Source organism: Diabrotica virgifera, chromosome 2, assembly GCF_917563875.1.
Source record: "Diabrotica virgifera virgifera chromosome 2, PGI_DIABVI_V3a".
Classification (NCBI taxonomy): Eukaryota; Metazoa; Arthropoda; class Insecta; order Coleoptera; family Chrysomelidae; genus Diabrotica; species Diabrotica virgifera.
In genome coordinates, this window is record NC_065444.1 from 221,932,411 (window position 1) to 222,162,264 (window position 229,854).

The 229,854-nt window shown below is 33.5% G+C and overlaps 2 protein-coding genes across 2 annotated transcripts; one reads left to right on the top strand and one right to left on the bottom strand.

Moving 5' to 3' along the window:
* The first annotated feature begins 22,081 nt into the window (after positions 1-22,081).
* Positions 22,082-193,949, top strand: LOC126880400 (photoreceptor-specific nuclear receptor). The gene is made up of 8 exons (XM_050644238.1): positions 22,082-22,363; positions 63,395-63,659; positions 99,439-99,542; positions 152,412-152,532; positions 155,189-155,322; positions 176,808-177,037; positions 184,941-185,172; positions 187,974-193,949. The coding sequence occupies exons 1-8, from the start codon at positions 22,270-22,272 to the stop codon at positions 188,210-188,212; spliced, it is 1,419 nt and encodes a 472-aa protein (XP_050500195.1). The 5' UTR covers positions 22,082-22,269; the 3' UTR covers positions 188,213-193,949.
* A 13,577-nt stretch (positions 193,950-207,526) lies between these two features.
* On the bottom strand, positions 207,527-222,429 carry LOC126880397 (zinc finger protein 664-like). Its single transcript, XM_050644235.1, has 2 exons — positions 222,082-222,429; positions 207,527-213,881 (listed from the first exon to the last, which is right to left on the bottom strand). The coding sequence occupies exons 1-2, from the start codon at positions 222,263-222,265 to the stop codon at positions 212,725-212,727; spliced, it is 1,341 nt and encodes a 446-aa protein (XP_050500192.1). The 5' UTR covers positions 222,266-222,429; the 3' UTR covers positions 207,527-212,724.
* Positions 222,430-229,854: the final 7,425 nt, after the last annotated feature.

Consider the following 229,854-nt stretch of genomic DNA (forward strand, 5'->3'; position numbering starts at 1 on the left):
TTCTTGGACTATTTAATAATGTTTACAATACAGGGACTATCCCTAAAATATGGCTTGAATCAGTCTTCATACCACTACCTAAAAAGAAGAATGCCAAATTATGCCAGGACTTCCGCCTTATAAGTCTATTAAATAACATTCTAAAGCTTTTCTTGCGTATCATACAGAACAGAATATACAGTAGAGTCTCGGTTATCCGCCCTTCATTTATCCGCCGTTCCGTTTTATCCGCCGCTCCATTTAAGTAATAAATTTTTTTTCAAATTTTTATAACTTTGAAAATAAGAATGAGTAAAAATTTTTTAAGATGAGATAAAATAAGCCGAGCATTCCGAGCAACAAGAAGAAAGAGCTGTCGATATTATGATGCTACAAGATGGCGAGTATTGGCAGCAACAAAACGAGATACATCAGCAAGGCAGATGAAAATCGCTAGTTTTTTTCGTTCATCCTAAATCATTCTATCTACAATGTCCAATGTCAGTCAAAATTAAACTGATTCTCTTCTTCTTCTTGTGCCACTCCTATCGGAGACTGGAAATCATCAAGGGCTCAACTTGTGTTTCATTTAACGCTCCCTATTATCCGCCATTTTTGCTTATTCGCCCTTCCGTCGGCCTGTTTATGGCGGATAACCGAGATTCTACTGTATTATAAAAAAATGTGATGAGGTCACCGGTCAAGAACAATTTGGCTTCAGGAAAGGTATGGGGACACGAGAAGCAATATTCTGTCTTCAAACTCTGGCACAAAGATAAGCAAGCAGACCTTTTTATCTGTTTCATAGACTTTGAAAAAGCGTTCGATAGGGTGACGCACAAGACCTTGATAGAAAGATTGAACAACATCGGAGTCGACAAAAGAGATTCTAAAATTATAGAGGCTATTTATTGGAATCAGGCAGCAATCGTAAAGACCAATGGTAATACGTCAAGGCCAATTGAAATACAACGAGGTGTTAGACAGGGTTGTGTGCTATCACCCATACTTTTAACGTCTACTCTTAGGTAATATTTGAGAACTCTTTATCGCACTCTTCAGAAGGAATCAGGATAAACGGTCAGAGAGTAAATAACATCCGCTATGCAGATGACACAGTATTAATGACTGATTCGGACCATAGTCTGCAGATACTGTTGGATAGGGATACTGAGAGTTGTGAAAAAATGGGGATGAAGATCAATACTGCGAAAACCAAAGTTATAAAAATATCAAGGAACAAAAATTTACCTCTTCCAATAAATATGTGAAACACCAACAGCTTGAATACGTAAGCCAGTACAAATATCTTGATTGCTGGTTCAACAATCAACTTGATTATAAACAAGAAGTCAAGAGCGAAAATACAGGTAGCCCGACAGGGGTTTATCAAAATGAAAAGCTTATTTTGTAACAGTAGCATTAATATCAGCCTTAGATGTCGTTTTCTGCATTACTATGTGTGGTCAATACTTTTGTATGGAACGGAGGCCTGGACACAACACAATACTGATGAACAAGTTGGACGCCTTTGAACTCTGGCTTTATAGAAGTGACTTGAAAATACCTTGGACAACCCACACCACCAACGAATATGTTCTGAGGAGAATAGGTACAGGTAGGGAACTGCTAAAAATCATTAAAGTCAGAAAAGTTAGCTACCTGGGACACATAATGAGAAACGAAAAGTACCGCCTCACGCAACTGATCATCCAGGGTAAAATTGAAGGAAAACGGGATCCCGGTAGGCGCCAGATTTCATGGCTTAGAAATATCAGAGACTGGACCGGCCTTGATTCAACATCTTTGTTTAGAGCCGCATTGTGCTGCAGTGTAGTCGCTAACCTCCACTAAAGGAGAAAGCACCACAAGAAGAAGAACTTTCGCCTTGTCATGGTGATGACATGTGAGCAATAAATTACAAAAAAGTGTTTTTGTGGTTTGACAAGTTTGAATTTTTAAATGTCAAAATGGTGCAATGGTGCATCTCACTCGCACTCACATTGGTAGCTGCGTCAATACGCTCCTAGCGCTCATTGTTAATAATTAAAAATAACCGCTTAGCGCTTAGTAATAAAATAATAACAAAAATTTCTTCAGTATCTTGTAGGGGGGTCGTTAAAATTTTATTTGGTGACTTTCGGACTTTCGGTGACTTTCTCGTCACTTTCGGTGACTAATATAATTTTTAACTGAGTTATTAAGCCTTGAAAATGGTCATTTTCGTATTTTGAAATAAAGATAACAATAAACAAGTATGAACAATAAATTTTACAGAAAAATCACAAAAGACCTCTTTTGACCTTGCTCCGAATGACCCAAATGATGTAAAGAAAATTGTCCTAAATGAATTTTTTTTGTGAGTTTGTTTAAAAAAGTTGTTTAAACAATTTTTCGACCACAGTACTATCTGACACCCTGTGGATTCGTTATAAGGACCTCTTTTTGAGTAAGTTTGTGCAAAAAAATCGAACTGGAATAATTTACCTATCGGAGGCGACGATACAGCCTAGAATATAAATATCACAATTTGAACATAATTATTTCCAGTAACATTTAATTTCTAGAATGATGACGTCATCTACGTTTTTTTTAATAAGAATAGGGGTCATGTGATAGCTCATTTGAAAGGTAATTGAATTTTCTATTCAGTAATATAAACATTAACATTATTATTTATACAGGGTGTCCAAAAAATATTTTTTTTTAATTAAATTTTTTGACAAAAAGAAGAATGTGTGTAATTTATTTAACTTATAATACATTTTACTCCTATTAGAAAACAGGAAATAATGTGTATTTGACAAATAAAAATTTTGTTTTTTGCTTAAATTCAGTATTAAAGCAGCCACCCACCTTCCTCTTGACAGTTTGAACATTTAATTTAAGCGAAAAGCAATGATTATTTTTCAAATAAACATTTTATTCTGTTTTATGAGAGCAGCAAAATGTATTTTGAATTAAATAAATTACTTGCATTCTTCTTTTTATGTCAGTAAATTTAATCAAAAAAATAAAAAAATTTGGGCACCCTGTATAAAAAATTATGTTATTAGTTATATTATTGAATAGAGAATTGAATTACCTTTAAAATGAGCTATCACAAGACCCCTATTCCCATTTAAAAAAATAATCGATAACGTCATCACACCCAGATGGGTGACGTCACTACTATGGTATATATGCCAAAAAGTCGTAATTTAAAAATAAAAATTGACCTGTTTCGGGATTTCTTTCTAAAATCGTCCGTTCTCGAGAAAATGAATTTATTCCAACCTTTACGTGCTCACTGTATATTATGAAAGTCAGAAACTAAAAAAAAATCAAAGATTAAAGCTACCTCTATAAGATCCTGAAGAAATTTTTGTCATTATTTCATTAATAAGATATTATTTCTAATTATCAACAATGAGCGCTAAGCGCGTATTGAGGCGGCCGTCAATGCGAGTGCGAGTGAGATTCACCATTGGACGGCCCAAATGGTGCATCTCTTTAGCACTCACCATTGACGGCCGCCTAATACGCACTTAGCGCTCATTGTTAATAATTAAAGATAAAGCTTAGTAATAAAATAGTGACAAAAATTTCTGCTGGATCTTGTACAGGGGGCTATAAACTTTGATTTGGTCACTTTCTGACTTTCATAATAATGGATTTTAACCGAGTTATTAAGCCTTGAAAATGGCTATTTTTGCATTTTTCAAATTTTAAATCGCGTATAACTCGACAACAATCAATTTTAGAGAAAAATCACAAAATACCTTTTTTTGCTCAGAATAACTCAAATGATCTAAAAAAATTGTTCGAAGTGAAAAAATTATTTTTGTGAATTTGTCTAAAAAAAATTGTTTAAACAATTTATCGATCAAGGTACTGCCTGGCACCCAGTAGATTTGTTATAAGGACCTCTTTTTGAGTAAGTTTGTGCAAAAAATTCGAATCGGAGCAATTTCACTAACGGGGACGACGATACAGCCTAGACTAATTTGAACATATTCAGTAACATTCATTTAATTTCTGGAATCGGCTGTTTGTGTGAATCAGAATCAACTTTTACTAAATGGCATTGGGAAGAGTATACTTTTCCTAGTTGGAGTCTACTTTTACTAGTAAATGTTGAATATAAATCTTCATTTTATATTTATAATCAACTTTTACTGAAACCAGCCGTTAGAGTCGACTCCAACTAGTTGGAGTCAACTCCAACTGGATAATCAACTTGAACTGTAACATAGTATATAATATATACCTATTATATATACTTATTTATGTTTTGTAGACCTGTAGGATACGTACATGCTGGGACATGTTCAGCGACAAGAAGAGATGAAAACGACAAAGAAGATGTTACAGTGGAAGGCGCTAGGAAAGCGGAAAAAATGAAGGCCTAGGACGAGATGGTAGGATGACGTGGAAGGCGACCTGAAAGCCATGAATATAAGACAATGGAGGAGAAGGGCCCAAGAGAGATCTGAATGGAAGGACTTAGCCAGACAGGCAAAGACCCATCCAGGGTTATGATGCCAAAAGAAGAAGAAGAAGAAGAAGGATACGTACAGATAGGTATCTAGGTACTTAGGAACATGGATAAAATCAAATTTAGACCAAACCAAAGAATTAAAGAAGTGTATTGAAATAGCACGTGCATCATTCATTAAAAAAAGAAGGTTATTTGTTGTCGAGATATAGATAAAGTTAGAACTACGCCTAATGATGCTTCGATGTTACGTGTTTTCTACTCTTCTTTATAGCTTGGAAGCGTGGACACTAAAAGAAGTGCATGTGAATATGCTAGCCAGCTTTTAATTTTGGTGTTAGAGAAAAATCCTACGAATAACATGGATTCAAAGAATGTCAAACGTAGAAGTAATTAGAAGGGTAAAGGGTTGGTATGAAATGAAGCGGAAATACAAAGAAATTAACTATCAAAAGACGAAAGCTTGAGTACTTAGATCATGTGATGACAGGACAAAAATACTCATTAGTAAGTAGGTATAACTTATCATGCCAAGCAAAATGTAGGAAGACGAAGAATACCCTGGCTTAAGAACTTGAGGGAATGGTTTCAATGCAGTAGTGCAGAACTATTTCGAGATGGTCAGCAAAGGCGCATGATGATTTTCAACCTTTGATAGAAGATGGAACTTAAAGAAGGTCTCTTTGTTCTTAAACATGTTTACTGATTTCAAGTATCTATTTCAATTGTAGTTCCTCTAATAATACTAGCTATGGCTTTTTGTCCGAACTGTACGAGAACTTCCTTTCTTATTCCATCTCTTTTTGTACTATTTTTGCCGTGAATAGAAGGGTTTTCTTATCTTTTAATGTCGACCATTTGATTGGAGTTGTGATTAAATATTTTCCTAAAATTAATTTAAAAATGTAGGTAGGGGAGACCGGGGCAAAACGAGGCTCGGGGCAGAACGGGAAATGCATCGGTGTGCATAACTAAAGGCGCGTTTACATGTATCCAGTAACTGGCGCCAGTCGCACTGGAACGACAGTGCTGGCATCATGTAAACGCTTTTTTGTTCCAGTCCAGCGCTGTCTGCCAGCGCTGTCTCGAATAGAAGGCTGGTCTATTTTTCGTGCCAGTGGCACTCGTCCGCGTCCCCTCTAACCCCGTGCCAGTGGTTGTAGACACGTGTAAACACAGCGTTCCAGTCGCTGGCGCTGTCGTACCTGTGGTTTCAGTGGCCGTATTAGGATTTTTAATAAGAGTGCCAGTGAGATTGGCGCCAGTTACTGGATACGTGTAAACGAACCTATCCAGCGCTGTCTTAGTCAAGCACTCGCATTCCAGTGAGACTGGCGCCAGTTACTGGATACGTGTAAACGTTACTTTATAGTCGTCATAATATTGGCAATAGCGCCATTCGAACGAACGTGGGTTGACTCACTTCAGTCATTAGAAAGAAATTTCTAGTCACGTAGTATTGTAGTATGCTTCTTTACAGACATAAAAACCGTTTTCTTTTGTTTTGTTAAAAATTTTGGTGATATTTATAGAAGTGCTATAAGGTGAGTAGGCAAGTTTTATTACGTTTTTCATTCAAATATGATATATATGTTACTGAATTTTAATATTGCGTGCTGTGAACCGTTATATATCTTTTACGTTAGAAATTAGAAATTACTAATTTTATTTGAAATGATGTCTGTTGGGGCAAGATGGGATATTATCCCATTTTGCCCCTCTCTCCTAAATTGCCGCTACTTTACAACATTTAAACTTTGTAAGAAAAATATTATTAAAACTGACACTAATAAAAAAAATCAAAGAAAACTAAAGAAGAAAACGAGATGGACACTGACTCATCAAAAGATGATGAAGATTGTGGTTGCATCTGCTGTGGATACTTATATTTGCATAGTCAACTGAAGGATGGGTAGTGACGGTAGTGTGTAGTGTCTGCCATGGATGGGCTCATAATTCCTGCATAGATGTTGAGGAAGAAAACGAAGGTGCTCATATTTGTAAATTGTAAACTCTGCCAGCCTGACTAAAATACATTCCCATCTTGCCCCGTAGTATTTCCCGAATTTCGGGGCACATTAAAAACGGGGGAATTAAAAAACCTGGGCATATCCATCTCTCGTTTGGCCGGAATCACAAATGTTCTTTTTTTTTCAGAAAATGAAGAGGGCAAACAATACGAATACGTTGAATTCGTATTTTTCTGTTGTTCCGAAGAAAGTAATTAAAGATGTGGGTGATAATGGGTCATCCCAGTCATCTTCCTCATCGTCTTCTCAACAGAATCTCGTAGTTCCAGAACGACTTACAACAGTATCAACATTACAAACATCAGTTAATAATGAAAATACTCTAAAGCAAGTCGCTGTAGAAAAGTCCAATAAAGTTAGTAACTACGACATTGGTCGAGTTGTTGATGGTTTGAGTGGTTTGGGAGACTTTCAAAAATATAATTATTTGAAAAATACGTGGGTTCCGGAAAAAAACTACTCATTTCCATTTTCTGAACATAACAAAAATAACAAGTTAGTTAAGCGGTACTTGAGATACGATCATCTCCAAAAATATAACTGGATTGCGTTTTCGGACTTGAAGAAAGGACTTTTTTGTAAGCACTGTGCTATCTTCGCAAATTCAGGTGGTAAAAATAAAGCAACAAGTTTGCAAAGTTTGGTTACCACACCAGTTACAAAATTTGCAAAATTATTTGGAATGGATGGTGTGCTAGATAAACATAATACAAATCGATATCACATTGAAGCGGTTTTATCGAGCGATAATTTTATAAAATGTTACGAAAACCGATCTTTAGATATAAGAAATTTGATAGATAGTGCTCGAGCCAGGCAGATAGAGGATAATCGAAATCGACTCAAACCAATCATTCGATCTATAATTTTTTTAGCCAAACAATGTATACCTTTCCGTGGCCATAGAGATGACGGGCCATTGTTAGAAGAAAGCAATGTGACAAATAATGAGGGAAACTTCCGAGAGCTTCTTCGATTCAGAATCGAAGCAGGAGACAAAACTTTAGAAGAGCATTTAAGAAACACGTCGGTACGTGCCACATATATTAGCAAAAGAACGCAAAATGAGTTGATTGAATGTTGTAAAGACGAAATTTTGTCTGTTATCGTGAAAAAAATTAGTGATGCTAAATATTACAGCATTATGTTTGACGAAACTACTGACATAGCACATGTTTCCCAAATGTCGATTGTTATTAGATACTTAGAAGGTAACAACGTGCGGGAGGATTTTGTGTCATTCATAGATTGTCATTCTGAGAACTATGAGCTCAGTCCCGATACGTTGGAACCGGTTTTGAATGGTACTATTTTAGGAAAATCAGTGATAAAACAAGTTCAAAAATTTCGTTTACCATTGGAAAATTGTGTAGGAATTTGTACAGACGGATGCAGCGTAATGACATCAAAACAACAAGGAGCCGTCCAAGAAATTCAAAAAGAAATGAATATAGCTGTACGATGTCCATGTTTCAATCATGCTTTAAATTTGAGTTTGTCGAAATCATCAAACGTTCAATGTGTGAGAAATGCTGTAGGGGTAATGAACGAAATAATATCTTTTTTCAAAGCCTCTTCTAAACGCAATTATGTCCTCAAACAAACATTGGGTGATCAGCTCTCTGGATTGTGTGAAACGCGATGGGTAGAACGGCACGACTCCGTTCTGCAGTTTAAAGCATCGATTGAAAAAATTTTGCAAGCTTTGAATTTGATTTCCGGATGGAACGAAAGAGAATCTTCCAGTAAAGCTAGGACGCATATACTTGCGATCTCATCAAATTGCAGCTTTATTATCATTTGTTTTGTCTAAATGAAGTACTGGCAATAACGTTACCTCTGAGCAAATTATTGCAAACAAAAAATTTGGCTATAAGCTCTACACAGAATGCTGTTCTAAATACGCTGCTTGTTTTGAAAGACAAACGCAACAACGCAGAAACAAATTTCAATGCTTTGCTTAAAGAAATAATGCCATGTCTAGAAAATTTGAATATAGATTTATGTATTCCAAGAGTGAATAAATTCATGAAAAATCGACCTAATCCAGATATTCATTCCTCCACAGAATACTTTCGAATAACGATATATATTCCTTTACTTGAAAGTATCATTTCCGACATTGAGTGTCGTTTCCAGCAAGAAACCATGGATGTATTTAATCTGCAAATTTGTGTTCCTGCTATATTAATTCATTCAAATGAAGATGACATCCATTCCGCCGTAGAAATTTTGATTGCAAAATATGGAAGTTTGTTTGAGACAGTTAGAGACGTGCTGAAGTCAACTTTTATTGCAGAGCTACATTTATGGAAAATGAGATGGAAACACAGCAAAGAATCGGAAATTCCGAGCGATGATCTAAATGCTCTCATACAATGTGATGAAATGATGTATCCATTAATAAAATTTTAAAAATATTGTGTACTCTTCCAGTAAGTGTTGCATCTGCAGAGAGGAGTTTTTCAGGACTGAGAAGACTTAAGAGTTGGCTGAGGGCCAATATGGGTGAAGAACGGTTAACTGGCCTTGCACTAATGCATGTCCACAAGGACATTGTTATTAACGAAGACAATATAATAGAACGTTTCGCTAAAAGTGGAGTGAGCCGAAACATAGAGTTCGTCATGTAGAGTATTAGTTTTTTGTTTATAATTTCATTTCATTCGAGTTATTGTTATTTTCTCTTTTCAATATATAAAACATCCCATTCTGCGTTTTGTGTCTGTATTGAAATTGAGAGCTAATATCTAATTGTACAAAATGCCCCCCCCCTGAATTAAGATATATGACCGCCCTTGATTCTAACTTAGTGGGACATACTGTACATCGTCAGGCCGTAGATATTTTTACTTAGAATTAGAACTAAGTAGATATTCAGTTACCTAATATGATATGATTTAATATTTTATAATCGTATCGCGCTGCTTATAGATAATAAATTATATTTTAACTTATTCAGCAATGTAATACGAATTTCAAGTAAAGAACTTGGCACCCCTGCAACCCCCATGTCCTGAGCATCCACATCCACCCTCCGCCCCTTCCACCCTTGCCGGAGACAAATCGATACACCGTCATCAAACGTTCCGATAGAGCTCTCATCCCCGATAGCTCTGACATGCACTGGTGGTGACAAATAACCCCGAGGGCAGAGGTCATCCAGGGCAATGTGAGGAGTGGGGCGCCAATACGCTGAAAGACCAACACAGACCAATGGGATTAGCGCAATTGCACCAATGAACGTGCTGATCTGCCAGCCGCCACTGTTCATGAATCAAAGTGGAGGATAGACTGTGACTGACTTTTGTCGGGGTTGCTATGCTGATTCAGTCATGAAGAAGGAAACTTTATTTAATCAAGGGTGAAGATTATCTTTATTTGATGTCTAAAGCTTTGGAATGTATACCAAGGCCGTGTGTATTAAATAGAATCAATAGTCGAAAGAAAAAAAAAACAATTTTACACAATTTAATCTGTGAAAATATGTATTTCTGAATACATTAGATATTATACCTAATCTGATTCATGTGTGCAAATTATTCCATGTTAACTAGATTGATTCTGTCAGTTCTTAATGAAATTGCCAATAATGCTTTCAGCGAAGTTATTGCACTACGATTTTACGGGATATAAGTAATTAAAATAAAAACTTTTTTAATACAATAAAAATTAAATCCACTGTTCAACAATTGAACATTATTAGATAAAATAATATTTATGATACACGTGTCAAAGTTCGAAATATATAAGAGACAAATATGTTAAAGACAAACTTTATTTATCGACCATGTTTGACAGGTAAAAGTAGCAAAAAATACACTTGTATTCGGTCAAAAAAATTCGGACACTTGCACTTTGTCTTGTAGGTAGGTAGATATGTTTTATTTAATCCTGTAGGTTTAAATGGGGAGGAAGTAAACATTAATAATAGAAATCGTTTATTTAAAACACTCAAAAAGTAATTAGGCAACCAAAAAGAAAGTAGGTATCTACCTAGCTATCTACTAAAGTAAGGCAAAAAAATTAACATTGTTCGAGAAATTAAACAAAAGAACAAATAATAAATTTTAATTTTCCACAGTTGGCTGTTCTTTACTTAAGTTTAGTATCGCATTACCTCCCTGGGAGGATTTCAATACGCCTATACTAAAATCACAATAAAGATGCACTAGAAATAAACCAAGACACGTTGAATGTTACAAGGAGCACTCCGAAATTATGATTTAAAATGTATATACCTACCTACATACTACATTGCAAATCCCTAATCATGATTTACAAAGTTTATAGGTACATTGTAAATCATGATTCGAGAGTGCTTCTAGTAACGCATTCAACGTATCTTGGTTTGTTTATTTCAGTGGTGTAGCTAGCCCCACAGGGGCCACATATCAAAGTTTGTCGCGGGGCCCTTTTCACGGCTGATATAAAATATTGCTAAAAAAATGTTCAACAAAAGAAGCAAAAACGCTTGAATAGAATAGGAATAAGCTTTATTGTCACTGAAAATTTTACAATTTTATGGACAAAGCTTACAAAGAGTCGAAAAAAAACAAAACAATCTATTGCAAAATTTAAATAAATTGCAAATTACATAATAGAACATTAGGAACTACTAAGATCTGCGTATAACACCCAATAGATGATAATAATATTAAACCTAATAAACTCTAATAAATCAAAGTCAAACAATAGATTTGAATGATTGAGAGTCATTGTTTGAAAACAGATTCAGTTTTTTCAAGCCAAGGGTGAATGGACATTGAAAATAAGCTTAAACAAAGAAGGTCTGTCCTATGGTATAGCGGCGTGCGGCTGGCAAATAGATATTATACATAAATACAATTTATAGATAAAGAACAGATTACACGAAAATATACCCAAACAATACACACTGTTTCAAAAATTCGAAGGTAAAGTGATTACAAATATTGTAATTTGGCATTATACATTATACAATGTCTCACACACAGCCAACGGTGAATGGACAATGAAAGGTAGCTTGAAAACAAAAAAATCTCTGTTGTTATGGAATAACGGCTAGCGGCAGAGAATAGAGAATAGATAAATATAATTTATATAAATATATACAGTGCTAGTCAAAAGTCCGTACCCCCTCGTATCTTTTGAACGGTTATACCTATAATAAAAATTTGGAGGGAGGAAATAAACGGATGTAAGCTTCTTAACTAGTCATGACAGGTGACGTAATAGTGACAGATGACGTTACAGAGCCACTGTGACCGATAATTTTAAATGGGACCTTATGGCAAGTGATACCTCATTTGAAAGGTATTCAAAATACCTATTCAGTCATACTAATTTTTTTTTGAGTTTTAGTTGATTTTGATTTTGGTGAATAAATTAAATAAATATAATATTGTAGTTTCGCATTTAATTAATAAAAATTAAAATGTCCGCCTATGTTTTTTTGTCAAAAAAGTTGACGTTTTTCAATTCTCTAGTAGTTTTTACGTCAACGTCAACCTTTTTGGACAAGTAATCATATACGGAATTTTGAATTTTTATTAATTAAATGCGAAACTACAATTTTATATTTACTTCATTTCTTCATCAAAATTAATTTAAACTCAAACAAAATTAGTATGAATGAATAGGTATTTTCAATACCTTTTAAACGAGGTATCACTTGCTATAAGATCCCATTTAAAATTATCTCTCACAGTGGCGCTGTAAAGTCATCTGTCATAATTACGTCACCTGTCATGACTAGTTAAGAATCTTACGTCCGTTTATTTCCCCCCTCGAAATTTCACTATCATAGGTATAACCAAGTATAACCATTCAAAAGATACGAGGGGGGTACGGACTTTTCACTAGCACTTTATAAAGATTCCATTTTTAATAGTGAAACCGTGAAATTCCGAAGCGTTTTAATAGTGAAATAATTGTTCAATTTTTTTAAATGGGATTTTGTTTTGACATACCGCGCTGGGGCCCCTGAATGTCGGGGGCCCCGTATAATTGATACGGCTGATACGGCGGTAGCTACGCCCCTGGTTTATTTCTAAATAGTGCATCTTTATTGTGAATTTAGTATAGGCATACCTACTTGCAATAAGTTTCTGAATCTGTTCTTGTAGTCTAAGAGCTAGAGCCGAAAAATCCTCGTCATAAGTAATATGGAGTCTATGGAGCATGTGAAATGTGTCTATTGTATATTGATAATAATTATGACCTCTATTAGGCTGACACCTCAGTGTATACAGGCAATGGCGTAACAAACTCCGTCGGGGCCACCCCGCAGAATTGGAAATGAGGCTCCTTTAAAAAGTTACTAAATGCGACATGTGTAACAAATACCTATATGTGTTACACCCAGTAAATGAACGTAAAATATGGCGATACCGTGTAATTTTCAGTGACACCACCAAAGTGGTCAACTCCAGACTTATCGAGTTATTTATGAGTAAAAATGTGTTTAGCAAAAAAACACGTTTTTAGTCGGAAATAGTTCAAAGAGTAAGTATTTGATCTAAAAAAATATTGTTAGCAAAAATGTAGCTTATAAAATAATGAAACAAAAATGAAGTTTATCAATTCAGTAAAAGAAAAGTTGTAGCCCATGAAAAGTTTTTCTTATTCGTCAAATTCCAAATCGAATATTTCAACGTGAAATAACCAAAAAATTAAATACTTTTCGGGAAAAACTCATAAGAACTTTTTTAAAGTGTTTAAATAAGCTTTATTTTTATTTTTTACAAAAGTTTCTAGCATCAAAACTAAGCCAGTTACGTTCAAAATACAGTTAGTCCCATTTTTGGGCAAAAAAATTGTGAAAATCTCCCCCTATTTAGCACACCAAATGAAACTAATCATTATCGCATTAAAAACTACTTAACTTTTTTATATGACCTGTAAGTTTCACTGGTTCAAAGTGCTTATTTTTGAAAGGGTTCTAGGTGAAAGGGCTTGAACGAGTCATTAATCACAAGTATATGCAAATTTTAAACAGCCATATCTTAACCAATTTTTGTCTTACAGAAAAACAAAATAAAGCCAAAATATTTATAAAAGCAAAACCTACATTTTTTACTCTTTGAGATTTTTCGTATCACTAATACTTTTTAGGTTATTTTGAAAAAATAAAAAAACTTTTTTTGCTATGAAACCAAATGTTTTTAAAAATAAGAACTTCGAACCGGTCAAACTTACAGTTCATATAAACAATAAATATTTAAAGTAAATGGTAAAGCTAACGATAAATTTTATTTGGGGTGTGAAATAGGGGAGATTTTTACGATTTTTTTTACCAAAAATAGGGCCAACTTTATTTTGAGCGTAACTCGTATAGTTTTGGTGCTAGAAGCTGTTATAAAAAATAAAAATAAAGCTTTTTTTAAACAAAAAAAAAGTTTTAATTAGTTTTTCCCGAAAAGTGCTTCATTTTTTGGTTATTTCAGGTTGAGATATTCGGTTTGGAATTGGACGAATAAGAACAATTTTTCATGAGCTTCAACTGTGCTTTTACTGTGTCGATAGACTTCATGATTAAGTACACAATTTTTTTTTATCTTATAAGCTACATTTTTGCACAAATATTTTTTTCTATCTAATCTTTAATTCGATAAATTACTTATTTTTGAGTTATTTGCGAAAAACCTGTCTGAGGACGTGGTTATTTTGTTGAAAAATAAATATTTTCACTCGCAAATGACTTGAAAAGTATTAACATAGATAAAGAAACTGTATAGAACAAAAGTTGCTTATAATTAGTCAATTTATACATTTCCAGACTTATTTTAAACGTATGTTTTTCACCCCGAGAAGGGGTGTCACTCCCCGAAGTAAAAGCAACCAACGGCATAAGTCCAACTTTGAAGTGGAGTGTAACTAGAACTTAAATCCAAATTGTCAAGCAAATACGTCTGTCGTGACGCTGATAATTTCACTCCAAAACTGTCATTTACTGCGCTATTAGTGTATTCATGCATTGTTTATGACGACTTACACTTTTCATCTTTATTGGTATAGAATAAAATAGAACACAAATTACTAAATAATTACACTAGTACATAGTATTATTCTATGAGATGAACAACTTTCTTCGTGCACTACTATCAGCGAATATATCTACAATTTTATTAATTCGGATGGGCAACTTTATTTTCAATACTGCACTGCTTAAAAATCGTATGTATGCGAATAATATAATACATTTTTACATATTTATATTAGACGACAAGATGGGGTCCCTGACATATGGCCCCCCACACACCCTGTAAGCTTCATGCAGCGGGGGCCTCTGTTACGCCTCTGGATAATTGTATCGAAATACTAAACATAGGTAAAGATTAAAGAGAAAACCTATTTCTAGATTTAGAGATATTGTTCTAAAATTCGGCAAATTGCAATTCTCAAATCTTTCAATAGTCACGTACAAAGCATTATAGTTTATTGTCGTCACCATAAAAGTTCGGGACACCGGAAAGGATTAAGTTTCTAGATATAAGATGATTCACTTGCTGAATACGCCTATTTAATTGACGCTTTTAAATTTAAACAAACAACGTAAAATAATATAACAATAACAGATTTTTACATAATATCAGACGACAAGATGGGGCCCCTGATCGATTGGGGCCCCACCGCAAGCTTCATGCTGCGGGGGCCTCTGTTACGCCCCTGTATACAGGAAGGAGCAGCAGTGGTGTCATGGCAAAATTAGCAGTGGCGGAACGGCGGAACGCACTGCTAATTTTTGTTTACAAAACCTAAATTCTCTATTTATTTTTTTTTCTTTTCTTAACCAGTGCCGGAACGGCGTTCCCGCGCGTTCCCGCACCATGACACAACTGGCAATAAGGGATGAAAGGGGAAAGTTAGTGTAGTCTTTAAAGGTTTTCACCTCCTATTTTGTTAAACCTCCATCGACTTGCATGAGAATTTGTAACTAGTTAGAGCATACCCCAAGAAATAAAAATGATTTGGTGCCAACTTGCACTTGCACCCTGGGGTGGATACGACCCCTTCTCGGGGGTGAAAACTATTTTATTAAAAATAACCCCACAAATCGATAGAGGGACAAATTATAAGTAAAATTTGTTTTATCATGTTTTAAAATAAATCAATATTCTTTGAGTTATTAAAGATCAAAGATTTGTCTGTTTAAGAGTACATGCGTGAAGTTACGGATGATAAAAAGAACATTTTAATTAATTTTATGTTACTAAAATACACCCACCGGCAGAGAAAACGGGCACCCCAAAAAATGGGTCATTTTTAATGTCTTGTATTTCCTAAACCTGATGTCCGATTTAAGTAATTTTTTTAATATCTTATAGCCTTATTCTTTATCAATATCACTGTAATAATATTGTTGCTAGACAGGTACATTGTCATTGTATACAGGGTGTACGAATCAAACTGTGTTTTTTTCTCAAACTTTGGAACACCCTGTGGAATGTTCTAGCTTTTATAAAATACTAAAATTAAAACCCAACTATAGCCACAGATTTTCTTAACATTCTGTTTTTTTATTCATTCGCTTATGTTGGATAATAAAAAAGTTAGGCACTTTAACAACTACCCCTGTTTTTCGTCAATACAGGGTGTTTTTCAATAAGTACGGCAAGCTTTAAGGGGTAATTCTGCATGATAAGATAATGACAGTTTGCTTTATAAACTTATGCCCGCAAATACTTCATTTCTGAGATAGGGGGTGTTGAAATTGTTCTTACAAACTGACGATTTATTTATTGCTCTAAAACGGTTTGTGATATGCAAATGAAATTTGGTAGACATTAAGAGCTAGTTATTGCGCATTTTTTGGCATACAATTGAGAATTTTATATTCACCATTGGCGTGCATACGGGATATATCTAAAATATTTATACCCGTATGCACGCCAATGGTGAATATAAAATTCTTAATTGTATGCCAAAAAATGCGCAATAACTACCTCTTAAAATCTACCAAATTTCATTTGCATATCACAAACCGTTTTAGAGAAATAAATAAATCGTCAGTTTGTAAGAACAATTTCAACACCCCCTATCTCGGAAACGAAGCATTTGCGGGCATACTTTTATAAAGCAAACTGTCATTATTTTATCATGCAGAATTACCCCTTAAAGTTTGCCGTACTTATTTAAAAACACCCTGTATTAACGAAAAACAGGGGTACCTAGTTGTTAAAGTGCCTAACTTTTTTATTATCCAACATAAGCGAATGAATAAAAAAACAGAATGTTAAGAAAATCTGTGGCTATAGTTGGGTTTTAATTTTAGTATTTTATAAAAGCTAGAACATTCCACAGGGCGTTCCAAAGTTTGAGAAAAAAACACAGTTTGATTCGTACACCCTGTATGCAATGACAATGTACTTGTCTAGCAACAATATTATTACAGCGATATTGATAAAGAATAAGGCTATAACATATTAAAAAAATTACTTAAATCGGACATCAGGTTTAGGAAATACAAGACATTAAAAATGACCCATTTTTGGGGTGCCCGTTTTCTCTGCCGGTGAGTGTATTATTTTTCTATCATTTCGATATTATAAATTTAGCAAAAGTGTATTCAAATATGTCGAATGTACACATTATTGAACACCACCAGTTTCTGGACATAGGTATTCAGTTTATATTGATAGAAAAAGTTCAATTAAATATCGAAATAATATAAAAATAATATTTTACTGACGTACAATTAATTAATATGTTCTTTTTATCATCCGTTACTTCACGCATATGCTCTGAAATAGACAAATCTTTGATCTTTAATAACTCAAAAAGTATTGATTTATTTTAATAACATGACATAACAAATTTTACTTAGAATTTGTCCCTCTATCGATTTGTGGGGTTATTTTTAATAAAATTGTTTTCACCTGCGGGAAGGGGTGGTATTCACCAACAGGGTAAAAGTGCAAGTTGGCACCAAATCAGTTTTATTTCTTGAGGTATGCTCTAACTCAGGGGTGGGCAAATACTTTTAAGCGCGGGCCAAAATGAAATTTTCAAAATGTCTACCGGGCCGAAAACCTATACCCAGTATGTACGCTGCGCACACGCTAATGTTTTTGGTGGAGGTTTTTCTCTGTCCAAGAAAGTTTTTTGACATAAGTACTAATACATTTGACTGTTAATAATAAATAATAGTAATAATAAATTGTCTTACTTGTGTGTACATGCGAACAATTTGTTCTCGGCAAAATTACGAAATTTTTAATATGCTCATTATATTAATGTGTCCATTATATTAAGCCATAACAGGGATCCAGATAAAAAGTGAAATTCAGAAATTCAAGAGCAGCCTTTTTGAAGATGAGGAAATTTCTGAGCAACCAAAGATTCAATCTGCAAATCTGATATCGGATGGTAAAATGGTATGTCAAGTCAACCATCATAGTCGAAATTCAAAGGTGTCAACTGATCTAGTATGGTCATGTAGAAAAAGTGGACGACGACAGGCTGCCAAAACAAATTTTAAAATTAACGCCAAGGAAAGAAGGAAGAGAGGAAAGCCGAAACCATCCTGGCTGGGTGGCATTCAGAAGACAATGTCGGAAAGAAACGTTCACCCTGGCGAATGCAACGACTGACGAAGCTGGAAACTGGGAACCGGAAGGCGGAGAACCCTATAAAAAACCGGGATGATAATAAAAATGTTATGTCCGTTTTATTCTTCTTTATTGGATTGTAATATGCTAATGAGAAAGCAGGAAGCTTTTGAGATTTGGCTTTTTACACTCAAAAAAATTTAGTTCGTAATATTGATTAACAGTGATTACTGAATAGTATTTCGTTGTCACAACAATTTAATTTGTTGTTTCAACGTACTTTTAGACATTGACGAATGTATTTGGTTATTGTCACAATGATTGAATAATAATTGTGAGGATAACTAGAGTACATTAATCAATAACACTCAATTTATTCAGCCATTAACTTAGTTTCGTGTATTTAATAAATACTGTTAATTCTGGCAGCAACTCACGTTCTTGATTTCGTAGATGACAAGCAATTACCTTGGTTTATCGTGACAACGTACAGATTTCATTAAAACAATGTACAAATGTTGTTAATATAGAGTAATATATGATTATTGAATAGATGTAAATTGATTGTTGTGACAACGAATGCATTAATCAATCTACTACTGCATTTAATACCCACAATCAATGCGTTCATTGTGACATCATTGTGACAATAATCGTAGTTGTTGAGACAATAAATGTTTTGCTTGACCATTTGAAAGTTAACGGCTTTTCCTTATCGTGATACCCTTAGCTTCTCTGTGTTACCGAAGTGCCGAATAATAATTGCATTTCGTTTTCAAGTGTAGTCCGTAGTAGAAGTTTTTGTGTGTCTATTATCGTGAAATTTCGGTCGAATTCTTTTTAAATGTATTCATTTTTTTCGAATCCTGAGAAAACTAATTATTATTTTTGAAAATTTAAATGCAAAATAAAATATTACAGTATTATCGAGGGTCTGAAGTCCCTGAGATCCTCTATAATGATTATTTTAATAAGTCACAGGGGTGAAAAAGAGAAAATTTAGTACGATTTTTAATTTCAAACAGGCATACCATTCAACAGAAACTTTTTGTTTATTCTAAGGGACTTTCTGCCCTCGGTAATAATGTAATATTTTATTCTCCGTTTAAATTTTTGAAAAATACTTATTAGTTTTCTCAGAATTCCAAAAAAAATGAATGCGTTTAAAAAAAAATTGGATCGAAATTTTGCACCTGCGCTCTCAAAAAGGATTAAAGTGTTATACATTTTTGGAATCACTATTTCAAACGCTTTTAAATAAGCTGTCACATGACGTACTTTCCAATTTAAAAAAATCAACGTTACGCCGCGCCTGTCACCTGAAGAGGGATCGTGTAAAGTTCGAAACATTGACGTTATAATATACTTTGATTATTTTATAAATCGACCTGTCCGAGCGTTTTGCTTATGTGCTAAAAATAAATAAGTTAATAAGGGGGTGGGTGAGTGTAACACTTATTCCAGTACACTGTAAGTGAAATCATATGAAAAATCACACAGTGTAAAGTCCTTTAGGTTAAGGACAAAAAAGGGTGATTTAAAAAATTATTATTAATCAATTAATATCATACATTGAGCTATTGCATTCAGTAATTATTAATATAAAATACGTTCATAGTAGGAATAAACGAAACTGATTGTAAGAATGAATATAATTGCTTGTAAGAAAAACCGTATTTATTGTGCTAATGAACGGAATTAATTGTAACAATAAACGGAAATAATTGTAGAAATAAACGAAATAAGTTAGGAGAAATAACACTGTTATTGACACAACGAATAGTCTTCGTCGGTCAATTAACGACGTTGTTGTTTCAATAAATAGTGTTCGTTGACTCAGTGAACAGAGTTCGTAATATCAATAAATAGTGTTCGTTGACTCAGTGAACAGAGTTCGTAATACCAATAAAGTGATATTATGGTATACATACCTAATGAATGTTCATCCATTCAATAAACGTAATACATTGGCTCAACGAACGAAAATAATGAATTGATGAACATCGTTTTGTTGTCCAAATAAAACCAAGAATTGGACAAATTTTAAGTATTGCGTTTGTTGTCTGAATTAACATTTTTATTGATATTACGTACCTTTTTCGTTGAGTGCAGGAGAATTTTGAAAATACCATGGACTGATCATATTACGAACGAAATGGTGTTGCACATAATGGAAAAGGAACAGAGAACTTTGACCAGCATTAGAGGCAGAAAGACAATAAGGACAAAGGGCACATACTAATAAATGATAAGTACGTTGTTGTAAGTTGTTGCAGCAGCTGATTATGAAGGGTTAAATCGAAGGAAAAGGGTCCTGGTATGCATAAAGCGCAAAATTTCGGACCAATGCATTCCTTTAATTAAATGCATTCCTTTTTTTCGAATCCTGAGAAAACTAATAAATATTTTTGAAAAATTTAAACACAGAATGAAAGATTACATTATTACCGAGGGCCAAAAGTCCCTTAGAATAAACACAAACTTTCTTTTGAATGAGATATTTGAAATTAAAAATCACACTAATTTTTTTTTACCCCTGCGTCTTACTAAAATAAGCATTGTAGAAGTTTTCAGGGACTTTCTGCCCTCGGCAGTATAATTTTCTCAGGACTCGAAAAAAATAAATGCATTTAAAAGCATTGTGCCTATGCTCTTAAAAAAAACTTGCGGGATTTTTCAACGGGCCGGATCAAGAAAGCAAAAGGGCCGTATCCATTGGCAAAATCGATTGGCGATTGGAGGTTATTAATAAACGGGTTATCATATCATTATCATTCATATGTATAGAACCTCAATAAGTCATCGAAAATCCAGGTTAGCCAGAGAATATGACAAAAATTAATAAAATATAGCATACTTACAGATAAACTCCATTATAATTGTAAAAAACATGAAATACATATGCACAGTACATCTAAATTACATACAATTGTATACAGTATTGTTCATTTCTTGGTAAAAAACTCGGTCAAACTGAAAAAATGTTTGTTTTGTCTGATGAAAATCGGTCCGGGTTAGCCGGACTTCCGGGTTATCGGTGGCCGAGTTCTAGGGGTTCCACTGTATTTGTAATAAATAAAAAGTATGTTGGGTATAAGTTATTTGAGAAAAAATTGCCATTTTTTTTTCAATTAGAAAGATATAATTGCATATTAAAACATAGTTTTAATTTCAAACAACCTTTTATAAGGAAGCGTTCAAATATTACTTAACGCAGGTTGGGGGGGGGGGGGGTTAAAAATCTTCAAAAATTTAAATTGCGTTACGCAATAGTTAAACGCCCATTACAGTGCGTTACGTAGGAGGGGAGGGGGGTCAAAAATCTTCAAAAATCGCGTTACGTAATACTTGAAGGCTCCCTAATAACAATTTTCAATACTGTGAAATACCTATTATATAAAGATACTTCACAGTGAAATTCATATTTTTGACATACCTCGTATAAGATTTATAAACTTTGATATCTCATCGTTGCATTTTTGGGTTTATTAGACCATGCAGAGCTTTTTATGAAGAATAACTTTTTTCGTAATATTGATAATAAAAAAGTTTCCCATATGGTTCCAACTTACGCAAACACACTGTATATACCTATCATTTTTTCCTTGCTTTTAATTGAAAACTAAAACTATCTGTTACACTACTTTTATCTTTGTATTGGCTTGAAATGCAATATTGACATTTTTGGCTACCCTGTATAAAGATATCAAATAAAAAGCACATCGTGAGTCCTTTAACCCATCCTTAATCCTTCAGTCGAACGAGAGAGGAGAGAGCAGGAGGAGAAAAATATCACAGTCTAGTACATCGACATCATCGGACCAAAAAAGGGGTTGAAGCAACGCGACTGGGGTAGCATGATGTCAAAGTAGGGCGCAGTCGCGTACAGCAGAAGTTAAACACGGGGTGGCGAGGTCTGATCCCGCCCCACATAGATGATACACCACCCTGATAAACGTGTAATCGCTCATTTCTTGATATCGTACCTTTTGATCAACATCGTCCACCAATCATACCTAATTCTATTTCCAAACTTACCTTTTCATTATAACGAGACATGCCATTGTTCTTGAAAAAGTTATTTATATAATTTTTATTGCAATGAATTCATATTGTTTATAACAAAAATTCAATATTTAAACAAAATAATATCTATAAATACGTATTATAATTTAGAGAAATTGGTCTAAAGCAAAAAAGTAGTTAAAAATTGAGTGTCAACAATAGTTATAGTGATCCGTCGGAAGACAACATGGACTGTTCAGTTTCACAACCTCAGCCTCTTCCGATGTTAAATTCGTTACATCAGCCTTGCTCACCGGAGCAACATCCTTGTCATCCAAACGGTAAGTACCTTAACTATTTTCAAGATGCGTAGTACCTACTCAATATATTTTAATATTTTCTAAAATCATTTTAATATTTTCTAAATCAAATATATCCTGCCAAATGATAGGTATATTTTTATTAAACAGAATTAAACAAAAATATATATTAATTATATTATTAATGTATAAATATGTCTAATAGGGGAGTCAATGAGGGTATTTGGCTCCGAATTCCATCTTACTACATCGATTTACTTGATATTTTCACAGTAAGTAGGAAATAGCTCAGGAAACAAAGTCTACCCTATTCCGATGTGCGCTTTTATCTTGGGGGTGGTTACCACCCCTTCTCGGGGGTGAAAAATGCTTTGGTTAAAATAACCACGGAAAAGGCTAGAGAACCTAATTTTAAGCAAAAACTGTTCTATGATTATTTTTCGAAAACTCAATGCTTTTTGAGTTGTTCGTGGTTGAAAATTTGCCATTTTCATTGAAAAATGACACCTTTTCGGACGGATTTTTGCGAATACCTTAAAAACTATGCATCTAACAAAAAAACTATATAAAATGTTTCTGTAGGTTATAAAAAATAAAGAGATTAGTTCCTTCATAAATCTTCTAGTTAAATACAAAGAGGGATATGGTAGGTAAGAAGAGTTTGTTTTTTTTTGCTGCATGCTCAAATCGGTGTATTTATCTTGAAATAACAGAGAAACTGTCGATTTTAGGTGTATAATGATACTAATTTACTATACTATTAGTACTAGTTTATAATAGTACTAACTTTTGTAATGCTTAAAAAGACCTTTAAAATGAGCAATACTAATTGTCGATTACATGCAAACTAAGCGAGATATTCTGCAAAAAAGTTAATGACTATAATGTATTTGAAGAAGAAATGAGAAGTATATATTATATTTAACCCCTCATCCATCAGAATTTAAATACATCGTTTTCCTTCTACAATACGTTTTATTATAGTGTTATTTCTATTTTCAAAAAGTTGGGCTGGATTAAAATGAATGGTTTTTGAAAAAAATAAGATCAAATTATAGAGCGCATTTTTAAATTTTCTTTAAAATCTTCCTTTTCCTCCATGTAACTCGAAAAAGATAAGAGATGCGAAAAAAAGATACCACACAAAAATGTAGGGCTTTTTCAGATAAAAATTTCCTTTTTATTTTTCATTACTGTATCTCTTATCATTTTCAAGTTACACGGAGAGAAAGGAAGATTTTTAAGAAAATTTAAAAATGCGCTCTATAATTTGATCTTTTTTTTCAAAAACCATTCATTTTAAACCATTCATTTCTATGTTCAATTTTTGAACATAGAAATAACACTATAATAAAAGGTATTATTGTAGAAGAAAAACCATGCATTTACATTTTGGTGGATGGGGGTTAAAATTACTTCTCATTTTTTCTTAAAATACATTAGTTATCAATTTTGTTTGCAGCATATCTCGCTTAGTTTTAATGTAATGGACCTTTAATATAGCTCATTTTAAAGGTCTTTTCAAGCACTACAAAAGGTATTAGTAGCATTATAAACCTAAAATCGACCGTTTCTCTGTTATTTCAAGTTGAATACACCAATTTGAGAATGTACCAAAAAACAAACTATTTTCACCTACCATATCTCTTTTTGTATTATAACTAGAAGATTTATTAAGGCAAGTGTTTTTTGCTTTTTTTATTACCTACAAAAATGCATATATGCAAATATAGTTTTTTTAGTTAGATGCATAGTTTTTAAGGTATTCGCAAAAAACCGTTCGAAAGGCATTATATTTCAATGAAAATGGCCAATTTTCAACCACGAATATCTCAAAAAGTATTGAGTTTTCAAAAAAAATTATAGAACAGTTTTTGCTTAAAATTAGGTTCTCTAGCGAATTCCGTGGTATTTTTAACCAAAAAATTTCCACCCCTAAGAAGGGGTGGGAACCACCCCCAAGATAAAAGCACACATCGGCATAGGGTAGACTTTGAATTAGGAGATAAGTAGAGGCTAGGCCCAAAATTTCATTAAAATACATGCAGTAGGATATAATTCGGAGGTAATATCCTAGTCTTGCTCCTTGCTCCCCTTGACTGGCGTATATAAATGTTTTAATATTAATCAAAATTTAAGTTTTATTAGTATTTGCTACTAAACTTTAATGTTATAATTATTTTATCACACAATTTAATATTTTGTTGGGATTAGGCCACAATTTTACTTTAAAATTTCCACTTCGGAAATCATTATCAAACAGAAAAATCATACTATGTGATTTGCCTTTAAAAAGACAACCACATGCAATGTTGACAGTAAAATTATTATCCTGTTAGTGATCCCGTAGTAAATCATCAGGAAATCCAGGAAAAAACCTCTATTGTCCCAACATGGTATTTGGTCTTACATTTAGTTTACTCTGAATATTAACACCAAACTCTTATATTTACATTATTTTAAAACATAAATGACGTAGGTGGCTATGTGGCATATGAGTCCTCGATATGTTATTGACTTACAATGGTATTTTCTATATCTCTTAGTAAATCCTACTACATTCTACCGATGAATTCGCTACGCAATTGGTTTCACTTAACATAATTAGAATCGCCTCTTTGATTTTTCTCTTTTTATCATCTATTTCTTTGCATTGAACCCTTTGTTTATTTTCCCATGCGTTTTTACATATTTGAGATCTATCAAGTTCTCTATTTTTGATGATTGATGTTCACTTATTCTAACGTTTAATGATCTTGATGTTTCACCTAAATAAAAATGCTCGCATCCGCAAGGCATTGTATAAATTCAATTCTTCGTTCTTTTTTGTTCATTGTCTTTTTAAAGATAAATCACATGCTATAATTATTTTTTAACGGGTATTTATGAGTTAATATGTTAATTTTATGTAATCGAATGATCTTTCTTCCAATAAAGTCGCCCCCAGGAACGCAACTCAAAAATATTGACATAATTTTAAAGTCGTCTACTTTAAAATGTGTAGGCAATATTTGTTTGAATTACATATCAATATGAATGAGTCAGATAAAATTAAATTATTGAAAGAAGTTTTTACCAGGTAACAACAAACAAAATTTATTAATGTTTTGTATTTTGAGAACAATTTACGAAGTTGAAATCGAAACGTCAAACTTATTTTAAAGTAAAATTGTGGTTATTCCCAACAAAAATAGTAAATTGCATTAAGATTTCACAAGAAAATAGCTTCAGACCAATATTTTATCATATCACATAAGACAAAACACTGTTTTAATTTTCATAGTATGTTGTCGACTTGAGATGATTCACTGAAATCAATTTCCTCATAAAAATAATAAGTTTCTGAACTAAACAGAAATTGGACAAAAAAAAAATAAAATTATTTTGAGGAAGTGTATGTTTCAGCGAATCATGTCAAATCGACTATAATCTGTGAGTGTTTTATGTTTTAGGTATGTTGTATTACTGAAATTATAATAAAATAGGTTTATTTTAATTTAGTTGTACCTGCATATTATACAGCTGCGCTCACTGAATAGTTTACACCTTGATGTCTACATTGTAATAGGTACCTACTGTAGAATCGCAGTGTCCTACTAGTCCAGGGCGGATCTGTTTTGAGATGTACGTTGAGAGGTGACTCAAATTTTTTTCCAGAAATTTCTTGAAAATAAATCAAATAATAATATTTGAGTTATCCTCCCTCTCAAAAAGGTCCGGAACATTGTTTAAATAATCAAAATGTCAAGAATTGAAGGAAAAATTCGATTTTTTTCTTCGTTTTTTGATTATAACTTTAAAAGTATTCATTTCCGAGAAAAGTTGTACTGACATAAAAGTTGCGTAATTCAATTTACTACAATATAGAATTGGTTAAAAATTTAAAAAATAGTTACCCTAGTTACAAAATAGCAGTAATTGCGAAAAAACCATACAAAAACAAGTATTCGCATTTTACGTTTTTCAACCATTTATGCTACACTTAGGACCTTCATATTTTACCCAGAAAAACTTTATGATACAGTAAAATAATACTGTAAATTTCATTAAGATCGGTTCAATAGATTTTGCAAAATAAATTTTGCAATACAGCTTTCGCAAAAAAAATTCATTTTTTCAAAATGTTACAGGACTGAAAATAAAGCATATAGCAAGTTGAATTTTTTTTTGCTTATAGAAGTGTACTGTACCTTTCATTTGCAATTTTCAAAATTAAAATCGATTAATTACCACGGCGTCAGAAAATTTTTGAAATAAACAATAATTTTTGGTGCTACGCCCAGGACAGCGGTGTTCAATTCACACAGGTTGATTTCCACCAAAATTTCTTCCAATCTTTATCTAATATATTATTTTCTTACTCTATATTTTGTTGTATTTTAATTTTTTAATTCCACAAAAATCAAACTAATTTTATTATTGTTTGTGGAATATTGTTTAAACAATTGCATATGTATAAAAATAATAAACTTTTATTATTTAAGTTAAAATATATGAACAAAGAAAGTTTTTGCTAATAAAAGGGTTATTTTAAAGGAAAGAGTATGTGTTTTTATTTTGCAATAAACAAATTTATTTATTTATATCGAGATGTCATAAAAATTAAAATGGATCAATCATTATCAAAGGTCATTGGAATGCCCAATCAGAGCAACCTATCCGCTGTCCTGCGCGTAGCACCAATAATTAATGTTTATTTAAAAAAATTCCTGAGGCCGTGGTGTTAAACGATTTTAATTTTACAAAATTGCAAATGAAAGGTACAGTACACTTCCATATGCAAAAAATTTTTCAACTTGCTATCTGCTTTATTTTCAGTCCTGTAACATTTTGAAAAAATGAATTTTTTTTACGAAAGCTGGATTGCAAAATTTATTTTGCAAAATCTATTGAACCGATCTTAATGAAATTTACAGTATTGTTTTACTGTATCATAAAATTTTTCAGGGTGAAATATGAAGGTCCTAAGTGTAGCATAAATGGTTGAAAAACGTAAAATGCGAATACTTGTTTTTGTATGTTTTTTTCACAATTATTGCTATTTTGCAACAAGGGTGACTATTTCTTAAATTTTTAACTAATTCTATATTGTTGGAAATTTAATTACGCAACTTTGATGTCAGTACAACTTTCCTCGGAAATGAATACTTTTAAAGTTATAATGAAAAAACCAAGAAAAAAATCGAATTTTTCCTTAATTTTTTGACATTTTGATTATTTAAACAATGTTCCGGACCTTTTTGAGAGAGAGGATAACTCAAATATTATTATTTGATTTATTTTCAAGCAATTTCTGCAAAAAAATTTGAGTCACCTCTCAACGTCCAAATGTACTAATATTTTTACAGATGCGCCCTGGTCTATACGGATTTGTTAAATGTCAAAGTGCTTCTCAAAAATTAAACGCGTATTGAAAATAAAACATATATTGTCCTTTTCATGATCATTTTTCAGTGCGTAACAAATGATAGGAAAAAGGGTAAGTCCGTGATAATACACATTTATGACATTTATTCTAACATGACATTTTAGTTAAATCTGACAGTTGTCACATTTTATTTTCAATTTGGAATAAAAACAAATCAAATGTATTTCTTGCATTTATAAAATGGTATTTTCTTTGATTTGTATAGTCTTATAAATTATACATATTATATTTGTAATATTATTATCTAATTAAAAAAAAATATTTTTTTTTATTATGGAGCCATCTACCGACAACTAGAATAACTAGAATAAATGTTATACATGTCACCGACGAAATGTAATCACCGACGTGCCTTTTTTTCTGTCACATACAATTTAATGCGTTAGAAAGAAATCGAAAAACTGTGACGCACTGAAAGATGATCATGAGAAAAAGAATATAAGCAGTGGAGTTCCTACAGTCCCCTCCGCATCCCACATTTCGCTCGCCAACGTTTTCTATCCACCCATGCACCCATTCGTTCTCTTCAATAGCTATATCTGCCATATACTGTTCTATGCCTTTCTTCCATGTTTCTGTAGACCTTCCTCTTCTTTTTCTATTTATGGGTGTGTAATTTAATGCTCTTTTTGGCCATATTTCCTCTGACATCCTCATAAGATGACCATACCATAGCAATTTCTTTGTTTCTATATGGTCAACCGTGGAATATACACTCTTTGTCCGTCGTCTTATTTCCTCATTTGGTACGAGTTATAATCTAGATACCCTGCATGCTCTACGTAATTAATCCATCTCCACTACTTCCTGTGAGTTGCCAACACTCTGCTCCATAATTTATAATAGGTTCCGCAATTGTTCTGTAGATTGTTAATTTTGTGTCCAGATTCACCTTGTTAGACCATAGTAGACCACTATGAAAAATAAAATAAAAAGCTATTAATCAGGTTCAAAATGCCTAGATTACATTTGCATGATGCGCAAAAAACAAGAGCAATTGCCAAACTCGATGAAGGTTGCTCACTGAGGTAAGTTGCTGCAGATTTGAACGTGAACCAAATGTGCATATGCAAAATCACACATAGATGGGGTCACTTTCACTCTATAGCACGGTTGGGTAGTTCAAGAGGGCAGAAGATCTCCACATAGCAACAAGATGAGGTGTCAGTAGATTATCTGAGATAAGCTCCTTTTGCCACAGCTCGAGAAGCTAGCGAAGAGACAGCGCAGTGTTTCCGGGAAACGTCCGCGCTGTACGTAGAAGGATTAAAGCAAGTGTATTAATAAATTGTGCAGCTGTAAGGAAACCTATTTTGACAGGATCATAAGAGGAGGCGAGTTGCATTTTCTAATGGATTCATAAACCGCGAGGGCAACTTTTTGGTCTAATGTTGCATTTTAGATGAAAAAGTGTTTCAATCATATGGCAATGGTGGAATAAGAGTTTATAGGTCGATAAATCATAGGTTTTTTGATAAACGGTGTACTCATCATTTAAGAAATCGTGAAGGATTCCCTTTCAACGCATGGTAAAAATTAAGTGCTGAAGGCCAGGGTAATCATATCGAAAATCGTATTTCTCAGTGGGTAGGTATATTGGATATGTATTCCGTTATCACAAGTAATCATTTACAGTATTCGTTACTTTGATTACTATGATTACTTTTGTTACTTTTGTATTTGAGTACCGGTAATCATATCGAAAATCGTATTTCTCAGTAGGTACGAGGTGCGAAGTAATCAGAGTAATCAAAGTAGATATAATAGTCGTTACTCGCTCTAATACGATTGGTACGAAGTAACGAAGTAATCAGAGTAATCAAAGTAATCATGGTAGATACAACAGTCGTTACTAGCTCTAATACGATTGGTACGAAGTAATCAGAGTAATCAAAGTAGATGCAATAGTCGTTACTCGCTCTAATACGATTGGTACGAAGTAATCAGAGTAATCAAAGTGGATACAACAGTCGTTACTCGCTCTAATACGATTGGTACGAAGTAATCAGAGTAATCAAAGTAGATGCAATAGTCGTTACTCGCTCTAATACGATTGGTATGAAGTAACGGAGTAATCAGAGTAATCAAAGTACTTAATCAAAGTAGATACAATAGTCGTTACTCGCTCTGATACGATTGGTAAGAAGTAACGAAGTAATCAGAGTAATCAAAGTAACGATTTGCCTCGCTGTATAGTAATCATTACTTTCGGTATTCGTAAGTAACGAGTACTTTGTAACGAATCGATACTTTTTCAATCACTAAAAGAGAGACGGAAAAACGACCTACTGATTAAGAAGATCACCAGATGGAAACCAGAAACTGAAAGACCAAGGTGAAGACCCAGAGAGAGATGGGAGGACCAGGTTATGAGGGACATCAAAATCCTGAAAGTGAGAAACTGGAGGGAATTATGCACGTATGGAAATGAGTGGAAGAAAATTGTTACGAAAGCTAAGTCATACAAAAAGCTTTGACAATACACAAGAATCATGCGAAGTGATTCACTGCAATAAGCTAATCAGAGAGCTCTAAGTAGAGTTTCACGATATTCGATAAAAATATCGATATTGTATTGATATCTTATCGAAAACCAATTCGATACCGATACAATACATACCTTAGCAATATTAATGTCGATACGATACTCACTATCTGAAATCAATACAATACTCCTGTATTGTCGATACGTTTGCCTCGATATTATTGAAAATATCGATATCGAGAAAAAATACGATTGGTACGAAGTAATCAGAGTAATCAAAGTAGATACAACAGTCGTTACTCGCTCTAATACGATTGGAACGAAGTAACGAAGTAATCAGAGTAATCAAAGTAATCATGGTAGATACAACAGTCGTTACTCGCTCTAATACGATTGGTACGACGTAACGAAGTAATCAGAGTAATCAAAGTAATAAAAGTAGATACAATAGTAGTTACTCGCTCTGATACGATTGGTACGAAGTAATCAGAGTAATCAAAGTAGATACAATAGTCGTTACTCACTCTGATACGATTGGTACGAAGTAACGAAGTAATCAGAGTAATCAAAGTAACGATTTGCCTCTTTGTATAGTAATCGTTACTTTCGGTATTCGAAAAGTACTTTGTAATGAATAGTTACTTTTTCAATATCACTACTTGATTGACGTCCAAGCATCACTTTTAGGAACATTTAGAGCAAACAGAGCTTCTATAGTGCCTTTTATGAGTCCCAACTGTGTCTCGCTAAGATTAAGTTTGAACTTTCTGTAAACACGGTTATTAAGTACTTAATGTTTTTTAGAATTAAGCAAATGACTTATTAATGAAATTAACAGATGATCGGAATTTTTTTGCATTTGCTCTATTTGATATTAGAATGCATGTAGGTAATGTGAATCTTTCTGGTTAAGTATAGTCAGTAGTTTTAAAAAGTCTTAGCTCTTCATTTGCATTTGTTTCTTCTTGTTAGTCAGAAGCTCAACCTTACCTACATCTTTTACTGTCGAGATATAACATTTGCACCTATTCATTATTGTATTTTTTACTTTTAGTTTTTCACTTATACTTAGTCCTTCAATAAATTTTTATGGTTACTTAAATTAGATTTGTTATTGATTATTGATATTTGTTAAGGGTGGTAGGTATATATCTGAGTTGCAGCAAAGTTTTCCATTAAAATAATTAAACACTTTCTTGATGTATCCATATATTCAATCAAGTATCAAAAACCCATTATCCGCTAGATTCGTTTTAAATCCCCACAACAAAAAATATTACCATTAGAATAGCAGGTCCCTAACTACACCAAATAACGACATATGTAAAGTGCACCAAAATATTTTGCACTCACATGCACTATGCAAGGACTCCGATTATATCGAACAGGGACGGACTTGAAAAGACTATTATTTAAAATAAGGACGTATGTTTGCACCGTCTGAGATTTAGCAATGCTGGTTTGGGCCGTGATAGAAAAACCAACGTTGGAACGTCAACATTGGAGACCTTACAAAGATAGACCACCAAGAGGAAGACCAAGATAAGATGGGTGGATGACATAAAAAGAATAGCGGGAACACATTGGAAGTATGTGGCTCAGGCTTCTTCATGGAACGATAGAAGGCTAAGAAGAAGAAGAAGAAGAAGAAGACCCCATATATCTTCTTCTTCAAGTGCCATCTTCGCGACGGAAGTCAGCAATCATCATAGCTATTCGGACTTTGGAGACGTCTGCTCTGAAAAGTTCGTTTGATGTACATCCGTACCATTCTCTCGGGTTGCGCAGCCACGATATTCTGCGGCTCCCTATGCTTCTTTTTCCTTGAATCTTTTCCTGCATAATGAGTTGGAGCAAGTTGTATCTCTTTCCACGTGTAATATGTTCGAGATATTACAATTTTCTGGTTTTGATTGTATGTAAGCAGTGGCGGCTCGTGAGTTTTACAATAGGAGAGGCTCTAACTATAAAAAATCTAGACAAATTTGCACTAGCAAAAAAATGCACCAAAAAATGTAATTTAAGGCTCCATTTGTTTTTGACCATTTTTATTTACATTTCACCTTACGGGCACGGGGACCCTCCCTCTTACCGCATGCTTGCATTGATAACTGAGATGTAGAATAGCTTTCAGCGGCGGCTCGTGGGTCAATCTTCAGGGGGGTCATTTTGGTTTGAAAACTTCAAACTGTTGATTTTTTAAAGTATTTAAAAGATCTTTTAGCATTTATATTTTAGATAAAAAATACAGACTTAGATAAAACTCAATACTATTTACCCTAGTTTTCCGAAAATTAAATTTGTCTTTTTTTAGAGTAAATCTTTTAAAAAATATAGGAAAAATGGTATGAACAGGTTATTGACTGATATATAGATAGGAATATTTATAGTATAATAAATTGTAAATTTATTAAAACGAAACTTACTTTAAATATTTTTATATTTTAAGTCAATTCTTCTATCCTTTAGTTCTGCAAAATAGTCTATGACCTTCTCATTGAAATTTGGAATGCTCTTGACAAGCGTTTTCTCGATGCTCAGCATAGACAAGGCACTAAGTCTAGGTTGTCCCATCGTATTACGCAGGAATGTTTTTACTCTTTTTAAAGTAGAAAAACATCTCTCACTTTCCACGGTTGTCATAGGGAGTGTGCACAAAATATTTAATAACTTCACTGCTTCAGAAAATGTTTCAGACAAATTCATGTTAATAAAAAGCTGAAGTATGGCTACTGCACCAGCACTATTGCGAAAATCCTCACGACAATATAAGACTTCAAGTTCCGATTTTAGTTTGGAAATATTCACTGTGGGATAATTAGCCGTCACCATTTTTAAAATATTTTGCGGAAAGTTGGTAGTGTATGCTTCAAATTTCTCTATGTAGAATAACTGTGAAATCATGAGATGATCATTGAAACTAAACCTGTGATTTATTTCAGATATAATAATATCACAAATTTCAAGTGCAGTTCGTCGCTTTGGATCCTCTGCAGTAGTTTTTCTTTTTTTTGCTGTTGATGTGCTTGGTACTTCTGATTCCAAAATAGTATTTCTAATTATTTGGATATTGTTGTTAAAAGACAGGATACAATTTTTGACAGATATAACATCAATGTCTCGCATTTGCAATTGTTTAAACAATATATCAACATGGGGCATTATTTTATGGAAAAAATTTAACCAAAATAAAAAATGCTCATCTTCCAAATGTCTTTTTAAACCAGTTGCTTGATTTATATTGTTACCATCTTGCTCCTCATCAATAATTTCCTCTAAGCAAGATTTTAAATCATCTTTATAAGTGTATACAATTTCAACACATTTTGTATTGAAAGCCCATCGAGTAGGCGCAGCTTTAGGTAGCCTTACTTTAACCACTCTATCCAGAACCATCGTACGTTTTGGAGATCGGCCGAAAAAGGACGAAAATCCGTGTAAATTTGCAAAAAATATTTTTATCGGTTTGTGTTGACTCGCCGCTTTTTGGAGGATAAGATTAAATTGATGGGCATAGCAGTGAATGAAGTGTGCATTTGGGTATATTTCTTTAATTTTTGTTTGTACTCCTCCCAGTTTACCGCTCATGACTGATGCACCATCGTAACTTTGGGCAATCAATTTTTCAGGTGCTTCATTAATTTTTAATAATTGAAGTTCTTCCAATATTACATTAGTTAAATGTTGTGCTGTAGTACCTAGGGGGTTAACAAATTTCCAAAATCTTTCATGTACAATACCAGTTAATACATATCGCAATATGATAATCATCTGCGTTTTATTGGAGCTGTCTGTGGTCTCATCTACTTGAATGGCCACAAAATTTGTCTGGCCAATCTCCTTCATGATATGAGTATGCACAATGGCTAACATTGATTCTAAAATATCGTTCTGAATTGTTTTCGATGTTCCTTTAAATACTGTACTTTTTTCAATGTGTTCTTTAAACATTAAATCCAGTTCAGAAACAAAATCGATAAGGCCCAGAAAAATTCCACGATTATTGGAGCTGTCACTTTCGTCATGACCGCGCAATGCAATTTCGAAAACTCCACAAAATTTTACACAGTCGATTAGTTTGTTTAAAATATACCTATTTTTAGATACCAATTCATTAAAGTCATGCACAGATTTACGATATACACTATCAAGTTGCTGTCTTATGTTAACACGTCCTAAACTTGCGTAACTCATTGATGAATTTATATGAGTAGTTGAAGAGGCATGTTTTGTAATTTTCACTTTTAAATGCTTAATGTCAGTTACTCCATTTTTCGCCCATACAGCGTCATTCGAAAACAGTAAACACGGATAGCAAAAAAATGCATTTCTCACACTGCAGCCACAAATCCAATCACACAAATTGTACATTGATTCTTTAAAATATCTTTGAATGTCCTTACCCCTATCCTTTGTTGTTTGTTTTAAATTCATGTTTGGTTTTGGTCGACCACTTTCTTTTTTCTCAAGCCGCCGTTCATAATTTAGTGTTCCAGCAGATTTTAAGGCAATTATTTCGTCAACAACACTCATCTTGTTTTTGTTACAATCACAAAAAAATCCAACAAAACAAAATAAATTACGCAAATACGCCGCGATCGATATAGACCTGCCGTGAAGTGCGGTCAGCAGACGGTAACTAACTAAACGTGAGGCCGTCGACTCTACTAGAGGTATACGACGGAAAGGTCACTCCCACTCTCGCCCACGAAATTGCTATCTGCCGTCTCTTTTCTATTTTACATGCATTTGTCCATAAGCCATAAGAACTGTATATAGACAATTTAAAATACGGCCCAGCCACGGGCTTGTGTATAGCGCGAGGCGCGACGTTATTATATCTATTATATTTGTTTTGCCAATGCAGACTGCTGAGAGAGAATTTTATATTTCAGAGTGAAGTTTTAGATAAAAGATATTTTTAATAAAATTGGTATTTTTATGAGATTATTTTAGGGGGGTCATTGACCAATTGACCCTAAGGAGGAGCCGCGCTTGATAGCTTTTGTAGTTAATAATAATAATATTGTTAGAATTATTGATACTAAAAGAACTTTATAAAAACAGGATTAAATCTAAAATTAACGAAATTTTTCGAATTTTGAGTGTCATATTTACCCCACAACGATAGAAGTTCCTTGGAATTGCCGCAATTAATGGAATCATCACTTTCATCGTGTCCGCGAAAAGCTAATTCTTGCGAAGCCAAATATATTGTTATATCGATAAGCCTTTTTAAATTCATCCTATTCTCCAAAACCTGATTATTGTAAATAATTATGGCCTCTTTTTGAGCTGTATCTAAAGCAGTTACTATATTTTGTTTAGCAAAAAGTTTTAATTTACACGACGAAAATATGTGATCTTTAGATTTGGAATGTCTTTCAGTTGAACGAGGTAATTTTTTTAGATCTGAATATCCTATTTTAGACCACGTTGTATGTTCGGTTTGTGTTGAAAATAAGATACAAGGATAGCAAAAAACTTTTTCCCTCTTAATAGACCCGGTTAACCAGTCCCATTTATTATACCAATTAATATTAAATGCACGATTTTGACGATTACCTGAGGATTTAATAATAGTTAAATTTGGCTGTGGTCTTCCTAAGGTTTTAATAATATAAGCTTTATTATATATACAAGTATTAAAATTATTCCTGCGCAGCCAGTCAATTATATCTTCAGATATTTTGATTTCGTTTGACTTACCTATCCATTTTATATAAACAAACAACGGTACATAAATTGTAAAAATAACCTTACCAAGCCAATAACAACACAAATAAAAATATATGAAATACAAAAAATCACCAAACACCAATTAAAAAAAATAAAATGATAAAATCACACCAAGAAATACCCTGACTCTTAACTTCCTTATAGAATATAAGTAAAAACACAAGTGAGCCTAATTCTGGTTTAGCCTACCTTACCTTATATTTCTGGGTAGTATGACGTGAAGCGATATAATATTACGTTTCTCTATCGAGTATTATTATACGCATAGGAAACTATATTCCTGGTTTCGAGACGTTTGTCGTAACTTATAACACAACGGAGCCGAGTCTGGTTTCTGCCTCCCTTGGTAGGGATATGGGGAGCTGCTCACAACGTATAGGTGGGCATATAGATGCGTTCCAGATGCGTTTAGTTACAAGTGTGCAATAATTTACACTTTGTATTAGTACGAGCGCTTATTGTTTCTCGTGATTCAAAATAAACAAAACAGTGACATTTCATCAATAATTATAGAAATATTATGTCCCAGAGATGACATAAAATGTGTAAAAAAATTATGGGAAGGCTAAGCCTCCGTTGCCTCCTCTGACGAACCGCCACTGTATTTAAGACTTCCATTTCTTTATTCATCTTTCTAAGAACCTCTTGGTTTGTGACGTGTTCTGTCCATGATATTTTTTAGAATTCTTCTATATACCCACATATTGAATGACTCCAGTGCATTTTCACTGATGCTGCATTCAAGGTCCAAGCTTCCGAATCCGTAAAACAGAGTCGAGAAAACGTAGAAAACGTAGCACCTAGCCAACCTTATATCACACGCTTCAATTAATTTTCGGCTCATATAATTTAAATCGTCATATTCTTGAGCCACTATGATATAAATATAGAGCTATTTGTCGGTAATTTTCACAACTATTTTTATCTTCCTTTTTATGTATAGTACTAAGATATTTATATATGACGTTTTCCATTCCATAGAGATTTCAAGTGTTTATACAAGTGTTCAAGCTATGAAGCTTCATAGCTTCATGGTTTGCTCACTACGGAGACCAAAGGATGGTATCCTAGCCTAGAGCATGTTATCGTACTCTTCATATTCGTGAATTCTCGCATTTTAAATAATATATTTATTTTACCTGGCGAAACTATATTATCGCTCGCTATGTAAAATAAATGCATTATTTTAAATGCGAGAATTTACGAATATGAAGAGTACGATACCATGCTCTAGGCTAGGATACCAGCCTTTGGTCTCCGTAGTGAACGCACCCTAAAGTTGTGCTCACCACGAGGCACCGACCCTCGCTCCCTGGTATCCCTCGTACTGCTCGTACCATATTATCGATCGCCAGATGCATTATTTTAAATGCGAGCGTTCACCAAAATGAAGAGTAGGATACTAAGCTCTAGGCTAGGATACCATCCTTTGGTCTCCGTAGTGAACAAACCCTTAGGGTGCGTTCACTACGGAGACCATCGCATCGTATCCTAGCCTAGAGCTTAGTATCCTACTCTTCATTTTGGTGAACGCTCGCATTTAAAATAATGCATCTGGCGATCGATAATATGGTACGAGCAGTACGAGGGATACCAGGGAGCGAGGGTCGGTGCCTCGTGGTGAGCACAACTTTATGTATCATAGCTTTTCATTCAATCTACATATTTTTTAATAAGTCTTGGGTACTTTATTCATCTAGAATTTTGATGTATCTTCGCTCGTGTACGTTTTCTTTCTTGTTTATGTCTGTATTTGTTTGTCTCTTTTGTGTTCGGATTGGGAATGGATTTTTGAATGTAATAAATAGTGATAGCTATCGCATCGCGCTTCTCTGAATTCTTAAATCTTGTAATCTCAGTCGGGTTGCTTGTTTTGTTATAATATAATCGATTATTGGTTTTATATTCCTCGTTTTCGTAATCCACGGGCGTGAAGAACCAGAATTAACTTAGATAGGGGAGTGCATTTAGATTTTCACTTCGGAAAAAATCAAACAAGTTAGAACTTTTTGTAATTTCATTAAGAAATGTTTAATAAACAACATATCAAAAAGTTCTACTCGAGAAGTGGGTGCTTCATTTTTTATTAAACAAATGAACTACGAAATTAGATGCTTTTTAAAGTAACTCCGAAAATATAAATTTTACAAAAAAACTGACTTGACTATTAACAAATTCAGAAAATTTTACAAAAAAACCTTATATAAATAATTTTCTAAAATTAAATCTGTATCTTCTATAATTTTTTATTTATAACGCTAAAGTCACCCTTCTCACAAACATTGGCGCACTCTAAACTAACGTACGGCGAAGTGCACGGTTGAGTTATTTTAATGTAATTCTTTAACTAATGGATCAAATGAAATTTTACAAATTGGACATGAAAGAAGAATAATTAAGCTATCTTATAGTTATAATAGAAAGAAATAAAATGTATGGGCATAAATACGGTGTGGGCGGAAATTGAGCCTTACATGAATTTTGTTTGAAAATGATTTAAAAATGTGTAACTAATACAATTTTTCTTATAAAACTCTCAATTTTGCACAGCTTACCTATCAAGCATCTTACTAAATGATGTTTTATTCAAAAAAAATCTCAAAAATTTAATTCAAATGATATATGACGTCTCAAAAAATGTAATTTTGAAATCTTCGTAGTTTTATAGAATTACCACCATTTTAAGATGGTATTACTCAAGTTTGACTAGATCTATTACAGTTTTATAAGTGCTTTTTTAAAGCTTAGGATGTTATCTTTAAAATTCACCAAATTATTTTACTTTAGAAATGAAACAAACTATTTATTTTTAAGAAAATTAAGAAAGATAACAAAAATGTAATACAAAAACCTAAAATTACCAGCTAAAAAATGTTTATACAAAGTGATCAAAACTTTTTTCTGTAAAACTTACCTAAAATACATTTAATAGTAAGCTTCAACAATAATAAATGTTCAGCAAAAAAAATTTTTTTGGCTCTTATACAGTATGTCTGCGTATCTGGGAACCTATTGATACCTTTTTTTATTATCAGTTTTACGAAAAAAAAGTTATTCGTTATAAAATACTCTGCATCGTATATTATCTAAGATCCAATCATTAAATATCAAATTTAATTAATGTTATACGAGGTATGTCAAAAAATATGAATTTCACTCAAGAGTAAAGTACCTTTACATTTTACAATATCGAAAATTTTTATTAAGAAAAGTTGTTTGGAATCAAAAAATTTGTTTTAGTGTTTAATTATATCCCTCTAATTAAAATATTGTGAATAGTAAAGGCACTTAACTCTTAAGAAAAATTCATATTTTTTACATACCTCGTATAAAATTAAAAAAGTTTAATATCTGATGATTGTATCTTAGATTTTAAACCAAGGATAGCATTTTATGAAGAATAACTTTTTTTCGTAAAGGTGATAATAAAATAGTTATCATAATTGTAATAAAATGATAATGGGTATCCGTAACTTGAGAATTTTTTTTTTATTAGAATGATGTAATTGTATATTTAGACATAGTTTCTAATTTCAAACAACTTTTCATAATAGCATTTTAATATTCTGGAATATAAAGGTCTCTTTAACGAAATTCATATTTTTGACATAACTCGTATAAAATTGGTAAAACTTGATATATGATGGTTGGGTTTTAGATTTTTGGCTATTCAGAGCATTTTATTAAGAATAACTTTTTTTCGTAAAATTGATAATAAAAAAGTTTTCTATGTGGTTCCTAGCTACGCAGACACACTGTATATAAGAGCTTCTGTATAAGAATTTTCAAATTGCAATGCCATATTCGGATTCGGCATAATCAAAAACAAAATAGAAACATATTTGTTCAAAGTAAAATGATGAATTTAATGATATTTTTAAAATTATTTATACAAAACAATTGTTGTTGTTTAAACAATTAATAAACAATTAGCGGCCAAATCTGCTAGTAGAACTTTTTACTTTAACATGTATATAAACTAACAAAAAAAGTTTTAGAAAAATATAAGCTTCTTCGAATTTTTCCGATACAATGCATATTTTCGTTCTAATTGCACACCCCTAAGAATCTTAAATGGATCCTTTCCACATAAATTGACACTCGTTCATAAATCTATTAATCTTTCACCGTTGTTGTTCGTGATGTCTTCTCTGTATTTTCTGACTATTTTTTCATCTTAATCTTTTCTTCCTATTCTACTCTTAATATCTCCCATTTGTCATTTTAGCTTTGCTTGCTTGCTTGCTTGGTTATTATCCTTGCTTTATGCAATTTGGCCAGCTCGATCAGGTTGGCGGTCACGACGTTGACTGCTTTAGCTTTAAAATATTAAATGATCTATTTTATTGATTATACACTATGGTAATATTGTTGTTTGAATAAATAATTATAGATATTATTTGTACATTAAAAAAAAATATCTCTGACATATGTAATGATACTTAGCTTCTCACTGTACAATAAACATGGCCATGTTTTGGTAATGCTCTGACGTCAGAAATCTTGAATGACGTAAGCGTGTTTTTATAGTAAAAAGGGTAGGGGAGACCGGGGCAAAACGGGATACTTAAGAAAGAAAAATATCATAGAAAGAAAACTAAACAGTGTATTCAAAAATAACAAAGTCAGACAGGATCACCTGCTATTAAACTTCATATAACTTACTTTATTTATAATCCAAGTTGCTTAGTAATTTGGTTATAAAGAACTTAACTGATCAGTCCGAAATTCCCATTTTGCCCCGGTTGCGGGTAGTGATGAGCAAAACAAGAACAAGACCAAGACCAGGCTAGTCTTGGTCTTGGTCTTGTTCTTGCAAGCTTGGTCTTGGTCTTGGTCTTGCAGCTAAAAGGCAGTCTTGGTCTTGGTCTTGGTCTTGCACTAGCCGGTCTTATTCTTGGTCTTGGTCTTGCTGCAAGAGTCTTGCTGGTCTTGCTTTTTTGGTAGTAATAATTTGAACCAAACAATTTCGAATAAAATGTACATTGAAATAAATAAAGATGTGAAGAATGAAACTATATTTTTTGCTTTAAAATTTTAACAGAATGTAGAATGTAGTTTTAAACGGATACCAATTTTAACATTATACATTCACCTAATGACCTAATTATTTCATTAAAAAGTATGTTTCAAATATAAAGGTTTATTTTCAAATTTCAATTTTAAGTTGAATTGAGACACAACCTGCTTTTTATACATTCAATAGCATATGATATAAAAGAAAAAGTTATTAGTTACATTTTATTTTATTTGGCAAAAAAATTTATTTACAAGGCAAAAGCAAAACTGTGTTTTTTTATGTGGACAAAAAATTAAAAAAAACCCTTCAATTTTAACCAGATGTAAAATTCCTTTTGAAATGATGTATGGAACGTGAACACTGATTTCTCATTAAAAAAAATTATAAAAAAAATTATTTTCAGTTCATATGAACGTTTAACCCATAAAGTAACCCCTCTGTGGCGCAGTGGTAAGAGCGCCTACATTTGGATGGAAAGTCCGAATGGTGGTGAGTTCGAATCTCACCAGGGTCAGGAATTTTTTCATTTATTATAAATTAGTGGATGAAGATAGTTTCTATCCTTGTGTGATCGGTACTCACCGGAGGGACCGCAGACGTTCGGATACAATTAGCGTCTCTTTGCAAAAACAATGACGACTTTGCTAAGTAACAAGACATTTACTCAACATATACACTACACATGACGCTAATACTCATGTTGTGACTGGCTGAATGACATAAAGTCCATGCCATTAAAAAAAACCTATAAAGTTTGTACACATACTTAGTAAACATTCTGCATATACAGGGTGGCTGTATAGTGTGACAAAGCTCGATGTTTCGGAAACTGTTCATAATAGAGAATAACTGAAAATAGAAAAATTAAACAAAATCATTTTCCGAAGAATCCAGTATCACTCAAAAAAATTTCATTATTTTTAGCTTTTAAGTTCCAATTAGAAACAAATATGGCGGAAAATCTATTATACTGGAAACTGTTGAACTGTCATAGGAATAATTTTATTTCTGTTTCTACATATACCTACGGTTTTTTAAATGTCATTTTTGGGTAGTACCATTGATTATAGTATTGGAGTATAGTATACCCTCCAATACTATAATCAATGGTTTGTCGAAATTGCAGGCTGCTCTGCTCTTTCACCCTTTTTGAAGTGGACGGTACATCCTGAGCAACATCTGTTTCGGTTTCAGAACTTTCACTTTGAACATAACTTTCGCTATCACTAATATATGGCGATAATTCCGGATCACTCATCTTTTTTCACTTTTGAGTTTACTCGTATTTGCGACTACTTCTTAAAAGCTCAAAACTAAAGACTGTTGTAGGTAAATGGGTCTAACGCTTTGTTTACATGGGCGGTTTGCCAACGTTTGACGCCGCGGTTTACCTGAAAAACCCAATCGCCGCGGTTCAAGTTTAACATAGAAACAAATGCAACCGCTCAAAATCGTACACATGCAACCTTTCCGTCGTCAAATCGCGGCGGTTGTAAGTTTACTAGGGGAGGAATGAGACCGCCAGTCAATCGCTCTCATGTGTACGAACCGCGGCGGTTGGGTTTTTCAGGTAAACCGCGGCGTCAAACGTTGGCAAACCGCCCATGTAAACAAAGCGTAACGCTTTGTTTACATGGGCGGTTTGCCAACGTTTGACGCCGCGGTTTACCTGAAAAACCCAACCGCCGCGGTTCGTACACATGAGAGCGATTGACTGGCGGTCTCATTCCTCCCCTAGTAAACTTACAACCGCCGCGATTTGACGACGGAAAGGTTGCATGTGTACGATTTTGAGCGGTTGCATTTGTTTCTATGTTAAACTTGAACCGCGGCGATTGGGTTTTTCAGGTAAACCGCGGCGTCAAACGTTGGCAAACCGCCCATGTAAACAACGCTTTGTTTACATGGGCGGTTTGCCAACGTTTGACGCCGCGGTTTACCTGAAAAACCCAACCGCCGCGGTTCGTACACATGAGAGCGATTGACTGGCGGTCTCATTCCTCCCCTAGTAAACTTACAACCGCCGCGATTTGACGACGGAAAGGTTGCATGTGTACGATTTTGAGCGGTTGCATTTGTTTCTATGTTAAACTTGAACCGCGGCGATTGGGTTTTTCAGGTAAACCGCGGCGTCAAACGTTGGCAAACCGCCCATGTAAACAAAGCGTAAGAAATGCAAGAGATTAAAGTATATTGTTATAACGGTAATGTTTATCAGTAGGAAAAATCTGCATTTACAACCCTTTAAACAATGTTGCAATTACCGGCCTTCGGTTGTGTCATGTCTTGTGTTTTGCATTCTGTCGATACCTGCCGCCGCCTACCTTCAGACCACGTCTTGAGTCTGGATTATTGTTTATGGCCCCTGTATTTTACTAAAATGTTAAAGAAAAAGAGCTTAGGTGTCACAATGGTCGGAGACCTTCAATTCACGGATTTTACGAAAAGGGATTAACAGTTTATAGTTTTAACAGATAATGATCTGCTCCTTTCACTCGAACACTGTAGTATTTATCCTACGAGGGTCAAATTTAAGAACATAAGAAATTAATTTTTTTTAAGAAAACACAAAAATCATATATTTTTTTACTCTATTTAATATAATTAACTTTTTTTATAAACTAACTAAAACATACTTTTTTTTAATAAATACGTACATATTTACCATACCTATTTATAGACCTAATACTATAACATAATAACTAAGCCTAATGGGGAGTTATAAACGCTTAATTCTGTAATTTGTTATCTTGCAGTTCTTTAATTTTATTTAAACTACATTGCTCTCGTATCACGAGATATTCGCACTTTTTATTATCACATATTTTTGGATTGAATACCCATTATGACATTTAAAACGTTAAAAATATTCGGATGTGGGTAGTAAAAACTAGAATTTAAAACACACTGAAATGATTCGCATGCATTTCAAGTGAGGCACATACTATTTGTACTACTGGCCCTTTCTGGGGAAAACCTACATTCTTCCAAATAGTTTTCAACTATGAGATCAGTAAAATTCTTTACGCGTTTGTCATCCGGGATTTTCACAAATAATTCAACTTCCAACTTTCGTTGATTGTAAAAAATTAATCCAAAAAATAATTTTAAAAATTAGTCCTGTCGCCAGGGGGGGTACAACGGCCTCGTTAATTCAGATGGACTTACCCAAGTTTTTTTTATGTATTTTGACCCGTAGAACACGAATTTTTTGGGTAACAGTTGATCCGGATGTCGATAAGATTGTTATAGACCAAGAACTTGAGGAATCAAATAACAGCGATTTTTGGCAAAACAAAACAATATTTTGTATTTTTTGGGTCATTTTAAGCAAAAAATATTTCTACAAGTTTTTTAGTAGGATGCACAGTTTTCGAGATAAACGCGGTTGAACTTTCAAAAAATCGATAAACTGCAATTTTTAAACCCGAATAACTTTTGATTAAAAAATAAAATAGCAATTCTGCTTAGCGCCTTTGAAAGTTCAAGTCAAATTATGTCGGTTTTGATTATTTGCATTGCTAAAAATTTATTGTGTTATTGTTAAACAAAGCTACAAACAACTAGTGCGTGAGTGATGTTTCTATGATTTTTCATTTAAAATCGAACGAGTAGGTAGAATAGGTACTAGTGCAATCAAGACTATTTCTACGTTACATGCGTTAAAACGCATGTAAAAGCACGGGAAACCCTACGTGTTTATAGCTTTTTTAAACAATAAAAAAATAAATTTTTACCAATGCAAATAATCAAAACCGATATAATTTGACTTAAACTTTCAAATGCGGTAAGCAGACTTGCTATTTTATTTTTTAATCAAAAGTTATTCGGGTTCAAAAATTGCAATTTTTCGATTTTTTTAAAGTTCAACCGCGCTTATCTCGAAAACTGTGCATCCTACGAAAAAACTTGTAGAAATATTTTTTACTTAAAATGGCCCAAAAAATACAAAATATTGTTTTGTTTTGCCAAAAATCGCTGTTATTTGATTCCTCAAGTTCTTGGTCTATAACAATCTTATCGACATCCGGATCAACTGTTACCCAAAAAATTCGTGTTCTACGGGTCAAAATACATAAAAAAAACTTGAGTAAGTCCATCTGAATTAACGAGGCCGTTGTACCCCCCCTGGCGACAGGACTAAATTTCCCAGTATCGAAATTTTTGTCATTATATTCAGAAACTGAACCTAAGCTTTGGATTTTGCGATATCAAGCTTGACACATTACAGTCGACAACCAACCAGTTATTTTTTATTCAGGGCACAATGCTTTCACAGCATTGTGAATCCCTTTTCAAAATCTATTATGATATTTTTTGTATTAATTTTAAATTTAACGACCTACACTTTTCCTCCATTATGCGAAAAGAATTGAAATAAGTGTCAGTATTTTTATTAGACAAAAAAGCGAAAACTACTGGTAGGTACATAAAAGCCGTTTTTAATTGCATTTTTTTTAAATGGATTACGCTATATATAATTACATTTTTTTGTCTTACAAGTAATTTCAATTGTCCTTGAACTGTCGCCGTTTGAAAACTTGCCTTCTGGACACTTTGAAGGTTGAGAAAATGCAAACCGTTTGACTTAATCAAAACGACTTAAAAATATAACCAAAATATTATGTATTTTAAAAATTCGATATTGTTTAAGGTTTATTACAATGTCAGTATATATTATTGAACTAAAAAAATAAAGTTAAGTAAATAATAAAAAACCAATTTTTCTCAAAAAAGTGCAAGAGTCTTGCAGGTTGGTCTTGGTCTTGCGCAGTCTTGCAAGGTTCGGTCTTGGTCTTGGTCTTGTTCTTGCAAGCTTGGTCTTGGTCTTGGTCTTGCAACCAAAAGGCGGTCTTGGTCTTGGTCTTGGTCTTGGTCTTGCTGCAAGACCAAGACCAAGACCGCAAGACCAAGACCAGTCTCGCTCATCACTAGTTGCGGGACAAAACGGGAAATGCTACGGGGTAAAATGGGAATGTATTTTAGTCAGGCAGGCAGAGTTCACAAATATGAGCACCTTCGCCTTCATCCTCAACACGTGCGAAGGAATTATGAGCCCATCCATGGCAGACACTACACACTACCCATTCTTCAGTTGACTGCAAATATAAGTATCCAAGGTAGATGCAACCACAATCTTCATCATCTTCTGATGAGTCAGTGTCCATCTCCTTTAGTTTTCTTTGATTTTTTTTTATTAGTTTCAGTTTTAGTCAGATTCTTCTTACAAAGTTTAAATTCTGTAAAGTAGTGGCAATTTAGGAGAGCGGGGCAAGATGGCATAATATCCCGTCTGGCCCCGACGGCTTTGCCCCAATAGACATCGTTTCAAATAAAATTAGTAATTTCTAACGTAAAAGATATAAAACGGTTCACAGCACGCAATATTAAAATTCAGTAACATATCTATCATATTTGAATGAAAAACGTGATAAAACTTGCTTACTCACCTTATAGCACTTATAAATATAACCAAAATTTTTAACAAAACAAAAGAAAACGGATTTTATGTCTGTAAAGAAGCACACAACGTGACTAGAAGTTTCTTTCTCGTGACTGAAGTGAGTCAACCCACGTTCGTTCGAATGGCGCTATTGCCGATATTATGACGACTATAAGTTTTGCACACCGATGCATTTCCCGTTTTGCCCCAAGCCTTGTTTTGCCCCGGTCTCCCCTATATAAGAATGTGATTATAAATACCACAAACTTGCAAAATACAATAAATATGGGAATGTATTCCTTCTTTATTACGTGTATAGGTACGTAAGAAGTACGTACCTAATACAATAAGTAAAATATCTCTATCAATACACAGTTAGATACTCCTCTATAGATAAAATATTATATTTTTTATGTAATTTCATTGTAACTAGATATTTTGTTATACATTTGAGACCTGTCCTGTACAGTAGACCGAAGCATCCCAGCACCAAACTCACAAAGAGTGAACGGGATAGGTCTAGGATTAAGTGTGCCTCTATTTAATGCTGGTGTATTAATTTGTATTATGTGGGGATGAAACGGTGGCATTAAGATAGAAAGTTAGGTTAGGGACGCGTACACCGAGATGAGTGTCCCTTTGTGAGTTGGAAGGCTCAGAAGGGTGTCTGCCGTTATAGAACACCGATATTATACCATTTGGTCAGGCAAATTAAAAATCTATTACGTCATATAACTGAGATTTCACGCGCACTCAATTTCTAAAAGGGCTCGTCAATAATTGAGGGAGGATGTTGCAAAAACTAACAGTGTATTATCGATCGCACCCTCAGAAGGTACATGCAAATTTTGTCTAAGCTTAAACTCAGAGAGGGAAGTAAACTGGGATTAGGTTAACGAAACTAACAACAGTTTGACTAGTTCAATCATTACCTTTGCTATTACGAGGATTATTAGAAGCGTTTCGGGAATAGCTCCCTTATTTTTATATTAAACTAATTAAAAAATTACTATGTCTCTCCAAGCTCGTTGAGGAAAATAGTAACTAAATGTTTAATTCATAAATTAAATAGTTAAATAATTTTGGATTCAGATATGGAGTACAGTACCTAAGAGGCCCGGCCCCAGGGATGGGCGAACTGGGCGGCCGCCCAGGGCGGCCAATTCAGGGGCGGCAAATTTTAGATGACAGCCAATTTTTGAAATTGAAGAAATAATAACTTATGTTTTTAATATTATAAAAAATCAATAATATGAACAAGACAGGCCAAAATGCAACTGTAAAAACGAGAATTAAGTAAGCGAAACAATAACAATTGCAAGGTTCATTCGACGAAAAAATCGACAACACCACCTTCTTCTTCATCGCATAAGAATAGTAGGATCAGAACTAAACTAAATTCACTGAAATTCACTTAAAATTAACTTTACTGAAAATGGATATAATAATTAGAAACATGTGGCCGAAGCTTCGTCCAGCCACGCTAAATCTCCAGCTCATCTACAGTCACAGCGACAGTGGGTAGAACTAGCAATTAAACTAGAATCGGGCAAAATCGTAGATGAAGAAACACAAAAAGTTCTAAATTCACAAATTGGTCATTGGAAAAATGTGATACAACGACTTATATCAATAATACAGTTCTTAGCACAACAGTGTCTTCCATAGAAGGGCGATTCTGATAAACATTTTCATCAAAACAATGGTAAATTTTTAAATTTGAGCTCTTTAAAAATTTTGATTCTTTTTTTACAAGAAATTTTAACAACAAAATTTTAATTTTAAAAAGAAATTTTAATAAAATTTTACAAGAGCACATTAGGAGAATAACTAATGGGAGTAACAAGCAGCATCACTACTTGGGAAAACGTATTCAAAACGAAATTATTCAGCTCCTTCATGACCAAATCAAAAACAAAATTTTAAACTATTTGAAATCAGCAAAGTATTATAGCATAATTTTAGATTGTATATCTGATATTGCTGGGGTGGAACAGATGACTATTGTTGTACATTTTGTCAACTTAGTTTCTGGTTCACAAAGTGTTAAAATTGAAGAACATTTTCTTGGATTTGTGCCTGTAGTGGAAACCACTGGCTTGGGAGTTACAGAGTCCCAGAGTGAACTGGGAATACCTTTGGAAGATATGAGAGGACAAGGGTATGATAATGAGGCAAACATGGAACAGAAGAACTTGGGAGTTCAAAACAGAATTTTGAAAATGAATTTTTTATCATTTTTTGTCCCATGTTCTAGCCATTCACTTAACTTAGTCGTGAACGATGCTGCTAAAGCCTCACAGTTTGCAGTTTCTTTCTTTTCCTTAGTGACAAAAATTTACTAAATTAACTTTTTCTCAGCATCTATTCATCGTTGGACTTTGCTGAAAAATCATATTTCTAGGCTAAAATTGAAACCTTTGTCCGAAACTAGATGGGAAAGTAGAATAATTGATGAAATTACTCCCATTAGATACCAAATTGAAGAAATTTACGATGCTCTTGTAGAAATCATTGGGGATAAAAACAACGATAAAATGGTTGCTCATGAGGCAAGCTGTTTGGCAAATCAAATCCGTGATTTTACTTTTCTTTGCTCTGTGGTAATATGGTAATATGGCATGACATTTTACTTCTTCACATCAACGTAGTCGCGTATGCAGAGTATTGATATGGGAGCGTATCAAGCTATCAGTTTATTAGAAAAATCGGAAATCCATTTTAAGTCTCTCAGAAGTGAAGTGACAGACGCAAAAGAGCTCATCAAAGTTAGAAATTGAGAACCCGAAAAGGAGGCACAGTAATAGCCAGAAAGAGGAAAGTGAAAAGACAATTTGGCCATGACGCTGAAGATCAAAGAATGGACCTAGATCCAGAGACACGATATAAAGTTGACTTCTATTTAAAAATTATAGACACAACCGTTAATGCATTAAGTGATAGATTTCAGCAAATTAAGAGCCATGGTGCAATTTTTGAGTTTTTGGGTATACCAAGGGGGCGGGCGGCGGTCGCCGATCTTGCCCAGGGCGGCAAAATCCCTAGGGCCGTGCCTGCCGGACCTACCTACTTGATTAAATCTTGTCCAAGTACTTTCGCTCTCGGAGCATCATCAGAGGCATTTCGTCAAAAAAAGGAAGCTTCCAGACAGCCCGGGATGTCTGGATCGTACTTAAAAATAATTAGCTTTACTTAATTTTAAATTTAACTTTACTTAATTAACGTTACTTAAAAATAATAATACAAATAACACACACTGGACAAAGGACAAACAGATTAAAATAATTAATTGGGTTCTACATTGTTGGCGTTTGGAGGTATAATGTACCTCTGTTGTACCTCCACGAAGCTAGGACAAATAATCCCGGACAAAAAATCCCCTCAAATTATCTCTGGACAAAAAATCCCCAGACAAAAAATCCTCACAAAAAATCCGCACAAATAATCCCCACAAATAATCCCCGGACAAATAATTCGCGGACAAAAAATCCGCACAAAAAATCCCGGACAAATAATCCCCACAAATTTTTTTGGACAAAATATCTCCACAAAAAATCCCGGACAAAAAATCCCCAAGAAATATTTGCTGCCGAATGGTTCTCTAACGCTGGGGCCACAGTAAGTCTAATGCCGTTAGCGAACGGCTCCACGAGCGACAAGTTTACGCCAGCAGTAACCGTAAAACGAACTTAAGGTTCCGCGGAACGGAATAGGAATAGTCGAACTGAACCGGTTACGCACAAGTCCTGTAGTCGGTTCAGTTCGGCTATTCCTATTTCGTTCCGCAGAACCTTAAGTTCGTTTTACGGCTACTGCTGGCGTAAACTTGTCGCTCATGGAGCCGTTCGCTTAATTAACGCGTTATTTGACTAACGCGTTAGGTGTAGTCATGACTTATCGCGCTAATTTGTTAATGCCATTATTAATGTCGTTAAAAACGTTAGGCGATAGATCGGGTGTCGGTTTCTTTCGACACTACAAAGGAGTTACTCCGTTACTTAGCGCGTTGTTGTGACTACACTTGCACTGTTTCAACAAGTTATAGCTTGCAGCGCAGCGGAGTAATTTGTTTTGTGAAATAAGTAGGTAAATACATACTATTCTACGAAAATGGAGTAGAGTAATGAAAAAATTAAACTTTTAACAATGTTTGAAACAGAACCTGGTTTATGGGATCCCCGACAAAAATCACATAAAAATCTTGGTGTTCATGGTGACGCTGCATTTTTATCATCCACCATCTTCTTTTGAGTCTTGTTTTTTTCTTGATCCGTTTATAAAATAATAAATTCATAAAATAATAATTAGCACTCATAAAATAAACAGCGTAGTAGCTTCGACTTCCATCTGGAAATTATTGGATTAAAAAACGCGTTTTCTGCTGACTACGCGCTAAAATAAGTGTGGCCAGTCACTTTAACGCGCAGTTTATTCCATCATTTTTGGTGTGTTAATTAATACGATAATGGACGTTAGACGTTAACGTTACTCTGGCCCCAGCATTAGAGAACTATTCGGCAGCAAATATTTCTTGGGGATTTTTTGTCAGGGATTTTTTGTGGAGATATTTTGTCCAAAAAAAAGATTTCCCGTGAATGCAATGGACGCAAATGTTTTTCAGCCTCAGTGCATGAAAGTTATAGCAATCGCCATAAACCCTGTTTTCGACACGAAAAAAATGATTAGCAATCAAAATTAAGCATTAACTTTAATTTCGATTACCAAATTTCGAATTCCAATTGGGCCTTGTTATGCAAAAAGCAACCAACCCACATTTTTGAGGAAAACAAGATAATGTCACATATCGATTTAAAAATGTGTATTCTACATTGTGTAAAAATCAACCAAGCTATTCTAAATATTAAACCATGAAAAATACTACTCCAAATTATTTCTGTTTAATAATAGTTCATTTAAGATTTCGCATAAGACAACCAACCCACTTGGATTGTTTGTGTGACTGAACATATTATTACATTGCACTGTCGAAAAGTACCAGCCAAGTGGGTTGATATTGTTATGCCGATTACGGTTCCTGGAATGTTGCATCTTTTCTTTTACGTTGAGGTACTGACCAATATTAGTTAGTGCTTAAATATTAAAATATTTGTTGTGTTATATCTATTATATTATGAAGAAATCTTTGAATCTTTAATGCGAAAAATATGTTTAAATCAAGAACTGTTAAAATAATTAAAGCGGCTCGCGAAATTGCAGAAAATGGTAAGTTTTAGGATTAAGGCTATGTTTATCTTACTTTTTAAATATTATGGTTTGTTGTTTTGACTGATTATCGCATATTTTTTATTTGTATTGATATTATGTTTAGTAGTAGAAATTCTACTGTATGGTATTACTGAGTTGACTGAAATTATTCGGTTTTATTCATGGATTTTGTGGGTTGGTTGGATTTTGCAGATTGCATTTTATTAGATATATTTCCAACAGCAAATAGAAACCAACCCTCAATATGGCTATTTTTTTTGTAAAAATTTATTAGGATAATTTTGATACTACTATGATAAAATTGCTCTAAAATTAAACTATTGATTAGTGAAGTTATCATTTAAAAAAATACGACGGAAAATTAAATATTTAGAAAAACATAAAAAGTTAATTTTCTCTTAATTTACAAATTGAGGGTTGGTTGCTTTTTGTTTAACATGGCCCAATTGTGAGTATTTTGGCTGTGGAGTGTGGAATTTTGCTCACTTTGCTTTGAATAAGTCTGTTCAAAACAATGCCTATTCGTGATGATAACTGCTGGTCCTGAAAACGATAATCTTGATTGTAACGCAAAAACATGTTCCTTTTTGTAAATTTAACGTCAAAAACATTTAGTCATCATCATCAATGGCGTTATAACTCTTCGAGAGTCTTTACCGCGTTTACTATTGCCTTTCATGTTTGTCGGTCCTGTGCCACTATTTCCCATTGTCACACTCCCATTTTCTCCAGATCTTCTCTGACTGCATCTTTCCACCTTTTTCTAGGCCGTCCTACAGACGTTCTCCTATCTGGCCTATCCCCGAGCAGCTATGTCTGGTTTAATTTTTGGATAAATTTTTAAAGTTTTTTTTTTGAATGCACACAGATGCTCAATTATGTTTTTAAAAAACGGGATATCGAATAGGAATGCACATAAATTTGTTCCCAAAAGCACTAAAAAAAGTCAAAATAATCGAAGAGCTTTGTATAACTTTCCTCGCGATGCGTGGTTCTGGCATTGGAATTAAAATTAGTAAAAATTTCAATTGTTTTAATTCATACAAAATCCTATACTGATATATTATTATCTGCTCTCATGTACTGAGGCTGAAAAACATTTGCGTTGATTGCATTCACGGGAAAACTTTTAGAGAATTATTCGGCAGCAAATATTTCTTGGGGATTTTTTGTCCGGGATTTTTTGGGGGAATTTTTTGTCCGGGGATTATTTGTCCGGGAATTATTTATGGGGATTATCTGTGGGGATTTTTTGTGGGGATTTTTTGTCTGGGGATTTTTTGTCCGGGATTATTTGTCCGGGGATTATTTGTCCAGACTCCACCTCCACATTGTACCTCCAAACGTCGACAATATAACCCGTTCAATTATTTTGTACTGATTGTCCTTTGTCCAGTGTGTGTTATTTGTAGTAACGTAGTAGGTAAAAGTACTTCTGTTTAAATAGATGAATTTAGAGAGGAATTAAAGATAAGATGTGAAAAAAGCAGAAAGCCTTTTTACAATACAGAACAAAACAAACACAACAGGCATACAACCACCACAAACGAAGACAAATAAAAAAGGAACACAAGCAGATCTTCTCAAAACAGAAGGAATACAATGGACGGAACAAATAATACAATATACGGAACACAAAAAGAAGTACATATGGAGAATCATCAGAGGACAAACAAAAAGAGATGAACGAATGAATAAAAACAAAACACCTTCAGAAACATGGGCGGACTACTTCCGATATCTATTTGCTAAAGACGACGACAATGAACCACCAACACCTGAAATTACGACAAACGAAGCCGACAGGATCTCCCGACTTGACTCCACTTGATTTTTTATGACTCTATCTTATAAAGCGGTTCTATGTAAACAGAGCAACTAATTTAAATGATTAGGATCGTATATATCTTGACATATCAGTTGTGACGTCTTGATCGTATACGTCATGACGTATGTGTGCATGACAATCATCCACTTCTTCTTCTTTAAGTTCCATCTTCTATCGAAAGTTTGAAATCATCATGGCAATGCGGACCCTGTTGACTGCTGCTGTAAATAGCTCTGCACTACTGCATTCGAACGAAAGTTCTTAAGCCAGGATGTTCTTCGTCTTCCCACATTTAGCTTTCCTCGGATTTTGCCTTGCATAATAAGTTGTAATAATGAGTATTTTTGCCCTCTCATCACATGTCCCAAGTACTTAAGTTTTCGTCTTTTGATAGTAAATATTATTTCCGGTTTATTTCCTATCCTTCTAGTTACTTCCACGTTTGACATTATTTGAATCCATGATATTCGTAGGATTCTTCTGTAACACCAAAATTCAAAGGCGGCCAACTTATTCAGATGGACTTGTTTTAATGTCCACGCTTCCAAGCCATAAAGGAGAGTAGAGAACACGTAACACCGAAGCATCCTTAGGCGTAGTTCTAAGCACTTGAAATAACACGTGCTATTTCAATACGTGTCTTAATTTCTTTGGTTTGGTCTACATTTGATGTTATCCATGTGCCTAAGTATTTGTAGTTATCCACACTCTCAATTACAGTATAGTCAATAGTCAAGTGGATGTTTGCATGTGCTGATTTGCATGATCATGCATTTAGTTTTCTTTAAATTCATCTTCAGTCCGTACTCATGACAGCGTTCATTAAGGCGTTGCATTACGTTGTGTAAATCATTGTTGTTATCCGTTACTATTACTGTATCGTCTGCAAAACGTACTGTTGTTCAAGACTTCTCCATTGATAGATATACCTTCGATTAAATCTGAGAGCGCTTCTTGAAATACCGCTTCATTGTAGATATTGAAGAGTAGTGAAGACAGCACGCAACCCTGACGGACTGCTCTCTGTATTTTGATATCTTGAGTGTCCTGGTTGTCAACTCTTACCTTGGCAGTTTGATTCCAATATATATTACATATAATTTTCATATCACGGCTGTCAATATTTTTGCTTTTTAATATATCTACAAGCTTTTTATGTTGAACTTTATAAAATGCCTTTTCAAAGTCTACAAAACACAAGTACATATCCTGATTCATGTCCATGCATCTCTGGGCCAGCACATTCAAGCCGAACCATTGTGCTCATTATGTTCATACCATTTCTAAAGCCAAATTGTGTGTCACTAATTTCATATTCAAGAGTTTTAACAATTCTGCTGTGTATTATTGTCAAACATGTTTTAAACGTGTGACTCATTAAAAATAAAGGTCGATTGTAGCCATTGTCTGGGGATTATCCACACAATCATCCACACATAACTACAATTGACCAGTTTGTGGTTGTGAGCTCATACTTATATCTGGGATCATTGATCACAAACACAGGGTCATTACAGGAAGATATTAAACGTAGATGTGATCTAGCAAAAGTTGCCACAGCAAAAATAACCAAAATATGGAAGGACTGTCAAATTTCAAAAGCGCTAAAGATGATGTTGAGCATCTGCTTAATATTCCTAATACCGACCTACGAATATGAATCTTGGACCCTGAGACAATCGAAAAGAAGAAAGATAGACGCCACTGAAATGTTCTGTTGGAGACGAATGTTACGAATTCCTTGGACCGAAGGTAGGTCAAATAATTCAATTTTAAGAGAGCTATAAAAGTTAGCGAACGACTCTCCAGTAAAGTCCATCTCCAACAATTAAAATACTTTGGACATATGAGAGCAAATGCAGAAAACATGTAAAGACTCATAATACAAGGAATGGTGGAAGGCCAAAGATCACGAGGAAGATCCCCAACAAGATGGATCGATCAAATTACAGGAATATTCAAAAGACCTATGCATGAGTTAAAAGAGATGACCATATAGACAGAGATCTTTGGAGACGGATAATACACGACATCACGCAGGAGCGTCATTTGAAATTTTGATAGGGGGGGGGCAAGCATTATATATACAATACATTTATATGCAAACATAATACAAAATTGATCTATTTTTTCTAAATTTCAGTAATTTTCAGGGTCAGGGGGGGCAAATGCCCCCCCTGCCCCCTATCAAATGACGCCCCTGCCGACATCACGTCAACCACTACACTTTCTCCGGAGGTCAGGATTGAAGAGAGATACGTCTTGAAATGCAGGCATTTTCTCCAGAAATGATCAATGACCCAATTCGATAGATTCCCAAGATAGATTGCATTATTGCCAAAAAATAGACGGCCAACACTTTGAGCACCTTTTGTAAAAATATGCATTTTTTTTCATTTTAAATGATATTTTTAAAAATGAATATAAATTGTTCAACAATTACATTGTATTATATCTTTGTATTATAGTATTGTATTATTTGTATTAGACATAATACAATTATAAGATTGTATTATGTCTGGAAATTGTTCTTGTGTTACATAGATATACAGGGTGTCCCGAAAAGATTGGTCATAAATTATACCACACATTCTGGGGTCAAAAATAGATCGATTGAGCCCAACTTACCTTAGTACAAATGTGCACATAAAAAGAGTTACAGCTCTTTGAAGTTACAAAATGAAAATCGATTTTTTTCAATATATCGAAAACTATTAGAGATTTTTTATTGAAAATGGACATGTATCATTCTTATGGCAGGAACATCTTAAAACAAAATTATAGTGAAGTTTGTCCACCTCATAAAAATTTTATGGGGGTTTTGTTCCTTTAAACCCCCCAAATGTTTGTGTACGTTCAAATTATACTATTATTGTGGTACCATTAGTTAAAAACAATGTTTTTAAAACTTTTTTGCCTCTTAGTATTTTTTGACAAGTCATCTTTTATCGAGATATGGGTTCGTTTTCAAAATATATATAAGAATGTAAATTATAAATACATTTTCAGATTATTAACAGGTCTCTACAATCGTACTTAACCATATAAAAATATGTGGTGGATTCGACAAATATTCAAAATATGTCGATAAACACTGGCTTATCGAAAAAGTATTGAGAGGCAAAAAAGTTTTAAAAACATTGTGTTTAACTAATGGTGCCACAATAATAATTTAATTGGAACGTACACAAAAGTTTGGGGGGTTTAAAGGAACAAAACCCCCATAAAATTTTTATGGGGTGAACAAATTTCACTTTAATTTTTTTTAAGATGATGCTTCCATAAGAAAGCCACATGTCCATTTTCAATAAAAAATCTCTAATAGTTTTCGATATATGAAAAAAAATCGATTTCCATTTTGTAACTTCAAGGGGGTGTAACTCTTTTTATGAGCACATTTGTACTAAGGTAAGTTAGGTTTAATCTATCTATTTTTGACCCCAGAATCTGTGGTATAATTTATGACCAATCTTTTCGGGACACCCTGTATTACTGATATGGTGTATTACATTAGTAATATGGTACATTTTTGCTATTGCTGAAAAGAGGAAAAATTAAGCTTTTCTATGATATATCACTCGACCTAGGTTGCCATTTAAAAAAAATCAAGATGGCGGCACGCCGACGTCACACAAATGTGAAATGTTCTCTAGAAAATGTAAAATACCATCTCATTCATGATCCTAGAATTATATAAATATATTATATTATTTGGTTTCAGAGAAATTGCCGTGTTTCCATAATTTTTTGCTACCCTGTTTATGATCTGTATAGAGGAAGATCACGTAAGATCTATAATATATGAGCCCCCCCCCAAGAAGTATTTTTGTATTTTAGTAAGTTAATAATGGATTGGCAAGAAAGTCGCAGATTAGTTATATGGCTTTCCCATTTTAAGTTGTGTTCAAAAAGAACTTCTACGAAATTTATTTTTTTTTTGTCTGTTTTAGGATAACTCCTAGACCTGGATCCCGCGTACCAAAAAAAAGTTGATTAATAGCAAGCAAAAAATTTGTAAATTAGTCGGACAAACTTTGATGTATGGGAACACTGGAACAGGGGAAGTTTTAATTGTGGAACAGGTTAAAAATTTGGAACGTCAGACTACAAAAACGTTTCATGTATTGTGTCGGACAGAACTTCCAATTGATTTGTTACCGTTTCATTAAACTCTCATGCAAAAATCAGACTGGTGTTTATCACCAACTGGGAATTTTAATGAGTGGAACGCGAAGAACATGTCAAATGACAGGATTCATGTTGGTTAGTAATAGCAGCCTGATTTTTGCATGAGAGTTTAATGAAAGGGTAACAAATAAATTGGAGGTTCTGTCCGACAAAATACATGGGACGTTTTCGTAATCTGATGTTCCAAATTTTTAAACTGTTCCACAATTAAAACTTCCCCTGTTCCCGTACATCAAAGTTTGTCCCACTAGACACACTTAAGGTGATACAGTAGCGATCAACAGGTAGCAAAAACGCGTTCCAAGATTGCGGCTGTAGTTTTGAATATTTTTCGAGATATTTGGCACACGTATTCGTAATATAATAAAGAATGGCGGTACAAAGCCCAATTTGAAAACAGGGCCGGCGATAACGGGCCTGCAAGGGATGCACTGCAGGCGGGCGCCCCTGTTTGGGGGGCGCCAAAAGGAACTTTTTTCTGCTAGTGCTATACAAAATACTAATGTAAAAGAAACCGAAGGGCGCCTATGCTAGTTTTGCATGCGGGCGCCTTATACCCTAGCGCCGGTACTTGAAAAATATATTAATATGTGGAAATTACTCTGTAATTAAATGCAATATTAAAAAAACGAGCCTGTACCGCCAGTAAGAAGAACAAAAAAATACACTTTTTTCAAATAAACTTTTTTATCCGATGCCTAGATTTTGTGTCATTTTGGAACTACTAACATTTTTTATTTCATTAGTAGTTCCAAAATGACACAAAATCTAGGCATCGGATAAAAAAGTTTATTTAAAGAAAGTGTATTTTTTTGTTCTTCTTAATGGCGGTACAGGCTCGTTTTTTTAATATTGTATTTAATTACAGAGTAATTTCCTCACATTAATATATTTTTCAAATTGGGCTCTGTACCGCCATTCTTTATTATATTACGAATACGTGTGCCAAATATCTCGAAAAAATATTCAAAATTACAGCCGCAATCTTGGAACGCGTTTTCACTACCTGTTGATCGCTACTATTTCCTCTTAAGCTATTAACAAATTTTCAGCTTGCTATTAATCAACGTTTTTTTTGGTACGCGGGATCCAGGTCATCCTTTAAATGTCAATTATTGATGATTAGGATAATTTTTGTCTTTTTTCAAGATTACCAAATAAAAACCATAAAACCAGAAAATCACAGCTTTCAATTAATTGTGTGTATGGCAGTATATTTATGTGATCCCAGAGTTATATTGTTTGTTTTTAGATAAATGACCAAGTCGTCTGCATATAGAGGCTAAGTAAATATAGATAGCTTTATTTGGCTTACAATACTATTTATTTCAATTAGAAAGTGTGTTAGACTATAAGAGTAGATTCTTGTGGAGTGCGGATTCGTCTGGAATATGTAAATCCATTATTTCTATTTCGGTGGTGTGTGTTGACGGAATTAATTAAAAATAAGCGTAACAACGAACAGTAATTTATTTATTTATTATGGGTAAACAAGTGTGTTTTGCTTATATTTCGAAAGGGTATTGCTAGCGAGAGCGAGGGTGTGTCTGCATCGTTCGCATACTGTGTAGAGACTGACTTGCCGGACCACCAACTATTATGTCAACTGGTTTGCGGTTTTGCGATAATGGCCAGAAGAGCCATAAATAACTGCAGTTGCGTTTTAAAAGATGAGAACCTTTTTGTATTTTAAGAAGTTGACATGAAGAGTGTGGCAATCTGGCATCGTAATCCATTAGTGTTTCCTTGAAAAAAATATTAATTTTATACAATCTGTTTAGGGATATATTTTGGTTTCTCGAAATCAACGGCCCTTGTTGGCATATGGTTTGTATATTACATGTGAATTTTAAATGACTAATGTTGTGTCGTTTTGAGAAAAGTTATTAAAAGTTAAGAAAATAAAATTAGCAAAAATAGTAATTAAAGTGTATCGCTATATTTCTAACTCGAAAAGTTCGTGTGAAGTGTTTTTAATATAAGATTCTGTAGTGTTTTGGCAAATATTGATATGTGTGTTTAAGGCTATGGGTACATAATTCGCAAATATTTTACGTGTATCCCTACTTTTTCTGTCTTTACACGGCAAATTACGTGTAGTAAAATTCACACTGGTGTAGATATGTAAACATTACTAGAATGTCATTCTACTTGAAAATGTCATAATTAATTTAAAGATATGGCTTTTGAATGTTCTTGGATAACTGTTATTTTTATAATTGCAAATTATTAATTCAGTTAATAAATGTGATAATTTTTTCACTAACTATGTTTTCAGTGATTGTAATAATTTATTTGTACAACAAAAACTAGTAATCAATCGAGAAAAGAGGCAAAGTGTTAAAGTGATTTTTTAATAATATGTAATGATTTATAAAACAGTCATCAAACCTATATGGACGTACGGTATAGAACTATGGAGTTGTGCCAGCAAATCAAACACAAAAATTATCCAAAGAACTCAATCAAAAATTCTACGCACCATCGCAAATGCCCCGTGGTACATTTCCAACCAAACCCTTCATACAGACCTAAACATCCCGTTAGTCAGCACAGTAATTCAAGAAAGAGCCAACAGACATCACGAGAAATTGGAAGACCACCCCAACCAATTAATATTACCATTACTGCAGCCACTAAACAACAGAAGATTGCGAAGATTATGGCCCATAGATCTTCGCTGAAACTGAGGTGAAACCGCTGGGTGATGTACCTCATAACGCCATTTTAGTGTACAATAATACATTGATATATGTTATTGTACTTGTTATCAAATTAGCTTATATAATATGTAATTATGATTGCTAATAAATGCTTACAAAAAAAAATAATATGTTGTTATTTTGGAACGCTTACAATTTTGAACATCTCTAACAACAAAATACTTGGATCACAGGATATATCTGATGTATTCTCTGCTTGGATCTTCCACAAATAATACACAATAAATAACTTTTTATTAAGTTCACGTCTTAAATCAATTATTTATCAAATACACTATATATCAATAATATTTAATCAATTTCTCAAAATATTCCCGACGCAATGTCAAATATTTAAAATTGTCACTGATTGTCAGTGTCTGACTGACAATATCTGACAATAGTATATTCGGTTGAGTGCGTTGTAAGACAAAGACAGATTTGTAAAATATTACCACGGCATTGTGTTCATTTTTTTCAAATCCTGAAAAAACCAATAAATATTTTTGAAAAATTTAAACGCAGAATGAAAGACTAAATTATTACCGAGGGCCGAAAGTCCCTTAGAATAAATAAAAAGTTTATTTTGAATGAGATATTTGAAATTAAAAATCACACTAAATTTTCTCTTAGTTTTTTCACCCTTGTAACTTATTAAAATAAACATTATAGAAGTTCTCAGGGACTTTCGGCCCTCGCTAATAACGTAATCTTTCATTCTGCGTTTAAATTTTTCAAAAATACTTATTAGTTTTCTCAGGATTTGAAAAAAATGAATCCCCATTTGAATAGCATTGCAGCCGAAAATACGTACCGATCCTCTTAACTAAATTTTTCAGGAGAGCATTTTAAAAGTTTGAATCATGTTTTGCCAACCCAATAACGAAAAGTAATCAACGAAAAGAAATCAAGTAACATATTATAAAGTTTTGCTCTACCTAATAAGTAAAAAGCGGATATATCATATATTATCACTCTCATTTTTAAGGGTTTTACTTTCATAATAGACATACCAAACTCTACCAAGTTGAAGAAATGTTATCTACTAAATAACATATCAAGCAAATAATCGGACATATCAAAAAATCGGACTTATCAAGTTTTGACATACCACTACTGTCCACTACAGAGATGTCTACATATTGTGCCATAGCTTCATTATGTGAAAAAACATGGGGATAAGTGCTAATTTTGTACGGGAACATATTTATTTGTAACATGTAAATTAAAAATTATCGTAAAATTTTATTTTTCCCATTTTGATTATATTGTCATTAAAATAAAAAACAAAGCTCTTTTTACACCAATTCGTCCGACGAAGTATGTACCTAAATCCTAAATCCATCAGTAATTTTATTGTGACACATCCATCAGATCCAGTGGGATCCATTCAGAATCAGCCACCAAATCCTGTCATATCACTAATTTCGATTTGAAAGGCCGACACAATTCCTGGACTCGTTTGAAAACAGGAGGGTAGCAGAAAAATGACATATGGGACCTATTCGACCCTATTTACATGATAATCAAGCACACACTTGATTAATACTCTAATGTCACTTGTAGCGGAACTGATTCTATTAAATACGTACATTTACTATTCGAGTGGTCCATGTTGGTGGATGGTCGGAAAATATGATTTTTATCACATATGCCAAGAGGCGCATAGGGAATTTTAGATATATTTCAGCTTTTAACCACAAATGATTAGAAAAAGGCTAGTTGTTTTTGTGTATAGAATATAATTTGAATTTTTAAACGTAGATACTATAGTCGTTCTTTTTTTAATTATTCTTCTTCTTCTTTACGTGCCATCTCTGCGACGAAGCGTGGCAATCATCATTGCTATTCTAACTTTTGAGACTACAGCCCGAAAGAGTTCAGCTCCTTTTTATCCACCGACTCTTTTTCAAAAGCGTCATTCAAACAATATTTAGCATCTTATATTACTAGGAGTGGCCTCACTATGGAAGGTTAATGTCTTAGACAGGAGCGTCATTTGAAATTTTGCTAGGGGGGGGGCAAACATTATATATACAATACATTATATATGCATAATACAAAATTGATCTATTTTTTGTAAATTTCAGTAATTTTCAGGGTCAGGGGGGGCAAATGTCCCCCCTGACCCTATCAAATGACGCCCCTGGTCTTAGAAAACTACATTTAGTGCATAAGGATGCACAATATTATTATTGTCTGATATAACGAGATCAGCTTATAACGAGGTAATTATCTGCCATTTCAGTTCTCGTTATAGGGGGAGTCTACTCGAGTATAAATTCAATAGGATCCTTAAGTCATTGTAGTGTAGTCTATCTTCTTTGATTTAAGGACATTCATTAATAATTGTTCCTGTCGTACTTTATAGATCGCTTTATAGTCAATAAAACACGCATATATTATCTTGATTGACGTCCAAGCACCTTGGTATTAGTAAAGAGCTTCACGCGTTCCTAGGCCTTTGCGAAACCCAAATTAATGTCTATGTCCAGTTTATGATATATTCGTTTATGAATGACTTTCAATGGCAACTTTAGCACATGGGACATAAAGCTAATGATGCGGTAATGCTTTTCTTTTTGGGGAGACAAACAAACATCGGCCATAAACTATTCTTTGGGTAATACACTTGACCTATACATTTGGTTGAAGAGAATCGCTAGCACATCAATGTGCTGTACCCTGCACATCTATAATTTTTTTCGATGGGAAGCATGTAAGGTGCAGAAGCTCAAGTCAGAAGCATTTATAAGATACAACATATCTACCATATGCAACGGGTTAGGGCCGCGTTAGAGTTAAATAAAGACCAGTACTCCACGGGTGAGAAAATACAAAAGAAATGAGAAATATGAGAGTACCTATACATGTTGAAAATAATAGATGAGATTCAAAAGAGACAAAAAGACACGATGAAGTGAAATTTTCTATGAAGTATTTAAGGTTGATAGTTGATTAGCCAATTATATCTATATTTCTTTATATTTCAGATTTACGAACATCACCTAATAGTGCAGACTGCTATTCATCTGAAGGGGACCATCCTTTAGCACTTTGCTTGCCAAGTTCGCAAACACTAATCCAAGCTTCAAGAACTCCACCACCTCCGTGGAATATACCAACAAAGAAAGGAACACCAGGACTGATATGTGTCGTTTGTGGAGACACTAGTTCCGGCAAGCATTATGGTATTTTGGCTTGTAATGGTTGCTCTGGGTTCTTCAAGAGGTCTGTAAGAAGGAAACTGATTTATAGGTGAGCTGCCTTAGTATCTTGTATACTCGATTGACTGATCCCATTTCCAACTGTCTAATAAATTTAGCAATAATTATTTTTTTCTGCAATGGCTAAATTTTGACCGAGTGGAAATGGCTGGAAATTATTATACAGTGTGTCAATTTCAAGAGGTACCACCCTCTATAATTTGATCCCTATAGAAAATTTAAAAATATGCAAAAACATGTCAAATTTATTTGTGAGGGGGACATTTTGTAGACTGGTTTTCAACTAAATTATATCAACCCTATAGTCGAAGCGGACACAACCCCCAAAATCTTTAATGGAAAGGGGGTTTAGTGATACCTCATGAAGGTCGTTCAACTTTTTCTACTTAAAATACTACTACATTATATATTTGTTCAGCACTTTTAGAAAAATCTTGGACTCAATACTCCAAAAAATTGTTGGAGTTCTGAACTCGATCCGTAATATCTATACAGGTTTACTTGATTTTCCCAAAATTGCTCCAAAAATACTCAAAATACTCCAATACTCCAAATAAATTCAATTTGGAGTTCAATACTCCAAAAATCTTTTGGAGTTCTGAACTAATAGGAGTTCTGAACTAATAGGAACTTTGTACAGGACATCTCAGAGGGTTGGTTTGTTTTGAATGTTGTATAATGTACTTATTTTCTATTATTTTCAATTTTTCTGATAAGCTTTTTATTTATAGCATTATTGTCATCTTTGAGACTCTTATTCCGAGTGTCTATGGAATTCTTGTGGTGTTTTGTTGTTTCTTTTAATAAATCTTGTAGAATTCCTTGTTTATAAATGACAATGGTAGTCTTTTTAGTCAAAACCTTTGTTAAAAGGTTTTTTCTCCAATGACAATGCATAACATACAACATACTTCCATCTACTATAATCTCGTTTTGTTCACAAAACTATATCAGTTGACTTCCATTATCATTTATTTCTCCTAATCCTTCCTTTCCCATAACTAATTTACTTATGTTCTGTATTAGCATTCCCTACCTTGACGTTTATGTTTCCAAATTTTATTTTTATATCCCTTTTGTTTTGTATTTACTATTCATATTGTTGTATATTGTATATGTTGCTTGGAGTTACTCATAGAAATCTTCCTTCTCTTCCTCTTAGCTTTGGTTTGTGGGGACGTAACATTAATTAGATACTAGGTAATTACTGACATGTTGTAGTATTTTGTCTTGAATCTCGCTCATATAATTCTTTCAGATGTTGCCTCCCATTGTAATAGAACATTTTTTCCCTTTTTGTGACATCAATTTTGCAACACCTTATTCATGTTTATCGTTTTCATTTATATTTCCTGAGTATATCATTGCCTGTCAATTTTCTACTCGGATTTCTCCGCTGCCATTCTAACGTGTTTCGCTTTTGTTGATACACTGTGTTCATTTCTTGATAAACTTGTTTCAGCTTGCTTATTCGTATAATGTTCGTATATTATATATTTTCTGTATTTTAATGCCGGTTGAGCTCGTGTCGGCTCGGCCCGAATATTTCGAGCTGGCCTCGACTGGAATTTATTCCATATTTTACAGACACAATGTATATTGAAAATACATATTTGTATTCTGAATTACTTATTCTCAAACAAAAGTATCAGTCGCAGCAGAAATAAATGAATTAGCAAAAGTATTAGAGTATGAGCTAAAATATTTACAAGCTCGTTAAGGAAAGCTCGGCTCGTTTCGAATTCAGCTAGTCTCGGATCGAAGCTCGGCTCGCAAGAAACAAACCAGCTTGAGCTTATGGCCATCCATAGTACCTACAATATTTTTTTTGTAAAAATATTACTGGTGTTATATAAGACTCTTCTTGAATAATAATACACAAAAAATGACTAGTATCTATCAATGTTATCTACCAAAATTTAACTATAATATTTCCAGTAAAACATCATCTCAAAATCATGTTCAGTTGACTTGCGCTTTATTTCTTTTACCGTCGCATGTAATAAATCTCCGACAAACATATTTTTAACATTGTTTTACATTCATAAGTAAAAAATAAGAATATAAAAAATAAAAGTACCAAGCAAAATAGGGATATACCTACAGAGCTTACACTCAGTTTTAAAATTTCATGTTTAAGTTTTTAAAATTACAATTTGTTAGGGGGGAATAAAGTAAAAAAGTTTTAATACGTAGTTAGTTCCAATTGACCCAATCAACCATTTCTGAAAGATGTTTCGAGATGAAATTTATAAAACTCTACCAGATGTAAAAAAGAATTATCATTTTCCCAAGATAGATATACAAAAGCAGGCACCATATCGCGGCCCAACGAGGTAACTTTAATTGAATTTTAAAAAGGGATTTATTTCTGTGATTCTTTAGTAATACTTTATGATTACTAGCAAGGAAAATTTCCATTTGGATGACGGCAAGGAGATGGGGTGCACTCAAGCTTTTATAAATTCACATTTGATAATATGAACTTTTATTCAAGGAAGGAAATGCCTTACATAAAAGAATATATCCCCTTTTAAATTTGTTTATAAACACAAAGTATAAAGTTATATAATTAGATTTAATAAAAATGAAAACTCTTGTTTTACTTCTACATATCATTATTAATTTCTAGAACTTTATGCAGTGGTTTCATTTGACGTGGGGCATTCATTTTTTTTTTATAATACACTCACCGGAACAAAATTCCGCCACTAAAAATGTTTGATTTAGTTTGACAATTTATAACTTTATTATTTGTACTCCGATTTTTGCATCAAGATTCTTGCATCAGTTTGTAGGTACATGTATTGATATCGTTTGTTATTATTCCGGCAACACAATTTATTTGCTTACATGGCATTATACGGGGGTGAATTGAAGCGTTGTATTTTCTCATAACTTAAACAAATTCTGTGAAAAAATTGAAGGGTGATTTTGTTTCATAGTCCTGTCATATTATGGTTTTACAAGTGTAAACACAAAAGATTACATAGTGGTAGCAAAATGTAATAAATGTAATGATCTAGGACACGTAAGCAAACACTGTAATAAAGAAACAACATGTAACCATTGTGGTGAAAATCACGAAAGAAAAAATTGTAATAAAACAGGACAGCCAAAGGTATGCATACCTTGCAAACACAGAGGAAAACAATGTAATAAAGAAAATAAAAATTGTACAACTTATGCTCTACTTTTAAATCGGCTAATTCAAAAAACAGACTATGGTACATAAATATTATTTAAAATTTAATTAAAATTAAAATTAAAATGAAAATTAAAATTAAATTTGAAATTAAAATTAAATTAAAATTAAATTTTATAACATTAAAAATTAATATAATAAAAAATAAAAAATTTCAAAAACATAAAAACCAATGTGATGCAATGGTTAAAAACAGAGTCATGAGAACAAAAAATCATACTTTAAATGCTAAAAATACAAAAAATATAAATCATAATATAAAACAAAAATACTTTAAAAATAATAAAAATTATTGTATCAGAGAAGAGGGAATAAACTCAGATAAAATAATTAAAAATAATAAAATACACAGATATGGTGATAAAATACTAAAAATGAAAATTTATTCGATTCTAATAAACACGGAAACCAAAATGAAATTAATAAAAAAAAAACAAACCAAATTAATTAATGACAAACAAAACATTCAATATAAAAATAGGACAAATAAATGGTATGAGAAGTATCACAGTACTACATGAAATAAGAAAAACAGCAGAAGAAAATAGTCTTGATATGGTTTGCATTCAAGAACCATACACAAGACTAGGAAAAATTCAACACATGCCAGTTAATGCACAATGTGCAAGCATAGGAGAAAATCCAATGGCGGTAACCGTATTATTCAATAAAAATATGAGACTTCTAATTCTAAAACAATTTAGTGATCGACACTGTATCTGTGTAGAATTGCTAACAAAAGCAGGTAAATTTATCATAGCTAACCTATATTGTCAGTTCTGTGAAGATATTGATGAATACGTGGAAAAGATAAGAGCTATATTTATAACGTATAGAGAGGAAAAAGATATAGTTGTAGCAGACGTAAATGCAAAATCAATATTGTGGAATTCAACTCAAACAGATCAAAAAGGATTATTAGTAGAAGATATGATTAATGAACTAGAGTTGATAGTACACAATAAACCAGGAAACCCACCAACTTTTCAAAACAGAGCTGGTGCGGCTAGCAATATAGATATAACAATATCAAATGTTGCAGTAGCACACCTAGTTAAGGATTGGAAAGTGATGGAGCATGCAACAATAAGTGATCACAACCTTATAACTTTCAATCTTAATAACCTAAATCCACGTAATACGGAAATATCTTCGGTAAGATACAATATAGGTAAAGCAAATTATGAACTGTTAAAGTCTGAGTTTCGACCACCTTGTCTGGTACAAAGGGGATCTAATATAAATATTGCAACAAAAGAATTAACCAAACAAATTAAAAAAGCAATGGATATAGCAATACCAAAAATAAAAGAAAATAGTAAAGTAAAAAACTCAGCCTGGAAGGAAAACCTCACAAGAATGAGAAGCAGAGTTAGATATGCGCGAAAGCGATATCAACGATGTGGTATCTATCTTGAGAGGCAAATCCTTCTAGGTGAATATAGAAGACTAAAACAAGAATATAAACAAGAAATAAAAATAACAAAAGCTAAAAGTTGGGAAACCTTCGTATCAAGACACTTAGAATTAGATATGTGGGGAATATCATATAAAATAGTTTCTAAAAAAATTAGATGTCCGACAATGCTTTCTACTTTAAAAAAAGAAGATGGAACATTTACAGAAAGTTGGGAAGAATCGGCCGAAACATTACTTAATGTATTATTACCTCCAGATAAATTAGAAGGAGAAACAGTAGAACAAAGAAATATAAGAGAAGAAATGATACAAGAATACCAAATAGAAGAAGAAAGAGAAATAGAGGAATTCACAGAAGAAGAAGTATATGAAAGTATGAGAGAAATGAAAAGAAAGAAGGCACCTGGACCGGATAATATTCATGTTGAAATACTTCAAGCATTGTCGGAACAAATAATTCCAGTACTAACATCATTATATAATGAATGTCTTAGACAAAGAAGGTTTCCCAATAATTTTAAACAAGCAGAAGTTATAATAATACATAAAGGGGAAGATAAAGATCCTGCCTTACCGAAATCATATAGACCGGTATGTTTATTGAATACAATGGGAAAATTACAAGAAAAATTACTATGTAAAAAATTAAATCAAATAAGAACAGAAATTGGATTACATCCTGGTCAGTATGGTTTTAGGAAAGGTAGATCAACAGAAGATGCAATAAATAAAGTATTTGAAATAGTAAACGAAAGCATAAAAAAGTATGTTTTAATGATCTTTATAGACGTGTCTGGGGCTTTTGACAATCTTTGGTGGCCGTCATTCTTTGAAAGACTTCGAAGAATGAGATGTCCAAAGAATCTGTACGGAAGTCTCAGAAACTACTGTCAAGACCGATATGCAAGCCTAAGCTGTCCAACAGGAAAAAAGACAAAACATATCACAAAAGGATGTCCACAAGGATCAGTTTGTGGACCTATGTTCTGGGATGTAATGCTAGAGGAACTGTTGGAACAATTGACTATAGATCCTGAAGTGCTTGGAAGCATAGCATATGCAGATGATTTGTTGTTGATCATAGATGCAAACTCAAGAAGAGAATTAGAAAATAAATCAAATGAAGTATTAATAAGAGTAAATGATTGGATGAATAAAGTAAAATTAACAATATCAGATTCAAAAACAACATATAGTTTAATAAAAGGAAATTTAGAAAGAGATCCAATTATAAAAATTAGAGGGAAAACAATAAAAAGAAAAATGGAAACAAGATATTTAGGTATTATAATAGACGAACAAAAATTATTTACAAAACACATGAATTGTGTCTGTGAAAAGGCAACAAAGATCATGCATAGCATTGCTAGTCTAGCACAGAAGGAATATAGAATTTCGTTCCGACAGATGAGAATATACCTAAGTACAATACTTGCATCAATTGTAGGGTACGGTTCAAGTGTATGGGCACATAGATTAATAAATAAAAAAAACGCAGAAAAATTAAATAGAGCTCAGAGAGGATTTCTTGTAAGAATGACGGGAGCATTTGGAACAACTGCAACACAGGCACTCACAGTTTTAACTGGAGTAATGCCAATGCATTTAGAAACACAAAAAAGAGCATGTAATTATTGGCTAAAAAAAGAAAAATATGAAAAAATAATACAAATAATAGGATTAGATATAAGAAATAAAAGAGAATTAAAAGAAATAATAAATAGAAAAAGACAAAATGAATGGGAAAATTCAACAAAATCTAGACGTTTATACAATTTTATACCAATATTAGAAAACATTCCAAATTATTTTAATCCAAAACAAGGTTTAATACACTTTTTAACAGGACATGGACCGTACCCAACATATTTGGAAAGATTTAACTTAAAAGATGATGCATATTGTGAATGTGGAGAACTAGGTACACCAGAACATATAGTGTTACATTGTGAAAATACTATAGAAAATGAAGAACACAGAGAAATGAGAAGAAGATTAGAAAGAATTGAAATAAGAGATATATTACAAAATGAAGAATATTTTGAAATATTAAACAATCTCACACAAATAATATCTAAAAAACAACAAGAAATCTATAATAATAGAAGAAGACAACCAATAATCCAACCCTGATGAAGTTGAGTAAGATAAAGTTAAAATAAATAAAATAAAATATAAATTCAAAAATAGATATTTACAATTATAATAATAATAATTCAATATAAAATAAATAAATAAAAATAATAATTCAATACATAATTCATAAAAAAAAATAAAAAAAAAAAAAAACTACCAACTCTCTTCTGAAAATAGAGGGACTGTCTTTATAACTTAGAAGGGAGTTGATAGTACCAAAAATATTTTAAATTGTTTATTTAAATTTGTTTGTTATACGTAATTAAGAGATTATGGCAAATTGTTATTGTAAAAATAGATTTAATAGTTGAGTAAAAAATGTAAAAATATAAAAAAAAAATATCTGTAATCCCATCAGGAAAAAACGACCTGGATTAGTCACTAGAGGCCAGGTCATATGTATAAATAATAAATAAAAAAAAAAAAAAGTCCTGTCATATTATTTCGGAGACATTACTAAAATTTTGTTTTTTGAATTATCCGAATATCTCTTTTGTTGTAAGAGCTGTACGATTTTTTGTAAAAAAAACACTGATTGACTCTGATAAAAACACTAAACATAAATATCTTAAATATAGGATTGATAAGACTAGAATGGCCCGCATGCACCACAGATCTAAATCCCATTAAGCATTTATGGGATGTTATGGCCCTAGTAGAGGAATATCGGGCTATTCCCCATGCAAGGATAACACATCTTTATTCGATGCCAAACAGAATGCGCGTAGTCGTTGCTACGAGAGGTGGACACACCCGCTATTAAATTGTTTTGTTTTGTTGTTAATTTTGTTTTATGTTGTTAATTTTAGTGGGTTTGATATTTTTAATTAAATAAACCTTCAAAAGAAAAGAGATATTCGGATAATTCAAAAAACAAAATCTTAGGAATATATACAAGATAATACAAAAGAAGTATGCAACAAAATCAGCCCTCCAATTTTTCGACAGAATTTTTAAAGTTAGGAGAAAATACAACGCTTCCATTCACCCCCGTATAACGCCATTTAGCAAATATTTTTTGTTGCCGGAATAATAACAAACGACATCAATACATGTACCTACCTACAAACTGATGCAAGAATTTTGAAAATCGGAGTACAAATAATAAAGTTATAAATTGTCAAACTTAATCAAACATTTTTAGTGGCGGAATTAGAAAAAGGGAAAAAAACGTTAAAATAAAGTTTAAAAACTAATAATAGATGGAGAAGAAAATGTAATAGAGACAGAAACCAACTGGAAACCATACACTGGTAAAAATATATGATGGACATGGCAAAGAAAAAAAAAACATAAAAATCAAAACAAAAAGAATAAGTCCCCAAACACAATTATTAATGGAAAAGAGGAGAATAATGCAAAGTAATAAAAGCAAAGAACACTTTTAATTTAAATAAATAAGTAAAAGAATTCAAAAATCTATTAGGACGGATAACCGAAAGCATAAAAGTGCACAAATCATTGAGGATAGCAAGAGCCTCAAAGTTCTAAGGACAAAATTAACAAAAATGGCAAAAAGCATCACAATCACAATTAAAGGATAAGAATGGAAATATCATCAACAACAGATGAATTACTAAGAATTGTAGAAGATTTCTATAAAGAACTATACAAAAGTCAACTATACCTACGAAATGCTACGAATGTCAACAAAACCATGATAAGCAACTAACAGAAAAGTTAGAAAACTCAGGAAAAAATTAGCCAGTCAAGAACAAAGTTTCTTTTAGGTTTTTTGAATCATTCCAAACAGAAAAGGTTTTTAGTGACTTTTCTCTTAGGTTAATAGTTTTTGACATATAAGCGATTAAAAATTTAAAAATTGCGAAATCGGTTATTTTTATCCCTCAAAAACTATGTGAAAACTGAAAATTTCAATGTTTCTGAGGTAGGTAGATGGTAGATATTCTTTAAACATCAATTGATGAAATCCCGAAGAGTTTTTTGTAATACAATAACGAAAACCCCTTTGTTTTTTAATTGCTAATCAAGCGGGCGCGACACTATTTTTAACCGTTGCATGTAGTAATATGTAATTGTAATTAATATGCGTAAATACAGTGCGGTGGAATAAGTGTTACCCCTCCCCTGTAAACTTATTTATTTTAAGAATATAAGCAAAATGCTCGGACAGGTCGATTTTTAAAATAATTATAGTATATTATAGCATCAATGTTTCGAACTTTACGCGATCCCTCTTCAGGTGAGAGGCACAACTTTGATTTTTTATATGGCAAAGTACATCATATGACACCTCATTTAAAAGCTTTTGAAATACTGATTACAAAAATGTATAATACTTTAATCCTTTTTAAGGGCGTAGGCGCAAAATTTTGTTCGAATTATTTTTAAACACATTTATTTTTTTTTTCGAATCGTGAAAAAACTATTTTGAAAAATTTAAACGCAGAATGAAAGATTACATTATTACCGAGACAGAAAGTCCCTTAGAATAAACAACAAGTTTCTTTTGAATGAGATATTTGAAATTAAAAATCAGACTAAATTTTCTCTTTTTTTTCACCCCTGTGACTTATTAAAATAATGATTATAGAAGTTTTCAGGGACGTTTGACCCTCGATAATATTGTAATATTTCATTCTGCGTTTAAATTTTTCAAAATACTTATTAGTTTTCTCAGGATTAGAAAAAAATCAAAACAAATTTTGCGCCTACCACCTTAAAAAGGATTGAAGTATTATGCATTTTTGTAATCAGTATGTCAAAATCTTTTAAATGAGGTGTCACATGATTTCCCATTTAAAAAAAAATAAAGTTGTGCCTGTCACCTGAAGAGGGATCGTGTAAAGTTCGAAACATTGATGCTATAATATATTATGATTAGTTTAAAAATTGACTTGTCCGAGCGCTTTGCTTATATTCTTAAAATAAATAATTTAAAAGGGGGAGGTAACACTTATTCCACCGCACTGTATATGTGCGGAAAAATATTCTGATTTAATTTTTTTCACCATCTTGCTTGAAAAGGTTCCCTATTAACAAATTTGCATGTTACCATGGTCAAAAATAAGTTAAAAGTTGTTTAAGCAATTTTTTTTAACTTGGAAATTTTCCGCATATACAGTGTGTAACAAAAATGTTGGTCATAAATTAAATTACATATTCTAGGAAAAAAAATAGCTCGATTGAAACCTAACTTACCTTAGAACAAATGTTCACATATAAAAGTTACAGCCCTTTGAAGTTACAAAATGAAAATCGATTTTTTTCAACATATAGAAAACTCTTAGAGATTTTTTATTGAAAATGAACATGTGGCATTCTTATAACAGGAACATCTTAAAAAAAGATAACAGTGAAATTTGAACACCCTATAAAATGTTATGGGGTTTTGCTCCCTCAAACCTGCCCCCAAACTATTGTGTACGTTCTAATTAAATTATTACATATTGTGATATCATTAGTTAAACACAATGTTTCTTAGTACTTTTTCGAAAAGCCAGTTTTTATCATGCATTTTTGTTACACTCTGTATATGTGGAAAATTTTCAAGTTAAAAAAAGTTTTTTAAAAAAAATTTTACCCTGCCAACATGCAAATTTGTTAATAAGGAACTTTTTAAGTTGATTTGAATATAAATTTTGGATAGACACAATACGTGACAAATCTGGTACCAAGCGAGAATCCAAAAATCTCCTGCAACGAAATAGCATTCATTCATAAATATAAATACTTAGGTCACGAAATCCTGATTGCCAGAGACAATCAAACTGCTGAACTGCAAAGAAGAATCACTTTAGCATGGGCCGCATATGGAGCTCTATCAGAGATCTTTAAGACCAACATGCCAAATTATTTGAAAAAGAAATGGCTCAACCAATATGTGCTTCCAGTAACACTTTTCTTAACGCAGACCACAGCAACCAAACTCAGAGTGGTCCAAAGCAGAACGGAACGGTCGTTACTTGGACTGACTCTCAAAAACATGGTTTAGCCCAATCGGGATAGCATTTGACCTTGCATTACGAGCTGCCAAAAATTTTATTTTTCTAGTCTTTAGGGGGTCAATAGTAGTATAAATTTAAAATCTCAACTGAATTTGATCATTGCGTTAGCCTCCATCTTGATTTTAAACGACAACCGTTTTTGCTGAATATATCTGCCATTTTCAACTTTTCGACAAATAGTGTACAAACTGAAATTGTTTAAAATGCGATTTTCTATAATTTCGTTTATTATAATTTTTTTCGTGCGGTCGATATTTTCCGAGTTATGGGGGGGGGGGGGAAATAGTGACAGTTAGAGCATAGTTATTGATAGTAGTAGCTTTACAACAAATTTGAACCTAAACAAAAATGAAGAGAATTAAATTTTGTACAATTTTGATGTCTTTAATTTTTTTGATAAAATCAATATTTAAGGTAGTACGTATGCGGTAAAGGTGCGAGCGTATGACCTGATTGATTTTATAGCAATTACACAAAAAGTGTAAGGACTTAAATTGTTGCAATTACGATTTACTACAATTTTTCGAGAGAACCAGTGGCGGGTCTACGAAGGGGGGGGGTAATGGGGAAATTCCCCTCAACAGGGTCCAAAATTAACAAAAAACTTGTTGAAATATTAAAATATGTTAGCTGACATGCAACTTAATTATCGACAGACAAATTTAACCAATAAAACCCGCTAGATAATAAAATTAAGTGAAGTTAATGCATATAAGTTATTATTTATGTCTTTTATGTACTTAGCTTGGTTGGTGTTTCATTGGAAGTTGTATACAAAAATTGTATAAAATATAATTCTCTTTATTTTGTGTTTATGTACAATTATGTCGTAAAGTTAATAATAAATGAGACAATTCAATAATTATGCTTCCTCTCCCCTTCCACTATTTTCCCCTTAACTCGGAGAATGTTGATCGCATAAAAAAAATTGTTTTTCCAACAATTTTAGTTCCTACCGTTTTTGTCGAAAAGTTGAAAATAGTGGAGATATTAAGCAACAACTGTTCTTTAAAATCAATATGGCGGCTAATGCAACCGCGGAATGCAGTCGATTTTAAATTTACACAACTATTGATCTCCCCTAGAGGATAGAATTATAAAATTTGGGGCAGCTCGGAAACAAGATTCAATTCAGTAATTATGTTCCCCCTACCACTGTTTACTATTTTCCCACTTAACTCAGAAAATATCAACCGCATGAAAAAAATTGTTAAAAAGAAATTGTAGGAAAGCATATTTGGAACAATTTTAGTCAATCAGGTCTTACGCTCGCGCCATTACCGCATACGTACTACCTTAAATATTAACTTTAGCAAAAAAAATGAAAGATATCAAAATTATGTAGAATTTAATTCTCTCTATTTTTGTATAAGAACATTTTTGTCGTAAACTAATAATAAACGGGATAATTCAATAATTATGCTCTAACTGTCACTATTTTCCGCCATAACTCGGAAAATATACACGAAGCGAAAAATTTGTAAGAATAGAAATGATAGAAAATCAAATTTTCAACAATTTTGGTTGTTATACTTTTTGTCGAAAAGTTTCAACGAAATGGCCGGGCCATGTGGTCAGATTGAATGACAGCCTGTGGACCCAAAAAATTACAATTTGGAGACCACGAGCTGACAGAAGAGGCAGAGGTAGAGCACCTACACGATGGACAGACGACGTCAAAAAAGTCACTGGGAATTGGCTGCAGGAAGTTGACAGAACTGGAAGAAATTAGGGAAAGCCTAGGTTCAACTTCAATACAGAAGGCTGGATGATGATATACTTAAAAAAAAAGAATGTGTGTGTACTTTGTACGCACGTAAGAAGTTATACTTCTAAATATGATTTCAATGAAATAAATATACTTTCGGACAATTTATTTGTATTTTATTTAAAGATTAAATTAATTTTTACTTACTACTTTCCAAAAATTTTTATTAAAACAATACCAAAAATTAAAAAAAGATTAGAAAACACCAGGATTTGAACCGGGGACCTCTTGATCTCCAGTCCAACGCTCTACCACTGAGCTATACCCTTTTCTTTATCCGGGCTACAAGATTTCTCAGACATAGTGACAAACAGACGAAGTTGATTATAAAATACTTTAAATATTACTTATTATCTTATTCCCGAGGTAGACAAGTTCAAATACACAAAAATTATAATAGTTATTTATGATATAAATGTTAAAAGTACAATTTTAAGGCACGTATGTGAAAGTTTCGTGTGAAAGATTCGCTTCGCTCATTCTGCAATTCACATGAGTGCCTTAAAAATGTACTTTTTAACACGTATATCATACAATATTTTTTCTACAAACGTCTTATATATCAACAATTATAATTTATTCATTCTCAATTACAGGACAATACCTACAAAAACTTTTACTTGAACTTGACTGACATTCTATTTTTATATTTTTTTTGACATTACATCAAAACTGCCTATACTGTCAATACGCAAATCATAACAACTATAGAATAACATCAGAATCTACTTTTATTTTTGTATATTCTAACAAATTTTAATAGTTTTTTTCTACAAACGTGTTAAAAATGCAATAATACAGTTTAAATTAAATTTTAAAAAACCTTTTAAACCACCTTTTTCAAATTGCGCAAGTTGTATTATTAATATTAATGTTAATAAATGAAATATAAATATTTTGACGTTTCACAATTTGACAATTCACTTTTAACTGCAGAGCCTTAAAATTTTTAAAGCACCGGTGCTTTAAAGTAGCATTTTTAACGCTCCTATGGAGTGCTATAAATTGCATTTTTAACAGGTTTGTAGAAAAATATATTTAAAAACACTAATTGTCCACACCTTTTCTGGACTGATACATACATAAATTAAAACATTTAGTAACGAACTCCATACTGTCTGTGTGCGCATGCGCGCAGATTAATAAAATTTCACCCTCAATCGCGCCTAAAGAAGTATAACTTCAAAAAGTGACACATTAAAGAAAGATCATTTTAAAAGGGAATAGTAAAATATTTCCTGCTAATTTATTAAGTTTTAGTTCCATGTTTAAAAACTAACTTTTCATCGATAGCTTTTTGCAAACACATTTTTATTTTAATGGATGTTTGGTAAAACGTTCGATATACAGTTAAATAATAATCTACAGACAAACGATTAAGCTTTTTGAATTTATAATAAACACAAAGCAAAATAACGTGAACAAATAAAATACCTCCACATTTTATTTTATTCCAATAGCCGGCGCCGCATTTACTACAGCCGAATAAATCATTTTTCCGCAGGTATGAGGGAAACTTTTTTGTCATTGCGGATTTATCTGACCAAACAAATACCAAAACAATAAAGGCCATGTTCCATGTTCATCCTGTAAATCGATTCATACCGATAGCCATTTTAGCAACAAATGCGTCCATGCAGGGCCGGTTCAAGGATCGTTATGTGCATCAACTAAATATTTGTATGATTTCGTTCGCTTCCAAGGTAAGCTAAGACGCCAGTTTCCGACTTCTGATTGGTGAGTTTATCGTGTCGTAGTAGTTTGTCATTGGTTAGAAATTCACTAAAATTGGTTAGAAATTAATTTCTAACTAATGACAAGCTGCGACGACACAAGAAACCCACCTACCAGGCGTTTGAAACTGGCGTCTTAGCTTTAGTGATGTTGATTATAGTTACTTTCGAGTATTTTTTTTATGGCTTCGGCAATTTGCCATACAGCCAGTTCCATGATGTTTTAATCTCATTAGGCGCAGTAAAAAGTTTATGAATTATTTGCAATCGAATTGGCTAGAATAGATACATTTAAAGTTGGAAATCAATACAACAATTAGTGAAAAGAAGAGAAAATATATATATATCCACATATTAAATACATACACATTAACATGGGTCACTCGCTTCACGTCCAGGGGCCCATCAGGACATTATAATATAAAACATACACAGGAAAACTAGGCCACGGTAAATAGGATTAAACATAAACTGTATAAAGGAGAGAAAACAAAGGTAAAACAAATTATTATTATTATTTTTTTTTCAACTAAAGAAAAATGTTACATTTGGTCAAAAAATCGATTATGCAGTCGTAATCGATGCTAGGGCAGATAAAACGTTAAACGGAGATTTACCGGTAATATGAACTATATTATTATATAATAAGGTGGATTCCAGATTATATTTGGCACAACCAAAAATTACATGATCTAGGTCAGGGGTCACCAATTATATTTTCTGAGGGTCCGTTTCGAAAACCTATGACACTTCCGGGGTCCGGAGTTAACACTACCTGTCTGGTTGTTCCAATTCGGTAAACAAATCAGAAGGGTGCAGTGCGAAATTTTTAGGCAGACATTGTTTTAACAGTTTTTTAATAAATCCAAAACATCACCTTTTTTGCTTCCGAAAATATGTTTTTAGCATTTTTGGGCCATCTTAAACAAAAAAGATTTTGTGTTATTTTTCTCAAAACTTGATAGATTTCAAGTTTTAAGCGATTTATAAACTGAAAAATGCGAAAATAAGCATTCTTGAAGCTTGAAAATTCATGTGCACATTATTATTTTTGCGGTTGTCAAGTGCCTAAAATGAAGTTTAAACATTCAATTTCAAGATTCTGATTAGTTATCGCGGTTTATTTCTATTTCAGACCGTTTGTTTTTATTGGAGTATTTAATTAGCACATTGGCAATAATTACGAATAAATAAATAAATCATTAAGAAAAAATATGTTAATAATAAATTATAAAATTTTAATAAATGTGAAGTATTTGTTGGGCATTTTTTGCAAAAGTACGTATATGTATAATAAGTGCGACAGAGACGCACCATAAATTGCGATGTGCGGCGACTGAAAATTCGAGTGGACTCGCATAATTAACAATTAAAAAACAACGGTCTATATTGAAGTAAGTCCCGATTACTCGTTAGAATCTTGAAATTGAATTTATAAACTTCAATTTAGGCACTTGGCAACTTGAAAACGAATAATTTACATATGAGTTTTCAAACCTCGAAAATGCGTAGGTATTTTCACATTTTTCAGATTTTAAATCGCTTATAATTCGAAAACCATCAACTTTTGAAAAAAATGGCAAGAGGCCTTTTTTTTTAAATATAATTTTCGGGGCTAAAAAGTAATTTTGAATTTGTATAAAAAGATTGTTTTGCCCGGCATCCCGGGCCCCTTCTGATTTGTTTAAGGGGACATTTTTGAACAGGAATCCACAAAAAAACCTAATCAGAAAATTTGTCATTCTTTACAAAATTAAATTATCAGTTAGAAAAATGACATTTTTTATTATGTACAACCTGTCTGAAGTTTGGATTGAGTTTGGTGCAACTGATTCTCATTGGGGAGTTGAGATATTCATCTGTTAGCTTTTTAGATTAGCTGTTTAGTTAGCTGTTAGATTTTTAATAAAGTTCGTTCTTGATAAAGCGGCTTCGCACACATAAGTTGAGTCAAACATAATATACAATTTCATGGCCAAACATTTTCAAAATTGCCAAACGCTATATTCTGAATTTAATGACGGTCCGCACAAAAGTAGCTCACGGTCCGGATGCGGACCGCGGTCCGCTAATTGGTGACCCCTGATAGGTCGCCTTCTACTCCACATTCCACACAGTTTTTACTCTCAACCACATGAATTCTTGCAAGATGAGCAGGAAAGCAAGCATGTAAAAATTTTAGCCTAGATATAGTTGTTATATAACGCCTAGGGACATTATAGGTTCTATGCCAATGTGAAACAGGGACAGTTGTGTGTAAAGAAGTGTATCTATTTGGGTTGGTAAAGCAAAACTCAGACCATAGATCACTCCATTTATGTTTCAAGACTGCCTTACGTGTGGCAACCAAATCAGAAATACTTGGTAGATATTCTGTGGTGTCCCCTGAATAAATACTTAATTTGGCTAATTGGTCCACATGCTCATTATGTTTAATCCCACTGTGTGCTTTGGCCCATATAAATATCACATTTTTTTATTTTCTTTAAATTGTTTCACCAATTTTTTAATTAATATTATATAGGGATTGGAGTATGTGGTTGGAAAAATAGGTTGGTTAATAGCTGTGAGAACTGACATCGCATCTGTAACAATAATAACGGAGGATTCCCTGTTAGAAACAAAAACTACGGCTTGATATATGGCAATTGCTTCCGCACTAAATATGGAAATATTTGCTTTTAATTTGAACATTTTTTCTACCTTTTCCATGGGGATGTAAAAGACACATCCTGTACCGTCTTCTGATTTGGAGGCATCCGTGCAGATAGTACTGTAGTAATCCCAATTGGATTAGATGCTTGTTATAATGTTGTTATTTGCTCTTCTAGTGTTTACATAATTTGGTTTAATAAATTTAACGTCATAAAAAAATGTTTCAAAATCATTTATATCTGTGTGTGATTTTAAGTTATTTTCGAGTATTCGTTACAAATCGTTACTTTTGTATAAAGTAATCATTTACAGTATTTGTTACTTTGATTACTTTGATTACTTTTGTTATTTTTGTATTTGAGTACCGGTAATCATATCGAGAATCTCATTTCTCAGTACATATTTTGTATTAGTATTAGTAGGATACTTTGATTACTTTTGTATTTGAGTACCGGTAATTATATCGAGAATCGCATTTCTCAGTAGGTATTTCGTATGAGTATAAGAAATAAATGATATGTAACCTTTTATGTTAACAATTATTAAAAACAAGGGGTGCCCGACATAATTTTGTCCAGACTAATTAATAATTAATAAAAATGATTTTTTTTATAATTTCTACTAATTTTTTTTGACCCGTGCAGATATTATTTTAGATTTTTGGATCATAACAATAAAATACACATAGACCAAGGCATTTAGAAAAAAAAAATATTTTTAGGGAAATAGTGAAACAGGAAAAAGTTTTCAATAGAAGAATGGGTGAAAATGCATAACTGCAGTATAAAATGCATCCAAAAGTACATAAACATGTCAAAATCAGTATATTAACGGTTCCTTTTTTAGGCCTGATAAGAATAGTGAGTAGTGTATATTTATTATTAAAATCTAATGTGTTGTATTGTTATTTTTAAAGGAGCGAACATCTGAGAATTATCTACCTCGACAAATTGTATAGACGTCTGTTTCTGGGTGCATGCTTTGTTAAATAATATACCTCCCTCTGTTTCAGCAACTGCTCAGCGCTCTGTAATTCTGTAAAACTCTTCATAGCCTTCGCCCTTCATATAGATAAAATTTTAGTTAACTGTAGTGGAATACCGGTCCGATTCCGATATCAACCGATTGTAGATACAATACTCAAATAGGTACTCGCTCTGATACGATTGGTACGAAGTGACGAAGTAATCAGAGTAATTAAAGTAATCAAAGTAACGATTTGCCCCTCTGTATAGTAATCGTTACTTTCGGTATTCATAAGTAACGAGTACTTTGTAACGAATAGATACTTTTTCAACATCACTACACTTAGCTTACCTTGAAAAGTTCGTATCGAAAAATATTTTTTTTGATAAAATTTGATTCTATTATTCAATATAGTTACCTTCGAGAGCGATGCAATGATTATAGCGGCATGCGCGGATCCAAAGGGGTTCAATGGAGTGAATTGCTCCCTCCTTGAGACCTCGCCTGGTGTCTACTGACACTTTTTTAAGAGATTAAGGTTAAAAAAGAGTGAGTTTTGTGTCCTATTGATGACTGAATAACTGAAACATACTTAAATATGGCAGAATTCCTTGAAATGGAAAATTATTAAAAGTCTTTAGAACATAACAAATGAAAAATTCCCACAATAAATCTGTTTATTACCATCTATTTAATTCAATGCCAGAAACCAGATAAAAATAGTAATTGCCGCTATTAGCCCAGTAAATGAACGGGAAATACGGCGATACCGTGTGCCGTTGGTTGCTTTTGCTTGGGGGGTGACAGTCACCCCTTCTCGGGGGTGAAAAACATACGTTCAAGATAAAACCGGAAATGGATAAATTGACTGATTTTAAGCAACTTTTGTTCTATAGAGTTTTTATGTAAGTCAATATTTTTCGAGATATTTGCGATTGAAAATGTTTATTTTTCGACAAAAAAACTACGTTTTCAGACGGTCTTTCGCAAATAACTCAAAAACTAAATATTTGACCGAAAAAAATATTCTTAGCAAAAGCGTAGCTTATAAAAAACCGAAAAAAAATGATGTATCAGTAAAGTCTATCAATCGAGTAAAAACAAAGTTGTAGCTCATGAAAAATACAGTCTTATTCGTCTAATTCCAAATCGAATATTTCAAGGTGAAATCACCGAAAAATTAAGCACTTTTCGGGAAAAACCCATTCAAACTTTTTTAAAGTGTTTATAAAAAGCTTTATTTTAATTGTTTATAAAAGTTTTTAGCAATAAAAATAAGCGAGTTACGCTCAAAATAAAGTTGTCCATCTTTTTTTTTTTTTTGGTAATAAAATCATGAAAATCTTCCCGTGTTTAGCTCTCAAAATGAAATTAATCGCTAACGCTTTACAAACAATTTACTTATTTATCTATTTTTTATACGATCTGTCAGTCTCACCGGTTTAAAGTGCTTATTTTTGAAAGGGTTATAGTTGAAAAAGCTGGAACGGGTCACTAATCACGAGGAATGTTTGTCTTACGGAAAAACAAAATAAAACTAGCATATTTATAATAGCAAAACCTACATTTTTTTACTCTTTAAGATTTTTCTTACCACAAATACTTTTTAAGTTATTTTGAAAAAACGAAAATTTTTCAAAAATTTTTAGAAAACTTTTTTTTTACTATAAAACCAAATTTTTTTCAAAAATAAGCACTTCAAACCAATCAAACTTACTGATCATATAAACAATAGAAATACAGTTAAAATAAATGGTAAAGCGGTAAGGAATAATTTTATTTAGGGTGATAAATAGAGGAAGGTTTTCACGATTTTTTTTACCAAAAAAAGGGGCCAACTTTTTTTCAGTGTAACTCGTTTATTTTTGACGATAGAAACTTTTGTAAAAAACATATATAAAGCTTTTTTTAAATACTTTAAAAATGTTAATAAGCTTTACCCGAAAAGTGCTTAATTTTTCGGTGATTTTGCGTTGAATTATTCGATTTGGAATTAGACGAATAAGAACGTATTTTTCATGAGTTACAACTTTGCTTTTACTCAATTTATATATTTTACTGACACACCATTTTTTTCTTTTTTTTATAGGCTACACTTTTGCTAGGAATATTTTTTTCAATAAAATATTTACTTTTTGAGTTATTTGCGAAAAACGGTCTGAAAACGTAGTTTTTTTGAGAAAAATCAACATTTTCAATCGCGAATAACTCGAAAAGTATTGACTTACGTAAAAAACTTTATAGAACTAAAGTTGCTTACAATCTGTCAATTTATCCATTTCCGGGCTTATTTTAAACACGGGTTTTTCACCCCCCGAGAAGGGGTGACTGTCACCCCCCAAGTAAAAGCACCCAACGGCACAGATTCAACTTTGAAGTGGAAGGTTAGTAGAACCTAAATCCAAATTTTCATGCAATTCGAAGTTGCCCCTGAAAATTACACTCCAAAACGGTCATTTATTGGGCTAGCTATGTTATGGTAAATTGTTTTTTCTAGAAAGGTTTGTATTGTTTACTGCAATAAAGTAAGCCGGTGGTCTCCAATAGACGCTGTAGGCTGCGTACAGCATTACGCCGTAGGAAAATTATTCATTTTTGTTACTTTTAATAAACTTTGAAGAACAAAAACTATCTTATTTTCTAAAATTGTAATTCTAAAACTTTCGAAAAGAAAGAAAAGAAACTTTCATGGCTGCATAATATTAGACAATGGTGTGGCTGCACAGTAGAAGAATTATTTCGCGCAGCAGCCGATAGACAGAGGTTTCAGGAAATTGTAAACATGATGACGGCCAACGTCTGAATACAGACACGGCACCTAAAGAAGAATTCTAAAACAAAGAGCCCTAAGAGCCACCTTTAGAAGGATCTCCAATGTATCATGTAACAGAGACTTAAAATTGGCATTAGGGATACACCTACGTTTCTCGGTCTTACTGTATGGTGTCGAGTCTTGGACTGTGAATAAAATCGATCTAAATCGCCTTGAGGCTCTCGAGATGTGGTACTATAGAAGAATTTAACGTCTTAGCAAGATTACTTCGATTATAAAAAGCATCCAGGAGAGAAAGCTTGAGTATTTCGGACATGTAATGAGAGGTACCAAATATAGGTTGCTACAAAATATTATGCAAGTGAGAATAGCAGGCAAACGCAGTCCAGGAAGAAGAAGAGCTTCATGGTTGATTGGGGTGGCAGTGAATAAAATTAAGATAGCTGTGACGGTAACCACCTCTCTGAAAAGATATGGTAGGTACATGAAGAAGAAAAAAATAGCAGCCCATCCCTAAAAAGAATCCTGCCTACGCCAGTGACGAGAAATTTTTTATTTCATTGCCCCCACCTTGCAAGGTTGCTGGATCCGCCGTTGGGTCATACCACTTTTCAATACCATTTTTATAATACATTTTGGCTTTGGCCTCAAAATAAGCCTCAGTTTCGGCTATTACCTCTTCATTGGTGCTAATTTTTTTGTTCAATGAGCATTCCCTTGAGGTCAGCGAACAGGTGGTAGTCGCTGGGAACCATATCTGGTTAATACGATGGCTGCGGAAGCAATTTGAAGCCCAATTCATGAAATTTTGCCCTTATTCCTTTTCAAGAGAGTCGATGAATATTATACCATACACATCCCAAAATACTGATATATACCATAACCTTGCCAGCCGACTGTTGCGTCTTTCCACGCTTTGGAGCCGGTTCATCACGTGCAGTCCACTCGACAGTCCATTTCATCAACAGCTTCTATGTATTTTAATGATCAAATATCCACCCCATTTAACATCATTAAGGGCGTAGGCGCAACATTTCGGCTCTAATGCTTTTTAAATGCGTTAATTCTTTTCGAATCCTGAGAAAACTAATGAGTTTTTTGAAAAATTTAAACGCAGAATGAAAGATAACGTTATTGCCGAGGGCCGAAAGTTTCTGAAAACTTATGTAATGTTTATTTTAATAAGGTACAGGGGTAAAAAAAGAGAACATTTTGTGTGATTTTTACTTTCAAATATCTTATTAAAAAAAACTTTTGGTTTATTCAAAGAAACTTTCGGCCCTCGGTAATAATGTAGATAAACTTTCATTCTGCGTTTAAATTTTTTAAAAATATTTATTAGTTTTCTCAGGATTCGAAAAAAATGAATGCATTTAAGAAGGATTGGAGCCGAAACTTTGCGTCTATCCCCTTAATGAAATTTTTTTAATGAATAATTGTGATACCGATACTTGAAATTCACCGCATATACAACAATAAAATTATACAAAGAGAAACTAAACAAAAACAATATAATTATTACCTATAGTTCTTCCACTCTAACTTTTCCCATGCGTCACGATTAATTTTGAAACAGGTTGAATCAAAAAATAAAATGAAACGTACGTCGATGTGTAGATCATTAATACATACTGTCAGAGTGTCAATGGTAATAATTAGGAAATGGCTATTATCCCGTGAACGTATTTTATAAAGTGTTTAATATTTTTTCACTATTGAGAAGATTGATGGACTCAACATTAAACAGCTTGAACACCATATAGTCCAGAAAGCCACTGCGCATCCGCTAGGAAAAATATTCTGATTCGGATTTTTTGCACAATCTTACTCAAAAAGGACCCCTTTTAACAAATTTGCATGTTGCCAGGACCAAAAGGCGGTCAAAAATTTTTTAAACGTTTTTTCTTTTGTTTTTTTCCTAAAATTATTTTTTTTGCATGAAAAAAAGTTTTTTTAGGTTTTTTGGATCATTCCAAACAGAAAAGGTCTTTAGTGACTTTTCTCTAAAAATGATAGTTTTTGACATATAAGCGATTAAAAATTGAAAAATTGCGAAATCGGCCATTTTTAATCCTCAAAAACTATGTGAAAAACTGAAAATTTAAATGTTGCCAAGGTAGGTAGATATTCTTTAAACATCTATTAATGAAATCCCGAAGAGTTTTTTGCAATACCATATTCAAAACTCCTTTGTTTTTTAATTGCTAATCAAGCGTGCGCGACACTATTTTCCACCGACAGTATGGTTCAAATGAAAGGAATAAATTCGTTATTTCGTAAACCGGCGACTTTAAGGACAAATCCCGAAACAGGTCGATTTTTATTTTTAAGTTATGATATTGTGGCATATATGGTATACTAGTGACATCATCCATCTGGACGTGATGACGTAATCGATGATTTTTTTAAATAAGAATAGGGGTGGTGTGCTAGCTTATTTGAAAGTTTCTTCAATTCTCTATTCAGTAATATAAACATTTATTTAATTATTTATACAGAGTGTCCAACAAATTTTTATTAAATTAAATTATTTGACAAAAAAAGAAGTAGAAGGACACCCTGTATAAAGAATTATGTAAATGTTTACATTACTAAATAGAGAATTGAAGAACCTTTCAAATGAGCTACCACACAACCCCTATTCTCATTTAAAAAAATCATCGATTACGTCATCACGCCCAGACGGATGACGTCACTAGTATACCATATATGCCACAATATCACAACTTAAAAATAAAAATCGACCTGTTTCGAGATTTTTCCTTAAAGTCGCCGGTTTACGAAATAACGAATTTATTCCTTTCATTTGCACCATACTGTCGCATGTCGGTGGAAAATAGTGTCGCGCACGCTTGATTAGCAATTAAAAAACAAAGGAGTTTTGAATATTGTATTGCAAAAAACTCTTCGGGATTTCATCAATCGATGTTTAAAGAATATCTACCTACCTTGACAACATTCAAATTTTCAGTTTTTCACATAGTTTTTGAGGGTTAAAAATGGTCGATTTCGCAATTTTTCAATTTTTAATCGCTAATATGTCCAAAATTATCATTTTTAGAGAAAAGTCACTAAAGACCTTTTCTGTTTGGAATGATCCAAAAAACCTAAAAAAACTTTTTTCCATGCAAAAAAAAATAATTTTAGGAAAAAAACAAAAAAAACGTTTAAAAAATTTTTGACCACCTTTTGGTCCTGGCAACATGCAAATTTGTTAAAAGGAGTCTTTTTTGAGTAAGACTGTGCAAAAAATCCGAATCAGAATATTTTTCCTAGCGGATGCGCAGTGGCTTTCTGGACTAATACAGACTTACAGACTATTAGGAATATAAAGATAAATATAGAACGGTAATAAATAAATTTACAAAAAGTCACAATAACAAAGTTACTATTGTTACCATCAAACCTTTGGGAAACAGTGATACAAATGCAAATTTTCCACAAATTGAGTTATCAACACTACGATATTACTAATACTCGTCTTTGTCTAGGGACCCAAAAGTCAGTATTGCAACTCTTTCTTTATTTTTTTATATTTATTTTTTATAAATATAAAACCAAATACACTTTATTGATTTATAAAACCAAATAAATAATAAATGCAAATAAATCAAAAAACGGTCACTGTCATTAAAAATTATAAACGTCGAAATTCATAAGCTATCAAAGACATTCGATATTGTTTAACTTATTGTGATTTCTATGGAAAAGTGGCTTAATTTTGCGATACTAGTTTCTGTGAGGTAAAAAGAGACCTAGTATAAAAAGTAGTTCGTGAATAATTTCGTGCATGGGAAAAGTTAGAGTGGAAGTACTATATATATATATATATATATATATATATATATATATATATATATATATATATATATATATATATATATATATATATATATATCCTACTATTCAAAAACTATTAAATTTATAGTTTATACTATTTTAATACCAATCACAAACAGTTAAAAGTATAGAAAATAGTCGAGACCCATCCTGGCGTAGCTCTCCGATATTCAATTCCCAGTTCGCCAGATGATCCCAACAAAATTCCCGAGAGAGCCACTCTATCAACTTTTATCCTGGTATCCAGCATACGAAACTCGCTCTTTCAAGCACATGGCTTTACCGTATAGACCTTATACCAATAGACACAACCCGAGATCCGAGACATTTTCTCTATTCCCTTCTTATATTATTCTTCTTATTTCAACTTATACAGATCTTATTAGATTAAATATAGGTATCTAATATTCCAAACATGAACTATTTTTTATTCTGAATATTATTCTTAACTGTAATGAATATATAGATACTGAAAAGTTAATCATTTACCTTATATTTAAATAAGCGAATAAAATATAACAACAAAATCTTGTCGAAACTGTCGAAACTTCGGATTATGTTCAAAATAAGAGAGCTAAAAGGAACTACAACGTTAACGGGACTTTAATGTCTGATATAGTCAATGGACCTCTAGATTTGAAAAAACCGCGGAGTGCTACCATTTAAATGGGTGCGTTTTTGAGAAAGGGGTGAATTAGCCCCTATAGGCACAGGATGAATTAGGGTGAGTTCTATTCACTTTTGGTACAAACACGTCTACAGGAAAATTGTTCCAGGTTAAATTTACTATCGAAAAATCATATTTTAAAGTCAAAAGTATTATTTTTTACAAAAATAGATTCAAAAGAAAATCAAGAAAAAAACACGAAAGAAAGCAATTTTGTTTTTTGCCCCACAACTTTTTTCCACAAAGATATAGGTATAGGCATTGCTTCAGCAAAAAATAACTTCCATCCTTCCTATTTAAAATGACGTTTGATAGAAGTCTCTAGGATTTATAGTTTCCAAAATAGGATTTTTCAATATTTGGGCCATTTTCCCCATTATTTCGCAAACATTGTTCTGTAACTTTTTTCTACGCATTTCTATGCATATGCCATACATTTATTAGAAAGAGAAGTCATTTACTTTTAAAATGGTCTATTGCATAAGGTGGTACAACTATTTTTAAGCAAGTTATGCTTTTTCAAGGTTTTATACTTTTAATGGTTTTTAATATTTTTTAGGATTATTTTTTAATTTTTCATTGTGACTTTTTTTGTACATTTAGGTATATACAATGTGGAATAAAAAGAGCTTATTTTCTTTACTTTAATATGGTATACATATTGCAAAAAACTATAGGATCATTTTTAAACAAGATATCCGTAGGATATCCAAGAGTATCCGCAATTTGAGAAAAATTTAAAATTGTTTTATTTTTTTCAATTAGAAGAATATAATTGCATAATATAACATAATTTTTAATTCCAAATAACTTTCCTTAATAACAATTTTCGATATTGTGAAATTTAAAGGTACTTTACTCTTGAGCGAAATTCAAATTTTTAACATACCTCGTACACTATTGATAAAATTTTATATTTGATGATTCCATATTAAGTTTTAGGCTATGCAGAGCATTTTATAAAGAATAGTTTTTTTTCATAAAGTTGAAAAAAGTTTTCCATGTGGTTCCAACTTAGTGGGATATGTCAAATTTTGAAAAATCATATCTTGTTTAAAAATAGACCTAGAATTTTTTACAATACACCATTTTAAAGGAAAGAAAATAAGCTTTCTTTTTATTGCCCAATGTATATACCTAAATATACAATAAAAAAAGTTATAATGAGAAATTTAAAAATAATCGTAAAATATATCAAAAATCATTAAAAGTATAAAATTTTGAAAAACCATATCTTGCTTAAAAATAGTCATACAGCCTTCTACTATAGACCATTTTAAAGGTATTTAACTTTTCTTCCTATTAAATGTAATATTGTGTACACCTAAAGCTGCGTAAATAAAGTTGCAGAACAATATTTGCGAAATAACAAGGAAAATGGCCCAAAATCGCTGTGAGTGGCGAAATTTGAAAAATCTTATTTTGGAAACTATAAATTATAGAGACTTCTACCAAACGTCATTTAAAAAATGAAGGATGGTATTTTTTTCTTTGAATCAATGCCGATAACTATATCCCTGTGGAAAAAATTTATGGGGCAAGAAACAAAATTGCTATCTTTCCTGTTTTTTTCTTGCTGTTATTTTGAATATATTTTTGTAAAAAAAAATATTTTTTACTTTAAAATGTGATATTTCAATAGTAAATTTAACCTAGAACAATTTTCCTGTAGACATGTTTGTAACAAACGTGCATAGAACTCACCCTAATTCGCTGACAATGGTGCAAAAATACATATCTAAAATACACATTTTAAAGATATATTTTTTTTGGTACCTTTGGTTGGTACCTTTATCAATAATTCATATGGGTAAATGTCAACTTTAAAGTGAACTTTAGTTAATGTTCACTTTAAGTTGATTATGAAACCGGGTGTTAGTCTTAGGATCAGACACCCGCACGCAATGTGTTAATACTAACACTTACATCGTTAATAAAACAATCATACCTATCTCATAAAATCTTATACTCTTTTAGTTACTACATACCAATAGTCAAAATATAAGAAAATTCATATTAGCACACCCTATTTTTAGATTTATTCATCCTATTTTTACATTTATTCATGGTCTTAGATCTATCATGCAATGGCGAAATTCAACAAAGAGCGTAAATGGTGTATTTTAATATTGTTACAGTTGAATGGGCCCTTTAACCTGATTTTTACCATTTTTCCGTTCATATATGAAATATGAAATCGATGTCGAAGCGTTTGATTTTCCACCCGCCGCCTCCCACTTTCCACCTTAAATCCTTCTATCGTGCAGTTAAAACGCTACAGCCTGTTTGTTCTGGTTGGTGATTTTGTATCCATATCATCATAAATCGATTGGACACTAGCGAACTCGATTTCTGTAACCAGATTAAGGCACAAAGGGCGCGCACATTCAGTGCACGGATTAGAGCAAGTTCCCTTAATTGATTGAGGCCGGGATCTCCGTTGAATGACTTCGTAAGCCCTCAGAGTGAGTTTTTCACGTTGCTTCTGCCGCCGGTTTTGCACGCACACAGACTGCAAACTCACTCAATCATCAGTTTGAGAAAAAGAGAAAAGTTAATATTTCAGACCAACAAAATTTCATAGCGAGTTAGTCAAAGTTAAAGGGTGGTTGCCTTAATCAACCACTAAGATTATTCATTGCAAAAACAGTTTCAATACTTTTTTTTACTTAAGAAAAAGAAGAGAAATTTTTCAACGTCTGTACTATTTTATTTTTTAACTTTGATATACACAAGTTAGATTTAGGGATGGGAAAACCTACCGGTTATAATCTAAAACCGTTTTTTTTACTCGGCAATAATCGGTTTTTTCGGTTGTTTTTTGTCCCGGTTATAACTGGTTTTTTCTTTTTAAAGTAGTAACCGGTGAAAAACCGGATAAGTGGAAAAATAGAGAATTCACAGAAAAAATGGGAAAATTTTTCGCCCCACACGCCCGAATCAGGAATTTTAAGCTGACCGAAACTGATTTGACTAGTGTTGCCCAAATGCAAGACCAAGACGAGACTTAGAGAGTCTTGGTCTTGGTCTTGCACCAATACACCTGGTCTTGGTTTTGGTCTTGGTATTGCACTCCCGGTCTTGGTCTTGCAACAAGAGTCTTGCAAGTCTCGCAGTTGCCCACTAGCATATTACTATTTATTAAAGGTTACTTTAGATCTTAGAACAACGTAACAGTACAGGTACATTTTCAGTTTGACTTAACATACAGGGTGAGGCAGATAAACTTTGCTATTAAAAATATCTCGAGAACTAAAGACAACAGAATCATGAAAATTGGAATGGGGGGTTTTGAAGAGTGATCTATTTAATGAAAATATTTGATCTATTTCCTACTTCCAGTTATACCGGAAGTTGCTTATAACTTCGTGTTATTAAATGGGACAACCTGTATATTTTTACATTTCTGAATTCTCTTCCATGTCTTCTTTCTAAAATATGAGGTTTTGTAATATATTACGTTTATTAAAGATAATTACGTTTTCTTATTAATTTCGTAACAATTTTCACACCCTGTAGAATTGGTTATTTGACATCAAAAACTTTATTTATGTTCAACTTTATGTTCAAATGATTTTTAATTGCTAAAAATTATTAGTGTAGCTAAATGTTGAATTTGGTATACAGGGTTGGTCGAAACTCTGAATGAATATTTTTTGAGTTTTCTTAAATGGAACACCCTGTATTTTAGTATTGTAATGAAATGATATTTTATGGTACTTTTTTATTTCTTAAGCATTCTCTATACCTAACTGCCTTAATTTGTGCTTAATTGTTAATCGCACTAACAATCTTAACTACGTAGGTATTTTGATAGCTCAACAATTATGGGTAATTTTTAGGATCAGTCTAGGCTCTAGATTAATATGTATCTATTTCCGAAAAATTATTTGCGATTGAATATTATTGAATTATTTGCGAACATATTATGTTCACGGCCAACCTAATAAAATTTCACATATTTTTTGTTGCAAATAATATTTGGCTTATATCACCAATAACTCACAAACTAAAGCAGTTAGGGATAGGGAATGCTTAAGAAATAAATAAGTACCATAACATATTATATCATTACAATACTAAAATATAGGGTGCTCCATTTAAGCAAACTCAGAAAATACTCATTCCGAGTTTCGACCAACCCTGTATTCTAAAATTAAAAATTTAGCTATACTAACAATTCTTAACAATAGTAGATTATATTAAAAATCATCTGAACATAAATAGAATTTTGGATGTCAAACTACTACAATTTTACAGGGTGCGAATATTGCTACGAAATTAAGAAGAAAAAGGAATGTGTGTACTTTGTACGCACGTAAGAAGTTATACTTCTATTATATGATTTCAACGAAATCAATAAACTTTAAACAGTTTCTCTACTACTTTCCAAAAATTTTTATTAAAACAATACCAAAAATTAAAAAAAAAATAAAAGAATAAAACACACACAAACACATTGAAAAATGCCACAAATGATTTCTGAACAATAATTGTTGCCAAAAATTTTAATTAAATACGTATTTTCTGAAAAGAAATATATAATAATATACTTACAATCATAAAATCTATAAAAAAAATAAAAAAAAAATGATATAACTTGCATTGGGCTTGAACCTACTTCCCGTGTATCCCGCCGTACAAGAGTCGAAGCGATTTCAAACTGCACCACCTTCGCGTATACGTCATGTGGGAATATACACAAACTGAACAACTTTTTGACATTTTGTTTATATGAATTTTTATTAGTTTGATTTTTGTCGAATTAAAATACAACAATATATAGAGTAAGAAAACGATACATTAGATGAAAATTTGTAGAAAGTTTGTTCGTAATCAGATTATGTAAATTAAAGCTTTGCCTACTAGGGGTATAGCATAGCAAGTACTAGGTAAGTACATTATTTTTTTTTTACATTTTCCAAATAGGTATGAAGATAATTTTTTATTGGAATACAACTGAAACATTTAGAATTACGTACCTGTGGCTTTTCAAAACTGTTTAAAAAGTCACTATAATTATAAATTTGATTTTATTTCTGTCCTCACAACAATAAAAACTAATATATTATACATTTTTGTTTACCGATAACCTCCATATTGAACAATTATTGACAGATCATTTCAACACCCAATCAGAGCCCGTATAAAGACTAATACCAAACTGTCGGTGTGCGCATGCGCGCAGATCAATATAAATTCACCCTCAATCTCAATCGCGCCTAAAGAAGTATAACTTCAAAAAATGTAATTCTCTTTTAAACTACCCTATATAACATTACAAAACATTTTAACAACGAAGACATCGAGGAGAATTTAAAAATATAGGTAAAAATATACAGGGTGTCCCATTCAAAAAAATTAAGTTATAAGCAACTTTCGGTATAACCGGAAGTAGGAAATAGATGAAAATATTTTCATTAAATAGATCACTCTTTAAAACCCCTTTGTTAAAATTTTCACGATTCTGTTGCCTTTAGTTCTCGAGATATTTCTAATAGGCCATTTATCTGCCTCACCCTATAGTCATGTAAAAACAAACCAAATTAATAAATGTATAAACAACTCACATCGGGTGGGGTTTGAACGCACGATCTAAACTATCCCTGCCTATACTCTCACTAACTGAGCTATCTACGATGTCCCACGGCAGTCAGTCTGTTTCTTAATAACCATTTGCATTTAATAACCTTACATGTGCTAAAACATGGTTAAAACACAAAAAATCCAATAAATGGCATAAACTTGACTGTATTAAAGAACATTTATCTAGAATGGCATTTTGTTTGACCCATTGATATAATTGCACACTCTGCAAAAAGTTTATATACCTACGATAGTCTTTAGTCTTTAAACTGATAAGGAAAAACAATTAAGTGGGTGTCGTATTATATCAGCTTTGGTGACATCATTAAAAAGTTTCAATAGGATAATATTACTGTCGGGCGGATAATTTCAGGGCGAAGGCGTCGTCTGCTAGGAAAGAATGCATTACAAAATATTTTATTTTTACATTGTAATAATTTATTATGACCTCTGAGTACGTGTCAAATTAATAATATGTCAAGTGTTCTTTTAATGTATATTTTGATTCGCTAGGTATGTTTATTATATTGTTCATACTGCGCATAAGTCGAATTTTCCAAATTTTTGTTACTTTTTTTTTGCGTCTCATAGTCTCTAAGTATATACCCGAACTACTATATTCCCTAAAACGACACTCAATCCTAACTGCAAGACGCAAGAGTCTTGCAGGCTTAGTCTTGTTCTTGCTCAAGCCTTGTACGGTCAGTCTTGGTCTTGGTCTTGCTAAAATAAAGCGGTCTTGGTCTTGGTCTTGGTCTTGCGAAAATGCAAGAACAAGACCAAGACTCAAGACTGCAAGACCAAGACCGATTTTGGGCAACACTAGATTTGACAACACTGATGACTGATTTATATACTGATATCGATAACAATGGAGTATCGCAAACTAAAGCTCAATGTAAATGTAACCTATTGGGTATTGCCTATTGACTAAAAAAACCGAACACCGGTTTTTGAAATAACCGTTTTTTACCGGTTATAACCGGGAGGTTAAACCGTAGGTAAATATAACCGGTATAACCGAAAAACGGTGTTTTGTCAACAACCGCCATCCCTAAGTTAGATTCAATAAATTATTAGAAACATAATAGTCCATGTGGTGAGACCGCTCCCGTCTGTAAAAATGTCTGATTCGGTTTCTTTGTGGATTCCTATTCAAAAATGTCCTCTTTAAAGAAATCTGGAGGGTGCCGGGCGGAATTTTTGGGCAGAAATTGTTTAAAGAATTTTTTTAACAAATACAAAAGATCACTTTTTTTTTGCTCCGGAACATATATTTTTAAGTTTCGTGAGGCATTCTAAAAAAGAGAGGTATCTTGTAAATTTTCTCAAAAATTAATAGTTTTCGAGTTATAGGCGATTTAAAATCTGAAAAATTCGAAAATACGCATTTTCGAGGCTTAAAAACTCATATTTAAATTAGTATTTTTGCGATCGCGTCTAACCTTAATTTAAATCGTTGTTTTTTAATTGTTAAATATGCATGTACATCCGATTTTTTTGCAGGTGCGGCGTGGTCTATTTTAAAAATCTCCCATTTTTCTCCGAAAAATATTTTTTCGAGATTCTTTGGGATATTCTAAATAAAATAAGTTTCTTGACATTTTTCTCAAAAGTTAATGGTTTTAAAGTTATAAGCGATTTAAAATCCGAAAAATGACAAAAAAACGCATTTTTCGGATAGTTCTTGAAGAATTTTTCCAAATACCAAATCGAAACCAGGAGCTTTTTTATATTAATGTCTTGTTCTGTGTTCTCTAATAATCTGTGGCATATGTATTTATAAGGCTTTCCAGGTTACATTGGATTCCCTGATTTTGTTCTGCAATAATTAGCTCTTTCAAATCTTTGGTGGCTTTGTTCAATTTTTTCTTATTTTCTGTGGTCCTAGCTTGTTGCCATTATTTCCTTAAGTGTCTTTTTGCGGCAATTTTTTCTCTGACTGAAGGAGATATTTCATTTTTTTGATGGTACAGGTTGATGATGAATATGATGATGATAATGATGATTAGCAATTCTCGGTAGTTCTGGATGTATACAGCAAAAACGACTCTTAAATTTGACTTTAAGCCGACTGTCAAAAATCTTGAATGTTTTATTAAAATCTCTTGTTATTTGGTAAATAAATAAATGTAAAATCTAGTATTTCGTTTGATCAAAAATAAACATATCAAAGAGCTGCTGTGAGTATTACCTTAAAAATCACCCAAATATGGCCAGCTATTTTAAGCAACGAATTAAAAATCGAAAGCTCACCCCGTTTATATTTAAATCGACGCATAACCATCACCCAACCACCCACGTTTACTAACATTAACGGACCGTTTTACGGGTGGTTGATAGGGTGGTTTGGCAAAACGGCAAAACGGGAGCTTTTGCCATTTAATAGGGGCATCAGGTGGCGTAGCGCCAATGCGACACTTGCCATCTTGATATATTTAAGCTCACTAATATCGAAACAGAAGCGTCATCCTGCAGCTTGTGTTGTGTGTATCACATTTAGGGATGAACAGTTTCGCTTTAATCGAAATTGCACTATGTAACGTCAAATTTTATTAGCCCTAACAAATTTAAGGGTATTATACACGGTAATTAACATTTGTGACGAACACATATAAATAATAGGAGTGTACCTATCAAAAACGCCAGATGAAAAATGAACTGAAATGATTCATATAAAAGATATTTGGGAAAAACATACCTGTGCATTCGAGATATTATAACCATTTATAAAAAAAGGAGTCCCTTTTGGACTTCTGGATACTGGATACATACCTACGATCTACGAAATGTTAACGAATATACTCAAAAATTGAATAGACACGGAAGACAGAATAGGAGAATATTAACAAGTATTTAGAAAACGAAAATCAACGATAGATGAGATACACATATTCAATCTATTGAACAGTGCTACGAATAGGACATAAATATGCACCTGCTCTTTGTAGATTTCAAGTCTTAGATCTCCGAGATGTTGAATCGGGTTTATATCTTAGAGTAGTAAAAAAACAATAAAAAATAATAATAAAAAAAAAGAAATTAAAAATATAATAAAAAAATATATAAAATAAAAAATAAATACAAAAAATATAAATATTTGCAAAAAAATATTTACAACCAAAACAGTGTATTATTCAGATAATAATTGTAATATCATTGTTTATTTACACAATGGTCTAGTTATACAATGGTAATATGTTAGTTTGTTATATGTATATAACAATAGTTAAAATACAAAAATAATTCCTCTCACAAGTGCCATCAAATTCACACAAAAAAAAGTCTTAGATTCTATAGACAGCAACTTTTATTAGAAATGAAAAACAATTTATCCAAGGAAAAATAGAGGATAAGCGCGGCCCCTGACGCAGAAAAACATCCGAAAAAACATTGACATACCAATAATACTAATTAGACCTTAGACTAATTAGGCTACCATATTTTCGTGTTCTTTCTTTTGGTCTTCTGTCCTGTAGTTAATCTATAATAGCGATCCTATATATCTAAAAACATTTTATCACGATCATATTTTATCAGGATCATCATCCCATCTTATTATTTGTAATATTGACGATTCTACATTGTCTGTTTTTCCTATTAAGTTTTCAGCATTTTTCAGTAACCTGCCCTACTGTTTCAATTTGAGTTTTAATTCCATTTCGGTTGTTTTTCTACTAACACCGTATTATTTATTTATCCAGATTTAGCCATACGACTCTCACGACCTTTAAGGGGAAAATTCACTCATCCCAAATAACTACAGTACTACGGTATCAAAAGGATTGAGCTCTGGTGGGACACTTTCCGTGTTATTGAGCCCTAGGTGACTTGGTATGCTGGAGTATCTCCCAAAAATATTCGTACACATCTGGCCGTCGGAGAGAAGTACAATTTTCTGCATGGTCTTATAAAGATGTTCATTCAGACTCAGCTTTTTGAAGTTATACTTCTTTAAGCGCGTTTCATATGTGCGCGAATTCATCAAAAGTCTTGGTTCTGGGCGCAGATGAAACGTTATACATGCTCTGATTGGGTGTTAAAATGACCTGTCAATAATTGTTCAATATGGAGGTTATGGGTAAACAAATGTTGTGTATATTAGTTTTTATTGTTGTAAGGACAGAGACAAAGGCAAGTTAATAATTGTAGTGACTTTTTAAATAGTTTTTAACAGCAACAGGTACGTAATTGTAAATGTTTCAGTATTGTAATAAAAAATTACATACCTATTTGGAAAATATAAAATGTACCTACCTAGTCTAGTAGGTACTAGATAATGCTTTGATTTACACAATTTGATTACCAACAAAAGTTATACCAATCTTCATCTAATATATTGTTTTCTTACTCTATGTTTTGTTGTACATATTTCAATATTTTAATTCCACAAAAATCAAACTACTTTGATTGAGAATAAGCAACTGTCAAAAATTTTAACGTTCAGTTGGTGTATCTTCCCACATCATTCGTGCGTCTAAGTGGCTAAGTTGTAAAGTCTAGACTAGTATGTTTTATCATGCTAGAAAGAAGAAAAACCTGAGCATTTACTTGTTTGCGTGCGTACGGCTCGTTTGGTGTGTTCGAAAGAAAATGCCCAAGTCAGTACGCACCTTAAAAGATAATTCCTTTTCGCCTCTTGGGTGTAAACAATTTTAAGCCCCTTCTCTAATCTTAGGTTGGTATTAAATAGGACCCGGTAATACGTATGGTGTTATAAACGATTATGGAATTGAAAACTTTACACTTTTATTTGTTGAATTTACAAGATTGCAACTATCTTGACTTTTGTAACCTGTCATGGCGTTTCTGACACCTCATCCAGAAATCTGATAGGACAATTTTTTTGCCTCCGGATTCTGAAACATTTTACCTCGGATGATACAATCATTTCAGGATTTCAGTATAACCACAGTATAGGAGAACTTTATTGATTTTGGAGAAATTTTCAGTTTCAGTATGATGGCCTAAAAAGTTGTTATTACATTTGGAAACAAAGGAACAGGTGTATCTTTTCTTATACACAATTCTTGTTGTTACTGGCATGGAAAATAAATTGTGTACTTTAAAAGTAATTTCTTTTATATTTTGCAGATGCCAGGCTGGAACAGGAAGATGTGTAGTTGATAAAGCTCATAGAAATCAGTGTCAAGCGTGTCGTCTAAAGAAATGTCTTGCTATGGGGATGAATAAAGATGGTAAGTTTTATCAAATCTATTGTCTTATTAATATACAGTCAAAACGCTCAAAGAATACCTAGGTTTATCAAACAAAAATACAAAATAATTAGCTTTGTATTGTCCACATCGTTTACATCGGAGAAACAGGGAAAAGCTTTAGACATACAAATTCCATATATTATGCATTTTACAATCTAAAAAAACAAGTCAATATGTAGTAACTATAGACATTTTATACATTCAAAATAATAGTTATTTATGATATAAGTGTTAAAAGTATAATTTTAAGGCACGCATGTGAAAGTTTGCAGAATGAGCGAAGCGAATTCTGCAATTCACATGAGTGCCTTAAAAATATACCTACAGGACAATACCTACAAGAACTTTTACTTGAACTTGACTGACAATCCATTTTCATATTTTTCTTGACATTACATCAAAACTGCCTATACTGTCAATACGTAAATCGTAACAACTATAGAATAACATCTATTGTACTTTTATTGTTGTATATTCTAACAAATTTTAATAGTTTTTTTCTACAAACGTGTTAAAAATGCAATAATACAGTTTAAATTAAATTTTAAAAAACCTTTTAAACCACCTTTTTCAAATTGCGCAAGTTGTACTATTAATATTAATGTTAATAAATAAAATATAAGTATTTTGACGTTTCACAATTTGACAATTCACTTTTAACTGCAGTGCCTTAAAAATTTTAAAGCACTATGGGGGGGTTTTGCTTGGACACATAAATTTTTTTGTATTGTTTGTGAAAGACAATACAAGTTACATTTTCCTACTATTCTTTATATATTTTTATGTGCCCTGGGAGGGGTTTTAACCCCCAAAACCCCCTGGGTGCGCCACTGCTGACCCAAGAAAGTCACTAGAAAAGTCACCAAATACATCTTCTTTTTTGGTTGATCATGTCGGCCCTCAACGGTAATCCATAAATATTAAATTATAATAATACGTCGCTAAAGGGTAATAAAAACAACTGATTTTTATATAAAAGCAATGTAAAAGTCTAAAAATTAAAGGAATAACACAGAAAAAACAAAAAATTGCCGATATAACTTAATTAACCTATGAAATTCCAATAATGTCAAGATTTGATAAATGTCATTAGTGTCAAAATTTTATAACACTGAAAGTAAACTTGCCTGCGGTTGGACCAATTACAAACAAGCATTACAGAGCGGTAAATTTGAATCACTCCTCTTGGTTTAAAAACAAACTATAGTGCCTTAAAGTAGCATTTTTAACGCTCCTATGGAGTGCTAAGAATTGCATTTTTAACACGGTTGTAGAAAAAAGTCTTAAGATAACTGGGTTACTGGTAACTATAAAAACAATGACATAAGGTTATTTTCTCTCTAGTAACTCTAGACATTTTATATACATTCAAAATAAAAGTCTTAAGATTACTGGGTTACTGGTAGCTATAAAAACAATGACATAAGGTTATTTTATTAGTGGTTCAATTACTTGTAAATTTAACAACTATTTCATAATTATTTATGACAATGAGTATCTAATCAATTACAATTTTTGAAAATCTATAAAAAACTAAGTAACAATACAAGGATTTTTCGGAAGCCGTCTGTTATTAATCGATTGTCCTGCAGCCCACTGGTTAATTGAGCATCTAATCCGTTCCAAAATTCTTGCCAGGAACCTTGTAAGAGCTTGAACGGGTCTACGGGATGGGTACCATATGTATTTGGAGTCACTTGGTAGTCTCAAAAAACTATTTGCCACTTGCGATCTAATGCCTCGCAGTCATGCAAGATATTTATGGTTCACTCGTTTCAGTTTCTCTACTATAGAGTCTGTAGCTTAAGTCTCCTTTAAACAGATCCATTGTAAGCAGGTGTCCCTTAAATGGAGCGTGTATAGTAGGGAAGCATTCTATGACACTGAACTGACTCCTGTTTGTTTTCCACAGCACATCAGCTCTAATAGCGCATGTCTCTCCAATATATTTTGCCATGTTCTTTGCCGGATATACCTACTGTTCCAGTAAGAGTTATGTTGTGTTCGTGTGCATCCAAACTTCTTTCCAATCGCGTTGCTTTTTGACACTCAACACTCCTGCTTCTGGACTGAAGTATTTTGCAGCTGATAAGCCTTTATTGCAGCTGGTAAGTTCATCAGCTCTTTTATTGAAGTGGAAAACAAAAATTTAACAGTGGAGACAAGCTTTTATGAAAAAAAGTTTAAAACTTAGGAAGACAATAACCGTAGGTATTTGGAATGTTCATTTCAAGGTGGAATTACTACAAATAAAATGGTGTCTTTGGATGGTGAAATGGTTGTGAAAAGTAATATTTTTAATACTTAGTATCGGTATTATACAGTAATAGCATAATGATATTACAGAGATGGATATACGATAACAATACGATAAATAACGATATTACAGAGATGGATGAAGTGGAAGGAAGCGAGTGGTGTGTTGTGTGACGAAAACTTCCAGTGAAGCTAAAGGGAAAATTCTATAAAAAAAGCCATAAGATCAACTATGGTGTACAGAATTGAATATTGGACAGTTAAAAAGATACGAAACAAGAGCTGTATATGGAAATTAGAATACTTAGATAGATGAGTAAAGTAGCAAAAGAGGATAAAATTAAGAATGAATATATTTGGAAGTCTAGAGGTGGCACCAGTTGATGCCAAACTGAGAGAGCATAGGATAAGGTGATTTAATCATGTTCAACGTCGAGACGTTAATCAGCCAATAAGAAGAATATAGGAGAGGAAGACCAAAGATGACCTGGGAGAGACACTTAGGCAGGACATCTCTGTAAAGGGGATTGATATTGATATAACCCAAGTAAAAACTTATAAAGACATGATAACAAAGAGAATGATGATGATGACGCTATGTTTTGTTTTTTATCGATTTCCTTCGTGGAATCCTCTACTTTGCATTTCCATGTGAATTTTTTTGACCTTTCTCGTCTGTTTCTTTGTTTTGGTGTCCAATTCCAAAATTATAATAGTTCTTTCTTCATTCATTTGTCGTAGGTTTCCGTACAAATTTAGTATTTTTAGGCTATATTATGTAGCTATTATCGTGTTTTTGCCTTTCATTTTTTATGTTGTAGTTTCATTTCAACACGCACTGATTAAAGTGAGTGTTGCCAGTACTTACATATGGTGCATAAACGTAACAATAACCAGAAAATAAGAAATAAAATTTGTGTTACACAATGAGCCATGGAACGCTTGATGTTAGGCATTTCTCTTAGGGATCGGATTACGAACAAGGAAATAAGACAGAAAACAGGAGTGACAGATGCCATAAAAAGAATTATGACCTATAAGTGGAACTGACCGAGCTAGAATGTCGGATAACAGATGTAGTCGAGGAAATAAAGCTGGTAAAATGGCAAAACCTCGCAATTTTTTCGCCCAGCATCGATTTGTACAAAAATTTGGGATTAGGCTCATTTCACCCTCTAGTTCATTTTCTATATTGAGCCGTTGTACGCTTTTGGTTTTTTAAGGGTGAAAACCACCCCTAATTGTAAAAAATTATAAAATAACATTTTAAACTTTAATATTGTCAACATTTGCTTCTTATTAGTTACATAATGATTGTTTTGTGCTTTAAGATATAATATCACAATATTTCAACCCTTAAAACCACCCTTGTTGGAGCTATATATGAAAAGTTTACTTATCCTAAAAGAATAATTTCAGCTTGCATCAATTTACATAAAAATTGGGGGTTAGGATCATCTTACCCTGTACTTCATATTCTATATCATGCTCAAGGGCGTTGATTATTTTTAGGGGTGTAAACTACCCTTATTGTCAAAAATTATATAAAAACATTGTAAACTTTAATATAGGTAAAATTTGGTTTTGACTGGTTAAATAATGATTGTTTTATGCTTTAGGATATAATATCATAATATTTCAACCCTTAAAAACCACCCTTAATAACATTGCAATTTTTATAAGTAGACAATTTAATAGATCTATACAGAAAAAAAGTAGAATTAAAGAATTACAAAAACATTTATTTACACAAAAATACGAATTTACAAATATTTAAAAATACACATACAAAAAGTTTTTTAGTCATCTAGTATACAAACCGGCTTTGTGGCATTATATAGGCACATTGAAAATGCTCTATAAGGGGACTATTCGAATTTTTCGAAAAAAAAAAATTAGTTTTATAAACATAGCTCCTTCATTTTTGGCGATAAAAAGTTTTTTCAATAACAGTTTTGTAGGATTTTTGAAGAGTAATAAGGCTGTGTAAATTAAATTCCGTAAAATCCCTTAATTTTTAATTGAGGTGGGTTTAAAGGGCTCGAATAAGGGGATGTTTGCTCGTAAATAGATGTTTTAAACAGCTATATCTCGCTAACTGTTCACTGTAATGAAAATCTATGCATAAGGAAATTTGAGCTACTAAAAAAGCTACAATTTAGTTGTCCATGATTTTTTCGTATCTCCAGTATTTTCGGAGATATTTTGAAGAAACTGATAAAAATGCAAAATTGCAAAAAATCAATTTTTCTTTATACTCCAATTTTTCTAAAATTAGGCCTTTTAAATAGGTCAAACTTCTTATGTGTATTGATAATATAAATATAAAAGGAATTGCAGAAAAGCGAATACCAATTTTGAGTTACAAGGGTAGTTAGGGGGTTGTTTTCATTGTTTTTTTCTTAGAGAAAAACAGGTACCGACTTTTTTTATGATCATAAGTTGCTCAATTTTTATGCTAGAAACTTTTTATTATTTTTTTTTAAGATCTTATTGTATGCTTGAAAAAACGTCATGTAAGTTTTCCTAAAAAAATGCAAAGTTTCCCGTTATTTGGCTTTGATTATTTCAAATTATGCATTTGACGAAAAAAGCTAACCTTTAACATGCCGTATCTCGGTTTGTATTGGTTGTAAAAATATTATAGAAAAACAGTTTCGTTTGTGTTACTAAAAGATACAATTTTAATATCTGCAGTTTTTTTGATTAAATGCATATTTTTCGAGTTATTCTCAAAAAAACCTCTAATAAAATCGATTCTTCCGTCGAAAAACTGTTACTTTCAACCACGAATAACTCGAAAAATATTAGTTTTACGAAGAAAATGTAAAAAACATTTTTTTCTTAAAATTACTTTTTACATCGATTTACATAGTTAAAATGTAATAAAAATTCCCCACTCCCGGCAACTACCCCCAAGGTTTTAGCGTACAGCAGCATGATATAGAAAATGATCGTTGGACTATTTCCTACCTTCTGTGAAAATTTCAAGTAAATCCATGCTGGACGAAAAAATTGCGAGCCAAAATGCTTCATTTCCTCGACTAATGAGCATAGCGAATAATACACTGTAGACCAGCGGTTCTCAAACTGTGGTACATGTACCACTGGTGGTACAAATCATTATTTGATACTGGTGGTACATATAATTATTTGAGGTGGTACACAAAGCTCAAAAACAGCCAAAGTCAGCACTACTATTATAGTTAATTAGATCGGGTCTACCCCAAAATCCCGACAGCCAAAATCCCGACAGCCACAATCCCGACGGCCAAAATCCCGACACGCCAGAATTCCGACAGGCCAGAATCCCGACAGGCCAGAATCCCGACAGGTTTGATAAGTTTAAGTAACCATTTATGGCCATCTGTTTTTTATTTTTTGTTACTAAACAAAAGTATTTTGTATTAAAAGTATTAAACAAAAGTCGGAATTTTTACTTATGCTAGGATTGTTGCATGTCGGGATTTTGGTCTGTCGGGATTCTGGCGTGTCGGTGTTTTGGCTGTCGGGATTTTGGCTGTCGGGATTTTGGGCGGCACCGAATTAGATCACCTAGCTCTAGCTAGATAGGTATTTCAGTTAGGTGGTACCAAAAATAATAAAAAGTATTTGGTGGTACATGACTCAAAAAGATTGGGAACCGCTGCTGTAGACAAAGACAGAAACATATCGGAGTGGAGGCCGTCCACCAACAAGATGGTCTGATGACATAAAACGGATCAAAAAAATTTTGATGCAAACAGCACATGGAAAAGACTGAAGGAGACCTATATCCAGCATTGGATAGATCCGGGTTGCATATTTACAGATGCTTGCGTGTGTAGACACCAGGGTGTTGAAATCAGTTAGGGTTTGGAAAAACAGTACATTTAAACATGCTAGCGCGTGTTGACACCACGGTGTTGAAATCAGTTAGGGTTTGGAAAAACAGTACGTTTACAGACGCTAGCGTGTGTTGACACTAGGGTGTTGAAATCAGTTAGGGTTTGGAAAAACAGTACGTTTACAGACGCTAGCGTGTGTTGACACTAGGGTGTTGAAATCAGTTAGGGTTTGGAAAAACAGTACAGTTACAAATACTAGCAGATTTGGACACCAGAGTATTGAATCCAGCTAGCTTTTTTAGTAATTAATATACATGCATAAATGCTAACGGCTATTGACTTTGATTTTATATACCTACTGCTGTAGAAAAATATTTAAGTGATTTAGGTATTTAGTAAATAATTAAACGTTGTTGGGATATAAACAATAATATATTAACACAAAAGAACAACATAAAAAATAATGTTGCTCTCAAGCTATTTGCTTGTGGAATTTTTATAATTAACTATTTAGATGGGAAATAAGCCACAATTAAATTGAAAAAAATAATTTTATTAACGTTTCGATGCCCAAATCGGATGTCGTTGTCAAAATAAAAAATACTACTACAGGGTGTTTGGTAAAGAATGGGCCATAGCTTAACTTCAGGTTCCTGAGGTTAAAATAGGCCGATTTAAGCTAACTTACCTTAGTACAAAGTTTATAATAACCGAGATACAGGGTGTCAAAGTTAAACTTTTTTTTTATTTATTGTTGAATATTTCCTGACAGGCATGAGATATCAACACGAAATTTGGTATATGGGGGTTTTTCGGGACGAGAAAACTAAATTCCCTACCAAAAGTTATGTGTTGCCCAGAAGGCGCCACATACGCCTTTCAGCACTCATTTAATACGTTCAATTTTTTTTATCCGTCACTCCGTATAATTTTGACATTAAAATTTGTATTCCCCTATTAGTTTTACTTAAAAAAGGTATACCTCTTTCATCTCCCTAAACTCAACCGTTTACGAGATAAAACATTTTAAATCTGCGGTGCAACATAATTTTTAGCATAATATCATTGTAGTTACATCAGAAAAATAACTTAAAACCATAAAATTATCCAAAAATGTATCGCAAATTTCTTCGTTTATCTCGAAAACGGTTGAGTTTAGAAAGATGAAAGAAGTATAGCTTTTTTAAGTAAAACTAATAGGAGAATAAAAATTTTAATGTCAAAATTATACAGAGTGAGGGATAAAAAAAATTTAACATAATAAATAAGTGCTGAAAGGCGTATGTGGCGCCCCCTGGGCAATACATAATTTTTGGTAGGGAATTTAGTTTTCTCGACCCAAAAAAAACCCACATACCAAATTTCATGTTGTTATCTCATATCTGTAAGGAAATATTCAATAATAAATAAATAAAAAGTTTAACTTTGACACCCTGTATCTTGGTTATTATAAACTTTGTACTAAGGTAAGTTCGCTTAAATCGGCCTATTTTAACCTCAGGAACCTGAGGTTAAGCTATGGCCCATTCTTTACCAAACACCCTGTATATTAAACAAAAATGTTGTTGCTTAGTAAAAAATTCTACTAATAATTTTTTTAATCTGACTCATTTATATTGGCAATTCATACATATATTATACATTTTAAAGTATTTTTTACTAAACAACAACATTTTTGTTTAATTTAGTAGTACGTATTTTGTATTTTGACAACGACACCCGATTTGGGCGTCGAACCGTTAATAAAATTTTTTTTTTATTTAATTGTGGCTTATTTCCCATCTAAATAGTTAATTATAAAAATGCCACAAGCACATAGCTTCAGAACAACATTATTTTTTATGTTAATATGTTTTTTGTGTTAATATATTATTGTTTATATCCCAACAACGTTTAATTATTTATAAATACCTAAATCACTTAAATATTTTTCCACAACAGTAGGTATATAAAATCAAAGTCAATAGCCGTTAGCATCTATGCATGTATAACCACTAAAAAAGCTAGCTGGTTTCAACACTCTGGTGTCCAAATCTGTTAGTATTTGTAAATGTACTGTTTTTACAAACCCTAACTGATTTCAACACCCTAGTGTCAACACACGCTAGCGTCTGTAAACGTACTGTTTTTCCAAACCCTAACTGGTTTCAACACCGTGGTGTCATCACGCGCTAGCATCTGTAAATGTACCGTTTCTCCAAACCCTAACTGATTTCAACACCCTGGTGTCTACACACGCAAGCATCTGTAAATATGCATCCGGGTTGAATGATGATGATGATGAGTTTCATTTCTTACATAGTTAAATTATAGCGTCATGTCGGTTGACAGAAGTTTTTGTGTTTATTACCCACATGCAGGCGCGGATACAGAGGGGGTCAACGGGTCCATGGATTGTATTTAGTCTATAAGCATTTTTCTATTATTTATTATTTTTTTATGTCAACTCTTATTTTCCAACGATCAGTAAGTAAGTCTGGACTCCCCTATTATGAATTTCTAGATCCGTGCCTGCCCACATGTCATAGCCTGGTAAATATTTCTTTCCGCTTTCTTTGTTAATAAGTTTCTAGTCCACAAGGGTGGATGTAGTAATTTGAATATATTTCTTCCTTTGCAATTCCTAATAATTGTATAGGTACAATGGAGTATCACCTACATATATACCCATATGCCTATATGCTCTTGTCTATTGTTTTGAAGCGCTGCTAAGATACATTTTAAGTAGAGTTTGGGAGAGACAGGAGACCTCTTTGGCAAATATAGCCTCTGTAGTTTGGTTTCTGATTCGATTTCTGTAACGGAACGTAGTCAAATGCCTTCCGCAGATGTATATCTCTTCTCTATAAGATTATTTCCCAGATTGTATTAAGAATTCCATTACTTCGAAGTTTTACTACACGAGTAATTACGTTATTAATTATTCCCTGGTGTCTTCAAAAATTGCAATATATAACCGAATTTTAACAGATATAAAGGTCAAACAAACAATAGTTATCTTGGCTAGTTATCTTAACTAAACTGGCAACTGTCTGTCAAATAATTATGTTACGTATCCATTCAAAATCAGAAAGAGGAAAATTTTACCAACATTCTCGTACTATTAAGATATCTAAAAATCATGTTTGTTCTTTCTATATCCAATGCGTGTTTCTCAAAGAAGGCGACATTTGTATATATTTTATGTAACCTCTTTTTACAATTTTATTGTACCTTAAACTTTTTATAAATTTGGAGTTTTATTTAAATTTATTCATCACGGTTTATTACATAATAATACTGATAAATAATATTTTAGAGCTAAAGCGCCCTCTTTTACTCAAGCGAAGGAAAATAATCATTCCAATCGTTTTCCTTTTATCTTTTCACGCAGAGTTTAAAAATATGTGGATGATCTCCACCCAGACCATTATTCAAACCAACTTCACAATTATTTTACATACGTTTTGCCTGGTTGCGGATTAACGCACGTGTCGCTTTAAGCCAAACAACCCTACAAAAGGGGTTATTTGCCACGCAAATTGGCGCCCAACAGAGATAAAATTTTAACAACTACTCGAACTCAAGTATATAAATCTCACCATTGTCACTTTCGGCCTTCAGCGCTGAATAGCAAGTGTAATATACCTATGTTTTAATATTGGACTGATTGTCGCAAGCAACCAAAACTGTAATGAAAACAATATTAGGTATCTATTTATACAGGGTGTTTCATTGGGAAAGTAACATACGTTAACTGTAGAAAGAGTACACTTGGGTGGTCGCAAAAATACCGTACTTAATGGGTCTTACTTCATTAATAACAAAGATACTGGGTGTTTTATCTATTTTGACATTTTCTTATTTGGTTCATAACTTTTTAACCACACTGTATAGAATTTTATATTTGGCACGCAAATATTCTTTAAGGTGTACAATAACAATGTACAACAATTTAATGTACAACACCCTGTCCATTAAATTTTTTAAAATGGATTCTGCATTTGAAAAGAGGATGAAAAACTAAATTTAGTGGTATACTTTGAATTTTCGGCAAAATGATTTTTCTGGTAAAATTTTGAATTTGAATTCGGAAATTATGTGAATTGCGAGAGTCCTGAGTAGAAAAAAATTGAAATACGACTTACAACTTGTTAACCACACTGTACATTTATTTTATATTAAACACGCGAATATTCTTTAAGGTGTCGAATCAATTAATTTATTTACAATTATAAAAAATCCAGGGCCAGATTAAAAAATATTGGAAAAAGGTTCCGACCCAAAAAACACCCTGTCTAATATTTTTTTTAAATGGATTTTGCATTTGAAGAGAGGATGAAAAACTAAATTTAGTGGTATACTTAGAATTTTCGGCAAAATTATTTTTCTGGTAAAATTTTGAATTTTAATTCTGAAATTATGTGAATTGCGAAGCTCGTAGTAAAAAAGTTAAAATATAACTTAAATATAATTATTACCACTATTTAATCTAAATTGGTACAATAATAACATTTTAACACATAACAATAATTTTTTGTGGTGGTAATTTTGAATAAGTACTTTAGTTTTGAATACCTAGTTATTGTCCTCCAAATTTTCGCTGTTTTGTTTTGAAAAAAACTAAAACTCTAACTACTTTGTTGATTAAATTGATGTATTTTTTATTGACTCTTAATTATTTATTCATTATTTAAAGATGAATATTCGCTATAAACTATTTGTCACAAATAATAAAAGAACACTGAAATGTTAACATTTTACCTATTTAGATTAAATAATGGTGTTAATTAAAATTACGTCACATTTTAATTTTTTTTACTTAGAGCTCTCGCATATCGCTTAATTCCAGAATTAAAATTCAAAATTTTACCAGAAAAATAATTTTGCCGAAAAGTAAAAGTATACCACTAAATTTAGTTTTTCATACTCTTTTCAAATGCAAAATCCATTTAAAAAAAATTAATGAACAGGGTGTTTTTTTGGGTAGGAACATTTTTCCAATTATTTTTAACCCGCCCCTGGTTTTTTTATAATTGTAAATAAATTAATTGATTTGACACCTTAAAGAATATTCGCGTGTTAAATATAAAATAAATTTACATTGTGGTTAACAAGTTGTAAGTCGTATTTCAATTTTTTTCTACTTAGGGCTCTCGCAATTCATATAATTTCAGAATTCAAATTCAAAATTTTACCAGAAAAATCATTTTGCCGAAAATTCAAAGTATATTACTAAATTTAGATTTTCATCCTCTTTTCAAATGCAAAATCCATTTTAAAAAAAATTAATGTACAGGGTGTTGTTTTTGGGTCGGAACATTTTTCCAATATTTTTTAATCCGGACCTGGATTTTTTACAATTGTAAATAAATTTATTTATTGTACACCTTAAAGAATATTTGCGTGCCAAATATAAAATGAATATACAGTGTGGTTAAAAAGTTATGAACCAAATAAGAAAATGGCAAAATAGATAAAACACCCAGTATCTTTGGTATTAATGAAGTAAGACCCATTAAGTATGGTATTTTTTAGACCGCCTAAGTGTCCTCTTTCTACACTTAACGTATGTTACTTTCCCAATGAAACACCCTGTAGATTAAAAAGATAAATTGTTAAACAATATATTTGGACAAAGATGTGGCTAAAATATCTAATCTTATTTTTGACGTGGCCTGTAAAACAAAGTACCTATAATGAATATTTTACAAAAAATACGATAGAATTTTCGAAGTTGTGCAAGGAAACATCCTAGAGGGGTTTGGCAATAAATCAAAACAAAACATAGGTAATACCTACATAATATGCTCAACAAAAAGCACAGTTAATGTGACAAGGTTAAAAATATTGGTAAATATGAGTTAAAAAAGGTAGAAGACTTTAAATATCTTAGGGTCTCAATTAATGGAACTAATCATTGAAGCATAGTAATCAATGACAGAATCCTGTCAGAAAACAGAACCTTCTGGAATTACAACCACTTCCCCACTGATAAGAAGCTTCCTCAGAATACTGAGGAAAGTACTACTGAGGCTACTGAAAATATACAGAGCATAAATAGACCAGTAATGCCATATCGCCGGCCCGGAAGAAGATAGACGTAACTGCAAATTTTGCCAATTCCTGTTTATTGCGTAATTAATTTCTAAAATACTGTGTACAGATAATACAAAAGCGACAGAACTGTAACTATGTGCTGAGCCAATACAGGGTAGTTGCGTCGTTATTGAAATACGCACCATTTTAGACCTTGTTTCAGATGAATAATGACGCAACTGTAAATAGGGTTGAAAATGGGGGGACCAAATTAAAATAATGAAATTTGGACCAATTGGGATGACAATAAAAGCCATCGCTGTAGGAATAGACGGCATATCTACTAAATATTTAAAAATAGTTTTTTGTACAGAAAAATTTTAAGATCAAGAATAACGTAACTGTAGATAGGGTTGAAAATGGGGGGATTAAATTAAGATAATGAAATTCGAACCAATAGCGATAAAAAAAGCCATCATTGTGAGGATAAACGCCACACCCATGCTCCTGGACGATTACTCCTCATTTAATCCCTATTTTAAATATTTAAAAACCGTTGTTTTGCTCTCCTAAAAAATTTGGCTTTTTGCGGTTACATCATTCTTGTTCCGAACCGACGATATGGCGCTGAAGTAATGTGGTTGGTACAGAAAGATGAGGAAAGATTGAGGATCCTAGAGAGAAAAATCATTCAGAGAATAATAGGTCGCATTAAACTTAGGTAATAATGAATTTAGAAAACAGATGAACTACGAAGTAAGAGAACTTTTGAAAGGACAAGACATCGTCAGATTTATCAAGGTGCACAGACACTCAGATGGAGAGGACATATAGAAAGGAGAAATTCAGAAGCAGTTGTGAAAAGAAAGAAAATTGCCAAATAGAGACCAGTATCAGGCAGACTATATGGTGCGTCTCTGTCGCATACTCCAAACATTCCAATCCAAAATACTGCATATGATAAGTAAAGCTCCATGGTACGTATCCAACCAGACACTTCACAATGAGCTGGACTTAGGGTGGATCGAAAAATCGAAGTTTCGAAACCTGTTTTGGAATAGTGCGTAAAAGTTGTCAATAGGGCTTTTCATCGATTGTCATTTGTTTCGAGCTTCTGTCATGTGTCACATAATATTAATATATCTACGTCATACGCCTTTGGTTTGTATCATTGGTATATACCAATAACGTACGACGTGATATATTAATATTATGTGACACATGACAGAAGCTCGAAACAAATAACTGTGACTTGTGAGTTTTCAAAAAATGTTCATCTTCTGCCCTCTACTGGGGGCTGAAACAATAAAAAATACGAACTTATGATTTTAATTGAAAAGTTAAGCAATGAGTACATGTTATTATTATATAAACGATATAACATTGAAATATCTTTAAAACATGTCATTTTTATTCCTCTACCCACTCCCTACCCTCTACCCTCCCTCTTAATTTTGATTATTTATTGTTTGTAGTATTTTTTTGACTAAAATTTTGGCATATCTTTGTGCGAATAAATTTTTGCCTTTGTCTTGATAAACCTGTCTCTATTTTGTGACCCAACAACCGATCAAGATGCTTCAGTTACGAGCTTCACGAATCTCTCGACAGATTGGTTGTGACAGGGAAATGAAACGATGTCGATGATTTTTTCAGGAAAAACGGTAATAATATTTTTCAAATCCTCTACTTTCAAAATTTGAAGCAATGGATGGCAAGTTATTTTATTGTTTTGCCAATCAATCAGATCAATATGGTCATATGCGTCAAAATTAATTTGTGGTATAATAAAAGGTCGGATATTAGATGAATCATTATTGGCCTTAGTTTTCAACGAATGCGACGAAGTGCAAGCTTTCTTATATGGGGGCGAGTGCCATGCAGCATACATAGCAGAAGATTTTCCGGATGTACAAAATAGACATTTTTTGTAATTACATGGTCTATAACCAGGGCTGCTTTATCCATTAGGCAATATCAATATGGCAGTTGCCTAGGGCGGAAAATTGTGAGAGAGCAGCAAAAACACCTTACAAAAAAATATTTGTATATAAAAATTAAAATCAAATAACAAGTAGGTATGTATGTTTATCCATCAATGAAATAGAAGTGGGCATTCATTTCTAAATAGAATAAAACAAATTGCATTCATAACAAAAATAAAACAAACATAGCATTCTGTTATCTTAACACTATTCATTCTCAAAAAGGACGTCATAAATTTAGTGGTTATTAGACCGCCGGCAGCTGGGAAAAGGCGGTGGGCCATTGAACACTTCAATATTGCACATTTTTCAGAAACTAAAGATTTGACTTGTCTACAGTAGGACATCGAGTTAGAGTTGGGATTTTAAAACTGTAATATTACAAGTAGATAAGGTTCGTGTCGTCGCACAGATATACTCCAGGGAAATAAGCAAGAAATAGACCATGTTCGGGACACTGAAATATCGAGGTAGCTGACTACTCTTTAAGTTATTGTTGACTGTTGAGCTATAGGATGAAAACCTACATGTTTTCTGCCCAGAGTTCGCGTTCGTTTTTAATTATTAACACTTTAGTGCAATCAACGAGATTTTTTCCATTTTTTGCACTGAGTTAAAAAGCTAAATACTTGACATAAAATTACAAAATTCATTTTTTTACAACATTGAAAAACCTTCAAAATGATGATTTTTGAAAGTCAAAAAGTTAATTTGTTACTTCGTAAACTGCAAAATAGCTGAAAATCTTTATTTATTAATAGCTTTTACTAAAACTAACTTAGAACTGTAGTGTTTCACTCAAAGTTGGGTATTGGGGTGCATAACAAACCCTCAAAATTTGAGACCGATCCATTAATTAGTTTAAAAGTTATTCTATTTGTTTATCCCAGAGGCCTTTGTTTTGCAGTAACAAATGACAAAAAATAATAAAAATAGGACAATTTTGCGTATGCCAAATGAAAGTAGAAAAGTGATACTATCAAAATGTAATAATAAAAGACAAAAAATTATTTAATATATTAAAAAATTCTAGTTTATAAACGTTTAGAATAAGAATAGAATAGAAAACATCTTTTTATATTATGATGTACTTAATTGATTCAAAAAATGACATAACCCAGACATCCAAAGTGAAAGTTATCCTCCAACGCCAAATTGTTCTATATGGTCCATATAATGTTCAGAAAAAAGTCACACCTTTTTGAGCGTCGGGTTTGGGGGGAGAGGGGGAGAAGTCGGTAAATTCGTAGTTTTCTATGTTTTTCGTCAATATTTCTAAAACTATGAGGTTTAGCATGAACAACCTTGTATACAAAAATGTTCTACATTAAATTTAAAATAAAAAAGGCCCTATACATAATCCTTCTAAAATGAACGGTTCCAAAGTTACGGAGGTAGTATAGTATAATTGGTCCAAAAAAAGGCCTAATCCAGACATCCAAAGTAAAAGTTTTCCTTCAACACCAAATTGTTCTATATGGTCCACATATTGTTCAGTAAAAAGTTACACCATTTTGAGCGTCCGGTTTGGGGGGGGGGAGATGGGGGAGAAGTCAATAAATTAGTAGTTTCTTTACGTTCTTCGTCAAAATTTCTAAAACTATGTTTAAGCGTAAACAATGTTCTATACAAAACGTTCTACATAAAATTTAAAACAAAAATGGTCGTATGCATAATTGTTATAAAATCAACGGTTCCAGAGTTACGGAGGGTGAAATGTGGAGGTTTTCGATACTTTTTATATTTTTTTGGGCAACTGATGATGATTTTGGGTGGTGAGGTTGACGGCTCTTCAAGGGCTTATCACTAACATACCATCGACCACTGAAATAGCAGATCCTGTTAAAGAAAATTTCTTTCAATCAGTAAAAATATTATAAATTGCCCAAGAAATATAAAAAGTATCGAAAACCTCCACTTTTCACCCTCCGTAACTCTGGAATCGTTGATTTTATAACAATTAGGGTAGATGGGGGCAAAGGTACGCATTTTCTAAATTTTCATCTCTAGTGAATCTCCTAATGCTTGAATTGGCACAGGGTATAGATGAAAGTGAAATTGATACATTTTGTAATCATATTAGGCAAATGGAAATTCTTCAACATTATTTTTGTAGTGTTGATAACTTTTTGAAAAAAAAATGTAAATGCGTACCTTTGCCCCACCCAATGGGGCAAAAGTACGCATGTGCGTACTTTTGCGGATTTGAGACATTTTGCAATTGAGACAAAATTAGCTGATAGAATATCAAGCTCAATTTGATATTCACTTTGAAGATTGACTTGAAACATGCATTTGCCAAGTCTATCTCACTGGGGGCAAAGGTACGCACTGCGAACGTTTGCCACATTTCAATGTTCGCAGTGCGTACCTTTGCCCCATTTGTGTGAGTACTTTTGCCCCATCCGGCAACCAATAATATATATAACCTCAATATGAAACTATGCACATATGAACTTCAAACTGTCATGTAGAAGAAGACTTCTAACAATAAACTTTCAACATGCCTAACCAATAATAATCTGAGTTTGAAAGATTAAGAATTAGAATCAATCAATTTTTAAGAAAAATTAGATCAAAAGGTACAAAAATAATTTTTATCTCATTTTTGTTGTTGTGTTCGCCCTGATTGCGCCAAAGTTTCTCATCCAATGCTACTGAGTAGTACAAACATATGCCACAAGATGTTGTCGCCAACATATAAGAAGTTACTGAAAAATGTAAGTGTGTACCTTTGCCCCGTGCGTACTTTTGCCCCCACCTACCCTATGTATAGGACCTTTTTGGTTTAAATTCGATGTAGAATATTTTTGTATAGAACATTTTTTACGCTAAAGCATATTTTTTGAAATATTGAAAAAAAACTACTAATTTACCGATTTCTCCCCCATCTCCCCCCAAACCGGACGCTCAAAATGGTGTAACATTTTACTGAACAATATCTGGACTATAAAGAACAACTTTTACTTTTAATGTCTGGGTTAGGCCTTTTTTGGACCAATTATACTAAACTACCTCCGTAACTTTGGAACCGTTCATTTTAGAAGGATTACGCATAGGGCCTTTTTTGTTTCAAATTTAATGCAGAACATTTTTGTATAGAAGGTTGTTCATGCTAAACCGCATAGTTTTAGAAATATTGACGAAAAACTTAAAAAACTACGAATTTACCAATTTCTCCCCCTCTCTCCCCCCCCCCCAAACCCGACGCTCAAAATGGTGTGACTTTTTTCTGAACATTATGTGGACCATATAGAACAATTTGGTGTCTGAAAATAACTTTCACTTTGGATGTCTGGGTTTGGATCTAGTTATACCATATTCGAAAAGGTGATATTTTGATATTTTACTAGAATTTTTAAAAATGTAGTTCAAATGGTGACTAGTCATGGTAAGTGAAGGGGGAGCTACTGCTTTGATTGCACTAAATTTTTAATGGATTACAACGGCCTATTTTATTCAGATGGACTAACCCAAGTGTTTTTATGTATTTTGTCCCGTAGAACACGAATTTTTTGGTTAACAGTTGATCCGGATGTCGATAAGATTGTTATAAACCAAGAACTTGAGGAATTACATAACAGCGATTCTTAGCAAAACAAACCTTTTTTTATATTTTTTGGGTCATTCTAAGCAAAAAATGTTGTTACAAGTTTCTTCGTAGGATGCATAGTTTTCGAGATAAACGTGGTTAAACTTTAAAAATATCGAAAAATTGCAATTTTTGAACCCGAATAACTTTTGATTAAAAAATAAAATGGCAATTCTGCTTACCGCATTTGAAAGTTCATGTCAAATTATACCGGTTTTGATTATTTGCATTGCTAAAAATTAATTTTTTTTATTGTTATGTTAAACAAAGCTTAGTGCTTGCGTAATGTTTTCAATGCATCTCTCATTTAAAAGCGTATCATGCATTAAAACGCATGCATTGCGCACAGGTCAAAATGCTCAAGCATACTTATAATAGTAATATGTAATATTACGCCTGATGTAAAATAAAGAATATTTTTAGCACACTTCCAAACATTATTTGAATAACCTAACATTCTTATTTAAATAAAAAATTCTGCTTGCATTTTTTTTTTCGCAAAAATGGTACATGTTTGAAGAGCGGCTACTAGAGAATTGCATAGGGCGTCATTTGACCTAAACGCGACCCTGTCTATAACACTTTTCAAATTTTGCTCTAGGTATCGACTACGTTTTATTGTTTGTAAAACATTCTTAGCACCATTTACACATGATGAGTTGCATTTAATCTGAAACCATAAAACCATAAAATTTTGGTCAATCTCATGTTGGATTTTCAGTATTAACATAAAGACGTAGAATATTATGATTCGCCAACGTGAGCCATCGAACATGACTCAACTTTCCAGGGCTTCGGTTTAATAAATCAACAGAACATTCCCCTGTAAAAAATTGAAGCAAATATTTCTGATCAGCACTCAAGTCAATTAAATCTTCTTTTTCTTCTTCTTTTTCTTTTATATAGGCAGTACTGTTTTTCTTCAACGGTGCCTTTCATTCTGTCCCTAAATTGTCATTCCATCTTTTCCTTGGGCGTTCTATACTTCTTCTGTCTAACGGTGACTTATCCCTGACTATTCTTACTATACTTGATTCAATTAAATCTACTTTTGGTAACTCACAGTCAAGCATGTTATAGTTTACGACTGGCATATTTTCGCACTACACTATTTGATTTCCGATAGTTTCTGCAAAAGCTCTAGGACCTTCAGTTTGACCGTCAAGCTTTTGGAAAAGATGCCTTAAAGGCAATTCATTAGCGTGAAGCCGACAGAGAAAACTTTATATAGGGCGTCCTAACTTTAAATCTAGTGATAAATTACACCATTTTTTCTTCCCGTATTTACCATAGTTCCGTCACAGCCTACTACCACTAGTCCTTCTAGATTATATCTATAACTCTCTAAAAAGTTGACAATACTTTGACAAACGCTTAGAGCTAATCCAGAAAATGGTACTGTCTGACCTAAAAAATATAGAGCCTGGCTCTTGAACTAATGAAACATGCTCTTCGAGTGCAATTCTTCTGTGGGGCTTGCCTTCAATGTTTTCAATAACCAAGATCTTTCCTTACGTCAAAATATATGGCCTTCAAAGTTTCCGGGGAGTTTTGTATAAAGCCTTTCCTTGATTGGTATCTAGCTCTTTTCAGTTAATATCTGTCTATTACGTTTTTCGTGTTAACGTTGGTAACAATTCCCAGGTCGTGTAACACTGCCATTGCCACAGCTGCTGCTGATTTCTGCGATAGTCCATAGCGGTCACAGACTTTGGCCAAGGTAGGAAGTTTGAAATACTTTTTTGTACACTGCATTTCTGTATTGATATTGGCATGCGAAGTGAAAGGCAAAGGTATTTGTTCACCGAATAAACGAGTTATGACTATTTGAGAGTACCTAGTCTCACACCAACCCGAGATGCAATTTTGTTTTTTATTAATAAATTGTTGTGACGCAAGTGATATACACTACTCTTGGTGATATAAAGCACATTCCCAAATTATATTTCTCAATTTATCAAAATTACTCCAACACGATCTCCGCTCGACGAAATTTAGAGACAGGCGGACAACAATCGGTCTAGGCAAATCAGAAAGACAAAGCGACATAGGTAACAAAATTTCATGCAGCCGCAAACCAAATCACATTAGAGCCGCAAGCGTACATTTTACGCTTTATCCTATAATTCTCAAATAAACGAAGCCAATCACAAAGAGACAGCCATACGCAAACTTACAATTCCGCTGGCGTTTTGTCGCCGTTGTTGGTGCACCCCTACCCCCTACCACTCGCTGGCGTACTCACGATGCCAGTGAAGCAAATTATTTAACCTCTTTCCCGAAAACTTTATGTTACTGGGTGAAACAATAGAAAGCTTAATGCCTATTTCGTTAAGACAATTTTGAAATCAGTGCATTTATAGAGGCATTAGGATTAACAGGTTCATTAAACAAAAGAAGATTAATAAGGCGCCCAAAAAAGTGCCATATCATGACATTCTCTTTTAGTCTTTGTTATTTTGAGGGACCGAAGTGGAAATTGAAACGTCAAATAAACTTCTTCTTCCATAAGTGCCGTCTCCTAATCGGAGGTTGGATATCATCATCACTATCTTTACTCTATCTACCGCTGCTCTAAAGAGTTCTATGGAACTGCAATTAAACCAGTCCTTTAAATTCTTCAACCATGACACCCTCCTTCTTCCTATACTCCTTCCCTGTACCTACTTATCTTTCCCTGTATTATCAGTCTTAGCATTTCATATCGCTGTCCCCTCATTACGTGTCCCAGATATTGTAACTTCCTTATTTTTATTGTGTTTATTATTTCTTTACCCATTTCTCGCAATACTTCCGTGTTCGTTTTCTTCTGTGTCCATGCTATTCTAAGCATCCTTCTGTTAATACCACATTTAAACTTATTTTAATGGAAAATTATGGCTTATCTCAGAAAAACTAGGAAATTGGATTTCAATTTCAGATGGTTTTCATAGTAGTACAGTTCTAAGTCTTCTAGAATATTTATCAGGTTTTCTTCTGCTTCATTGAAGGTTCTTCCCTCAGCTACCACAGCTGTATCATCAGCGCAAATAAATTGTTTTGGTTTGTTACGATTTTACCGATTTATTATTTTTTAATACTTTATTTATTACCTTTATTTTATTCTATTTACTATTTACAATAATTTATAACACACGCTTAGTAGACCAGTAAGGATCTGCGAAAAAACGTCTATTTTTGGATGTGAGAGGTGGCATTCAGATTTTTGCAGATAAAGTGAGGTGACACCTTCAGTAATAATAATTGACTTATGCCTTATGCTCCTTCTCAAATATGCCCGGAACATTAATAAAAAATTAAAATATTTAAAAATTTCGAAAAACATCGATTTTTTTCTGCTTTCTTTGCTTATAACTTTAAAACGGTTCGTTTTGGAACAAAGTCGTATAGAAATAAAATAAAGATAATTGAATTTTGAATGATATACAAATGGTCAAAAATGTCGTAAGGTATTACCTTTTCTGCAATATAGCAATAAATACAAAATAAGGGGGCAAAATAAGTCTGTTGTTATTCAATATTTTTTAACCACTTTGGTGGCATATAGAACCTTAGTAATTCGCTTAGAAAAATTTTTGTAACAATTAAATCGTGTACCAAATTTCATTAAAATCGGCCTAATAAATTTTTATAATAAATTTGCAATATAAATCTTTTTAAAAAAGTTCAAATTTTTTAAAATTTTTCTGAACAAAAAGTAGACCATTTAGAAGTTGGCTAATTTTTTACATATAAAGAGGTGCTCTACCTATCTAATACACTTTACAGAATTAAAATCGGATTATTTAAGGGGCCTCAGCAATGTTTTAAAATTATAAACGATTTTTTGGCTTATAAACAAATAGCTTTGTTTAATAATAAAAAAATTAACTTTTAGCAATGCAAATAATTAAAACCGGTATATTTTGACTTAAATTTTCAAATGCTGTCAGCAAAATTGCTATTTTATTTTTAAATCAAACGTTATTCGCTTTCAAAAATTGCAATTTCTCGATTTTTTGAAAATTCCACCGCGTTTATCTCGAAAACTATGCATCCTACGAAAAAACTTGTAAGAATATTTTTTGCTTAGAATTACCCAAGAAATACAAATTTTGCGAAACATCGATGTTATGTAATTCCTCAAGTTCTTTGTTTATAACAATCTTATCGACATCCGGATCAACTGTTACCCAAAAAAAAATCGTGTTCTACGGGTCAAAAAATACATAAAAATCTTGGGTAAGTCCATCTAAATAAAGGAGCCCGTAGCACCCCCTCCTGGCCACAGCACTAATTTGTTTATAAGCCAAAAAATTGTTTATAACATTAGATTTGTGGATTTATTGCATTAGATAGGTGGAGTACTTCTTTATATGTAAAAAAATGACAAATCTTTGTATGTTTTAGTTTTTGTTGTGCAAGATTTTAAAAAATTTTAATTTTTTAAAAAAAGTTTAGATTGCAAAATTATTATGCAAAATCTAGTAAGTCAATTTTAATGAAATTTGGTGTACGGTTTTAGCACATTACAAAAATTTTCTAGGCGAATTAGGAAGGTTCCAAGTTTAACCTAAGTGATGGAAAATCATTGAATAAGGACAGGCTTGTTTTGCCCCCTTATTTTATATTTATTGCTATTTTGAAGCAAAGGTGATAAATTAAGACATTTTTAACCAATCGCATCTGATAGAAAATTTAATTATCTTTGTTTTATTCCTATACGACTTTATTCTAAAATGAATAGTTTTTAAGTTATAAGCAAAAAAAGTAGAAAGAAAACGAAATTTTTTGAAATTTTTAAATATTTTATTTCTTCTTCTTCTTCTACGGCACTACAGCCCAAATTGAGCCTTGGCCTCCTTTATTTTTTGCCTCCACCCTTGCCTGTCTGTGGCTGCTCTTCTCCATACACGGACTCCTAAAAGGGCTTGTGCGTCGCTGTTTACTGTGTCTTCCCAGCGCTTTCGTGGCTTCCCTACCGATCTCTTTCCTTGCATTCTAGCATTCAGTGCTCGTTTTGGTAGCCTATCCTCTCCCATTCTTATCACATGTCCGGCCCATTGCAATCTTTGTAATCTAATGAAGTCTGAAAGGGGCGTTTCCTTATAAAGTTGATAAAGCTCAGAATCTTCAGAAGTCGATACAACAACGAGCTTTATCAATATTTTATTTATTTTTTATTAATGTTCCCGGCATATTTGAGAAGGAGCATAATTCAATTATTATTAACGAAGTTATCACCTAACTTTATCCGCAAAAATCTGAATGCCACCTCTCACATCCACCTAAAAACAGATCCTTACTGATCTATAGGTATTATTTAATTTATTAGAAACACATTGACAATAAAACTTAATTTAAATACAGTTACATATTTCCCCATTGACAATGTAGACATTCAAATTACGACTAAAATATGTTTCATTCAAAACCTCTTTATAATAGGAAGAGGTTTTGAATGAAACAAATTTTAGTCGCAAAACCTCTTTATATTATAAAGAGGTTCTGAATGAGACAAATTTTAGTCTAGTAATTTGAATGTATATATTGTTAATGGGGAAAAAGATGCATCACGTTACCTTTTCTACCTGGTAACAAAAAATACTGTTTATGACCATCCTACCTACCGAGATGTACGGGAGGCATTAACTCAATTGAGAGAGCACTGACTTAATTGTTGGAGTCTAACGTGCAAAAGTTGGCCATGTCAAAGCTAGAGTGCCGTTAATTAGATTGGAGAGTTGTCCGAAATATGGTGGAAGAAATCTTTAAAGACACCGATATCCAGGTAGATACTAGTCTGTTGCAATCCGCATAGTTACTGGTGCGGAGCGAAAACCCTCCCGTGTCACTTTTATACAATTGGGAGTTGTAAAAGGGGGTCCAGTTGCGGATACCATCATCCCGTTACAGTTTTGAATAGATTCTATGAGGAACCATCTCTTAAGGAGGCAGCAATGCTACGCCGATCGTCCCTAGCTGAAGCTTGGTCTCCAATGAACCGTTCTGGCGATTTCGAAAAGAGCTGTCTGCTTTCACGGCGGTCGATGAGATTCGAGAAATGTAACCGTACGGTATATAAAGTTTCGAATCTCATCGACCGCCGTGGAAGCAGACAGCTCTTTTCGAAATCGCCAGAACGGTTCATTGGAGACCAAGCTTCAGCTAGGGACGATCAGCGTAGCATTTCCGCTTACTTAAGAGATGGTTTCTCATGGAATCTATTCGGGACTGTAACTGGATACTGGTATCCGCAACTGGATCCCCTTTTACAACTCCCAATTGTATAAAACTGACACGGGAGGGTTTTCGCTCCGCACCATTAACTATGCGGATTGCAACAGACTAGTACCTACCTGGATATCGGTGTCTTTAAAGATTTCTTCCACCATATTTCGGACAACTCTCCAATCTAATTGCGGCACTCTAGCTTCGACATGGCTAACTTCTGCACGTTAGACTCCAACTAGTGCTCTCTCAATTGAGTTAATGCCTCCCTTACATCTCGGTAGGTAGGTTGGTCATAAACAGTATCTTTTGTTACCAGGTATAAAAGGTAACGTGATGCATCTTGTAGTTTCAAAGCTTTTCTGGGAGCGAGCAGTTGGCACTAAAGCTCTGCAACTCGACCAAACTTCCTTCGAAAGGCGGATGCCAACCCTTGTGCATCTTTAATACTGGCTGGGAAAGTATAGGTCAGTGAGTAGTCATCGGGAAGCGCGAGCAGATCTTGCTTTTCTTCAGTGGTAACAACATGTATTGCTTTACCAATACCTCCATAAGCCCCATGAAATCCTCAAACGTAAGGTCAGCTTCTTCTTAGAATTGGATTACTTCCACTTCTTCATATACGTCGTGGTCTCTTTCGAATGGCACCAACCGATTATGGTGTAGGTACTATCATCGGCTTCCCTCTAGGAATCTTACTTATTCGGTAGATCACGTCCACAATTTTCTCTATAACAAGGTACGGACCTTCCCAGAACTGCTGCAACTTATGAGAACAACTCTTTCGCTTATTTGGATTATAGAGACAGATTTTGTCGTTCTTCTTAAATCTTGGGCAACCCTTTTAGTCTTGGGTATCGTACCGTTTTTTTATTCGACCGCTAGCGATCTGAAGATAGGAACGAACCAACTCGTGGATATCGTCCATTCTTCTTCGCAATTCATTCACAATCCTCAGCAGCCACATGTTCTCCAAGTCGACATCCAAACTCTAGATCACAGAGTTTTGTTTTTGTTTTAATTCACATTCTAATTTTTTTTTAAATAGGATTTTTGCTGACGTTTTGTCGACGTTTTTGCTGCACCCTGCAACCCAACTACGGTGCAGCGTACTCACGACGCCAGCAACGAGCAAATTATTTAACGCGCTCCCTGAAGAAACAACAAGGGTTGAAACTAGTTAGTGTGCTTAGTAGTATTGTATAGTTAGTGTTGGTAGGTCCCTCAAAATAAACAGGCTGCGGAGGCTATGCTACTTAGAGAGAATGAACCAGATGGAGCCGTCAAAACACATTTATAACCATATACCGGATGGAGTGAGGAGAAGGGGCAGACCCAGAACATGATTTAAGAACCAGGTGGAAGACGACTTACTAATGTTAAGAGTACGAAATAGGAAAACCAACGCGAAGGATAGGAAGGAATGGAAGCAGATTCAAAAACGAGCCAAGACCCACTATGGGTTGTAAAGCCAATGATAATGGTGACAGACGGCATAAATTATCCGGGAAACTGAAACTACGGCGTAATTCGACGAAATAAACAGTTTACGGGATGGCACATGGCATAGAAATATCGTGATAAACCAGAATATCAAAATTTAAGGCAGTTATGACTAAAAAAGGAACAGTTACAAATGGAAAAAAATGTTAATCCCCGTAAGATTTGTTTCGTAACCTGTTCTAAGTCTTTTTCTGTTAAGATGGTCCTGTATTTTTATTATTCTGAATAAAAACTACGTTTGAAAATAAATTGAATGATTTAGAACACTGTATCAAAGGCTTTTGATATCGTAACTGACAAGAAAACAGTTAATGACGTTAAAATGACTGCTGTCAATCAAAGAAGAAATCTAGGAGCGTGTCGTATGAAAAACGGTGGCAATTACGATTAGGAAGGACAACTCGTTGTGAGACAGAGAATTGTGGCGTCGCGATACTTCCGCTCCCGACACCGGCGGCTAAATTTGCATGGAAGAGCAAATAGGCAGGCGTCGGCTGTAGCAAACACCCATTGCTGGGATTTAAAAGACGCTGATTAATGGGATTCAAAGCCGGTAATTCTCACCAAACGCTCTACCAAAACTCCCGGGATGATGGCTTAGAATGTGATCACGCATTGCACAGGGTTGGTCTCTCGGGAACCATTTTGAATATTCAATTACTCATAAAAGTGCAATTTTAATTAGATTAAGCGTTAAGAGCCAAATTTAATATTACCTTGTTCTTTGCTTAATTTTTGTAACTTTAACCCTAGTTGAAATTGGTTGTTTGGTTGCGAAAATAGGAACTAACTAATGGTACCACAATAATAATTTAATTGGAACTTACAAAAATATTTGGGGGGTTTTAGGGAACTAAACCTCCATAAAATTTTCATGGGGTGCACAAATTTCAGTTATTTTTCTTAAGATGTTCCTGTCATAAGAATGCACCATTTTCATATAAGAAAGTCGTGTTAGTTCCAACACTTATAACTCGAAAACGACTAAACAGATTTTTATAATTTTTGTGTTTTTGGATTTGTCTTCGTCGGGAATAAAATAATAAGTATTAAAATGTATAAAAGATTAAAAAGCATTCGTAATATTAATTGTACAATCTGTCAAAATAACATATTTTGGTATTTTATTCCATTTCTGCTATCAACGGCCATACCAGTTTGCCGGTTATCGCTTGATCACCTAAATCAAGCAGTTTCGACCGCAGTTAAAACTTGAATGGGTAACCGACCGCGTGGAAACTTACTTACTATCTATATACACCGTTAAGGAGCCCGCGCACTGAATCGGCATAGAGCGGTCGGTCGGCTCGGCTAAGAACAATCGGCAGATTTTGTTATACATGGAAATAAATGAACCACCGCGCACCGCTTAAGAACGTTCAACTCGGAACGGTCAGATCGCCTCGGCTTCGGCGGAGAATAGCAGAGGCATAAACCGCCGAACGTTCCAATGCCGTTGTGTATAGCCGGGAGTGGGCTGTGATTTTTAGCTTTTAGTAGTATTTTATGCATTGAAAGGTAGGGGAAAGTCGCCTATGATGGCATACCTAATTTTAACTCAATTTTTTAAGTATACTTAAAATTTTCTAAGCATTTTTGCAGTGCCAAGTGATTTGAACTTAGCTACATTTTAAGTTTTGTACAATATAATATTGATGTTTAACGTTTTTTGCACGCTTTTAATTTTTTTTTTTGAATTAGCCAGTATGCCATCATAGGTGACACACGTTTTCTATGATGGCACACGATTTATTTTAAAACAAAAGAACTTAATTTTTTATGTTTTATTACGAAAAATAACAACAAAAATTAAAAATAAATTCGTAATATTCTAATAACTTAACTAAAAGGTTATTAAGCAAATAATATTATTTTTATAAGCACAATTCCCATAATATAAACTGTTTGACTTTTTTTCCACATCCGCATATTATGCATGGCACTAATGGCATGTCTGACACCGAATCCATATTTCTTTTGATTTAGATAGTGAGTACAGTTCATTACAATAATACATACAATCGATATCAGGGTTGTCGTCTTTAAGATCATTTCAGAATTCCGCATGTTCTTCTTCTTAACTGCTATTTTTTCCACGAAAACTTTCTTCGTGACCCTTCTTGGCAGTTTTTTCTTTATTAAATTGCTTTTTCTTCTTACTTCTGTCTGAGCTCAAATCAGGTCTGGAGTAGAATTGAGCATACCGTTCTTCCCACGTTTTCGCTTTTTTTTATTTTCTGGTTTACAATTTTAAAATACTGGTCCTTATTTTTTGTACAAATGAAGGTCCACGCACATTAGCTTTTGGCATTTTAATTTCAGATTTCGAAGATATTTCATCATTAGTATTTTTGGAGTGAATAATGGATGCTTCTCTTCTGGACTTTCTATGATGGCATACCTATGCCATCATTGGATACCCTGAAGTGTGCCGTCATAGGCAAAAATCGGCATTTTATTAAAAGAAGACAAAAAATCTTAAATCGAAAGATAACGTCAAAATAACGCACAAAACAAACATAATATGTCTAACAAATATTATTATACTCCCGCTTCGCGTCGTTCGGCAAACTGCAGTCGCGTGCGGAAAAGTATGACTTTCTGCACTTGTTAGGAAAATAAATATTTAAAATTTATAAAAAAAATCATTTTTTATTTATTAATTAGGTAATAATTATAGTTAGATCAACATTAGATCGGGCACCCCTTGTTTTTTGTAATTGTAAACATGCTAAATTACATATCCAATATTTATCCAATAAACAGATAGGTGAAGTTCTACCTTACATAGTTTAGACTAATTTATTTTAGATGAAAACTGGGATACTTTAGAGTGACCGCTAGCCTTTCTTCAGGAGATAATGATTTTCGAAAGTTTGTGCCCTGCTTTCTAAAAGGTAACAGCTCAACGACTTCATAAAATTTAACACTAGACATTCGATAATATTTGAAAAACTTTTCGTCATCTTCGAGTAGGTCGGGAAACAAATGATAATACTCTCCATAAGTTTGTCGTTTTAAATTAATGTTATGAATCCAATATCTTGGTTTTTGTATTTCATAACATCTTCTTCAAACTCTGATGAAATAGAACTCATTTTTAAAATAACTGAAGTCTATACGTATCACACCGTTGCTGATATGAAACTGCCGATGCCGAGGATGCCGAACCGAGGTGACGGAGTCAGTGCGCGGGTACACTTTGCCGATCGTACCGTTCCGAGCCGACCGATCCGGGCCGACCGGTCCGAGCCGATTCAGTGCGCGGCCGCCTTTATTAGGCGTCAACGCCCTTGGGAATGAATCTATGGAGGAGTATCACCAAGCGGCAAGCCCTTATCCCTTGCCGTACCGCTCCTCCATAGGCCGATCAGACACCAGTTTATTCCAGACCAAGTCGTAGATTCTATTGAATTTTATACTACCGACGTTGGCCTTTTATTAATTTCAAATGACCTGGCTGAGGCTCGAACCGTCGATCGCAAATCCACTAAACTTGTCGATCGACTGCGCCTCTTCCAACTGAGCCGTCGTGACCGTAACTTACTTACTTTTTTTATTTTTGGTATAATTTAAATATGGTTATTACAGAGCCATATTTATTAATTTTTTAGTATTGTACTTGGAGTATTATCTTCGTCCGAAATAAGAATATAAGTACCTATTAAAATGTGATGAAAAAAGATTTAAAAGCATCCAAACATAAGTGACATATCAAATAACATTTAATTGTGTTGACAGTTTGAAGTAGTTCAGATTTCTCTCCTAGATGGCGCTATTTTTCAATAAAACATCTCTAATAGGCAGTTTTTGATATATTGAAAAAATCAATATTCATTCTGTAACTTCAAAGTTCAAAGGGCTGTAACTTTTTTATGTGCACATTTGTAAGTAGGTATTGTAAGTACTAAGTATAATAAATTAGGTTCAACCGAACTATTTTTGATCCCAGATAATGTGATTTAATTTATGACCTGCCTTTTTGTTACACTCTGTATAAAATATGTTTAGGAAATAACTATACATATTTAACTAACAAAAGCCTATTAACTGCCTTGGTAATACTCCAAGTCTCAATATATTAGGAAATTATAATAATTAGGTAGATAATACAATTATTATTATAAAAAAATGTCATACAAATAATATGTCGCTTTCAAAATATATTCATCCTTGAATGTTTGGCTTGTATTTATAATTATTTCTTGATAATGAAGATTATATGCGCTATATTTTTTGGCAACTACACATAGTTTCAAAAGTTATGCATCACCTAAAATAATTATGGTCATTTTCTTAGTTGATTTTTTCGTGAACAGATTAATGCATTCCGCTAATTTTTTTTATTATTTTATATTTTTCTTTGGTATTTACACAGTTGGGCAAAGGTTTATTCAAACTTCTTTTTTGAACTTATACCGGGTGGAAGAAAAGATATGCTTTTCTTACGTTAAGTTTGAGACATCCTGTAGGGAGGACAAGGTATAAGTTTGGATATACAACATACATCAAAATCGTATCGTAGTCTTGTTTTGTGAATATTTTGTTTTTTGAATGTCCCTGATATCTTTATAGTCCAGAAAGCCATTGCGCATCCGCTAGGAAAAATATTCTAATTCGGATTTCTTGCACAATCTTACTCAAAAAGGACAAGCAAGCAATTTGATTCAACCCGACCTGTGGGATGTGTCCACCCTATCGAAAAAGTACATTCGGGTGTAACAATTCATTGGAGCGAGGTGTTTTGACCCGAGTATGAACAGGGATCACCCCACCTCGCTCCAATGCCCCAGGCCATCCCTTTCCCCCCCATAGCACGCTGATGCGCGATGGGGGCACAACTATCGTAGCCAAGTGCTCTTCACAATGGAATCCTGGGTAATAAGATTCCATGTGGTACCCTAATCGAATGCAAAAAACTAGGCCAGCGTGAAGCGCTCTGTGCCTTTATCTTCTTACTTACTTATCCGCGGAAACTAAAATTGCTTGCTTGGGCCCCAAGTCATTGTACCGAGCCCCATTGAGCTCTGTCCAATGACTTGTTGCTCGAGTTTTTTTTTGAGTGTTTTTTGGTTTTTTATATTTTTTTGGGGGCTTACGCCCTTCTGTAATTTTCTATTACTGTCTTACCTTGAGGTGATCGTGGTATTGAACCTACGTGTGTTACGTTATCTTCGGCACTTGTTGTTTTCGAGCTACGAACCGTTCACTGTTTTCACTATTTTTCCCATTTCACAATATTTGCTGTTTTGGACGTTTGTGCTTCCATCGGTGGAACGCATCGTACCCTAGCATCTCTCGCAGTATGTGACTTGGGTGGTGCTCCAGTTCCGCGAATTTGACCCTTGCCTTGTCTGTCATCATTTCGGTGACTCTCACCTGTTGAAGTTCTCTGAACAGGAATCTTTCTGCTACGTATCTTGGGACTCTGGCTGCTTCTCTTAAGCTGCTGTTATGGACCGCTTGTATCTTCTTTTTGTGGGTGTTACATACTTGGCCCCATGCGAGAGATGCGTATGTTAATACCGGTAATATTATGCTGTTTATTAATCTTAACCTTGTTTTTAGTCTTAGTTTACTTTTTCTGCCTGTGAGTCCTCTTAATGTTGCTCTCGCTATGTTGGCCTTCTGGACTGTGGCTTCTACATGTTTTTGGAAGGTTAATCCTTTGTCCATGATGACACCTAGGTATTTAGCTTCATTTTTCCACTCGATGGGGGTGTTCTGCACTGTCAGCTGTTCTTCTGGCTGTTGTCTTCCCTTCTTGTATAGTACCGCTTGCGTCTTTTCTGAGTTGATGGCTATCTTCCATTTTATACTCCATTCCTCGATGTCTTCTAACGCTGTTTGCAGGTTGGTCACTGCTATTTCTACATTTCTGTGTTTGGCCGCTATCGCTGTATCATCGGCGTAGAGGCTCATTAGGGTCCCTGGTGTTCTAGGTACGTCAGCGGTGTATATTGTGTACAGCAGAGGTGACAGGACCGCTCCCTGTGGCACTCCAGCTTCCGGGCTCCCGAGCTCGGACAGGACTTGTCCTATCCGAACCCTGAAACTCCGGTCGCCCAAGTACGAAGAGATCAGTCTCGTCATCGCCCCGCTGTACCCATATCCTCGCATTTTATAAATGAGCCCCTTATGCCATACTCTGTCAAAAGCTTTGCTTACGTCCAGGAATGCCGCTCCAGTGTACTGCTTATCATTGAAACCAGCTGCTATGTACTCAGTTAGTCTGAGTACTTGTAGCTCACTGGAGTGCTCTGCTCTGAATCCAAATTGAGCTTCAGGGATTATCTGTAATCTATTTGTTTCCGCTTGCAGTCTGCTGAGGATGATTCTTTCCACTATCTTGCTGATAGCTGGGAGTAAGCTGATTGGCCTGTAGTTCTGCGGGAACGTGTGGTTTTTGCCAGGTTTTGGGATCATGATGACATGGGCCTCTTTCCATCTGTTTGGGAATCTTTTATATCTGAGTATAGCGTTCACTATGTTTGTAAAATACACTATAGCTTTTCTGGGAAGGTATTTCAGAGCTCTATTTGATATTTGGTCTAGACCAGGCGCTTTTCTCGGAGAACTGTTTCTTATATGTTCGTTAATTTCTTCCGGTGATGTTGGGGGAATAATGTCTTCCGGATCCTCTGGTACCTCTTCTTGCTCTTCTACTTCTTCCAAGAAGTCATCGTCTTCGTCTACATGGAAGTTTAGCCTGCATTCACTTTCGAGTGTGGACCTCATCGCCTCAGCTTTTTCTTCTATGGAGTATACTATGCCGTTTACTCCGTGTAATGGGGGGATGGGTTTTCTATCGCTTTTTAGCATTTTCTGAAGCTTCCAGACGTTTTTCATGTTTGAGTCTGTTTCTTCCATCTCTTGTACGTAGTTTTCCCATTTTTTGCTGCGGTGTAGTCGAAGAGCCGTCTTCACCTCTCTATTTAGTGTATTTGCCCAGGTTTTGTCTACTCTGTTTCTCGTTCTTCTGGCTATTTGCTTCGCTCTGTTCTTTTCCCTTATAAGATCTTTTATTTCTTGTGTTATGTCTTTGAACCTTCCCGTGTGGATCTCGACTTCTTCTTCCGTTGTGCTGTTTCTGATTGCTTCTTGTATGATGTTTTCTAATTCTAGGACTTTTTCTTCTATTTGTTCTGGGTCGGTTAGAATTGGTACTATATTTATTCTTTCACTAACTAGTCTTTTGTAATTTGTCCACTTTATTTTCTTTTTAGTTCTCTTCGGTTTGTTTGTTTCTTCCCATGTTCCTATTTCTAGTAGAATGGGGTTGTGATCTGTGGTTCCTTCATTTAGTGTGATTAATTCTGTTTGGAGTCCTAGGTTTTTAGCAACAACGATGTCTATGTGGGTGGGAAGTCCATTTCCTGGGAAGTGTGTTGGATCTTCTGGGCCCATTGCCACTGTATCTTCGTTGTTTTCTATGTAACTGTTTAATAATCTTCCGTTTCGGTTCGTAGCTCTATCATTCCAGTTGGGGGATCTTGCATTAAGGGCTCCTATTATTATTGATGGTTCTGGGATGTTTAGGAACGCCTCTAGATCTTCGTCCATTAATGGGTCTTGCGGTCTTACGTAGGCTGATGTTATTCTGACTGCGCCTTGCCTCATTTTCACTTCTACCGTTGTTGCCTCCATGTTTACTAGTGGTGGAGTCGTGAATCTTGTGTGTTTAATTCCCTTCTTGACTAGTATGGCCGTTCCTCCTGATCTTCTTGTGTGGTCGTTCCTGTAAACATCGTACCCAGGAAACTTTAGGTTGAAGTTGTTAGTGAGCTTGGTTTCCTGTATTGCTACGATGTCCATCTCGTATCTATTGACGAGTTCATCTAGGATGTTTTGGTTGGTTGAAATACCGCCTGGATTCCAGGAACCTATCCTCAAGTATCCCCTTTCTGTCACCATTACTTCTGTGCCTCCCTGGTGCCCAATATCACCTCTCTGACTACCCTAGTCACTATTCTGACTATGTAGTCTTCGTCTGGGATCGCTGTGGTGTTTTGCGCGTTTTGTGTGGTCTGGGCGTAGGTAACCCCGGCTGCTTGTGGTCGTCTTTGTTGTTGTGCTTGTTGGTGTTGTGGCCTCCTTGGCGGTGGTCTTCCCCATATTGGGCACCTAGGGCATCCTCTGTAGCTGGCTGGATGGCTGCCTTTGCAGTTTGCCCAAGTTGCTTTGACATCTCTGACACGTTTGCACTCTTTTGTTTGGTGGTCTTCACCGCACTTAACACACTTTGGGTCTTTGTGGCAAGCGTTTTGGGCGTGATGGAAGCCCTGGCAGTTAAAGCACTGCGTTGGTCCGTTTGCCTTTCGTAGGTCCTCTACCACGACCTTCATATGGCACAGGTTGGTTATCCGCTTTGCACCCTCAACGTCTTCGTGGTCCAGAGTCAGGACGAACATCGGAAGCTGTCTCTTGGGACCGGCTCTGGTGGACATGTTTTTCGCCGAATGGCAGACAATGTTATATTGTGCTGCCATTTCGTCTTTTATTGTCTCTTCTGTGGTGTTCGTTGGTAACCCTCTTAAAACCACTCTGGGTTTTCTATCCTCGTCTAACGGGAAGGCTATCCATTGTAGCCTTTTGGTTTTGTCTTTTGCGTCGTATGCTTTTGCATAGTCTTCCACTATCCTGACCATGCTTCTGTAATCTTCGGGGCTTTTTGCTTGAATGAGGGTTTCCCTACCGCTCCTGGAGATTTTGTTTATCGTGATTATTTTTTTCTTTTGGGCGATGCTGAGGATGGCCCCTGTCTCGCTCACGCTCTGTAATTTTATTACAGGCGGTTTTCGGTGATGTGTTACCTGTTGTTCAGGCAACACAGCGGTGTCTTCGTCTTCGTTTGTTTCCATCCGACTTTCTGACTCTGAGACACTGGGACGTCTCGGGGCAGGCGTGTCGCCACCTGCGCTCGTAGCTGGATGGATTGGGGAAACTGATCCTTGGGGCAGGTTGGGGGTGTCTTGCATCTGGGGAGACTTTGCCCTCATAGCGTTGCCTGCTTGGAGTTCCCATGCCGTCGCCTCTTCCTTTGAAATCGGTGATTTCAGCGCTGGGAAATCTTCTTTGTTTTTTGGTTTAGCTTCGTTTCGGATATTTTTTAATCTCTCTTCAGCAGTTGGTTTTTGCTTTTTATCTTCAGGGCTTGGCTGTGGCTTCTTCACTTCAGAGGCTGGCTGTGGCTTCGGTTTAATCTGCTGTAGCTGTTGTTGCATCTGTTCCATGAGTTTTCTTGTTTCTTTCTGTTCTGTCAACAGGTCGTCCAATCGGTTTGTCATCTTCCGGAGTTCAGCTCTTAGTCGCTCGTTTTCTTCTTCTTTCTTTGCCATTTGTTCTTCGGCATTTAGAAACCTGGCCCTCATCGTTTCTATTATTTCTTCTAGGATTGCTACTTTGTCTCTCGGTTCATCTTCGCTCTCGGATTTTGATGTCCGTGCTCTTTTGGTCGTACCTCTGCCTGCCTCATCGGGAACTTCTTCCTCCATGGCCTCTACTTCCGAGCTTTCCTTTTCTTTCTTGTCACTCTCTTTCTTTTTCTCCTCTTTCTTTTTTTTTGACTTTTCCTTCTTTATCTCGCTCTTGGGGAGTTTAAAACCATCGGTTTTTGCGTTCTCGTCCACGGACGAGTATCCATCATTTTCTTCCGAACTTAATCTCTGAAACACGTTTGAACCCACTTTACGTGTGTCCTCATAAGTTGGCGGGGTAGGCGCCATGGAACGGGGGGGTGATCGAGATCTAGCTCGATTCATCTGGGGGTTTGGGGACGGATTTATCTAATTTTGATGAAGCCTTTTTGTCTGCCGACTGGCCCGACGCCACGTCGGCTTCAGGGTTGGCTCCCTGCACAAAGGCGCGGTTGTTCACGTACTCAGACAGAACTGAGTACGGGATCCTCTTGCTGTTCTCGTTCTACTGACCTAGGGGCCGGGGCTGCCCGATGTAGATTCCAAAGAACTACACCTTGCAGTGTCGATACCCTTACGGAGGCACAGTAGAAATCCCGTGACGGGCTCAAGTAGAGCCCGTCTTGCTTTTTCCGCTAACCGTTGTCTAGCTACGGCGTCTCAGAGAATCCAATAAAATCAAATTCCCTAAGTTTCACCGCATCCAGTCAATCGGCCTTTGCCTCTCCTTCTCGCCTCGGAGAGTGAGTATCGCTCAACTGGTGTTGCGCTTACATCCGCAACTGGACTGAGAAGTCCACACATAGTTGCCAGGTCAAAAAACTAAAAATCACCAGACAATTGCTTAAAAAGTTGCCAGATTTTGCTAAAAATCACCAGATTGTTATGAGTATGCGCAGTAACGAAAAATGTGTTGCTGCGCAGAATTTTGCGCATGCGCATACGCGTAACCATTCGAGAACGGTAATGTGAAGGGTTGGAACAAACCTAATAAAACAATAATTAAAATACAAATGAAACGATTTTTTTTTTGTAAAATATAATGTAAAATGTAGGTGTTCATTTTTATAAAAGGTACTGATAATCCCGACAATGTAGATTATTTAAAAGTTAACGTTTTATGTCTTAAACTTGGCCTGACAGACGACCCTCGTCGAGCGGGGTGTTATACAAAATTGTTTTGTTGGAAACCTAGTAATTTTGCTCAAGCTAATAAATTTTTAATACAAATTAAAATTGAAAAAATAGTTCCTAAGAACCTTTGAGATTTTAGTTTAGATTAGATGACCAAACCAACACAAAACGTGACAAAACTACAAAATATGAAGAACAGTAATCACTTAAAACTCTACAGCTGACACAAGAAAGATAAAACTGATAAATTGAAAATTGATATGTTGATATTAACTGAACTGGTTTGTTTATAAAACCAAGACATAAATTATTCGAAGTGCATGAACACTTGTAAGGTCGATGCCACATTATGCGTTTTGACCGGATGCGTTTCCGCCGCATCCGGTGAAAACGCATAGTGTGACAGATCGATCCGGTTGCGTTGGAAACGGATGCGTTTTGAGTCATCGGTACGCGCTTACAAACTGCACCAGACTAAACGCATAGTGTGACAGGTCGGTCCGGTTGCGTTGGAAACGGATGCGTTTTCACCGCATCCGGTCAAAACGCATAATGTGGCATCGGCCTAAGAGTAGCGTAAATTTCGGTGGATCCCCAGTTGAGCACCACAGAGGCGGATCATTTTATATTACAAAATTAGACTTTTTGTATTATATGAATATTAGGCAATTCTTAATAACGAATAAAAAACATATAATCGTACTTTTTAAATAAAAAAATATAATATAGATAAGGTCAAAAAATCACCAGATATTAAGCTTTTTAAAAAAGTTTTCACCATATCACCAAATGGGTTAGAAAATCACCAAATCTGGTGAATTTTCACCAGACCTGGCAACCTTGAGTCCACAGTCAAGCTACCCCCACCTCGTTCGGCTGCTGTTCGCTGTTGCACCGCTCCGCTGGCACGTCTTTACTGTTCAGCGTCCGACGCTGAACTTACTCAAAAAGGACCCCTTTTAACAAATTTGCATGTTGCCAGGACCAAAAGGTGGTCAAAAATTTTTTAAACGTTTTTTTTTTTGTTTTTTTCCTAAAATTATTTTTTTTGCATGGAAAAAAGATTTTTTAGGTTTTTTGGATCATTCCAAACAGATAAGGTCTTTGGTGACTTTTCTCTAAAAATGATAGTTTTTGACATATAAGCGATTAAAAATTGAAAAATTGCGAAATCGGCCATTTTTAACCCTCAAAAACTATATGAAAAACTGAAACTTTGAATGTTGCCTAGGTAGGTAGATATTCTTTAAACATCGGTTGATGAAATCCCGAAGAGTTTTTTGCAATACAATATTCAAAACTCCTTTGTTTTTTAATTGCTAATCAAGCGTGCGCGACACTATTTTCCACCGACAGTATGGTGCAAATGAAAGGAATAAATTCGTTATTTCGTAAACCAGCAACTTTAAGGAAAAATCCCGAAACAGGTCGATTTTTATTTTTAAGTTATGATATTGTGGCATATATGGTATACTAGTGACGTCAGCCGCCTGGGCGTGATGACGTAATTGATGATTTTTTTTAAATGAGAATAGGGGTCGTGTGGTAGCTCATTTGAAAGGTTCTTAAATTCTTTATTCAGTAATGTAGACATTTACATAATTATTTATACAGTGTGTCCTTCTACTTCTTTTTTGTCAAATAATTTAATTTAATAAAAATTTTGTGGACACCCTGTGTAAATAATTATGTAAATGTTTATATTACTGAATAGAGAATTGAAGAAACTTTCAAATGAGCTAGCACACGACCCCTATTCTCATTTAAAAAAATCATCGATTACGTCATCACGTCCAGATGGATGACGTCACTAGTATACCATATATGCCACAATATCGTAACTTAAAAATAAAAATCGACCGGTTTCGGGATTTTTCCTTAAAGTCGCCACGAAATAACGAATTTATTCCTTTCATTTGCACCATACTGTCAAAAAACAAAGCAGTTTTGAATATTGTATTGCAAAAAACTCTTCGGGATTTCATCAATCGATGTTTAAAGAATATCTACCTACCTTGGCAACATTCAAATTTTCAGTTTTTCACGTGGTTTTTGAGGGTTAAAAATGGCCGATTTCGCAATTTTTCAATTTTTAATCGCTTATATGTCAAAAACTATCATTTTTAGAGAAAAGTCACTAAAGACCTTTTCTGTTTGGAATGATCCAAAAAACCTAAAAAAAACTTTTTTCCATGCAAAAAAAAATTTTAGGAAAAAAAAAAACGTTTAAAAAATTTTTGACCACCTTTTGGTCCTGGCAACATGCAAATTTGTTAAAAGGGGTCCTTTTTAAGTAGGATTGTGCAAAAAATCCGACTTAGAATATTTTTCCTAGCGGATGCGCAGTGGCTTTCTGGACTATTAGAAATAAAGAAAATAGACGCTTTTATTCTTTGACAAAACCTGTTTCAACCAAAACAAAACTAAATTAACAATACAAAAAAAGTTAACAAAACTCTTCTTTAAAAACGGAAAGGCACATAACGTTAACAATAATTCTGGTTGACACTTTAAGAGTTATTTGTCGACCAAGTGAGTGGTATGCGCAGCGCAACGTAATAGAAACGTTTAATGGAGACTCTGTGATGTTTTGGGGAGGAATCTCCTTGACAGTAAGTACGGATTTGGTGTCTTCGTGGGGGCACTTTAAATAGTGAGAGTTACATTGCAAAGATTTTCTTTTTTGAACACTTTGTTCCTTTCGCACTATACATAGGAAATAATTTCATCTTAGTGTAAGACATGGCCTCCTCATCCTCATGTATCGCATGTCGTCAGTTAAAACACACATTAAAGAGTCAAACCGGCTAGTTTCTTTGTAATTAAAGATATCAGAGAAACTAAAAAAATAAAATGTTCACAAAATAAGAGACTATAACATAATTTCGATGTATACCCACTTTTACACCATTTCCACCCTACAGGGTGTCTCAAACTTTTGTTTCAGTTAAAACACATGTTAAAGAATAAAACCGTATATTTTCTTTGTTTCTAAAGATATCAGGGAATTCAAAAAACAAAATGTTCACAAAACATAAGACTACAATAAGATTTCGATGTATGCTCACACTTGTACCTTGTCCTCCCTACAGAGTGTCTCAAACTTAACATACGAAAAACATTTCTTTTCTTCCACTCGGTATAAAGTACAAAAAAAGTTTGAGTATACATTTGCTTAAGTGTGCAAATACCAAAGAAAATTCTAAAATAATAAAAAAATAGCGGAAAACGTTAATCTGTTCATGAAAAAATCAACTACCTACGAGAATGAGCATAATTTTAGGGGATGCATAACTTTTGAAACTATGTTTATTTTGATTATTGTAAATTCTCTTGTGATTATTCTCTTTTGGTTTTATCCTTGCAGCTATTAAGTCAGTTACCAGTAAGTATACCTGTTTACTACACTAAGTGGAACTACACTCATATAACAAAAAGCTTTATATTTTAGTTTAGTAATTTTTACATGTGTGTCATCTGAATTGCCAAGTATGTATATAGTATATCTGTACCTGATTGTTATTAATTTGAAGGATTTATGGTAGGGGAGCAAAGTATGCTAAATTTGCAGTCACTCAAGCGTTATGGGTTGTGATTATTAGGTCCTAAATCCAAAAAAAGTTAAGTAAAATTTTCAATTTTAGTGGGGACTTTCCATTTTTTAATTTAATTTTCCATTTCTAACAATCGTTTTTTCCGATTATAGCGCCATCTATCCATATTTCGAAAAAATGTCTCGAATAAAAGTTGCTTATTTTTACGTAAAGAATCCAAATCTGCAATAAAAATTTGGGGGTCACATATAAGATTTTAAAGTAACCCCTCACCACACCTCCGTGAGAGGTTGTGTTTGGTACCATTCGATGGATTTTTCAAAAACATTTTGAAAGTGTATTTTGCAGTTTTTCGATCTGATGTTCATTTTGCGAAATATCGTGGGGTTTGTATTTAAAATTTTTAATTTACCACCCACCCGTCTCCGTGGGGGGTCATGTTTCATACCATTCGATAGATTTTTGAAAAATATTAAAGACGTATTTTTTAGTATTTCGATCTAATGTTCATTTCGCGAAATATTCGCTTATTTTTGTGAAACTTTTTGACTCACCCATTTCCTTACGCCCCGCTCAAATCGTCCGATTTTTGAAATATACACTCTTTTACATGTACTTAACTTACCTTATCTTAATCTGACAATTTCGAGTATTTTTAAGGATAGATTTTTTTCGGGCCCTCTTAACGAACTTCCCTGTGTTAAAAGCCAATATATGGTAGAGGTACATCTGCAGGGTACCAGGTTTCTCCGCATATGATAATCTGACGCGCTCGAGTAACTGCAAAAATCCCCGCTTGGGCTCCCCTACCGTTAGATAAATACTGCAGGGAAATACGCAAAATTTAAGCGCGTTCAGACATTGCAATAGTGCTAGATATTTCACGAGTTTTGTCTACATATATCTGTTGTTTTATATCTGCTGTTGATATAATGTTTTATACAGTGATGAGCGCGCTATTAACAATAACCGGCAAAATAACACAAAAGATGGACAACATAATTAGTGTAGGAAACACAGTTTGAACCTCGCAAAATGGACACAAGTCCGGTTTTATTTTTTTTTTTGGTATATTAAGGGGTGCTTATTGTGAGACTAACATTTTCTTAAAAAATTTCGCTCCGGAACCCCCTTTTCATCCCTTTAAAGGGGGTAATTTGTGGTTTTTACGAAACGTAGCCCTTCCTGTACGTTTTGTAAAAAATTTAGTTAATAGTAAAATGAAGAGGACTATATTTCCTACTATTTATTTCCCGACAGCATATGTCTATCACCCACCATTTAGCGAGGATGACGCCCCAAAGTTGACAAATTTTTAAAAAAGATGTTTTAAAAAAAATTTTCCTAACTGTAATGAAAATTAAGAAGAAACCCTGCGGCAATTAATCACAAATAGGTGGCTGATTTTTTGGTATAGGTTTCATTTAAGGGTAATTGCAAATTTTTTAATTACAGGGTGATGCATTTAAAAAAAAAACCCTTTTTATACCATCTGAACCGCCTATGCTAGAGTAAGAAAACTTTCAGCGATTATCCATGTACTGGTGTTATTTATAAATTTGTATAATACACCCCCATATTTTCCCCGGAACCACCAAAAAAAGGAGAATTAATAAAGAAAATGATCAAAAATTGATTTTGGGCCACCACTGTGGCTTTAGGGTGCAAAGACAATAAAATATGTAGAATAGAATAGAATAGAATTTATTTCATCAAATATACAAAATTTCTTTTGTTTTTGACAAGTCAAAAGAGTACGTACCTACATTATAAAATTTTGACAAAATTTAAAAGATAAATATTATAAATTATAATGAACAGATATACAAACAGGTACTAACAAAAAACAATTTAACACACTATGTAAAAACGTAAAGACATGAAATAAACTTAAAAACATGAAATATCGTCATAATCGGCAAAAAAACCCTGACCAAACTAGTGTACTTATTATAATGTATTATAAGCGGTACCTAAGTACTCTGTCTTTGTGTAAAAACAATGTTTTAAAAAGTGTGATTTTATTTTATTTTTAAACGACTGTAAATGAAGATTTTTTACTTCATCTGGCAAAAAATTGTACAAACTAACATCAGTTGAGTTTTTTATACTTTTCGTCAACCTAAAACGTTGTGCTCTAATAGCATCGCTCGATCTTGTATGGTGATCATGGAAGTTGGAGTTTATGTTAAACCTACTTTTGTTGGAATGAATTTCAATCAGCGTCTCATATATATAGAGTGAAGGTAGTGACATAATACCTAACTTCTGAAACAAAGGTTTACAGTGTTCCCTATACTCTGCTCCTGCAAGTATCCTCACTACTTTCTTTTGTAACTTAAAAATTCTGTCTGCGTGACAAGAGCCACCCCAAACAGTTATTCCGTACTTTAAATGGCTATGGAACAGTGCAAAGTAGATCATTTTAAGGGTACTTTTAGGGATCATAAAAACTAAGTTGCGTATCAAAAATATAGTTGTAGCAAGTTTAGAACTTAAGTAGTTTGTATGAGCACTCCAGTCCAAATTATCATCTAGGAAAATTCCTAAGAGTTTAACACTATTTCCTAAGACATACTTCCGGTCAGAACTAAACATCAAATTCTGATTTTTGTCTTCATTTAGCTTCAGACCATTATGCAAAAACCAGTTTTTTGCTTTCTGAGTATCACTATCTATTTTAATTTTCAAATTATGATGATTAATATCAGTATTTATGAGAGTGGTATCATCTGCAAAGCACACACATTTTATGGGAAAAGTGTAGTGAAATAGATCGTTCAGATAAATAAGAAACAAAGTGGGTCCTAGTATTGAACCTTGAGGAACCCCGTATTCGACCGTGTTCAAATCAGAATAGCTATTATTAAGAAAAACTGAATGTTTTCTATTTGTTAAATAAGATCTAAATACATTGAGAGTGGTTCCCCTTATACCATAGTTATGCATTTTTTCCAACATTAATTTATGCGAAACACAGTCAAAAGCTTTGGATAAATCACACAATGTCAAAGACACGAAATGACCTTCCTCCATGCCGTCGACTATATCTCTCACAATTTTCTGTATAGCTTGTGTAGTGCTGCACTTTTTTCTAAAGCCATATTGGTTACAGTGAAGTATTTTGTGTTTATCTAGATATTCTATCAAACGAGTATTAAGAATGCTTTCAAAAATTTTACCGAAAATGGGAATGATAGAGATGGGACGGTAATTTCCAATTTCATCTAAAGACCCTTTTTTGAATAGTGGCAACACTTTTGTTACTTTTAGTACATCAGGGAAAATCCCCTCAGTAAGGCAATTATTATAAAGTAAAACTAATTTGTCAATAACAATATCAATAGTTTCGACAATTATTTTTTTGTTTAAAAAATAAAAATCTGTACAATGTGAATTTTTCAAGCCACGCAAAACATTTCTGATTTCAATATCAGTAACAGGTAGTAAAAATAAAGAGTAGCAAGGAGAGTGTACATCTTTCAAAATATCTATAGCTACATTTTCATTTGTAGAACTGAAAGAACCTCTAATATTTTTAGCTACTGAAGTAAAGTAATTATTGAAATCGTTTGATGAGATCGTACTAGGACTAACTTTTTTATTTTGACTTTTATTTCTGTGATAGTTTATAACTTTCCAACTGTCACGAGATATATTTTCAGAATTTGAAAAGAAATACCCATAAGCTAGTTTTTTCTTTAATGATATTGTTGATCTATAATGCTTCTTAAACTTATTATATTCACTATAATTTTTTGTAACGTCAGCAATTGCCTTGACTGTGGAAAGATTTTCTCGCATAAGTTTTAATTCATCATCAAACCAAGAAATTGGAGCTTTATTCTGACTTCGCAATTTTTTTAATGGAAAATTGATTTCAGTTAACTTTTGATACATTTCAGTAATAAATTGAGCTAATTCTGTTGCTGTTTTGAGAGAAATAGCTAAAGACCAATCAACGTTATTTAACGAATGTTTCCACTTCAGTATGCCATTACTCGTTATACGTCTTGTGTATGTATTTGCACTATGATTTTTTTCAGATTTTATTTTTAAGTTAATAAATTGAGCAAGATGATCAGAGATACATGGGTCCACAATTCCACAACCAACTATCCCACTGTTTATGTTTGTTAAGATGTTATCTAAACAAGTTGCTGATCTAGTTGTTATTCTAGTATATTCATTAATATTTATTGTTAAGCCAAAAGTAGAAATTAGATCACGGAAAATTCTGAGTTCATTAGAAGATTTTTTAAAATCAATGTTGAAATCCCCAATTATTATTATTTCCAAAAAATTAGCAGAGCAAAACACCAATAACTTTTCAAAAAGGTCTAGAAATATTTTAAAATTCCCATTTCCGGTTCTATACACTGTTACTAGAATAGTTTTAATATCTGTAATTTCTAATGCACAAAATTCACCCTCATATTCACATGATATATCATTCAAACAAACTGGTCGTGTAGAAAATTTATTATCGCTAAAAATTGCAACACCTCCATGTTCTCTTACCTTCCGACAGAAAAAAGTTGACAAAAAGTACCCATCAAACTTTAATGTTGTTAATCAGTGGCGGCTCGTGATTTTTACAATAGGGGAGGCTATACCTGACTCTAAAATATCTAGACAAATTTTCACTAACAAAGAAATGCGAAAACAAATGTATTGTAAGGTCCCATTTTTTGACCAATTTTTATTTACATTTCATAATATCATCATAATTCATAATTTCATAATATCACATCATTTTAAAAATAATTAGTCTAATTGTAAAAGTTTAATACCAAAGTTTGTGTCGTTTATTTGTTAACAATTCCATCTTTGTAAGTAGATATGCATATCAAAATAAATACCTACAGATTTGAAGTTTTGCAATCCATACAGATTGACGGTTCTTAAGATACTCAACTGAATTTTTTTAATTCTAAACGCGGCCTACTGCGAATCCAAAAACATGATTTACAAATCTCGGAAAAAGTTTTTTGAACAAGTTGTTCCAAATATTATTATAACCCCAAATACCAAATTTCATAACAAAATTCGCGCTTTTAGTTTTTTCATTATTTTTAGTCAGGACCCTAAAATTCGTTGTCCCGAGATGCACGCAACGGCAACGGAGCCGAGAAGCTAGTTAGCCTCCGTTGGTAAATATCCGGGCAGCGTGTGATGACACCGTAGATGCCACTGTTAGGAGACCGGGTCTCCTTAAACGCCTGCTGCGCTGCGCGGAGCATAAGCAACGGAGGCTGGCCGACTTCTCGGCTCCGTTCATGCATCTCAGGATAAACCAGGGTCCTTCCTACAATAATAATAAAAAAACTGGACGCAATCATGCGTTCTAATGCTAATGCCCAGTGCGTATGGATAGTTAGTGATAATATGAAATTTACACGTTGTATAATAGTGAGAGTGCTTGTTGTTTTTTGCGATTCAAGATAAACAAAACAGTGTAACGTGTGTAAAAAATTTATGGGGAGGCTGAGCCTTCCTTGCCTCCTCTGACGAGCCGCCACTGTTGTTAATTCGTTTTCTCTGAGCCAATGTTCAGAGAAACATAATATATTGTATCTTTTATTTTTCAAAAAAACATTAAGCTGATCTATTTTTTTTATTAAACTTTGGGTGTTTACATGAAAAATACTAACTAGACTAACTTGGTCAGAGTTTGCTAACGAATTTTGTTTATTATAAAATGGTACAGAGTACAGAGTTTTTTAAAATAACACTTTCACTGTTGTCTTTTCCTGTTAAAGTATCTACCTTGGTTAGGAGGTTTATTGACGGAATATTTTCTGCGAAAAAAATATTCACTCACCTCTATTCCCTTTGGCCATGTCTGTGGTTGAAAAAGAATATCCTTCAATTCTGCATCTGCCGTAATCCTGAAAGAATTGGATCCATTTACCTTATTCTCGTATAAAGTGCACGAGAACTCATGCCCGGGAAACTTTGTTTGTAGGTATGTTTCCAATTTTTGTGTACTATAAGATTGTTTATACTTTGCTGCATAAATCCACACCTTGTCTTTTGTTGCAGGCTCCTCACTCTCGCTGTTATTGCCCACAACTTTTGCATCGGACCGAGTTTTGTTTTGGTTTTGGCCAAGACTGTGGATATCATTAATTTTCAAACTTTGTTGAGCCTGCGTTAGGGCGCTTGAGAATTGCTGGTTTGTAATTATTATATTCTCACGTGTCTCGTGTATGCCCTTGGTTTTCTTTCCTTCAGCTTTAGCGACGGAATTTGGAGGATGACCGGCAACACCGCTTTGTTTGTTTGTATTTGGCACATGGTTAACCTGCAAATTTGCTGGGTTTTGTAGCAAATTTATAATATAATCTTGATTACTAATCGTTCGTTCAAGTTCTTTGATAATACGTGTTGAAGCTTCTAGTTGGATGTTTGCGACTTTGAGGTCATATTTTAATGTTAAGTGACTTACCGCATGGGCGTGGTCAGTTGAACTATTATCAGATATTTCAGTAGTTACATCAGGAAACTTGGTATTTTCATCACTTTCCACATACTTAACCACTTTATCACTTGATTTTATGTCCAAAGGCACTTTCTTTTCAATTATTATCCTTATTAGATCACTTTTATTCAATTTGTTCAATCCTTTCTTAACTTCCTCGATCTCCGCCATGTTGCCAAAAAAAAAAAAAAAAGATATGTATAGGTCATAATGTGTAGCAGGCAGTGTGTTCTTTTATTTTCCATAAGTACGTTATCAATAAAATGAATAGGTGACGAAAAAAAAAACAAAAACTGGAGCCCGCCAAAGCATTTCTGAGGTTTACGGCGCCACTGTGCCGTAACGGTTGCTTATACGAAAAAAAATGCATATGAGTTTATTTGTAGAGAAAATAGTGGTCTTTAATTCTATAGTATTGTTAAAAAAATGCATAGGTAATGAGAAAATCGTAAAAGCATGCTCTTTAAGGGATAGGGATAGTTTCTGCAGTTTATTTTCAAGGATAGGGGTACTTTCCGCAGGGATGTTGCAATATTCATAATAATATATATTTATGAAAAACCCTATTGATGGAGCATATGTCCATATGGGCCAAAAAGCAAAAAAAATATTTTTTTCAACCCCCCCCCCTTTATTTATTTTTTTTTTGGCTACAGGGGTTGTATCAAGAAATCGCTTTTGGTGCCCATGCATGGGTAATAAGAACGTACATAAAATAATATATGAAACATTTTAATAAAGGGCATGGTGTGTGAAGGATTCCAGAAAATCACTTTCTGTATTAATTCTATTTTTTTTGGGCGGTTCAGGAAAAAAATGGGTGTGCACTATAGAAATTTGTGAGTAACACCAGTACATGGATAATCGCTGAAAGTTTTTTTACTCTAGCATAGGCGGTATAAAAAGGGGTTTTTTAAAATGTATCACCCTGTAATTAAAAAATTTGCAATTACCCTTAAATGAAACCTATACCAAAAAATCAGCCACTTATTTGCGATTAATTGCCGCAGGGTTTCTTCTTAATTTTCATTAAAGTTAGGAAAAAATAATTTTTTTTAAAACATCTTTTTTAAAAATTTGTCAACTTTGGTGCGCCACCTCCGCTAAACGGTGTGTGATAGACATATGCTGTCGGGAAATAAATAGTAGGAAATATAGTCCTCTTCATTTTACTATCAAGCAATTTTTTTGTAAAACGTACAGGAAGGGCTACGTTTCCCAAAAACCACAAATTACACCCTTTATAGGGCTGAAAAGGGAGTACGAAATTTTTTAAGAAAAAGTTAGTCTCATAATAAGCACCCCTTGATATACCAGAAAAAAAAATAAAACCGGACTTGTGTCCATTTTGCGAGGTTCAACCTCTGTTTCCTACACTAAATACGTTGTGATAACATTACCACTTACGATACTTTCTAGTTGACTTTAGTCATAGTCATAAGTATGACCGTTGTATGACGTTAACGTGACATTAACATTTCTTTAATTTAAAATAATTTTGACGGAGTTTTAGAACGAAAGGCCTGGATCCCGCATACAAAAAAAAGTTTATTAATAGCAAGCTGAAAATTTGTTAATAGCTTAACGGTGTCTAGTCGCACAAACTTTGATGTACGGGAACACTGGAACAGGTAAGGTTTTAATTGTGAAACAGGTTACAGGTTTCCAACGTCAGACTACGAAAACGTTCCATGTATTTTGTCGGACAAAACTTCCAATTTATTTGTTACCTTTTCATTAAACTCTCATGCAAAAAATCAGACTGTTATTTTTATCACCGACTTAATTCCTGTCATTTGACGTGTTCTACGTGTCGGACTTATTAAAATGTCCAAGATATTTGTCGGACAAACATTTTTTCATATATTATATCTAGTTTGCTATTGAATAAACTTAAAATCAACCTGCTAGTTTTCACAATCATAAACTTGTCAGGATGACAAGTTCCACAATTAAAATAACGTTCCACAATTAAAACCCTAAAACCCCCTGTTCCAGTGTTCCCATACATCTAAGTTTGTCCGACTATGTAGACACCGTTAAGCTATGAACAACTGTTCAGCTTGCTATTAATAAACTTTTTTTTGGTAAACGGGATCCAGGTCTAGAATAGAATGAGTGAGTTTGGAAAGAAGGCTGTCCATAAATAAATCAAAAACAAAGATTATGATTAATGAGCTAATAATTTTACTTTAATTTTTAAAACATTTTTATTTAAAGACTAATTTAAAAATTAAACAGACGTATTTTTCCATTCCCTCGGGCAAAAAATATTCAGTAAGGTAGTACCTTGTCATATTTTGACGTTTATTTGTGTCGGCCAAAACGAAAAAAAAGCTAACGTTTAAAGGTGGGAAACTATTGTAAGTGGTCATGTTTTATAGGTTTATACCGATAATTTCCCACCTCTACTAGTTGCATCTCTTTTTATTTCACAACGCATTTATGTTGTCCATCTTCTGCGTTGTTTTGCCGGTTATTAGCACGCACATTAGCGCGCTCATCACTGTATATTTAGTCATAGTAAGCCTATCAATTTAGTATGATCAATGCGATTGATTCGGCTTCACAAGGTTACTGATGCCTTCATCAATAAAGTAGTACCCATGATACTACGACAACCAGAGATAAAGCCACGCGCGTGAATAAGCCTGTCTCTCTCTCTTCTACGCCTACGTCACTGACCGACAAACGCCAGGCCAAATGTTCGATTTTTAACGTGGGTTTGTTATTTTTATGCAGTTTGCGAAAGTTTTCGGAAAGCATAAAGCTATATTTTCGGGATAAAATTCTTAAATATAATTAGAAATAGTCATTTCTGCCCTTTCAGCATGGCATTATTGTTAGTATTAAATCTTTGCGACTACTATTTCTAGATTTAAAAAAGATTTCAACATCAATTATAACAACATATAATTTAAATCAAGATTGCTTAGAAGGACTATTCTCAGTAATACGTGCGATTGGACGTTTACATGATCATCCGTCTCCTTTGCAATTTAAATACCATCTTCGTAATTTTATTATGGGTCGGAACGATGAAATTATTTCACTCTCAGCTAATGTAAGTAACCTACCAGAAACAACAAACATGTCGCTTCAAAACATGAAAGCAGGAAGCTCTTTGAATCTTGATTGTTACAACAATGACGTAGTAGATTCATTGATGATAACCGAACCACTCAACCACTCTTTAGTCAATTAAATCTTCCAGTAACTTCAGAAAATAAAAACCATCAAACAGATTTTGAAATGGAAGAGTTGTATCATGATGGACTAGAAAATTTAGCTGGTTTCATAGCTTTCAATCTACGACATGAAGAGAGTTTGGGCAGTTCTACAAATAGTGACACTTCTTCCTCGTGGGTAAATCATCTCTCAGAAGGGGGTTTGGTGAAGCCTTCAGAAATATTACTTACGAACTGTCGTGAACTAGAAAATATTTTATGCCAATTCAATGGGGACACTATTAAAGTTGGCATCAAAAATTATCAAAAATCTTTATTGGAAAGATCAGTTCATGTTAAAATATCTGGTGATGTGAAAGCGAATGCGAGTTCTGAACCAAAAGTTGAAAGAAAAGTCTAAAATACAAAAAAAAAATGCAAAAATCGTTAAGTAAAATGAATCAAATGTAATATTGTTTTTTTTTGTTTTGTTTTTTTGCTGTTTTTTGTTTTGTTTTTTTTTTGGGGGGGGGGGGGCGAGGGATGTGTTCTTTTTCTAGTCGGCGTAATGCTGAGCGGGAAAAGAACTAATATCAGGGGATGAGTTTTGCTTGGAGAGTGTTAGGACTTTGCACCTCCTTAAACCATCCCAAGACCGCTGGGTGCTCCCAACATTGATTGGGGATGTGTAATCTTTGATTGCACCCTTCTCGTGGCGGCCCTGTTGAAACTAAACTTAGAGGATCTAGACTACATAGATAGTCGATAAACAATCCCTGCGGTAATATGCAGATAGATAAGGTTATACCTGGAGAATAGGATAGTAATATCAACTCTAGTTAAAGCAACCATCAAAGCAAGAGTAGGTGGAGGCTGTCCACAAGGAGGAGTTCTGTCACCTCTACTTTGAGCAACCTTGGTAGATGATCTCAAAAATCTCTCCACAGAAGACTTTTTTGTCTAGGATACACTGACGATATATCAATCGTCATCAGGGGCAGGTTTGCCCAGCTGGTGTCTGGTAGAATGTAAGCAGCCCCAAATATAGTTGACGACCGGTGTAAATAAGAGAGACTGATAGTCATTGCTCAGAAAACAAATCGCCAACTGCACCCAAAGGACAGCATTAGAAGGCTTTAAACTACCGGTGCTGGGAGGAACAGAGATTTCATTTGCCAAAAAAACAAAATACCTTGGGGTTTATACTGATCATAGGCTGAAATGGAATACTCACATCCTGAAAACCACACAGAAGGCTACTATGTCCTTGGGCAAATGTAGAAGAATGTGCGGTGAGAATTGGGGCTTATTTCACCTTTTAAAATTGGCCAGACTAAAGAATGTAATTTAGAATTAGAGGACCACAATAGATCTGTGGTTGATCTTCAAGAAGAAGAAGACAATAGATCTGAAAAGGTAGCAGTGGAATAGGCTAAACGGCCACATCTTTAAATTCATCTAAATGTATCTACTTAATTTTGTTTTTGTAATTTTAATACTTTTTTGAAACTTTAGTTTTTTTATTATTTGTTAATAAACCATCTTTTATTTGACGCGGTTTATTTAAAGTTTTCTGCATGTCAAGAAACTTCTTAAATTTTTGCAGTGAAAAAACTATTACGTTTTTTAGTACAGCACCTACATAATATATTGTATTATTTTACTGATATGATTATAATAATTCATCAAAGTATAAATTAAACAGTGTAACAGAACAGACGAACGGCAATTTCAGTTATTTAATAACACGAGAATGTATAAAACCGTATAAAACTCTATGCTTTCCCATAAGTCTCCGTACAAGTTTGTCGGGCGCTGACGTCATGCGCGCACCGGTTAAAAGTTGTTCTCGAAGTGGCTTTATCTCTGGTTGTCGTAGTATCATGGTAGTACCTACAGTAATGTAAGGATGCTACTATAGTATGCGGTCTACCGTCGCGTTTCTACTATAGCCTGCGGTGTACCGAGGGATGCGTTATATAATATTACAGGGCCGGCAAAAAAAATCTTTAGAAAGTTAATAAAGCGCATAAATAAGAAGAATTATTCTTTTAATTTTACAAATTAATACTTTGTCATATCAATTTACTATTTTAGTTGGGAATAAATCAATTTTGTGGCTTATTCCCAACTAAAATAGTAAATTGATATGCCAGAGTATTAATAAAATTTGTAAAAGTAAAGTAGGTAATAGTTCTTTTGATTTATGCGTTTTATTAAATCCAGATAGACTTGAGTAATAATTATTATTTATCTCTTAATTGGGGCTTTCATTTGGCACATAACTCGATATATTTAAATATTTAGAATTATAATAGTATATTATGCAACGAGCATTTAATGATGGTCATAATGAAGCGAGTATGAGGGATAAGAAACAAGCCGCCTAGAGGCGAGTTTCGTATAGAGTACGAGCTTCATAATGATAATTAAATGCAAGTTGTATACACAATTTTTTCTATGATCATTCACAACAAAAAAATATATTCAATTTTATTAATTTTGTAAAGCAAACAAATTAAGTAGTTTGTCAGTTTGTTTACATATTGAGAACTGTCAAAGCGTGTGTATTTGACTCGCCATTGGTCAATGCGCGTGTGCCGAGTGCCACCTTCATCGCGAATGCCATATCTCGTTTCTTTTGGTTAAAAATCTGTATCGTAATGAAAATCTGTATCATAATGAAGTTCATTATGATACAGGTAGTGAAATCATAATTGATATAATATAGTATGAGAATAGAAAAAAGATCATTTAGCTAAACCAGAAAATATGAATGTAAATGAGTGTATTTCCAAAAAATCATAATAATTTTATTAAAGTAGAGTCTTTCAACAAAGTAGGAAAAATATATTTAATCACAAGGTACACGTACTTAGTGTTGTATAGAACAAAAGAGTGAGCAATAGTATGACATGTTTTTTCTATCATTTATCTAACAAGAAATAGACAAGCCAACATTATTTTTTAGATGACATAATCAAACAGAATGTATGTATACAGTATGTCGCAAAAGTATGAAATAAATTAATTATTTCAGAAACAGATGACATTTAAAAAAATCTTAAAACTAGTCAACTTTAATTCTTAAATGGCCATCGATTGCTATATATGTGTTGGACATTTAGGTCATCATTGTTGGAGTAATGACGTAACCTTTTTTAAATACCAACCGAGTTTACATGACACCTCGTTTGAAACGTCTCCTAATCGATTTTTTAACGATGTATTATTAAAATATTTATTTATACAGGGTTAACCAAAATGATTACTTAGTTAAGTAAATTAGAATTACCATAAATACTCATTCACTAAACCAAATTATATTACTAAAGAATTTACTGCCCATCTTTGTCTTTGCATCAATGTTGAATGTCGTCAATTTCAATATTTCTTATAATTTTATTTTTTATTCATATATTACCAGACATTTATTATAAATTAATCACAATAATAAACCAAGAGTTTTGGTTAACCTTGTAGAAATAAATATTCAAATAATTACATGGTTTTAAAGGTGATTAGGAGATCTGACCTTAAGCCATGGTTTTAAATGAGGTATCGCGTGACCTTGGTGTGTATTGAAAAAAATCGACGATTATGTCATTACTCCAACACTGATGACGTAATGTCTAACACATATATAGGTACGTGCACTTTGTGGTTAACCCTTATCTTATTATATACTTTTCTTGTTTCCAGCTGTCCAAAATGAAAGACAACCAAGGAACACAGCAACCATCAGACCAGAAACTCTAAGAGATATGAGTGCTGAACAAGAAAGGGCTTTAAGAGAGGCTGCCGTTGCTGTAGGAGTATTCGGGTAAGTAAATTAATAAGATGAATTTTTTAACATTGAGGGGGTAGGCGCAAAATCTTGGTCCAATGCTATTTAAATACATTCGTTTTTTTCGAATCCTGAGAAAACTAATAAATATTTTGGAAAAATTTAAACGCAGAATGAAAGATTACATTATTACCGAGGGTCTAAAATCGCTTAGAATAAACAAAAAGTTTATTTTGGATGAAATATTTGAACTTAAAACTCACACTAACTTTTCTCTTTTTTTACCCCTGTACCTTATTAAAATAAACATAGAAGTTTTCAGGGACTTTCATATCGTCTATTTTCTATTTTTATATTGTCTATTTTGATGAAGCTTCAACATTTTGTCATCATCATCATCATCATCCAACCAATTTACGTCCACTGCTGGACATAGGTCTCCCCCAATTGTTTCCACACTTCACGGTTTTGTGCTGATTTTTGCCAGTTTTTACTAATCCGCCTGATATCATCTGTCCATCGTGTAGGCGGCCTTCCTCTACTTCGTTTATCTTCTCTTGGTCTCCACTCCATCAGCCTTCGTGCCCATCTTGAATCTTTCAGCCTGGCGACGTGTCCTGCCCAGTTCCATTTGAGCCTGGTGATACGTTCTACAACATCTGCGATACCGGTTGTTTGTCTGAGATCTTCATTTCTTATTTTATCCCGTAGAGTTACGCCCAGCATGGATCTTTCCATGCGCCTTTGAGCAACCCGCATTTTCGACGCTGTTGCCTTGGTTAGAGTCAGTGTCTCTGCTCCATATGTCATTACCGGTAGCACACATTGGTCAAACACTTGTCTTTTTAAACCGATCGGTATACTGCTCCTAAATATGTCTCTCAGAGCTCCGTAGGCTGCCCAAGCAAGAGTTAATCTTCTTTTTATTTCGCATGTTTGGTTATCTCTGCCAATTCTAATTTCATGACCCAAGTAAATGTACTTTTCCACTAGTTCTACTTCTTGTTCGCGTATAATCAGCTGTCCGCTAGGAATCAGATTAGTCATAAATTTAGTTTTAGAAAAGTTCATTTTCAGACCTATTTTCCAGCAGATAGCGTCTAACTCATTTAGCATTTTCTTTACTTCTCCTAGGTCATCAGTTATAAGGACTATGTCATCTGCAAAACGAAGATGATTTAACTTTTCTCCATCTATTTTGATCCCTTTATTGTCCCAGTTGAGCATCTTAAAGGCATATTCCAGAACAGTTATGAATAGTTTTGGCGAGAGTGTGTCGCCTTGTCTTACGCCGCGTTCTATGCTTATTTCTTTGGTTTTATCATGTAACTTAACACTCATTGTTGCCTCTTTATAAATATTATAGATAAGTGTACTGTAACGGTAGTCAATGCGGCATTCATTTAGAGCTTCTAAAATGCTATCCAGCTCTATCGTGTCAAAGGCTTTATGAAAATCCACGAATGCTAGGACAAGGGGTTTATTATATTCTATTGACTTCTCAATTAGTAACTTGACTGCCTGCAGATGGTCGTTTGTCCCAAAGTTTGATCGAAATCCAGCTTGTTCTTTTGGCTGGGAAAAATCTAGCTTCTTTTCTACTCTTGATGTCACTACTTTTGTAAAGAGTTTGTATAAGTGGTTTAGCAGGCTAATGGGTCTATAATGTTCTAAGTCTGTCTTATCTCCCTTCTTATGCAAAAGTATTGTTACTGCGTTTTTCCATTTTTCAGGTATCGACTTTTGATGAAGGCATAAGTTGAAAAATTTTTTTATTTTACCTATAAGAATGTGGCCTCCGTTTTTAATGGCCTCTATTACGACTCCATCTTCACCTGGTGCTTTTCCATTTTTCATTTTTCTCAGTGCTTGATGGATTTCGCTAGTGGTTATCTCTGGTAGTATTTCGGAGCCTTGGTTTATTATTTTCTTTGAAACCGCTTCCCTCAGATTATTTTGATTCAGCCTTTGGCTCCTATATAGTTCCAAATAAAATTCTTCTACGATATTTAGTAAATCTTCTCTGTTTGATGTTATTTCGCTGTTTTTATTTTTTAATTTATGTATTTCGCATTTTCCGTTGGTCAATTTCCTTCGTAAAACTTTCAAACTTTTATTTTCTTCTATGGTTTTCTGGATGCTTTGAGTTTTATACTTCCTTAGATCTTTTCTGATTTCCTTTGACACTTTCTTGTTGATGTCTCTTAACGCACTTTTTTCAGTATTTTCGCTTCCTCTCATTTTACTTCGCGTTTTGATTAGTTCTCTAGAGAACTAATCAAAACAACATTTTGTGGATAAAATAATATTAATTAATATACAAGGTGATTCAAGACGCATATTTAAAAACATCGCAACTTTCTTAGATCGATCACCCTATATTTATGTTATGACATTGTTATGACGTTATAAGAAAGAACTTTTAAGTTGGTTGCACCAACAGGGGCCTGGGGCCACACTAGCGTCTAATACCGTTAATTATCGCATTATTTGCATTAGAAATATGTCAAATGATGTGATAATTAACGGCATAAGGATTTACATTTACATTTAGGCTTAAGGTACGCCTTAAGCTTAGTATCTGTTGGCGTAACCAGGCATGAGCGGACTGTACAATATTGTTCATGTACTAATATATTTACCAAAGTTACATGCATATCTCTTTAAAATGTATTATAAAAAATTATTTCAGACCTCCAGTATCTCTGACCATGGCTTTCAGTCCTGCGAGATATACAAACAGCTTTCTGCCGTCTGTAGCGCACACCACCTTACCAAATAGAGAGCTAACCCCAAAAGATATGAATAATAGCAGTGATAACGATGGTAAGTTAAAAAATATGTACTATGGAAGATTAAAAAAATAAAAATAAGTTTAACATTAGAAGCACCAACATTTATCTTGTATATAGGGTGAGTCAGTTAAACGGCCAATTAGAAATATCTCGAGAAATAAAGACAACTGAATCATGAAAATTGGAATGAAGTGGTTTTGAAAAGTGATCTATTTAATTTTTTTTAAGCTCCATTTAATTTACAATCTGTTATCACTCGTAACAATAAGTAAATTTTATGACAATTATTAGAAGAACAAATGACATGTAGGAATTCTCTCCAGTGAGAGGCTTGCTTTAACATATAATTAACAAACAAAGTTAATAATGTAGTGGTAAATGTTAATTAATTTTATTTAAATCTGTTTAATAAATCTGTAGGCTTAAAACGCTTTAGTCGACGCACTTCATCGTTGTCATTAAACAGTTCGCGCACTAATAGGTCTGGATCCCGCGTATGAAAAAAAAGTTGATTAATAGCAAGCTGAAAATTTGTTAATAGCTTAAGGGTGTCTAGTCGAATAAACTTTGATATGTGTGAACACTGGAACAGGGGCAGTTTTAATTGTGGAACAGGTTAAAAATTTGGAACGGTCACAGCACGAAAACGGCATATTTATTTTGTCCGACAGAACAGACTTAAACTCTTCGAACAGAGATTAAACTCTCATGTAAAAATCAGACTGCTATTTATCACCAAATGGGCGTTTTAATGAGTGGAACATGTAGAATATGTCAAATGACAGGAATTATGACAGGTAATAAATAGCAGTCTGATTTTTTCATGAGAGTTTTATCTCTGTTCGGAGAGTTTAAGTCTGTTCTGTCGGACAAAATAAATGTGCCGTTTTCGTGCTGTGACCGTTCCAAATTTTTAATCTGTTCCTCAATTAAAACTGCCCCTGTTTCAGTGTTCCCATATATCAAAGTTTATTCGACTAGACACCCTTAAGCTATTAACAAATTTTCAGCTTGCTATTAATCAACTTTTTTTTCATACGCGGGATCCAGACCTATAAGTGATTAGAGTGAGCACTAGTTTTGTTTTTGTATTTTTCACTGTACTTTGTGACTTCAGTTTTTACGGATTGAACTTGTAGGTCTTTTTCTATTATGTTGTTCGAAACATACCACGGAGCATTGACTATAATTCGAAGAACTTTGTTCTGGAATCTTTGTAGGATTTCTAGGTTTGAATTGCTAGCAGAACCCCATAATTGAATTCCATACGTCCATATTGGCTTCAGTACGGCTTTATATAGGGTGTCCCAAAAGTAGTGGAACGGTCGAATATTTCGCGAACTGTACATCGGATCGAAAAACTGAAAAATACGTCTTCAATGATTTTCAAAAATCTATCCAACGACACCAAACACCAACCCCCACTACACCCCCTGGAGGTGGGGTGGGGGGTAACTTTAAAATCTCAAATAGAAACCCCTAGATTTTCTTGCAGATTTGGATTCGTTACGTAAAAGTAAGCAACTTTTATTCAAGACATTTTTTCGAACTGTGGATAGATGGCGCTATAATTTGGAAAAACGATTTATCCTGATACCATAGGTAAATTATAGAAACGGTCTAATATCTCGAGAAATACACTTCCAAATGAGAAACCAAAAAAGAGGTTTTTAATATTTTTCGAAAACCTATCGATAAACAACAAAAATGACCCTCCAACCCACCCCCTGGAGACGGGGTGGGGATAAATTTAAAATCTTAAATAGCAACCCCCACTTTTTATTGCAGATTCGAATTCGTCATGAAAAATTAAGCTACATTTATTCGAAACATTTTTTAAAATTGCTGATAGATGGCGCTAATAAATCGTATTTTCCAATTAAAGCGCCATTTATCAACAATTCTAAAAAATGTTTCGAATAAATGTTGCTTAGTTTTTCATGACGAATCTGAATCTGTAATAAAAAGTGGGGGTTGCTATTTAAGATTTTAAAGTTACCCCCCACCCCACCTCCAGGGGGTGGGTTGGAGGGTCATGTTTAGCGTTATTGGATAGGTTTTCGAAAAGTATTAAAAACCTTTTTTTTGGTTTCTCATTTGGAAATGTATTTCTCGAGATATTAGACCGTTTCTATAATTTACCTATGGTATCAGGATAAATCGTTTTTCTCAATTATAGCGCCATTTATCCACAGTTCGAAAAAATGTCTTGAATAAAAGTTGCTTACTTTTACGTAACGAATCCAAATCTGCACGAAAACCTAGGGGTTTCCATTTGAGATTTTAAAGTTACCCTCCACCCCACCTCCAGGGGGTGTAGTGGGGGTTGGTGTTTGGTGTCATTGGATAAATTTTTGAAAATGATTGAACACGTATTTTTCAGTTTTTTGATCCGATGTTTAGTTCGCGAGATATTCGACCGTTCCACTACTTTTGGGACACTCTGTATATTAAGAGCTTATTTGTGAGATTTAGTTGTGATTTTCTGCCAATAAGCCAGTAAAGTTGTCTTAGTTTGAGACCCAATTGTTTTCGTTTTGTAAATATATGTGTTCTCCATGTTAATCTTCTGTCAAAATGTAAACCTAAATATTTGACTTCATTTCTCTGAGTAATCATTTGACTATTTAATAACACTGCTGGACATATACCTCTTCTTAGTGTAAAGGTAACATGGGTTGATTTGGTCTCATTAACTCGAATTTTCCATTTTTTTAACCATGCTTGGATATTATTAAGGCTGGCTTGTAAGTTTCTTGAGGCAGTTACTGGATCATGATGTGAGGCGAGTATTGCAGTGTCATCTGCGAAGGTTGCTGTTATTGTAGTTCTTGAAGTTGGTAGATCTGCAGTAAAAAGCTGGTACAGCATTGGTCCTAACACGCTACCTTGCGGTACTCCTGATTTTATTTGGTGTAATTTTGAATATTCTGAATGGTATTTAACTGAAAAGAATCTGTCAGATAAGTAAGAATTTAGAAGTTCATAATACGGATGAGGCAATAGGTTTTTTAGTTTATAGAGTAGACCTTTGTGCCAGACTTTATCGAAAGCTTGGCTTATGTCAAGAAACGCTGCTGAGCAATATCGCTTATTTTCAAAGTCGTTGCTGATATGTTTTACTAGTCTATGGACTTGCTCTATGGTTCCATGTTCTTGTCTAAACCCAATCTATTTAATGAAAATATTTTCATCTATTTGCTACTTCCGGTTATACCGGAAATTGGTTATAACTTCGTTTTTTAAATGGGACATCCTGTATATTTTTACATTTTTGGATTCTCCTCGATTTCTTCTTTCTTAAAATATGAGGTCTCGTAATATTATACAGGGTAGTTTAAAAGATAATTACGTTTTATTTATTAATTTCGTAGCAACTTTCACACCCTGTCGAATTAGTAGTTTAACATTAAAAACTCTATTTATGTGTTCAAATCTTTTTTAATATACATAGTTTACTATTGTTAAAAATTATAAGTATAGCTAAAGGTTTAATTTTAGTATACAGAGGTGGCCGAAACTCGGAATGAGTATTTTTTAAGTTTTCTTAAATGGAACACCTTGTATTTTAGTATTGTAATGAAATTACAATATTAAATTATTAAATTACAATACTTACAGTCTAGATTAATATTTATTTATTTCCGAAAAATTATTTGTCATCGAATATTTTCACTGCCAACCTAATAAAATTTTACGTATTTTGTGTGGCAATTAATGTTTGGCTTGAATCACCAATAACTCACAAATTAAAGCAGTTTGGTGTAGAGAATGCTTAAGAAATTAAAAAGTACCATTAAATATCATTTCATTACAATACAGTGGTGTACAAAATTACAGGGTGCTCCATTTAAGAAAACTCAGAAAATACCCACTCCGAGCTTCGACCAAACCTGTATACTAAAATTAAACATTTAGCTATACTACATAATAATTTTTAACAATACTAGACTATATTAAGAATCATTTGAACATAAATAGAGTTTGTTTTTGATGTCAAACTACTACAATTCTTCAGGGTGTGAAAGTTGCTACGAAATTAATAAAAAAAAACGTCATTATATTTTAAACTAACTTTTATAATATTACAAAACCTCATGTTTTAAGAAAGAAGAAATAGAGGAGAATCCAAAAATATAAAAATATGCAGGGTGACCCATTAAAAAAAAACGAAGTTATAAGTAACTTCCGGTATAACCGGAAGTAGCAAATAGATGAAAATATTTTCATTAAATAAATCACTCTTCAAAGCCCTTTGATTCCAATTTTGATGATTCCGTTGCCTTTAGTTCTCGAGATATTTCTAATAGGCCGTTAATCTGCCTCACCCTGTATAGGATGTATACAAGAAGTAACAAAAAGGTTGGTCATCATTAAATCACATATTCTGGGACCAAAAATAGTTCAATTGAACCTAACTTACCTCAGTACAAATGTGCACATAAAAAAGTTACATCCCTATGGCAATGAGAATCGATTTTTTTGAAATAAATAGAAAACTGATTTTATATAGGTACCTATAGAGATGCATCTTATTTTTTACTATATGTTTCAAAATTTTTGAGTAGGTACCTAACAAAATGTAAATTATAAATAAATTTTCATAGTATTATCAGGTCTCTATAATTTTAACCATTTACAAATAATATGTGTTGGATTTTTCAAATGTTCAAAATATCTCTATAAAAACTAGCTTATCGAAAAAGTACTAACAGGCAAAAAAGTTTTAAAAACATTGTGTTTGACTAATGGTACCACAATAATAATTTAATTGGAACGTACACAAACATTTGGAGGGGTTTAAAGGAGCAAAACCCCCAGACAATTTTTATGTGGAGCAGAAATGTCACTGTTATTTTTTAAGATTTTCCTATCATAAGAAAGCCACATGTCCATTTTTAATATAAAATATCCAACAATTTTTGATATATTTGAAAAAATCAATTTTAATTTTGTAACTTCAATGGGCTGTAACTTTTTTATGTGCACATATTTTACACGAGCGGGACACCCTCAAAAAAGCGCTTAGTTTTCGAGATACTGACCACGGAGGGTCGAAGGGCTAAGTTTATTAACACTTTATATTTTCGAGGGTGCTGAAAACGAAAATGAGGTTTATTTTGAATTTTATGTGGGGGAACATTGTCAAAATCGCAATTTTAACCTAAAAATAAAAAAAATGAAATCACGTTTTTTTTGCGTTTACCTCACTACAACTCTGTTCCGTTTTAATATTTTTTTCTGAAATTTTTACAGTATATAGCTCTAATATTTCTGAAGACAACGGTACCTACCTGTGTCAAGCTTTTATTCTTATACTGATAAAGGTTATGAATTTCTCAAAGGAAAAGGTGCGGATTTGTGCAATTGCAAAGTTTAATTGCAAGAGTTGAGTGACGAAGTTTAAAATTTAGCTTTTTAATTACGTTTATATTAAAATAAAGAGTACAAATAAGTTTTCTGGAAAGTTTTAGATTAAAATGTTTTATAGAAAAAAAAAATGGTGCAACTTTTAATGTCGACATTAGAAATGCCCAATATAACGCTTATTTTTCGAGGTACTGACCATGGGTGGAGAATGGCTAATTTTGGTCTTAGATTATGTTTTTGACCGTCATGAAAACGAAAATAAAATTTATTTTAAATTTTGAGTGGGGGAATATTGTCAAAATTGTAATTGTACCCTAAAAATAAAAAAAATTAAATCACGTTTTTTTGAGTTTAGCTCGCTACAACTCTGGTCCGTTTTAATATTTTTTTCTAAAGTTTCTACACTAGATATCACTCACTTTTTTTGAAGACAATGGTTTCTGCTTTAAGCTTTTAGTCTTATTCTAGTAAAAGTTATGAATCTTTAAAAGTACAAGGTGCAGATTCGTGAATTGCAAAGTTTAATCGCAAAATTTGACTGACAAACTTTGAAATATAGATTTTAAATCAAATTCAAAAATAAAACATAAGTACAAAAAAAGTTTTCTGGAAAGTTTTGGATCAAAATGTTTTATAGAAAACAAATGGTGCAACGTTTAACATCTACGTTATAAATCCCCAAAATAACGCTAATTTTTCGAGATACTGATCATTGGTGGTGAATGGCTAATTTTGGTTTTACTTTCAAATCAAGTTTATTTTAAATTTTAGGTGAGAGAAAATTGTCAAAATCGCTATTTTGCCCTAAAAATAAAAAAAAAAGTTAAACCACGTTTTTCTTAAAATTAAAAGTTGCACCATATTTTTTTTTAACACATCTAGACCTAAAACTCCTCATAAAACTTCTTTGAACTCTATGGTTTAACATAAACGTAATCAAATAGATAAATTTTAAAATTTATCACTTAATTTTTGCGATTTAACTCTGCAATTCGCGAATCTGCACCTTTAATTTTTAAAAATTCATAACTTTTACAAAAAAAAAGACTGAAAGACTGCAGTTACTTGCATAGTCTTCACAAAGGTAAGAAATATATGCCGTAGAAATTTTAGAAAAAAAATATTAAAATGGAACAGAGTTGTAGCGAGTTAAAAGTAAAAATTCGTGACTTCACTTTTTTTTTCATTTTTAGGTTAAAATTGCGATTTTGACAATGTTCCGTCACATAAAATTCAAAATAAACCTCTTTTTCATTGTCAGCACCATCGAAAACATAAAATAAGACCAAAATTAGCCATTCACCTCCCATGGTCAGTATGTCGAAAAATAAGCGCTATTTTGGGGACGTATAACGTCTATATTAAAAGTGACGCAATTTTTGTTCTATTTAACATTTGTAACTAAAACTTTCCAGAAAACTTCTTTGTACTCTATGTTTTAACATAATAGTGATTAATAAGATTATCAAAATCGACCAGAGTTGTAACGAGTTAAACGCAAAAAAACGTGATTTCACTTTTTTTTATTTCTATGGTAAAATTGCGATTTTGACAATATTCCCCCACCTAAAATTTAAAATAAATTTCATTTTCGTTTTCAGCACCATCAAAAACATAATCTAGGACCAAAATTTGCCATTCACCACACTTGGTCAGTATCTCGAAAAATAACCGTTATATCGGGGATTTCTAATGTCGATAATAAAAGTTGCACTATTTTTTTTCTATAAAACATTTTGATAAAAAATTTTCCAGAAAACTTCTTTGTACTCTCTACTTTAACATAAACGTGATTAAAGGCTAAATTTTAAATTTCGTCACTCAACTTTTGCGATTAAACTTGCCAATGCACAAATCCGTACCTTTCCCTTTGAAAAATTCATAACCTTTATCAGAATAAGAATTAAAGCTTAAAATAAGTACCGTTGTCTTTAGAAATGTTAGAGCTATATACTGTAAAAATTTCAAAAAAAAATATTAAAATTGAACAGAGTTGTAGCGAGGTAAACGCAAAAAACGTGATTTTTTTTTATTTTAGGTTAAAATTGCGATTTTGACAATGTTCCCCCACATAAAATTCAAAATAAACCTCATTTTCGTTTTCAGCACCCTCGAAAATATAAAGTATGAATAAAATTAGCCCTTCGGCCCTCCGTGGTCTGTACCTGGTCATTATAGGGGTATCTCCCGCTCGCCTATTTGTACTAAGGTAAATTAGGTTCAATCGAACTATTTTTGGTTCCAGAATATGTGACTTATTTTATGACCTACCTTTTTGTTACACCGTGTATAATAATTAAACTGATTTAAAAATATCTAAGAATCTCTAGTTGCACCTTCCCTAATAGTCGGTTTTGCCACTCGTTCCAGTCCACTGCGAATGGGTGCCAATTTCTGACCTCAATTTTCTTCTACACCTTCTTGTCTACACCTTTTACACTGTTGCTACACAATATACTCCCAATGCTCCCAATATACTAAAACTTCTTGGATTAGCTCAATATACGTTTCTCCAATTTTTTAAGCCATCCAAAAAAAGGAATTCAACATTGAACTTCATTTCTGACCATTGAACTTACTGTTTTCCATGTTTTTAAATCAACACCAGCGTTTTAAACAAATGACCATAAAATTGAAAATATGTGATGACTGAAACTGACAGCTGTCTGAGAAGAAAACATGCTAATGAAATATTTTCTATATAGGCCTGGATCCCACGTACCTACCAAAAAAAAGTTTATTAATTGCAAGCTGAAAATTTGTTAATAGCTTAACGATGTCTAGTCGGACAAACTTTGATGTACGGGAACACTGGAACAGAGAAAGTTTTAATTGTGGAACAGTTTAAAAATTTGGAACGTCAGATTACGAAAACGTCCCATGTATTTTGTCGGACAGAATTTCCAATTGATTTTTTAACCTTTGATTAATCTATCATGCAAAAATCAGACTGCTATTTACCACCAACATAATTCCTGTCATTTGACATGTTTTACGTGTCGGACTTAAATAGCCAACGTATTTGTCGGACAAGCATTTTTTCATATACAGTACGCGCCAAAACAAACGACACTGAAAAACTAAAGCTTTATTAAACATGAAAAATTAAATAACAACATTTCAAATAATGCAAATTTTAAGTTTTGCTTCTATACAAAATGTGTTCAAAGGGCTCGCCATTGCGTTCCAAGCAGTACTCATAACGCTTAACAAGATTGCTTAGCATGTTATTAAAAATAGGCTGCTGCATTCTTCTGAAAAAGGTCAAAAATTTTTCACGGAGTTCATCAATAGTTGCCGGTGGGTTTTCAGTAAAAACGGCTTGTTTTAGCATACCCCATACGTAAGCATCAAGAGTTGTTAGATCAGGTGAATGAGAAGGGTAAGGAAAATTCGTTTTACGGGAAATTACGCGATCTTCAAAATTTTCTCGAATCAGACCTAAGGATGCTCTCGTGGTATGACAAGTAGCCCCATTCTGTTGGAACCATTGGGTATTCAACTGTATGTTTCAGGCACGACAGAATTGTCTGAGATCGATAAAAAATGGTGTCAAAATTTGTTCTCTATATCGCACTTGATTTAGTGTAACGGGTCTTCTACGCTCGTCTTCCACGAAGTAAGGGCCCAATAATCCATTACCTGACACTGCGTCACTATGAAGAGGTTTCTCTACGATAATTTCTGGTCGTTCAAAAAGAAAACAATTTGTCTGTCGATTGATAAATCCATTCAGATGGATGTAACATTCGTCTGTAAACCACACATTAGAAAAAAATAGGGGTTGTTCATAAACCATTGCCAAGACTGAAGCACAATAAACAACTCTTGATTTCTTGTCTTGTCTTGTCAAGTGTTGCCCAATCTGTATTTTATAGGGAAAACCACCAATATTCTTAAACATTCTTCGGGTAGACGTTTCACTCAAATTCATTTTTAGAGATGTTCTGCGGAGACTTCTTTTTGGTGAATCTAACACCTGTTGAAATAGCCTTCCTTGATTCGCATTTGTTGTCACGGTAACTGGATGACCAGTACAGCTTTTGCGTTGAGTTAGAACGCTTCCTGTTCGTCTAAATTTTGTAACGACTCTTAACAAGTCCTTATTAGTCGGTGCAGGCTTCTGAAACTCTTCCCGAAATTGATTGGCAACCATTAACAAACTAGGTCCATTTGATCGTCCATTCCCGTATGAGCGGAAATAATACTCAATAATAAATATTTTTTCTTGCGTTGTAAGCACCATTTCGAATCTGTTTGACAGTTTGTTAGAATAAACAATGTTTAAAAATATCATGACAACTATTGTCACTTGTTTCATATGACGCGATTATATTTCACAGGCTTCCTGATTTCAGTGTCCTTTGTTTTGGCGCATACCGTAGTATGTAAAGTTTCCTATTGAATAAACTTAAAAACAATCTGCTAGAACAAATTCACAATCATAAACTTGTCAGGATTACACGTTCCAAAATTAAAATCACGTTCCACAATTAAAACTTCCCCTGTTCCAGTATTCCCATACATCATAGTTTGTCCGACTAGACACCTTTAAGCTATTAACAAATTTTCAGCTTGCTATTAATAAACTTTTTTTTGGTACGCGGGATCCAGACCTAATACTGCGAGCTCCATCATTGGGTTTTCTAAGGACTTACTGCCTAAGTAATTATAACTAAAGACTATGAGCAAATTTATGTATGTATACAGGATACAAGAATAAAAAACCGCTAAACGCTGTAAAAATGAGTAGCGCATAAAATATTCCAGCTACAAAAGATCTGATATGAATGTTACGTGGCGCGAAAATGGATTTTCATTTGATGCAAAACAAAATTCTAGTTTTATTTTAAAAGATTTTTTCCATAATATTTGCTAAATTTGAAGTAAACGCGCCACAAAAGAGTAACTTTGATACAGTTTGAATTTTGAAAATCTTTTGTGGCGCGTTTACTTCAAATTTAGCAAATATTATGGAAAAATCTTTTAAAATAAAACTAGAATTTTGTTTTGCATCAAATGAAAATCCATTTTCGCGCCACGTAACATTCATATCAGATCTTTTGTAGCTGGAATATTTTATGCGCCACTCATTTTTACGGCGTTTAGCGGTTTTTTATTCTTGTATCAGGAGTTTTTCAAAGTTATTTATAAATTAAATGTATGAAGTTGAATGCAATGTTCCTCTATTACACGTCAAGCTTTATAAATGGTCACCTTTGTTGCATTATCTCCCAAATCATCTAGTGTCCATCGAATGTACACTAGATTTTTTTCTATTCGAAATAGATTGAAAAAAAAATATATTGAGATGGCCGGTAAATGAAGTCGGATTGCCCGTTGCCAGATCAAATTTAGCGTCGTAACCACTACAACTCATAAACCATTTGGGGAATAATCGTTAATTGGATTATACTTTTGTATCTTAATAACTTCTCTAAACGGCTTAACCGATTTTGATCAGTAAACATGAGTTTGAAACGTATTGACCAGTAGTATCTGATGGATCTAAGGTCAAGTATGATAACTGAAGCTATTAGGTACAGGAATTATTTAGCTTTCGAAACCGTTTTTCCCACAGAAAATAGATTTTATCATATTTATGAAGACTATAACCTAAAAATTTGAATTTTCCCGGATATGAGGTATACATCGTTAGATTCGTCTTGAGTCCTTATACAAACGCTAAGTTATTGGCACAATTCGTACGTTGAAATGTTGAGTAATTGTCGAAAAACCAAAATTTTCAAAGTTTAGTTTTTCAGTTTTTCGGCTATACTGAGCCGTGTGTATGTCTGATCCTGACGGCTTGGACACCATTTGAAAGCTTAAGTCAACACTATTGATTTGATATATTTGCGGTTCTCATGCCTCTTCTTGATCCGAATATATATACCCCCAAAAAATATGCCGTTTTGTACCTACAAAGTCCTATAGCTGGCTTATGGTTGGTTAAAAGTCACAAAATACACCGGTTCTAAATCGGTCCTGACCCCCTCGTTAAATACAGAGAAAAAATATCAAATCGGTTTAACTTTCAAACACACATACATACTGTTATATTTCTATTTGATATGAAAATTAAAATTTGATAATTATAGACAAAATTCAATTTAATATAAAATATTTTCAATTTTCTCAACCACGGGCATATAAATTTAGAACAACCTGTATACAACAAATTGTTATATTTAATTTTAAGAAGTGATTAAATAAGACTCAAGTGAAATCGATAATAGGTAATTATGTTTGTTCGCGGAAGGATCGATCATTAGCCGATGCTAAATAAGACTAAGTGGAAATAGAGAATAGGTCATTAAAATTTGTATATAGTAGAAAGTAATTTTAGAATGGGAATTAACTATTTTCTTTGAAATCCATTAAGCATATTTAGAAAGTTTAAAAATTGGTTTTGAGGAATACTGCGAATGAGAGTTGGTGGTGGAATTTTGATTTGTGAATCTGGAAGGGATATTTAGAAAGTAGGGGAATGAATGACAAATAGAGAGCAGAATGTTTTGAGCTGTCGAGAAGTGAAGTCGAGTGGTAGACGGTAGTGTACGGAGAGTGAGAAAGCCGGTGTAGTTCCGTGAGTGTGGAGTATCTATCGTGGAACGAGAAGTAGGCCAGGTCGAGAGTAAAAGAACCTCCTTGAGCCAAGAGTGTCCCGGTAGCTGATAGCAGTTTCGAGAAAGGTAGAACACAGCATCACGACAGACGCAGGAACGAGAGCTATACGAGCTAGTTTTTCAAAGGAGAACATTACTGGAAGCCAGGACGAGGTTTGATCGCAGCCAAGGATAGCAGGAAACGGGTCTTGTATGAGGACATTTTCAGTTCACCAGGAAAAGGTCAGTCTCATTTGTTTGGACATGAATGTATGGGTTTTTCGTATTAAATTCCACATAAAAAATTGAATAACATAATCAATAATATCAGAAAAGCTTCATCAAACTTAAATAGAGTTGTTCCTAATAACTCCTAATAGTTAAATGTTAATAAAAACTTTCAATTGAAAACCAAAAGGAAATAAGATTCCCATTTGTAAATGTTATGTTTAAGAATAATAAGATATAGCAAATATTAAGCAGTGATTGCCATTTAAATAAAATAAACAATATTTTGATTACAATTGTAACCCATATGTGTTATTATTTTACTCTTTTCTTTCCTATCCCGATTAGGAACCATTAAGAAATACTTAGAAGCCACGTATGTAAGTAATTAATTTTATAAAAAGCCCTGAGATTGAAAACATATTGATATGTGATCTGGTAAATTAATTAGATTATTATTAGTGCATTGATTAAATTAAATGACATATAAAAATATTATCTCATATCAATAATCAAGATCACAACAACTGTCGTCCAACGTGGAGGGCATTGTAAAGTATTTCTAGTGGCAAATTTGAAGGATAGAAAGAGTAAAGCCGGTATTTGAAAATTTATATGCCTGTGGTAAAAAGTGAGATACTTACATTTGATAACATAAAATTTTAGATCTCTTTAGGTACAAATTTTACATAACTGATTTAATATTTTATTTTTACGATATTTACATTTGATATATTTATTGACAATTTATAATATTTGGGTGAGAAAAAGTCGTCTTGGTAACATACTAGTAAAATTTCATATTTGGCGGGGACAGTACTTCTTGAAAACAAATGTCAGTGACAAGAAGCCAAAGCAAGGACAACAAAAAACAAAAAGAACATTCAGACCAAGAAGATATTTTAGACACGACAATCATGGCATCAGAACAGCAATAATTATCAGGAATAGATAAACTATTACAACTTATGCAACTCCAGTCACAAAAAATGGATGAAGCAAAACGAGCAATGGATGAAACATCAAAGAAAATGGATAAAGTGGATCAAAAAATGGATGAAACACAGCAAAAAATGGATGACAATCAAAAGGAAACAAAACAAACAATAGAAGAGAACAATAAGAAAATAGAGGAACGCATAGAAAAGTATGAAAAGGAAATAAAAGGATGTTTGACAACAATGAAAAACGAGATAGAACAGCAAGAAATGAAAATTAAAGATCACATGAAAGAACAAGAAATGATAATTCAAAACAAAATGGAGGAGTTAACGAATGGCCAGAAAAAGGAACTAGAAAATTTGGAAAATAAGTTGGAAAATGCTATTCAAGTAGACAGAGAAGAAGTGGAAAAAAGAATCACAGAAATAGAAAAACAAGTCACCGAAAACAGGACGCAACAGAATGTCGGAGAAAGAAGAGAAATGGTTATACATAGCACAGATGACGTGAAGATAAGGTTTGGCGGGGATGTAAGAAGATTACACCCAGTGCCGTTCATAAATAGCCTGAAAAAGAAAATACAGCACATCGGAAATTTCGAAACAGCAAAAGAAACTATCAGAAACCATCTCAAATATGAAGCAAGCCTATGGTTCGATAGCAAAGAAGAAGAATTCGGCAATTGGCAACAATTTGAACAAAAATTTTTGAATTATTTCTGGGGAAAGGTCCAACAATTGGAAATTAACAAGGAATTGCAAAATGGGAAATACAATGATAGGATGGGTGTATCAGAAAGGACATATGCTTTGCAAATTTACAATAATGCAAAACATTTACAATATAATTACTCATCGGAACAATTAGTCGAACTGATTGCAAGACATTTCGAGGAAACGCTGGAAGACCATATCACATTGCAAAATTACAAAGACATAGATAGTTTATGCCAATTCCTACAAATAAGAGAATCACGTCTAAGAGAAAGAAAATCAAGAAGGTCGCGAGAAGATTACAGGCCCCGAGAAACACAAGATTACAGAGATAGAAATCAAAATAGGAGGGACTATACAAGACGAGATTTTAATCCCAGAAGGGAAAACGAAAATAGAGACAACGGAAGAGGAAATTATGAACAAAGAAATAGGCAATGGAATGAGGATAGAAATCGAGAATACCAGAATAGAAACACCACACGCTCAAATCAAGAAAACAGAAATAATGGTAGACAAAATGAACAGGGATATCGAGAAAACCGAAACAGATCCGACAGACCAAGAGAAAATAGAAGAGAAGTAAATAATACCCAGACAGATGAATATGACGGAGAGAGACAGTATGACGAAAATATAAACAACGATGAGCAACCGGCGTTTTTTCACGACGGCGCTCACTAAAAACCAAAAATCAAACAGGAATCTTTTGTCACCCCAAGGAGTTTATTAAATTGGCAGGAAACAACGAAAAGAAAAATGGAGTTAATTTAAAATTTGTGGATGGATTTATCAACGAGAAACCAATTAAAATTATGATAGACACTGGATCTGAAATAACATTGGTCAACAGAAAACTAATAGAAGAAGTTAACTTAACAAATTTAATTTACAAAATACCTAGGGTAAATTTAGTGGGCGCAAACAAACGGACATTGGCAACTATAAATGAAGGCATACGAGTAATGGTACGACTGGGTAAGAATATGTATGCACTACAATGTGTAATAATGCCAAATATGTCACATGACATGATAGTAGGAGTTGACGAATTGGCAGAAAAACATGTAGTGATAGATTTTAAAAATAATACGATGAAACTAACAGAAGAAAAAGAAAAAGAACAGGACAAGGAACATGAGAAACAAAATACGGACGAATCAGGTAAAGAACAAACAGTGGAAATGAATTTGGCAGCGAAGCAAGGACAAAGAAAAAAAAGGAGAAAAGGTCGGAAAAGGATAAAAGAAAATGAAACCTGTGGCTCCTCAAAAGAAGAGTTGAGCCCAGAAGAAGAAAGTTTGAGAGTATCAGAAACAAAGGAAACCTGGGATTCCTCAAAAGAAGAGACGAGCTCAGGAGAAGAAGAAATAAAGCTAAAAAATGAAAGTGAAAAGAATATGATTGAAACAGTAGTATTTGAAGAGGAGGTATATGCAAACGAGGATGCAGAATGCACGGTAAACATGTGTGAAGAATCTGAAAAAAAAGACAGAAAATTGATATGTGGAGAAGGGAAAGAAAAAGAATTGCGGTTGATGTTAAGAAACTACGAAAATTTGATCAATGAGGAAAACAGAGTGGCGAAAAAGTACGAACATTCATTTGAGGTGAAAAACTTGGGAAATTTTCGATCAAAGACTTACCCGATTCCATACAAGTATCGACAAGAGGTGAAAGAAGAAATAAATAAAATGTTGGAAGATCAAATCATCGAAAGATGTGATTCACCGTATGTTAACCCGATTGTGATAGTAAAGAAAAGCAATGGAGAATTGAGATTATGTTTAGATGCCAGGAATATCAACCAGCACACTGTATCACAATATGAATCACCTCTAAACATCGAGGCCATTTTTGGAAGAATCACCGGGTCACACATATTTTCGAAAATTGACTTAAAACACAGTTTTTGGTTGATACCGTTAGCTGAAAAGTGTAGAAACTACACCGCTTTTTCTATTGATGGTATTGTCTACCGGTTTAAGGTAGTGCCATTTGGATTGCAGAGTGCTTGTGCTGCACTCGTCCGAGCTCTACATACCATTTTGAATCGCCATGAAGATTTCATAGTTCATTATATCGATGATTTATTAATTTTTTCACAAGATACTCAGAGTCATCTGGAACACATAGAAATAATTCTGAAAGAATTGGACACAGCGGGATTGAAATTAAACATTGAAAAATGTCAATTTTTTCAAAAAGAAGTCATTTATTTGGGTTTTCAATTGGACACCAAAACAGTAAGATTAGCCGAAGACAGAGTCAAGCTCATAGATGAATACCCAAGACCAACGAATTTGAAAACATTGAGAGGTTTTCTTGGCACGATAAATTATTTTAAAAAGCTGATTCCCGATTTGAGCCAAAAGGAAATCCCTCTGATAAAATTGCTTAAAAAAGGAATAAAATGGAATTGGAAAGAAGAACAGGAGGAAGCTTTCGAAACATTAAAACGAGAATTCGCAAAAGGAACGAAAATATACCACCCCATTTACAATTTACCTTTTATACTCCGAACTGATGCGTCCATACAAAAATTTGCAGGAGTTCTGTCTCAAATACAAAACGACCAAGAAGTGCCGATATGTTTTATATCTCGAGTGACTAAAACACATGAGAGAAAATATAGTGTTACAGAATTGGAGTTTGCCAGTGTACTATATTGCGTAAACAAATTGAGGTTTTACTTATTGGGAGCAAAATTCACAATCGAAACAGACCATGCAGCTTTAGTACATATCATGAAGAATAGATTAGTAAATAATAGAATACATAGAGGCATTCTATTATTACAGGAGTATGATTTTGAGTTCCGATATATAAAAGGGAAAGACAACATAATAGCCGACGCTCTAACACGGGATGAGGACACCGGAAAAAAGGAAACAATTACTCTACAGGTGGGACTAAATAGATTAATACAAGAAGAAGGGATATATTCGTTAAATGAGATAAGGACAAACCAGGAAGACCTAGAGGAAAGAGAAAAAAGAAGAGCGGAAGTAGAAAATAACATATATTTTAAGAGAATAGACGGAAAGGAACTATATTTAGTGACACAGACATTGGCCGAAAAGATAATAAAGAAATTACATGAGGACAATGGGCATATCGGTAGCAGAAAAGTTTGGCTCGTTTTTAGGGAAAATTACATCAGCCGACAGGATTACCGCATTGCAAAGGAAATTACCCAGAAGTGCGATGTATGTCAAAAGTATAAGAGTCGGAATTTCAAAAACGAAAATGTTGCCAAAAATATTGAAGCCCGAAACAAACTAGACATTGTAGCAATAGATATGTTAAGCGATCTAATTATGACCACTAAAAGGAACAAACATATTCTGGTAATGGTGGATGTTTTCAAAATACGTAAAATTATATAGTTGCCGCACCACAAAGGGGGAAGAAATATTAAGAAAAATCGACAATTTTATAGCCATAGTAGGAACACCAAAAAAGATTCTACGGGACAATGCAACGTATTTCCGAAATGATCGTTTCAGGGGACAACTTCGAGAACGAGGAATAGAGACAAATTTTGTCAGCATCAGGCATCCACAGAGTAATCCTTCGGAACGATTCATACAGGAAGTGACGAAATTTCTTCGCATTGCAACAGATGGTCAACATCGCCACTGGGACAGGAAAATGGTGGAAATAGAAAGGTATCTAAATACAATTCCGAGCACAGTAACAAAAGAGACCCCAGAATACATCATGAAGGGTGTACTGCCGATAAGGCCATGGGAAGACCAAGATCCAAAAGAATATCAACAGGTGATTGAAACCGTACAGAGAAGATTACGGCGAAGCAACGAAAAATATATCCAAAGACAGGAACAAAATAGAAAAAGAAGACCAGTGACTTTCCAAAAGGGTGAAAAAGTACTCGTGAGGGCATTACGAGTATCAAATCTTCCTGGGGGCATTTGCGCAAAGTTGATGCCTGTTTTCGAAGGCCCGTATATCGTGAATAATGAAAATGGGATAAATAGTTATGAGTTGAGGCACAGGAACTCGGAAAAGATCCGAGGAATTTATAATATTCACGATGTATACAAATATCACGAATAAAAGACAGAATTACATGAAGTAGATAGTAAGTTAGGATATAAGACGTAGATTAAAGTAAGGAAATATACAGGGAGTTGGTTTTGCCTCGAGAAAATTTATTTAAAAATGCAGATAAATTTTATCGAATACAAGGCGGGGATTTGTTATATTTCTATTTGATATGAAAATTAAAATTTGATAATTATAGACAAAATTCAATTTAATATAAAATATTTTCAATTTTCTCAACCACGGGCATATAAATTTAGAACAACCTGTATACAACAAATTGTTATATTTAATTTTAAGAAGTGATTAAATAAGACTCAAGTGAAATCGATAATAGGTAATTATGTTTGTTCGCGGAAGGATCGATCATTAGCCGATGCTAAATAAGACTAAGTGGAAATAGAGAATAGGTCATTAAAATTTGTATATAGTAGAAAGTAATTTTAGAATGGGAATTAACTATTTTCTTTGAAATCCATTAAGCATATTTAGAAAGTTTAAAAATTGGTTTTGAGGAATACTGCGAATGAGAGTTGGTGGTGGAATTTTGATTTGTGAATCTGGAAGGGATATTTAGAAAGTAGGGGAATGAATGACAAATAGAGAGCAGAATGTTTTGAGCTGTCGAGAAGTGAAGTCGAGTGGTAGACGGTAGTGTACGGAGAGTGAGAAAGCCGGTGTAGTTCCGTGAGTGTGGAGTATCTATCGTGGAACGAGAAGTAGGCCAGGTCGAGAGTAAAAGAACCTCCTTGAGCCAAGAGTGTCCCGGTAGCTGATAGCAGTTTCGAGAAAGGTAGAACACAGCATCACGACAGACGCAGGAACGAGAGCTATACGAGCTAGTTTTTCAAAGGAGAACATTACTGGAAGCCAGGACGAGGTTTGATCGCAGCCAAGGATAGCAGGAAACGGGTCTTGTATGAGGACATTTTCAGTTCACCAGGAAAAGGTCAGTCTCATTTGTTTGGACATGAATGTATGGGTTTTTCGTATTAAATTCCACATAAAAAATTGAATAACATAATCAATAATATCAGAAAAGCTTCATCAAACTTAAATAGAGTTGTTCCTAATAACTCCTAATAGTTAAATGTTAATAAAAACTTTCAATTGAAAACCAAAAGGAAATAAGATTCCCATTTGTAAATGTTATGTTTAAGAATAATAAGATATAGCAAATATTAAGCAGTGATTGCCATTTAAATAAAATAAACAATATTTTGATTACAATTGTAACCCATATGTGTTATTATTTTACTCTTTTCTTTCCTATCCCGATTAGGAACCATTAAGAAATACTTAGAAGCCACGTATGTAAGTAATTAATTTTATAAAAAGCCCTGAGATTGAAAACATATTGATATGTGATCTGGTAAATTAATTAGATTATTATTAGTGCATTGATTAAATTAAATGACATATAAAAATATTATCTCATATCAATAATCAAGATCACAACAATACATATCCACAAACATTTTCCCTTTTTTAAATAAAAATTGAGTCACATTTCTAAGCTCTATAACTTTTGAATGGTATAACCGATTTTCAAAATTAGACATGCGTTGGAAAGGTAATGATCAGTTCTATTAGAAACCGCAAAGGTTGGACTTAAATTTTCGAAGTTTTTGGGAGTTTTGGAGACCAGAACGAAAAACAGACCCTAAATAGGAAGGGCCGTAAAATCGACACCCTTGGACCAAAATGGATGGTTGACATATGAATGGGTGAGTCTTTTTCTGAACTTGAAGATGGGAGTTGGCACAATTTTCAATTCAGTCAGATTTAGAAAATTGAAAATTTCGTGTATATAATAGTGTCGCGTGTAGGGGGGTGTATTTCTGCGCCACTGGCGAGAACTGCCGTTATCTGGTAATCTTTCCGATATAAAACTAACAGCTTCGATAACTAATAAATCGAAAACTATTAATTTTATCAAAAAAATGTATATAATGAACATTTTTTGTTTATAATTAATATTTTTACCAGCATTTGCGGTCAAAATATAAAAAAAAAAATTCCACCCTCGAGATGAGGTGGCAACTACCCCCTTGGTAAAAGCGTCTTTCGGCATCATATAAATTTTGATCCTTGGACTATCCACTACTTATTGTCAAATTTTTAAACAAATCTATCCATTCTGTAAAAATTGCGAAGTGAAAAATTTCAGTTCCTGGACTAATTATACCTTTGGAGCTCTATAATTTCTGAACGGCTTACCTGATGTTGATCACTAAACATGAATTTGAAACGTATTGACAAGTAGTATCTGATGCATCCAAGATCGAGTATGATAACTGAACGTATTACAGGAATTATTGAGCTTGAAAAACCGTTTTTCCCATAAGAAATAGATTTGATCATACTTATGAACCCTATAACTTAAAAATTCGAATTTTCCCAGATATAAGGTATACACCGTTAGACGCGTTCTGAGTCCTTCTACAAACGCTCAGTTATTGGCGCAATTCGTAGGTTGAAATTTTGAGTAATTGTCGAAAAACCAAAATTTTCAAAGTTTAATTTTTCAGTTTTTTGGCTATGGTGAGCAGTGCGTATGTCTCAGCTTGATCGCTTAAGGGCTATTTGAAAGCTTAACTCAACCCTATTAATTTGGTGTATTTGCGGTTTTCCTGTCTTTTCTTGAACCTAAGATATATACGCCCAAAAAATATGCTATTTTGTATCTACTTAGTCCTCTAGCTAACTTACCGGTAGTCAGAAGTCAAAAATTAGACCGGTTCTGAATCGGCCCTCACACCCTCTTGAAACACAGAAAAAAAATTCAGATCGGTTTAACTTTTCCACATACATACATACATACAAACATACATATCCACAAACATTTTCCATTTTTTAAATAAAAATTGAGTCATATTTCTGAGCTCGATAACTTTTGGATGGTACAACCGATTTTCAAAATTAAACATGCGTTGGAAAGGTAATGATCTATGCTATCAGAAGCCGCAAAGGTCGGGCTTACATTTTTGAAATTTTTGGGAGTTTTGGGGACGAGAACGAAAAACAGGCTTTAAATGGGAAGGGCCGTAAATTCCACACCCTTGGACCAAAATGGAGAAGTAACATATGGATGGACGAGTCTTTTCGTAAACTTTAAGATGGGATGTGGCCCAATTTTCCATTCAGTCAGGTTTAGAAAATCGAAAATTTCGTGTATATATAGTGTCGCTTGTAGGGGTGTTGTGCGCCATTGGTGAGAACTGCCGTTCTCTGTGGATTTCATAAAAAGGTAACACCGTCTCTAAGATAAAATTCTTGATTGTATGACAAAAAATGCACAATAACTATCTCTTAAAAACCACCAAATGTCATTACAATGTTTGCTAGTAGTTTCGGCAATATCGTAAAAACTGTGTAAATTTTTTTTTCTTTAAAGTCCTGTATTTTGAAATCTGATGGCATTACAAAAATTGTTTACTAAACAAACCCCAATTATTTTTCAGTGTTTTACCTATCCTAGAGACGGTGTTACCTTTTTCTGAAACACCCTGTATAGAAAAAGTAAAGTTTTTATTAAATATTAATAACGTTACCATATACATATTTGAGTATTTTTTTTTGTACAGAGGAAAGTATAGACGTAACAAATGAAGAGGATGAAACACCAACATCCGTATGCGGAGTCTCATCTAGTAGTGGTCCTTTACGACCAGAACCTCAACCAGCATCATTAGCATCAGGACTTTACCCTTCTACACATGAAACAATTTATGAAACATCCGCCAGGCTACTATTTATGGCTGTAAAGTGGGCCAAAAACCTACCTAGTTTTGCTAGTTTACCGTTTAGAGATCAAGTAAGATTTTTAGTGTAATTTTTTATTTTATTTCACAGTTGATTTTTATATGTCGTACTTTCTTCGAGAATGGGCTTTTTAGATAATAAACCGACTACGCAACTGAGTAGCACTCAGGAAAGCACTTTTCCGGAGCAGGAAAAAAGAAAAACATGTAAAGCAGCCACTCAAAGATTAGAAACACATAAAATTTTGTTCATGGCGTGGTTTTTTTTCACCTAACTATTACTTTCACTACAACTGCTACAACCATTCAATTACTTCTCTTCAGCCGTAATGGTTGGGCGAAGAAAACCCACGCCATTAACAAAATTTTATGTCAAAAATGAATAACCATTTTTAATTTCGTTGCAACACGAAACTACAGCTTATATGTATATATGTTACAGTTCAAGTTGATTATCCAGTTGAAGTTGACTTTTCCTAGTTCGAGTCGACTCAAACGGCTGGTTTTAGTAAAAGTTGATTATAAATATAAAATGAAGATTTTTATTCAACATTTACTAGTAAAAGTAGACTCCAACTAGTTAAAGTATACTCTTCCCAATGCCATTTAGTAAAAGTTAATTCACACAAACAACCGATTCTAGAAATTAAATTTTACTGTATAATATGTATTATGTTCAAATCGTGATATTTATAGTTCAGGCTGTATCGTCGCCCCCGTCAGGTAAATTATTCCAGTTCGATTTTTTTGCACAAACTTACTCAAAAAGAGGTTCTTATAACGAATCCACAGGGTGTCAGGTGGTACCGTAATCGAAAAATGGTTTAAACAATTCTTTTTTACAAATTCGCAAAAAAAATTCACTTCGGACATTTTTTTACATCATTAATTTGGGTCATTCGGAGCAAAAGAGGTCTTTTGTTATTTTTCTGTAAAATTTATTGTTCTCGAGTTATACGAGATTTAAAATTTGAAAAATGCGAAAATGACCATTGTCAAGGCTTAATAACTCAGTTAAAAATTATTATTATGAAAGTCAGAAAGTCACCAAATCAAATTTTAACGACCCCCCTACAAGGTACTGAAGAAATATTTGTCATTATTGTATTACTAAGCTGTTATTTTTAATTATTAACAATGAGCGCTAGGAGCGTATTGAGGCGGCTGTCAATGTGAGTGCGACTGAGATGCACCATTGGACGGTCGGAATGGAGGATCTTACTCGCACTCACATTGACGGCCGCCTCAATACACTTTTAGCGCTCATTGTTGATAATTAAAAATAACAGCTTAGTAATAAAATAATGACAAAAATTTCTTCAGGATCTTGTAGGGGGGGGGGGGGCTTTAAACTTTGATTAGGTGACTTTATGACTTTCATAATAATAGTTTTTAATCGAGTTATTAAGCCTTAAAAATGGTTATTTCGCATTTTTCAAATTTTAAATCGCGTATAACTCGAAAACTACCAATTTTAAAGAAAAATCACAAGAGACCTTTTTTGCTCCGAATGACCAAAATAATCTAAAAAAATTAGTCCGGAGTGAAATACTTAGTTATTTATAAAACAGTTCGTCAAGTATGCTTTTTGCGCACGCACGCGATGTTTAGAGCACGAGCGGCCCGAGTGCTATACATCGCCTAAGTGCGCAAAAAGTACTTCACGCACAGTTTCATACAATATTTTATCTACCAAAAAACAAATAAAAAAACTGCAACTCTTCGTCACTGGAATACATTCCTATTTTACAATTTTTTAGAACTTTGACATTTAAAAATTCAAACTTCTGTCAAACCACAAAACTGTCAAAACTTTTTTTGTAATTTATTGCTCACATGTCATCACCATGACAAGGCGAAAGTTAAGGATATTTGATTATATGAAAGTGTGCTAAAAAACAGTGCGAAAAAGTAAATCCCATTTAAAATACATTATTACTTCAGGCACACTTTAAACCCTTTATGTACTGCTAATCTATATTTACAATTTTCACACAATAAAAACTTATACATAATATGAGGTAGAGTAGATAAGAATTATTTTTGTGAATTTGGTTAACAAAAATTGGTTAAACAATTTTTCGACCGCAGTACCGCCTGACACTGTGTATTTGTTATAAAGATGTATTTGTTTGAGTAAGTTTGTGCAAAAAAATCGAATCAGAATAATTTACCTAACGGGGGCGGCGTTACAGCGTCGGTTACAGACGGTTACTAATAAGTAGTTGAAACGGTCAAAACAAAGAGACGCACACTCATCAAAAATGCACGTGAGATTATACTCGTATAAATTGTATAATCTACTTTTACTAACAAGAGTTAGGAAGAGTCAACTTCAAATAGTAAAAGTTCAACTTCAACTTGAACTGTAACATATATAACACTTATAAAATTCAATGTATCCGCCCCTCTTTTCTATAAAGCTGAACCAGCTTTAGGATCAATTTTCGAACGATTTAGTTACAAAGTAACTATTTACATTAGTCTGCAAAGCAATAATCTTCAAACGAATCAAATCCGAAGATCAGAAGATTTCTTGCGTTTGAAATCAATTCAGGTACAGCAGGAATGAAAGCAAACAGATGATAAATGAACTACTTCTTCTTCTTCCTCTTTATAAGCAATTCTGATTTCTCACTGGCGGATTGATGCCTTTATGGAAGGTTGTCACTCCATATTTTGCGCGGTCAGCGGATTCTTCTTCTACCAATTTTTGATTTATCTCTTGCTATTTTGACCACACCTGTCTCCCCCATTCTGCTTATGTGGTTATTCCATTTTTTTTCTATTAAGTGTTCATTCGTTTATACACTGTACGTTATATTGTCTTCTAATATCTTCGTTCCTCTTTCGATCTCTCAGTGTATTTCCTGTAATTCTTCTCAGTACTCTTATCTCTGCCGTTTCCAGTAGTCTTTGTGTTGTGGCTGTATTGGGTCTAGCTTCTGATGCATACGTCATTATTGGGCTTACTCTGGCTTTATAAATTCTTGACTACACTTTAGTGTTAATAGGTCGGTTTCGCCGTATAGTATCATTAAGACATCCTGCTAGTCTATTGAGGTTTGATTTATCCTTGTGTTGTCTCGTCTGTGTAGTTGTGATAAATCCTATGTGTTTTGTATTATGTTAATTTATGTATTTATTTTAAATTTCTCAATGTAATTGCCTGCACCCTGTAATTATTAATTCATTACTTTTTTTCTGAACATACACCATCATCAAATAGCTTAAACAACCCCCCCCCCCTTTTCAGAGCACCTTTATTAATTTCCCGTTTTTAACCAATATTGTAACTTGACCTTCCCTTTATCTAATTAATTAATTTTTCTGTATTTCTCTACATCTAAAAGATTGTCTAGTGTCAGGCACCTACAGTGATACAAACTAACTGACATCCCTTAGTCCTTTGATTGGGAACAATAATACAATCTAACAATTGATTCCTATTTGTCTTTTCCTTACTTCGACCTTTGCCCTCAGCTCAAAACACCTAAGAGCAAAGACCTTTACAATCGTACAAGTGCATACACAGAGTTAACATTACCACTTTAGCTGCATTTACGAACAGTTCCATCCGAACGTTGTCTTTCTCATAACTAATACATCTATCTTTTGTTTCACATTACACATCTGCCTTCAGGATCCATTCCAATACACTGTGTTTTGACCTACGAAGCATGTCCGCCTACCCATTCCTTCACCTAGTTATCCTACTAGCATAATCTGGACGTTTAACCATGCTACTGATGAACTTACAAATCATCCCTTGTAACGGTATCATTTAATCACTTGTAACGCCGACATGAAAATGATCTGTATATTGTGGAGATCGAAACCGGTCGTCGAAGTAAATTAAATGATTGTAAGTATGTCTGTGTTTCTTTACTTCAGAGTATTTTTACTTCTTTGTCTCCCATAATCCCATTATTTATATCCTTTTCCTTTATCGACGTTTTTGATGATTTCATCTATGATTAAATTGAAGAGCATTGGACTCAGTAAGTCTCCCTGTCTTACTTATTCCACTGCCTATGTCTATAGGTTCTGTGAGTTGTCCATCTATTCTGACTTCCATTTTATTGTTTTGGTAGATATTTTTAATAGTTTTTGATATCTAGGGGGACTTCTCTGATATACAGAAGATGGATTACATCTTTTAGTCTAACTCTGTCAAATGCTCTCTTCGAGTCAATCAGAGATAAAAATTCTGGTCTATTAGACTCTAGTAATGTCTCAGTAAAAATCTTTATGACGAATATTGCCTATGTAAACGATCTTCCAGTACGAAAACCCTGTTGTTCATTTGCTAAACTTATCGTCTGATTCATTAGGTCTTGTAAAATTTTAGATGTACCTAAGTTTTAGGGTTGTATTTAACAAGTTGATACCTCTGTGGTTTTCTGGCTGCTTTTTTTCTTTTTTGAATAGTAGAATTAGTTCGCTCGTTCTCCACTCTTCCGGTATTTTATTGTGTTTTATGATTTTGTTAATTAATGTTGTTAACAATTATTGTTGTCATTGCTGCTCCACAATATTTGAGTAATTCATTTGGTATTCCATCCCTACCTGCAGCTATTCTGTTATTCAGCATTCTTCTTTTTCGAACTTCCTGTGTACTTATTTTGTGAACGAATAGTGAACATATGGAATAATAAACAACTGCCACAAGACTGGAATACCGGAGTAATTTATTCCACTACATAAAAAGGGAGATCAGGTTGAATGTAAAAATTACAGGGCAATAACGCTACTGATTGTGGCATATAAAATACTGTCAAATATTGTGTATGAGCGATTGAGACCATATGCGGAATAAATAGTTGGGGGATATTAATGTGGTTTCTGCAGGCAGAAGTCCACAATAGATCAGATCTTCGTCTTGAGGCAAAAGACTAGTGAATTTAATATAGACACACATCATCTCTTCATTGATTTTGAGAGTGCTTATGATAGTAAGTATCCATCGAGAATTTCTGATCCACGCCCTGAAAGAGTTTAATTTTCCAACTCAACTCTTTGATATATTAAAGGAAACACTTAAAGTACAGAGCCAAATTCGAATTCAAAACGCACTAACAGATACAATCCATGTTAGAACGGGCCTACGACAGGGATATGTCCTATTCTGTATTCTATTCAACATCACATTAGAGAAAATAATTAATGAGTCAAAAGTCAACACCAGAGGAACAATAATAACAAAAAGTGTACAAATATTGGCATTTGTAGATGATGTTGATATCATAGCTAGAAGCAAAAGAGAAATGATAGAAGCATTTAATGCGATAGGAAGAGCGGCACAAAACAGTGGCCTAAATATTAATGAAATAAAAACCAAATACATGAAGGCCAGCAAATCGACAGGCCAAAGAAACCTACAGAATCTGACAATAGGAGACTATAACATCGAAAGCGTAAATTTTTTTACATATCTAGGTTCACTAGTTACCGCAGATAACAATGTCAGTGAAGAAGTTAAGACAAGAATACATATTGCTAATAAAACATATAATGGACTAATTAAACATCTAAGATCTAACAACATCACGAGAAAAACCAAATGCAAAATATACAAAACCCTGATAAAACCGGTCCTTATATATGGATCAGAGACATGGACACTGTCGACAAGCGATGAGAACTTATTAGGTACGTTTGAACGAAAAATCTTCAGACACTATACGCAGTACACTTCAGTTCACACCTAAACTATACGCAGCATCCAACGAACCCGACGTCGTAACTTACATAAAGATCGGACGTCTGCGCTGGATGATCCATGTTGAACGGATGTTGGAGACCGAAACACCAAAACATATAATGAGGCAAACACCAGTAGGAAGAAGGTCAAAGGGAAGACCCAAACTTAAATACATAGAACAAGTGGAACAAGATCTGAAAATATTTGAGATTACCCACTGGAAGAACAAAGCAAGGAACATAACAGAATGGCGGAAAATCCTAGAACAAGCCAGGACCCAAAAAGTGTTGAGCTACTGATGATGATAATGTGTACTTGTTTTCGATTCTAGCATCATTTGTTCTTCCTCTGCATAGAGCTTTTTAGATAGTCAATCCATGTATCGTTTTCTATGCATTTTGGTTCTATAGTTCCTTTACCTCCGTTCTTTGACCTCCATATTTCTTTTTGCAGACCATAAAAATCATGTTCGATTCCTTTCGATAAAGGTTCCCGGTGATTATTTTTTATTCTTCTTACGAGTGAATGTGTTTCGTTTCTTTTTGTCTTATAATTATCGTATACCTCATACCTCTTGTGTCTTATTTGACATGTATTTTAGGTAAGCATATTTTTCTTTTGTTTACATTTTTCCTTTACTTCTGTACAAAACCATGGAGTGCTTCGCTTGGGAGCAATTTATTTTTATTAATGTTTCTTTCACCAAGAACATCCTTGGTGATAAATGAATTGACGTGAGGAATCTAAAAATTACATTCCACCAAACCTCAATCTATCTATGCGAAAACTCCAGCCAATTTAAGACAGTTAAGATTTACTTTTGATACAGAGACCATCACCATCCTCGTATGCGCATTTCATCCTTTTGGAATCCTCAGAGCGAGCTGTGGTGTGCTCTCAGAGTAGCTTTATAGAAAAGAAGGCCGGGGATATTGAATTTAGTTAGTATAAGTAGCGCTACTTAGCTGGTTTCTTAGCTAAAAAGCCAATTCTCTATGAAACTACAACATATTATATAAATCATTCTACTTGAGTGAGGGACCGCAGACATTCGGGTAAAATAAGCATCTCTTTGTAAAGAAAATGAAGTCGGCTTTACTAAGTAACAAGACATGTACTGAAAACACACACTACATATTATACTATAATTTGATTGCGACTGGCTGAATGATTAATATCTATATGCCATTAAAAAAGTCATTCTTTGAACAGTTCTTATACATTTATTGAAATCTTTTTTATTTATAGGTTAATTTGTTATATATATTTAAAAAAACATTGCTCAGTAACATTTTGTCCTTATTCTGTTGTAATTGTATATTCTGCTTAGTTCTTTTTGGTAGGGGAGCCCAAGCGGGGTTTTTGCAGTTACTCGAGCGCGTCAGATTATCATATGGGGAGAAACCTGTTACCCTGCAGATGTACCTCTACCATATATTGGCTCTTAACACAGGGCAGGGGAGTTTGTTAAGGGGGAACCCGAAAAAAAAAATCTATCCTTAAAAAAACTCGAAATTGTCAGATTAAGATAAGGTAAGTTAAGTACATGCAAGAGAGCGTATATTTCAAAAATCTGACGATTTGGGCCGGGCGTAAGGAAATGGGTGAGTCACAAAGTTTCACAAGGAAAAAGCGAATATTTCGCGAAATGAATGACAGATCGAAAAAATGAAAAATATGTGCTCAATTTTTTTTCAAAGTCTACCGAATAATACCAAACACGACTTCCCACGGAGAGGGGTGGGGGTAAATTTAATATTTTAAATACGAATCCCGCGATATTTCGCGAAATGACCATCAAATCAAAAAACTGTAAAATACTCATATTCAATATTTTTAAAAAATATATCGAATGTCACTAAACACGACCCCCCACGGTGGTGGGGTGGGGGGTTACTTCAAAATCTTAAATAGGAGCCCCCATTTTTTTTATTGCATATTTGGATTCCTTACGTAAAAATAAGTAACTTTTATTTGAAACATGTTTATGAATTATGGATTGATAGCGTTATAATCAGAAGAAACGATTGTTGGAAATGGAAAATTAGATTAAAAAAAGGCAAGCGCCCACTAAAATGGAAAACTTTACTTAACTTTTTTTGATTTTAGGACCTACTCTTCACAACCCAATAGGTCCCCATCACGCTCGAGTGACTGCACATTTAGCATACTTTGCTCCCCTACTATTTTGTTTTATACTTGTTTTGGTTATGTTTCAAAAGGAGAACATTCAAAATAATTTTTCGTTTCAGGTGATCCTTTTGGAGGAAACGTGGAGTGAATTGTTCCTATTAAACGCTATTCAATGGTGTATGCCACTTGATATATCAGCTAGTCCTTTGTTTAACGTAAATGAACACACGAAAAACGGACATTCTGCTACAGATGTCAAAATTTTAGGAGATACGCTTTTAAGATTTAAAGCAGTTCATGTCGACCCAGCAGAGTTTGCATGTTTAAAAGCCATTGTCCTATTTCGAGCAGGTAATTAAATACAGGGTGATTGATTAGTAGGGTAAAGCTCAATAGCTCCGCTATAGTAATAGATAGCAATAAAAGTTAATACCAAAAATTTTAGCCACCTTTGAGCTTCACATTACAAAATTAGGTAGAATGTTACAGGGTGTTCGATAACACAGTGGCAGACCTAACTTATGTTTTTTTAAATGGAACACCCTATATTTTATTTTATATTCGAAATCCTGTTAACTTCTCCATCACAAAAATATAAAGGTTTGTAATGTTATACAGGGTATTTACAAAGTTATAACCAATTTTTTATGAAAATCGTAACAAGTTCAACTCCCTGTATAAATAAAAATAAGCACAACAGCAATGGTTTATTAATGCCATATTTTTTTATTTATTGACAAAATTTTTAAGAATTATTGATATTGCTAATTTTCTTTATATCAAATACAGGGTGAGTCAAAACGCAAGTACATTATTTTCTCAGTAATGTTAAATGGAACACCCTGTATTTTATATCATTATTGAAAAGTACCATTACCGTACTTTAATTTTTAGATAACATTCCCTATGTCTAACTTTATTAGTTTTCGAGATATTTTCATTTTTCAATGGACCAGTAGCGTGGCCACCCAAATCATCAGAATTTAATAAACTGGACTGATTTTTTTGGGGTTACGTTAATAATGAAGTTTATAAAATACCTCCAACAACAAGGGATGAGATGAAATATAGAATACAAAGTGTATTTAGATGTGTTAATTTACAAATGCTCCGTAGAGTAAGTAGGTCATTCAATGATCGTTTTTAGGCGTACATAAATGTGTTAGGAGATAATTTTGAACACCTTATGTAATTAAATATTAAAAATATTTTATTAAAAGTAGCTTCTAATTTTTTCAAACATGTTTTTTTGCAAAATGTATTACTGATAAATTATGTTTCGTTCTTTATTTGTTACATTGTTACATTTACATACAAAAGTAGTGTTTAATTGTCTTCACAAAATATTGTATTTTGTGTTTGTGTGTTTTTTTGTAAAATTTATTACTAATTTTCTTTGTTTATTTGTTGCATTTACATAAAAAGACAGTTTTTAATTGTTTCAAAAATGTTGCATGTAGTGGTTGTGTTTTTGTTTGTAAAATGTATTACTAATAAATTATTTTTATTTTTTTATTTGCTACAGTGTTACATTGATTACCGGATTGATAATCGGTAATCTTCAATTGTCAATTCAGTCATGGCTTACTTAAAATTTAGATAAATTTAAACACCTAAAATAATTTGCTCTGAAAAATGAAAATATCTCGAAAATTAATAAATTTGGGCATAGGAAATGTTATATAAAAATTAAAGTACGTTAATGTTACTTTTCAATAATGATATAAAATACAGGGTGTTCCATTTAACATTACTGAGAAAATAATGTACTTGCGTTTTGACTCACCCTGTATTTGATATAAAGAAAATTAGCAATATCAATAATTCTTAAAAATTTTGTCAATAAATATGGCATTAATAAACCATTGCTGTTGTGCTTATTTTTTATTTATACAGGGAGTTGAACTTGCTACGATTTTCATACAAAATTGGTTATAACTTTGTAAATACCCTGTATAACATTACAAACCTTTATATTTCTGTGATGGAGAAGTTAACAGGATTTCGAATATAAAATAAAATATAGGGTGTTCCATTTAAAAAAACATAAATTAGGTCTGCCACTGTGTTATCGAACACCCTGTAACATTCTACTTAATTTTGTAATGTGAAGCTCAAAGGTGGCTAAAATTTTTGTTATTAACTTTTATTGCTATCTATTACTATAGCGGAGCTATTGAGCTTTACCCTACTAATCAATCACCCTGTATATATATTTTTTATTGGTACCCCATTTTGCTTATTTAAAGTACGCCTCAGCGTGTTTAAATTCACCTTTCAAAAACGCGCGTGTTTTAAAGTTACCATGGCAACATCGACAGTTTTAAATATTGATCTGACCTGACAGGAGTAAATAGGTTTGTTCCAACTCGATACAAAGCCGTTCTTGAATGGTTACGAGTATGTTCGTTAATTATTCGTTATTGCGCATGCGCGTAACGATTCAAGAACGGTTTTGTATCGAGTTGGAACAAACTCATATCTTGTAACGTCAAGTAAATAAAATACGAATAAAATATTACTGACAAATGTACCAAAAGCTTTATTCAAATATTTGAAAATCTTAAATGAACGTGAATAGTACAGTTGGTATTGCTTGAAAGATTTATACTTCCGTTTTTTTAAATCAGAGGAAATGCTGTTCAAATTAATACCACCGACATTCTCGGAAGCCAATGAGGTTGTACTTCCATTAACGGTACTCCCAATAATGTTTGAAACATTCTTCTTATTTATTTCCATATTCATTATTATTCATTTCCATAACAACCAAAGGTATACTGATGTACATCTCAAATTCACATTAGCTCTTATTTCGATGAAATCGTATTGATAACCGATAAAAAAGAAATGATGAAAGAACTTGACATAGTGAGGATATCACAATGAGGATTGGACAAGATGAAATAAATTACATACATTTTTCTTTTTGTGTGATGACGTCACTAGTATGATATACAATATATATAAGTATGCCAAAAAATCATAATTTAAAAATAAAAATCGACTCGTTTCGGGATTTCTTCTTAAAGTCTCCGGCTTACTAAAAATATCAAATTTATTCTTTTTATTCGCACTATACTGTATAAATTCTTAAATTTGTATCTTTCGGTATTTGTATACCTACTATTCATAAAAAATTATTTTTTCAGAAACAAGAGGTCTGAAGGATCCAAGCCAGATAGAAAATTTACAAGACCAAGCTCAAGTCATGTTGTGGCAACATTGTCGAACGCAACTTCCAGGTCAAGTAGCTAGATTCGGAAGACTGCTACTCATGTTGCCATTGCTGAGAATAGTACCAGCGTTAAGAATTGAAGCATTATTTTTCCAAAAAACCATAGGAAATACGCCAATGGAAAAAGTACTATGTGACATGTACAAAAATTAGTTTCTTTAAATACATCGTTAGTAGAAATAGGCCTGGATCCCACGTACCAAAAAAAGTTTATTAATGACAAGCTGAAAATTTGTTAATAGCTTAACGGTGCCTAGTCGGACAAACTTTGTTGGTGTATTGGAACACTGGAACAGGGAAAGTTTTAATTGTGGAACGTGATTTTAATTGTGGAACGTGTCATCCTGACAAGTTTATGATTGTGAAAACTAGCAGGATGTTTTTAAATTTATTCAATAGCAAACTTTATATAATATATGAAAAAATGTTTGTCCGACAAATATGTTGGGCCTTTTAATAAGTCCGACACGTAGAACATATCAAATGCAGGTCTTATATTGGTGGTAATAGCAGTCTGATTTTTGCATGAGAGTTTAATGAAAGGGTAACAAATCAATTGGAAATTCTGTCGGACAAAATACATGGGACGTTTTCCGTTTTCGAAACCTGTAACCTGTTCCACAATTAAAACTTCCCCTGTTCCATTGTTCCCGTACATCAAAGTGTGTCCGACCAGACACCGTTAAGCTATTCACAAATTTTCAGCTTGCTATTAATAAACTTTTTTTTTGGTACGCGGAATCCAGGCGTAACAGTCTCGCATACAATTTGGTTTTTCTGAAAAGTAATCTTACTTGTTCTTTGATTATTTTATAACGTTTTTTCACGGCCGTGCTAAAACAGGCACTTTCCCGCACGCATTTTGTTTCCGAAAGTTGCACTTTCGAAAGTAAATTTTCCCGCACGCGTGCGGAACGTAGCATACCTTATAATATGGCATTATAATATACATATTATACTACATGCAATAAACTAATATTTAGATATTATTTACTAATTTATTTCAAATTTATCTTATTTTGTTCATGTTTTAATGAAATTAACGCGATTATTTCATTCATAGGAGATTCTGACCAATAGAAAGCTACAGAAATCTAAATTAAATTGATAATTTTTGATAATTTCCCGTCGTCAAATATATTACGTCAGATGCCCTTCGTCTACGAAAAAATGCATTCAGTGACATTAATGATAATTAATGTTTTAAAAATTATAAAAGTGATGACTTTCAACCGTAAAATATTTATAACAACTGTATGTATAATTGTACTAATTTGTACTTACATAAATAAATTACAATAAAATTTTGGTCTTGAACAGTTTTATTCATGAAATAATCGCAACAAATTGCACTCGATCTCTAAAATTAATATATAATTTTAGAGCTCTTGTGCACTTACTACTGATAATTCGTTAAAATAGAATTATTTTGACATAATATTCTAAAGTCAAATCAGTAGACAATAACAATGGTATGAATCGCCTTCATGGAAACCAATATCGTCGTCATGGTAACCAATTACATTGAAAGTTTGGTTGTGACAAACTTGTCAAGGAATTAATTTTTGTATTTTCACTTTCAAATAAAAATTGATATTACAACTATTTTTTGAGGCTTTTTTCTAAACATACGGCCCTAGAAAAAATATTGTTCCTAACTCATGCGGAAAGTGTCTTCCCCGCACTCGACTGCTTACCCGAACTCCGCTATCGCGTCGTTCGGGTCAACGGCAGTCTCGTGCGTGAAAATATCACTTTTCGCACTAGTTAGGAAAATAACTATTTCGTTAAACGCATCAACAAGTGTTGTCATTGCTGAGAATAGTACCAGCGTTAAGAATCGAAGCATTATTAAATCAAAAAACCATATAGGAAATACGCCAATGGAAAAGTACTATGTGGCATGTACAAAAATTAGAATACATCATTAGTAGAAAGTCTCACAAACAATTCGGTTTTTCTGAAAAGTAATCTTACTTTCTTGTTCTTCGATTTTTTTAACGTTTTCGTTAAACGTATCGACAAGAGGGTTATGGTCCAACTTAATGTCTGGAGCAGGGTAGATTTTTGCTGATGTTATTGCATTTCTCCTGACGTCCCATATTGGCGTGCTCCTCTCTCATTTCACTCTCCTATACCCCATGAACCTACTAGTTCACCATAGCTACCCTTACCGATTTTGGAGTTAAAGTCGCCCATAACTGGTGTGTCTTCATGAGTTTTTTAACTTACTTAGGACTTTCTTTATCTAACGTAATATAAACTTATCTATTCTCCGTTTCAAACGTTAGAATCGGTATGGTTGTATATTGCAAGCCGGTTTGCCATTCTGTGAATTACCATAAATAAATCCTTCTTTTTAGTATTCCACAACCGTTGACAGCGATAATCCTCTACAAGTACCTGCCTAATACTACCTCTCACGGCCTCTACCTTACTGTGCATACCAGGGGCGGCTCGTGATAGTATAAGGTGGTGAGGCACACTACACCTGAGGAATTTTATTATTATGGTTAGCTTCTCTTTAATGGCCAGAAGGTTGATTTTGTGACGTCATACCGCTAGGAAGAATCTAGGACCAATAATCTCGGACAAAAAATCCTCACAAATTATTCCTGGACAAGAAATCCCCAGACAAATAATCCCCGGACAAAAAATCCCCACAAAAAATCCCGGACAAATCTACAAAAATGTTTTATTCAAAATATCCCTACAAAGAATTCCGGACAAAAAAATCATCAAGAAATATTTGCTGTCGATTAATTCTCTAAAACTTTTCCAGTGAATTATGCGATCGACTCAAATGCTTTCAGCCTCAGTGCAGAGAGTTATTTTGAATTCCAATTCCATATTGAAAACTTCAAGTTTTACATAACAAAAGAGTGTGCGTTTTTTCAAAAATCGTGGAAGATATGGGGAATGAGCTAAGGTTGTGGGAATCATGTTGCAATATTATTCATTTAAATCTTTTGCTCACTCTGATTTGAATGTATGTTCAAAAAAAAATTACAAAAAAAATACACAACCACAGCATACATTTTTGAAACACTTAAAAACTACTTTTGTATGTAATCGTCCGATGTGGAAGTGGAAACGTTAATAAAATCATTTTTTAAGTTAAATTGTATAATCTTATTTCTCATTTAGAATAATAAATTACATAAATGCCACAAAGAAAAAATAGCTTCAGAACAATATATTAGATGATGATGAACAATGATTTAAAATGAACACTGTTTTAAATACATATCCATAAACTTCTAAAATATAATAAGCCATTCGTATATACCGCGCGTACATAGAAAGCTATGATATACAATCGACTTGGGCTTGTACTAGTCGGTTCAGTTCGGCTATTCCCATTCCGTTCCGCGGAGCCTGAGGCCGTTCGGCTATTCCTATTCCGTTGCGCGGAGCCGGAGGCAAGCCTTAAGGATGGATGAATTTTGTTCCTAGAATCGGTGGCACATTTTTCAAATTTTGCCGGTTTTACTGTTGGCGTTGTCGCATACTGTTGCAGATGGTGTGAGGCATGCTTCAACTGTAATGATTTGAGAAAGTTGGAATGGCACGTGGAAGACGGATATATAAGATAAGATAGAGTCAGGGCCGTACCGAATTTTCTTCATAAAAATAAAGGTATTTAGGAAATTTCAAAAAGCTAAATTATATTTAAAAAACTGATTATAAAACAACGAAATAACGTAAATAGTCGATTGATTTTTCTTCATAATAGAAAGATTAGCATCAGAGATACGAAAAAATATTTAAATAAAAAATTGTAGGTTATTTAATTCCGAAGAACTTGGTTTGAAAAAAATTTTTTTACGGCAAAAACAGAGTGAGCTATTGACAATTAAAACTTTTAATAACATGCAAAAACCACATTTACCAACCCTTTCAAAGTCACCTCTTTTTGCGACTGAGGGTTTTAAAAGGATTTGTTATCAATATCCCTATAGGTCTTGTAGAAACATACAAAAAAATTTTTAACAAACTTTCTAGGATAAAAAATAAAAAAGTTTCGGATAAAAAATCAATATATTTTTTTCAAAAAAAAAAGGAGAAATCCAATTCGAAGTATAATAATGTAAGTTAGCGGTGTTTTTAGTCGTTGGCCTTATTTATTCTTCTTTATTTTTGCATTATTAATAAATTCCAGAAGGTTAGGAATGACTGGCTTAGACTGATTAGTTTTAAAAAACTGGAGTTAAAAGCGAATAACCAATTTTCGTAGTTTGGTAAAAAATGCAATTTTCTTCAGAATAGAAAGATTAGCATCAGAGATACGAAAACATGTTTTAATATGAAATTGTAGGTTCCCAAGAACTTGGTTTGAAAAATTTTTTTCTACGGTAAAAATTGAGTGAATCGTAAATGAGTATAATATCGAAAAACATTGATATTTTCGATTTAAAACTAACACTTTCGATAGCGAATAAATCGAAAACTATTAATTGTATCAAAAAAATGTATAGAAAATTTTTTGCTTAAAATGAATGTTTTTATCAACTTTTGCGGTCAAAATATAATCAAAAATTTCCACCCCCGAGATGGGTTGGCAACCACCCCCATGGTAAAACCGCCTTTCGGCATCATATAGATTTTGATCCTTAGACTATCCACTACTTATTCTCAAATTTTCAAGCAAATCGATCCATTCTGTAAAAATTGCGAGGTGAAGAGCTTCGGTTCCTGGACTAAAGGGTTCCAAGCGTTTAAGCATAGCCACACCACAGTATCAAGAGGGACAGTAGAACCACTCTCCGGAAAATTGGAAGTGAAATCTTTAGTCGCGCATGGCGACCGCGCAACGTTCCCAGTCGCTTTTGCCCCACTCTCGCATTGCTAGTCGCATAGAAACGTACGGGTTTTAACAGAGAAAATCCGCATCCACCACTGATGAATTACCAATTGCGTACTGCCGGTATTACTTCTTGAGATCAAAGTGCCTACATGGAAGAGGTTTTACTGCCCCTCTTTATACTGTGGCCACACTTACAGTCATCTCTCCATATAGTTTCCAATTTATAGCAATATGTCATTCTATCGCAAAGGTCAATATTAAGATCATGGCTGCAAAGTATGTTTCTCATTTTTACAAAGGTAGCTACGACTTGTTTTATTCTGTTTTCAATTCCTTCGGTTGGATTCCAGCTCTCATTGATATTACTGTCAAGAGTCGAGATACATAAGTTTCTCTAGTCTGTCCAGTGTGGCTCCTCCGACTTTTATACCGTCATTCTGTATATAATTTTCTTTGCTATCATATATTCATTGTTCTTAACGTTGAGTTTTAATCCATACTGATCACAGGTTTGTTTTATTTTATTCATTAGACTTTGAAGGTCTTCTGCGCAATTAGTCAGCACTAAAGGTATCATCGGCATATCTAATATTGTTGACGGTTACTCCATTCACAGTCATAGCTTCTGTTGTCCCCATTAAGGCTTCTTTAATGTTTAATTTATGGTTAGCTTTTTTGAAAGCTCTTTTTCTTTCCATATGGTTCTAAAATTATATTTTGTCTAATTTTCTCAATAATAGAAATAGGATAAAAGATTTAAAAATTTAAAAGTTAAAAATTGTATGCGAGACTTTTGTGTATTATATTGTAAATGTTAAATTGCCCTAAATATATGCAACGCATAGTTTATAACGTGTAAATATATTTAAAAACTTATTATACATTATATTATATGTATCTAACGTGCAAGTGTTGTGTTTATATAAAATTGATTATAAATAATATTTGTTATTTTTTAAATTCCACAAAGGCCAATTAAAGGACCCACAATCGAAACTGTCGAAATGGCATATTCCAAACTTACTTTGAACAACCCTCTTTTGTTGAATATATTAATAAAATTTATTGTTGTAATAATAGTAGTATCTGTGTATTGTTATTGTATTTGTTTGGTAATTCAATAAATTTAATTTATCATATTTAGACTTTTAAAAACAGTCATAGGCAGAATGTGATATGACACAGCATACTCCCACCTCTACGTTATATGAAAGACATTGGCTAGTTTATAGTACAACGGGACGGAGCGACAACGGGAACGTGCGCCAGTAGCTTATCTAGTTCTTGTTTCTTCGATTAAGTCTATGTCTTCATCTTGGTAATAATTCAGTGTACACTTTCTCTCAAGAGTCCTTTTATTCATCATCTCACTTTTCTCTACTACAGAGTAGACGATACGATTCCGTTTTCTCCGTGTAGTGAAAGAATAATGGGTTTTCTATAGTTTCTTCGGAGCCACCACATTTCTTGCATATTTTGGCACCCTTCTTTCATTGCTTTTGCGTAATTGCCCCACTTTTAGCTTTTATGTTCTATTAGTGCCTGTTTTACTTGTCGATTCAGTCGGTTTGCCTTATTTTTATCTTCCTGGTTCCTTGTTATTTTGGCTGTGTTCTTTTTCCTTATCATTTCTTTTATTAATTGAAAAGACATATGATTTGTACACACTTATGACAAAACTGAGTGAATGGGAAAAGAAAAGTATTTTTGAAGTGTGCAAAGTTTTTAATTTCCTCGCTGAGCATACAAAGCCATCCTCAGAGCTATACTACAATAAAATATCTCTTATAAGCTACGGGATACACACCATTGACCTAAAGAGTTATTATTGTTATATACCCTTATTGATACCTATACATAAAGAATTATTTCTTTATAGATTATAGATTTATATTTCTTCTATATGTATATGTAATGTGAACAATTGCATCAATACAAGTAAGTCAATATCTCTCTCTCTCTCTCTCCTGTCGTTTCCCCATTACTGAGGATCGTGATTTCTTCCAATATTCCTAACAATGTTTCTCCATTGGTCTCTATCTTCAGCTGCTCTAAGAGCTTCGCAGAATGAGTTTCCAGCTGAATCCTTTATTTGGTCAGACCATATAGTTGGTGATCGTCCTCTTGATCTTCTCCCCGGAACGTTTCCAGAAACAATTAATCTCTCCAAACTGTCGTCACCTCTGCGGACCACGTGACCAAAGAATTGCAGAATTCGTTGCAGACATATTGTGGACGGCTTTTTTTTTAATATTGAGTTGGTTTAGAATGGAAACGTTTGTCCTATGAGCTGTCCAAGTTATGCGCAGCATTCTTCTCCAGCACCACATCTCAAAGGCATCAATTTTTTGGCGCTCGCATGCACGAAGAGTCCAAGTCTCTGCTCCGTATAGAAATATTAAGAATACAAGGGCATTCACCAGTCTCTATCTTGATATTTTGAGAAATAGATCTGTCTTTCCAAACTTTAGTTAGGCGACTCATCGCATTTTTTGCCATACCAATACGTCTCCGAACTTCTATTTCACAGTTACCATCGTTAGTTATACTAGACCCGAGATAGACAAAGGTGTTTACCATCTGGTATTCCTGTAATATGTTAGTCAGTTGAATAGTGTCAAATCTGTCGACCACCATTATTTTTGTCTTAGCTTTATTGATTTTCAGACCAACTTTATTGCTTTGGTACTCAACTCTTTGCAGAAGATCAAACATTTCTTGCTCATTTGCTGCTGTAAGTGTAGTGTCATCAGCAAATCTTAAATTAGAGAGTTTCCTACCAGATACTGTTACTCCACCGGCCCATCCTTCTAAAACCATCCTCATGAAATGTTCACCATAAATGTTAAATAAGTCAGGTGACAACACGCATCCTTGTCTAACACCTCTCTCGGTCTTGAATTGGTTTGAGAACTTCTGATCTAGTCGTACTGTCGCTATATTAGACTGGAACAGATTTTTAATAAGTGTCACCAGGTGCATTGGTGCGTCCATTTCTATTAAAATTGACCACAGATTTATGCAGCTTACACAATCAAATGCCTTTTGGTAGTCAACGAAGCATATAATCATAGGTACTTGAAATTCTCTAGACTTTTCAATGAGTTGTCTCAGGTTCAGGATTTGTTCCCTTATACCTTTACCCTTTACAAACCCCGCTTGTCCCCGAGGTATTTGGTAATGTAGATAGGTTTTTAATCTGTTTTTGATTATATGCAACAATATTTTACTAGCATGTGTTATTAGTGACAGTGTGCGGTAGTTTTCACATCTGGTAGTAGTTCCTTTTTTGTGTAGTGGGATATAAATTGAGGTACACCAATCAGATGGCCATTTTCCTGAATTCCAAACAGCGACAGATAGAATGGATGATATGTAATCCTTTGTCACCTAGTAACTGTAGTATTTCACATGGTATTGAATCAATGCCTTGGGATTTATTTCTCTTTAGTGATTTAATTGCATCTTTGACTTCAGCGAGTAAGACAGTAGGTTATCTAGGGTAGTCAGAAGGCCAGTGATTTTCTGCTGATACCTCGTTATTTTTATATAGCTCGCCACAGTAGTTTCGCCATTTTTCCAATATTTCATCAGTATCGGTCATTAAATTACCTTCCTTATCTATTACAGACCACGTTTGAGGTTTAAATTCTCTGGTAAGGAGTTTGATCTTCTGGAATAAGTCCCTCAGTTCATTTCGACAGCCATGTTCCTCTATCTCTCTGCATATTTGAGAGATGTAATCAGGTTTATCTTTGCGGCACTGTTTTCTGATTTCTCTCGATAACGCTCTGTATTCATCGTTTGTTCCGTATCTAGTTTTATGTTCTTTTCTGCGTTGAATCACAGTCCACGTATTATCGGATATCCATGGCTTACGGCCAGTGGAAACCGCTGCCTCACAGTCTTTTGCAGCCTCGATTACCTTATCTTTGAGATAGATCCAAGTGCTCTCAGGGTCACTATCTACTTGGTCTAGAGAAAGAGCATCTTCTAGGTTTTGTTGGAAGTCATTGATTTTTGATGGACTTAGGGACATGACTTTTCTCTGGGGTCTTCTTTTAGGGACTTTAAAACGAAGTCGAACGTTCAATACCAGGAGTTGATGATCGCTTCCACAGTCTGCGCCAGGATATGTTTTACAGTTGATGGACGAAGTCAATATAATAGAACGATAAAAAAACGAGAAAACAAAAATTACAGAAAATTACTATAAGTAACGAAGACACTGGCAGCAAGTCCTACAAAAAAAATATCAGTAAAGTAATTAGATTAGGTTCAATATATTCGTTGAAGCTAAGCAAGGTTCAAACACTTGCTTGCCACAGCATAATGGGTACTATGAGCAGTACTCCAATTAAAGCAATTGAAACCATATTAGACCTTCCTCGCTTGCAAATCATAGCAAAGGGAGAAGCGAAGATAGGTTTATATAAACTGCAATAAAACCTAGGTAATGTTCCGGTTAGATGTTATTGCAACCTCATGAATATAGCTGAGGATCACATATGGGAGATAAAACAGATCACATGCCCCCAGATATAAAATCAAGCCACCTTTTCAGGTGGAGCTAACCACAAGCAAGGGATGAAATAGGTCAAAATATGGAGGATGGTTTTGGCGTAGGAGTATACAATACAGTCGTGATAGGAACAACTACAGTTCAGTCCCATTGGGAAAGTACACATCTCTATTCCAGGCAGAGATCTATGCAATCCTGCAATGTGCATGGATACACAAATAAGTATGTACTTATGCAAATAAGCAGATTAATGTCTATACAGACAGTCAGGCAGCCTTGGGAGCTCTAGCATATCCAAGCATTAAATCCAAACTGGTGTGGGAATGTACCGAATAACTTGACAACCTATCGGACCATCACAGTGTAAAACTTGTTTGGGTGTCAGGTCATCAAGGAATCGACAGCAGTGAAAGAGCCGATAAACTTGCCAGAAGGTGATCGGCAACAAGATACTTCGGTCCAGGACTGGTTGTAGGTGTGTCAAAAAGCACAATCAGAAACCGAAATTGAGACTGGGTTCGGGGAAACCATAAAGAATACTGAGAACAAATTCTTACACAAAATCATGAACAGATTTTAAGAACTGCGCAAAATGAATAGGAAGCAGCTCAAAACCATAACAGGATTACTAACTGGACAGATGCCAGTAAAAGAACATCTGAATACGATGGGACTATACAATGGAGATCTAAGCTGCAGATTAGGCAACAAAGAGACCGAGACCGTCAGACATATTTTGTGTGACTGCCAGGCACTGGACAGCAAAAGACACGCAATATATGGAAACTGCAGACCAAATGGAGCAATACATGGAGAGAGTCACAAACGTCGAGGTCTTAAGAAGAATGAATAAAGAAAAGGAGTCATATTTACGATTAAAAAACGAAAACTGCAATATTTGGGACACATTACAAGAGGTGAAAGATATGAACTGCTTCGAATAATTATGCAGGGGAAGATAGCAGGAAAAAGGTCCATAGGAAGAAGACGAAACTCCTGGCTAAAGAATCTACGGGAATGTTATAGCTGTAGCAACAACGAATTGTTTCGGTCAGCAGTTTCGAAAATACGTATAGCCCTGATGATCGCCAACCTTCGGAACGAAGATGGCACTTGAAGAAGAAGAAGCAGACCAAATCCAAATACCATCCAAAAGACCTCTACAAACTGGTGCACCTCTACAGATAATAAATAAAAATGATATTTTTATCACATACCTAAAACCCCCTTTCACGAATTTTAACAACAATATATTAAAAAATTAAAAAATATATATTCTACAGAAGAGAATTCTACAGAATTAATATTTGAATTGCTTGATATTATCAATTACATAAGTTTGAATCCATTATTTTTCTTATAGACAACAGTTTGTTAACCTGATGCGCATCAGAGAATGATCATAATAATTCTTCATCGAATAAAAACTCTTGATCAAAATAATTAATATGCTTCTTTTCATGAGCATTTTTCAGTGCGTCACAAATGATAGAAAAAAAGGTAAGTCCGTGATATACATTTTAGTGACATGACATTTTAGTTAAATCTGACAGTTGTCAAATTTTATTTGCAATTTGGCATAAAAACAAATCAATTTTGTTTATGTCATTTATAAAATAGTATTTTCTTTGATTTTTATAGTCGTTTAAATTATTCAGATTATATTCGTAGATATATTAGATATATAATTCGCAAATTATTTTATTTTCGATTATAGCGACATCTATTGACAACTAGAATAAATGTTATAAATGTCACCGACGAAATGTAATCACCGACGTGCGTTTTTTTTCTGTCACATACAATTTAATGCGTTAGAAATAAATCTAAAAACTGTGACGCACTGAAAGATCCTCATGAGAAAAAGCATAAATATATTTTATATAAATTATACTATATTTATGTATAGTAGGTACCTATCTAATATAAACATAGTCACTATCTGGCGTCAAGGTAAATGTCAAATGAAAGTCCTGAATTAGGTAATCAGTTTGAATGTATCTTCCAATTTTAAATGTGCCATTTACAAAACTACGAGGCTTGTTCAACTGGAACCCATCTTTTGTCTTAAAAAATTATTGTCAAATATACAAGGTGGGGCATTAGTGTGACAAAGTTCAATAACTCGTTTGTCGTAAGAGATACGAAAAAAGTTATTTAGGTAAAAGTTGGGGCACATATAGTACCATAATTTAAAAATATTTTCAAATATACAGGGGCGTGCGTTTTGACAGGGGACACAAACTTGTTTTTTAAATGGTACACCCTGTATATTTTTACATATTTGGATTCTCCTCAATGTTTCTTTTCTTAAAATATAGGGTTTTGTAATATTATACGAGGTGATTTAAAAGATAATTACGTTTTTGTGTTAATTTCGTAGTTATATTTACACCCTGTAGAATTGTAGTGACTCGACATCAAATTTCTATTTTATGTTCAAACGATTTTTAATATAGTCTACTACTATTACACATTAACAGTATAGCTAAATGTTTAATTTTAGTATACAGGGTGGGTTGAAACTCGGAATGAGTATTTTCTGAGTTTTCTTAAATGGATTTTAAGTATTTAAGTATTGTAATGAAATGATATTTTATAGTACTTTTTTATTTCTTAAGCATTCCCTATACCTAAAATGCTTTAATTTGTAAGTTATTCGTGATTCTTTAAGCCAAACAATAATTTCAACAAAAATTACGTGAAATTTTATTAGGTGGCCGTGAAAATACCCAATCAAAAATAATTTTTCGAAAAAAGAAAATACATAGTAATATAGCCAGATCCTTAATTTATTAATATTGGATAAGATATCCAAATACATTCGTAGTTAAGGTTGTTGGTGCTTAAAATATTAATCAAACAAACAAAATTCTCCCTAGTTGGCTATGACACAAAATTTGCTTAAACATTTGACATTATACTATTTAGTTTCAGATGATTTGTTACCATTACTAATATGAATTTTTCTAATGAGGAACTGATCAAAATGGCTTTGTGCTAGGAGAGTATAACAAAAATGAGCTACTCGATATAAAAATTTATCATCAGCAATTCCCTGATAGACGACAACTAAAAAGAGAAACTTTTGAAAGTGTACTAAAACGGTTTGAACAGACTAGATACTTAGATTGTAAGAACGGTTTTACTAATATGCAGATCCTCAGTGACACTAAGGATTACATTTAATTCCTGTTTTCTTCACTTACAATAGTTTTTGTTCGAGCAGATTTATCATAATCTAAGTGTCCAGTCCGTTGAAATCGTTCTAGTATATTTTCAAACGTTTCTCTTCTTAGTTGTCGTCTATCATGGAATTTCTGATGAAAAATTCTTATTGCTAGTAGCACATTTTTGTTGTGCTCCACTAGCACAAAAATCTTATTAATCAGTTCCTCATTAGAAAAATTCATAAAAGTAATGGTAACAAAGCAATTGGAACTATAAAAATAGTATAATGTCAAATTGTTACGCAAATTTAGTGTCATAGCCGACTAGGTAGAATATTATATGTTTTTATTAATGTTTTGTGCATTAACAATCTTAACTATGAATTTATTTGGATATATCATTCAATATTAATAAATTAAGGATCAGGCTAGATTATGATTAATTCTTTTGTTCGAAAAATTATTTTTGATTGAATATTTTCACGGTCACCTAATAAAATTTCACGTAATTTTTGTTGCAATTAATGTTTGGCTTAAATATTCCCGAATAACTTACAAATTAAAGCACTTAGATATTCGCTCCGAGCGTTAACAAAGTGTCAAAGCAAAATCGACCGACCTGCTCACGGTGGCGGTTTTTTGAAATTTTATAAGGACGCTTTGTGTATGTTTAAATGAGATATTTAAAAAAATGCTGTGTCACGATAGTGATATTATGTATTAATATAAACAGAAAATAAAAACGCACTTAATCTGATATAAATTCTTCACTTTCCAATATTGATTATCAGTTTGATTTTGTATACATAACCTCACTATCGCAGTTTATGTCAATAAATCTTTATTAACGAAAAAGAAAATATTTTTGTTGCACTATAAATTACAGTATAAATTAATAACTAATGAATTCTAACAATTGTATTCGGTTATTATCACTACAAAATAAAATATTCAAGTTTAACAAAATAATCCCATAAGACTCGATGTTAAAACGTCCTGACAAAATCTGACAGCGTATCACGTGACTGTAAGTAGAGGGGAGACGCACGGAGCCAATAGGGAATGCTTAAGAAATAAAAAAAGTAGCATAAAATATAATTTTATTACAATACTAAAATACAGGGTGTTCCATTTAAAAAACTCATAAAATACTCATTCCGAGTTTCGACCAACCCTGTATACTAAAATTAAACATTTCGCTATACTGTTAATGTTTAACAACAGTAAACTACATTAAAAATCGTTTAAACCTAAAATAAAAATTTGATGTCAAATCACTACAATTCTACAGGGTGTAAATGTTGCTACGAAATTAACAAAAAAACGTAATTATCTTTTAAACTACCTCGTATAATATTACAAAACCCTTTATTTTAAGAAAGAAAACATTGAGGAGAATCCAAAAATGTAAAAATATAGAGGGTATTCCTTAAAAAAAAAACATAAGTTTGTGTAACCCTGTCAATACGCACGTTCCTGTATATTTGAAAATATTTTTAAATTATGGTCCTATCTGTGCCCCAACTTTTACCTAAATAACTTTTTTTCGTATCTCTTACGACAAACGAGTAATTGGACTTTGTCACACTAATGCCCCACCCTGTATCTACAAATCATTACCACTACAATTAGGGCACTTATACGCTGTGAGCTTCGCTGGTATCGCCAACTAGCGGACTACTAATGCAACTTCGGTTGGAAAGTTTTAATTTTATTATTTAATTTTTATGGTGTAATATTTACAACGCCACGAAGTAATTAAATTGATATATGTATCAGTAAATACAAAATATATGATTCATTATGATTATTTTTTTGAGCTTTTGCTTATCATTTTTATGTTCTATTGATGAAATATTAGTTTCCTTATTTCTTACTTCCGATACTTTCACAATTATCGTGTAGATGGCGATTAGATTAATAGATAAGAAGTATAATATTACAAAATGTTAAAAAATCAAATTTCAGTATTTAAAACGTAAGTACATTTGAAGGTAAAAATATATAGGGTAGAGTGGGCCACAATGAGACAGTTAAAGTATTTAAATGTAGCGGGGCTTGACAGGTGCTGCACTTTATGAGCAGTGCTATGAATTTCATCTTTACCCATAACCATAACCCTACATTACCAATGTATTACTCTATTACATATTGTTTGACTTTCGTACTTTTTCGACACCAGAAGTTTTTTCATCACTCTATTTCATCACAAAATATTACTTAGTTAAGCAGATATTCTGTTACTTTTTATAACCAACATATAACACATGTTTATATAGTTAAATTTCATATTTATATTTTGAGTTTCTATGTTTAAATCGGTTATAATAACAAAAGAGTAAAACACTGTGCATTGGGCCATAATGAGACAGATAGATTGGGCCACAATGGGACAGAATTTTTGTTGGCAGACATAGAACTCTACGTTTCAAGTGAGAGCAGCGAGGAATTTGAAATTACTGCTTATAGTAACAGTGAAGACAAGTTTCAGACACTGATAATGACCAGCAAGAAAGAGTAGATTCTTCAAAATTTAAGCCCCTTGATGAAGACCCAAATCTTAGATTTTGCCCTTGTTAAGTTTGAGGCTAAAGAAATGAGAGATGTTTATTACATAAGTAAAGTAATCTCAACAAAGGACATAAATGGTGGTGTAGAAGTAAGTTTTTTAAGGAAAAGTTGAAAAATCCAGGTGTCTCAGGTGCAAGTGTCTCATTGTGGCCCATGCATGCCTATGAGCAAGGGTCCTTCGTGGCAGCAAAACAAATGTTTTTTTGGCGCATGTTGATTATATTTGGACGGATGGTTAACAAGAAACGCGTTTTAAGTCACAACACTTAAAAGCGAAATCAAACACGAAACACGAATTATAGGAACTGATCAGTGGGATTCTTACAAGTATAACTATATAACTGACACTGCAGAACGTCATTTGACAGAATTACAATAATTGTTTCTAAGGCCAACCTGATCAAAGATGGGTTTCAATTGTACAAGCGGATATATTCGAAAAACTTATATTATTTCTTGTAATGTCATTCTGATCAGTGTTTACATTTTAAAAAAGGCCTAAGTGATGTAAAATGTTCCCGATTTTGTTATTAACGTACTTTATAATAAATTAATTCAATTTAAGAATTGTATTATAAATTGATATATAACAAACTATTTGTTGTTAAATATTTCTTTTTAGGCTTGTTGTAAATCAAATACTCTACTAATAAAATCAATACTAAACATTAAATGTATCTTTAACACCTGTATCCTAATAATATAAACAAATTATGGAAAAAAGATGACATCTACCTAATATGTACTAAAATTAAAACCAATGATGAAAGCAAGATTATGGATTTTAGAAAAAGATCTCTTGTGAGCCTTTTTGAAAATCAGCGTTCTGCACTAGCTACACCAGCGTTTCTCAAACTTTGTTCCGCGGAACCTCAGGGTTCCGTGGAGAACACTCAGGGGTTCCGCGAAAGTTCAATTGCGCAAAATGTTATTAAACCTTATTATAGAGAACTGGTAAAATGTGTGTTGAAAAATCGCTTAGATTCCTCTTTCGAATGACACGGTAGCTCAGAGCATTAGAGATTTAGCAGCTAATATTAAGAGAATGAACTTACTTTTCATCTCAAATCATGCAAATTTTCATTACAAATGGATGGACGACTCAACCGATGTAGCTCGACTCGCAATATTAATTCTAATCGTTAGATATCAGCACGAAAACGCATTATTGGAAGATCTTCCAAAATTATTTTTTAAATGTAACTTTATGTAATGTGATTATGTGTGAAAAAATTGTGTATATGGCAACGGTGTCATAATATGTCAAGGTTAGATCCTGCTTACATAGGTAAATGTTAGGTTATATTAATAGGGCTTTTCATTCACACTCATTTGTTTCGAGCTTCTGTCATATTTCGTATAATCCGTGGATAATAATATTATACACAGATTATACAACTTATGACAGAAGCTCGAAACAAATGACAATCAATGAAAAGCCCTATTGCACGTTATTGTAATAAAACACGGAACACGTCTGTTATTTTTATATTTGGTGTTCTTTGAAAGGTATTCCATTTTATCTTGAACATAATTATTATTTTTATAAAATACAAGATTAACTTTCTAATTCAAACAGAGGAAGAATTTTAACAGCTAGATAGAATACTTCAGGAATACCCCGATTTTAACCATGCCGTAAGTGATTAAGGTAGGTACTTAATCACTTATTTAGACTTTGAACCTGGATTATTTAATTTTATGCATTTTTAATTGGTATCTATTGTAGGTAAAAGAATTATCAAAATTTGGAGGAGCAAGCAAAGAAATAAAAAGACATCTTAACATATTTATTTGTTAAATTTTAATAAAAATTTGTTGGATATATAATATAATGTTGTTTTTTCATTTTAAATGCAGATTTCATCATTAAAAATTATGAGTGAAATATAGAATAATTTTAAGACTTTTTCAACATTGTTTAATAGTAATTAAACGCCATGTTTAAAATTTCTGAAAACATTTTACATAATGTCCTAAAAAGGTTTGGTCGGCCGTCCCAAGGAGGCTTTGGTCGGCCGTCCCAAAGAGAGTTTGGTCGGACGTCCTGGGTACGGATGGTTTTGTAACATAGGACGTCCTCGGTACGTCCCGAGAATGTCCCAGGACCTAAAACGTACGTCCTCAGCACATACGAATGTCCTAGTGAGTGGTACGTCCCAGAGATGTACTTGTACTGTTTGCGAACAAAGGACCCCGCAACGGCAACACTCCTTATGGAAAAGTGGTCCCGGTCAAAGGGCCTAGCCGGGTAAGATGATGAAAAGTGCCCCCAACTCGATTCGAATTCCATATAGGTCACCGTTTAGCATATATGGTGAAATTAACTTTCTGAAATTTTTAGCCCCCTAGGTGGTCATGTGACCCACCTAGAGCGTAATTAAGGTTTTTATGTTTTTATTTTTTATCTCAATCGCATCGAGAACTAAAGAAAAACTTTAAATAAAAGAGTTGTAAGATTTAAAAAGTTCTGTCCGAAAAAAATTTAGTTTTTAATTTTTGGCGGGAAATTTAAATTTTAGAAAGATTTCAAAATTTTAAATGAGTATAAAAAAATAACTAAGGCATTCGTTTTTACGAAAAAAATATATAACGTGTATTTTTGCATAATGTTTCACCCTGAATTTTTTCAAATTTTTAAAATTGGTGAAACGCACCTTTAAAAATAAAAAACCGTATTTTTTCGGTTTTTTTTTTCGTTTTTTGATACAATTTTATACATATTTTTCAAAAAAGGTAACACCGTCACTGGAGTTGGTAAAAAACTGAAAAATAATTGGGGTTTGCTTAATAAAAATTTTTTGTAAAGCCATCCATTTTCAAGATACAGGGCGTTGAAGAAAACAAAATTTTACACATTTTTTACTATTTTGCCGAAACTACTGGCAACATTGTAATAAAATTTGGCTAGTTTTAAGAGGTAGTTGTTGTGCATTTTTTGACATACAATTAAAAATTTTATATTTATCATTGGCGCGCATAGGTGTGATGGTCTGAACTTTTTAAAGAAAAAAGATAGTACGCCACTGACATATTTCAAATTAACAATTTTTTTTGAATTCCTCGTTCAATTTGTGACAAAAAATCTATCTTCCAATTTTTCCACACGAGGCGCCGTTTTGCTGCGAAGAATAAAATATCTTAACGCTTCCAAAGTATTCGAATTAGTTTTTATAATGGATGTACGAGTTTATGTAGATGTAGAAACTACTAATGTGTAGTAGTATTTTATTTCATAGAAGTTCGAATACTTTGTAACGGTTAAGATGTTTTTTAAATTATATTTTATTTTTTGAATAAAAATGGCGCGTCGTATGAAAAAATAGGAAGATAGATTTTTTGTCACAAATTGAAAGAGGAATTCAAAAACGATTGTTAATTTGAAATATGTCAGTGGCGTACTACCTCTTTTCTTTAAAAAGTTCAGACCATTACCCCTATGCGCGCCAATGATAAATATAAAATTCTTAATTGTATGTCAAAAAATGCATAACAACTACCTCTTAAAAATCGCCAAATTATATTACAATGTTGCCAGTTGTTTCGGCAAAATCTTAAAAAATGTGTAACATTTTGTTTTCTTCAACGCCCTGTATCTTGAAAATGGATGGCGTTACAAAAAATTTTTATAAAGCAAACCCCAATTATTTTTCAGTTTTTTACCTACTCCAGTGACGGTGTTACCTTTTTTGAAAAATATGTATAAAATTGTATCAAAAAACGAAAAAAAAACCGAAAATATGCCGTTTTTTATTTTTAAAGGTGCGTTTCACCAATTTTAAAAATTTGAAAAAATTCAGGGTGAAACATTAGGCAAAAATACACGTTATATATTTTTTTCGTGAAAACGAATGTCTTAGTTATTTTTTTATACTCATTTAAAATTTTGAAATCGTTCTAAAATTTAAATTTCCCGCCAAAAATTAAAAACTAAATTTTTTTCGGACAGAACTTTTTAAAGCTTACAACTTTTTTATTTAAAATTTTTCGCTAGTTCTCGATGCGGCTGAGATAAAAAATAAAGACATAAAACCCCTAATTAGGCTCTAGGTGGGTCACATGACCACCTAGGGGGCTAAAAATTTCAGAAAGTTAGTTTCACTATATATACTAAACGGTGACCTATATTGAATTCGAATCGAGCTGGGGGCACTTTTCATCATCTTACCCGGCTAGGCCCTTTACCGAAACTTTGGTCAATGATAGTTCTCAGTGAGTAGTTTAAAAAAATCCATGGCACCTAGGTCTGAAAAACTATTATTCTCGAGCTACAACCTTCTGAAATTCTTAAATTCAGGTACTCGGTTTACGTTAAGTGCACTAATTCACGGTCAAGTGAATGAAAATATCTATTATTTAAAGAAGAGAGACTCATTTTCTTCATGCATATTTGCGTGTTGCATATGAATTCGTGGTTAAAAATAGATGCATCGTATTTTAGTCTTCAGAAAACCACCGAAAAGTCCTCAGAAAACTGAAGAATTGCGATAGAAAATGTGTTGCTACAGCGACATAAGAATTATCATGTTTTCATGAATGGCTCAGACTTATCCAATACCAGCATAGCTGCAGTTCCGCCTTATCTTTATAAAACTACTGAACAGCGGTGGATCTAAGGGGAAATAGGGTAATTCCCTCCGTAACACGGTCTACACACGTCCTACAGACAGACAAATTCAACCTAATTAACTCGACAGTTAGTAAAATTAAGGAAGCTTATTGCACATGTTATTATCTATGTCTTGTAGTTTTCGTTTATCTATTTTATGTATTTAGAGGTTGGTGTTTTATTGGAAGTCGCCCCCTCTGCTAAGGCAAATCTTCCGCCACTGCTACTGAAGCGCCTTTAGAAAATTGAGGAACAAGCACATTAAGTGCTGCTAGAGCAGAACAAGACATCTCACGTTTTCACGCCTACAGAATAGTGCCTCTAAAAATCATTAGATATGCCGACGAAGCAGTAGTTGTTGAAAATATCTTAGATGATTTGCAAAGAATAATCTCCAGCATATCAGATATGAGTAGATTAAATGGACTTGATCTCAATACGAAAAGAGAAAACAAAGAACATACATGGTAGTAGGTAAACGCGAAATATTAATTACAATTTTCTATGGAAAAATCGGGTGTATGTCATCTTCGACTATCTGTACGTTAATATTTTGCTGATTTTGGTTAGATGTATCATATTTTATGTCGTGTTAACTAACGACCTATCAGGATACTTCAGTAGCAATGGAGGAACATTTGTCTTGGCGGAGGGGGCGACTTCCAATAAAACACTAACCCCAAAATATATAAAATAGATAAACCCAAACTACATAAAAGACATAGGTAATAATATGTGCAATAAGTTCTCTTTATTTTCCTAACTGTCGAGTTAATCGGGTGAAAATAATCACGTTTCAACCATTTTTTCTTTAATTCTGGACCGTGTTACTACGGGAATTCCCCTATCCCCCTAACTCCGCCACTGTCCAGTAGTTTTCTAAAGATAAGGTGTGGTATTGGATAAGTGTGAAGCATTCATGAAAACATGATAATTGTTATGTCACTCTAGCAGCACATTTTCTATCGCCCTTCTTCAGTTTTCTGAGGACTTTTTGGAGGTTTTGTAGGTGCATTCTCAAATGTTTTTCACCAGTGTGCAAGTAGAAGAAGAGTATAGGATGCTGAGACGAGACGAAAAACGAATACTGAAAAGAAAGAAGAAGTAGCATATAGAAAACCAACTGAAAGAACTAGAGAAGTATAACACACAAATGGAAATGCAAAAATTCTACAATTTAATTAATCAGACCAGAAAGGAATTCAAACCTAGACTATCAATAGTTAGACAGAACAGGTGAAATAATTAGTGATCAGGACGAGATACTAGAAAGGTGGGCAGAAAATTTTGAGGGTAGACTAAATCTGTGGTGCTAAGGCAAAACCAGATATGTCAAAAAACGTGATTTTGCAGCAGATGAGTTTAAAAGTTTGCGGTGTTGTTGTAATAGTGGACATATCGGAAACTAATTTTATCATCTAATGGTTACATGGATGCGTTTAGCCATGTTGGGTTTTGTCATCATATTCTTCATCGCTTAATGTACATATTGGCATTAAAAATGAAAAATCGATAATTTTTGACATATCGGGTTTTGCCTTAGTACCACAGAATATAAGATGTGAGATGAGGTTGCAAGAAGCAGAAATACAGCTCGAATACATGGACGACGAAAGGAGAAAAATAACATCCCAACAGAGGAAGAAATCATCAAAGCAATGCAAAAATTGAAAGAAAACAAACCTCCTGGATCAGGTGGCATATCTTTTGAACTTTTAAAGCATGTCGCAAAAAATCTGACCTGTAGTATAAGTAGGCTAGTAGAACTCATTTGGAAGCAGATGAAACTATAAGAAGACTGGAACGTAGATATAATTGTACCTATTCACAAGAAAGAAGACTAAACAGTTTGTGATAACTACGGAGGCATTACCCACGGTTCTTAGACATTATTACGGTTACCCAGATCGACTAACCAATGAACATTAAGGGTGCTATTACGTCACGAGTGTACTGTCATTTGAATTGTAATATGATTTTTTTCGAATCCTGAGAAAACTAATAAGTATTTTAGAAAAAATTAAACGCAGAATGAAAGATTACATTATTACCGAGGGCGGAAAGCCCCTTAGAATAAACAAGCAGTTTCTTTTGAATGAAATATTTCAAATTAAATATCACACTTCTCTTTTATTTTCAGCCCTGTAACTTATTAAAATAAACATTATAGAAGTTTTCAGGGACTTTCGGCCCTCGGTAATAATGTAGTCTTTCATTCTGAGTTTAAATTTTTCAAAAATATTTATTAGTTTTCTCAGGATTCGAAAAAAATGAATGCAATTAAAACACATTGAGAATTTTGACATGCGTCAAAATTTTGCATTAACTCAATGTAAAATTTTAAACTGTTGAATTCCAGCTTCCCTAATTATTTTACATCAAAAGACATTAGAAACTATTTGTAGAGGATTGAAATCTGTATTGAAAACAACTGTTAAAATTGGTCTAAGAATTAAACATATTCCAAAATTTTGTAAAAATGTAATACATTTCAGTTTCTCAGCTCAAAATTAGGCCACATACAATGCAATAATGTTCACATTTTTGAACTGTCAATATTTTTATTTTATCATTTATTGTTTAAAAACAATACAGTTGATAAGATACCCTTAGTTGCGGAGAAAGTATTAATAAAGATTTTTTATTCAGTCAATGGTGTGAGCACTGTCAGTTAAATAGTAACGTGTGGCATACATACAAATTTTACACGCATACCTATTGCAGCAAATGTATCACATTTTTCCAAATTTTGGAATGCATTCAAATCATAGAACAATTTTAACTTTTGATTTTAATACAGATTTTAATTCTCTACAAGTATTCTCTCATGACTTTTGATGTAAAATAATTAGGGAAGCAGGAATTCAACAATTTAGAATTTTACATTGAGTCTCCTATGGCCCGTTTTACGATTCACCACCCGGTATAAGATAAAATGTGTATTATTTGTCTTATTATTTAATAATAACACAAATAATACACATATATACACAATAACACACATTCAATGATCGAAAATCATTTACAAATATGGGATTGTGTACTCTTGTGACGTAAAGTCAAAAATATAATTTCCCCACCACCGTCGGTCAAGACAACCGTAATAAAGTCTAATAACCGTGGGTCTAATAACGATTGCAATGGGCCGGACATGTGATAAGAATGGGAGAGGATAGGCTACCAAAACGAGCACTGAATGCTAGAATGCAAGGAAAGAGACCGGTTGGGGAAGCCACGAAAGCGCTGGGAAGACACAGTAAACAGCGACGCACAAGCCCTTTTAGGAGTCCGTGTATGGAGAAGAGCAGCCACAGACAGGCAAGGGTGGAGGCAAAAAATAAAGGAGGCCAAGGCTCAATTTGGGCTGTAGTGCCGTAGAAGAAGAAGAACCGTGGGCATTACCCTGCTAAACGTAACCTACAAAATATTCTTCAACATTCTTTACGATCGACTGTCGGGACATTGTGAAAGCATAATAGGTAAATACCAGTGTGGGTTTCGCAAAGAAAAGTCTACTATCCATCAGATATTTCTTTTATGACAAGCCTTAGAAAAACATATGAGTATGGAATTGATACTTACCATTTGTTTGTGGATTTTAGATGTGCCTATGACAGTGTAGACAGAAACGCATTATATAAAGCCATGGTAGAATTTAATATCCCAATACACTTAGTGAGGTTGGTGAAAGCAACCCTCTCAACAGTCGAGTGTAAGGTTAGAGTGCGGAAGGGAATATCAAGAATTTTCCAGACACAAATAGCACTTCGACAGGGAGATAGTCTATCGTCACAGTATAAAGAGGGACAGTAGAACCACTCTCCGAAAAATTGGAAGTAAAATCTGTAGTCGCGCATGGCGACCGCGCAATGTTCTTAGTCGCTTTTGTCCCACTCTCGCATTGCTAGTCGCATAGAACCGTACGGATTTTAACAGGGAAAACCCGCATCCACCACTGGTGAATTACCAATTGCGTACTGCCGGTATTACTTCTTGAGATCAAAGCGCCGACAGAGGAGTGGTTTTACTGTGGAACCTCTAGATACTGTGCTATCATGCCTTCTATTCAACATTGCCCTGGAGAAAGCTATTAGAGAATCTGGAATAACAACAAGAGGGACTATTATTAATAGTAGTATACAAATATTTGCGTATGCAGATGACATTGATATAATGGCAAGAAGAATGGCTGACATGGTTCAATCGTTCACGGCATTGGAAGCAGCAGCAAAAGAACGGGGCTACAAGTTAACACTAATAAAAGGTCACATATGAAGGTCACAAATAATAATCAAGTAGCAGAACCCGAAGATCTAACGGTTGGAACATATACTTTCGAAGGAGTAAAAGAGTTTGAATATATCTAGGCTCACAAATCAACCAAAGTAATACAGTAATTACAGAAATTAACAAACGTATATATCTAGCAAATAGAGCGTACTATGGAGTAAAGAAACTTTTAACGTCAAACATGGTCACAAAAAGAACAAAAATATTGATTTACAGAACTCTAATCAAGCCCGTTCTCACTTACGCGTCAGAAATGTGGACGATAACAAAAAGAGATGAAGAACGGTTAGACCGTTTTGAACGTAAAATCCTCAGACATGTCTATAGAGGCGTGCAGGAAAACGGATTACGGCGTAGACGCTATAATTTTGAGCTTTACCACCTTTACAGTGAGCCTAGTATTGGTAGATCTATCAAAGTAAACAGGTTGCGGTGGCTAGGCCACTTAGAGAGAATGAATGAGATGGAGCCGTCGAATCGCATTTATAGCCAGAGACCGGATGGAACGAGGAGAAGAGGCAGGCCCAGAGCAAGATTTAAGGACCAGGTGGAAGATGACTTGCGAGTGTTAAGGAGTGCGAAATTGGAAAACCAAGGCGAAGGATATGAAGGAATGGAAGCTGATACTGGAACAGGCCAAGACCCGCCATGGGTTGTAGAGCCAATGATGATGTTGTTTCAAATGATAATGTTACTTCATGTGTGTAATCTCAAATGCAATTTCAAGTTATGTTTCGCAGTAAACTGCTTAAAACAAATCTCACACTTGTAAGGTTTTTCTCCAGTATGAGTTCTCAAATGCTTTCTCAAATCACTTGCCGTAATACATTGTTTTAAACAAGTTTCACACTTGTATGGTTTTTCCCCGGTGTGCATTCTCAAATGTACTTTCAAAGAACTTGCAAGAGAAAATTGTTTAAAACAAATTTCACACTTGTACGGTTTTTCACCAGTGTGCACTCTAAAATGCTTTTTCAAATCACTTGTAGTAGTAAACTGTGTTAAACATATTTCACACTTGTAAGGTTTTTCCCCAGTGTGCACTCTCAAATGTTTTTTCAACTCACCTTTAGTAATAAACTGTTTTAAACAAATTTCACACTTGTGAGGCTTTTCCCCGGTATGCACACTCAAATGTATTTTTAAAATACTTACATAACTAAACTGTTTAAAACAAATTTCACACTTGTGGCGTTTTTTCTCAGTGTGCACTTTCAAATGTCTATTCAAATGATCTTTTCGAGTAAGCTGCTTAAAACAAATTCCACACTTGTAAGGTTTTTCTTCTGCGTGGAATCTCAAATGTGTATTAAAACTACCTTTCTGAACAAACTGCTTAAAACAAATTTCACACTTGTACGGTTTTTCACCAGTATGTACTCTCAAATGCTTTTTCAAATCACGTGTACTACTAAACTGTGTCAAACAAATTTCACACTTGAAAGTTCCTTCTCCCGCGTGCAATGTCAAATGTTTATTCAAATGACCTTTGCCAGAAAACTGCTTAAAACAAATTCCACACTTGTAAGGTTTTTCTCCGGTGTGCACTCTCAAATGTTCTTTCAATTGACCTGCTTGACGAAATTGCTTAAAACAAATTTCACACTTATGAGGTTTTTCTCCAGTGTGCAATCTCAAATGTGTTTTCAAATTACGTTTCCAAATAAACTTCTTAAAACAAATTTCACATTTATAAGGTCTTTTTTCAGTAACAACTGCCATATTTATATTTAATGTTTTTCCTTCGGTCTGTATCATTTCCTCTGTAAGATGTACAATGTCATTTTCTTTATAAGATGTGCCGTCAATGCGTTTCTCCGCGATTTCCATTTTCTTTTCATCTTGGAGATAGCCTAAAACAAAAACCAACTATAATATAAATAACAACTCAACTCTAAGAAGGTACCACAAAATTTATTAAGAAATTATATCGCCGGTCCTGAACAAGAATGATGTATTTGCAAATTTTGTAAATTTCTGTTTACTGCGTAATTAATTTCTAAAATACTGTGTACAGATGATACAAAAGCGACCGAACTGTAACTATCTGCTGAGTCACTACAAGGTAGTTGCGTAGTTATTGAAATACGCGCCATTTTAGACCTTGTTTCAGATGAAAAATGACGCGACTGTAAATAGGGTTGAAAATGGGGGGATTAAATTAAGATAATGAAATTCGGACCAATAGCAATGAAAATAAAAGCCATCGCTGTAAGGGCCGATTTCTCATATCGAGTTAAACTCTAGTTTAACCTGAACTTTTAGTGAACCTCAGTTTAAAGTCAAAATCGTCTTTCTCAATTCACGTTCAACCGATGGCAGTTTAAACTACGTTCAGCATGAACGCTGAAATTCGGCCGTTCATAACCCAGTTCAGATGATTTCAAGGATTACGCATGCGTTGTATTATTGCAACTTGACATGAAACGCTGTCATAATATAAATATAACCTATTATATTATATTTAGCCTAACGATAAACGATAACATTATTTTTGTTTTTATTACATTTATTTATAATTATTATTAAAATGACTGTTTGGCTATAAATACTTAAATTTAACTTTATTCAGAAACAGCATAAAAAAGGTCATACAAAATGGCGATAGTTTTTTACCTTTTACCATCTATTGGCATTTCTCGAAAGCTGTAGAACGTGAACTGACAATGAGAATTGTATTTCCAAACAAAACCTACGAACCTAAGTTCAAGGATGAACCTTAGTCAGTTGAACCATAGATTATCGCAGGTATAAGAAATCGACCCTAAGAATAAACGGCATACTAAATATTTAAAAATCGGTTATTTGTACAGAAAAATTTTTTAAGATGAAGAATGACGCAGCTGTAGATATGGTTGAAAATAGGGGGGATTAAATTAAGACAATGAAATTCGAACCAATAACGATGAAACTAAAAGCCATTATTGTAAGAATAACCGCCATACCGATGCTCCTGGACGGTTGTTTTTTATTTAATCACTACTTTAAATATTTAAAAATATTTAAATGAATAATGACGCAACTGTAGATATGTTCGAAAATGGGGGGATTAAATTAATCAGATATCAATTTTAAATGTATTCAATAGCATAAGATGGAAACGGCATTTTCCTTTTAAAGTTTCTTTCCCCTTAGAAAAACTTGATGAAATAAATAATCCATCATTATGGCCCCAAAGGGCAATAGTTCGAAGATTCAAATTTAAAAGAAATTTTCAAAACAGTGCAGCGGTATTGGAAAAGGACTAGTCAACACAAATGGAAAAAATCTTGATGTTAACTTAGGAAGTTTAGAAGATCATGAACAACTGAATAATATTTTAATTGGTGAAAACTTGGTGAGTATGTTCCATGTTAATGTTCAATGTTTAGCAAATAAAATAGAAATGATTGATTTATTTTTGTTAGAATTTAACTTTGACGTTGCCTGCTTCTCAGAGCACTGGCAGAGTGAAGCAAATCTCAGATACATACATATCGATAGGTATTTACTTGATAGCAGTTTCTGTAGGAAGAATAAAAAGAATGGTGGTACTGTAATATAGGCTAGAAATGTGACGATTTTGTCTTTTTTCAAAAATTTTGAAAATCTATTGGATCACATTATGAGGCCAAATTTGAATATAATAGTTTTGACAGATTTTCATATCAATTTTAAAGGAAAAACATTTATCAAATAAATTAAAGTCAAGTGTTTGCACTAGAGTAGAGCCTTTACACAGGAATGTATTTTAAAAATTAGAAATTTTTTATCAGTGTTAGACTGGGACATTTTTAATAGTGATTTTGATGTAGATTACTTAGCAACGTTTTTAATAGATAATTATAATCATGCAGTATCCCAATATTTTTCACTAAAAACATCGGTTATTAAAAATAAAAAATGTCCTGTAAATTGGTTCAATGACAACTTAAAAAATATGAGAAATATCTGCAGTCTTATAAAATATGTGCTGATTCTAGTAAAAATCCAATACATTATAAAGAATATAAAAAATACAAGAATCATTATAATGCTGAGTTGAAAAACACGAAAAAGATGGCTTATGATAAATTAATATTAACTTCAAAGAATAGATCAAAGACGTGTTGGAAAATAATTAACTATGAGCGTAACAAAACAAATAGTTCACATAATATAACAACCAATATATCTTGTAACACTTTCAATAACTTTTTTGTTGAAATTGCTGAGAACATTATAAATACATACCTTCCTAATACATCAGACGACATAATCTTGAACTATCAAAACATCCCAGCTCCATCGAGTTCGTTTTTTCTATCTCCAACTACTCATCAAGAAGTATCAGAGATTAAAATACTGATTACAAAAATGTATAATACTTTAATCCTTTTTAAGAGCGTAGGCACAAAATTTCGATCGAATTGTTTTCAAATGCCTTCATTTTTTTTTCAAATCCTGAGAAAACTAATAAGTATTTTTGAAAAATTTAAACGCAGAATAAAAGATTACATTATTACCGAGGGCTGAAAGTCCCTGAGAATAGACAAACATTTCTTTTTAATGATATATTTGAAATTAAAAATCCGACTAAATTTTCTTTTTTTTTTCACCCCTGTTAGATATTAAAATAATCATTATAGAAGTTCTCAGGGACTTTTGACCCTCGATAATATTGTAATATTTCATTCTGCGTTTAAATTTTTCAAAAATACTTTTATAAATATAGTTTTCTCAGAAACTATATTTATAAAAAAAAATTTACGTGCGGTATCCGGGGTGACCAGACGTGATCGTATAAAAAATGAAGACATACGTGAAAGGTGCGGTATTGGAAGGACCTTAGACAGACTTGAAACGAAACAGTTATCGTGGTTCGGACATATGACGAGAATGGGTGAAGGTAGAACTGTAAAGAGGGTATGGAAAGCGGCATCCGACAACAAACGAAGAAGAGGCAGGCCAGCAAGAACGTGGAACGCAGATATTGGAAAGGCTTGCGTAAAAAGGAATATTGGGTGGAGAGAAGCAGAAAGACTAGCTACTAGACCGAAAGGCATGGAGAAGTCTGATTTCTCCACTTACCTCGACACCGTAAGGTACAAGAGGACGGCTTAAGTAAAGTAAGTAAGTAAGTTTTCTCAGAAAAGTTTTTTACAGTCTCAAAAAGGATTAAAGTATTATACATTTTTGTAATCAGCCTTTCAAAAGCTTTTAAATGAGGTGCCACATGATGTACTTTCCCATTAAAAAAAATCAAACATTATCATTTTGAAATTGTCGATAATGGCAGTGTTGATTGTCTGTGCTAGTTTTTATTGATTTCATGGGGTTGGAAGTCGTTTAAAAATTTCGCTATTTCGCCAGTGATTTCTGTACTATTTTCTTCACTGGTCAAAAGAAAATTTATACATATTTATAGTGGTTATACAATACTGTTTTTGAACATATTTCTATCACTTTTTGCAATAAAAAGTGCAAAAACAAAACAATAAGCAAAACAGCTGATAACAGTTAATCACTTTATGGTTTTCTGTTATAGTCCAGGAGATAACTTATAATTTGTGACCTAGGCTGATTGATTCGCTGTAAATGGCTGACATTTGTTACTGCTGCAGGGACAAACTTGGGGATAAGTATGTCGCTTGTGACAGTTGTCATGTAGTCTCACATCCAACTGAAGATTGCACAGGATTAGCCGCCTCTGAACTTCGTGCAGTTATACTGCAGAAAAGAACTCTTATCTATTTCTGCAATGAATGTCGCTCTTCTTTTAAAAGTGTACCGAAGATTTTACGTGAAATGGAAAGCCTTAAAAAGGAAGTTACTACTTTAAAAAGGGACATCTCTAAACTCAAGGAAAAAGCATCCTTCTCGATGGAGGAAGTAACATATGAATTACATGAACGTCAAAAGAGATCAAACAATTTACTCATAGTTAATCTTCCTGAACCAAACAATACTCCTGAAGACGTTGAACAAGTGAAAAATATTCTATCTACTGCTGATGATTCTGTTAAATTGGATGGTATGAAAATGGTACGTTTTGGCAAGAAAAACAAAAATGGGCATCGACCACTCAAATTAATATTATCTTCAAATGAGGATGTTCATTTGATAATTAAAAACAAGATAAAGGTTAGTCGAGAGAAAAAGATCTTCATATCTCTTGACCAAACACCTACTCAACGGAAACTGTTTGACACTGTCAAGACTGAACTACTAGCCTGTCAAGATGCAGGTGAACAAGATCTAATAATTAAGTATATCAATAACGTACCAAAAATTGTCCAAAGGAACCAAAAAAACCACTAAATCCGGGCAAGCTATCTCTTTATTACCAAAACGTTAGAGGACTCCGTACCAAATTAACTGATTTAAGTATTAATGTGTCAAACTGTGTCTACGATGTAATCATTTTTACAGAAACTTGGCTTACTGCCGATTTCAATGATGCTGAACTTGGATTGACAAATTACAACATTTTCAGACAAGATCGTACACCTGAATCTAGCAAATTTGTAAGAGGAGGAGGAGTTTTAATAGCCACTAAGAAGAAATTTTCCGTAAAAATTATTCCGTCAGATTCCTCCATTGAGCAACTTTTTGTTCACTTGTGTGGTAAGTTTATCTTGGGAGCATTGTATATTCCACCAAAGTCTACACCTAACAAGTACCAAGTGCACTTCGATCAGCTTATTAGTATAGGTGAACAATATTCAAATTCTAAATTTTACCTCTTTGGTGACTACAACCTGCCATCAGCTGATTGGGAACTTGAAGACTTTTGCTCATCGGCAACTGCTAAACCTAATACATTGTTTGCAGAAACAGAGGCGATTGGTGTTATCTCAAATATGTGTGCTCTTCATAATTTATTCCAATCAAATAACATTGTCAATTCTAGAGGCGCTATTCTAGACCTTGTTCTCTCATCAGAAGAGCTTGTGATAACCTCGGCAGTTGATATATTGATTCCTCCAGACTTATATCATCCTCCACTTGAAACTATCTTACAGCTACACTTTGATCAGAACACTACTGCAGGCGATGGTGAATACTACTATGATTTTCATAAAGCTAATCTTCCTTGCATTTATCAATACTTAGAAGCAATTGATTGGGACAGTCTTATAAGTGATAAAGAACTTTCCGAGATGATAGGTACTTTCTATGATATTCTTTACTGTGTGCTTAATATGTATGTTCCATTGAAAAAAGTTTGTACAAAGAAATTTCCTGGTTGGTATTCTAGTGAACTTACACAATTAATACGTGACAAAAAGACTGCCCATTTAATTTACAAGAGTAACAGGTCTCCTGAGAATTATGCAGATTTTAGTCGACTTAGAGCTCAGTGCAAAATTTTATCAAAAAATTGTTATGCTAATTATATACATTCAACTGAGATTTCAATCCAAGCTAATCCAAAAATTTTTTGGAAATTTGTAAACAGTAAGAAAGAAAATAATAGTATGCCTGTCTCAATGTCACTAAACAATACACTAGCCTCTAATGGCAACGATATTGCAAATTTATTTGCTAGCCATTTCTCTTCAGTTTTTAGTAATAAAACTCTTAAGCATAATGACAATTTAATACAGTCTAAGGTCTGTGTATCTTCTTATATCATACCAATTTCAAAAATATACGAAAAATTTTCAACTCTTAATGTCAATAAGGGACCTGGGCCAGATGGTATTTCTCCCATTTTTCTTAAACGATTCTCTTTTATTCTGTCTCGGCCGCTTTATCATATTTTTAATAAATCCCTTCAGTTGGGGGAATTTCCTAACTTTTGGAAACTATCCTATGTCACTCCAATTTACAAAGCAGGTAATAAAGCTGACATAACGAATTATCGTCCTATTTCTATTCTCGGCACAATTCCCAAAGTATTTGAGAGTATTGTTACTGATTACCTTAATTATGACTGCTCTTGGATACTAAATTCTCAACAGTTCGGATTTTCTTGTGGTAAATCAGCAGAACTTAGTTTGTTGCTTTATGTTGATACCTTGTCTGAAGCTTTGGAGAGGGGGTTGCAGATTGATTCAGTGTATACTGACTTCTCCAAGGCTTTTGATAGGGTAAACCATGATCTTTTGTTACATTAGCTCAAATTATATGGCATAGAAGGTTCTGTGTTGAAGTGGTTGGGCACCTAACAAATAGAACACAGCAGGTTAGGGTTAATCATCATTACTCCAACACTTTTCTAGTAACCTCTGGTGTACCTCAGGGCTCTCATTTGGGTCCACTTTTGTTTAACCTGTATATTAACGACATCGTCACCTGCTTCTCTAACACTTCTGCTCTCTTATTCGCTGATGATCTTAAATGTTATCAAATCATTAATAATCAAGATGATGCAATATCATTGCAATCAGATTTAGATAATTTAGCCAACTGGTGTCTTGATAATGGGATGGATTTGAATGTCAACAAGTGTCACATTATCCGGTTTTGTCGGAATCATCATTTATCAGTATTTAATTATACCATAAATGATCAATTATTGGATACGGTAGACTCAATTAAAGATTTAGGTGTTGTTCTTGATTCCTCTCTGAGCTTTAACCATCACATCAACAATATTACTCAAAGATCCATGAAAATGCTTGGCTTTGTTAAAAGGACAACTCATGATTTCACGAACGTGTTCACTATTAAAATGCTCTATTGTTCTTTAGTCAGGACGCACCTTGACTACTGTTCTCCAGTTTGGTCCCCACATTATTTACACCTCAAGAACAAACTTGATAGTGTTCAACATAATTTTCTTAGATATATTGGGTTCAAAAAACACATCAATTATAATTATACAGATATGGAACGATTTTTGAATATCTCTTCTCTGGATGTCCGTAGGAAGCGTAAAGATCTCACAGTATTGTTTAATATTATCAATGGCATATATTACTGCCCTGAACTCCTTGCTAAAATATTGTTGTTTGTTCCACCACGATCAACAAGACAAATTCAAACCTTTCATATTTCTTTTCATAGATATAATTACTCATATTTTACTTTTGTTCCTAGAACGCTAAGACTTGCTAACTCCCTAGATGACCTTTTACTTTTTGGTAACTCTGTTGATGTTTTTAAGAACCATTTAACCAAATTAAATATTTAGCAATGTCATAACCTTGTTATTTGTTAGTAATTAATGTTTTGTAATTATTTTACTTTGTCATGTCTTTTTAAATGTTTTGTACTCTCTCATTTTATTCTTATATATTCAACACTGTAATTATCAATATCTTATTAATGTATTACCGAATTGGGCTTGCCCGTATAAATAAATAAATAAATAAATAAATAAAGTTATCACTGTCCCATAAATAAATAAATAAATAAATAAACCTGAAAAGAGACCGTGTAAAGTTCGAAACATGCTATAATATACTATGATTATTTTAAAAATCGACCTATCCGAGCGTTTTGCTTATGTGCTAAAAATAAATAAGTTATTAAGGGGGTAACACTTATTGCAGTGCACTGTATATTCCATACTATTGCAATAAAATATGAAAACGAATAAACGAAAACTTGTTAAGTAGTGCTGATTGACACAACAGACCAGTAAAATGTTATTCATAAAGATAGTGTAAAATATATCGCCGCTTATCTGGTCCGCTAGTAATAAAGTTATCAGCATTTAATTGCAAAGCGGTCATCTTAGGTGGAAAATACTTTATGCAGTGGCTAGGCTACTTAGAGCGAATAAACAAGATGGAGCCTTCTAAACACATTTATAACCAAATACTAGCTAGAGTGAGGGGCAGAGGCAGGTCCAGAGCACAATTTAAGGCCAGGTAGAAGACAACTTATGGGTATTAAAGAGTATGAAATGTCAAAACCAAGGCGCGAAGGATAGGAAGGAATGGAAGCTAATCCTAGAATAGGCCAAGACCCACTATGGGGTGTAGAGCCAAAAGATTATGACCAATGCAATAATCAAATTTAAGGCAGCAGAACTACTGTATGTACTTAGTAAATGTATACCTCAACACATTCAATACAAGCAATCAAAAACAAAAAATCAACAAAATTTACTGAAAGGACTGAAATTATTTTGTTACTAACCATTTTGAGTTTCTTGGTTTTCTTCAAATGGATGAAGTTTAGAATCATATGTGTCATGAGTACTTTGTCTATTAGATTCCTCCTGAATTTCACATTTAAAGCCATCCAAAAGGGCATCATCCAAGTCATTATACTGTATTTCTATTTTACACGTTTCCTCGCTAATTTCTTGTTTTACTTCCATTTGATTCCCCTTATTTTATGTATTCCAATCTTATTCCAATAACAATTTTACAATCAAAAATGGAAATCCCTCATTCTCACACTCTCTTTAGAAAAACAAATTATAAAAACAAAAACAAACAAAACACCAAAACAAAACAGTAAAAAAAGAAACAAACTATCATCTGCATCTGTCATTTGTCATTCTCAATCATGTCACATCCGTCGCCGTCTCCTTTCACTGCCACGTGCCACCGAAAACCGAAACGTGCCGAAATGCTGTGTCAAATAATAATCGTGTCTAGGTACACGCCATAGAGAAATAACAACAAGTTGTTATTTCTCTATGGTACACGCTAATGTGTACGCAAATAAAAAAGAAAAGCTAATAGGGCTTTTCATTCACACTCATTTGTTTCGAGCTTCTGTCATATGTCGTATAATCCGTGCATATTAATATTATACACAGATTATACAACTATGCCAGAAGCTCGAAACAAATGACAATCAATGAAAAGCCCTATAGGTTGATCTCAAGAAGCATAGCCCAAGGTCCCTATACCATAGGTTGTATGGTAACTTTGACATTGACAAATGAAATATTGTCATCGTGACGTCACCCAGACGATCAATTTTACGAATTGTTTGTAAACATAATAGGATACGTGGTTTGGAGGCTATATTTTGTTATTAAATATCGTTAGTGTTTTAATTGTGTTTATATCTTGAGATATAATGTATCTATAGATATCATTAAGTGTTTTTAGTATAATAACTTAAACCCAAAACTCTTTTACAAGTGTTAAGATACATTTTAATGTGGTTGTATTAAGTACCTACTGGATTTTCTTTCTGCTGTATTGTATAGTAAAGAACATTCTTGTATAGAGACATTACAGTTCTGTAATGACTCTTGCGGTTCTTCACATCAAGTTTACATCATCTGTGTAGGTTGCAATCTGCTTAGACTTATTGAACAATATATCTAATTAAGTCTATAGATAATAGATCTATTATATGTAATTGTTTCATATAAAATTATAACCAATATTGCAGCCATCTGAAGATCGTTTGAATAAACAATTATAAACTAAATGAATATATAAAATGAGGAAAATTCCCTTTATTGCACTGAAATTGTATTTTTGTATAATTTACTGTTAATGTAAAACTTCACAGGTACCTATTGAATGGAATCATAATGTTTTAATAGTTTTAGATATTATAATCCAGTACCTAACGTAATCAGATGCTCTTATGTTAAACTTAAGAGAAAAACTACTAATTTTGATACATAAATCTTTAGTTGAATCTCTTTTTCACCATGGTTTACATGTTAGGAGGAATTTATAATAATGTACTACTTGCATTATCCCCAATTCAAAATTATTATATACCTACTCAAAATCATTTAAAAAAGTAAATTGTATTCAACCCATTATTAATATACCTAGGATATTTGAATGATTTAGTCCCATATATACACAAGAAAGAATCTCCTTCTGCTTTAATTAAGTAGTAATGCTATTCTACTGCATATATTTAATTGCAATTATATTCTATGATTTTTGTAACTCTACAGGTATCTACCACATTTTTTAAAGAATATATGAAATAAATAGTCATTAAAAATCCAAACGTATTTTTTTTAAATATACACATTTTCAATACATTCCTACTTTCCGAGTTCACTTCAATGAGTGAAGTGAATGAATTTGTATGCAGCATTCTGGGTGACGTCACTCCCGCCATTAGATTCTCGACGCTGATTGGTGGAAAGTTACCATGCAACCTGTCTATTTATGAACCTTGAGCATAGCCACCTTTACGTAAAGTAAAGGTGGCTATGCAAGAAGTAAAACGGCAGTACGCAATTGGTAATTCACCAGTGGTGGATGCGGGTTTTCCCTGTTAAAAGCCGTACGTTTCTATGCGAATAGCAATTCGAGAGTGGGGCAAAAGCGACTGCCAACATTGCGCGGTCGCCATGGTCGCCATACGCGACTAGAGATAGCCAGGGAGGTAGTGTCAAATTTGACAGGAGCATTTTAGCATGGCTGCTTTCTTTTTATTTAGTTAGGTATTCCAAAGCTTATTAACAAATGATGTGTCAGCTGGTCCAAAACCGGGGATTTTAGACAAGAAAAGGTAAAATATGAAACTTGATGGAAAAACCCTACAACTTATGTCAAATATTTATCTACGTGACTTTTACAACTCTTAATAGCCTTGCTGACTTCTCTCCTAGCTTTCACTCAGGATTAATCAATGACTCAGGCAATCCGGGTTCAAATCCTGTCGTTGAATTTTTTTTTTAATTGATATTTTATTTTGAAAAATAATTATTTGTATAATACCACGTTTGTATTATTTATACGAGACAATATAAAAAATCTGTATGTCTTTTATAGAATTATGCATAGAACTTATGAAATAGAACTATGCATTTGATCATAAATATTATGATTGACCTTAATAAGCAAAGTTGTTGTAAATGAACCCCTGAAGCTTCCCGAGTTAGTACGACCAATCTAAGTGAAAAAGGGGGTTGCCCTCCCCACCCCCTCCCGACATTTTTTTATTTTTTGGACAAACTGTTTTTTCGTAATCTAATATGATGTAGAACCAAAAGATACATACAACCCTAATTTTTCACTTTTCTATCACCAACCCCCATTTTTTAATAGCAATCTAAATATTTCCCTGTTCTCTATAATAGGTACCTATATAAAAATGGATGTTTGTCTGTATGAGGAGCGATCAATCAAAACGCAATAAATCCTGTTTTTTAGAATTTGAGTTAAATTAATATTAAATAGCTTTGTCATGAAATATATCCAGTGGTTACAGCCAATTCCTTCCAAACGCAATATATCCAATAGGGCTTTTCATTCACAGTCATTTGTTTCGAGCTTCTGTCAAATGTCGTATAATCCGTGTATATTAATATTATACACAGACTATACAACATATGACAGAAGCTCGAAACAAATGACAATCGATGAAAAGCCCTATATAAAATAGCTATCGAAAGTGTGCAAATCAATCAAAACACAATAAATCCAGTATGCCGCTGAATAACTTATTATGCCCTTATTATAAAAATAATTATTTTTCAAAATAAAATGTCAATTTTAAAAACAAAAAAAAATTCAACGCCAGGATTTGAACCCGGATTGCCTGACTGAAAGCTAGGAGAGAAGTCAGCAACGCTATTAAGACTTGTGTCACGTAGATAAATATTTGACATAAGTTGTAGCGTTTTTCCATCAAGTTTCATATTTTACCTTTTCTTGTCTAAAATCCCCGATTTTGGGCCAGCTGACACATCATTTGTTAATAAGCTTTGGAATACCTAACTAAATAAAAAGAAAGCTGCCATGCTAAAATACTCCGGTCAAATTTGACACTACCTCCTTGGCTAAGATTTTACTTCCAATTTTTCGGAGAGTGGTTCTACTGTCCCTCTTTATACTGTGCTATAGGTACTCGCTTCCATCTCGAAGGGTCGTCCATGATAGTTGGGTCAGTGGGAAGCCCTTAGGGAGTCTATGGACATGGCCAGCCCATCTCAGACGCTGAGATTTAATTTCTTGGACTACGCTCGCCCTATACATCTGCTTGACCTCGGCATTTGTTCTCATTCGGTATTGGTTGCTATTAGAGTCGTGATAAGGTCCAAAGATTCTTCTGAGGATTTTTCTCTCTAAACATCTAAGTTTTCTTTAAATTGCTTTGGTCAGAGTCTACGTCTCACACCCATACATGAGCACTGGTCTAATCACTGTTTTATATATTCTGATCTTTGATGCTCGTCTTGCTCTTAGATTTAATAGTATTATGGAGGCATACATCTGTTTGCTGCCTGAATTCTCCCTTCAATCTTTTCCGTGATCTCGTTATCTGCAGTGATTGTTGCTCCGAGGTATTTAAAACTATCCACTCTTTCAACGTTATATAGGGGGCTATCATAACATTTTGCCCTATTCTATCTGGTCCCTTGCGCCTGTTGATGCACATAATATATTTGGGTTTCTCTTCATTTACCATTAAACCATTTTTCATTGCCTTTACCTTCAATTTATTGAAAGTCTATTTGTGCTGTTCTTACTAGTTTCTCCAGGATTATTTAAAAAGGAGAGGTGACAACGCATTTTCTTGTTTCAGATCACTGCTCATGTACTTTAACGTATGCTTATAACTTAATTCTTGTTTTTATAGTGTTTTTATTTATTGAAGTTATACTTCTTTAGACGCGATTGAGAGTGAATTTTTATTATTCTGGGCGCATGTGCAAATAGGCAGTATGGAGTTCGTTGCAAATCTTTCAAGTTATGTATGTATCAGCGCAAATAAAGGTATGAAAAGAATATATTAGTGTTTTTAGTAAATATATTATAATTTTTGTGTCTTTGGATTTGTAAAAACAAAACCCTGATGGGTTATTGGTAGAGCATTCGACTACATAACGCGAATGTCCCGGGTTCAAATCCTGACACGGATGATTGTTATATATCCTCTTTTTTTTGGTGTTGTTTTAATAAAAAATGTTTGAAAATATCAAAAGTAGTTTATTAATTAAATAAAATACAAATAAACTTTTAAGTATATTTATTTCGTTGAAATGATATAATAGAAGTATAACTTCTTACATGCGTACAAAGTACACACACATTCTTTTTTTTTTATATTGAATACATATCAATTTGTTTTGTTGTATGATCCACTTCGCAATAATTATGTGAAAAGGAAGGTGTAAAAGGTGAGAAAATGTGATAAAATTGTAAAAAAATGCTAAAAACAACAATGTTATTGTCATATACACACAGTTATATTATACCTACTCATAGAGAAATAAAACAAGAGAGAAAAGATAGGCAAATAACTGGAACAATCTTTCTGCGCAGGTAAGTAGCACATAGGGGCGCTGCTTTTTCTGAAACTAAAATTTATCATGGTACAATAAAGTATTTTGATTGTACCGTGAAGAAAATTTACATATTTGAAATTTGACTTTGACTTTTTAGGTTTTATTTTTAGAGGAGTCCATTTTGAACGCCAAAATTTTGCGGCATAGGATTTGCCGGTTTGTACTGAACATTTATTTTAGTCCAGAAAGCCACTGCGCATCCGCTAGGAAAAATATTCTAATTCGGATTTTTTGCACAATCTTACTCAAAAAGGACTCCTTTTAACAAATTTGCATGTTGCCAGGACCAAAAGGTGGTCAAAAATTTTTTAAACGTTTTTTTTTGTTTTTTTCCTAAAATTATTATTTTTGCATGGAAAAAAGTTTTTTTAGGTTTTTTGGATCATTCCAAACAGAAAAGGTCTTTAGTGACTTTTCTCTAAAAATGATAGTTTTTGACATATAAGCGATTAAAAATTGAAAAATTGCGAAATCGGCCATTTTTAACCGTCAAAAACTATGTGAAAAACTGAAAATTTGAATGTTGCCAAGGTAGGTAGATATTCTTTAAACATCGATTGATGAAATCCCGAAGAGTTTTTTGCAATACAATATTCAAAACTCCTTTGTTTTTTAATTGCTAATCAAGCGTGTGCGACACTATTTTCCACCGACAGTATGGTGCAAATGAAAGGAATAAATTCGTTATTTCGTAAACTGGCGACTTTAAGGAAAAATACCGAAACAGGTCGATTTTTATTTTTAAGTTATGATATTGTGGCATATATGGTATACTAGTGACGTCATCCGTCTGGGCGTGATGACGTAATCGATGATTTTTTTAAATGAGAATAGGGGTCGTGTGGTAGCTCATTTGAAAGGTTCTTCAATTCTCTATTCAGTAATGTAAACATTTACATAATTATTTATACAGGGTGTCCTTCTACTTCTTTTTTTGTCAAATAATTTAATTAATAAAATTTTTTTGGACACCCTGTATAAATAATTATGTAAATGTTTATATTACTTAATAGAGAATTGAAGAACCTTTCAAATGAACTAGCACATGACCCCTATTCTCATTTAAAAAAACCATCGATTACGTCATCACGCCCAGACGGATGCCGTCACTAGTATACCATATATGCCACAATATCATAACTTAAAAATAAAAATCGACCTGTTTCGGGATTTTTCCTTTAAGTCGTCAGTTTACGAAATAACGAATTTATTCCTTTCATTTGCACCATACTGTCGGTGGAAAATATTGTCGCGCACGCTTGATTAGCAATTAAAAAACAAAGGAGTTTTGAATATTGTATGGCAAAAAATTCTTCGGGATTTCATCAATCGATGTTTAAAGAATATCTACCTACCTTGGCAACATTCAAATTTTCAGTTTTTCACATAGTTTTTGACGGTTAAAAATGGCCGATTTCGCAATTTTTCAATTTTTAATCGCTTATATGTCAAAAACTATCATTTTTAGAGAAAAGTCACTAAAGACCTTTTCTGTTTGGAATAATCCAAAAAACCTAAAAAAACTTTTTTCCATGCAAAAATAATAATTTTAGGAAAAAAACAAAAAAAAAACGTTTAAAAATTTTTTGACCACCTTTTGGTCCTGGCAACATGCAAATTTGTTAAAAGGAGTCCTTTTTGAGTAAGATTGTGCATAAAATCCGAATTAGAATATTTTTCCTAGCGGATGCGCAGTGGCTTTCTGGACTATTTTCATTATTGGATGGTGCTGGAATTGCTGAAATTGAAATAGGTAGGTGGAAACACAATTTTATATATATCATATTGGTTATAATCGGTTCATAACGTTCTATGGCGTCTTCCAAAATCGCCATAAGTTCTCTATCGTATTTATGACATTATAAATACAATAATGTGTAAATAATATTACAATTTCCAAATTATTTCATAGAAATTAGGTTTTTACACTAAAACATTAAAGAAAACTTAAAAATACAGTTATTTTGTTTTTGTAAATAAATCTTCATAGCTAAGTGAAATCTAGAACAATTTTAAATATCCCGCCACGCCCGCTTTTAGCCGTGTAGTTCAGTAAGTAGTTCATCGAGTCGCTAGTGTCTAGTGTGACAATCAAATGTATGCAACCAAGCACTCTCTTGTTTTTATTACTCTATGTACCTACTTCTTAAGATTTACCTCACCACAGAATAAATAACCACATTCTGTGACCTCACTAACACTGGGCTATTTATTCTGTGACTTCACTAACACTGGGGCTAACTTCGGGTATATTTACGCCCCGCGCACTCTAAATAAAAAAATGTAATCGTATTTATTTTCCTTCCAATTTGTCAGAGGCGCTGATGTCGGCATCGTGATTGGTGGAACATGACTTTTGACAAATCCTGCGCTATCTGTGTGTGTGAATCTGTGTTCAGTTTTCAGTTTCATTCAGTGAATGAATTTCAGTCATTATATGGTCGGTTATGTCACCGAACAACGTTATGTGATGTGTTTGTGTTACCATAAAAAGCTGATATTCAGTCGTGTTTTTTGATATTTTTGTTATTTAGTAATCGAGTACCTTTTTAAAGGTAAGTTTTTTTGATTGTAAGGTAGAGATTTTCTGATTGTAGGTACTGTTTATCCAACAGTTTTAAAATACACATTTTATTTCCCGTTTTGTTGTTAGGTCTAATAATGGCTCCGATCAGCTGTTG

What these genes read in the sequence shown, in the direction of transcription:
- LOC126880400 (XM_050644238.1), top strand. Translation starts at nt 22,270, where the DNA reads ATGGACTGTTCAGTTTCACAACCTCAGCCTCTTCCGATGTTAAATTCG. An exon ending in GTTGCTGTAGGAGTATTCGG is followed by an intron (nt 152,533 to 155,188) that starts GTAAGTAAATTA and finishes AAATTATTTCAG; the next exon opens with ACCTCCAGTATCTCTGACCA. An exon ending in CATTGTCCTATTTCGAGCAG is followed by an intron (nt 185,173 to 187,973) that starts GTAATTAAATAC and finishes TTATTTTTTCAG; the next exon opens with AAACAAGAGGTCTGAAGGAT.
- LOC126880397 (XM_050644235.1), bottom strand. Translation starts at nt 222,265, where the DNA reads ATGGAAGTAAAACAAGAAATTAGCGAGGAAACGTGTAAAATAGAAATA. An exon ending in AAACCAAGAAACTCAAAATG is followed by an intron (nt 213,882 to 222,081) that starts GTTAGTAACAAA and finishes TTTTTGTTTTAG; the next exon opens with GCTATCTCCAAGATGAAAAG.